General features: G+C 38.6%; 7 protein-coding genes and 2 long non-coding RNA genes across 15 annotated transcripts; 4 read left to right on the forward strand and 5 right to left on the reverse strand.

Moving 5' to 3' along the window:
* Positions 1-38,391: 38,391 nt before the first annotated feature.
* epha4b (eph receptor A4b) lies at positions 38,392-129,665 on the reverse strand. 2 transcript variants are annotated; one of them, XM_055032610.1, is made up of 19 exons: positions 129,485-129,665; positions 111,301-111,365; positions 103,956-104,156; positions 102,730-102,837; positions 101,152-101,503; positions 80,165-80,320; positions 76,913-77,248; positions 75,707-75,819; positions 73,515-73,677; positions 71,107-71,215; positions 56,382-56,449; positions 55,608-55,733; positions 54,847-55,032; positions 46,077-46,138; positions 43,314-43,523; positions 41,368-41,517; positions 41,057-41,250; positions 39,559-39,696; positions 38,392-39,277 (listed from the first exon to the last, which is right to left on the reverse strand). In XM_055032610.1, the coding sequence occupies exons 1-19, from the start codon at positions 129,600-129,602 to the stop codon at positions 39,178-39,180; spliced, it is 2,955 nt and encodes a 984-aa protein (XP_054888585.1). In that variant the 5' UTR covers positions 129,603-129,665; the 3' UTR covers positions 38,392-39,177. The 2 variants fall into 2 exon arrangements, with proteins under 2 accessions (XP_054888585.1, XP_054888584.1); XM_055032609.1 differs by having other exon boundaries at positions 39,559-39,699.
* Positions 129,666-152,654: 22,989 nt separating this feature from the next.
* On the forward strand, positions 152,655-153,788 carry LOC129361649 (uncharacterized). Its single transcript, XR_008606166.1, has 3 exons — positions 152,655-152,883; positions 152,983-153,103; positions 153,408-153,788. It is a non-coding gene; the product is annotated as an uncharacterized LOC129361649 (long non-coding RNA).
* A 6,825-nt stretch (positions 153,789-160,613) lies between these two features.
* Positions 160,614-162,434, forward strand: LOC129361644 (uncharacterized). Its single transcript, XM_055032620.1, has 3 exons — positions 160,614-160,830; positions 160,917-161,019; positions 161,277-162,434. Exons 1-3 carry the CDS (start codon positions 160,761-160,763, stop codon positions 162,049-162,051), a joined length of 948 nt encoding a protein of 315 aa, XP_054888595.1. The 5' UTR covers positions 160,614-160,760; the 3' UTR covers positions 162,052-162,434.
* A 2,415-nt stretch (positions 162,435-164,849) lies between these two features.
* On the forward strand, positions 164,850-166,399 carry LOC129361648 (uncharacterized). The gene is made up of 3 exons (XR_008606165.1): positions 164,850-165,017; positions 165,108-165,225; positions 165,735-166,399. It is a non-coding gene; the product is annotated as an uncharacterized LOC129361648 (long non-coding RNA).
* Positions 166,400-178,397: 11,998 nt separating this feature from the next.
* Positions 178,398-179,383, reverse strand: LOC129361646 (C-C motif chemokine 4-like). Its single transcript, XM_055032622.1, has 3 exons — positions 179,187-179,383; positions 178,966-179,074; positions 178,398-178,816 (listed from the first exon to the last, which is right to left on the reverse strand). The coding sequence occupies exons 1-3, from the start codon at positions 179,251-179,253 to the stop codon at positions 178,672-178,674; spliced, it is 321 nt and encodes a 106-aa protein (XP_054888597.1). The 5' UTR covers positions 179,254-179,383; the 3' UTR covers positions 178,398-178,671.
* A 9,910-nt stretch (positions 179,384-189,293) lies between these two features.
* ccl20l (C-C motif chemokine 20-like) lies at positions 189,294-190,879 on the reverse strand. Its single transcript, XM_055032624.1, has 4 exons — positions 190,778-190,879; positions 190,522-190,639; positions 190,083-190,160; positions 189,294-189,960 (listed from the first exon to the last, which is right to left on the reverse strand). The coding sequence occupies exons 1-4, from the start codon at positions 190,854-190,856 to the stop codon at positions 189,924-189,926; spliced, it is 312 nt and encodes a 103-aa protein (XP_054888599.1). The 5' UTR covers positions 190,857-190,879; the 3' UTR covers positions 189,294-189,923.
* An 11,711-nt stretch (positions 190,880-202,590) lies between these two features.
* On the forward strand, positions 202,591-232,452 carry LOC129361638 (ephrin type-A receptor 4-like). The gene is made up of 19 exons (XM_055032608.1): positions 202,591-202,775; positions 204,341-204,408; positions 206,315-206,512; positions 207,084-207,194; positions 207,604-207,958; positions 219,887-220,042; positions 220,638-221,150; positions 223,487-223,611; positions 223,774-223,933; positions 224,039-224,150; positions 225,492-225,550; positions 226,423-226,536; positions 226,626-226,811; positions 226,896-226,957; positions 227,079-227,288; positions 228,359-228,535; positions 230,360-230,547; positions 230,699-230,884; positions 231,461-232,452. Exons 1-19 carry the CDS (start codon positions 202,619-202,621, stop codon positions 231,576-231,578), a joined length of 3,255 nt encoding a protein of 1,084 aa, XP_054888583.1. The 5' UTR covers positions 202,591-202,618; the 3' UTR covers positions 231,579-232,452.
* A 9,302-nt stretch (positions 232,453-241,754) lies between these two features.
* On the reverse strand, positions 241,755-257,347 carry LOC129361641 (phosphatidylinositol 4-phosphate 5-kinase type-1 gamma-like). 6 transcript variants are annotated; one of them, XM_055032617.1, is made up of 19 exons: positions 257,072-257,347; positions 253,542-253,570; positions 253,277-253,366; positions 253,053-253,183; positions 252,862-252,979; positions 251,363-251,515; positions 250,024-250,323; positions 249,654-249,862; positions 249,494-249,577; positions 248,543-248,591; positions 248,305-248,389; positions 248,031-248,204; positions 247,029-247,185; positions 246,845-246,913; positions 246,674-246,753; positions 246,213-246,328; positions 245,635-245,709; positions 244,225-244,308; positions 241,755-244,106 (listed from the first exon to the last, which is right to left on the reverse strand). In XM_055032617.1, the coding sequence occupies exons 1-19, from the start codon at positions 257,163-257,165 to the stop codon at positions 244,104-244,106; spliced, it is 2,100 nt and encodes a 699-aa protein (XP_054888592.1). In that variant the 5' UTR covers positions 257,166-257,347; the 3' UTR covers positions 241,755-244,103. The 6 variants fall into 6 exon arrangements, with proteins under 6 accessions (XP_054888592.1, XP_054888586.1, XP_054888588.1 ...); XM_055032611.1 differs by having other exon boundaries at positions 246,213-246,753; XM_055032613.1 differs by lacking the exon at positions 257,072-257,347 and adding an exon at positions 253,883-254,008 and having other exon boundaries at positions 246,213-246,753.
* A 730-nt stretch (positions 257,348-258,077) lies between these two features.
* On the reverse strand, positions 258,078-261,871 carry LOC129361645 (phospholipid hydroperoxide glutathione peroxidase-like). Its single transcript, XM_055032621.1, has 7 exons — positions 261,754-261,871; positions 260,941-261,035; positions 259,778-259,922; positions 259,541-259,692; positions 258,876-258,900; positions 258,726-258,785; positions 258,078-258,553 (listed from the first exon to the last, which is right to left on the reverse strand). Exons 1-7 carry the CDS (start codon positions 261,814-261,816, stop codon positions 258,521-258,523), a joined length of 573 nt encoding a protein of 190 aa, XP_054888596.1. The 5' UTR covers positions 261,817-261,871; the 3' UTR covers positions 258,078-258,520.
* Between the last annotated feature and the right edge of the window lie 26,487 nt (positions 261,872-288,358).

A 288,358-nucleotide genomic window follows, 5' to 3' on the forward strand; every position in this document is an offset into this window, starting at 1 on the left:
TAAGACCCATGTCATATCTCCCAAAAATAAGCATAACAACAAAAAAACATCATGACTATTCCTTACAATTAGGGGGAAAATGTTCTGACTTATTAGTGTAATAATATGGTCTGCGGCTGTAATCGCAGACCATTGACAGGTTTGACCACCAGTCAAACAACTAAAGTTTGACAGGTGGTCAAATTTGACAAGAACACACTTGAATCTGATCAAAATTCAGAAGGATATTCTTAAACAAGTGACTCATGCTTTCAGTTGCACCAGTGAAGCTGAATTAAAATAAGTCTGCAAAGAAGAGTTGGTCAAAATTGCTTCAAAGCAATACAAATAAATAAATTAATTAGTTAATAAAATAAATTAAATAAATAAACCCTTGCTGATTGCGTGGAGGCAGTCATTGCTGCCAAGTGTGGCTCAAACAGTTAGGTTTTGGCTCCAATTACTTTTTCACAGAAGGCTCAGTTGGCTTGCGTAGCGTTTTCTTTTAATAAATTAAATCACATTTTTGGAATTGATTTTTATACTTACTCAAGTTGTGTTTGGTAGAAAAAAAAATGTGATCTGAAACTTCAATTTGTGACAGCACAGCAGAAAAATAAAGGGGACCAGCAGTCAACACTGTGCGTGATACGATTTCAGAATAAGTCTATCACCATTCATGTGAGTATTAAGGCACTAATGTTTCACTGGCTCCTAGATAAGGATTATGTCCTTGTAGTGAAGATCATCAGTAAGCAGCAGTGCATGTCCGAGGGGCGATAACATTTTAAAAATGGATGAGACTTTGAAAATAACACATTAGTAGTTTAATGGCTTTGAGAGGTAGAGGCTGGCAGGTGTGTTTGTGTATACACACACGCAACCATGCACACACACACACACACACACACACACACACACACACACACACACACACACACACACCCACACACACACACACACACCCCCACACACCCCACACCCCCCCCCCCCACACACACACACACACCAGCTAGTCATTCCTGCCCTTGTAATTGCTCCTCATATTGCCCAGAAGCAACGTGATCTGGCATATAAGCTCCATAATAAAGCATATTATGCAGGCTGGTAATGCATTTCTGCCTCTTCGTGCCTGATGACAGGCCAAATTGAGCACTGCTTGTTGCCGAAGGTGATCCATACTAAATTCCTTCAGGCAGCTTGGAGCGCCATGTCACATTGCTGACCTTCCTCTGACAACTAGTATAACGAGTTTTGGAATAGCACTGTCTTCTGTTGTGAATGAACAGGGTTGCTGTTTTAGGTATTACCTTGAAGTCATCATTCTGGAGTCTTGGACTTCAGTCTGTTGTTGTCTATGTATGTTCAGCTTTTTCCTCTGTTCCCACATTTGTCCAAGACAACCAGTAATCTGAAGATTATCTTTCAGCTGTGGAATGAAAAACAAAATGTATAAGTTGATAGAAGTCAAGCAGTCTCAAAATAGTGACGCCGTTTTGTTCCATTTTTCAGCCAACTTTATTCTAAAACGGCTTTCAGGATTGTGGTTATCTCCAAAGCCATGCCAAATGTTCTGAGTTTTAGACTAAAATAAAGACAACACTGTAGAGACCATGCTGCTCATGAATAACAATCTCTTGCAGCATTCTTAGAGGAGAGATTGTAAAAGGCCTGTATTTTACAGTTTTATAGGAAAGAATACCTTTATTTATGCCATTCAAGTTAAAAAAAAGTTTAGTCTATTTACTAATTCAATGACTTCTGGAAGCAGGTCATTGGTCTGTATTTCTTTTTTAATAGAATAATACAGCTTAAAAAGAAGGGTTATTCTTTGTTATGAATGAGTTTCCTACTCTGAACATATTCTCGTGTTTGTTAGTGTCTTGACTGGATGCAGTGACAGAATGAAAATGAAGATCACCACTTTTATTTTTGTCGCACTACAGTTACTGTGATAAAACTTCACATCACCCATCTATAGTTCTCCTCTGTAGTTCTCAGTACATCCCACCTTTTCCATCAGTCGTCCTCATCAGTAGAAGGAGAAGCGGCGTCCTGACAAACATCTCCTTTCAGTGAAGTCTCGCTGTCTAGCTCATCTGCCACAGACAAATCAGCAGCTCGGTAGGCGAACACAAACTTGCCACTGATTAGATCTGTTGTGCACATCTGCCCGATAAACAAACAAATGCATTCCTTTTTTCCTCCCATCCACGTATTACCTCAGAATCCATCTTTTTAAGTCGATAACGAAGCCAAAATGAAAATGTGCTGTCACTCATTCTGAACCCAGCCGCTCTTTTTGTTAACAGATGTGCTCTGAAACAACTCAGGGCTTTTCCAACAGGGGTCTGCATTCTTTGATCTGAGTGAAGGATTGTGTTTTTTCTTTTTTTTTTTTGTGACAGCTGGAGATGATTTAGGAGTATTAAAACTGGGAGACAAGTGATGCCAGACACAATGCCAAACACCTGCAGAGGTGCCATTTCTGCGCCTTCACTGTAATCACATGAAGCATCCATGCTTTAGGAAGTCTTTGAGAACATTGTTATTTGAGGTTTTCAGTACATGGTAGTGAAACGGCTCAAATCTGCAAAATTTGTAATGGCACATTGGTGTTGACTGAATTTTGGAGATAATGTCACTATATCCAAGAGGTTTGTCAATTTAGATTTATTGGTTTTCCATGGATAAAATTTAGAGGTCTTGACCTTAATATTTTTAAGTGAACAGAGAGGATTGTTGGATTAGATACTTAATACCTGAATTTAATTTAATAATTTTAATAAAATCAGCAGATTGCAATGATGTATTTAATACACAACACACATTTTTTAAAATTGTTTTTGTAATTCTTCTTGATTTAGATATTAATTGTTATTGGTTTTATTATTTTCTTTGTTCTCTGGCAGAACAAAGATAAATAGTTGAGCTAATTTTTTAAGTCAATCCCAATTATATCAGGTAGTTATTAACTGTGGAAAAAGTGCTATAACTGCAAATGTAAGTTGTTTTGTCTTGTACATTTAATTTCCTTGATCCCAACACATTCTCAGTATAAAATATATTTTATACTGAGAATGCATTCATACAAAATGTGCTTCTTCACTTTTATACCTATGTAAAACAGGTTTTTAGATTAAAAAAAAATACAAATCAGGGAAGATTGCTGTGATAGCAGCTGCAGTCCCAAATGAAAAAGACTATCTAACGAAGGGGCATCCAAAATCATCAAGTCAGAAGTCCTTACGGGCCAAACAAATAACAAAAAACAAAAATCAAACAAATTTAATCCTTTCTTGTAGTAAAGAGTTCATTGAAGATCCAAAAATATAAAAAGGATTTGGCAGGTTTGCTGTAATTGAAAGAACTGCATCTAGTTTTCATATTTTTTTGGCTGAACTAAACACATTTTATACAAGTTTTGGGTCACTTTCTTTCAAAATGGTTATTTAGAAAAGTAAAGGTCTCTTTCACTGAAAATATAACTCTTCAGTAAAAGCTTGGTTATGAAAACACATAAACATTGTCTTGTACTTGGTGTTTTCTATTGTAAGAAAAGCATGCTGGTTATAATTTTACTCTTACACCAAATAAAAAGCTTTCATCTGGATCAGCCCCTTGTGCCAGACGAGACAAATTAGAATCATCATTGAATTGCTTTTTTTGCACAAAATCAGTCCAAGGGCCATAAATGGCCAGCAGGCCGCTCTCAAGACTCCCCTGAACCAAGAAAACAAACAGTATAAAATATTCCTATCTCTATCTAGATAGAACAAAGAAGTTCATCATAGCATGCTCGCATCTCTGCTGGTTCACCAGAACTCATTATTATTAACCGGAACACAGTAATGCATATTAAGAATGAAAGGTGTAAAAAAATAACATTATGTGTATATATATATATATATATATATATATATATATATATATATATATATATATATATATATATATATATACATATATATATAATATATATATATATATATATATATATATATATACACATATATATATATATATATATATATATACACATATATATATATATATATATATATATATATATATATATAAAAAAAAAAAAAAAAAAAAAATTCCCTTCTCACCCACCGCAGGTGGTTCTTATCCTCTGCGCTCGGGTCCTCTACCAGAGGCCTGGGAGCTTGAGGGTCCTGCGCAGTATCTTGGCTGTGCCAAGGACTGCACATTTCTGGACTGAGATGTCTGATGTTGTTCCTGGATCTGTTGTAGCCACTGCTCCAGTTTGGGGGTACTGCCCCGAGGGCCCGATGACCACAGGCACCACTGTGGTCTTCACCTTCCAGGCCCTCTCCAGTTCTTCCCTGAGGCCCTGGTATTTCTCCAGTTTCTCGTGCTCCTTTTTCCTGATGTTGCAATCACTTGGTATTGCTACATCTACCACAACGGCTTTCCTCTGTTGTTTATCCACTACGACAATGTCTGGTTGGTTCGCCATTACCATTTTGTCTGTCTGGATCTGGAAGTCCCACAGGATCTTAGCTCTGGCGTTCTCCACCACCTTTGGGGTTTTTCCCACTTTGATCTCGGGGTTTCCAGTCCATATTCTGCACAGATGTTTCTGTAGACTATGCCTGCCACTTGGTTATGTCGCTCCATGTACGCTTTCCCTGCCAGTATCTTGCACCCTGCTGTTATGTGCTGGACTGTCTCAGGGGCCTCCTTGCACAACCTACACCTTGGGTCTTGTCTGGTGTGGTAGATCTGGGCCTCTATTGCTCTGGTGTTTAGGGCCTGTTCCTGGGCGGCCAGGATGAGGGCCTCTGTGCTGTCCTTGAGTCCAGCTTTTTTCAGCCATTGGTAGGATTTACTGATATCAGCCACTTGGGTTATTTGCTGGTGGTACATGCCATGTAGGGGCTTGTCCTCCCATGATGGTATCTCTGGCACGTCACCCTCCGTCCTGTTGTCTGAGACATTTACTGAGCACATTGGGTGTTGAGGCTTTCTCCCTGATGTATTTATGGATCTTAGTTGTTTCGTCCTGGACAGTGGTTCTCACACTCACTAGTCCTCTGCCTCCTTCCTTGCGGCTCGTGTACAGTCTCAGGGTGCTGGATTTGGGTGGAACCCTCCATGCATGGTTAGTAGCTTTCTAGTCTTAATATCTGTGGCTTTTATCTCCTCCTTTGGCCAGCTAATTATTCCAGCAGGGTATCTGATTACTGGCAGGGCATAGCTGTTTATCGCACGGATTTTGTTCTTGCCATTGAGCTGGCTTCAAGACTTGCCTTATTCGTTGGAGGTATTTAGCTGTGGCTCCTTTCCTTGTGTCCTCATCGAGGTTGCCATTTGCTTGTGGTATACCTAGGTACTTGTAACTGTCCTCTATGTCTGCTATTGTTCCTTGTGGGAGTGAGACTCCTTCTGTGCGGATCACCTTCCCCTCTTTGTGATCAGCCGACCACACTTCTCTAGTCCGAATGACATCCCAATGTCAGTGCTGTAGATCCTGGTGGTGTGGATCAGTGAGTCGATGTCTCGCTCACTCTTGGCATACAGCTTGATGTCATCCATGTAGAGGAGGTGACTGATGTTGGCCCCATTTTTGAGTCGGTATCCGTAGCCAGTCTTGTTGATAATTTGGCTGAGGGGGTTCAGGCCTATGCAGAACAGTAGCGGGGACAGAGCATCTCCTTGGTATATGCCACATTTGATGGACACTTGTGCAAGTGGTTTGCAGTTGGCTTCAAGGGTGGTTTTCCACAGCTTCATCGAGTTTGCAATGAAGGCTCTCAGAATCCTGTTGATGTTATACATCTCTAGGCATTCAATGATCCAAGTATGCGGCATTGAGTCATAGGCTTTCTTGTAATCGATCCAAGCCATGCACAGGTTGGTGTGTCGGGTTTTGCAGTCTCGGGCAACTGTGCGGTCTACGAGGAGTTGGTGTTTGGCTCCTCTGTTATTTACACCGATACCCTTCTGTGCCGTGCTCATGTTTTTATCCATGTGTTTGCTTATCTTGGCCGCTATGATGCCTGACATGAGCTTCCAGGTTGTGGAGAGGCAGGTTATTGGTCGGTAGTTGGGTGGGACTGGACCCTTTGATGGATCCTTCTGGATTAGGATTGTCCGCCCTTCAGTTAACCATTCAGGGTGAGTCCCACTTTGTAGCAGCTGGTTCATTTGGGCTGCCAGTCGCTCATGGAGAGCAGTGAGTTTCTTTAGCCAGTAGGCATGGATCATGTCAGGCCCTGGTGCTGTCCAGTTTTTCATGCCTGAGACTCTTTCTTGAACATCTGTCGCAGTGATGGTTACCAGGGCTTGCTCAGGGAGGTTGCTGTGGTCCTCTCGTAGAGAGATCAGCCACTGTGCATTGCTGTTGTGGGACGCCTCCTTTCCCATAGCCTTTCCAGTATTGTTCAGTCTCCAGCCTTGGTGGGTCTGCTCTGTTGTTATTACCCTGCCATTGAGAGTACACCTTAGCTGGTTGAGTGGAGAAGAGCCGGTTAATCCTTCTGGATTCATTCTCCCTTGTGTATCTCTTTAGGCGGCTGGCCAAGGCTTGGAGCCTCTGTTTGGCAGTCTCGAGTGCTTCAGGTATGGGCATCTGCCTGTACTTTCTGGTACTGGTCTTTTCATTGCACCCTTGTGGAGCTCTGACAGTTGGCTCACTTCCCTCCTTGTTACCTTGATTTTAGCCTCTAACCGTCTTTTCCACGGTGGGTATTGGGTCTCATGGTTGCTCTATAGCCAAGTATCTCAAGGATCACTGATGCTGAGTTGTAGATCAGCTCATTGGTTTCTGTTTATGGTGTTGGTAGGGATCGTTCTCAATGCTGCATTCACATTCTCAATGAGACTTTCAGATGGTACTTCACTCAGCCGTTGTAATTGGCGCCGGGGAGGCCTGGTTGTCATTCGGGTCATGATTCTCTCTCTCAGGTCAGCAGCTGTCTCGTTCAGCTCTGTTTCGCTCATTGGGGCCGTGTATCCCCTCACTGGGTGGGGACTTGTAGTTAAGTCCCCACAGTCCTGACATCCGGGTTCCTCCCTTTTGCCGTAGCATTTGTGTTGTATCTCGTCAATCTCAAGTTGTGATAGCAGTTGCCGTTTGCGGATGTTGGAACACTGAGCTACTAGTTGTTTAACGCTTAGTGTTGACTGGGATGTCGAAGTAACCATTCCTTCCCCAGTCTTTGCATGTAACCCCTCTGACTAGGGTTACTTGAGTAGTAGCATTCCAACAGATCCACATTTTCATCTCTCGCCCATTTCCGTCTTGTTCCAGTAGCCCATTTGTCATCAAGGTGCTCTGGTTCCCCAACACCTGACGCAGACCTTGTTTGGCCGGGCGACGTCTGAGCCGGCATGTTATGCAACTTAGTATCTCTCATGGTATGAGGTAGGCAGTAGCTTGAAGGGTCTTGCCTAAGGACCCAGACTGGATTCGAACCCTGCCCTCTCGGGTGATATACTGATGCCTTATGTATTGAGCTATCCAGTCAGCTATATATATATATATATATATATTATATATATATATATATATATATATATATATATATATATTATATATATATATATATATATATATATATATATATATATAAAGGCTGGTTAAAATCTGTTTTCCTTGCCGTTGGGAGAGTCTGTATTTATGTTCTGTGAGGGTTACCATTGCATTTTGTATTAAACTGGCCTGGAGGTGTTTGGTCAGTGAATATAAGAGAGAGGCTTTGGGGGGCTTGCAGTGAGAGAGAGACAGGATTGTAAAAGAGAGCAGAGATTATTTAATGATGAGAGAAGTATAATTACCTCCCAGTGAGGTTCAGCCTTTTAGATGGATGATTATTCAAGGGGAGAAATCTAATTTGCATCTTGTACAGTAATATATAAAAGTGTTCATTCTACACTAAATTAAATCGCCATGAAGGTTTTTTCTCTCTCATTACAAGAAGTCCTTTTTTTTTTTGTCAGGTGAATTATAGCTTCACATCTAGCTGAATTTAAGTGTAACCACATAGAACATGATAGTGTTTCCATATCCAGCAGGTTTTCTGCTTCCTCTTTTCTCTTGCGCTTAACTTGCAAATAATTAACAAGGTACAAGACATTATGCTTTGCACTTTAAGAGCCGAGAGAAGAGATGCCATGGAGCGAAACCATTTCAAGACCTTGTTGTAGCTCGCTAAAGAGAGGCATAGAGAATGACTGTGGATAAACCTGTTCTTGCCATAATTATCCAGATATCTGCTACACTTACATGTGCAATCTGCTTACTTTAGTCTCTCTTTAATGTAGCAGTTACCGTTTCAGATTCCACGCTGCTCGCAGGCGCGCGGCTCAGCTTGACGAGCACTCTGCTGGCTGTCAGTCTCTTCAAAGTATGAAATCAAGGACCTTACTTTCATTCTCTGCACTACCAAATATAGTAGGAGTGAAATAGTGTGGACTGAGTGTAATGATGGCAATCTAAGCTGCGTGGGGTGACAAGCTAAACTTTCTTCTTGTCACCCTGCTGTATAGCTCATGAAGACAAATAGAAAGACATAAAGTGTATAAAAATACCAGTAACTTAAAAATGACTAAGTAGAAGTAAAAGAGGCGTGGTGAGAGATTAAAGTAAAAGAAAGAGGATGACTGAGACAGCCATCTGTTGATCTTCATGCTTATTTGGCTTGCATTGAGCCTCTCTCCTCCCCGATCCCCTTCCTCGGCCGACTGCGGGTCAGCTGGGACTGAGAGTTCGCGCCGATGTTTTTTGGCTGACAGATGGGTGCAGGTACTGACACTGGTGCAGCCTGGAAAAGGATTCTCCATGCCTCTGTGTGCTGCCACAGCCATTTTACCCAGCTGTCAGTCACAGACAGCACGGCTGACGTTATCAGTTGTACTGCGCTTAGCGGTGGAGGTCTGCTGCCGGGAAGGAGTCAGATGGCAAAAGAGAGTGAGAGAGGGAGGGGTGGTGGTGTTGGGGGGCCGTGGGGTAGAAATATAAATTGAATTGGAAAGAGTGAGGGCAAAGAAGATTTTAGGATGATGGACTAAAACACGATGACTGAGGGCAGGGGAGTAATAATGTGCGAATGAATGTCAGCATGTGAATTTGACTCATGTAGCGACTTAGCAGATGAAATCACTTTAATGCTATCGAAATTAATTTATGCTTCATGACCTGTCAATGAGAATGATGCTGTCTGAAGCTGAATCCTAAGTTAAATTTAGCATTCAGAAAGAAGAAAATACCTCTTGGGCTAATGTTAATCAAAGTCTTCTCCTCACTGGCAAAGCTAAGCTTGCTAAGAGAAAGGAAATGATAAAAAAACAAACGCCGATTTAAAGTTGACACAGTGATTGATTGAAAATCAAAGCAGAATTTCAGCTCTTTTTTAAGTAAAAACTAAGCATGTTAAAATCCTAAAAGATAACACACATTTGTTTAATTTTGAAGTACTCAGAGGAGGAATGCTAAGAGGGTCTAAGTAGGCATCTTAGCACAGACATTTTGAGGGAAAAGAGCTTGGGAGAGTAAGTGGAAAAAGTTTTCATGAGACAAAGACCCAAAGGATCTGCTCATTTTCACATGTGCATCTACTCAGAAGAAGGGAGAGTGGTGCCTGTTAGGTCCAACTCTTATTTCATTTTCAACTTAAGGGACTATAGATGTGTGTCCATGCAACTTGGAAGCATTTATTCCTTCAGCTTGTATCAATTCTGATAAATTATTTTTAAAAAGGACATAGTGGTCTGCTTTTTGTTGGGTTTGGATGTATACATTATTTTGGTCATTAGTGCATAGAGATTGTTCTTAGGAAAAGCTACTAAAGTTTTAAACTAGGGCCAGGACTTTAACACAATAATTGCAATTAATTATTTACACAGATTTTAACTCATTAAGAGTTTGTGGAAAATTAAGAGTTTTTTTTTGTTTGTTTTTTGTTTTTTTTTGTTTGAACTTTTGTATTTGCATGTTTTTGATACACCCATAAATATGAAACACAAGTGACCTGCTCACACACACAAGACACAGGTGTTTAAATAAAACAGTCTGATGGGATGATGGAACGGTTATTTTTGTGTGCATGTTTTGCAAAACAGAGTTTGTGTGTTTTGCAAAGTGTTAGATTGGACACTTTGCACCAATCTGGTGTCGGGTAATCTGAATGATAGATTAAATGCAATAAATATGTTTGTTGTTGAGCTAGCATGTCTATTTTTATTCAATAACTTAGCAGCAATCAGAATTTTGATTTGCTTATATTGCTTAAATGTAATTTTTGATTAAATTTCAATTAAGCGTGATTAATCAATTACAGACTTTGCAATTAACTCCAAACAGTGGTCTGAAAGCAATCTGAAATAAGCCAATTAGTTATTCCTCTGTGATGCCCAAGATTCTCAAAGATTTGTGACTCACCAAAAATATTTCCTCTTTCACTTAAACACCTCTAATATACCTCCCATATTAAAGGTATTTTAAACACATTTAATCTTTGATAAGAGTTATTCAGGCATTGCATCGCCACAATTTCTCTATATGTCCCTAGTAAAATAAGAGAGTACATTCTGAAGATGGTTCCTAATCCTTTTTTCTTCCTCTTCCTCTCAGTTAGATATTTATAAGGCAAGTTATGACAGCACACAGTAATGACATCCATCTATTACGCCTGCCAACGAACAGTAAGAATCGAATCTACCACAGAACAGATGCTATTTATAATCGTTTTTTTGCGTGTATGCATGCGTGTGTGTGTGTGTGTTTGTGTGTGGGTGTGTGTACATTGAAATCCACTTGTCATTGCCAAATGTGATTGTGGTACAATAAGTCTATCTGCTCGATTTATTGCTGTCGGTGATAAGATCTTGAGGATGAGAAGACTTTTATTGGAAGCACATTAAGAAAATAAACATCCATAAAAGAAGTGGTTTCAGTCACTCAAAGATGAATTGCATGGATACATGATTAAGAGATATGTTCCTAAAGAGAAACCGGAGAAAATAATGAAAGGAAAAGAGACGATAATAAATAAAAAAAAGCTCCTTGAGCATCTAAAAGAGAATGACAAGAAAAGAGTGGAAAAATGTAGATGTAAGAAAAAACACAGCAAAGAAGTTACTTAAAACTGGATAAAAGCGCGAATGGATCAATAGATATGGATGCGAATAGGGAGTCTTAAATAAGGCTCTCACTTGTGTCCTCAGATCCTGTTTCACAAAGAAACTCAAACTGTGCAGATCAATACCCAGCTCATCTCTCTCTGGCCTCTGTCCTGTACAGCCTTTAGCCACTGGCTCCTCTTGAATGTGTGCCTGTTTGTCTCTTGCGGGACTTGAAACCTAGTCAAACAGTCTCTTTATCTCTGAACTCCGTGGCTCAGTCCACATCTGAAAAACCTTTGCTCAACTGATACTTGGTTATCCATTTTCCTAATAAAGCAGCCATCATTCCAATCTTACAGACACGTGCACAGATTGTGTACACTTTAATAAATCTGCCATTTGCAGACCTGCTTTAGATTCACTCTGCCGGTGCTTTTTACTTTAAACTGATTTATTTCTGAAGTGTATAGTAGAACAATGAATGTGAATATGTCAAGTATTGTACAACTGCTCTATTCATATGCAAGGTGTGTAGCATTTAGAACAAATATTGCAATAAAAATTAGACATCAAGTGTTGTTAGTGATAAACTCAAATAGATCATCTTTGCAAATCCTGGAAACTGGCAGTATGCTAAGTATTACCAGTGAGATCATCAATAAACACGCTATCTCCAGTTAATATCAGATTAAATACAATTAGGCTTTAGCATGTAATATTAGAATCATTGATATAGCATGGGTAGGTTAATCAGTGCATTGATTTAGGGTGTTTTTCAGCTCCTCCACTGGGCAGACGTAGATGTGGTTTTAATGGCTATTTAGGGTTGGATAGGCCAATCAGAACTAGTTAGAACCAGTAAAAACCAGCCAAACCACAGAATGTCAGACTCAAGAAGAGCTATTGTGAAAAATAGCTTTTTTGCCAATGGTTTTACTTCTATTTTAGTTTCTGTTGCCTCTTGAAAGCAAAAGATATGTTCCAACCCTTCCGGATGGATGGATGGATGGATGGATGGATGGATGGATGGATGGATGGATGGATGGATGGATGGATGGATGGATGGATGGATGGATGGATGGATGGATGGATGGATGGATGGATAGATGGATGGATGGATAGATGGATGGATGGATGGATGGATGGATGGATGGATGGATGGACAAATGGATGGATAGATGGATGGATGGATGGATGGATGGATGGATGGATGGATGGATGGATGGATGGATGGATGGACAAATGGATGGATGGATGGATGGATGGATGGATGGATGGATGGATGGATGGATGGATGGATGGATGGATGGATGGATGGATGGACAGATGGATGGATGGATGGACGGATGGATGGATTGGATGCAACATAGACTGTGCATGTACTGGAATGTTTTCATCTGATATTCTTCTCTTCTAAAGTATTTATTAAACTTTTAATCTGTTAGTTAAAGAGTAAGATGATCATTGTGTGAGGCATGTTGCTTCCAACACACGGTTTTAATATTCCTGACCATCTACAATAAATATTTGAAAGCCCGGGGACATCTGTTATTGAGAGTCGGCAAGACTGCCAATAGGCATACCAGACTGGGACAAAGCTTGAGCTTGAATGAGTTACAGTAGCCTGTGGTCAAGTCTGTGTCAATAGGCAGCAAATACTACACCAATCTTCGTTGATGAGATTTTTAAAATTTGGCTGGAAATATGTGTGGAAAGCTTTGCATAAATACACAGCTATGCACACACACTTTTCTTTGTCTCTTGCTTTAAGTAATGAATCATTTTAATTTGTCAAATTTCTGTCGTAGACTGAGATTTCATCCCCATATCTGGCAGACTCTGATCACACCCTGCTTTTGTTTTTTTTTTCATTTGTAAAATGCTGTGACCAATGGTTCTGACTGTGCAAATGTCACCAAAGTCCTCTCTCTGTGTCACCTCTTTGTGTTCCCCGCCGCTCCTTGTAACACCTCTGGGAGCCTCTCTGCCCTTTCTCTGACAAGGAACCATGGTGATCTGGGTACATGGTGACCTCCTCCCCCCAACACACACAAAACAAAAGTGTGTGCAGACAAAGAAGGCAGCCCCCGAGGTACAAAGATTATCATAATAGATGACAGAGTTGGATAAAACCAGTGCAGCTTTGGACTTTTGCACTCTGTAAACATATTGCAAACACTCCACTAAGCAATTGTCCATATAATTCAGCACAATTCTTCTTCTTCTTCTTATTTTTTTCTTTGTATTAGACTCAGCTAAATGTGTGGGTTTCAACAGGCAATATATTTGATTCACTTTGGCAACATTAATCAAAATCTGTTTTTATCAAGTTAGATTTTATGTCATCAATGTGTCACATTTTATTAGAAACATTAAAAAGCACTGACTTACACGTTGCATACAGTGGAAAAAGTTATGCACAAACATGTTTATTTCTAATGGAATTGTTCTCATTTTATTCACAAATAAACTAATAATCAACTAGTTTATCATGTAATCTGAAAATTTATCTCAGAGCCTTGAAACACTCAAGGAAACATTAACAAAGGCATGTGATAAACACAGTTTTTCTCTAAAAATGAAAGAAATATTTTTTTGCCAAACTTAATTTTGGCAAAGAAAGAACAAAATCACGACCTCTTTTGTGCAAAAGAAATAAATGATTCTGTTCAGGCATAAAACAAAATGACTTGAGTCATTATTTTAGGAAGGTGGCAAAATATTAGAGAGAAACAAAATCTGTAAAAACGGAGAAATAATCAATAAGATACATACAATGTGCTATTAAACGTCTCCCATGAGGAAGCATGTAGGAAGCATCAGAGGAAGCAGATTTGTCTATTTTCCAAATATAGTTTTATTTTTTTAATGATGAGGGTTGAAAGATTCTGAGCTTTAAAACACCCACAGTAAATGAAAATGACAATCCTTATGTTGCATGGCAAAAATAATGGAGACACCCACAACAGCTTCAGAAAGGCATAACAGGTCCTCCTAACAGGAAATGTTCTGCTTATGAAGAGAAGAATCACCTCAAAATACTCTGAAATAACATGACAAATGCATGCCTTTTTAGAGTTCCTATTTTAGCTCTTTGCACATACAATACTTAAAAATGTGGAAAAACAGAAGTTACTGAAAGCATCTTTTATATATGACATATCTAAAGAAATATCAGTTTTATGAAATATGAAGTTGCATTTATCAAGAAGTATTAGTTATGTTATCGAGACCAATCGTTTTGTACTCTGACGTCTCCTACAAGCTGAAGATACATGTTTTATCCAGGGAGCAGATCAAAGACTGGCTGCTGGGCAGAATGGCCCTGCTGAAGCAGCCTGGCTTCGCCTTCGAACTTGTTCGTCTCTTAGTAAGGCTGCTGCTCAGGGCGAAGTGCAAAAGATGAGCAAGACTGTAGGGAAAACTAGTGAGAAGATTAAGACGTCAGCGGCAGTGAGTTAGGAAAGTATGGAAGAGCACGAAGAGACTGGGTTTTCACGTGAAAAATATGACACAGGGCATTTCAAACGCATGTAAATGAACAACAGAAACTACAATTTTTTGTTTATAATTTGGCAAGGTCTAAAAGGGCAAAATATCTGCCATATTCGGGACAGCAATTTGTCTTTTACCCTTTATTGTGCAGCATTTTGCAGAGCGGACTGTTGTGAAGTAATTAGTCACGTCATCGCTCTTTCAGGGACCTTTGTCGATAGTTTCTCACTTTACTCTACCTCGAGGGAGAAAACCCATCTCCCTTTGGCAAAGCAGTGCAACCATGTCCGTTTATACCACGACATTCACACAGAAAAGCACTTGGGCAGGGCTTTTACACTGATAGGGGATTGGAGTTTGATTTTGAGATCAGTGAATATAGAATATAATTGTCAGAGGTTTCATGTTGCAGTAAAATGTCTGAGCAGTTTGTTTTTTTGATTTTTTAATACTGCAACCAGACACACTGCAGTAACGCCACTTACTTCTTCCATTTTTGTCATGCGTGTTTTAATGTATAAAGTTGAATTCTCTTCATAATGCCATGATCAAACAGATCAAATGGCAGTGAGACCATTTTTTGTGATATTTTATTTGGTGAGTGCAAGCAAAAATAAGACAGGCAGGCAACATGTATATGCCTCAGTTGTAATGAAAAATGAAAACATTTTTTTTTTTTTGTAAAAATACAAAGACTCCTCAACAGGACAGAATGTGCATGGACATTGATTTCAGAGCTGTTGCCATTTGCAAGCTAGGTGGATTGCAAAGAATATGCAGATTTTGAAGAGCTTTGGTACTCACACTATTCTCACACTATTCTGCATTTACTCCCCTTATGTCTGAATTTATCTTCATAAATTGTTTACTCATACTTTTGAGAATTTTTCAGCCAATCCAATCCAATACTGATAAAGCTACTTATAAAATGACTAGGGCAAACACACACTAAACACAAACAATCAGTACTCCTGTTTTATATCACGTTACTCCATGTAGTCAATACTTGATGTTCCCTCTTACTGCATCACTCTATTGGGCAAACACTTTTTTATTGATTTCTCTCCTACAATTGAAGGTCCTGTGAAATTACCACTGTAAAAACATAAAAAACTGGTAATTGTTAGTTGGTTGAATTGCGGTCAATTACTCTTTGAACATAAAGACAAATGGGACAAAAGGGGACTGCACTATCAGGGTTTAATGGTGTAATAAGATTTTATATAAGTCATTTAACCTTTCACCTGCTTGCAATTATAAATTTGCTTGCCATGTCTCATCAATGGTGTTGACCACTGTTGTTAGTTTTCTGTTAATTGGATTTATCAAAAGCCATAATCCTGGTCACCACATGGCCACATTTGAACAAGAGAGGTTATCATCAGCTGTCCGCATGGAACAGTAATGAGGGTGAATGGACACAGGAGATAAAACAAGAGGCTCTGTGTGCGCAGCTGTTGTGTTGGCCTTTCGGGTGTGTGCGTGAAGCAGGTTAATTTTAATGGTGACCCCTCAAACAATGGAGAAACCCTTTATTCACAACAACAACAGATCTTTTACAGTCACCTTATGCATGCATGTTGACTAATTGCTCTGTGCAGAAGTATTTTCAGACTTGTAAACAAGAAGGTGGCCACCGCAAGGTGAACCCCCAACAAAATGCACTGATCAGTCAACATATTGCTGAATTTGCAATTATTTCCTTGAAGATAAATGTCATTTTCCATGTCCATGTTTTTAGGCAATCTAAAAAGTTTAGTTTCTGAATATAAAGTCTCATTTTATTTTTATTATGACACAACCATTGACAACATTGAAGCACTAAGGAACAAAACTTGTTCCTAGAGATTAATGAAAACCAGATTTTGTCTTGACTGTTACTGATGTTGTTTCTGGTCAGAAAAATGCAAAAATTAAATATAAATCCAGTCAAAAAAGACACCAAAGGTCAGTGCTTACAGGTCTTACTGTAGCAACACTCTTCAGTGTGATAGCTATTACTAAGTAAAGAAGACTTGGACTTGGGTGTTTTCAGTGTTAGTAAAGTATTTGAAACTGAAGTCAAGCAAGGCAAGCTATTTGAAATGTACATGTATTTTCCAAGACATTTTGAGGCAAATCTGCAGTATATTTAGGCCAAGGAGACACAAAGAAAGACCCAGGACATGCTGGAGGGTCGGCGTATTTAGCTGCCCTGGGATTCCCCTGGAGGAACTGGCTCAATGACTGGGAAGAAGGAAATCTGGTCTCCTATGCTTAAGCAGCAGCCCCTTCAAAATGAACCCAGATTATGTAAAACAAAGAAAGAGAGAGAGGAAACAAACGATAAAAAGAAAGAGAGGGAGAATAGACAGATAGATGGAAAATTACAACTCTAAAGAATATATTTACAACTTATTTCTAATATTCCCACAAGTAGAATTGCATTTTGTTTTATCTAAACTGTGATTTAAAATAATTACATTATTTGTCAGTTACTTCCAGGTGCATTTGGATTAATTGTCACTAAGATGTGTTTAGATTTTTATTGGATCTCACCAATGTCAAACTGAATTGATTAGGCTCAGACATAAAAAAAAAAGAACCATGAAGTAGAAAGACTTCCCTAAAGGCAGATAAAACTGTGGTGGATCATGAATCACTGCATGAGTATAAACCCATTTTTAGAGCTCAGAGTGCTCCCTAGAGTCCTCTGGCCTCATTAAATGTTAAATGAAAGCATTTTCTAATTACAAGGTGTTGATTTGACCAAAGAGAAAAAGGAAATGTATGGCAGTGGGGTTTTAACTCTCTGATGCCTAAGTGGGCCCTTTTTGACCCGGCGAGGTCATCTTTTTGCAATGTCTTTGTAATTTTTTTTCTGACTCATTTTAGCGGCTAGGATGGATGGATGCTAACTAAAGAGAAGGAAAGAAAACAAATATCAAATCTTCCTCAAATTGCATGAAAAATGCAACAAATAAAGGAGCCTCTGAGTCCGTAGACGACACCTTTTAGACATGAGAGTGGCTTGTTCTCTGATGACACGTCTTAGGATAAATGTGGCAGTTCAAGGTCTACAAAGCTTGCAGAAGCTGATATCAACTGTGTGCCAGTTCCTGCAGGTTGGACTTCAATTGCTAAAGTTTAGGATTTGAGGAAATAAATGCATCTTTCCATGTGTCAAAACAAAAACCTCTGAATATTGAAAGACATTTCTTACATGTGCTGACCAGATTAAATGTTGAATAGGAGGATATAGGGTCTATTCTATTATTGCCTCTTCTCTCATGTGCATGCTGCACTGGGGAGGAGACATTGAAAGGAACATGAGCAAAAAAAATAAAGACAAAAAGATGCATGTAAATTGATTTTCTTTTCAGTTGTTCTTAGTTATGAATGAGTTCAGCACATGGAACAAATCCATGGCAAAATTTAAAATCAGAGGAATTGCTTTTGCTGTTGTGAATCTTATCTGTTAGATCAAAGTAATTGTTAGATTTTTTTTTCAAAGTGAGTTAACCCTGTCATCAGTGAGTTCACCCTGTCATTAGTGAGTTTGCCCTGACATCAAAAAGTTCACCCTGTCATCAGTGAGTTCACCCTGTCATCAGTAAGTTCACCCTGTCATCAGTGAGTTCACCCTGTCATTAGTGAGTTCGCCCTGTCATCAGTAAGTTCACCCTGTCATCAGTGAGTTCACCCTGTCATCAGTGAGTTCATCCTGTCATCAGTGAGTTCACCCTGTCATCAGTGAGTTTGCCCTGACATCAAAAAGTTCACCCTGTCATCAGTGAGTTCACCCTGTCATCAGTAAGTTCACCCTGTCATTAGTGAGTTCGCCCTGTCATCAGTGAGTTCACCCTGTCATTAGTGAGTTCGCCCTGTCATCAGTAAGTTCACCCTGTCATTAGTGAGTTCGCCCTGTCATCAGTAAGTTCACCCTGTCATTAGTGAGTTCGCCCTGTCATCAGTGAGTTCACCCTGTCATTAGTGAGTTCGCCCTGTCATCAGTAAGTTCACCCTGTCATTGGTGAGTTCACCGTCATCAGTGAGTTCATCCTGTCATCAGTGAGTTCATCCTGTCATCAGTGAGTTCATCCTGTCATCAGTGAGTTCATCCTGTCATCAGTGAGTTCACCCTGTCATTAGTGAGTTCGCCCTGTCATCAGTAAGTTCACCCTGTCATTAGTGAGTTCGCCCTGTCATCAGTGAGTTCACCCTGTCATTAGTGAGTTCGCCCTGTCATCAGTAAGTTCACCCTGTCATTAGTGAGTTTGCCCTGACATCAAAAAGTTCACCCTGTCATCAGTCAGTTCACCGTCATCAGTGAGCTCATTCATTGTGTCATCAGTAAGTCCGATGTCATGATGAGTTCAACGTCATCAGTAAGTTTACTGTCATCAGTAAGTTCACCCTGTCATTGGTGAGTTCACCGTCATCAGTGAGTTCATCCTGTCATCAGTGAGTTCATCCTGTCATCAGTGAGTTCGTCATCAGAAAAAAAAAATCCAAAAAAATTACACAATATCATTTTTAAATTAGTAATTTAAATTTTATTGCATGAAGTAAGTGTTGGATTCCTACCAAGCATGAATTACGGCGCCTTTTTATTATTTTTTTAAAAGCCTTGCTATCATCCACTCATTACGTTTCTGAATAGCGGCTATTTCAAATCATTACCTGTATAAAATACACCTTTCCTCACATTCAGTCATCAGACCAAATTTCCTGCTTCAGTGTCAATTGTGAACAAAGCTTTCTAAACCAAATATTAAATAAATGTTTTATTGTATCAAATACCTATTTCTTGTAATAAAATGCAAATTAACTGTTAAAATATCAGACAATGTGATTTGTAATTTCTTTTTTGATTTTGTGCCTGCAATAAAAATTATAAATCTCTCCATTCTTTCCATTTGAGCGAACATAAAAAATTGGCAGTGCATCAAATAGTTACCACTTTAATAAGTTTAATGACTGAAACAAATGGACTAAAGACAGTGGTGTGAATTGTTCCTCTCTAAAAACTTTTTCATTCATTAAGTAGATTACAGCTGTTTTTTTATCTCTTCGTTCGCCTCTTTGAACCATATCTCCAGGCTTTGATTCAAAATATATTGTAATCCTGTAAAAATTTGAACATAAACAAAAAATTACCTTCAGCTCTATTGTTGTATGCTGAACTATTCACATTTGATTTGAGAGGTGATAAAGAAACGTTTTCTAGTTGAATTTTCTCATTTTCCGGAGCTTGAAGTGGATCACAAAAGGAATGCCAGTCATCCTCTTGGAGTTCAACATCAAAGTCTTTTGCTGTTTTTATTTGGGGGGAAATGAAAAAAGTTCAAGGGGTGTAAATACTTTTTCCAGTACGCCCTACAGTCTTACCTACAAACACCATTTTTCAAAGCTCTTAAATCCCTGCATTCTGTTGAGCTCTAATGTCATCCTCAGTTCCTGCTGTGTGGCTCTGACATCAGCGCTCACCATTCATCAAGCTAAACAGCACATCACACCTTCCAGGCTCACGGCAGAAAAATATGCAGATGTGGCGGAAATTCTTTCTCAGCTGTGAAGGGCGGGAGAGTAATAAAAGAAGAAAATCATGAAGAGGAATGCAGGGAGAATGGGAGGAATGAGGGAGAGGAGATGGGAGAGGGGAGGAAAAAAAAAAGCCTAAACCTTTTCTAATCAATATCCATTCCCTGGAGCTGTCATGTCGTTGCACAAATGGCTGTTGCATTACCAAACAGAGAGCGTCTGATCCTAAATAAAATATCACCTTCAGTCCAATTCATCTCATTCATCTTCATTTAACCAACGCTCAGCTTTTGGCAATACCTTTTATATTCCCGCTCCTCTACAGACAGAATGAATATGTCAGAATGACAAGTCCTGGCACCTGTACATGGGAGCATTTCTCCTCAGAAAGACACTTGTCTGTAAGCGTCATTGTTCCACTGAGCACTGCAGATGAGCAATTCCACAGGGACGGATTGCAACGTGCAGTTTAATTTGAAGTTTATGACTCACGGCCTTGTGAGTTGTAAATTGCACGAGGGAAGATTTCAGAACACACAGACATGAGATAAATCTAAAGAGAATGAGCACAATGCAGTAACACCGTTTCTGTGTGTGCTGGCGTTTTGTTCAGAGGAAGCTCCTTTTTTCTCTCCCCCCCTCCGGTTTGACACGAGCACACTTCCCCGTATTTGTGCTCCTGTCTGCTGTAATCTTGCAAAATCAGCTTCACTATGAGGCTTCGCTTGCATGTGTTTGTTTGTGCATATTCATCCCCTTAAACAAGTGTAGACTGACAGCTGACCTTATCAGCAGAAAGCAGCACCTAATTTGTGCAATGATAAGTCAGTGAAAAATATGAGAACGCAGAAACAGGCCATCTTTTTGTCCTCCCTCGCTACTTCCCCTTTTGGCTGGTTTTGTTATTATTTCCTTTGGATCTTCTTTTCATCCTCATCTTTGGATCTGTCATGAGTAAACAGACAGCATTAATTAAATTATCTCTGTCTATGATACGAAAAGAACAACAGGAATATCATTGCATCTTTTCTGTTGGCTTCTAATGTCTCAATGCTCTCTGTCAGTGGACAGTCATGCAAAAGAACAGATCTCATGTAAAGAGGAAAATACTTAGCCTATAAGCAACACTGAGTGTCACATCTGTGGGGAGAAAAACAAAATTTTTTGCCTCTGAGAAGGTCAGAAAAAAGTCATTTGGAACTTTTTATTACCTCTGTTCTCTTGCTTATTTATTATACAACAGTGAATTGCAAATTTATGAATTCTTGATTTTCATCACATTTTGTCTTGGTACAGTCACTTGTACTTAAGTTAAATTGTACATGATGGACCTATAACAAAGTAATGCAAAGTTGTGAAGTGAAAAAAAATACAATGTTTTTACTCCCAACCCCCAAATAATCATAAACAAAGTGTAGATGTTTGTATTCAGCCACGTTTACACAGATTCTCTAAAATATTTTTTTTAAAATGAAGTCGGTATTCTACAAACTGTTAAAGCTAACTGTGCATTTAATTCGCATTGCCATAAATACAACTGTTCTCTGGAGGCTTTGGAGACTGTGAGAAGCTTGAACCAAATATTTAGCTCTTTTTTTTATAACAACTGAGGGTAACTTGATAGCGCTATGTGATGAGGCTATGTGCCTGGGAAATAATACTGACGCTTTAATTAAAAAACAATGAGAAATTCTGTTTGCAGTTTGCCAGAGAACAATGCAATTATTTGAACTTGTTCCATGGTCAAAACTGGGGACCACAGCAGTAAGAATTTAGGTAGAACATCGATGTAATAGTTTGATCAGAGCTTGTTCATGTGTTTAAATGGTCTAGTTAAAGTTTAGAACAAAATCCAGTTAAGAATCTGTGGTATGACTAACAAATTTGAATACATTGAATTCTATCTAACCTGTACATAAGTTAAGATGCATAAAACTTCTATTATGTATCATGTCTCCATGTAGTTACAGATGAATTAGATTACTCAAGTTTAATGCATTGATCCTTTATTGCAGTGTCTTTCTCAGATTGGCCTTAATAAGTCACCGATCTGTCACAGGGTCACACAGAGACGCATCGGACAAACTGTTTTCCTGGAGAATCTAGTCAAATGGGTAAACTAGGAAAGAAAAATTATATAAAAAGGAAGTGGGAAAGGTCTCTCGTCATCCCATTTGCCTGTCTTTGACCTTTCTTCTCATGGTTTTCTGTTGCTCGGCACTCTGATCAGTGGCGCAGTGACAGGATCCCGGTCCTCAGAGCTGCTTCTCCACTTCGAGTGCCAAGTCAAATGACCCGATACCAGAATAGCGCGAGCCGAGCCATCATATGCATGCACACACGACACACAAAGCTGCAGCCTGTGAGGGCTTGGGATGTCTCTGCTTCTCCTTTGGGTCCGCTTGAGATGTCATGTTTTTAAGCAGCTGCTAACAGTCTGCTCTGGCCACTAACCCTGCCTGTTTTGGGCCAACACCTTACAGAGAAGCTCTAATGATCTCTCTTCTTCTTTCTGTCTCGTTCGCTCTTCCATTCATCTCTCACAGTTTTTTCCACTGCCTTTATTGCTGTTTATCTATCTCATTTATACTGCACCCTCTCCCTCGGTTTACTACGTTTCCTTTTGATTGCATGTATTTATAATCCCGCCCGTCAGTACCTGCACCTGCTCATTATTTTTGTTTGGGAACACGTGTTGCTTATAATCGCGCATGCTACTTTGTATTCGCAGTTGGGCATATCTGTGTTAACCCACTGTCCATTAACATTGTGTTTACTGCCTCTGTATCATTAAGAAGCACAGACAAGTGTCCTAGTAAAAGACTGTGACATAAACTGAAGTGATGCAGCTCCGGTCAGACTCACATTATTCTCTGTTCTATTTCCATGGCTGCCTGGAAGCCTAAAAGCCCTCATAAATTACACTGTTATTTGGGTCAAACCTCTGTTAGTAAGCACGAGCTTGATTTAGAGGCTCGGCTTCCACCCTTATTTTTGAATTTGTGCTGTACATGTGTATGACCTGCACACCACACACATGCACCAGCCGATGCCCAGTTTGTGGTAAAATAAACAATAAACATTTATTCACATCCCACTGAGTGCAGCATATAGATGCAGTCAAACAGAGAGGCTTAAATGGGTTTTATTATTTGCAGATAGACCACAAGAGGGGTTGCACAGTCCTTTTAAAATGCATCTTGCGTGGTCAAACATCAGGTATCACAAAATTTTTGCTCATTGCGCTTCTGTGCATGTCAGCAAGGTCATATGTTGCTAAACCACCAGAGCTAAAGTCAGTTTGCTCTGACACTAAAACCAAGTGAGAGTGGAAAACATGGGAACCTTTTTTTTTCCTCTAGTTTGTAAGCAAAACCGATCAGTTGCGCTTTCTTCCCATATCTCTCTCATGATTAGCCTTTATTAATCTCAACCGAGTTCAATTAGGGCACAGAACATACATTTGCTACTAACGAGGACCAAGATCAGATTAGTCTAATCTGAGTTCTTACTCAGTGAAGAACAGTGTAATTGGTTATAAAAATTTAGGAACGTCAGAAGGAATGGAATATAAGAAGTTACACATACTTACGTGAATATACAGGTACCATGACCCACTCATGAATTCTTCTTATTTGCCATATAAAATAACAAAGAAACTGCAAAATTTCCTTAGGCCTCAGCCAGTCAATGTCAAGAAGCAACACCCACTGATCAATGGCAGTCACTATGCGGGTGGTAGGTAAAGCTGGAGGAGGAAGTGGCGTAACAGTGGTTGGTGGGAATTTCACATTCCTCCTTTGACATTGGGTAGGCGGCTTTTGAGGATGATCTGATGATGGTTGACCAACAATCTGTGCTTTTACAGAGACTCTTCAGATATTTCCTCAAATAACAATATGTCCTTTTGATGACACCATTTGACGTTGGGTACTTTCAAATACTTTTTCTCTACAGTATTTGTCTCCATTTGTCGAGTCCCTCTTTGGCCATTAAACTGCTGGGCCTTACAATAAATAGCACAATGTTAAGATGGCTTATTTTTAGAAGCAACTCTTTTCAAGGAAAACTTGTCTATCTTACATTCTTAAAATTATTTTGCTGACATTTAATATTTGTTGTAAGTAGATGGTAGTGAGTGCATAGGTGTAAGCCAACTGCAGTTAGTAAATAAGACAGCTGAGACCATTTCTGTTGAGAAAAGCAGAATTATTGTATAAACAATTGTTTTTTTCATAATTTTGTAGCTAATACTGGAAATGATTAAATATTTAAATGTAGCCAGGAGTTTCACACTAATCTGTAGTGAAAAACAAACAAACAAACAATTATCTCTTCTAGCCTTTGAAAAAATATTCTGAGACAAATTAAGTAAAACAATATTCATAATCAAAATTTTGTAAAAAGTGCTGACAAGATTGGTGATAAAACTAAGACTGACCTTGATTTAAACTTCTCCAGAACTGCACTGCTGCCTATTGTTTTTCTCGGCCTTTTTAATTGTTCTCTAACCCAGTGGTTTTCAATCTCCAGACCCTTGACCTTCATGTTGTAGATGTTTAACTTCTACATACACCTGAACCAAATGAATACATTACCTCCTCAGCCTCCCATTAAGTGCTGCAAAGGCCTGGTAATGACCCATTTATCTAGGTCAGGTTTGTGAAGGCAAGAAAACATGTAAAGCTTGGAGACCAGTGGATCATGAGGACCAGGACTGAAATGCACACAATCCAACTCTAAAGTCTTCATAAACAGCTGTAAATATACAGAGATTAAGTAACACTCAGTTGGTCAAGTTGACAACTAGATGACTCCTGAAAACTTTGATTTCACTTTAGGGCTATCAAATTAAATGACACTTTTCAGGTTTTTATTTAGCAAATTGTCAAAAACCAAGTGCCTTTTTTTTAGATTCACAGTTATTTTTAACTCACAGGGAAGTTTGTGCTTGTAATTTAAAAAATTCTAGATGAGATAAAATTTGTTTTCTTTTGCGAAGCACTGTGAACAGCTAAATTTATAAATTAGGGCAGAGATCTTAAAATGTGCACAGAGTTGCACAGGGCAAAAAACAGGACTCTGCTTTTGAGGAATTTAGATTATATATAGAAGAAAATAAAATTATTATATACTTATCCTCCAGTGGGAATCAGGACAGTTGTCATAAATATCCTCTTAGCCTTTCATTGATTTTGGCTACAGACACATTCTGAACAATACCACTGATGTCCTCATGTTGAGGCATTTCTAATCCCACCCAAAAGTGGCTGTTTTTCTAACTCTATGGAGGTTCTACTTGCACTCACAATTGCAAAGGAAGAAATGGAAGAGCCAGAACACCGGTGCAGTCTGTATATTAGGGCAATTTAAAACAAGTAGCACTCGAGCTTCTTAAAGGCATCATTCAAGCAGGAATTGGATTCCTCAAATATAACTGGAATCTCCTCTTTCTCACTTTATTGTGTTAGCATTTTTAGCACACAGAATACACAGAGAGTTTGAATATTAGTTTCTGCTGCAAACACAATTTCTGTATTTTTCTTATTTGTTTTTAATGTTTTCACAAATGTACGGGTGTAATCCGAGTCGGGAACATTGGGAAGCCATCAGCAGTTCAACAGCGTTCTGCCGCTGGAGAGTGCATGGAAATGGCGTCTTTACTTCTCATTCTCTGTAAATGAGAAACAAAAGAAGTTAAGATGACTGAAACGGGAACAAAAATATGAAACAAGTCAAGCAGCAGCTTGTTTTTATTGCATATACAATCGAGAAAAGATAAGCCAAACAAACAAAACATTGCAAAGTAATGTCATACATGTTGCAGTTCTAAACCTCAACATTGTAGTTGTGGCTGCATGGTTCTGCTGGAATGGATTTTCTTTAGGAGACGCTTATATTGAGTGATTATCCTATTGTGCTATTCAAAGCATGATACTGCTACCACCAAATTTGTCACCATGGATGTGGTGAGGTAGCGTATTAGCTTTACGCCATATAGCAGTGTGCTGCTTTTCTTTGCTTCTGTTGATGCTGTTTTTCAGTAATTTTTTCTAACCGGCCTCTGAGGCTTTCACAAGACAGTTGTGTTTACAGTTATACAACATGCTTACGATATCCTGTTCTGTTCTCTACTTTGCGCAACTAATTAAAAATACAATATTTGAAACATCCAGATATATACTTATCAGAGGCCGGCACTTTCAAGAGCCCACTCAGGATACTGTGTTGAAATATTAGAGTTTTTGTAGACATTTTTTGCAGCCTGTTTTCATGGTGAACTCACGTGGGTTATTATTTATCTAACTTCTCAGAAGTCCGGAGGATACTTTCTTACTTACATGTAGTAACCCAGAACAGGGATTAGAACTTGGAACCCAGAAAAACTACCATAGCAATTTTAGATTTCTATTCACCCAACCCAGAAAAGAATTTAGACCAGTAACTCATCTAGCAATCCTGAATAGGAGAATCTAGTTTATTTGCTTTGGATCAACATTATTAGCTTTTTCTTCTTTTGCTCTTTCCTTTGGTTTGTTATTTTGTTTGTAGGTCCTTTTAATTCTCGTAAACCACTTTGCACTACCTTGTTGCTGAAAATGTGCTACATAAATAAAATAATCTACCTCCCTACCTACCAGGGAGAGGTGTTTTCAGCAAGTGTTTCTGATCTCTTCCTAGATACTTTTTATATTTTTGTAAGAGGATGATTTATTTTGAGACGTTTTTAAAGCTCTTAACTTTAAAAAGTTAAGAGCTGCATCCTAAGCTCTGGCTATTTTCTTTGTCATTACTCAGAATAACACATTTGAGTCTGTTTACTAATAAGGTGATTTCAGAAGGAAGTTGCTTGTACTTGTTCATCATTAATGTAGTTTTTGGCACTGGAACTGAAACGCTTCACTTTTCTTTTTATTACTGATCCTGCATGAAACAAATTCTCCTGCCTGAGCCGGATGGATATAGGTGGTTTCTCTGGAAATAAAGCTCTACCTTCTAAAAAAAACTCCCCCAAAAAACAAAAGGTTTTTCTGATAACACTAAACAGATTATACACATAAACATGTGGTTTGTACAGAAGAATGCTCATGTCTCTCCACTGCTGCTGATGTGCACACATATTCCTAAAAGGAGTTGGTGCAGAGAACCCTGCAAACAAAAACATACAGTTTCCATAAAAGTTCCATGGCGGGATATAATTTATGTTGGTTCTCCTTCTGTTAGCAATAACTGGCAATGAATATTTTTCATCTCAATAAACAATTTTTGCAAAGAAGAGCATGCCAGAACAAAAGTCTCATTAGTAGTTATCTAAACCGTTATATTCCACATTTTAATTTAATCTATTATTGAGTCTCTAACAGATTCCTGCCAGTCTTTTGCTTATTCAATGTTATGCCGAAATAAAACTTTAGCTTAATCACCGGGGAAACTGAACCTGATGAACACAAGTTTTCCGAGAAATCGTCATTGTTCTTCCGAACCTACTGATCTGCTCTGTCCAAGGACACACCTGCAGCCTGAGTTGTGAGAAAACTGCTTCTTTTGATAAGCTGATGGGAAGTCCTATGTTTACATAACTGGTGAATATTAAAAGCGATGCACTTTATCTTTTCTCAACACCATATGACGAGGCAGGGAGTCTCATTTTCTTTGCTTCGCCATTGAATAAATAATAATCAAAATGGATTTTGATTTGTTCTTGAGTGACTCAGTGGTTCACCATAAATAGAATTTATTCATCTCCATAACATCGGTTAATTGCCTTCTCAAACCTAATTGATCTTGGTCTGGATTGAGAGAATATTCAAGCTGAATTAAAATTTGTTCAATCATATTTTTTCTGTTAGTGGCCCTGAATGATACTTTGTAATTAAAGCTGTGTTAAAAAAAAAATCTTTAACATTTTATTTGACGGGTTGTGAATAAGACTTTCATGACACCGTCATAAACATAACACCTGTCATGAATATGAGTAAGTCTTCATGAACTTCAGCTTTAATAACATAAAGCTTCATCATTTTTAAATTTTAATCAGTAATACTTTTATAACAAATTTATGTCAGATTATGATTTCTTGGTTAATGTCAAATTGTCAAAACAAAAACATTTTGAATAATGTCAACTTTGTATTAGTCATAATTTACCGAATGACACTTTATGACAACAATCAGAAATATTCATGAAGACTTACTCATGTTCATGGCAGGTATGATGTCATGTTTATGATGGTGTCATGACAGTTTTATTCACAACCCGTCAAATAAAGTATTACCAAAAAATACTTAAACTTTTTTTAAATTATGCAACTCAAGAAAAAGTGGTTTTAATTTTCAATAATTAAAATTTTCCCTCTGTACTTTATTTCATGCAACCTTCTGCAATGTGTTGAATCCTGAGACACAGAAAACATCTTCTCTGGCATTGTTCTATCAAGTTTCACTATCTGCTCTCTCAAGATTTCTGTTTTTCATTTACTTTTTTGGCTTTTTAATTATACACAACTCCACTAAACTCAACCAATCTGCTATCGATTCGACACTAAAACAAATACCAGAAATTGCTTCCACACACAGTCGGACCCAGGTGTATTATCTCTGATGTTATTTGAACATTCTTCACCACTGTCTGACTTTTCTGCCCCAACAAAAAGAAAGAAAAAAAAAACTCGCATGAATCAAATCTCAACCCTGTCAGCATCCATTTTCCCGTTCTTCCGCATCCTCAAGAGGACACACAGCGACCGCGTTTCAGACATGCACCCAGGGTGGCGTCTCAGTCCTGTGGATGATGAGAGCCGGCATGATGGGACTGAGGCATATAATGTGATTTATGGAGCTCGGCTCACTTTTCAAATTCAATCAGGAACTTTGATTACTGATGAAAATTTGAGACAGGAAATCGCTTTGATAGCAAACGAAAACCTCATGAGACACAAGAGTACTGATGTGTGCAAGTCTGCACAGACAGACAAACACTGAGCCCATCTGAACCTGACCAAATTTGATTAGGGGGGACACACGCAATGTAATCATAATCGACAAAGCAGGAAATCCTGAAAATCTAGCCAATAACTGATGAAATCTCTACTCTGCTTCAGATCAGGGTGTTGGTAGACACCCTGATCTGAATATAAATCAACGATATCTGAATATAAATCAAATCAAACTGATGTTTCCATTTTTGTATGTAGATAAATAAACGATGTCTCCATCAATTCTAATTAACTTTTTTGCCCCTATTGAGGAAAAACATCCCCCACACCATGACACTGCCACCACCAGCTGGCATGGGGTAGTTAATGTGAGCCTTTCGGCCACACACAGTATCTTGTAGTTTTTCACATGGGACGCATCTTTTCCTGTTTTAATCTTTTGTTCAGCTTGCGCTCATTGTGGAGCAAGAAAGCTTCCGTTGTAAATTTTTTTCTTCTGTCCAAAAGATTTCAGCAACAGTGACCATACGTCTTTCTCTCCAACCCAAACCTTCGGCAAGTATCGGAGGAAATGAAAAAAATGCAAGAAAAATAATTAAAGTTGATTCGCTGATGCTGCTCTACTGATGTCTGTGCACCAGTAAAGTAGTTTTCAGATAAAATCTATGGTTAAATGTAAATAATTGGTAAAATGTAAATAAAAGATGCCATGTTTCTGAATGAACTGCTGTAGTTCATACACTGGTGCTATTGCGAGAAGCAGATAACTGCAATGAGTGAGAGTCAAAATAAATAGTGAAACATTTGAGACTCGTCAGCCCACAATAATTCACATAGGTAGTGCGTGACATTTGAGTTAAATTTGATATGGGACAAAGGCACAGTTCTACATGTAGTATCCTACATCTAAAACTAAGCTTCTCTATCTTTATCATTATTATTTAACTTAAAAAAAAAAACATTTCTAACCACTGCTAAGTTTCATTGCTGTCATGGGTGATATTTATTTAACAGTTAGACTGTTAATTGTTTATGTGAATGTCAGAAAGTTATTGTCTTATTTAAAGGCAGTTATTAACGGTTTGTATGTGATATTTCAGAAAATGTCTCACTCTGTCATGATGGATGTCGAAAAGACTTATCATGCATCAACTCCTGTAAAGCTAAAAGCAGACAGTTGGTAGCCTGATAATGCTTTTGTTTAACTGATTTCACTGTAAAAAGGGCCAAAGAGTGCTGTGTTGTCAGGTGCACAAACAGACTGGCTTTGTTAACAATGTTAGTCCGAACATAAAACATGAGTGCACAAGAAAGAAAATAGTAGCAGGGATTTACAAGTAGAAAAAGAAACAAAATTTATCTTTTGTGGAAGAGAAATCTTATTCAGAGATTATTGTTTTTTTACTCAAACTGGCTCCTGATTGCCAAATCTTCTGCAAAAACAAGCCATTCTTTACACTTACATTTTTAAACTTTTGCACTTTTTTTTAAGTGTATCTTTACACACTTCAGTTTAGGAAATAAAATGTTCTGTTGAAATCATTTCTGTAATTTAACAGGCTTGCAGGTGATATGTTCTGGCCCCGTAAATTGGAATTGGAATTGGGTGTGATTCAGATCCTGCTTCACCTGCTCCAACACATGCAACACTTTCAGAAACCCAAGCATCACAAGCACACCGATGTAACTATCACACATCTTGCAGATGTGCACATATGTGCCCAACTCTATGACAGAAGTTCTGGTTGATCTATGGCTGTTTGGTCTCTTGTGTTATTATAATGACTGCACATGAGGGGGACACTCAAAAATACACCTGACAGCATGACAGAGGGGCCCAATTACCTTTCCCCAGAGAGAGTGTGTGTCACACACGGAAAAAGAGAAGAGCGGAGGAACAGATAGAAAAGTGAAGGTAGAAAATGAGAGGCACACTGCTTGTGCATGTATGCGGTAGAAACACGACAGGCTCATCAGTCACCAATGGCCTTTTAAAGTGTTTTCTGTGGGGACATCTGACCTTTTCACTTGATGTCAATAGCAGCTGCATGATGAATCAATCGCCTAAGCCTGTGGCTCCTGGAAGCCCCTGTTATCCAAAGTAAACATGGGAGATGACATTCCGCCTGTTGAGACACCGGCACACAAAAGCTGGAGGTAATGGATCGGCTTTTAATGGAGAAAAGGACTGAAGTGGTGGCGGCGATGAGACTGAACCACGTAATAATCCTCGTAGAGGAAAACCTTTGGATGTATGACTCAATGTAAAGAGCTAGAACTGTATATTGAGTATAAAGCAAGATAAATGAGATAATGACGTAGTCAAGGTCAGAGAAGACTCCGCAACCTTACTGTCTGTCTGCACAGGATGGATAGGAAAGGGGAGGAAAAACAGAACAGAATGAGGCCAGGGAAAAGATAGAGAGGAGGGCAAGGAGATGAGATACTGTGGAAATGGAGAACAGGACCAGAAACTTTTTGCATGTCGAGCCGTGTGTGTGTGTTTGTGTGTGTTTGTCGAGGAGCCTGGGAGTGAGCAATAGGGGAATATGAAGCCTAATATGATGGGCTAAATGAGGTGGAATGGCGGTAACATAGAGTGACAGCAACTGAGGCAGTGCATTAATGGGTTAACCAAGGCCAGGGGTCAATGACCTCCCTCCTCCTCTGAGACCGAATTATCTTTCAGTATATGACACACACACACACACACACACACACACACACACACACACACTGATAATGAAGATGTGGTTACCAGACCACTATATTTTGTCAATTAAGACTACTAGGCTATTTTCATCCTAAAGCTATTGATCAAGAAAACTTGTGACAATAGAAGGAAGGACTGAACAATACTGAAGATGTCATTGTTTTAATGAGCAGTTACACTTACCATGCTTCAAACTTAAAATAAGTTTTGCTGGTTTGCATTAAACAAATCAGGCAAGTTCAGCATAAAGGACTAATCATCAGAACTAGACCACAAAGCAGTGGAAAAAGGTGGCCTGGTGATATGAACCACATTTTGAATAATGTCTAGTGCCACTCATGTGACTGTTACTTTGACATGTCTCACCTGAGCAACAGTGTTGGAACTGATGGATACCATTTTATGGAAACAGTCATTTCTCTTTTAACAGGACATTGCTCCCTGTCAGGAATGCTTCAGCAGGGGTGCTGTGGTGGTGCAGGGGTTAAGCACAACTCACAATAAAGAGGCCTTAGTCCTTGACTTGGTCGTCGCAGGTTTGATTCCTGGTCTGGTGATCTTTGCTGCATGTTTTCCCTCTCTCTCCTTTCTCCTTACCCTACTTTCCTGTCATAGAACTTTCAAATAAAGGCCACTAAAGCAAAAATAATAAAAAAATAATAATAAAAAAAGGAATGCTTTGAGAAGCACAACAAGCTTGAGGTGTTTACCAGATGTACAAAGATGCAATAATTCAATATTAATATCAGTCCAATGTTGAAAAAAGTTCGAGATTGATTGTCGGTGACAATGTGCCTAATCCTTAAGGGCAGATCTATCCACTCTAAGTCTATGCTTTGTGGGCTGAGCGACATCATGCTTTATTTTACATCATATTTAGAATTGCTAATTGCACCTTCTGATCCATTTGAAAGGTTTGTTGCAGTTTTTTTTTTCACGTTTGACCAACCTTGTGAAGCTAATGGTGTATGTTCCGTAAGTGTTCTGTACTGGTTCAGAGTTATCAAACAAAGTTATAATTAAGCACGTTTATATCTGTGTTTTTAAAAAAAGAAACACTGAAGTCAACTCAGCACCATTTTTCTCTATTGATTGATGCTAAACCTCAAATATCTTCCCGAATATCAATCCCGCCAAGCATTTGTGAGATGTGATGTACAAACAAGTGAGATAAATGGAGGCACCATACTAGCATCTTATAGGTCTGAAAGGATCTGCTGCTAACATCTTGGTGCCAGAATCCATAGCAGAGCTTCATTGCCCAATGCAGTTTATACCTAGATGAGTCCCGACTGACGGACACCTATTAAAGCGGCAGTCATAAAGATGTATAAACTCAAATCTTTGTGTAAGACTTTGCAGATACTCAGTGAAAAAAAAAGTTCTTCAAGAGCTCTGATGTCCCCTCTCATTTGAAGAAACGTTTGAGTTTTATATCACCATGACATTTAAATTACTGTTCTAAATTGATAGCTGTTCTGAGCAAGTGTTTCTAAGAGAGACAGAAAAGAAAAGACAAGCAAAGAATGTGTAAAAGAAAAAGACAGTGCAGGCTGCAGGTGAGAAATTAGAAATATTAGCATATTTATTACAGCAACATGAAGACACAAGAATGCCTACACTCTTTACAACAAGCAATGCAGAGCAAATTGGCATAGGAACAAATAACCTTTATTGGAGGGCAACAAAAGAGAAAAGAGGGATGGCCAAGGGAGGAGAGAGAGAGAGATTCGACTGAAAACATCAACTGAGAAACTGATGAACATTTAACGTACGTACCTGGTGGAAAACAGAAACAAACACAGCATTTCAGATCAAGAGAACCAGCCCACACAGCTTCAATTGGCAAGGTGTGGATTGACAGTGATGTGGGATTCATGAAAAGGATTGGAAGTGCTGAATAAGAACACAAAAAGCACGCTAATGATTTCCTTTATTTTTGAGGCATTAATTGAAGACACGTCCATTAATTGAAATGAAAAACTCCTTGTGGAGTTTTTCATTTTAAAACAATTATGTTATGAAGACTTAAAAAAAAAAAAAGTCAGCCAATTATTTGAACTATGAAAAACAAACGCACTTCCTACTTCTTTCATTTGTTTTTCAGGTTGGGAGCTTTAAGATTCTCTAACATTATTTTAGAAAACAACTGTTGTTCTCTGCTTGAAGGAATCCAAGGGGTGGCTATGTGGAGGTTTCTGCGATGTTTCACAAGGGTGCTAATGTGAGGTCACCTTAAGTAATGCAAATAAATACAACCTGTATATACACTTTTCTCTTAATATCATCTCTATATGACCGTGGAAAGTATATAACTCAGTAAATAAGGCATCTAAAAGGCCAGCAGTCCCAAATAGGCCGCTGGAGTGTAATTATAGAGTTAGGAAGAGTAGAATGAACAGTTTTACTTAATCCCATTTTCCAGGACTTTGACTTATGCTGCATAAGAAATATGAAAATTGTTTGAAAGGACAGAAAAATAAATGGAAAATGATTTTCTTTTATGGTGGAACATTTTTATGAGCAGAAAAAATTATCACTTAATGGCCCTTGAATCCTCCATCACATTAAACGCTTAGTTTTTGGAATACAGCTAGGTGTATCCCAAAAATGTGAGTTCCTAATTTCCATCATAAAGAAGAAAAAATAAGCCTTTAATTTCAAACTAACAAGCTGAACTTACTTGAAATGTTCTATTTTTATTTTTTAAGTTAACATTAACATGAAAATCTGCATATGATTTTGTTATTTGTACAGGAAGCTGCATTTAATTGTTCTGGTTTCAATATAATCAATTAAGTTACAGCTTCTATAATATTTTAGGGATTAATATACCTTTAATACTTGATGTAACATGCTGAATTCTAATAATTAGTCAAACTGTGCTATTTTCTCAAAAATAAGATAACTTTTTTACTCTATATATTTTAAGTTTGTTTACAAGGCTTTTCTATCTTTTCTATTTTAAATGTAAAGTTGTATTACCTGTTGTACCTGGGGAGCTTCAGCAATAATTTTTATTACTTTTTCCTTTTTAATCACCATCCATTTTGAAGAGGGGTTTTGTGCAGTAATTGAATGAAAAACAGAAAAAAAATGCTTAAAGTTTAAAGTGGATATGCAAATAAAACAAGCTTGAAAGTTCATTCTACTCGTCCTAACGCCGTCACAAAACCTGCAGTCCCGTCTTTCAAAGCTGTCGCTTTTCTCTTTGCTACATTCCATGTTCAGTCTAATGGTTCGCCTCACCTTCACTCTTCACCAGTACGAGCCGCCCCTGAACGTAAACCTCGAAATCTCTTTTTCATATTAAAAGCACATCAAAGTCATCGTCATTGTTGTCATTACAAACATTCTAATATTGGAAATTAACACTGTACATATTTTACACTATGGTACAATCAAATACTATACTTCATGTCACTGTTGGTCCTATGGTTTACCACATGTATTAAAACTGAGTTTTGGAAAACATTATATCCAGTCTCACTGCTATTAACACAATGAACATGAAAAGGGTCCCTTTGAATGTAATTAATGTCATGAGCAAAAATATCAACAGACGTATTGGCTTATTCTTGTAAACATTGTTTTGTAAATTTGTAAGCAATGGGTAGTGACTGAAAATAAAGAGGATATAAACAGCTCTGTAACCAGCAATTAAGAAAATACAGATCAGACAGAAAATAATGTTATTTGTTTTATGCAAGATTTACCCTCATGTGGTGGCACATCTGAAATTCAACACTTCACCTTGTCAATAAAGGGACAATTCTATCAAGCAATGACATTGGAAAACACAACTCTGTAATAATTATGAGAGTACTGTGTAGCCATCCAGGCATAAGGACAGAGGAAAAGAAAGTGCACAGCTAGAATTAAGGTATGTCGTTGAGATTAACTTTTTCATACATGGCACAAACCCGTAAAATCAAGTTAGACGTCCTCAACAGTGTCACTGGCTTGCATCGCCTTTGCTCCGCACAAACACTTTGACTGTCTAAACACACCTGAAACACTGGAAGGCTTCATCTTAAGATGAGTTGCTCCTTAAAGTATGTTGTGAAACAAATATACTTTGCACGCCTTTCAAGAAGACTTGGACCCTTTGAATTTTTTCACATTTTGCCACATTATAACCACAAACTGTAATTATTTTCATTGGGATCAGCACACAGTGTAAAGAAAAAGAATTATGGTTTTCGATTTTTATTTCCACAAATAGAATGTGAAAAGTATTGTGGACAATTGTATGTTTCCTGCTTTGTATTCACGAGCTCAAAGTAAAATTCAGTTCATGTCTGTGCACTGTGTTCTCAATATGAATTAAGCCGAGAACAAAAAGCCTAAAAAAGACAAATACATAGGAGATATTTGGAAAAAAGTTGTTGAGAAAGCAGAATAGGCTTTTAATGGATCGTATAGATCCACAACTCATGGAAGAATCTATCTACATGATAACTACAAGTCATTCACTCCACAAATCTAGCATTTATGAAAGAGTGGAAGAAGAAAGCTGAAAGAAGTTTTTAGTTTGCCACAAGGCATGTACAAGAAACGGTAGACGGGGAACAAGGTGCTCACGAAAGATGAGACCAAATTTTTGCTTTTCTCAACACCGCTAATAAACATGAACACCGCATTTTCCATTCTTTTGTCCAATCTATTCTGAAATCAAATGGGGAATTCCTTCATATCTACAAGTGCAAGACTGAAAAAGACCTACTGAAGATGAGTCGCAGGTACAATTTTAGTGAGAGTTGATTCCACTGAGTACAGACTCAGTGGGGCTGAACACGAATCCAAACAAAACTTTTCATGTTTTGTTTTGAAAAGAGTAAAAACCTTGCATTGTTTTCCTTACACTTCACTATTATGCACAACTTTGCAAAAATCCCAATGCAAGACCCTACCCTGTGCTTAATGTGAAAAAATTAGAGGTACGAATCCTTTTGCAAGGCTCTGTAAACTATGTTTATTTTGTCAAAGATATTGGAAGAGGAACATTTCAGCACGTTCTGTTATTTCTTTGCAGTCTGTAACATCATACAGTAAGTGCACGTAAACAGGCATACGTATATTGGATCTACTTTCTATGGAAGTGTGTCTGAGAGCAGTATGTAAGGAAGCCCTTTTCCTGGCCAAATAAACTTATTAAAACATACTTCCATCCTACACAAGCTAACGAAATCTACATCCCCCTTATACACTCCTGATCAAAATCTTAAGACCAGTCAAAAAATTGCAAGAATTTGCATTTTGCACTATTGAATCTTAAGAAGATTCTAAGTAGAGCTTCACAATGTTAAAAGAAAATATTAGTGCAAGAGACAAAAACATTTGAGCAGGGAATTTTCTGAAAACTGCATTTACACTCAAACATGATTTTTTCAGCTGATCAAAAGTTTAAGACCATAGTCTTTAAAAGCCAAAAGCTGTGCAAAAATCTGGATTCCATGTCATGTTCTGTGAAGTCTTTACACTGTCAAGACCTCCAGATGGCAAAAGCAAAAAAGTTCACTGACTTTGAACGTGGCAGGATTGTTGAGCTGCATAAGCAAGGCCTCTCACAACGTGCCATTGCTGCTGAGGTTGGACGCAGTAAGACAGTCATTTTGCATTTTTTAAATGACCCTGAGGGTTATGGAACAAAAAAGTCAAGCGGTAGACCCAAAAAAATTTCACCAGCTCTGAACCGCAGGATCCGATTGGCTGTCCGTCAAGACAAGGGACGATCCTCTACCCAAATTAAAGCCATTACTGGTGCCGACTGCAGCCCGATAACCATCAGACGGCATCTGCAAGGGAAGGGCTTCAGAAACAAAAAACGTCTTCAAAGGCCACGTCTTGTTCAACGCCACAGAATTGCCCGTTTGGACTTTGCAAGGGTGCACCAAACATGGGACATTGAAAGGTGGAAGAAAGTTGTCTTCTCTGATGAGAAAAAGTTTTGGCTTGATGATCCTGATGGCTTCCAACGTTACTGGCATGACAGGGAGATCCCACCTGAGATGTTTTCTACACGGCACAGTGGTAGGGGCGCCATCATGATTTGGGGTGCGTTTTCCTTCAATGGAACAATGGAGCTTCAGGTTGTGCAGAGGCGTCAAACAGCAGCTGGCTATGTGGAGATGTTGCAGCAGGCATCCCTCATGACTGAGGGCCCTCGTCTGTGTGGTAATGATTGGGTTTTTCAACAAGACAATGCTGCAGTTCACAATGCCCGCCTGACAAAGCAGTTCTTCCAAGAGAATAACATCACTCTTTTGGACCATCCTGCATGTTCCCCGGATCTAAACCCAATTGAGAACATTTGGGGATGGATGGCAAGGGAAGTTTACGAAAATGGACATCAGTTCCAGACAGTGGATGCCCTTCGTGAAGCCATTTTCAACACTTGGAGCAATGTTCCCACTAGCCTCCTGGAAACACTGGCATCAAGCATGCCTAAACGATTGTTTGACGTCATCAACAAGAATGGTGGAGCTACTCATTACTGAGTCCTTTTTTTTGGCACTTTGATTTCTGTTTTGGGGTTTTGGAGGTTTTTGAGCTATGGTCTTAAACTTTTGATCAGCTGAAAAAATTATGTTTGAGTATAAATGCAGTTTTCAATTAATTCCCCGCTCAAATGTTTTTGTCTCTTATGCTGATTTCTTCTTTTAACATTGTGAAGCTCTACTTAGAACCTTCTTAAGATCCAATAATGCTAAATGCAAATTCTTGCAATTTTTTGACTGGTCTTAAGATTTTGATCAGGAGTGTATGTCTACAGGTCCATTTATTTATCTCCTTGCTCCCCTCACATTCATGTCATCCATAATCTCTTAGCTTTCTTTGAGCAGACACCAGTGGAAGAGTTCATACATTTACAACAACTGCTGTTAACGCTGTGCAACCACAGATACAAACGTTAGGTCCATCTCTATGCTCGTGGCATACACCGCCCATATAAACATATATCTACACATGTACACGTCTTTTGACCCTTTTTGAAAACCTTCATTATGAAAACAGAAAACAAACAAAATGACAGGAAAGCCAACTGTACACCTGACAAACAGTGACGAGCATCATATTCAGTTTTTTAGTCATTATGTTAATTTTATTTAATTTTTTTTTTTGCTTTTTCTTCATTTATGTTTACATGATGTGAAACAGTCTCTGCGTGCGGCTTTGTTGTCTCTGTGCTGCCCTGACATGGTGAACGGTGTTGGACAGATTCTGAGTGCCCAAAGGCATGTCCAGGATTATGGGAGGGTGAAGGAGTCAAGAGTCATTGTTGTCTCCATCTTAGTGTGCCTCAAAAAAAAAAAAAAAAAAAAAAAAAAGTCATTGGAGACCCAAGCACAAAATATCTATTACAGCTCCATTTAGTGGGGGAGACTCTCCACAGGAGCGTCCAGTTCAGCTATGTCTCTGTGCGTTTTTGTGGAAACTGTTATACTTGGACGTGTGTCCCCTGGGCTTGCAGGCTCTGCACACTGGACAAAATCTTCTTCTGGTGGCCAGCCAGCGTCACTCCCATCTTAGCCAGTTCACTAGATGAAAGATTTAGGAAAACAAAGATATTATAATGCTGTAAATTGCAAAGGATGCATATTGGCATGCATTGATTTTTTTTTTTTCTTTTCTGATTGATTTGGAGTTTTGTTTGAACTCAGTTTTAATTTGAGGGTTTTTTACGTAAAGCTAAAGTTGAGGTCAATAAATAAACTGTTAGTATCGCTACATTGTACATCCTACACAAAAACACTGGACACATTGAGGCCCAGAATGAGAGGCGCTTATTTGAGCAGGATATGGCTCCATGTGTCTGTACCTGACACTGATATAGAGGATGGAGTCCAAGCTGACATATCCAGCACTGGAAAAGTTCTCCTTGTACTGGCCCATCTTGATGGTGTCCAGCCAATCATCCACAGTGCTCACACTGAACTCTGGGGTGGGTGGGTCCTCCCTGCTGAAATGGAAAGCATATTTCAATCCAATGGTAGTTGTAGCTGCTCAGAATTTACGCCAAAAAATATGCAAGTCAAGTAAACACCCATATTTCAATTTCTCTGAAAAAGTATAATCATAATAAATACAAACAAACTTTTAAGTTAGAAATGGTATGTTATGGTCTGTACAACCACGTCATTTCTGACTTGAAAGCTGTGTAGAACAGTAACTGATGCTCTCCACAACAAGGGTAAACCTCAGGTGTTTATTGCTAAAGAAGTGCAATATTCAAGTTTGTCCAAAGCAAGTTTAATGGAAATAAAATGTTTTGTGGAAATAGGTGAAACGTGGAGTAGCACAGAGTAAAAGTTGCTCTTTGTCCATTGTGAAGATTTCAGAAGAGCAAAGAAGGCTTACAGATTGATGTGTCATGTTGCCTTGGTTTGTGTCTGAACTGGTGTCATTTTTTTGCAGGTGTGTGTGATTTTATTCCAAAACCAGATTTAAGAAATTAAGTTGCATCTGCATTTAAACATAAATACATACTTTGTTTTGATTCTAATGTATTAAACCTTTGTGCTCCCTGTGAAAAGTGTATTTCAGTGTAGAAAAGTAAATTAATGGGTTTTATGTATTTTGGAGGGATCCTGGATTTTGGGGAAAAACCTTTTTGTCTGATTGTGTTTAATATTTAATGCCATCCACAAATCTGTGCTTTCTGCATGTTTCAAGCTTGAGGTTAGTTTATATGATTTTAAAACCCAGCAAAGACCAGATTATAAACAGTAAAGTTTTTAAATTACACTTAGTATTTTTTTTCCTCATCATATCTGCCCCAAATTACTTCCATCGATGATAATGTAAGACGTGTTTCTGGTCCTGTGGTTTATTCTGTCTCTTCTAAACTCTCTGGGGGTTTAACTGAAGTAATTTTGAGCTTCTGCTGTCTGTTGGTTTGTGTTGAGCCTTGTGTTTTTTCTCCCCACTTTCTGTTTAGAGCGTTTGTCTCTGAAAAAAAAAAACATTCATTGTATGCTGCACTGATTCTGAACATCAACTAAGCGCCTGAGGTGTAAAATGTAAATGTAAAAATAATGATATTCTCTGGGTGCGGGCAATTCAGCTGGGGATTCGGAAACTCTAAATTGAACAAGGAGAGGGAAGATATACCAGCCTCCAAACTTATATTCTTTCATTTTCTACTTTCAGAACTAGTTATTATGTTGGAAAACAGCTTTAAAGAATAGAATATATTTGAAAAATAACATTTTCGGCTTACAGATTTCAAAAGCTGTCTCATTTTTTTTTTTTTTCCACACGTCAAACCTTCAGACTGTCACTACTCTCATCCGGTGAAATCCTTTGTTTTCACTGACCACACTGAGCTGTTGGCCAGCTCTCTGAGACTGGCCGGGTTTCTGATGAGCTTGTCCAGGATTGTGACAATCTGTCCAAACTTTGGCCGGTCACTGCGCCCCTTCTCCCAGCAGTCCAACATGAGCTGGTGCAACACCACCGGGCAGTCCATAGGAGCAGGAAGACGATAACCCTCATCTATTGCTTTGATCACCTTCACAGGGAAAGAAATGCAGATCTATTGATCTTGTATTGATTGAGATCAGTCATAATTTTTTATTGTTTAGAAATGTCTAAAAATGTGCAACGTTTCTCCATGTTTGGGACTCACATCCTGGTTGGACATCTCCCAGTACGGTCTCTCTCCATATGAAATCACCTCCCACATGACAATGCCGTAGCTCCACACGTCGCTGGCTGAGGTGAACTTCCTGTATGCGATGGCCTCTGGTGCCGTCCATCTGATGGGGATCTTTCCTCCCTGCAAACACACCGCACTGACAATGTACTTTCACTGAAATCATTAGACGAAGGAGAGTTTAAATGCTTTTTCCTGTTTGTTTTGACTAGTCAAAATTCAACATGAAGCTGCGAACATGTCAGCATTAAATGGATGACATGTTCTTGCCCTCTGAGAGTGGAGGTACTGTCAGTACACAGATTCATGGATCAGTTCAGTCCTGTGCTGTAGTGAAGTGCAGTTGAATCTTAATCCAGCTTTGACCATTTTTCCTGTCTCTGCTTAGGAGCTGCACAATGCTGCCACCACCAAGTTTTCCAATGGAAATTACTTTACACCCTGAATCCTAACTTTATTTACATCTGACCAGACTACATTGTGCTGGTATGATGTCTCATTTGAGGCTCAATGCAAACTTTAAATGGAATTTCTTGTGAAGTCTTGTCATGTAACAATTTCTAAGTTTGTCTAAGAATCCAAATAACAAGTGAGTGCAATATCCCTAGCACAGTTAAAAACAGTTTATGCTTTTTTATTACCAGTGTTACATGAGGGCTATCACAGAAAGCGAAACCCCCACAAATTTATATAATAGCAACACAACAGCTTCCTGGGTAAGTTGGGATGTTTTAAAATATAAAGCTTCTTCCATGTTTAGAATTGTAAAAATAAAATGCTCCACTATTGTTAGTCTTCTGGCTGTTCTGTGTGGAAAATGCTAACTCTCAGTTCTTACAGTCTGTTCTCATTTAATGAGAGAGGTGGTGGGATAAAGAGTGTGTGTATCAGGTTTTGGGGATAAATTCCCTGAGCTCCTCCTGCCTTTGTTGTTGACACACAGATCAAAAGGATCCCATACAGCCCCCTGTATGTATAGGCACCCCCACCCTCCCTGGTTCACTGACGCACCCAGGCATCGCACCTCTATAGGCTCGTCTCGGCTTTTTAACATGCGGAAGATGCCTCTGCACCACCTAGCATTCCCCACCTCTGCTCGGTGAAAGTCAAATGAAAGACAAAGCTGCCAAGTTGCTCAGCACTGTACTTTAGTTTCCCCCACTCCCCTTGTCCACCCCTACCCAACATCATCTTTTTGTTTTTTCTCTTAACTGCTCTCATTGGATCACTATTCTTCCCCTCCCGCATACTCTCTCTCCCCACATTTTTCCTCCCTGGGTCTCTGGCTCCTCTGTCTGTTTCTTCCCCATCTCCGCCTTTGCTACCCTCCTCCATCAGTGCCTGCAGCTCACTATCTAGGTCTATTGACATCAGTGGGAGTTTGTGTGTGATTGCTATAGAGCTGTCAGTGGCTGATCCACTCCTCCTAGGGCAATGCTAATGCCACATTAAGAATAACTTCCCTAACTTTTCTTATGAATATGAATAATGCCATCTCCTTGTGGACATTTTTGATGGGTTACTCCACAGTGGTTTAGCTCATTGATGTTTGAGTTTCTATAGTTTTACTAAGGGCTAGGCGAGGATGCCGCAGTCACCAAAGACTGATTTGACTGCATAAATACAAAAGAGTTAGAGGCTTGTTTTTTGCCTCTGTCCTCACTGTGTATATTAATTAGTTTTGTGAACAGTATATCTTCAATATCGATATTATTATTTAAGTTAATACTCTGTAGAACCACTACTACAGTGACAACATACATTTAGTCACAAGGTTTTGATGGACATCTATTAGGAACAACTATATTGTAAAAGTGCCACAAGGAAAGACAATCATGTTTGTGTCTGATTTAGTTTGTGTCTGAACTGTAATGAAGAAAGCGTGTTTTGGTCAGTAGCAAACAGCGAGTAGGTCTTACCCTTGTAGTGTAGGCGGCCTCGGGGTCGTCCTCCAGAACTCGGCTCAGGCCGAAGTCGGACACCTTACACACCAGGTTGCTGTTGACCAGGATGTTTCGAGCCGCCAGGTCTCTGTGAACGTAGCTCATATCTGACAGGTACTTCATACCCGAGGCGATGCCGCGCAGCATACCAACCAGCTGGATCACTGTGAACTGGCCGTCGTGTTTCTGAAACAAAGCAGAAAATAACATGAAATGATTTGCGGAAGTCAGTATTTCTGCTGACATGGACCTGCAGATAACACGACGGCGCACCAACAACAGCTCCAGCTGTAATTGAAGGTTTATGCCAGGATTTGAGTTGCACTGGCAATAGTCCAGAGTCCCCAGAGATTCCAGAGCATGACATTGTATCACTTTCAGCTCCTGCTAACCCTGAGCTTTGACCTCAAACTGAGGGGCTAGTGGGGTGGAAAAAAAAAAGATACATTTTTGCTTCTAAGGATCAAAGAGGGGGATCATGAGAACAAAAAAGTCCCACTTACAGAGGATTGAACCAAAAACAGCAGACAAAACTTTCATCTTTAGCGCTAAGCATGTGTCGGCCCAGCTCTGCTTGGATTTCAGATTCTGAGCTGTGGTTGGCAAAGACTTTGCAGCCTGTTGATCGATGATGGTCCAGCTCACCTTCCGCTGCCAATTATTCCTGCCTGGGTCAACGATCTCTGTTAAAGAGCCATTCATGTTATCAGTCATCCACTCTCCTTCATATCATTTCTCCTTCTTCTGTCCCTTTGTAATCTCCATCCATCTCCTTCTCATCCCGCTCTCTGTTGCAGAAAGGGGGAAGAACTCAGTTGCACTTTGATTCAGCCTCCGTCTATCTGTCTGCGTTCATCTTTCTGTGTCCATGTACCCCTCCCCTCCTGTCTTCTGTCTTTTTCTTTCTCTCGTCCCTCGGCAGCTGCGGAGTAAGTTAATTAGCCGGTGGTTTTGTGAGATGCTGATTGATTGGACTGTCTAACAAACCTACAGACTTCCTCTATCAATCTGCCCACCACACTGTACTGCCAGAAAGGAGGAGGCATGGCAGGAAAAGAAGGAGAAGCATTTTTTTTTATGAATAAAATGCATACCTAAGAAAAAATAAAGCACTTTATGAGATGATAGATCGTGTTGGACTAAGTAGAGGGAAGCTGGTTTTGTTACTTCAGAGGGATTTCTGCTTAATAAATGCTCATAATTAAAGACAACTGTAAAGATACCACAGCTGAGCTGTTAAAACCATAAAAATCCAGGCTCTGCAGTCACTTTATGACCTTCCTTTCAACACCTAGTATTGTACAAAAAGAACACATGTATGTGGCATCTTTTTATTGTGTGTGAGCGAGTAGGGACGGCTGGGAGCAATATTCTTGAGTCGTTTTGTATCTTGTCACTTCATTGTGCTTCGGTGCTGCAGATGGGATCTTAGAAACAGGCCCATCATCACAGCCTTAATGGCTTAGCAGCAGCGCAGTGATTTTACTGGCTGACAAACAAGGCAGAATATGAATCAGGGGAATGTCGAACATGAGGCACACCAGGAACTGTGTGCCATTTATCTAGGCTGATGCAAAATTGTGTTCCAAGGTTCCCGAGTTAAATCAATGCAGGATCTTTGATGATCATAGCTGGAAACATATTTTGAATTTCCAAACACTGCAGAGAGCTGGAGATATTTATTAGCACCCCTAATAGCAATGCATAAAAAACTTGAAAGTAAATTGATTTTTTTTTATTACAGCTGCATATTCTCATACTAAATAAATTTGAAGAGTCCAACCTTTAATTTGAGTACATTTATTCAGTGAATGGGAAGAAATAAAAGCTATTAGAGCATAATAATTGGCATCCCTGCATTAAAAGTTACCAATTATCGTTTTTTTATTTATCTTTTGCTTTTTTAAGTAAATAAGAGTTTCTAAACTCGTCTAATTAGTGATAAACTTCTTATTTCACTTGAGTAGGAAGCAGTAGTGACATATTCAATATTTCAAATGTCTTGGTCTATTCCTACATTCTCTATATTGAAATTTAGAAAGCAAAAGTTCCCTCCCTAAACCCTTCTCATGGATGTCCGTTTAGTGTCTTTCTCATGTTACAATCATGTAAGTTTTATCTGATGTTTTAGAGTTTTTGGAAACTTCTTTTAGCTCAATAAGGTCTACTTTAAGGGTGAATTCTCTTGGAAAGCCTGATCTAAGCATGTTGGTGGTTGTTTTTAACGTCCCTTAATTGTAAAGCATTTTTTATAAAGTGGAATGGCTGATTTTAAAACTTTTTGAGGCCTTTTGCAAATCTCTTATAAGACTTGTAAGCGTCACCAATCTTCTTTTATGAAGATTACTGTGGTGTCTACTCTTACACATTCTGGAGCACACATAACTAAATATCTGAAGTTTAAACAGTGGGAACCTTGTTCAAAATATTCAGTAACACTGTTTCAGTCATATGCCCCCACATGTGAAATAATTGCATTTTAAGTCGAAATAAAAATGGTGGTGCCTGAATTTATTCCTCCACAGAAATAAATCATTTGTCACAAAAATAAAATAAACAATCATTTATTCTGTTTATTTTGTAATGTTGCTTTCACTTACGCTTTTTTTCCTTTTTCATTTTAACAGTTCAAGCTACATTCAATAATGGTCTGAGAAACTATCTCAGGGTAAAATGTTGTGATTCTGCCATAAGACAAAATGAAAGTGCAGTGCTCTGTCCTGCTGAGACAAGACTCACCTTCAGAAAAGTGTCCAGAGACCCATTTTCCATGAACTCTGTTATGATCATCACAGGTTTACCTAAAAGAGGCACAATATAGGGCAGTTGTTAATAAGCCACAGTTACAAGGGAGAAGCGCATGAACTATAAAGAGACGAGGACAGAAAAGAATCAGAGTCCACAGCTGTGACCATCCTCTCTTTTCGTCTCTGTGCAGCTCTCAGGGGGATAACATGGTATGTCGTCATCAGTCACACTGACAGCTTCTAATCAGCCCTCTCCATAAACGCCAGGAGATAATTAGAATAGACCAATCCACCACAATATGTATGTGCATGTGTGAGTGTGTGTGTGTGCATGGGAGCCTCCTGAGATCTCATGAATACTAATCAGCCTCGAGGGAAGTGGGGGGGGGCAGGGTGTAGAGAGGGGCTTGCGGTTTGATCGCTGTGCACCTGCACGAGTGTGTGTTTGTGTGCAACTTTGCGGGTGATGAAGGGGAGCCTGAGTGACAGACCCCGCACCCTATGATCCTCTGCTTGGCATCTGGTGAGGCTTACAAATGATTAACAAAGTACCTGCAATCACAACTATGCACACACCCCCGCACACACACACACACACACCAAAAACAGCAGTTGTCCCTGGTTTACAGCTACCACCCTCCCCCCGCACTCCACCACCGTACCTCCACCCAGACCCCCCTGCAGTCAGGCATTGCCAATCACCAAACAAACATTCAGTGTGCAGCTACAAATGACGGAGCATGGCTTGTAAACGCACAGGCCGTGTCACCAATAATGAGTACTTCACATTTCCCAAATCAGACCTCTATGATGCGAGGGGGAAAAAAATTCTGGGGGAGACAACCTAACATAAGGAGGAAGAAAGAAAAGAGATGTCTAGACAAGGAGGGCTGTTGTAAATGAGTCTAAACTAAGACAAAGAATGAGCAGAGCTAAAAATAATTTGATAATAAATGGACCTAAAAAAAAAAGAAGCTACATTACAATTTTGCAATGGAACCTCCAAGTGCCATTTTTTTACATTTTTGGGGTTCACAGCTCTAACATGCTAATGCACTCTTAATTTCTTTTGATACCAGGTGAGACATCAACTTTATTTTTTTTCCATCATTCTTGCTGTGAGTGGTCTTTATAATCATTTAGATTAGAAGTAGAGGGAGTATCACATTATGTGTCTGGGAGAGCAGTTATTGAAAAGTAGGGTTGTACTCATTTAGATGAGATTGTTACAGTCAAGTTTCCTCCAGGGTTCTTGAGGTTTCAGAATCTTCTGCATATTTACTTAAGATGAGCTTTGAGATGGTTTTATACTAAATGGTTCTTATATTTTTCCCAATGTGAAAGAAATCTCTCTGTTGCAAAGAAAAGATTTTAGAGACTTCTGTGGTTTATAAACATAACTTGACTTGACTCCCCAAAAAGGAATGCTCTGATTTTCAAAGTGAGGTACTGAGATATTTACACATTGGTGACTTCAGGAGTGAAATAAATCTGCTCCATTTCAAAGTCTACAACTCTTGGACTTGTAAATGGTTTTAAATTAAGATTGGAAAAAAAAATACTTGTGGAAGATAAGTGTGGAAAAATAAACATTTTCCATACTCATTTTTTTTTTCATTGTAATTCTGACACGGGGAATGATAAAAGCAAATGCCATACTATTTTATACCATTAGTGCTTTCTGCACTGATGGTATGAAAGTATAAACTTTACCCACTTTGAGTGAATTCAGACCATTTTCCCAATGTGGATGTTTCAAAATTCAATTGGGCTTCTAATGTCCACACACCAACGGCTAAATTGACTGAATTTTTATGATGGTTTTCTTGACATAATTATCTTTTAATTAAAGTGACTAATTAATCAATGGTATATTAAAAACAGTCACACTTCTAAAAGTTGCAAGACGCAAGATGGAATATGACATGTGCTTTACTGTATCTATGAATCACACACACATTTATGCAAACGCTGTATGTCTTTGAATCAAAAGTGAATAAAAATTATGACTACTACATAAGTAAAACTGTAATAAAACACTAAAACACATAAAAAGAATGAGAAATTAAATAGGTGAAAGAAGGTAGCAGACAAAACATATGAAGGAACAGATGAAAAAAAGAACAATGACAAACCCCCCCCCCCCCCCCCCCCCCCCCCGAAAAAACAAAACAAGAAGTGGCAAGAAGGGAGAGAGGAGAACAGAGGGACTTGAGGGAGGAGGCCGGACACATGCCTGTCATAGATGGGCAGCAACAAAACCACCAAGGCCTACAGTTAGATTGTAGGTAAAGACAGCAATACATCACTTTAAATGAATTCACTATCTTACTGCAGAAAACAGACACACACACACACACACACACACACAAACACACACACACACACACACACACACACACACACACACACACACGCACACACACACACACACACACACACACACACACACCCACACACACCACACACACACAAACAGAGTCGCCTGGTCTCTAGTGGTGGTGTCTTCTTTGACAGTAACATTAGTCTCAGGGATAAAAGTGAAAGAGAATTGGATTTTCTTCTGCTGGGGGTGAGGACTGCTGGTCACATTTATCTCCACACAGAGCCTCTGTGTGTGTGTGTAGGCGTGCGTGTGTGTCTGTGTGTGTCCTGGAGAAAGAGAGCTAGTTTCAGGCCATGGCATGAAGGGACGGATGGTGCTTTAATGACAGGCTGATTTGAGCTCTGTTTAGAGAGGGAGAACATTTGTGTGTTCAGCATGCATAAGGAGCAGTAGATGGGTCTAATGCTAACTGAAAGGACAGCCAACTCCTCGCTGCTTTCCTGTTAGTATGTGCACGTTTGTTTCAGTGCTTGTCGGCGTGCGGTAAATGTGGATACATGTGTTTTGAACTGCATGCACATGTTACACCGTAAAAAGTTAACACTTTAAAAATACCTTAAAAAACAATTCTGTGAGTTAGTGTGTGTTGGGGACCACACATGCAGGTGACATTGGATATTGCCTTTGGGTTCAAGGTGTTAGATTTGGTCAAGAGAGAAGGACAATGAAACACATTCATCTTGCTGTCTGGGCTTAGACAGCTACAAGATTTGAGTGTGTTCTCACACACATGCTGTCTATAGCGATAATCTGGCATCTGTTCTGAGAACAACACCCTTAAAAGATAGAAGGAGCAGCAGATATCTGAGGGCTTACATTAGTTTGTTTTGTCTTTTCTGTGTGGTGAAAATCACACTAATGCAGACGTTTTGAGAACATAGTCAATCCCTTTTACATCTGGTACCTTCAAAGAAAAGGCTTTAAACCCCACAGTCACACACACAAACAGAACTTTGCCCACTTTAGGATGTCATGGAGCTACAACATAATTAACTGATCACACTGATATTCACTGAATAGCTATTACCTTTCATCTGTTTTGGAAATGAAGCATTCCTAAACCAATTCTCTCTGCTTTTAATCTAAATATCTCCAAATTTTTCACAGCAGTAAGTCAAGCAGTGTTTTCAATGCTGTTTTCTTGTGGAGTAAATGTGATTTGTTTTAAACTTTAATAAAAGGTAGATCAATGCTCTATAAAAAAATGAGACTTGGAATGGGCTCCAAATTTCGGTTTAGTGGATTTCTAGTTTTGATGTTTTACCTGTTAGCTTGATATGCAGCAGTCATGAAAGAAGCTTTCAGTGTGTCGCAGTACTTTATCATGGTGGTCGAGAAAAAGGCTGCCGTCCTTTGATAATGGCCTAATCATTTAGGAGTGGCACCTATGTGTGAATGCGTTTATCAGCCTGCAGGCTAAGCATGCAGTCCAGTAAATTAAATTATGAGAGGCGGTTTTACTTTGCGTTGGTGTGAGTGCAAACGAAAGCGAAAGAGTCTGTATACATCCGGACAATTACATTACGAGTAGATATCTGTGCATGTGCCACTAGGCCACATTACTGCTTTATTGAATGAGGCGGCCCAAGGTACAAATGAGAAAATGAAATAACTTCTGCATTGATTAATGTTAAAGGCCTGGACTAAATGATACAAAGCTTTTAACACAGGGCAGATCTCTGTTCTGGGAAGTGCCATGTAAGGCTGTGGGGGCTGTGGAGAACACGGACAGACAGAAACTCAATAACCTTATCTTCTCTCCTCTCTTCACCTCTCCTCCTACTTCTCTTCTCCTCTCATTTCCTCACGTTTGTCTCCACAGCATCTCCCCTCTTTCCATGCCGCCATCATTTAAACTCAAGCCTCATCTTCTCTCAATTCCTCACTCTTGTACGTTATCTCATCTATCTGTGCCCCGTTCTTCCTGCCGTCCCGTACCTGTCGTCACCTTTTCCTTCGTCCCGTTTCCTGCCTGTGCTTTGCAATCTTCAAATCTCCATGTCTATTCAAAGCATGAATACTTTAAAACACTCTGACAGGAAACACTGAGACGCTTATTGTTTGGCGGACAAAGACACGCAGTTAAATCCAATCACTAGTTTCTTCAAACAGAAGACGCCTGGAAAACACGACTTTGCCAGTTTTAACAGCACCTTTGTAGACAAGCCCTTCAATGGCTGCATGCGTGCGTGTGTGTCAGATGAGATTGAGTCCTGTAATTGAGGGTTTTCCAAATGAGCCGATTGTTGCAGTGATTGTGCAACACATAAAGGACGGATGGATGAAATGAGGGACTGGGGAGATAAAGGAAAGATAAAAAGAGTGAGAGGAAGGGTTTGGGGGGCAGGGATGAGCGGATGAGGGCAGATTGCTGCACTTTCGTTATGTGTAAAAAGCCAGATAAAGAGGGACTTTTTCTGCATGCAGTGGTCTAATTAGCATAAGAATGGCAACAATCAGGTGACAGACAGCGGAGTAGGTTATTAGAGCTGCACATGGCAGCGGCTGGGGGCTTATGAGGTTTTAAGCAGAAAACATTCACCCACCCACATGCATGCAGGCAAGCAGAGCAGCTGGAAGTGGGAAATTCAGTTAAGAAAGAGATTCATGCATATACACAATCCTAGCACAATTACCAAAACTATTGCTCCAATAACTACTACAACTTGGTTACCACAGGCAAAAATAGATTGAAAGAGCTGGATGTAACTTTAAAGCTGCTATTAATACAATACAATCTAAATGAAAAAAAAAAAAAAAGATTAATTCTGCACTACCATTAACAAAACTTCTTATGTAGTATACTGATTAGATAAGTGGCCATACATCCAGCTCAAAAGGCATTATGAGAAGAATAATTTTGGAAAAATAAGGGAAGGTTTTTATATTTTCATAAAAATAATAAAGGCTACATGGGTTTAATCACAGTGGAATATTTTTGTCCAGGTTGGATTAGTTCGCATATGGTTATGTCCTGAATTATACTCCTGGCATTTTTAGATTTAAAGTAAACTTTTAAATTTACCAAGACGTTTCTTCTAACTGAAAGCTTTTAATTACTAAAAGGAATCATTTTAGTGCAATGGTGAGTAAGAAAGCTTTCCAAACTCAAACACTTTTAGCTCACTGAAGGTAAATTATCAAAATTAAAGCAATCATGTGTAAAAAGCTTGTCAGCAATTATAAGAAAGATCTGACTATTCCCATGCTAACAGAGTATTTTCCACTAATTACCAAGAAAGATAAATTTTTTGACATGCCATTTTTATTAAACTGTAAATATTTATACCTTAATTAGCCTTACGAGGCATGAGCTTCATAATAATCATATCAGACTAGGCCCCACTTAAAGTTTTATTGTATTAACAACAAAGCTTTTCAGTTTTTTTTTCACTTAACTTCAATCTCTGCTAGTAAGATCAAAAGTCTACAAGCTCCTCCTGCTTGATATCGTATCAGAGCTACTTCAGCATTTATTTATTTATTTATTTTACAGGTTTTGCTGAACTAGCTTCAACGTAGCTCCTACTCCCACCACAGCAGAAAAGCAATTACTCCCAGTCCAACTTAAACCAATACTACTACGGCGTCCACTTCTACTCACACCTACACAAACCAATCCAGCACACCTGAGTCCAGAGCAATCAGGTCGGCCTGTCTGATTAGAGTGAGGGCAGTGTGAGAGGACCAGCTGCGGCCAGAGAAAAGGGGGCCTGAAGAAATTATTGACCCATCTCAACTCTCACCCCCTTTGGATGGCACATGCACACCCTGAGCTGTGACCTGTGAAATTACTGCTCTGCTAGTGAGATTTGTTTCTGCAGGGCTTTATCAGCTCGTCAATGTGCCGTGAAGGCAGGTGAGAAGGGACACAAAGAGACGCATGTGGAGAAGAGACAAGCACTCATTACGTATGGAGAAACAACGGAGACGCACAAACAAAAATAATCGCATTCAGAGAACACTACAGAGAACTTTATTACGCTGAAATAAATTGCTTGTCAAGTCATTTTTCAGTTATTTAGCTGTTTCTGCTGTCAACCATGTCATTACTGTCAAAAATCTTCAAGCTCTTCGCAGTAATTATTGGATTTATTTTGGTGTTTCAAATTAGACTTGTGAGTTTCTCAGGCGACTTTGCCATAATTACATGTCTACGTGTTGCGTGCCTTTTTAATATCTCCAAGAAGAGGAAGAAAGGGAGTGAAACAATAGGAAGGAATTAATAAGAAGCTCAGTATGGTGTCATTCATAATACACATGCTGCTGAATATTCATGAGGCTAAAAACACAGCCAATTAACTTTCCCCAAGTATAAATATTCATGGTCGATGCAGGCGTATATTCGTTTGCTCTTTTGTTGTTTGGCCCGGGTGCTGTAGAGCACTTCTGCGTGAAGGACTAAAGATCTGAGTGTGTGTGGCAGCGGGGTTGGGCGACGGGGGAGTGGGGGGCAAAAGCGGAGCTTCGTTCGTCTCCCTGCATGTTCAAAAATCCTGCTTCTTTGTACCGCCTCTCTCCATCCCGCTTTCTTTGTTTGCGTCTAGATCCTCGCGCAAACATCTGCATAACAAGATGTCAGATCAGAAGAATGATGGAGCGGCTCATGCTGAGTAACAGGAAGAGCACAGGGATACAGAGAATGTACAGTGCTTTAGATCATTAATCTAAAGAGACTGAATGTGCTCACACAAGTGGCACTTATTTCTGCGTAGTTTTGGGATGTTTTAAAGGAGAATGGCATCATAATAAAGTAAAGATGTATAGCACCCCTTAATGCTTAATCACTGGAGGTAGATAGGTACATTTGTTGGCAGATTTTTTGTATTGCACTTGTTGTACTGTAGTTACAAAACAATCCTTCTTGCAAGTTGATTAAAGTTAAATGTTAAACACATTCAGTAGCAAAGTGCATTCCTTTAGCAATCTTATGTGACCTTGTGCAATTAAACAGATCCATGCTTATTAGCAAAAAAATAAACATGGGTGGAGGTTTTTTAATGTTTTATTTTTAAATATTACAAAGATGTAATAATATAACATGTTTTTTTCATTGTTAAAGTATTATTTACTAATAATGGAGAAATCAGACTAAAATATTGCCTGGTTTTGCATTATAGGCCACTGTCGGTTGGTACAGGTGCAGGAAAGTGTGGCGGATGCTGCGTGTTTCATCCTTGGAACGCGTGTATGGGTGAAATTAGCACAAGCTAGTGATGCCAGTCAAAATGTGGAAACTTTCTTTGACTTTTTTACAGTTTGAAAAGCTCTCCAGAAGCATTTGTCATAAAAATAAGTAGTAATTGAAGCTGTGTGTTCAAAGGCCTTGTAGAGAATGGAAAGAATGACTCTGCGGTTCAAAGTGAGGAAGAAAAATTATAGCAGGATTTTTTAAACTCTGGTCCTTTAAAGTTGTACTTCAGGAAATGTTCTTCATTGCATTCCAGCCCTGAACACAGAGTGGTGCTGTCTTTTTAGATTTACTACCCAATACGTTTCTCATTTTAACTCCCATGCTTGTTTTTTGCAAAGACTATCATGTGTGGTGGGTGAATTGGAGCCACAAAATGACGGCTATAATTTCAGACCTATCATTATTTGCTCCTATTTCTTGTGAAGAATCACACAAAACTTGTATTTTTGCTGTTTCTGATTTCAGTTGGCAGGAATACCAATTTACAAAACCATATTTTTAGTGTTTTCCTATAACTGGGCGAGTTGTAGAACCAATATTGAGTATTATGCAAAACAGGACAAAGACATTCATATGTCGCCAATTTAACAAGTCGAGATTTGAAAGTGCAGAAGAAACAGAACGATAAAGTGAGAATGGAAAAATTAGACAGAAAGTAACACAGAGAGAGAAAAAATGAGAGACTGAATGAGACGATTAGATGGACACCGACTGGGAGAGAAAGCAGGAGTTCGAGATAGCGGCATGAAAGCAGGATGGCTGGAGAGAGCAGCGATAACAAATCGGCTATCTTGTTGAACCAGGCCTGCGCCTGCCTGTCTCACCTGCATCAGCAACACACACGCTGCCTCTAATTGCTCAAACACAATCATGTGAAGTAAACAAGTGGCCATTTGAGTGGTGGACAGTTACATCACGCGCACGCCGCCATGCCATGCGTCACCGCTGTGTTGCCATGGTAATGGGGCTTTTATCTGATCCAAGGTCAGCTCTTATTCACATCAATGCCACATGTGTTGTGTTTCAAACAGGTATGTGACAGACAGACATCCACACCCACTCATATGGAGAGGAATTAATTAAGAGCTTTGCATGATTTGACATAAATCTGATTAAAAAGAAAAGCATAATGAAAAAAAGGGGAGTTTTTTTTTTTTTTTTTTTTTTTACGTGTCCACTCACATTTGGTGACGACACCCTCCAGTCTGATGATGTTCGGGTGGTCGAACTGTCCCATGATGGACGCCTCAGACAGAAAGTCCCTCCTCTGTTTGTCTGAGTATCCGGCCTTCAGGCTCTTGATGGCCACGTAGATCTCCCTCTTCCCCTGAACACGCAGGCGACCGCTGCACACCTCCCCAAACTCTCCTGCACAAACACACAAACGAAAGATCAAATGTCAAATGAATCATTTAATATTATACATATACACAAAGTCCTTACATTTTTGCTTATGAAAGGACATTTCAAACTAACATTTGTGAATTGATATTTCAGGCAAAAGAAAACAAAAAGTAAATAAAAAACTACACAAAGTAGTTGTAGAGGTGAAATAGCTCATGAATTTAAAAATACATTATAAGACAAAATGCTTAAACTGCTTAGTGAACTGGTATCCAGCCCCCCTGACACAAAAATGCAGTAACAGTGAAAAATATAAAAATCTATTATGATATGCCCCAAGTTGTTCTGTGCATGTAAAGGGTGAAATGTTTGACCATTTTTCTTTGCAAAGCAACTCAAATTCAGTCAGAATAGACAGAAAGTGTCCGTACACAGCAACTCTAAAGTCCGGGAGCAGATTCTCAATTGAATTTAGGTCTGGGCAGTGAATAGTTCTGAAAGGAACTGTATGTGCTCACAAAGTAAATAAGCATGTACATATTGAATGTAATGTTGAACAGATTTCTGAGTAATTCTACAATGCTTCGATGCCAACTCACCAGCTCCGATGACTCTTTCTATGCGAATGTTGGAAGCATCTATCTCTTTGGCAAAGTCTCGGACAGCTTGGTTTGGGTCTTCGTAGGTGTGAGGATGAATGTATGTTCTGCTGCCTGGAAGCTTCACTGCATTGGAGGAAAACGAGAGAAAAATATAGACATTACTTACTTTCCAGATAAAAATCATCCAAAGCATGGTTTAGAAAACTTCTGATTGATGTTACACACGTAGGAAAAAGCTTTTTGCTACTGCAAATCATGAATTCTGTGTTTTTCAAACAAGGTCATCCCATTTTGCTGAAACTGGAGCTTTATTGTGGATGCTCTCCATATGATGTAACACATAATAACACAATTAGACAATTCATCAGCAATGGTGCTAAAATGAGTCATAATTTTAATAGGAGCCCATATGGAGCAGCACTCTGCCAGAAGACATTTATGTAAGATTTTGTGAAAAACAATGACTTTGATTGAGCTGCGAAGTTTGCGCACTCAGAGATCCGGGGCTTGTTCTATAACTCAATTATGATCAGCAATAAGACAAGCAAAGAAAGTAGTGCTCTTGTACACAAATAAACAAACAGAGTCAAGTTGTGTTACACAGCGTTGTCACATCAAGCTTTTCCTCCCTCAGTCAAATGCTTCCAGCTCCACATGCAGCACGGAACTGATTCATCTCAAGTGGGTGTAAAGTCTGGTTTTAAGATGAATGTCACCAAGAAACGATTCCTTCATTTATTTATGAGAGTGTGAACACATTTGTGTCTTTACCTCGGCCATGTTGGAATTGCATCTTTTCTTCATCGGGGTCCTGCTTGGCCTTTATGTATCCACAGTGTCTGAAACAGAAATGCATGGTTGTGTTTTCAACCTGGAAGGTAATGACAGTTCTCCAGCAGTTTGATAAGACTGAAAATCCACTTGAATGTTTGCAGATGATGCAATACTACATCATGCTTTATGTAGACCCTTACCCAAACTATAGATCAAAAAGACTAACGAGTAAAGCTTCCTACAACACATCCTTCTATACATCAATATTTTCATGTTGTACATACATCCTTGTTCTATTCAGTTTTTAAAATGGAAATACGTCTTCAAGACAGGAAGGTAATTTATGATTGATGCCAATTTGATTTGGGTTTCAGTTGAGGTCATATTGCAGCTAAATCAAAGAATAGTTTGCAATGAGTTAAAAGCTAGTAAAAACAATTTTACAAAGGATGGTAAAATAATGGTTAAAGGGTAAGCTGACTGACAGATATGTATTCTGGATGAATATTACAATTTTTGCTGGTTTTCTCTTCCTATGTGACAATTTCAGTGTGAATTAGTGCAGAAAAGGCTTCAAACTATGTGTTTTTAGCTGTTTTGGTTAAAAATGAAAAAAATGACTTTTTATGACTGTTTATTTAAAATACAAAAATAAAGTAATACATTCCTTGAATCATTGGTTTTGCCTTTCCCTGACCTTACACTCGTGATGTTTGGTTAAAAAAGAAGGAATGTTTGTGCCACAAAATTGTGCATTGAAAGAAATAAAACATCTTTTGATTTACCAGTCTAACCACGAGCATCAAATACACAAATATGGACCCACGAGTGTGTGTTACACACCTGCGTCAGCACACTTGTGCACGCCTTTGGGCATGGGTCAGTCAAAAGATCAATACAGAAATACTGACAAATTGATCAACTAAGTCCTGTAGTGCAGCTGTGAGGATGTGTTTAACTTATTCTGTTCTGCAGACCTCGCAGTGGGGATCCTTTGCCAGGAAACGTGTTTGTATGGGTGTTTTTTTCTCTTCTTGTTAGCAGCTTCTCTGTCAAACACTGCTAAGAGGCATAATCAGCTAGTAAATTAATAAAAAAGAAATCTCCAACATTTAGGGATCTGCTTTAAATTCTGAAGAAAGCATGAATGTAAAACATGCACTAGCTTACCGCTGCTTGTCTCGTCCTTTTTATTTAAGGAACAGAAAATATTTAAACTAACAATTTGACAAAAGAGCAACAAGATAAGAAGGATAATGACTCAAGTTGCACAAACGCAAACAATTGTCTACTATCGCTATATGATCCACGTAGAGTTAATGCTGCAAGTCAGAGACTCAATGAAATCTGTTGTTTTTTCTTGGATTGAAAAATATTGTACTAATGTGAATGATAAACTAAACTCAGTATTGTTTGATAAGTAGAATCCATTTGAAAAGTATTCACTGGACTGTGAATCTGGTTGCATGATTGGATTGAATTAAAATCTTTTGGGATGAAGTGTCTTGTGAATTGTCACTATTTAAATAAACTGAATAGACGTGAAAGATGCTTGTTTGCCATTAGTGCTTACTTGGTGGTTCATTCTTTATTTCTTAAAGGTCATTTTGTTTTCCCTATCAGCAGACAGCTGGTTTAAGGTTGCAGGTCTCCTGGCACAGGGAGCAAAGCATCTAGTCAGGATACCTGTCCTTCGAGAAGATAAATTGATTTGAGCTCAGGACCAGGGGTAACTGGGAATCTATGGTACACGCAGTATGTGATTTAAGAAATCAGCAGAGAGAAGGACAGGAGCGAAAACTGAGACACAGAGAAAGATTTGATAAGGAAAAGGAGTGGAGAAATGAGATGAAGATGGACAGAAGAAAACGGAGGAGACGGGGGTGCCTGCTTTGACTGAGAATGAGATGGCGGAGCAGAAACAGGGAAAATCCGGGGTCTTACTACGCTCAGCAGCACTCACTCGTTTGGTGTTTAGTTCTTCTGTTGACTTTACACAGCTGAAGGCCTGCTGTTGCTCTAACATCAATAAGCTGCATTGGGAATACACACACCCACACACACGCACGCAGGCACATGTGCATAATGGTGGAGGCTGCTGGTTGGTGTCTGAGGATAAAGAGGCGGGGGGGATAATGTTCTTAAGAAGGGCTCATTTGGTCCCACCTGGTTATCAGCTGAGATCAAGCTAGCCGAACACTAAGGGACTATCATTACCCCCTTGACTTCCACTCTCATATACTCAGTGCTCTGGGCCATGTGTGTTAAAACATATGGGGAACGGGGACATGGGTGACACCTCTGCTCCGACTGTGAGAACCCCCAAGGGAGGCAAAGTCATACATAAAGACACACACTCGTATGTGTGCACATGTTCTGCAAAACCTGTCGGAAATAGCCCCCACCTCTACCCTCCGCCACTGCTGGGTGTGTTAATGTGTGTGCGTGACTCACTGTGTGCATGGCTGCATATGTATATGTGTGTCTGATGGGAAATGAACACATTTCCATAGTAATTAGAGAGCAGCTCATTCCTCCTCTCCAGTTAGAAGTGTCATGACTCATTAACGCAGCAGTCTTAACCATGGCGCAAAATCTGACACGGACATGCTTTTTTGTTTCCCCCGACAGCTGCGTCTGGGTGTATATGTTCCAAACAGCTATTTAATACTTTTAACTGAATGCAGCTGACCTTTAGTTCATCTGTTAAACACACTAGAATTGGACTCAGGAGGACAATATGGCGATCATTTTCCACCAATATACATACTTATTTTCCCATTTCTATTTCTTACTTGCCCACAAGATTTCAGCAAGTTTCAGAACATCAAAATTAAAACTGTGTCCTACTCTTTTAAGCCCATTCCAATTTACATTTAAGAGTTACGTGACTTACTAAAATAAGTTTAATTATTAGCCTCATTAGGTGTATTTAGCTTATTTAGTACCTTACGCTAATCAAAAGTACCTTTAACTTAAGTTGATGTTTTTGACTTTGGCATACTAGTCTTTAATTCAGTGTCGTCTTACAAAATACATGAAGCCTCATGATGATTATTAAAGCAGATTTTACCCGGCTATTGAAATCAGATAAGTGCAGTGAGGGGCAAAGCTGGTGAGGCACTGATTTAATCATAATCAGACATAGAAATGTAGCCCACCTGCACGTTATTATTTGCATGTGGAAATTTTGCACATGTGGGAAACTCTGCAGGGTAAAAAGACAATTCTTTTGCATGTCATGCATAGCTGCGCTGCTGCCGTAGAATAATTCCATTAACTCAAACAAACTTGGAAACATAGATGTCATTAATTTCGTGCTGTGCTGCACAGCAAAGGGAAGAACCGTTGAAGTACAACTCAAAACCACGTCGTTCTCGCTCTCTGTCTTGGCCAGGCTACACGCAGAGTCATTGCCATAGCAAATGACAACAGCACCCCTACAAAAAATACTGAAGTATTTCTCACAAAAACAGCAGAACATTCAGTCTGTTGAAGTACTGTGGTTTTAAGCTTAATGTGTAATTTTTTGATTATTAATAAGTGATTGCTGTGGTACGAGGAGAAAACTATAAATATATCACTGCACTTGACTTTACTGTATGGCTAGCTCATTGATACTGTCTCTTATTCTGCAGTTGTGGAGTCACAACGTCTGGGCTCATGAGCGCCGCCTGCCATGAGGCAGGAGAACTACCTGCCTCACCTCGAATCTGTTGTCTGCCGTTTCTGATCACTACTCAGCACACAAAGCACGTTACACACACAGTTGGTGACAAAAAACACTGTACATTATATACATGAGCTAAATTCTGGAAAATCGGTTCGTACATTACATGTTTTATAACCATTTTGTTGGAGATGTACAAACAGGAGGAACATGCTCCCATAGAATGGCAGCCAGTGCAGTTAGCAAGAGGTTGACCAATCCCAGGTGAGGCTCCTCCTGTGCCTGAAGTAAAATCTTTATTTCAATTACACAGTCCTGTTTTGCCAGAAGCAGGTTCAGTAAATGTTTATGAAAAGTAAGTAAAATAAATAGCAGTTAGTTAGATTAGAGAAGGACTCAAACATTATCTACTATCAGTTTGACCTTTATGCTATAACAACATGATCAAACCTTACTGAACCTCTTCCGCAGAAATAAATATACAACACAGTTAAAGTGTTGTGCTGATCATGTGTCACAGAAGGTAATTTGTTTATTTCACTGCCGCTAACATCACCCTTTGAGCTCCTGTTGTGTGGTGTGAACACCACCAACTATAGGGGGAGACATTTTTGCCCCACTTTGTCATCAGCCAGCTTCACCAAACTTAGCATGCTTTGCACATGTTATACATCCAACCCTGACACAAAGTACACACTCTTGCACCAATGAGACAAAAACACACACATTAATGGACTGCTGTATCGCTATCAGAACCCCAGCTCTCACCTTTCTCTCTGCCTCTGTTCTACTTCAGCGAGGACAACAGGCTATCCCCGTCCTCCAAAAGCCACACACTCCACATTTGCATATCAATTTACTTTTTAATATAATATTCTGTCACTTGAGACCCATTTGTCATGCCACTAGCAAGCCCCCATCCATATATTATCGTTACTGTTGCCCCTCCTCCATTTTCCTTTTCTTTTCCATCCTGTCTCACTGCTCTTTATCTCTCTTAAGTTTCCCCTTTAAGCAAAGTATTCCCTCACCCAAAAAACAAGTCTATTCTCCTTTTATGTTTGCTGCAATTTGTTTATCTTCTTTAAAGAGGCTGCATCTGCTGCCCTTTTGCAGCTGTGCGACTGTTTTTCCTCCTATTTGTTATAAAGAGTGGACATGAGTGGCTGGGAAAAAAGATGAGGAGAGAGAGGGAGATGGAGGAAGAGAGTGATGACAGGCAAGGAACGCGCAATGGGGGTTCGAGGCTGCATACCAACTAACAAGCAATCAGATGGAAGGAGGAGCAAGGAGAGGTGGAGGGGCAGCTAAAGGAATAGAAACTCCAAGGGTACCATAAGAGATGCAGGCAGAAAGTGAGGCAAGGTGGTGTTTGTGCTGCAACAACAAGAGCTGCAAGTTTGAAGGAAGAAGGGGGAAAAAAAGTGCGAGAGGGAATAGAGCACAATAGGAAGAGAAACAAACCAGGGATGTTAAATCTTAATAATAGGGACGGGTGAGACAAAGAAGGATGTAGAAGTCAAATACGAGTTGTGTAAATTGAGTATCAACAAGGACAGAGGGCAAGTACAGCATAATCAGTACATAACTCAGCTGTGGAAAGGAAAAGCGAAAAGAGAAACATGAGAAGGAAGAAAAAGTATGGTAAAGAATTGCCTCTCCAAGAAACAAAACACTTTTCCTGCATCTACTATGTTTTTTTTAAAAGCTATTTATGTTCCTGAAACTGTTTAACATTTTGACTCAATATAACAACAAACCTCTAAATGTTATTTTGTGTTCATGTTATGCACCAACTTGGGGTACTGAATGATTGACTGTAAAGTGGGAGCACTTATATTGAGCCTTCCCGATACAATCTTTTGTTGCAGCTATTTGCTATTTTTATTAGACTCAGTTAGACTGGAGGGAAATAATAAAAGAACATACATTATCAATTTTTCAAACCTGGTTGGATTTGAATCTAGTCTGGACTGTGGAACATTAAACATAAAAACCACTATTATGAAATCAGTGCTAATTTCACTATTAATTTCTCTCACAGAAACAGGCCAACATGAGTTTCATACGACTGAAATGAGCTTGCTGTGATCAAACGGCATCTACTCCAAACAACCAGGACCGCTTCAGCTGCAGTATTTGGGCCCGGGGGCCACAAATGACTCCCAGACCACACTTTAGTCACACCGGGTATTGTTTGCTTTACAGTTGTATCATACTTGTCATGATTTGCTTTGCTTTTTGTCTGTCTGTACTTTGAATATTTCCTTGTTGATTTATTTCAGCTTAGCTCTTGCCTCAGTAGTTTGTTCATTCATACTTCGTTTTGTTTGTTGTATTCATGGTATAGTTTTGAGTGTATTAGCGTGAAGCCCTTTCCATTCAGTGTATACTTCCTCATCGTTCTCGGCTAAAGTTTATTAGCAGCGAACGACCCTCAGCCTTCCTGTTTGCTGCCTGCTCTTATTTCAAACCAGTTCCAGTCATCTGTTTCTCATCCAGTAAACAGGATTCCCTGCATTAAGCCCCTCTCTCTCAGTCTTTCTCTGTTGGATCCTACTGTCGCCTACCTTATATACATTTTTTATTTGACTTTGTAAAATTAAGACATATCCTTTTCCTTTCTCTTTATAGTCCGCTCTACTTTCTGGGTAACTTTCAAGTAAAAATATTTCAATGTTTAGGGACAAAAAGAAGAACACTATTACATTTCTAGAGCATTGAAGGTACGGTGCCTTCACAGTCACTGTTGCAAGCAACTCTGGCGGATGAAACAAACCACCAAACAAGCATTTAAAATTACACCTTCATTAACTTCACCTCATAAAACCGCACCCCTCAGTCCGCGTCCCTACCCACTTACTCCAGCTTAAGATAACAGGAAGCTGCTGGACCTCGTCCCAGTGAGCACTACCCAGAAATCATGAAAACATCCCGGGCAGTTTGCCAGTCCATCATAAGACGAGCACCAGATTTACTCAACAGCACAATTGAGATTATTCAGTTAACTTGACACTGGTAAGAAATCTCGGCCCAGTGAGGCCAACCTCGTGAACGCGGAGTAGATAATGAACTTCCGTTTCTGTTGTCAAGTGATAGCTCCATGAAGGTCCAGCAATGTTGTCAACTCTTATATATGTGAAAAATTAAGACAGTACAGAGCTTGAGGTGTATTTTCTCATAAGATAAAGATTGTGCTGTTGAATCAGCTGCGGAGTCGTACAAGCCTCTGACACACCTCAAACTAATTTTATTACAAACATCAGTATATTTTTCTGGGATTTTATATGATGGATCAACACAAAGTATCCAATAATTGTGAAGTGAATGGAAATTATAGACAGCTTATGCATAAAAAGGCCTAAAAAGTGAAAAGTGTGGAGCACATTTGTATTAAACTCCCTTGATTTTGATACTCTTCAATAAGACTTTGTGCCACCAGTCACCTTTACAAAGCAGCTAGTGAACATTAAATCTGTGCATTACACTATTTCAGTAGAAACACATCTAATCTGTCATCCGATATTATGGTTCATCAGATCTGCATCAATTAACCGTCTGCCTTTTTGTGTGATGGAAAGCTAATGCTACAAATGGCCCAGAACTCAACCTCAACAGACCTAACATGGTCTGTACTTACACAGTGCTTTATCAAGTCCAGAGGACCCCAATGCTCTTTGCACTACATTCAGTTTTTCACCCATTCACACATACATTCAAACACTGATGGTGAAGCTACAGAACAAAACAAACAAAACAAAACAAACAAAAAAAAAAAAAAACAGGGCAAGTGAATCTGCTTTGCCAGAGCTACAATAGACTGCTTGAGCATATTTGTGTGCTGGAATGGCCTAGTTAAAGTCCAAACCTAAATCTAATTGAGAATAGAGTTTATGTTGGCTCCTTAAAACCCCTATAACACTCACTGAGAACTTGCAGCCAATTCAAAATACAAAGTTGAATTTAATTACTGTTTCATTCTTCAGTCAAGAAGCACAAGAGATAAAGCTGGCTGTTTTTCTCTTTTACTTGTATTTTTCATTTAAACATCAGTTGACCTCGGGCCCTGAGGCTGATTTTGCTTCCCTCTCAACTCGCCTCTTGTCTAACTTGACAGACACAACATGCCCCAGCTCTGACTTGTGTTGGCTGGCAAATCCTGTGATTATTAAAATCAAAACTCCTTTGTTGTCCTCTTTTCCGCCCTCACCTCCTCCTTTCCTCCCCTCTTTTCTTCCCATCTCTAAAAATCTGCACCCCTCTTTCATTTCCTGTCTGTCTACGTTATTGTCTTGCTGCTAATCAAAATAACTGGGAAAAAATGAAATCAGTTAACCATTAGTCACCCCTCCAGTACGACACAATAAACTGACACATCTACCCTACTTTCTCCATCGCTCTCGCATCTCGCTCTCTCACACAAACAAGCCTGCACCCTGCTGGGGGTATCTGCTCTCATCATTACTCATGAAAATGGTTATTCCATTTAATATCAAGCCATTGAATCAAAAATAATTACAAGGAATGAAATCAATGGCTTTAACTCACTCTCATTATTCCACGGCAAAATTAAGCCTCCTTCATCACCTGAAAAAACTAAACGCGTTTGAAGATCGGGTGCTAAAAGGCCGAACGTTGAAGCCGAGGAGAATTATGAATCAAAAAAAAAAAAAATGGAAATGAAAAAAAGTCAGGGTGATGTAAGTTGAGCCGATCAGAAGAGAGTGAGCTTTCTTTTCCGGCCTTCTCCATCTCCATCCTGGCTCCGGTTCAGCACTCTCTGACCACAGTGTAAAAAGATTTACTCAGCTCAGCCTAATTATCAGGAAGGGGAAATGATTAGCTGGAGACTTATGACTAATAAATCTGTCCATGTTTCATTAACACCCTGTTTGGAAACATTTCATTTGGAAGCCGCTCATTAAAGAGAGTGGTAAAGCTAAGAAAGGAGGAAGAGGACTGGGGCCAGAGAAAGGAGCTAGGTTGCGGTAATTGGTGTAGCGTAGTAGAAGTTTTAACAACCTGGTTGAAAGGTCAAATGGCAGAAGACAGAAGGAAGCAAGGAGGAGCATGTGATCTGTATCATTAATTAAAGTGTATCTTTATATTTGATCTGTGCATGGGAGTCTGTGTGAAACTAATTTACCTAATGATTCTAATGCTACAAGACTCACACATCTTGATTAGGTCAAGTAACAAGTCCATCTGCGCTCATTGGTGCGTCTCTCTGAATGCGTTTACAAGAAGCAGACAAATTACTTTCATTTTTTTCCGTGACGTTTGCCGGACATTTTATCCATTTTTCTGCAGCAGCTGCTCATTTGCATAGAGCGTGTGTGGAGAAAAAGTTCTGCACCTGCTATTATTGCGCTGTTCTTTAGCTACTTTCAAGGCATTCTGCAGACAAAGCTGTATTTAGCTACACCCTGCAGCTTAGCCGCAATAATTGAAAACACCATCGTTCAAGCAAGCACACACAAAATCTGGCTAATGACATTACACGCACCTTCCCATCATTAAGTAAATGCGCACACACACACTCGCACACCCGCACACGCACGCATACACGCGCACACACGCACACACACACACACGACTCTAAACACGGGCCTGTTCTGTTTCTGAATTTGTAAACATGGGATTTTTTTAGCTGCCAAGTCATTATTAGTGCTATTATCAAGCAAACACCACCTAGAGGGAACGAAATGTATTGGTAAATTTTTACCTTCACCTCTTAACGAAGATCTCTCTCTCTTTGTCTCTCTCTCTACTTAAAGGCATGTTTTCATTAGCAAGCTTCCTCCTTTTCAGGCTGCCTTTTCTTGTTTGTGTCATGAAGTTTTTAAGAATAACCCTGGGCTGTATGGCAGCTGCTGCTGAGGTAAAAGAGCTTAGACGCGCTAACATATAAGCTTGTGAACAAGACTTGTTAATGTGTAAAGAAACTAGAGCAGTTAACACTCTCTATTAGAGAGACTCAGAAGTATGACATTATTATATCCAGCCTTTTGATGACTTACTTTGCTTTGTATTTTTTCCCTCAGCCATTTTCATGTTCTCCAATGAAAGGACACCTTAATAAGTTTTTATATATTAGATACAGTGGCCTGCAACCACAACTTTGATGTATTTTATTGTATTTTTATGTAGTACAGCAGGGGAAAAGCTCTGAAGCCAGTTGTCATGTTTAGACTCTCCACTGAAGCTTTTTTTTCATGCATCCTCTCTTTGGCATTTCAGGGTTAACATATAGAGAAGATGTTTGCCTATGTGTTCCAGGGCAGACTTGTCCTACAAAGGCATGAGTTGGTATTCTAATTGCATAATTCACTTTACTAAACCAAGACTGCGTCCTGCATCAAAGTGGGCAGGCCACATTGATGAAACAGTAACTTGTGTTTGTCTGATCTTCAGTCATTTGGATTATATGCATGTCAGTGCATGTGGATCTGTGTGTGTGGGTGGGTGGTCAGAGTGTATGGTAGGAATTATTACTTTACACAAGCAGAGCCCTACAACAGACCTCAGCCACTTCAATGTTGCCGTCAGAGGCCCCCAAGTCGTCCCCACATCTCTTGGGGCAACATCTCTTGGGGCAAGAGCAAAAGAGGACCACGACAAGCCCCTTTAACACCCTCCCTCCATCCCACAGTGTTTGCTTGTGTAACTGTGGTAATGTGAAGAATTAGGAAAAATTCAGATTTGTTTTATAACTGGGATTTTAGCTGGGGTGTGCAAGCCTCTTCTGCCTGCTGAAAGCAGGTTTAACCCCAGAGCCCTAAGTGAACGATGGACTCAAACTGCATTCCTCGAGTCCTGCAACTTCTAGCTGAGTCCCTTGAATTAAATGTCAACATTTTTCCTGCAAGAAAAATCCTCTGTGCTGTTGCTCCTACCTCACAGTTTTGTGTTGCACTGCTTGAACGTATCACATGAAATACCAATAAAATAATTTTGCAGTTTGTTATTAAAACTTATGGAAAACCTCAAGGATGTTATTCTTTTTAAAATGGTAAAACATGTAAATCAGTTTGTCTGACAAAACTAACAACATGAATCATATTTTGGCAATTTTTCTTTTGCAGTGTTTTTCCGTTCTTGACCCTGCCGAATAATTTGTAGCTCAAGCAAAAGCTAAAGAATTTAGGGAACAAAGTAGATAAAATATTTGAAATATGTGCCTCGGTCAAGGCGGAACAAATTTATGCTGACTTGTCTCCAAAACTCCCACATTAAAAAGATGCAGACAGAAAAACACACAGGAATCTGGCATGTAACCAAAGCCAGCAGCAAATCAGAAAAGGAGATGTCTGATCGGCTGTAGGATCATTAGATTCCAAACAAAACTACACCCAAAACCTGCACAAGCTGAGACACACAGCCACAGACGCTCAGAGGCAGAAGCTGTAAGATGTTCAACAAGGAGTGGGAGAAAGTGAAGACCAAAGGGGGAGAACGCTTCTTGAGTGAAAGGCCATCTGCTAAACCATGGCAGTGCCAGTTTCCTCGTCGCTCCCCATCGTTTGCACCTGCCAGCCTGCCAAAGCAACCTCAGGAGGACAAAAGAGCAAAACTTCACATGCAAGCCACACGTGCTTGCGAGCACAGACTCGCCGAGCTGAGCAATAATGGCATGCACACAGCAATAACTGGTGTGATTTGTCAGCAGCGTACTGTGTCTGAGTAGCTTTGGGTGTTTTTTCATGTTTTCCCTCCCGCTGTAACAATAGCACAACAGCACTTTATTAAATGAGAACAGGAGAGAACAGAATCGCCTGCAAATCAGCTTGTTTATGTGGCAGTTATTCAGTACGCTGCCGGCGAAGGCTGCAGCCAGAGTGAAAGTGTTTGAAGGTGAACATGGGACAGGAAAGACAGTATCTGAAAAGTGTACTTCTTTTTGTAATTCAATTCAAAAAGTGACACATTTTTGGTGTTAATTTTGAGTATTTTATTTGGCACCTAATGAAAGATCAATAATAAAAAAGATGTTTAATACAGAAGTGTCGGCTCACTGAAAGCATGTTCAGGCCCACAGTATGAAGATGTTTTGCCTTCTGACTCCTGCACAAATTACTGCATCAATGCGATGTGGCATGGAGCTGATCAGCTTTTGTCAATGCTGAGCAAACACAGATTGGTTTAATCGCCGTCTTCAATGTGTCTTCAGTCTAATGGTGTCATTTAGATTTCTCACACTGTTCCTCAAACAACATGGGTTAGTTTGGATTTTTTTCCCACTTTTTTAATTTTGATCTGTATTAGTTTGATTTAAATGATTTTCTAATTATTAAAATTCTAATAATTAAAATTGAAATATATCACTTCCAATGTAGTTTTTGTCCCTTCTTTGAAACAATTTATTGGAATTAATCTACATTTGTATCTTTCAAATACAGAATTATTGCTCCAAAAAAAAAAAAAAAAAAAAAAAAAAGAAGCAACCCTTAGTGCTTTTATTCAGTTTAATGATTATTTAAACAACTGGCATTTTGGAAGAGACGGGGGTCTTTCAAGTGCCTGGTAGAAAAATCAATTAAAATCTGGCTGCCTCTCAATGTCAATTTCAGCCCAATCATTGTTCATATTGAGCCGCTCTCAGCGAGTACACGTGATTGTCGATAGATTCATCCAAATGCAAATTCCAAGAACAAAACAGGAAATGAAAGCTGGAGAGTCGGAATAAGAGAAAAAGGAGAAACATGTCAGAGAGGGTGGGGGGAATTTGAATGACGGATAAGAGGGAAGAGATGAAAAACAGGGAGGAATAGACAACACAAGAGAAGATTAGTTTTAGATATTTCTCCCTCTACCCCCAATTCCTACCAGCTTCAAGGATGACAGTCCTATTGCACCTAACAGCGCAATCGCCCACCCATCATCTCCCCTTACCCTTTTCTCTCCCTGTTTCAAACACACTCACAATCTGCCTTTTCATCTTCTGCTCCTTGCACCTCCGCTTTCTTTCCCCTGGCTCTTCGCTTTCCTCCATCAATTTCCTCCAGGGCTCCACCTCCTTCTCTCTATCTTTCACATCATCTGAAAATGTGGCTCTCCAGCGGCACCATTATGCTTCAGATGTACCTCTCCCTCCCCCTCGGCTGCAATCCGTCAATCCCAGCACCTTTCTAATATGTTTATTCTCCACTTGTGTCTCTCCATTTCTCTTGCTTCTGTCCATCCTGACCAAATTTCTCTAAGCACACGCACTCTCGCACACGCGCACACACTCGCCGGCTTTGATCTTTGTACTCCGGTCACAAACAAGGCGCACACTCCCACCTGTGAGCACACGCATTTCGACAGATGTGCTTTAATAGAAAGCAGCCATCACCGCATCTTCCTCCTGAGCGTCCAAACCTCTCATCGGACGGAAGATAGAGACAGAGGGGAGGAGGAGGAGGAAGAGGAAGGTCTGAAATTGATGGTACGGCATCGACCTCTCCGTAAAACTTAGTTAACACCTCCCCAGCCGGTGAAATCTGATTAGATGAGTGTGAGTCTGTGTTTGTGTCATCACATGTGTTCATAACACAAAATATTTCACAGGTTTTTTTGTGTTTTTTTTTTTTCCTTTTTTGGGGGGGGCTCTGGGTGGGTGAACAAGCCTGTAATCCCTGCCTGATTAAAAACATGTTGATGGGTTCCCGTTTGCGTGCCCTAAGTGCTGTGTGTGTACGTGTGTGTGTGTTCCACAGCACCCCGAACAGTCTCTGCTGATTACATCCCTTCGAGTCAATAGTGAATAGAGCACTCAGCCTGATAAGCAATCACATGAATCAATACTAATGTTTTTAGCGTGTGTACATAAGCATGCGCGTGTTTACCCGTGTGTCATTCCTGAAATGCGGGTAATCGAGTCGGCGCGCAAGGTGGATAAACATTTGGTTACAGGTGTTGTGGTCACAGGTCCCCTCTGGTCCGTTACTTCCTCTCCAAAGAGCTTTTTCACCTAACACCTGATGCTTTCATTATGTCACCTCTTAGTGATCGGAGCTCTTTTTATCCCCCCCTACACACACACTCCTCCTCCAGTCTTTCCGTCTCATCTATTTCTCCTCTCTGGCCTCCATTGAGGCTGAGCATCAACAGACCATCTAACCTTCAAAGTGAGTGACCAAAGAAGTCCAAGCTTGTCACATTCAGCGGAGGCCAACCTTTAATCAGACTTTTTGGTAAATGTCAGTGATGGATGCCCTCCTTTTTCACACCTATGTGTAATCTCTCCACAGACTGATGTTGAGAGGGATACGAAGGGGAAATCAGATTATAAATACCGGCAGGTAAATGCAGCTTTAGATTGCAAAGCATGCATATGATTGCTCTTAGCAGTAAAATGAAGTGATCATCAAAAAGCTTCCTATGAAAATGTGTCACTCCGCTTGAACATTTTTGCATTTCTTTTAATAATAACTTTCTTCTAGCTATTTTTTTTTGAAGAGTGGAGTTTATGATTAATAATTGTCCTTTCAGCAGACTGTCTTAATGTTCCCAGTTTCAAGTTGTTGACTGAACAGCGCTGAAAACATGCTTTAACTTCTCCACTGTTCAATCCTTGACCTGTTTGGCGATTCTCAGTCTTCATGATAATGTTTGGCAGCATCGTGATGTGTCAGTGTGAGCAATGAAGCTAAACAGGAAAATGAGTAAACCACTTAGAGACTGTAAAACACTTGACACATCTCAAAGACCCTAAATATACAGCCAAAGCTACAAGGCAATTGCTGAGATCAAGGGACATTCATGTGTTCGTGTGTCATTGTCAAAGTTCAGAGCTGAATCCCATTGCAATTGCAAATCCGTGGCGTAAAACCTACGACTTAAAGTAAAAAAAAATAAAAATAAGATGTACAAAACATCTTTAGAACAGAACGGTGGTTCTAAAATGTATCTCACAGGGGTCAAGTACAAAACAGCTCCACACTTCTCAGATTTTAGTTCTAAAAAACAAAATGAATTAACATTGCTTGTGTCTCATTTTACTTGCTGTACTGTTAAATTTTACTTTCATATAAAATTTTGGGTTTTTGGGTGTCCATGTCTTTCCCTTACCTTCCACTAACAACGAAGCAGGTCACCAAGAAGATGAGGAGAACAATCCCTCCTGCAATGGACACAACCAGAATGGTGGACTGGTTTGGGTCCCCAATGGCCAAGACGTCTACAGAACCAGGAGGGGGAAAAAAAAAGTGAACGTTAAAAGTTTATTAAAGCAAGTCTTGGCGAGAAACGAATGAAGCCTATGGCATTTTCTGTTGGAGGTAAGGTGAGATTAAGGCAGGCCAGGAGTGAAAAGACAGAAAATGATACCACGGACGTGGTGAAGGAAAGAGAGAGCATGAAAAATTATAGTATTAGAAAAGACATAAAAGACAGAGGCAGAAGGGAGCGAGAGAGAGAGAGCAGCAAACAGACACACAAGAGAGCAAAGGGAGGTGGATGGAATAGTAAGTAATGCTCTTGATGAAAAGCTTTCTCCCTCTCTGTATCGCCTGTGAGAGTACAAGAGGAGACATGAAAGGCGTTGCTATTCGGCGGCGCTGCCCAAATGGATATGTTAACATTGCACATAACCAGGCTAACGCCAAGAACTTTCTGCAAAGACGTATCGATTTTTACGCCACACCAATCGAGCCATTACTCAAAACAAATACCCCCATTTATCTGGCTTAGCTGAGCATGAGCAGACATCCACGTCTGCAAGTGTGTGTGGCGCACATATGCATAATACGGTTGAGCATCTTGAGAAGTCATAATAACCCAGGTATTGATCTTCTGTTACAGTCGGAGGCTCGCACATACACTCATCGTTCTGTAATGATCAATGCAGCTGATCTAATTAGATAAGTTGCACGTGATTGGTACAAGATCAGCCAATTTACAATTTACGATGCCTTACTTTGATGTGAACCTGTTGTGTGAGGAGGCTGTAGACCACACAGACCCGTGCAGCATGTTGAGGCATCAAATTAATGATATTTGTTGGAGTGCCGGACAAGAAATAAGGCTCTGAAATACTTTTATTGACAATTGAATGATTTATAGGCTAATCCATGCCTTTTCTGTACTGCACAGTCAATGTACTTTGAAGCGCTACACATTTACTGATTCACTCCACTCTCCCTGCCTGTCTAAGAATCAATGATCGCTTTGAAAGCCACATTAAAGGCAGTAAAAAAAAAGAAACCCAAAGAGCTCATGATGAAGCAATATTAAAGGTGGCGAAATGGATACGTGACAGGGAGTTTGACAACTATATCATAGGGAATTCACATAGCATGAGGCTTATCTGGTCTGAAATAACAGGACTTGGGACAGTCAGCTCTGTGATACGAGGGCTGGGTATAAAAAGACACCTAAATCCTTGTTCTCTGAATTCATTCTGACTTTAGTTGGAGTAAACCTGTTCAGTCATTTCACTTTGCTCCAAAAGTCTGTTTGAATTAAGATCTCTAATCCAAACCCCTATTCACATTTTTCTCTTTCTTGTCAAATTGATTTGTCTTTCTTTTATCGGAAAAGTATTTCAGCACACTTTGAAGCCACTGGCTCAAATTTGTGCACGACAACATGTGAGACTGCCAGCGCGTCTCTGCCTAACAGCCAAACCGAGGAAGGAGCTGGGGGTGAAAAACAGGAAACTTTAAAACCACAAAGTGAATTCATTTAGTGAATTGGAAGGAATGACTCATCTGATAATCATCATGGCAGCATACATGTGTAAATATCTCGTGGCATGAGATCTCGCAATATCAAAACATCATGTCAGGCTTCACTGTGAAATGGAGAGTGACTGGAAAGGAGTGAATTATTTTCTGTAGGTGCTGTCTGCTATAAGAAATATTTATAAAAATACACACTGTACTAAACAAAACTCATAATTATTTTCTCAATGTCTGACATTACATCAGACTTTTCCAACATTGCCAACCAAAAATTCTCTAATCGCAAAATATTAGAATGCAATAAGATGTAAGACAGTTCAAACAATTATATCTGAATATAAATACTATCCAGCTATTGTTTATGTACCACAAAGCTGAAAACGATTTGGTTTTGAGATTGTCTAGAATTTTTTTTTTAAACAAATTTGAATAATAAACTGAACTCAACTCCACTGAAAGGTGCCTTGAAAATAACAATGAACTGGCACTAAATACATAAACTAAACTGAATTGACTTTCCCAGATAGAAATACGTTTGGTAATCCTAAGTGACCTTAAACAGTAAAAAAAAAAAAAAAGTAGTTGAATTGTACATGTCTTTGTTGTTTTTTCATTGTTTTTTTTGGATCAAAGGTTTTAATATGATTGAGAATTCAATTTGAAGTTGCTGCCCCAAAATTATAGAAAAAACTCAGTTTTGAGAAGAAAAGACAATGGAAGGAAAAAGAAGAAGACAAAATGTCTAAAACAAAAAAAAAATCAATAAAAATGAAATGCAATGTTTGTTTTTTTTACCCTCGTGGCTGGTTTCCAGTTCAATCTCCCCACCGTATGTCCCGTAGCCCCCATCAGTTCGAGCCCTGACTCTGAACACGTAGGTGGTCCCAGGCTTCAGGCCGTCCACTGTCATCATGTTGGATCGAGTCTTTAAAACCGTGTAGTTCTGTTCCCGCTGGTTCTGAAGAGGAGCATTAAACAACAGGAAATAAAATAAATACTCAAAACAAGGAAGACATAAAAATGAAAACGGTTTTGATGTAGAGCTCTGGTCTCAAGAGAGGCAGAATGAATAGAAATGTTTAAATCTAATAGAGCATCTTAAATTGTTGAATTTAGCAGTCTCTCGGAATCTAATGCACTTCGCATCATTTTCAGCACTTGTCCATTTGGCCACATTTATATTTGAGCATCTGTCAAATCCCAGATCTTATCTTCTCTTAACACTGGGGCAATATGTGATTGCTTAAGCTGCTTCACTTTGTTCCTCGATTACCTTCCAGGTGCGTGCACACACACTTAGGTGTGTGTGTGGGTGTGTGTATGCAGAGGGATGATGAGAGAACAAGTTTGTCCACCAGTAAGCTGAGAGGTTGATACTCCACCTAATGGAAGACCTTCTACAATACGGATTACCATGATTTTTGCTGTTTATACATGCCAGCACACACAGACACACAGCTCTAATTTCATCACCTGGGTTATGTTTTACAAGGTTTGTTGGACAGATGTGTGGTTAATTAGCTTGACGTGAGCAGTGGAGGGGATATGAGAAAAAAGGCAGAGGAACCAGAGCGATAGCGGCATGTTTGTGATGAAAAAGTCATTATAGACATGGCCTTAGGCTAAACCCATATCCTGCCAATATGTAGGCGGAGCACAAGGAAAACACGAATGAACATATAGTATTAAATCTGAAAAAGGCCTGCTGCAGTAATTTTGAAGTAGTTAATTGAGACAAAAAAAAAAAAAGAAACAATGAACAAATTTAGATTACTTGCATGCTACCTGTTATTGTCAAGACGTCTTTTAGGGTTAATAACATCCCCAACCAGATTTAATGTTCACATATGCTAAGATAATTCAAATCTTCTGGTGTAACCTTTTTTTAAGAGCTACAACATAAAAATAATAAATTTATATGCACAAATGAGAAATTTGAGAAAACAAATCTCTTTAATGCCACAGAAGATGCTGAAGCAACCACCAATTTCTCAGAGCATACAGCAATGTAGCACACTCCTCTTCCTGGAGCGGTTGCTGCACACTTTTGCTCAGCTGGCTGAAATCAGGCAAAACAAACCAGACTCCTACTAAATATCTACTTATATTAAGTTGTTGCACTTGATTTTTTTTTTCCCGATAAAAACCAAAACTGCAAAAAACATTGTCATATTTTACAGCAACAATAAAAACATTTATTTGATAGCAGATATTAAAGGGCTTGTATTCTGTAGTTTTGTTCTGATCTAAAGTAAAATGACTACAAAAGGTGGCCCTGCCTTGCATCTAGAAGATCTCTGAGTCATGGCTTTTCTCCACAATCCATAAAACATATATGCTCTGATAATTGTTCTATTTTAAGTTGCCCTGAGGAGTTAATGTGTGTGTCCTTCGTGTCTGTGTTGGTCTGTAAATGACTGTTGACCTGGTGATAGGATACGCAGGTCTAAATAAAGAATGGATGGACATATGGCATTGATAACCCTTTGAATGATTTCTAAAGAAGCTGACACTGCACAAACAAAGTGATTTTTTTCAGCAGACTGTCAGCATAATATAGAGCCTCAATGGCGTATAGGAAAGTTGATCTGTTGTATCCTTTGAGTGCTTAACCTCTGTCACTGAACATGCAGGAGTTTGGGCAACCTTTTGGACTTTTCAGCATTCTTCATTCTCTAGGGAACACACACATAAACTGTGGTTTCAGTCATTTTTAACCATGTTAATGAAAGACGTTAAACCCAAATTTTGGAGGTGTTCCAATATAATTATCAGCAGGTGAAACATGCATAAAAACAACAATCTGAAGTCTCTGACTGGTAAAACTCTACTTTAGAGTCTTTCAGAAATATTTTGATACAAATGTTTTGACTTTCCAGAGAAAGAGGGGACATTTTTATATCATAACACATTTTTTTCTACAAGAGAAAAATCTAATTATTTTGTCTCTATCAGCAGAGAACAGTGCTTTTCAGTGCCTCCCTCACCTTCTCGTAGTAGATGACCTCATACTCCACGATCACCCCATTAGGTCTCTCTGGACCCTGCCAGGCCAATGTTACACTGTCCTTGCTTCGCCTTTCCTTTAACACAACACTCACTAAAATGACAAGAAGAAAGCATGAGCAGCAAGCAGAAAGATAAGTTAAAATGATTACAAAAAAGGAACAAAAAAGCAGATGGTTTGGCTAAACAAAGACATCAGAAAAAGAATGCCTATGAAGCTTTATTGCACAAAGCCATATTGCAGCGTGTTTGTCATACATTTTGGTAATCACACAGCCCACGACGTGTTATGTGCAGCACACATGTGTTAGCGGCATTTAATGAAGCGCACATTTATGCTGCTCAGAGGAACATTATGTGATCTAACCATTATCAATGTGAAACCACTAAAACTGTGTGATTTCCTGTGCAGTGTTCCCACACTGGGACACCTGCTCTAGTGGGATGACGGTGTGGGTTGACTCGCCTGCGCCTGTATTTGTGTAAATGTGTGAAACTCGGGCTTATAGCTGTGAATAGCATGTGCAGCACGTAATGTGGTTAACAACCACCTCCACCCCTTTTCACTTTCCACTACACACACATCCACGCGTATAGTATGAGGCCTATTACTCATCAGCACCTTGTCATGAACGCCTATCTTTTACACAAATTTCAGTCCCACCAAATGACAGATGCACATACTATTATGCCTACAAGTGCAAGCATAGACACGTCAGGGTCATTTTGTGATACCAGTGATACAGTTCCTTACAATAGCATTCTAAATACTTTTACACATTTTAACATTTTCTCACTTTGCAATCTCAAATTTAAGTGTTTTTAATGTGATTCTGTGGGAAAACTAAAAATGGGATGTTTGTAGCTTTCTTTCTTCTTATCAATGTTTCATTAAGGCCAGCTAGAAGACAGCACAACTAATCATTGTAAAGTTCTGGCTCTTTGCAGCTCCTCCAGAGAAATTGTGAACTTCTTTGCAGCTTTTCTGATTTATACTTTATTTATCAATAACATGTAAAATACACTTTTGAAAGGCGCTGTTAGTTCACAAGGGAAACAAATTCTTAATTTTACACATTAAAACTTAGTATTTTTGCTCAGGAAATATAACAATCCGGCAGATTTTAGGTGAAAATGTTGTGTTTTATTGACGTTCATGTTACTCCAGTGAATGTGCATGTTCTCACCTGTCTGCGATGTTGTGACATTTATTACCACAGTGCCTCTGGGGGTCGGACTCAGATCTGAAACTCCGTTCTGGCTCTCGATTGTAAAGGTGTAGTTAGAATCCGGCTGGAGGTCAGTGATCAGCACGCTGGCTGACGAGAGCCCAAACTGTCTCGGGACAAAATGGACGCTGCTGCCACACGGTGCGCACTTCTTGCCTTCGCCGGAGCACTTTCTGCAGTGGAGGCTGTAGGTAATGTCCCCTCTGCCTCCTGTGTCGCGGGGCGGCGACCACTCCAAGGTAACGCAGGTCTCATTCACAGAGGAGATAGGGTTCTCTGGAGCAGATGGAGGACCTGATGGAAGAGAACAGAGAATGTATGTTTCTGCACGTGGAAAAACTTCATTCACTTTGTAATTGGAAAAAGAAGAAAGTTAAACCTTGTTTTTCCTACTCCTCAGCTATTTCCCTTTACATACTTTTTGAACACTATCAATAAAAAAAAAAGGATTGAAAACAATTTTTTTTAAATCAGAGGAGCAGAAGTGCCCACAGCGAAATTATAATGGAATCACCTCTCAATGTAGCTTTTAGCTTCTGCCCTAAAGCAGAGATGAATGGGGAGCTACAGAGTTACTGTAGCTCACTGTAGAGACACTGCAGTTTAAATAGCAACATGTTGCTATTTTCATGTTGAAGATAAGGGTTTACTTCCTGTTAAGTCAATTATGGAAGCTAAAACACAGCCACTTCTTATCGTACATCTAACCAGATGACAGGGTGTCGACTAACATTGGTTACTTTTGGTAGAATGTCACAATTCATTGTTTAGTCTTACACTAAATTACATGTCCCCTAAGTCAATAGCAGTTACCGACAAATGCATGTCTCCAATGTCAGCCTTTTGTAAATTATTCAAACAAATGGCTTTGTAGCTATCCTAATGTTAGCAGCGCAGTCTCTGCATTCTGCATATTCAGATTGAAAACAATGTCATGTTTGTATGTTACTTGTGCCTCCCAAACTAAAAAGACTGTCCCAAAGGTTTGTATCCATATTTCTGTATTGCTGCACAAGTTTCATTTGTTTTCAAAACATTTCACTTCCAGTTACAAAATGTATAAATGTATTGTGTAAACATTTTTCCTGTAATGATGAGTTGTTTTTCCATCATTAGAACATTTAACAGTGAATGAAGTTGACTGACAACACTAAGGCCCTCCTACTGGTTCTGATTGGTTGTTTTTGATTGGAACGTTGCATTTCTTTAGCCAGAAGTAGTAGCTCAGGGAGGAGGTGGAGGAGATTGATTGTTTTCACAAATGATCTGTGTCATAGCAAACTGTCATAAAATGGTACCAGAAGAAAACATATTTTCTAAAATCTTTCAGGAAGTTATTCACCTTTGTATTTAAACCAACAACTAAGTAAAGGTAATATCAATTTCTGTTCAACTCAAAAAGATTTTCTTGTCTATTTATTTCAAGAACGGTTCTAGGGTTGTTCCATGGCTGTCTTGGTCTGCTTTTGAGAAGATTCCAGCACATCGTCAATGAACACTGAGCTCATTCAATGCCATTCACTTTCCCTGGAAACCACTTGAGAGGAAGCCTCTGATTTTGGCTGCTTACAGCCCAGCGTGGTGCAGGGATCTCAGCCATATGAAAATTTTGCTGGACACAGATGCCAATTTCTCATGACATCTCATCAAGTCCCAACTGAGCAGCGAGCCCCAGGGGGCAGCGGGATCAGCGGGGCCTGGACCTTGTCTGATTGATCTCCCCGATAGCGAGCGCCTCTTTGTGGTAGATGACGGGTGGGTAAATGTTACTGAGCTGCTAATCCTGCCATGGTCTTTTTGCCATCCCCCAACTTCATTGAGTGATACTCGAGTCTGTTATCACCATTACTACTGATCAGCCTTTTTTGACACTTTTATGACTCTTAGATTATATGACTTTTATAGACTCCTATTACCCCCACTGTTCTATTCTTTTCCTGGGTTGCAAGTGTCATTCTCCATGTCTATGAATAATTCTTTCACCTTTTCTTCTTATTTTCTCATTTTTCACTCTCAAACCAGAAAATGGTGCTGCTAGCCACTCAGCAGAGCACATGTGTGCGTGTGTGTGTCTGTGGCCGTATATATTTGAACAAAACCGTTACTCATTTCCAGCTGATAACACCTGTCATGTCTCACCTGCTACAACGATTAATGAGTGTAATCTACCATAACCTGATAATGGGTTTGGGTATATCTGTCCACGCTTGAGTGTGTGCATGTGTGTCGTATGTCTGCACAAGTGTTCCTCCATACTTCCTTTTTTCTCTCCAACATGTCCAACATGCCACTGTAAATAAAGTCTTACTGTTTACTTTCCTGTGTCTTTTGAGAGAATGTACAAAACATAATGTAATATTTCTTTTACATTTTGTCAAGCTCTAAACACAAATGTTAGAGTATTTAATTAGTAGAGGAAATAATGACTTAATGGAAGGATGAAAAGAACCATGCTAAGGTGCAATTATACCTGCAGAGTTTAGGGACATGTCTCTATCCGCTTTCCATATCTAGAGACATTTTTGTCCAGTCTTCGGTTTCTTGGTTACAAAATAGCTGAGTTATGTTGCCAAGACAATATTTATAAACAATAGGTTGTTAAAAGTCTTGAACAGATTTATAATTGGAAATTCATACTGACTTGTAAATCTTACATTAATATTTTTCCAGACCAGTCCATAAAAATCCCCTGCCCTGTTTGGTGATGTTGTCCTGCTGGTCAGTGAACCTCTGCCCCAGTCTAAAGTGTTTTGCAGACTCTAACGGTTTTCTCTCAGGATTGCTCTCTAATTAGCTTCAACAAGCTTCCCATCTACTCTTGCCAGATTCCCTGTCATTACTAAAGAACAGTATCTGCACAGCATGATGCTGCCATCACTTTATATTACCTTTAGGACAGTTGGAGTTGAAAACAAAGAATGAAAATGTAGTGACTGCAATCACAAAACTATACTTCTTGGGTGCATGTGTTTGTCACTGTAAGTGTGCCGGCTGGGAAGTGTATACATTTAACATGGCAAAGCAGCCATGCATCACAAAGTCTTGTAAAAGTTTATAATCAACCTGTTAAAGAAGATGAAATCCAATATTTCCATAACATTAAAATATACAAATGAGCACAGGACACAAAGAGCATTAGGTCTGTTTGTGTAAATGAGATGTTCAATGTAGCAAAGTTTTTTTTCTTTTTCCAGTGTTTGTACTACTCACGTGTGCAAGCCATTGAACGCGGGTCGGTCTCAGCACGGTAGAACCCTTTCTCACAAATGCACTCCATGGCCTGTTCGTGTGGAGACGAGCTGTGAGGAGGACATTTGGTGCAGTAGGCATCTGTGGCTGAAGCTTTGTACGTTCCAGGTCTGCATGCTGGAAAATAGGATTCAATTATACAGACTTTAAATATTAGCCTCACAATAGCTGCTGAAGAATGACTTTATTCACTTTTGAAATTATAATGCCCACTGTGTATATGAGGTTTAATGCATTAGTTTTGGAATAAAGTTATCCCCTCTTCAGTAAATATTATATGCTTTGTTTGTGCTGCAGGTGCAGTGATGCCCCTCTTGGCCAAAGATGCCCTGAAATAATTTGTATCTATTTAGTCTCAATAATGATCTGAATAATTCTGCATTATTAAAATGTTTCTCCCACCGAAGCAATTACAGCAGTCTCTGTAGAAATCCAAAACATAAAAAAAGCCTTTTTGGCTCAGTTGCATGTTATGAATTATCTTTCAATAGCGGGAGCTTTTCATTTTTAATGATTCATAAATTAGAGTTCACTAGCCTAAAAAATTGAATATAATTAATATTATAACCATATTATATATGGTTATAATATGGTTAAATTGATATCCAAGAAAAAGAAAAACATGTAAAAATGTAGCCTTAAATAACAGTTTAGGGTTTTTGAAATGAGGTTCTGTTAAAAGGTTATAATGAATTAACATATTATCTTGAGTATGTGACGTTTAAGAAGTATTCTAGCATCTCTAAACAATTAAAGTCTGTTGATGTTGTTTATGCAATGATCATTCAAACCATCATCACATCAGCAAATATGCACATTTTAAAGCCGCTTAATTATTCACATGAAGGGTTATGATGTTCTTGAGATTTGAATCGTTCCAAGATGGTACAAGGTGACTTTATAATTGGCCCCTTTAGGACTAGAAATTAGTTTTACTGTTCGCATGTAACTAATTGATGTGTACAAAATAAAGATGCCATGAGAGTTATCTACTGCAAGTAAGAAATTAACACCTCATCATCTTTCAATAGATCCACATTGAAAAAAGATTATGCACTAACCATTTAAGGAGAACAACTAAAAAGTAAATCTTACAAAGTAGTGACTCAAGATGTTTCAATTTGATCTTTGCTGCTGGTAACAAAGAGTCTGTATTTGTGTCAGTCATTGGCAATAACGTAAAATACAATAATTAAATAAAAAAAAAAACAGCAGTGATTAAAAGCAGTGATTACCTAAATCTGACAAAAAAAAAGATTAGTTTTGTTTGCACAAAACAACAAATAACATTTTAAACCATAAGAAGAACAAATATGTCCTCAAGTTAAAAAAAGAAGAAAAAAACAAACTGCTGGGCCGTTCAGCACCCACGGCAAGGAGAAAGCAAACAATGTTGGATTTAATTTATTGTGACATGAGTTCCACAAGAGATCCTTTCTCATCAGGCTAAAGGCTTGCAGAACCACAGGCCGTTACACTACAATAACCCGACGCAACAGCAGATCAGCTGCTTTTCCTCCTATGTAAGAATTACATTTTGACAAAACCAGGAGAACAACAGTACACGGCCTCAGTCACAATTATAATCGCAATAACGTAGCACAACTGTTGCTCTTGGTGTTTCCGTGGTTGCATATTAGTCATTATGCGGAGTCCTAAAAGTGAGGAGGGAAAACCCAGATATCGCTCAATAGAAGCAGCCTGGGGACTTGAATGATTTCCCTCTTGTATCCTAGGGAGGGAGAAGGAATTCCTGGCTTTCCTTTCTTGCACCATGACTCCAGATTACACATGTATTTATTTACACATCTGCAGGCCTGGCAGTCCCATTCAGGCAAGCCTTTCTTACAGCCATGCTAAAACACTATTGCAGCATAAAATGATGGTGTCTCCAAACATTGTGGACGCATTTACATATACTGCAGGTTTGCTTGTGTGTATTGATCAATAATACGGCGCATTCCACCAGGTGCTGATTACATGTTTAGGTGCCAAGAAGGTGTTAAGTATGCAGCAGGTGTGTGGATGCGCCAGCTGATTGCTTGTACCGCTGGTGAAGGTCATGGATTTAATCAAGCAACACGTCACTTCTCGCAGGAAAGCTATAGATTCTCACATAAGTACAAACACCCACCCTCGCCTGCACACACAAGCGCACACACACGCACATAAATTTGCTCGATGTTTCTGTAAACCAAGGGGCAGCAGAATGGAAAAAGGGGCCTAAAAGTAATGTGAAATGTCCTTATGGCTGGGACTTCTTCCACCTGGATGATGTACTCTCTTGCATACAGACAGTATTTTTAGGCAAATCATTCATCATACAGGAGCCTAGTCCACTGGTGCAAACCCCAAGAGACCCAAAAGAACACCGAAAAAAAGGATATGTGTGCTATGTGTGTGTGTGGAGGAAATAGAAAGTAAAGGAGAAATAAGAAAGGGAAAGGAGTGATAATTCTCAGGGGCTTTCAACTCTTTCCTCCATCCTGTCGGGTTCTAAGGTATAGGGGTGCCTGTGTGCTGTGCTGGTGATCGTGTTTGTGTTCCTGTTGGCTGGGCTGTAGGAGCGCGGTGGAAAAAGCAGCTTTTCTCTAGAGGCCGTGCATCCGGAGAGTCCTGGCTGTCCAGCCAGAGAGGCACAAATGATCCTACTGCTAAAGGACAGACATGGCAACACATGCCAGGCCTGGCGACCGTACAGCCGCCTGATCTAAAACTTTTTGCAAGAATGGCGGCCTGGCCATGTGTGGACCCTATTTCACTGTAACGGTTCTGCTTGCTGCTCTGGTGTTCCACCTGACTTTCATTACAGTTTTTATTAAATGTCTAAGGACATCTTTAACTTTTAATTTTACACCACTGCACACAAAATCTGGGTTTACAAGCTGTTACACCTGTATGCGAACCCTTTCTCACAGTATTTTATTTCAAAATTCCTTATATTTCTAGTACAAACTTCCAGAGCTCTCTGACTTTATTATCCCATTTTGAGGCATAAATAAAAATGGACTGATGGTAATAAATGGATAAAAAGGGCCTGGATGGATGGGCAGACATCTAATCAATGGAGGGATGGAATAACAGAGGGTAATGATGGATAGACAACAGATGAACTATACAACATTCAAACAAGGGGATAAAAAAATAATGTTTGAAAATGAAACATATTTTTCCATATCCTCTTTGTTTCCTGTTCGACATGGAAAATACTGGCATCAAATTTGATGCGTCTTCCAGGCTATATTTGAAATGCGCTCAATAAATTATTTTCCTACAGTCCTGATAAAAATTGCAGGTTCCAATTAATTATTCATGTGGTCACCAAAGAGAGTAAGTGTATTTACTCCAATCGATAGCTCTTAGATATGATATAGTGCTGCTGCTGAAGACACACCCTCAGTCACCAGGCTCTGGTTGAGATGGGAACAGGACAACTTCTTCCCTCGGGAAAACACTGCACATAAAACTGATTGGAGTCTGTTGATTCAATTCCTAACCTATTCTACTCTTTATAAGTCTGAAAATGGTTTCATTAACCTTTCAAGGAATATCAGAAAATGGAAACGCTGTCCCACAAGATTGGGTGATTTACAGCTATCCTAAAGGTTCCACCGATAAATTATACATATATATATATATATATATATATATATATATATATATATATATATATATATATATATATATATATATATATAAATGTATATATATATATATATATATATATATATAAATATATATATATATATATATATATATATAATATATATATATTATATATATATATATATATATATACAATTGTGAAGAGGAAGGAAAGAGAATAATGTAGTTTCAAATCTTTTTTGCTTAACTTTGCAGCTTTAATTTTGATAAACCTGATACCACTATTCACTGAAGGTTTCAGTGGTCTTTATAGAACAGCAGGCAGGTCAGGGGGGAAATTGTGGACAACTCTGAAGCAGGGTTAGGCATGAAAACAAATTCTCAGCTTTGAAGAACTCACAGAGCTCTTCTCAATCCACCATCTGTGATGCATTCACTAAGGTAGTGCAAAACAGTTTAAAAGTCATCCCAATCAATGTTTTTGACTCTGCGACAGACAAAATTGCAACCTGTCCAGGGTGTGCCCCACCTCTTGCCTGAAATGTCCTGCTGGAGATAGGCATCAGCACCCCTCCTGCTAGGGTCCCTAGTGGGACGGATGGATGGATTGTTTTGACTTTTACAAAATAGTTAATTACATTTTATTGCAACTTTATTTATCAGTTTAAGAACTTTTATTTTATTTAATTTAACAAGTTGCACTTGTTATTCTGATATGTGGAAAATGTTTACCACCAACAGCACTACAAAAATCCATCTTAAGATAAAACAAAAAGAATGTTTGGAGATATTTTTTTCTTATTTGCCACATGACTGAAAATGACAAATTAACAACTTTTAGTTTATGTACAGGCCATAAACTAAAAGTAAATAGGAATCCAGGAAATGTTCAAATTTACTGCAACTGAGGTTTTGAGCTTTTCCATAATGATATTGTCTCCTATCAGCACCTACCAGGTTTGTGTTTCAAAGTCATTACTCTCAACTGTATTGAAAAAAAAAAAACTGTTTTGTGTGTTTTGCGCAGATGCCTGATCAGAATACCAGCTTCGTTCTACAACAAAGCTTTATCCTCCATTCCATTCAAGCGTTACTCCTAGTTTAGGCTCTGATTGACCTGTTTTCCTGCTTTTCGTGGCACTTGGTTCAAGTCAAACATTGGCCCGGTCCCGGCTTTAACATAAAGGGCAGAAAGAGGATGTCTATGTGTGTTTGTAAATAGGTGGGGGGTATACTTAGGTTGTTTATGTGTGTTCGGGGAGTGAAGTTGTGTAAAGCTTGCTGGCCCACGGGAGACGAGCTCCATAATGGTCACTATGGCAACAGGCTTTCAAGACGGAGCCCTTGGAGTACCCCTCGAGTGGCACAGCTCCTGGAGCACAGAGCGGTCTGTGTGCTTGCATGAGCACGCATGTGTGTGTGTGTATACAGGCGTTAGTTGAGGCAAGCTATTTAAAAATTGATACATCAAGCGTCAGTGGAGAAATCTAACAAGATTGAGTCTGACGTCCTTCCCGTCCGCCGAGGTCGCGTCTCCGGGTGTGTTTATGTGTGTTTGTGCCCGTGTGTACATGCCCGTAAAACAAAAAAAACATTGCACTGAATGAACTTTGCACAGATGCTAATCAAAGTTGTACTGCACCTTATGGGTAAGAATAAACATGCAGGTGAACCATTCAACGTGCAATTAACAGCATAAACAAACTCCCTAAGTTGGTGTTTGCTCAGAAAAGTGAAATAGATTTTGCGTCATATATTATTTGTAATTTTGTTCCTGATAGGAAATAAGAATGTATCTGTATTTAGAATAAATACCATATATAATTGTCCTGAATCAACTGGAAGAGAAAATCTGTCAAATGTCTTGTTAAATTTGCTGCTTTGTTGGATGATTTTTCTGTCATTTTGACAGATTTTCATTAGCAATGAGTTCAGTTCTTTGGGTGCAAAAGGCCTCCTTGCCATCAGCCTAATCTTTAGCTCCCTCCACAGATTCTCTATGGAACCACTCCGGAGAGTTAGGATTACTCCCAGTCAGAAGAAGCATAGTGATAAAATAAATTAAGGATTGCTTATGAATGGGTTATGAATAATTTTGAATAATTTTCAACATAGCAAACGAATATATAACTACAACACAAATATTGTACTGCTGACGATACGTTAAATTCAACTGAACATCAGCATGCTGGATGCTTGAAGCTAGCTGTAAACTGCAGCTCATGAACCCATGAACCACCTTCCTATATATATATATATATATATATATATATATATATATATATATATATATATATATATATGTGCGTGTGTGTGTGTGTGTGTGGGTGTGTGCGTGGGTGTGTGTGTGTATGTGTGCAGGCTAGATGTCTTACGAAAAATCCCTTCCTTTCAGCACGTTAGCACCCTCATGTCATGCACATATCATGCAGATTGGAAAACATTGTGACAGCAGCTTACGGGCACAAGATGTACCAAAGAAATTACTTCTGCTCTCAAGAGGCCACGACTAGAGAAAGACAGGTTAGCTCCACGTGTGAAAATTGGACACGGGCAATGACCATGTGGACACTACAGCGCCCCGTGATTGACATTTCAGAACTGATTGTGATGTCTCCTATGGAATCTTTTGAGTCCCCCTCCGCTTCACAAACACACTGATGCACACGCATGCGGGCACAGAGGGTCAGACCAGATATGAAATGCTTTATGATGACCACTACATGAACCACATGAGTACACGCCGGCTGCTTTCTGATCCACTCTGTCTTCCCAATTACTGAGAGCGACCAAGAGGAACTTTGAGGATTCCTGCCTGCGAACTCTCTGCGTATCTGTCTGTTCTCCATCTTTTGTCTGCCTCTGTTTTTTTTTTATCGCTCCGCTTTCCTCAATGTTTGTCAATTTCTTTTTGGTCTTTGTCTGTGCCTTCCCTGTGTTACATACTTTCTCTGCATCTTTAGTTGAGTCATGTGTCTGTGAGTCTGCCTTTGAATGTGTGTGTCTTTATTTCCCACTGGGCTGTCTGTCATACTTTGACCCTGACCTTCTCTAGAGCTCCTGCACAAATATTTACTCTCTTGCTGACAGACACACACACATACATAAACCTCTCTGAGGAAAAAAAAAATTACAGGGAAATAGAGGAAGCTCAATTTCATTGCAATTACGTGTCGCGCACATCCACACAGACATACACTTTTCTAGCTGTAACCCAAGCTGATGGCACACTAATTTTGAGCCCCGGTGATTATCTTGCAGTCTAAAAACAGATTAAATTGATACCAGGTGCATGTGTAAGTGAGAGCCTGTGTGAAAAGGGTCATGGACGAGAGGTGGATGGTGAAGGAGAGACGAAGAAGAGGAGGGAGAAAACATGACAGGCCTATAGTGGTCTGCTGGGAGTTAGCTCCACAGTCTGAATAACTAATGCTTCTGTTTGTGAGGCTATCAGGCTAAAGGGCCAGCAGAATGAAAGAGTAAATTGTCTCTTTAAGAAACTTTCATTGCTTCAAGATCTCCAAATCCAGTCCAATGCACATGTGTGCTATGGTCACACTGCTTCCTCACGCAAACCTTTGCAGTAAACGTGCCGACATCAGCCAGCCCCGTGACCACTGGAGTGCACGAGGAGTGATGCACCTCTTTTCCTCACCCACGTTATTTTCAGTTCATCACTCTCAATAATTCATCCTCTTGAGTAGAGGGAACGGAGAGCGCCATGGTTCTGTAACTCTCTCTCACACACACACTCAGTGTCAGAGGTAGCTCCAGAGCCATATTCTCTTTGTCCTCAAGCTAAAGTTGTAGTTGATTGAAGCAAAATACAGTCCATGATTTGTTTCTTGTTATTCAATAAATGCTTCATAGAGTTATAGTTCCTGGAAGAAGCTTTCCAGCTCCTTGAACTTTTCAGACTTTTTTTTACACTCCAACTGAAATCTTTGAATTATGTTATTGTGATTTTATGCGATAGTCCGAGACTTAGTAGTGTGTAGCTGTGAGGTGGGAAGAAAATGGACATAATTTTTAACATTTTTTGGTCATAACTTTCAATTATGGTCTCATCTGAGTGGAGCACCTTGTTTGCAAATTTTTGAACTGATATTATTATATCCTTTCAAGTTGCACATTTAGGTGCAACTTTTTGTTGGTCTAATGACTAATTGACAAGTAAGAGTTGCTGCTGGTTAAATTTGAGGAGAGAAAAGGTGGAAAACGTATTTTACCAAGGCACTTTCTAATCAGGATTGACGGTGACTAAATATGATTGACTTTATAGTGAGTAATAACCAGACATTTGGTAAAAAAAAAAAAAAAAAAAAAAAAAAAAAGAAGCTAGCTCTTGACCTTAAAATGTTGAGGTCTTGGCCTTGAGACCTCCTGAGGAGAAAGACTTCAGCCATCATTAGTCAAAGAATGCTTCTTGCCGCACTTCCAAGTGATGACATGCTGTAAATTTGTTTGTGCTGCCTCTAAAACGCAGTCCAACATCTGCTCACCAAACCTTGTGATCAAAGCAGCGCTCAGGAATGATCTCACTTCCTGTATAGTAACTGGGCTGCCAATTTAATTTAATTTAGCAGTGGTGGACAAATGCTTTCAAAAAGCAAGGTTTCATGTCGCTGCTCTTGAATGGCTTGGTGTAAAGTTTAGAGCCAATGTTGGTGAAGATTAAAGAAAAATAAAGAATAAAGTCAAGAGAAGTTTTTTTTTTTAATGAAATCCAGTGGGGCTGAAAATCCAATATTGGAAAATCTGACAGCACAGAGTGCAAACAAATACATAATGAAAACATGACCTCCCTGGCTGAAAACTAACATTGGGGCAGCAGAAGAAAGTCACTCTGTCAGACAGCTACATTAGTGACAGATCAAGGGAAATTATCCACCTGGAAATTACTCTAAATCAATATGAATGACTCTATATGCTTCACATATTATCTTATCCCTCCTAGTGCAGAGCTGTCTGTCAACGAATAAAGCACCCCATAAAAAAAACACAAAAAACTTTCTACATGCATCTTTGAGACTCATGCCCCTGTGAATCCATTCAGCCTGCTCCAATTCAAGGGTGTCGTATACAAAAGAGGAAAATTGCCACTGCAGGTAGTTTTTTGTGCTGAACAAAGTCCAGCAAAGGCCTTCCGCCTGAGTAAGTCTTATCAAAATAATTCTGTTGATAACGCCACCTTGAAAGGTACAAGAACCCATCGAGCTTGATGCAGCTCCTTTCACACAGCAAGGCACCGGCGTGAAAGCAAGTCATAAAAAGAGTCTTTCGTGGTGGTAGACAACTACTTTCATGGATGATGCTCCTGTTTCATTTAGAATCATCAAGCTAATCTATGTTTGTATGTCTGAGTTGAATTTAACAAAGTGTAAATCCGATTCCTGTTTGTGATTGAAATCCAAAGGATGTTTCTGTCTTAGTTCCCAGTAAACACAATTTGGAGAAACTACTGTAGTATTTTACACTACAGTTCACCAACTGTTTAGTATAAACAGCAAAGTACTTAGACACATGCAATTCGGAGATGTTCAAGAAATATATATTTTGCATGATTACTGATTACTCCAGAATATGACTAAAATGTTATACCGTTAAATTCTAGTTGTATTCACAGCTGTTAAGTTTGCTGGATTTTCATGTTACCAAAAATCCAGCAAACTTTAATAAATTTTAAAAGTATTTTATGTGACAAAACAAAAATGGTGCATATTTGTGAACTGTAAAGAAATTATGTTATACAAGTAAAATCCTGCAACGAAAGTTATGCTTAGTTATATCCACTGCTAGTTGTCAATATATGTAACATTTTGCATGAAGGGCAGAATATTAAATGTTCTCATCTGATCTGTACATGTCTGCTGTGTCCTATTCATGTTTTTTATCAAATTGCAAACAGAATTTCTTATGCCAAAAGTGACAAATGAAGCCCACTTGTTAAGTTGCACTTTATTTTGTGGTATTATAGTAAATTGGGCTTAACAGAAATTTAAGCCACATTGTTTGGATTTGCATGTATAAGCATTTTAAAAATGAGTATGCAATAGTTTGAGTTGGTCCATCACATTAAATCTCAAAAACATACATTGAAGTTTGGGTTTCATGTAACAAAGTATGAGTGTTTTTGCAAGAAATTACAAAAAAGAAACAAGCTGGCCATATCAGGCACCTGGTAGCTTTCTTTATACTTTTCACACTTCACACTGACAAGAACTAAGCAGTAAACACGCAGAGCAAAACTCAGACCCAAGTTAAATATACCTCTAAATATTTGCATTTAGAGGCCACTGGACTCAACAGACAATTATTAATAGTGAAGATGAACTTATTCCATCTTTCAGCAGTCTTTGGATTACGTTTGTTTCAACAATTTCTTTGTTTCAATTAATTTGTGGTTGCTTTTGGATGCAGAACAAAGGGGCCGCTGTAACATACTCAAACACAGAAACAAATTGGATTTCAAACACATCACATCTGTTTGTATAAAAAGACAACAACAAAAAAAAAAAACAACAAAAAATGCCTGTTTAACGCTGATCCAATCGTACATCTGGAAGCCATCCATGAACTAGAAAGAGAGTGAGGGAGGGGAGTCGGGGGGCGGGTCAATGGCTGCCTTCCTGTCCCTCTATTTCCTGCCCAGCAAACTGGCAGCCTGAATGTCTCCTCTCCTATCTGAATTAACATGGATTTAACACTATGGAAATGTGAAAATTATTAACTTCCCCATGAGTACGGAGATATTTATCCCTAACTGGAGCTCAGTAGCATATGGAAGACAACCAATTAATGAGAAGTATACCCAAAGGCAACACACTCTCCCCTCTACACCTCTCTCCTTTTGTACCGCGTCTCCCTATAGGGAGTAGAGCTATATAAGGATGTGCAGAGCTGAAACATGCATGAACAGTTCTCCAGTCCTTGGCCTGTTTTTTCTGCTTTTCTCCTGGGGGTTGCCTGCACAGCTCAAACCACTGCGCCATACCCAGCCTAGCTTCACAGTATCCACTCCCCTCCAAAGCCAACCTTTTTGTCCTCAGGTTTGTCTTAGGCTAACATCTCAATGAAGCAGACACCCTTCCCCCCGTGGTGCTGAGGGGACAACCTCAGCTCACTGTATGCGCGGCAAGCAATCGGCCATGGAGTAAGAGGGACTTGTGCTTGTGGAGAGTCGGTGCAAACTGACATTATCTGGGTCAGTGCAGTGTGGGTATGTAGACTGGGACTACAAGCATAGGGAGGATAAAGTGGGAGTCTAAGCCTTTTTGTGGCTTTTTTGTCATTTATTCAAACACAAAAGAGAGAAGATGAGACCAAAAAAGTGAGGAAAGGGATGGAGTTGAAGAGGGACATGTGAAAGAGAGAAGATAACAGGGAATAAAAGAGAAATTAGGAAGAAAAAGGTAGCTACGATTAACCAAATAAATTGACCTGGACAAGCAGAGCAGCAGCAAGGCTCGCACAGGCAGGTGGAGGACAGATGACTGGCCTTTATGTGGACCATATATCCGTTTGTCCTTTAAGTACATCTGGCTTGTAATAACACCCTGCTGCCTGACACCTCAACAGCTTAATGCCCCAAAGCCTGCAGGAGAGTACACGCATACACACACATTCACACACTCCACAGACTGTGTGCAGCAAAAAAACTAAACAAAAAAAAAAATCCCTAAACAAGTTTTTTTAAATCCTTCTGTTAGCTGCCCACCACCTTCCTACACACCTCTGAGCTCTCAAATTTCCAAGTTGTCGAAAAGAGAAAAGCGTGTGTGTCCTTGTGCATGAGAAGAGGCTACTGGAGGGCAGTTTTAGCACTCAGATGTCTGCATCTGATCTTCACACTGAGGCACACACAGGCAGATCAATGGAGCCACAGCTACAAAAGCATTTGTTGTTTGCAAAAGGAGAGAATGAACTACTCTCATTGACTACTTTATTAGGTCTGCTTGCGTTCATCTTTCATTCTGTGGCTGGACGAGGTAAAGATGAATTACTAAAGTTGATGAAAATAATTAAAATGCAAAAGAGAGGCAACTTATACAGATTTGAACATGGCATACTTGTTGATGTTACTCTGGATACTTTAGGAACTGTGGGAATTTTCCAAGATTAGAGCGACTGGTGGACAAATGAAAATTATCCAGTGGACCAAACTGCTTTTGTCATAGTCATTTGGAGGAGGAGGAGTAGATTAATTAACCACTTCCTTCAGCCAATGTATGGAAAATTCTATCTAAACAAACAACCTGCAGATCCTGGAAGAACGCGAGCTACAGCAGCAGACAACCAAACCAGTCACAATTCCTGTCAGGAAACTGAGTTCATCTTCACACAGCCCAATCAAATTTCTAACATTTACAGATTGGGAAACTTTTACCTCGTCCAATGAGTCTGGATTTCAGCTGCAAATCCAGATGTTTCATGTTATCACAACAATGCCTTCCCATTTGCCGTTTATAGCTGTTCTTAGGAGACGGAGAAGTAGTTTGGCTGCATCCATGAAAGAACCAGAGCAACACTCCAGATATATTTTTGATGAGGAAATAATATCATCATATAAAGCTAAAAAAAAAAAAGTAAATTTCACATAATACCCTCCTTTATATCCATAATATTCCTCATAAAACTTTCAGTTTTCTCTGCACAAAGTGAAACTTTTCTCCCAGACAACAAAAGTTTTAACTCTAACTTCTTCCCTGCTGGGCTGCCGTCAGACTTCGGTCTGATTGACTGAGCAGCTGAGCAGTGGACCTTTGATTGCTGCATGTTATGTACTTCTTGACAGTTTTTTTTTCATCTCCATCCCTTAAAGCACAATTTTAACACTGGATATTTTTTATGACTCACAACTGTTTCCTCATGCAAAAACTCCTGTGTAGGTTTGGCTGGAGTTTTCCAAATGGAGCCACTGAGCACATCATTTGGTTTTGATTTCTACTATCGTCCAAGAAAATAAAAAAAAAATGCACACATAACCACTTGAAATGCAATAACATGTTACCATCCAGTTTACACACAAGTTCAAGGACATAGCACAAATCTGAAGTTAATAGGTAATTTAACTCCCATGGTTTGTTAAGCAGAACCACATGAAGCACTGACTGGTTTTGGGGAGCTTTGAAAAAGTACAGTGCCTTCTCTCATTATTGGAAGGCAGAAATAAGAAAAAAAGTCTCAGGATAAAACTTCTTTCACTCCATGAAAAATAGTGGATTTTTAAAAAATGTTTATTTTAAGAATATTTATTACAAAATTGTTGATGCCACAATCAGTGTCACTCCCTACAATTCAAATAAAGTAAAGCTAGGTGGCGACTGAATTATGTTACATTTTAAGTTGATCACAACGCTTAAGAAGACTTTATATGCGACTGCCTAAATGTGAGCCTGTTTCTTTTAGCTATTCTTAAAAACTGGAAGACAGCCTTCAACGAAGGCTGTCTTCTCTCAGTAAATGTGTATTTACTGTCATAATGCCAGAAAAATGGGCACTGAACTTGTTCATATCTACATTTAGACCACTAAACTCTGACACTATAAGAGAACCCAATTTTATACTGTGATCACATATAGTAGGGAAAATGTTTAGGGAATTAAAAGAAAAGATCAGAGTTAGAGAATTTCAGACGCCAAGACGACACAACAAATATTTAATTTCATGACACATGAGATGAAAAAATGACCGTCTACTATAAAAGGATTTTATTCAAGAAGGTTTGGTAGAGAAAAGCCAAGCGACAAACTTTTATAGGTGTAAATCCAGAAATGATTTACACCGTTTCTGAGTAACAAAAACATAAGAATATGTTTTTGTTTTCATGTTGTCCTTTTGTAGCATTAATATTAATTCTGATTTATTCATTAGTTGTCATTGTCGATAGTAATCCTCTCCAAATAAGTTTATTGTAAAACGGTCACAAACACCAAACCTAGTGGTTCTGTCACCAAACTGCAAGAATATTTTTTCCCCAAAAGCTAAAAAATAAAGAGTTTCAACTCCCTGAATTTGTGTGACTTCATTCACATGATGTCCGTGGTTGAGCAGGTGATTCACACAAAACCAAAATGCACACTGGACTCCTGAGTGGTTTGAACTTTGTGCAGTGAAAAGAACAGCAGGAGCGCTAAGTGGAATCAGTGTCAGAAAACTCTGAGATGGTCCTCGGTAAACTAAGCTCTTGCTTCATGCTGACAGCATCAAACAGACAAATGAGTAAGAACAAAACAAGAGAAGGGAACCCATTAGACAGCTGTAGCTAACAGGAACAAGTACAGGGAGACATGTCATGCTGACCCACATTGCATTTGCCTGCTTTGGAAAAAGAGGAGATTAAATAAGAAAAACTTGTGTTATGGTGATGAGTGCCCGTCCTTTAAGTGCTCTCCTCCCGTTGGCATCTGATGAAGTAATTGGGGCTGTCAGACACACCAGACACACAAATATACACCTGGATAGAGGTGTATATTTGACACACACACTCTAACCCTTCAGCATGAGCCCCTAGAGGCTTAAAGACAGAGCGGTTCTACAGAAGCATTCACTACATTCCCTCCCAGCTGTAAGAGACAGAGACAGAAGGAGAGGGCAGGGGAGTACCAAGTGGAAACGGAGGTGCTGGAGGAAACAGTGGCAGACAGACACAGAGAGGGCAAACAGGAACAGAATGCACAAGAGACACACGGAGGGAAAAGAAAGCAAGGGAGGGAAAGAGGCAGAGGGCTACACCAGCACAGGGTGGGGAGAGATGGAGGAGAAGTGACAAGTGTGTGTGAATGTGAAAAAGAAAGGGATGTCTTTGATTTAGAGTGAGAGGAAGAAATAAATTAAACAGCTCCAGAGGCAGCAAACAAAGCAGAGCAGTGTGGTTTCAACAGAGCAGAGAAGCTATGACCTCTGAGTAACAGTGCCTTCGGAATGAAACTCAGTAAAAACAATTTAAAAATTGTTGCTTTTTGTTTTTTTTACAGCACAGATTATGTCATCATTTCTTGTTAAATTAGTCTTTACAAAATGTCATTTTGTGTGAATACCGCTACACTGGCTCAGCAAATGTCAACTACTGCTTTAAGCCTGCCAACTGGCTGCTTATTTCCAGCAGCCTTGTTCCCTCCTTCCACTGTCTGCACGTTAACATTTTCAGAATCCCCTTTTCGCTCGAGAAACAGCAGCCTCAGAAAGAGCAACATGGAAACTGAAAATGGAAATTGTAAATAGATCCATATCTATCAATATGGCCTTCAAGGGGCAGTAATGTGTATTTCCCAGACACATTGTTCCATTTTTATAAAAAAATCAAGTAGCTATGTTATCTTCAGTTGTTATAAAAACACTGCATATATCAAACATGATATGCCTTCAGCATGTCATTGTAACAATGATTCTCGTGATGCTGTTAACAACTGTTGGTAGGATCGTTGGACTGAGAAGCTGTTCATATGAAAAGCTCTGCAAACACACAGTTCCACCAGGTCTTGTAGCATGATATAAAGATTTAAAAAGTCACTTTTACTTATCACCTCCCCTTTAAACAACATTGATTGTTCATCCTGGAGTGTTGAACTGTACCTCACATAGTCAAGCATTCTCTACCCTTCCAATACATGAAATCTCATAACACTAACCACTTGCTATCGGTGACCACAGCTTAACACAGGACTTATTAAGCTCCAACTGAGGTAATTAGATTTAATTAGTTAGCCATTTAGTTGTATTTGGTTTAGCTGAACCCAAAAGCATATTCAGTCTACTGATGGATCCATTTTTTCTGAAATAACAGAAAATACCAGAAAATTTGGTTTTAACCACATGTCCCACAAGCACACTATTCAGGTAATACTAGAGCAAACATATTAAAAAGTGTTTAATATGATGACTTCAATCAATCAATAGCCATGTCAAGAGAAATCTTGGAAGTGTTCAAAATTTCAGTTCAATGAGACATCCTATTATAAAATTTATGTAGCAAAATAAAAAATGGCTTTAACCACCACAGTGCTTGGTTGAAACAAATCCACTTGGATAAATAGTTCAGAAATAAATGAATATGGTTCCAAAAGTCTCAAGGCATTTCTATTTCCACACAGCCACCTGTGTTCACACATGTCCTATAAGAACCTAATGATCCAAACTGCGGCTATGTGTGTGAGCTGAGTCCATTTTAACCCACCTAAATATTGGCTAACAAATTCAGGACCATAAAACAGCATATATCATGCAAACCTTTTTATCGACCTATATCGTTTTACAATTTAATGTCAGTCAGCTAGAAATCTCGAACAGATGTTTTCTATGATAATCGTCACTGGGACAGAAACCTCAGAGCTCTGAGGTCTCCTTATCAAAATATGAGAATTTCTGACTGGTTCATTGTTTCTAATAAAAAAATACTTCAAGCTGCAGGTCTCATTAGAAAACTTGTAATCAAGATAATTTTATTTTATAGAGAATTGTTCATTTTGTCATTTTGATTTATTTTAAACAAGTTGTTTCAAAAGATTATTAACTTTATTGGTATTGGAGTGTAACTAGTTTGTGCTTTTATAACAACATAAAGTCTTTTCTGAATGGCCTGAAGGCCATGATGGCTCACCATTATCTGACCCAGTGAATACCTCATTGCTTCAGAAAGAATCATTCTGAATGATTCAGCAAAACATACAGACAAGATAAAAACTGTATATGCGGGAGAGTTCAATGGCAAATGTATCCCGGAATCTAAAATAATAATTTTAAAAAAACATAAAGAACATCCAATATAAGCCAAAAAAAAAAAACTTGTTTTTCTAGAAAATATGATCTGCATTGCCAAGAGAAAAGTGAAACTTTCTAGCAGGTTTGCGAAACATTATATTTGGTGCCAAACTACGACAACATTTTTTAGAAATAGAACATTATGCTAACAGTCAAAGATGGTGAAGGCATTGTGATTATATCGAGGTGCCTTTCTATTTAAGGAAATGACAATCTGAAATATTTCATGGAACGTGACTACTGCTCTCCACCACAAATCCTGAAAGACAAGATCAAGTCATTTATGTGTGACCTTATGCTCCAGCGTACTCGGGTAAGGCACCACGACAATTATTCAAAGGTCAGTGACAGGCTCATTTTTGAATGGCTAACATTAACAAGACAATAGGACTTAAATCCAATTGCGATATTGTGGCAGGACATACATGCTTGAAAATCCCATCGCTGTGACTGATCTAAAACAAGTCTGCAAAGAGGAGTCGACCTAAATCGATCAGCTATGATGTAAGAGATTAATTTACAGTTTTTGCAAATGCTTGACAGCTGTTGTTGCCAACTTGATTGGTGCAAGTATTATTAGGTTTAAGGGGTAATTACTTTGTCGCAGAGTGCCAAATTATTTGGATAGCTTTGTCTCCTCAATTGCACGTTGTAATTGTTCAGACTATTAACTTTATTTATTGCTTTTCAGTGATAATGTTTTAATAAAAACCATACAAGTGTGACAAAAACACCACTTTACACCCATTATCGCCCTAAACAGTGATGATTTTTTTATTATCATATGATGATAAAAATTACTATTTTTACTGCAGCATTTAATTAGGACAGCACTTTCAACGAACTCTGCTGCAGCCCGTTCCAGTCTGATGATTCTTTATCTGTTTACACGACAAAGAAAGAGCCAGTTTGTGGGGTTTTCATCTTTTTCATCTTTGTCCATGCAACCATTCATCCCATCAACACACACTCATTTATGCACACTTCCCTTAAAGGGATTATGAAACATTGGGTTGGAAAAGACAAAAGGAGAAAGATGAACCCATGATCTATAAATGTTTAACGAGAGCAGGCAGTGAACATAAGCCATGCTTGAAGAAGGAGAACAAGGACAGAGAGAGGGATGGAGAGGTGAAGAAGGAAGACAGTGCCAGAGAAGATGAGTGAGAAGCAAAATGGGTGGCTGGTAGAGAGCAAGAAGTGGAGAATGGTCTAATTATAGAAGCAGACATCAGAGCATAGCCAGAAAGCAACAGACAGAAAGGGGAAAGAGCAGGAGATTTGGGGGGGAAAAGGGCCGTAATAGGAGGTGTCTGGTGTTTGTCTAACACAGTAAGGCCAGTAATGATTCCATTAGAGCTTCAGACCAAGACAGAAAAATAGAGGGAGAGATGGAAAGAGTGGAAGGGACGGGGTGTGAATAAGAGGCACGCTAAGAGATCAAGATTCACAAAGAACATTTGAAGACAATGTTGAGTATTGGAGTAGGGAAGTGACAGAGAGGAAGGAAACCTAGACCTACAAAAAAGACCAAGAGGGAGAAAACTCAGGCCCTCCATTAAGTGGCTTGCTCACCTCCACGTTGATTATACAAATGAAACTCCAGGCCTTTCTGTGTTTCTCTCTCCCACACTCACCCCTTTGTGCGAAAGCAAACTAGAGAGGATCATTTGAATGCATTAGTGGCACGTGTCGTCCCCATGGTAGACTTCCAGATTGTGTCGGGGCAGGAACCTTTTGTTCAGAGCTGATGCAGAGCGCTGAGAGGAGCTCTTTAGAAGTGCAAGCTTCGTTCTCACAAGGACACATTAAAGCGCAACGCACCAAGCTGCCTTACTGCTCTGCACCCTCTTATGTCTTTTATGAATCTGCTTGTAAAAAGATGGCTGATTATGGATGCAGTTACATTAGCTGGCTAAGTGAGTTTTGACAAGAAAAACGGGAAAAACACCACAGAAATAGAAACATTTTTATGGCTTGAAAAAAACAACCCAGCACAAGCACCATTGTTATTCGGGATAAAAGAAATTGTGTGGCATTATTTTATGAGCAACAAAAACCCATGGGATTTGATTTGCTGACATATGCGGGGTACAAAATTCTCTTACTTTGTGGTGGTGAAACTGCAGTTCTATGCAAGTGTTCTCCAATAAATGATAAAACCAAATACTTCAACAGTACACAGCTGCCAAATCCCAACACCTTTTTTAGACCTAAATCCACTCTAAGGTGGCATGATACAAAACCCCTTCTGGTTCATATCCAGCACTATTTTTGGTTGATGCATGTGCAAAGGTAAGCCCACTCTTCCAGTTCAGGATGGTGCACAGAATAACAAACGACATATAATCTATATGCAAAGATTTCAAAGTAAGGTGTTAAGCTTAAGATAAGGCATCTGTCCATTTGTGTCTATCTCCCAAGCAATATCATCCAACTCATTGCAGGGGTTCCCACACTGTTGCAGGCCATAAATGATATATATTTCCATACTTGCCCAGGAGGCATCTAAATAGGATCTATTACTATTTTCAGATGAAGCAGAGCCACAGAATGGTGACAAAATTCCTCTCCAAGTCTTTGTTTGGCCCCCTATTTCAGCTGCTTGTATCCAGATGTTCCACTTTTCCATTGTTGACAGTTTGAAAATAATATTTCTAGTGAATTGAGAGCTTTGCTTTTTAGCTTAGCTCTTTACTCACAATGATAGTCAAGAGCGCTTCACTTGTCTCGAAGGACCTTCAGGCCCATGTGTCTGTCTTCCCGTAACTCAGTAGACAAGGGCCACATACATTTTCTGACCTATGACCTCAATGTCAATGAGACTGTATCATTTCAAATCAATCAAGCACAGAAATATAAACTAGCCATTTGCCATTGGGTTAAAAAGCTAGCTTGTTAAATCTCGGTCTATTCTCTTTGGAGTGATAAAGCCAAAGGAACCAAGTGATGAATTCATGGAGGTCAACCGTTTCACACCATAAAGCTGTATCTTAGTCCCAAAATGTAGAAAGTCACACAGACCAGCACAGTGAGGTTTGTGAAATCATTTGAAAAGCTGTCAGTGAGATCACCTGATATAACCACAGCAGACAGACAGGCAGACAACTCAGCAGTCTGTGTCTCATGATTGAGATGCAGCCAGCATTCTGCCACGATCTGTGCGCATTACCAGTCTGCAAACTGCAGAGCACATTTTGTTCTTATTCACTTGTCTCTAAGGACCAACTGCCAAGTTCCTGAGTGTCTTGGCGGCTGCTTCTCCAAAACAAGTGAAATTGCATCGTGTGCACCCATTTCTATTCTGTTGAGATGAATATCTGTGCTCCAATTTTCCCAAGGAAGTGAGTCCTCGGGGATAGGTGACAGCATGAGCATAATGCGGTTTCCTCAATTCAAAATGCACGCATGCACAGTATGCTTGCATGCACACACACACACACACATGCTAGCTTGCGCTCATGTACCACACACACTATTTGAGAGCTTTACAACTCCATAATCTTCCTCCACAAGGCATACCTTTTCCCTCCACAGCACACATCAGTGAACACTGCCTTATTCTCTCTCTCACACACACTCACACACACATGCACATAGTGTCTTTCTATATTTACAAGGACTTTGCATTGACTTCCATTCACTTTTCATTCATTTCTAGAACCTAACCCTGACCCTTACCCCAAACCTAACCTAAACTCAGTTCACACTGTAGTCCTAAACCCAGCCCCTAACCATAAAGCAGCACTTCATCTTACGGGGCCCAGGCTGTGCGTCCCTTAAGTTGCTCACGACATAAGCAACTATCGTAAAAACTGGGGCTTACAAGGTGAGAAATGTTAAGACACACACAAGCAGACACATGCATGCAACTCTACTCCATGGACATCAGATATTCCCCTTTGATAAACCAACACAGAGAAAAAGACTTTATGCTTTAAAGAAATGTCTACCTGTTTCTCTCTATTTGCTGTCTGTGCTTTGTCAGGAATGATGACACACAAAGTATCATCCTCTCCGTTCTGGGTTAATGGTCTAACTTAGAAGGCAGAGGCTTTTTTTTTCCCATTTGGGACTTTAACTTTTGTCTGTTGTGAAACATGTTGGCAACCTTTTGAAAATAATCTACATTCTCTCCATGCAACACGCATTATTAAATCTTGATACATGTAATCCTTGATTTGCTAGATATGCTAATAGGTGACCATTTTAGCTTCCTTTAAAAAGCATGAAATGCTCCTGTAAAGGATATGTTTGTGTATTATAGTTATTAAGGAAAACCTTCATTGGCTCATCAGAACTCTGGAGATCAGAATTCGCCCACAAATCTAATCTACTCTTAAATATTTCCTTAACTTTGACTGACTTGGTGACACATTGACATGTTTATGACTCTGTGGTGATTATACCACCACAGAGAGCATTGACAGCAAACTTACTGTGAAAAAAAAATCTGACTTTCCAGCAATAAAACATATCTGTTATGTCTGCATTATTTAATTTATGTCACTTTTTTTTAAAGACACACATATTTATTATCTAGTTCCATTCCACTCAACCCTCATCGTTCCCACCCAACTTACGTTGGCAGACGTCCTTGTTCTCCTCAAAGCCTGGTTTGCACACGCATCTCCCGATGGGGACAAGCCAGCCTCCGTCTGCGCTGCAGTACATCTTGGGCGGCTCAAACTCCTCAGAGGCATTTACACAAACTCCATGGACCTCCACCAGCGCCGTTTCCCCTCCTGTTATTGTGTCAGGAAATTGGGCCAAGTTGCGCACAGTCAGAGGACACTTCTTATAGAAGACCCTGACTGAGACCAAAGCGATACAAGCACCCAGGTCTTGGAAGGCCAGGTAGAAACCCTTTTTACTCAAGTTGCTGATGTCTCGCACTTCTGTGTTCAGCTTCAAGACACGGTCACCAACGTCCACCTGTGAATGAACAATGCATTTTCTGAGGTTAGTGCAGTGGTTCCCAAAGATTTTCTGGGCCCCCAATGAATTACCATAAAATTACGCCCCACACTTTACCATCAGTTATGACTGTGACAGGTTGTGTGAAATCCACACTCCTGGGTGAAGGTGTTTTACCTGAGAAAAGTTGTGTTCAGCTTTTCTTTTATTATTTCTGTTTAAAAATTGAAACATATCATTTGCCATTTAATGGAAAAGTGTATTTCCAGTTCATTGAGGCAGCTACTTTGAACAAGAACGATGTCCAGCAAATAAAATGAAGCTGAAAACATTGCAACAAAGATGTGCTGTCTTATCTTTCTGAGGCAAATTGTATGATGGCTAATCCTCAATATGGAAATGTTGGCGGTCTTGGAAATTTTGCAATTAAGGCTGCTGCTCACAGCGAGCAACGTTAACGTCAGTAATCGTATTAATCATTTTAAATACTAAAGTAAGAAACAAAATATATATTAAAATATCAAACTTGAAATAATTTTTGTTTCAATTCAGAAATATGTAATATTTAATTCTCTCCTGCATATATTCAGTGAACTGTTATCTTTAGTCCCAAATAAATAATGAATCACTCATGACAAAAGATACATATCAAATTAAGGAATAAAAGCAAAAAGAGTTGAGAAAGAGAGTAATCTTTTTTCTGCTAAATTCTTTTTTTGTTTAATTGTTTTATTTTCAAAAAATGTAATAAATTGTAGTTTTGCTCCCTCATACCTATTGAGGTGTGAAAAAGAGCTTCAGCATTGTCTTATGAAGGAGTAACATAATGTAATTCATTTTAGCTGGGTTCTTATTTTGATGGATTGCTCTGTCCCATAATTTGAGGGTAATGTAATAAAGCAGCAAGCAGGATTTTATTTTACTTGAAACATTTTTTAAAATGGAGATTTTTCAATTCATGTAGGACATGTAGTTTTTAAGGATCTTTCCCTTTTATGAAACATATCATCAAATTTGCAAATATAATTTTAAAAAATTAGTTCAATTCAAAAATAAGAATCATTGTTGATGTTAAAGGCCCTCATATATTTGTTTGCATTACATTGAATCTGAAGAGTGTCATCTGAGTTATCAATAATAAGATGACCAACTTATTTAACAGAACAGTTAACATTATAATCTGTCAACTATAACACTGGAACTGATTCATAAATGCCATTAAGTCTGTCAGTGTGTGCCCATACCTGTGTAAAGCTCTCATCTGCAGCAATAGTGTCAATCTTGACATACTGGCTTTCTTTGATGAACCACAGGTTGGCATTGTTGGACTCATAGTAGTACATGTTGAAAGTCTGCAGAACAAAAGCATCTGTCAATATTGAGGTTGGATGAATGTCAAGCAGGCTGACTTTTGAACGTTAACCAGTGACAAACTAGAATTTGCTTATTTGTTAAAATTCCTGCCAGGTGTCTGAATGTTGGGAAGTGTTTTCACTGTAATCCACATGTAGCTGTGTGGGTGTGTTACTTCAAATTCTCACTTCAGTAATCACATTGAGAAAATAATAAATTAATTAATAAGCCATAAAAAATATTCAAATACATGTAAAATTTTAGGAGTATCTTGTTTTGTCCGTTTTTGTTTTTTCTTGTCTGATAGTTCTTTATCTATTCATGAAGATAAAGAATATCTGTCAAAGTGCACTTCAGCTTGTATGTGTTTGTTTTTAGTGCTTGTTGAAGATAAAAGGCGGACAAAATGAAACAATGCTCTTTTGCTGCTCTGCAGCATAATGTGTTACGCTCAAGAGAAGCACTAATTTCATCCAAGTGATAATTAAATTACAAACATTTCAAGTCAACTCTCCATAAGCCTGACATGAATAAATATGTTAATGTGCTGCCTACGAACAAATTAAGAAGCCAAAATGTTGTAAAATTATCCAGCATAATGAATTAAATGTTTATTTACCGTTGAGGGACTCCATTCAGTTCCCATCATAAAAAAGCTAATCTTTTGTCTCTGAAACTTCCACTCCATGTGCTTAGGGCTTATTTATTGCCAATTTATAAATGTTTAAATCATAAAAATAGAATGTTTCCCCATATTTAAATTGTCAAAAGTAAGTCAGATTACTTTGGAAAAAAAAAAAACAACCTCTGATTCAAGTAGCCCAAAGAGGCAGATTAACAAATGTTCTTTAACTTTGTTTCAAATCTGACTGTGATATTGATTCTGCCTTTATAAAAGACAAAACAAATAGCTGTTTTTGTTCAAACGCTCTTCACAGCAAGCAATCACAGCAAGCAATCACAAAACAGCAGCAGATTTGCTGGACAACTTCCATGTGTGCAGGGCACCAAGAGCGAACAAAAAGTAACAAAAAGAGAAGATCAGGACACAGACATTTCTTATGTATCAAGCGCCCATGGTGTCCCTTTCATTGCCTGTGTGCAAAATGATGCAGACCTCTTTACAGGTGCCAGAGACCCCGGGCAGGCTGTTGCAGTCTCTCAGGGTGAATTTGATTTCGATGTAGACTCGCTGCGCTCCCTCCCGGCTGATGTGTCGCGTCCGCAGCCAGTTGTTTTGATTGGCCTCCATTACACTGCACACCTGGTAAGTCCTCATCGGGGTGTTCCTCTCATCCATCACGCTGATCTCCTCCCACTGAGAATGATAAACAAAGGGATGTGTTATCTTACTATTTCAATTGTATTTCAAAGCTGACTTGAGGTTTTAAGACACTATGAGATTATTGTAGTTTTTTTATGTACAGATGTTTCTAAATGCACCACAATATTCATTAAAAATATTTTCTTTCAACAATTATATTCAATAGGTGAAACTTACATGATATGTACAATTGATCCACTACTCTCCAAGGCTTACAGTTAATTAAAACCCAAAATTCTGTTTTTTGGGAAATCTGGGTTTCTTGCAAGTAACCTAAGAACATGTGAAAACACTTTTTTTAATACGGAAATGTTATTTTATGTCCTAGTTTTGGCTTAGACTATCATGAGAAACGCTGCCGACTTGACAGTTGTCCAGCACACCTTCCGCAAGGAGCACAAGACATAAAAAGTTATTGCTGAAAAAGCTGGTTATTCACAGTGTGCATATTAATGAAAGGTTAAAAAGGAAGGAAAAAAGTGAAAAAACGAGCAGAGAAGGGGAAAGGGTTGTAGGGTTGTGAAGCCAAACGCACTTAAAAGTTTTGGTGATTCACAAGGTCCAAACTGCAGCTGGGCTCCGAGCTTGAAAGTCGCCGTACAGACTGGGCTACAACTGTTGCAATGTTTGAAGTCATTAACTCTTGAAACTATTACAATCTCTGAAAAGTCTTGCTTTGACTTTTGATTTGGAAATTAAGGTTGCAGAGTCCGGAAGAACAGAAGAGGCACAGAGTCCCAGATGTTGGAAGTGTGAGGTGTCCAGAGTCGATGCTGATATTGTTTGCCATATTATTTGCTGGTTTCAAGTCAAGAAGCTGCGAAAGAATCAGACTAGTCACAGAATAGCTGCAAGGACCTGAATAGAAAGTTGAGTAAAAAAAAATTTGGGGAAAAAAGGTATACCAGCAACTGGAGTAACTATAGCCTCGTGAAGCAAAATCAATTTAGCCATGTTGGTTTAAAATTGAAACAAATATAAACCTGGACATTTTTTAAGGTTTATAAAGGTGCAAACTTTTTTGCAAACATGACTTAGCACTGTATTAACTGAACTAAAATATAACAAAGAGTGCAGAGCAGGTTAACATTTCTGTAAAAGAACTATTTAAAAAAATTAATTTGATTTACAACTTTTAAGAGAAATTGGATTTTGAGTTTTCATCAGCTGTATGCTATTATGATAAAAAATAAAGACAAATGCTTAAAAGTATCACAACATACAATAAGTAATTACAGAAGTTTCACTTTCATTAAAATCAATACATTTACTTTTTGGTGACATCCCAGTTTCCTGAGAGGGGAATTAAAATATTAAAAATGAGGGACACAAAAGTGGGGACTGAAAATAGAGAAGGAAAAGTATGATGAAGAGGAGACGGAGAGAGGAAGAGCACAAATCGGAGTGCTGGAGAGAAAAATACGTGCTGAAGTGAAATCCATTTAACTAAAATATAAATCTCTAATCAAAGTCGATGCAGCTGAAGCACAGCAGACGTACATTAAGCCGCTCACGACTCGCCTGACAACGGCTGTAATCTTGTGTATCATTGCTCAATACACAGAGACAATGTAATTCAGTCGCTGCTGCAGGGAAAACTTGGCCCAAGCTCCTTGAACTGTGGTTTAGAGTAAACCAACACTGAGGCCGGATGTTCTGTTTTCATGTCTGCATGAATATGTGTGATTATCTGAGTCAGGATAGCTGAAGGAATTTCTGTGAGCAAGCTCCACATTTGCTCAGACCTAGCAAGTTTTTCTAGAAGGCGCGTCATTCTATAACACTGATTAAGAACTTAAGAAGCAGAAGCAATTGAACGACTGAGACACAATGAGAAAAACCTGGAGAAGAAGGGAGAGAGAGGAGAAGGGGTAGGTAGGACAGAGCTACTCTGTCTCCTGTCATCTGCTACCATCTGTTTCCACTTCTGACTAAGGCTGTAATTGAGAACACTTCTTGCATGAACAGAAAAACATTTCTATCCGCACACACACAAAGAGAACATTTCTGCTCCACAAAGAAAAAAAGAGAGAAAAGAGAAAATAAACCAATGTGGTTTCAGTGACTTTAGCTATACAATCCATACAAGTGCAGGATAAATGAATTTTCTTCTGCACACACAGAACCCCTCAGACACCATCTGGACGAGTTCTGGTCTGCGGTGGAGAGAAGAGAGAGGACCACCATCTTTGTTCTGAGCTCCTGTCATTGTCATAAGACTGAGGCTCTGACCTCCAAAGCGATGGGCGCACTTCCACCTACAGCTGGCAAATCTCCTAAATCTATTATGCGCATGCACATATGCATGCACCTGCAGGAGCTTAAGTATACACAAATCAATCTCTCTCCCAACCAATGGAAAATTGAGCAGAATCCCAAGACATTAGATTATTACCTTTGTTCTGTGTCTTTTTATACTATGTGTACTCTAATGCATCTGAATAATAGTCCTCACAATCAGGAGATGAAGTAGGAAGAAGGAGAAGATGAACTGGCTACTTAAATAGCCAAAATATGAAAAAATAAACTACAATGTACTTTTGATGAATAAGTCTAAAGTTAGAGTTAGTTTTTATCTCCAAAGAGATACAAACAAAAAGCTAACACAGTAACAATACAAATAGTTTTTAGGTCAGTCAAATTGAACATCTTGGAGTTTTTTTATTATGTAGCAAGAGGATGAATAGGATGAACCTTGTGATTATGCAAGTAGGCATTTGAGTGGAAGATTTCAAACAAAAGGCTAGCATCCATGCTAATAAACTTAGAAATGAAAGTAATTTCTTTGTTCAAAATTGTAACTTCTCAACAGCTATTATATTGTCTATTTTTTATGTGTTTTGGAGTATGTAGTCATTGCCTTTAAAAAATGCATACTAATTTAAGTAATTGCATAGTATATGAAATCCATGAAAATATGTATTATTAAGCAAAAGGAAGCATAAGAATATGCTGTTGATTTCAAAGTTTCTAAAAAATTGGAAAATTAACTTGTGTTAAGGCAGCATAAGAACATTTTGTTCTTGGCCTTTTTCAGATGAACCTGACGAAGAAGGGAGCTTTAGCCTCTGTGTCCAACTAATATGGACTTATAGAAAATGAAAATTATAACAAAGTTAACCTCTGACAGGTAGGATATTGACTGCTTTCAACCTTTTAGAAAACCTCTGCTATTTCTTCAAATAAAAACACAAGGATGCAATCAAAATTCAGAGTTCGGTGTAACAACAGAAAATGGGAGATAAGGGTCGGACTGGACAAGTTCAATGTTAGATAAAATAAATCAAAAGTTCTTATAATAAAGACAATCAGTCTAGACGAAAGTGAATAAAACAGCAAGACTGCTTCAAAGCAACGATCTGACGACCAGAGTCTGAGCTGAGATTAAATGTCTGAAGTTAATCTGATGTGAGTGCTCACCATCACATCAAAAATTTGATGCATTTCCCTTCTGAGTCCCAAGCACTAAAACACATCCACACACACATTTCGAGCTCAAAACATTCAGATGCTTTTAATCTACCCAACCTCCACTGCGTATGAGTCGGAGCGCAAACAAAACCGGCTCCTTCTTGATCCAACTGCTTTCCACCAGAAACCCAACAGTCTAAAGAAGAAGAAGTAGAAGACAGACACCGAAGTCAGGCAGCAGCTTAAACCTTTAAAGCAAACATAAATTATAAAGCCTGAACCACTCTGCACGCACAACTTTGATAGCCATTGTGATAAGCAACACTCCATTCAATTAAAAGAATGAACACAAGAAAGAGGAAGAAAAAGGGATTGACGGAGGGGAGGGGGAAATAAGTGTTGGTAAATTACAGGCGCCTGGCAGCTAAACAGACCCATCTGTGTGGAGCTGAGAGCAGTCGGACATCACAGGACGGTCACACACATCCACCCACACAAACGCAAAGATCTGAGCCCCAAGGGATTGGTGATTAAAGCATTTATGGGAATAGTCATTGAGGGATAAAGAGGGCTTTATAATAATGTCTTTGTTTATTTCTTTGTAAGCAGAGTTTGGAGTGGCTGGATTACTGCCATTTCCTGGTGAGCGACTTATTTCCCTAGTTGGCGAGTCTGTTCATCATCACTTTTTTTCTGGTGAAGGACAGGTGTGTGTGAAACAACTTTGTTGTCCCCAATATTGGCCACTGATACAAAAGCCTGAAAACTCAAAATACAACTGGAAAAAGTGTGGAGATTTAACTCTCTTTTCTTCTTCACATCCCATGTCCACAAATGTGTACCGTACATGCAATCTTCAGATCATTCAGTGTTCATTTTGTTCAAAAGTTAATTAAAGTTGAGAATGATCTTTGGGTTTAAAAAAAAAAAAAAAAGTCTCCTTGGTCCATCAGCCTGAAGCTCATCTGATTGCTTTGAAGTGAAGCAAAGATGTCAGATTGGGGTTGAAGTTCAACCATTCACCAGCTTAAACTAATATTCGTCCTTCTGCAACCATCTGATGGCTACACCTACACACACATAATTGGCCTACAAGCCTTGGCTTCACAGAATGAGGAGTTTGGGAAAAACAGACATAGAGCCTGGGAAGAAAAAAAAGGCTGAGGAGCCTCTTGGGGAGTTGATAGGCTGTGGGGGCTCCTCTTTTCAAACATCATTAGGACGTCTCTGTTTTATGTCTCTCGCGAGGAACAACCCCCGCCAAACGGTGACAGAAGTGGGTCGCTCTGCTTAGTCTCGGCCATATCCGGCCCTACGCGACCTGGATTAACGATGACCTGTGAGGGTCAAGTGTCCTTTTGGGCTAATTCGGGTAGACACTGGCCACATATTAGTGGGAATTGGCTCTCACTGGGAATAATCCTCAAGATTATGGTTCAAAGGTCAACTAGATAATCCTCTGATATGAAACACAGAAGCTTCTCATAACCCTGGCCCCTCTTCTATCATTTTGTATCTCTCCCTCCGTAGGCAAACCAGGAAGCCATTTATTTTTGCTTACAGTACCTTGCATAAGTTTTAAAACTTTTTGAACTATTTCGCATTTAGTCACGCTACAACAACTAACTTTAGTGTGTATTCTTTGCGGGGGACTCCATGTGATAGACCAAAACAAAGTAGTGCATAAACATAAAGTGAAAAAACTATATGGCTCTTAAGATATACTAAGAAAACAGTGCAAGCCCAACCTTTGTCAGATCGGACAGGCATCTTTTGAGAACAGCAACTTTTCCAAAAGTTGCTGTTTTAAATTTAATATAAATTGTATTTAAGTATGTACTTTGACTGGGCCATTCTAACAACTTAACGTTTGAATCAATTCCACTGTAGCGATGGCCTCTACTCCAGCCTCTAAAGCTGTGTTCGAAATTGTCAGGTTGTGAGCTTGAATCAGCAACAAGTCATGCAGTTTTTCTTCTATTATGCAGAGTAACTATAAAGTTGACCTTGCACAGGTTGATGTGAGTCCAGTAAAGTACAATTTCTGAAGTTGCATAATGCATGCTGGGCTTAACAAGTCTTACAAGTCTATACATGAAAAGAAAAAAAAATAAAATATGCAACTCATGCTGTTTACAGACAGTTCTAATATACATCATCATAATAAAAACACATTCAGTGAAATCAATCTAAAAGGAAAATCCGTTTTTCCACATGCGTGTTGTATGCCCTGCATGGCTTGAAAAATACTTTAAGCAAGAAATATGGTTTTCTCTTTGCCAAGGCATGTCAATTTAGGTGTAAAGTAAATTTACAAGACCTACAAGTACTGTAGTTCCCGCTCATCATCTTCTTGGCTTCAAAGAGTTGGCTTATTTGTGTCAAAATGGTTTTAGGGTGAATGATGAGGATTCAAGATGGATTTCTGCAATTAGACTCATAAATTGCAAACCCTGTAGCCAATACATATCCGTTCTTGTTTCGTTGTTGTTTTTTTCCCAGTAGTACCATAAGTCAAGCTTCAGTGTAGCAACTCGCGGGAGATGTTAATGGCTCATCTCTGTGGGATTAAAGTGGACAAAGGCATGCATGCCCCCATAAAGGAACAAAATGGCAAACGATAACAGACACAGGAAACCTTTTCGCACAGCAGACCAGACTGCAAGACAGCAGGATGTTCCCATGTGCAGATGTTCCCATAACCTGGTTAACTTTTAAAATCTTCATAAACGGTCCCTGACACACTTGAGGTCTGTTCTAAAACATTTTCTCACTAAAAATTGCGCTCCTAAGGACAAAATTGAAAATCATACTCAGAATTAAGTCAGTTAGTTCATTTTTCAGAGTTGTCTGGAAACTGTCAGTCCACACTCACCTGAATCTAATACATATTCTAAACTAAACTGAACCGCTTATCCCCAGAGTCCCAATCAGCTTCGATCGGGACTCTGAACGAATGCACACACAAACATCCACAATATGACCCAGCAAATGGAGTATTCCACTTAGGAGAACTTTACACACTTGATTGCTTGGGAAAACAGCACTGCTTGGCTTTGCTCACTTTAGCTGTTTCTCAGCTGCACAAAACCATGAAACCGCATGTAGCATCCTGCAATTTAACACGGTGATGCTGAATGGCAAAGTGAAGGATGAGAGGAAATAGAATTAATTCTGAGCCATTCAGCAAGACATAGTGACATACAGATGTCGGGCTATTGAATGTGCCCTAATGCTTTCCCTGCTGCGTTCTTACTCTTTTCCTCCCCTCTTCTTGTCTTTTTCTGAGTCACGGTGACTGCACTCTAGGCTCCCCTGGTTCCTGTACCTGAAAAAGGCCAGTTATGCAACAATCCCCACCCCACCACTCTTCCCCCTGCATGTTGCACTTGAGTACCAGAGATCTGTCCACACCATCTTTTCTTATGTAAGAATATTTACACCCTTACAGTGGTCTCTTCAACTCATCCCAAAAGTTACAGCACCACCAGGAATTGATGCTGTATTTTCAGCACAGCAGAAATAATCCGTAAATTCCCCCCACCACTCAAATTTCGCATCAGGTGCCTAAGATCCCTTTGCTTTTTGAAATACTCCCCTCTTGAACTGCTAACATCACGCCTGTTTCCCAAGACGGAGAGCACAACCTGCTTAATTTAATCAGTCATACTTTTGGTGGCAGCTCCTGCATAAAAAAATAGTTTGTGTGTGTAGAGCAGATACTCACCCCTTCATTAGGGTAAGCCTCCCAGCCGAGGTCGGCCAATGCCGACATGGAGTCTAATAAAGTAACTGCAACAACAGAAGGGGGGGGAAGCATAAACATCAGCTGTTAATGTTCAAGAAAAAACCACGTACATATTTTGAGTTTACTTCAAACATTATGTTCAACTATAAACAGCCACCTAAATGCTCTCAAAATGTTTTCATGAGTCATGCAATGCATCATGTGTTGCTTTTGAGTGTTTTAACACTGGAATCACTATTAGTTTTGGTTTGTAATTTTAACTTCAAAATAAAGATGTAAGGGGAAACAAATATAGTATAGGACAAAGCATCAGAAAAACAAAACAAAGCATCAGAAAAACAAAACATTGCTTTTTACTTACAAAGATAATGTCACATCTTAGAGCCAGAAAAGATGCAAATCTTCAAAGTGTAAAACATAAATCACATATTTGCTTTCAATTATTTTTCAAAGCATATTAATGATTTTAAAATGCATTTTCTGAGAGTCTTTGGGTTCAGGCATATCTACAAAATTACTACTAATATTCAAATCAGTAGCTGTTAGAGCTACTAAAATCTGACAGGATTTTGTGTATAAAAGTGAGATTTTCAGCTGCATCTATTCACCCTTGCAGCAAGGCTTCTTAACTAGCTGGAGACACTTTTCCTACCACAAGTTTCCATTGTGTTATGTATTGATAAAGCCTTGAGCTAAGCCCTGTACTCCTTGTTTTTCCCATATTTCTCACTTTTAGACATAGAAAAAATGAAACTCATAAGAAGCAAGACCAAGCACAAATAAAAAAAGTTTTAAAATAAAGATGTATTTATTTTCATTTACTCAAATTAACAAACAAAATTGTCTTTCAAGGCAAAGTAAATCATTTTACTCACTTAGAATCTGTTTTCATTTAAAATTAATTTTGAACACAGTTAAATTTTCTGTAACCAGGCACAATAGAGTAATGAATGCACAGTGTATTACGTAAAAATAAAAAATAAAAATTATTCAACAGAGCACCACAAAGACATAATTCAAGGAAAGTTCAAGGCCAGTACATGCGACTAGTTATTACCTGTTTAGGTGAGGGGATTTATTCAGGACTGACTCACTCAGGTCCTAATCAGCACCTCTGACCATCAATATTTAATCAGCATCCATCTGCAGAGACCGCTGCGTCTCTGCCTTCAGTTTTTCTCTGTCAAACATGCTGTGTTTTCTGCCAGGTTACATGTTCTCTATTAAAAATCTTAAGGTTAATACCTTCAGCCCCCAGAACACTGATCAAATTTGTGAGCCAAAGACTTAGCGCAGTTTAAGGTAGTAAACATTTAAAATGAAAATGTTTATTTTATGAGAAGCAATAATCAAAATGCATTACACTTTTGCAAATGTGACTAAGTGCTCTTAGAGAATTAAAAGTGCCTGTACTGCTGATGTATGTGACAAAATTGCTTTTTTTTTTTCTTTTTACTATTTTCTGTCCCTCTCTGCTTCTGGGTTTCATGCTGTTCATCAGACGGCTTTTTTCCCCCCTACCCAACACCGCAGGACAGCAGGGTGGGCCGCCATGCTGTGGAGATGTAAGCGTATGTGAATTTTGTGCGTGTGATAGTTCACCTTGTCTTTCCGCCGCACATCGCAGTCAACCAGCATAATTTTACGCATTGTATAATGAAGCAGACAGAGACGTTGCCCAGCGGAGCTGAGCTGATAGACTAAATGAGAGGGATGAGGCCGACAGAGCAGAGAAGAGGTGCTGTGCGGCGAAAGGTCAGAGTAGACCTCCAGCCTGTGCGTGTATTTAGAGCAGCTAAAGACTCTAGTAGAGTATTTTCCTAGAGTTCCAGGGCTTTAGAGTCCCATGCTGAAGCAGGACATAATAGTGTAATCATATATGATTTTAAGAGTGGTGAGCAGCATACTCCACAGTATAATCATGTATCAGGGATCGACAGAAAAGAGATAAAGGCTTGTCAGTGTGGTGTCATAATGCTGTTTTAATGCTTTCACAGATTACAACATTCTTGAATCGAAGGTGTTTAACACTATATATTTTTTTGACATTTACTTGAACTGATTTACAATATATTCTAGTTTTCCTCATTGCAGCCAAAGTGCATCTTGTTGTTCTGATGTAAATCAGACTCACTGCTCTACAACCATAAAAAAAATGGTTGTAGACTAAATGTGTCTAGTCTACTTACATGAACCAAGGTCATTGTTTTGACAACTGTCTTGATAAGCAATGGAGCCTGTTTAAATCTTTCATCCATCAACTCTCCGCAGCTGTCTGGCTCTGCTGGTCAATATGTTGTTCTCTTTGACATTTGGGCTGGTTAAAACAAACAAATGTATTATTTTCTCATGTTTCCCTTCACTAAGTCGGTTTAAGTAGTATAAATCAGATGAAATACTTTACATGCTTAATAGGCAACAAAGTTTACAAAAACTACTGGAAGGCAGCTACCTGCACTTTAGAGAACTGAACTGATCTGCTTTACTATCCCGTGAATCAAACCTTTTTGTCTTGGAAGATAGTGTTCCAGCTAAATGATGCAGCACAGATGGACACATTAAGACAGAACTATCCATTCACATTTACAGACCCATTTAATTATTCAAAATGAGAAAATTTCGAAAGACAACCACTCACTGGTACCAACTTGCTGTCCCAAATCTTAAGTCTTTGGCAACATGACTTCTCCAAGCTAAAACAGGATATTAAAAAACCTGACTGGGTGTTGAGTTGGTTTAAATTCACAAAGTGATTTTATACATATTAAAGTTCAGTGTAGTTTAACACTAGCTACAACAACCATTAGTTTATGGCTTCAATCTACTGCTTGATCATACTAGAAACACTCACCTGTTTCCAAAGCATGTTGTCAATGTATGACTTTAACATGTAACAGATTTGTTTTAATACCCCAACAGGGAGTAGCATCACCTTTTCAATACTCAAACTAGTCAATATTTTGCGCTGTACCGATTTTTTACAGTTCGTGTAGACAAGCTGCAATCACGTGACAAAATAGATTTTTCCAAGATGAAAAATGAGGAACTGGGTGGTGTGAAATACAAGACGGGAATTACAAACACTGGCAAATGCTACCGAAATATTGCACCACACGTTTTATGTGCACGGCTAACTGGCAGCTTTATACCCTTATGAAAACACTGACAAGATTTGTAAACAGCAGGAGATAGATGCCCTAAATTTAACTAATCACATGTGACTAGTTTATAATGTTCCAACATCATTGTAATAATTTGAATCCTCGGAACAGTTGTTCAAAAAGACCACATACTCAACCAATACCAAACGATGTTTGAGAAAAAAGTCAGACTTGACTTTGTGCAACCTTTTGTTCTATGGTGGCAGAAGATAATGTTCTGGTTTTTGCTCTTTTTATACTTCATAATAGACTCGAGTGTAAGATATAATTCTGTAATGTTTTCTGTAAATGGATATTAAAACCTGTAAGTTGCTTTGAAGCCGTCTCTCCTGCACTTCAATGATGTCACAGTGACTAGTCAGTCAACTTGACCTGTTGACCTTGACTTGCAATATGAAGACATGCGACTCCTACTCACCATACTGGTTTGCAGACATAATAAACAAACATTTTGAAAATAAAATCCAGGTAATCTGCACTTTTGACCAAAGTGCAAAGCTTCCAAAAAGAGCTTAGAGCCTCTAGCTAATCTAAAGTGCTACTAATGTCGTTACATATTCAATAGCCATTTTGCAGCCTTTGCGAAACTGCAGCCTACATAAAGCTACACATAAACACTTTTTCTCCACTCTTCACACTTATTGTCAATAACACTTATTAGTTGCAATCAATGACCGGACTCATCAATAATGTATAACTTATGGTTTCCAGTCTGCTGACAAAGCCAGTACGCAAATAGCCTGTGTGTGTGTTCTGTATGCATGTGTGTGTTCAAAAGATGAGAGAAAAATGTAAAGCCTGTATTGTGTTCAAGTCTGACAATCATAAATCTCGATATCTTTTGCCATGTAATCGGATTACTTCACCTTTGCTCCATGTGTTCTGTAGGGAATTGGTTTAATAGGAACTATGAACCTGGACAGAAATGTTAGACTACATTGAAAACCACTAAAGATAAGGCAGATATTGGAATCAAACAATTTTCAGCAATTAGACACCCCCATTTTTGTTCCTTTTTAAAAATATTAATCAAATACTACGAAGCTGTGTTGTCGTCTCTGAATCTGATGTAAGTGATGTAAGTAGCTATTTATGAAAGAAATGGGCAAATGTTTACATGCTGTGAGAGGCGAGACTTTGGCGGACTAAATGTCTAGTTAGCTTAGGCAGCTAAAAGGTTAGCAGCATATACATCATAAATCTGCAACAAAACTAATCCATGGTTCTCTTTTAATAATCTAAAACATAATCACTCACTCTAAGACATGCTTTGTGAAATCAAATCCCCAGCTTGATTAGCAGTCAAATATGACTTATTACGCCCACGCTGCAGCTTCTTTCAAACGCTGCTGCTCTGAGATGGCATAGGAGTAAAAATGTGAGTCTTGGACAAACATTACCTTCACTTTCCCAGGCTCTTACCAGAGGAACTAAATGCTCAGCTCTGTGGATATACACATGTGACCTGATTACTGTGAAGGCTGTTTGGTTACAGAGAGACAAGCTGTCTCATCGATTTTCAGCATCAAACTGTGAGGTTTACATTCTGGAAGTGAAAGATGAGGAGAAAGTGGGGGTGGATGGTGTGAACCTTTGAATTACAAATTCCTCTACAAACGACACTCTAAAATTCTGAAACCTCAACATCCAAGTGTCTTTTTTTTTGTCTCCTCATCTCCCTCTGCGCCTATTTTTTTCCCCCTTCAGAGCCGTTTCCTCTCTCTGGGGTGTCTGTGTCTCCCGTGTTTTATTTTTCTTGTCCCCTCTTTCTCCCTGCTCAATATCTCTCCGCCTCTCTCGCTGGACGCCATCCATGGCTTCAGCTGGGCCGCGAGAAGCTGCAATCCACACGCCAGAAATCAAACAAAGCTGCCAACAGCCAGACTGGCACACAAAAGAGCCAGGACGCTTACACACAATCAGCCACACGCACACACAAACACACTCACAAAACAAGACAAACACACACCTTAAGACGGTGCCAGGGCCACAAAGACAAAGACCGCTCAATAAGACCACCACACAGCCTCGGCAGTGAGCACAATGAGTGACTACATAATGAGTTCATTAGATCTTCTCAGCTTAAATCCATGACAGTTAACTTAAAACAGGTAGATGTGGGCCACCAGGTGGCTCAGTGGTAGAGTTAAGCTTGGTTCGATTCCCATCTTTAGACCATTTACTGCATTTCTTTCCCTTCTCTCTCTGCCCTTCTTTCTGTCCAGCTACTAATTAATAAGGGGCGCCACAAAAAACATTTGCACCAGAAAGAAAACATGTAGAAATGCAAGAGTTTAAAGAAGTTCCACTATGTTCATTTTGGGAAGCTATTTTTCCCTTTGATTGAGTTTGTCCTTCTTTAATAAAACTTGTTTTTTTTTTTCTTCAAGAAAATGCTAATCAGAGCTCAGAGTAATCAAGGTCCTGCAGTGAAAATCTTCGGCAAACAAAAAAATATTAAAGGAAATGTAAACGAGTTGCTGATCATTCGTGTTGAGGTAAACTACAACACAGTAGTGGGTGTTTTGCAAATAGCATGAGTGTAATTATTTCCATTGCTGTGGAGCCTGATATTTATATTCATGCTGTTTTTTTTTTTTTTGCTTGTTTGTTTTTTTTTATGAGAAATAACAAAACTTGTGGATTTCACTTTCACAGTCTCATGTTTGCATGTTAGAAACACAAAAGTTGTGCTTTGATAATAATTTGACATGCAGCTTTTCAATTTCTATATAAAGTTTAAAGTTCACTGCAAATGAACACAATCCAAGACAGCAAAGCTATTAACATCAAATATTTTTTCCACATTTTGCTTCTTCTATAATATTAATTATTCACTGAATGTCATAGAATCTGTTGCTGTTTTCATGTTGCTGAAGAATCTACATTTCTTCTAACAAACACTGATTCCCATAAATAATATTTTTATGTCCTAAACTTATAAAACCGGTAGATTGTTTTGTTGTCAAATTGGGGAAGCTAGTGATATTAAAAGCTTGAAACATGCCAGATGGACTGTTATTGTTTGTGCTGTGTATATATCCGCAAACACACACGCACACACACTGAAAATCTAATAATTAGCCAGTCACTGGAACTAACACCATGATTGGCAATAATAACACCAATTAATGTCAACCTGTGGAGCAATCTCCAGGAAGTCTTTATCGACGGACAAATATCTTACTCAACTGTTGCTCAATAATTTGAAATTTTATATCAGGTAATAAAACACTTCAAAATCACTTTGTCTTTGTCTGCTTTCATATAATTTAGCCACTCTATAGTTGTTGTTTTTTTGTTTTGTTTTTTTCTGGATCCCAGAATTATTTTTTTTTATCTTATTTGCACCATTTCTGCCACCTTAACCATTTCTCTTCAGCACCTAAACTCTGCTGAGTAACAGCACCAGTAGACAGACAGATAAACTTTTAATATCTCTGAATATTTCCACGACACACATGCAAACCTTTCCCCCTTCCTCCTCTTCAGAGAGAGCAGTTCAACAGGCGCTAGTGTTGTCAGGGCAACAAATGAGCGGACAGAGAGCAGGATGAAGGAGTGGGAGGACTTGAGCTCTGAACTTTAGGAATAAATGGGCATCCTACCAAGATAGCTACACTTGCTGTCTTTTCATCACTGCTCTCCACTCATCCACAAACCACCAGAGGCTCTCAATCAGTCCTTGAGCTCTTTCACTGTGCACACTCTCATCTTTTCTTCATCTAGTCTTATTGAAGCCGGGTGCTGCAGCATATCCCTCCAAACGCAAGATGACTTTTACTATATGTGATGTTTTTGCCAAAATAAACCACTTTTTTCCACCCTTAGACAAAGGTTATTTTATAAAATCTCAGCATGTTGGAAATGTGTTACAGTAAAATAAAATGCAGAGAAAGCAGCTGCCAATAGATATTTGCCAGCAAAATCCTTACTATTCCATAGTCTTCATCAAACATTTTAGGTTCTGTCTTGATAGAGACAGAACCCTTATTCTCTTCATATTTCATTAAGTGAATTTTTTTATATCCAATTTTTTTATTGGAATTATGATTGGCTTCGTAAGTGTGTGGGAAGTTTTCTTTTTTGCAGTAATGATACTCATTTCATTTCCAAACTGTTTCTTTCGCAAGAAAGCAGAATCCAGATTGATTTCAGAGAAAAAAAAAGTTGAGCCTTATTGCCTTTTGCAAACTGATTCTTTGTATGAATAATTTAATTGGCAAAAATTAAAGTCTAATCCTGCTTCTGCTTTGATTCACGACAGCTTTCACAGCTACCCTACTATCTATTCTCTATGATTTTGTAAACCTCTATGCAGAAAAAAGTTCAATTCATTTCAATTTTGGCCTGGACTAAATTAGGAAAATTTAAGTCAATTATAATAAGAGTCGTGCAGGGAAATATTACTGGATTTTATATCTATTTACATATCATAGCAGCTGATTCTGCTGAGGAAAAATCAATTAGATTTTACCTTGCATGCATAAATGATGGTTTCTGAATCACAGTTGACTGACTTACAGCAGAAGATAAAAGCTCTGTTTAGACAGAACATCACCTTCATTTTTTCCCTTAAATAGCAAAATTACAAACATCTTGTAAACATTTGGTTCAACAATTGGCTCCTGTTTTGAGATAAATTACTTCACACCAGATGGTAGATTACATCAGAAGACTGAATAAAAAACTATTTCTTTCAGGTAAATAAAATCTAACAAAAAAAATCCATTCATGTCTCTAACAACTGATTATTTGTTTATATTATTGTCTCTTATTAATGGGGTAAAAAACAAATGGATGCAAAGGTTATTTTATAAAATCTCAGCATGTTGGAAATGTGTTACAGTAAAATAAAATGCAGAGAAAGCAGCTGCCAATAGATATTTGCAAAGGTTATTTTGCAAAGGATGCAAAATAACCTTTTGCAAAATTGACGGAGTTTAGGTTCCCTAATATTCTAAGTCATAAGGTCATGGAAACCACCAAATCAATGCTGCTTTAAAGTAAATACAATCAACACAATGTATATGTCCATAAACTCAATAATTAAATGGGAAATACAGTGACAGTATACACTCCATTGGTATAACATAATGAACATGAGTATTATGATTGTGTTCCCATCTCCGTTTTATAAACAAAAGAGTCTGAAGGACAGATTTAGCACAGTGCCTCAGCACAGGCATAATCATAAAGGTCACCAAAAGTCCATTTACAGCAAAGTCCATGGCAACAACTTTTCAAGCAACACCCCCTGATTTTTGAAAATTGCTAAATCTAGACACATGCCTTTTTTTATAGTGTGACTGACTTTAAATGACAGACAGAAAACCAACAGAGATCACAAGCAGAGTTTAATCAGGGACGTGACTGACTGATAGGAATCTTTTAAAACTGTAATTATCTGGAGCACATTAAACATCCTCACTTTCAAAGAATGCTACTCTGACAGACACCTCTCATCAAATTACCAAGAACATCACCGGCAAAATGTACCGCTACCCAAAATGAAAAAAAGAACCTTTTTGGGAACACAACATAGATCTTCATGCATTAACTCAGTTCCAAACATTACAGATCCTAATCTGACTAAACATCTGTGGGAGGCCCTGGGCCAAACCACATCCACAAAGGACTCCCTCATCCACCCACCCTGTTTATATGCTCCTGTCTTTGCCCAAATCACATTTGTTTTAACATTATGAAGTGATGTTAAAATACTATAGACAGCTGACTTGCAAGAGGTCAGGGTACAGTAAAATTAACAGGGTTCTACATTTTTGCCAACCTTCAATTTATTCATTTAAGATCCGCAAAAGTAAAAACTCTGAATATTTCTCACATGAAAAGCTTGCACCATTGGAGCTCCACTGCAGCAGAAGGCATATTAGCCTGTGCTGCTGACAGCGCTAGCAGGGACTGAAAGGAGGATATTCTTACAGACAATGACAGGAGCACTGCACTAGTTTGTCGCTTGAAGAGGCTCCGGAGTATGTGGGGAAGGGGGGGGATTGGCTCTTCGGTTCGCCTGTGCATGCTTGTTGAATGCTTACAATGTTGAACTCTGACACCCAGTCAGATCCAGACACTTGTTTTCTCTTTAATAAGCTTCTTCCCTCGGTACATCCACGACTCATCAAGGGAGCAGAGCAACAAACACACAAAGCAAAGCACAGGAGCACGCACAAAAAAACCTTGAGAATTCAGAAATAAGCTGCTGTACAAACCAGAGACGCACACAGATACTGTGGAATTAAACAGCTATTGAGAGCCGGGAGCAGAGAATAAGAGGTAATGTAGGTAATTCAGGGCTAATGGTTTAGGAATGTCTCTAATGTCGTTTACTTCAAGTGTGCATTTTTTTTTTCTGCTCTTCTTGACCTTTTTTGTTCTCTGTCTTGAGACATTCCGTCTGACAGAGCATACACACTCACACACACACCGGCACACAGAGCTGTCACACAGTGGTTGGTCACAGGAGGCTAAATTGGCCTGGAGTCTCTGGAGTTGGCTGTAGAGTTAGAGGCAAAAAAGAAACCATGTGACACATAAAAGTGTGCTTAGGCCGGCTTCTGTTGTGGATGCTCACGTCAATTTAAAATGATGAGACTGCATCTCATCTCAAAAGTAGAGATGATAGAAAAGTGTTGGTGTTGCACATGCAAATATCACAGGTAACATTTATATTTTCGAGAGGTGCCAATCAAAGGTTTTAGGATAATTAATAAGACCTTCCGAAAATTATGTCAGCAGATTATGATTTCACTTTAAGAACTTTATTAAACAACATTCAAAATAATGTGTTTTACTCTTTCTTAATAGTTAATCAATGTGACATTATAGATTATGAACAGAAGCAAAAAGCGGTGGACAAAATTATTTGAACTTTTAAATTTAAACTGTGTTGTTCTTTATAGTAAAGATTAGTATGCAGTAAATATCTCCATAATATTAACAAGGCAGGGTGTGTGAGAGGATTTATTGTGAAACTCCAGTTTACTTCATACATTGATTGTGGATGGGCATCTTGAATCAGTCAATTGTTTCATCAATCAAACTGTTTTGTGGAGACATTTTCTCATGCAGAACATGCACGTGTAACACAATAAATAGAAATAAAATGCTAAATATATATAAGTAAATAAATGCTTGCTGAATTTGTGACCAACTTAAATAGAAACAAGATAATAAATATGAGCGATTAAAAGGGTGTTTGCTAAAACTATTAATAAATGCAAATAAATTATGTTCTCAGATCACAAAAGCATTTTCATTTGGAATGAAGTGATGAAATCTAGTCTTTTCTCACTGTTTGAAAAAAGACTAGATTTGCCAGCAGAGAGACTATACTTTTAACCTAAATCCAAAGCTGAACGCTACGCTATCATTCACAGACGCAGCACAAAACAAGCCTGCAAGACAAACATGAGAATAACAGAAGGATGGGAAGGAGGAACTAAACAACATTTAATTCAAGAAAAAAATGTTCAGGTCTAGGTGGAGAGGGAGCAAGGAAAAAAGAAAGAGAAGAGGACAAGCATGACAGTGGTCAAGGCCCACTGATCAGTGATTGGAGTAGCAGTTAAGGGCTTGTCCAGAGAGGGGGAAAGGGCCAGTAAACGTGCTTATGGTGAAGAGGTGGGAGCCCACTTACACCCAAACCTCAGCACAGCCATCAGACACCAGAAAATGACAGAAGGGTTTCTCTGACATTAATGAACTCTGCATCCTACAGAAATCATTCAACCTTACGAACTGTCAAGACATACATGAGCCCCCTTACTGTGAGAACTGAAGTGGTACTTTAAGTTAAAGCTAAACGACTCACGGTTTAATTCAATGAAATAGTTTTTTTTTTTTTTACATGAAAACGTTATTCTGACCAAGTGTGTTCCATCTGCACACATTTCACACAGAAAATGATTGATTAAGAACACAGATTTGAAGTGAAGGCAGTCTCTGAAACATTGTTGACATAAAAATGGCAGGAAAAACACATTACAACTGGCCCTGTAGTCACTACCTGTTAATTTACTAATGGAAACTGAAAACTATGGCGATTCAAAGAGTTGTGTTGCAGGTACGGCTATGGGAAAAGGACATTACTATAAATAATAGATATGTCATTTGGCTCTAAAAGGAGGGACACAGCTGGGATCTAACAATAAACAAATGTGCTTGATCACCAGTAGGAGTGATCACTGTGATAAATAAATGAGCTATACATTTTGCTGGTCTGGAGAACACAGTTGTATATCACCACAGTGAAAGGAAGCAAAGACACTGCAATTACCTTACAGAAGCAATAGTTTATCCCCATCAATCTGGGAGAGGATTTAAGTTACTTATGAACAATTTAAATTTGCAAATAAACAATTAAAATTGTTCATCTTTGAAGTCCCAGCAAATTCATGTGAAGGTCCAAATGTCGAAGGTCATGACAGTAGAAAAGACAGAAGAAATATGAGTTCTCTTCTCTCTAAAAAGATAATGAAAGCATCATTAGGTTTGCATCAAAATTAGCCATAAGTTTTTGGAACAGTGTCCAAAGATGTGGAGATGCTTGGCCATAGTGCCCTTCTCCAAATATAGCCAAAAATAAAGTATGTATAGTGTATGAGTACAAACACCTCATACCAAGTACGGTGAGAAAGGAGTGATGATGTGGGCTTGTTTTACAGCATCTAGATTATGAGTCATGGAAAATAACAAAAACACAGCTGTAAATCTACAATGAAATGAAAAGCAAAAGGAAAAAAGCCAACTGGGTCGGCCAAGACCTCAGCCTGTTGAAGTGGTGTGGTTGGGACTTAATGATAGTTATGCATAAACAAATACCCACAAACCTCAAGGAAGCAAAGCGATTCTCTAATAAAATGTGGGTAAAATGCCCATCACAACACTGTAAAAAAACTGACAAAGTTATACGGAAAATAACATCACAGTGAAGGGGATTACAGACTATTGAGTCACTGGGTGCACTTTTCTTATGACTGTAGTCACAGTCATGGGAACTTCCTATTCCTATGTTTGTAAGATAGTTGCTAAATTCTAAACGCTCACTTATTCACGACATCACATTTCATGCTTTTTATTTTACTTAGTAAAGTACCCAAGAGAAATTTCCTGTTCAGGTTCAGAAACAAAGGTTTAGTTCACATTTCCTCTTAATCTGGAGAAATTTAGCTATCTCAAAAAAAGATAGATGAATCTTTTCTGAGATAGCTCATATATGGTTCCTGCTCATGCAGGTAAATGATCAGACAAATTAAACTTCTGAGCCATTCACTTTTTGAGCTCCACTCTGAATGACCTGAATGCTATGAATAGTAGCTAATGCCTGCACAAACACAGAGAAGAAATTGAATAGCTTGTTTGTTTTTTTAAGGAAACATGAACCAGTCCAGTTGGCTGCTTTATGCCAGATCCTGAAAGGATATCTGCTACTACCCCCTTCATTAACATTAAAAGAAAGTTCAACTGCTACTCAATCGGTCCTAATGAGCATAATTTGTTGTATCTTTACAAAATATGTTTTATGGGGACTGTTTTATGTGCCGAACCAAATTCAGTGGTGTTATTTCACAGCAACATTGAGTTTGAACACCATAAACTGCACATAAAACCACAAGGAGCTATTTGATGTGTTAATTCAATGAGTTGATTGTGTTTTATGCTTTGCTGTCTAGATTAATATTTAACTGTAATGTCATATAAAGCATTACTAGGCATTGTTTCCCAAGGATGCCACTACGAAAGCTTACGCATCTTCACATTCAAACCGCTGCAGTGAAAACACTTGTGCCCAGCACGACAACACAAAGGCTCAGTATGGAAGCTGAGCTGTTTATTTTATCTTGGGCTACCTGTCAGTCTTTGTTCTTCTTGTCCTTCTCTCGTTTGATTTGTGTCCCCTCAGCTCCACACTGTACCGCCCAGAAGCACACATACACACACACTCCCAAACGCACAATGAATCCATGATGAGGCGAAGCTCTCGTGGCAGAATCATTTTCTGTCACCGGCTCATATTTATAACCCTATCTATCAGTCAGCCCCCGGACCATGTGACACTATTCTCTGACCACCTAACTGCCCCCCAGCCATACATTAAATCAAGATGAGTGGGTGGAGTTATTTCTGTGTGCCTTGATTCTGTGGTTTGTGGGGGTTTGTGCTGTTTTTGATTTTTATCTTCTCCGCGTCTTGTTTTCATTTACTTGTCTTGTCTGTGTTTTGTTTTTCATTAGTTTTGGTTTTACAGTTCCTTGTTTGTGTCCTTGCTTGACTTCCAGAGTCTGTGTTTTCCAGTTGGTCTAGCTCGCTGCTTCCTGCACACCAGGATTCAGTTTACGTATTAGCAAGCTTCCCATGGTTACTTTGTCCTTTCGATTCTTGTCAGTCTGTGTTGGTCCTTTAAATGTCAGACTCTCTTTTGTTTCTGCGTTGTTCTGCTTTGGACTCGTCTTAACCTACACACGTCGGTGCATTCAGTTTTGTCTCAGGTAATAAAATGTATTACATCCTCCCTTCTCATAAATACAAGGTGATGCTTGGGTCTCAAACATGCCATGCTGACATTATGTGTGTCCTATGAACAGACATCCATTTGGATTGTTTTGGATGTGTTTGAAGCAAAATGGTTTCAATAGTTGAACAATGAGAAACACAAGAGTAACGTCAATAGCTGGTCACCTTATCCTGAGATGCTGTTGATCGAAGGCAATAGAGTTAGCAACAACAGGACTGTGCACTCTTCTAAAGCTTCCTGTCAGTGTGAAATGGTGATGACCAATTATATAAATAAGTGGTGATATTATTTTGCAACTTCTAGACACTTTACTGATAGCCAATAGCTATTTCCCTGACTAATGGGACAGAAAAAGACTTAGGATAACTTTATCTACATTATCTGGAACGCACAGGTACAAAATTGGCTATAATATTGATTTGTGTATCTTTAAGTACACCAATCAGTCTCATCACAGAAGGCTCTGCCCAATCGCTCATGCGAAGTCACAATAACTGCAGCAAGGCAACCAAAGGGAATAAAAGCAACTAGAAGGTAAGAAATGGAGGGCACAAGGGAGGGCTGAAAACAGAAAACAGAGAAGAGCAGTTATAAAAAAAGGGGATTAGAGAGAAATTGGAGCAGAAGTTATAAAAAAAAAAAGGAGAGGATGCTCATGCTTGCTGCTCCAGTCTGCTGCTCTCTGATGAGAGGGGAGATCTATATCCTGTTTGGTCCAAGGTCACGGCTGTTACATGGGAGCAGAGCAATCTCTCGGCCTCACTCACACACACGCGCACTGAGGTATGTCTCTGCCGATAACTACAAGCAACCATTATAGATTGAAGCAATTAAAGCAGATGAGACCTTTGACCCAACATTATACCTAAGTCAGGAACTTGTGTGAATCGCAGCGAGTGTGTGTGCGTGGTGTGTGACTAAAATCGAGGGGAGGTTTAACATAAAGCATGCTTGCCTTTGCACTAAAACTGCTCACCCTCATGTTGACCCTGAGAGGCAATAAAGCAATTTCCCTGCTCACCCTGAGGCCAGTTCAATGAAAAGCTGTATTTTCCAAACTGTGACCGAGTAACACTTTTTTATGTGTCGTGCTGTTTTTCTCCACCCTCCTTTTCTTTAATTCAGTTTCATGTTTGCACATCCAAAATGCGCAATTAAATTATTCATTTGCTTTTAATTAGTGTACAGTCATCACTGCTCAGCTGCACTAGAGGAAATCAAACTCATTCTTAGAGTCTAGGGCTTAGCAGTTAAATTAAGCAAAAAGAACATGATTCTGCACAAAAGCAACGATATTGCCAGATAATGCGCTAGGTTGAGTTAAAGAGGACCCAGAGATGAGGACACTCCTAGAAAAAAAGGAAGCCCTGTGAGCATCCTCCCTCCAATTACATCAGTAAACCCTCAGGGTCCTGATGTAGGGTGTTTAGGGCTCCCTCTGCTGGTGCGCTCAGGTCATCATGTCCTCTTCTTTTTGACATTTATAACTAAGACCGTCTGTAAATCACTCCCTCTCTCAACGTCTGAAATAATCTATTCCCGTGTGCTGTGGTACCTACACTGGAACAACTCTGTCGCAACAAATCCACCTTCAGCTTTAAACTTTCTTGTAAATGTCAACAGTTTTGGACCAGATCAATGTCTGGTACTAAAGGAAGCTTTTAAAACCCCTACAGTTTTCTAATAGTGTGCCTGCTATCAGCTCAGTCCAAAGGAGTAGGTTTTTCTTGCTCATTTCTTACAAACCCATTTTGTCAGTAGAGGAACTCAAAAGGAGGATTCACTGGAAAACAATGAACACTGAGAGAAATGAGTGTGACACATACACACACACACACACACAGATGTAAAAGGTAAAAAGGTGTGGCCACAGCAATAACTGAGAGGCCAGACGGTGAAGCCAAAATGTGCTTTATTGAATTATTCTCCCGCTGGACCAAATGAATGCTCGCTTCACTAGCACTTCTGCAAACACGAGACGAGCTCTGGGATTTAAGGTGCAATTTAGCTCATGAGCTGACCAAATACACCACAAACAGATAAACACTGATACATATACTCCAGGTTGCATCATTTGATAAATGTTTAAAAAATGTGAAGCAACTTTAACCTATTAGCAACCTCAAAATATGTCATTCTGAACATGAAGCCTGCACAGCCCAAATCAGGGGCTGGGTTTCACACCGCATGATACTCCTGGGTAAAAACACTAATGTCAAATTGCATCCACATAAAACCTTTAATGGAAAATGTATGGCACTAACCACTTTCATTTGAAACAGAAAAGCAGAAGTGCAGACATAAATTGCTATATTTATGATTAGTCATATCAAGATCATCTATAATATTTAACACTGACACATAGCCTTTAAACAAAAGTGATTCAAAGTGTGGTACTATGTGAAATCAACCTTTTTAGCTTTAGCACATTATGTTATTCTCTCATCAAAAGCATAGCTGGAATGTTGCTTTGATTCATTCAGGGATGTTTGAGAAACCATTGAATCTCCCCTGGCAACTCCTCAAGAGTGCCTAAACACGTCAAATTTCTAAGTTGTATTTGATATACGCAGCATACATGATTTTTGAAATATATAATACTGCCCCTTTAATAAAAATTCACTTATTTTATCCCTAGTTCTTCAGTGCCTGAAGTGCAGAAACTTATACCTTAAGGCCATCCTGGTCTTCACAGAGTAACACCAAATGCTATGAACCTATATCAGATTGTTAATTAGTTGGGCTTCCTGTTGTAGTAGCCAGCCAACTGTCCACTGCCTAACAAACATGATGCTCATAACTTGGCAACTAGACCTACACAATATATTGAATTCCAGTCATCACTGAAATATCAGGGGGTGCAAATGATCTCAATCACAAGAAGTGATCACATAATGCTTGTATGCAGTTTTTGTTAAGATGTTGTAGATATTTATGCTCCGAATGTGTTTAATATATCTGGCCAGAAGAATGAACTTTTTTGTATCACTTTTAGTTTTGCTAAAGGAAAAGCCTCCTCCATTCCATGATGCTGCCACCACCGTGTTTCGCCTCGAGGACCCATGCTCCATTACCCTGCACTCCATTAAACCTAAGAAAACTATAACCATTTAAACATTTGGACAGAAAAAAATGGGCAATTCGGAAACAGGAATTTTCAAACCCTGTCACCTTTAATAAGCCCACGCCTACACAGACCAACCACATGGCTTAATGCTGTTATCTAAATCAACAGGAGTTTCCTTTGGCTTCCAGTTGGTTTCATCATACATGCCAGTCTCAATGAATATTTCAGCAGTGTTTTAGAGTCTTCTGCACGTGTTGTATCATCCTCCTCAACCACTCCTCCTGTGTTTCTGTACCTACACATCCTCCTGAGTCTTTGTTCTATGACATATGTTCAGCACGACGTATGCACAAACATCTTATACATTTAACTCAGGCAGAGACATGAGGTCCCATTACACCTTCCGCTGTGCGTCACTTGACTGTGACATCTATCAGTGAGTGAGCCTGGAGTTTATGTTTTCAGTGTGGTGGAGAAAAAAAAAGTATCACAGGGATGGAGCGCTTTGTTGAGCAATCAGATCAAGAGTAACTGGAGATTTCAGAGAATATCAAATGAAAAGATTCACAGAGTGACAACTCACAGCTGTATCATCTTCAGTCAGACTGCCTCTTCCAGTTTCCATCAAGTCACCCACAAAAAAAAAAAAAAAAAAAAAAAAAAGAAAAAAAGCACTTTCACTGACAGATGTTTTTTTTGGGGAGAGGGAAATAACTTCTGGATTTAGTTCAGGTTCTCGTGAAGACAGCCCAGCTCCCATGTTTCATTCCAACAAGCAGTCAAGAGTAGTTAGAGAGTAAATGTATTGGCTAATTTCAGGCTGAGCATCGATGTTAATACAATAACCCGGAGAGGCTCAGCAGCAGCGTGTGACAAATTTAATGTAATTGCTGCTCCTCATTTGCAGACTGAGGCAAGAGGAAGAAAAAGAAGAAGAAGAAAAAAGAAAATCATCATTTATCTGTGTTTAAAAATGAAGATATCAATAATTAAGAAATGTTTTGGCAGATATACCAATGTTGTTTGGAATAATCATGATTAAGTTAAGTCGGGGGAAGAGGGAAAAAAAAAAATCTTTCTCGGTGTCAGAAAGTGAAATGTCTCCAGTCATCCCTAGCTGTCTCTCAGTGTACATACAATACAAATTTAATGTCAGCATGCTCGGGAAAGAGAAACGTGACGAACACTCCCCGCTTCTCTCAATGCATGATTTATAACCGAGACGAGCACTTAATGGGAGTCTGTGCCGCCGCGCCGCGCAGCGCCGCGCAGCGCTCCGCTCCTCTCCTTCCCCGGGAAGAGGGACCGCCGGGATTAAGGGGCTTCCCATCCGCCGCCGACATGGCGCGCGAACACCCAAGTCATCCCACTCAACTCCTTCCCGAAGGCTCGCACACCCACCTTCATTCTCCGGGTAATTCCGTAAGGCCGTGCTCGGCGGAGACGCGTGGAAAACGAGGAGAAGGGAGGACAGCAGGGGAAGGGATGGATAGATCCACGGGACGCGTGGTGGTGCCATTTTCAGGCTACGCTGCGCCCTCGCTGCATCCCTGTTGGCGGTGTCGAGTCGTTGAGCGCAGCCTTGCGATTGAGTAGGAAAAGGAGAGGAGAGAGAGGAGTAGAAGCTGGGAAGGAGGGTCCACAATCAGCAAAGTCCTGTCAATCAGTCTGACTGTGGTGTGATCCAGAGGCCTGTGGGGACTTGACAGTTTTACACTCTGACAAATGTTTGATTATCATGCAAGTTTTAAAGTTAAATTTCACAGTTGATGAAAATAACAACAATTAGGGAAAAGTTACACAATTTCTTAGCAGAGCAAGTTAAAAAAAGGAACATTAAACAATAATAAAAGGGAATAAGAACTTTTATAAAAGAGAAATTTAAAAGGCAAACATCAGAATATCTCCCAAAGAGTTATTTCCCCAAAAGATTGTCCCTTGAAAACATAATACCATTTGGCTCACATTTATCAGCACTACTAACACCGAAAGGTGGGAGAGGCGACTTTATGTGGTAGACCAACATGGAGTGATGTCTGGTTGTGAATAGGATGGGAAACAATGGTTTGAAAAATCGTCTACAAATAATTATCTGGAAACGATGCAGGTTGCATTCAGATTCAACCCGCTGAATTAAATTTCCGTGAGACCAACATCTGCTGCAGTTACAGCAGCAGGTATTTTTAATAATATCTCTTTTAGTTTTGTACATCGACATATTTATCTGCCCATTTACATTCTCAGTCAGACTGGGTGGACGGTATCTGTAACACCAGTTTTCAAGATTTGGTGAAACTCTGTATTGTAGTAAGCCATGTGATTTGACTGGGTCATTGCAACGAAAGCATGATCCATTGTTGCCCCCATTGTATGTTTAGGATTGCTTTGCTAGGAGGTGAATCTCTGCTCCAATCTATTGTCTTTAGTAGCAACACATTTTCATCCAAAATTGTCCCGTATTTAGTCCTATCAACCATAATGTTTTGTATCTTGCCAGAGAGCCACATTTTGGCATCTCCTGACCAGAGCACATTTCCACGTGTTTGCTATGCATGACTCACAGCAAACTAAAAACAGGACTTTTTATGTCTTTCTTTCCTTCAATAGTGTGTTTTGTGTTATCACTCTTAATAAAGGAATGCATGACTGACGGTTATCTAATCACCAAATTCTTATGCACGAGCTGGTGCAAAAGCTATTGTTTAATATCAGAGCTAAGGGTTGTGAGTACAAATTGACGCAACAATTTTTTTTTTTTTGAAAACTATTAATCTTTTTCCTGCTCTGTTGGTCTGTCCCATAAAAAGCAAACAAACTATTAATTGAAAATTGTGCATTGTGACAGAATGTGAAAAAGCTCAAGCGGTATGATTTCTTTTCAAAGGCAATGTTTTTGACAAATTACGTGAAATTATTGAATAAATAATTTAGCAAAATAGCTTCAAAAATTACAGCATTTGTTGTTGTTTTACAAAAAGTGTTCAGTTTACTAAAAATAAAATCACCCACAGAACCAGGACATAGCCTGGCAGAACAAACCGTAACAAAACCAGACCTCTCATTACCAATCCTCTGGGTTGGGATCACCTGGATAAACAGTCCCTTCCCACATTTTTTAAAAACGCTGTCAATTATTTTGATAAGTGACATGGCTCATGGCAATTACCGCTTGGCTTGCCTCGTTCTTCTCCGCGCCTTTGCCCAGCTGTTGATGCTGTTCCACTGGATACCAGCAGTATCAGAGAATGCAGATGCTTTATGGAGATTTATTCAACCCATGTTATATGTCTGGAAGAGCCTGCATGCATGCATGTGCAATGCCTTAGTGAATGTAGCTGTCTTTTAAAAAGAGAAAAAATAATGAGTGGACGTTGTCTTGGGAAATGTTGGAGGAAAAACGGAAGTTAGGAGGTTAGGTATGCAATCTTTATCACACCATGTAACACAGCTATGGTTAAATCTAAGGTTTAGTAGCAAAATAAACATGATGGTATGATTCATTTTTGATGCAGCTTTACAACAATCACTTATGGACTACTTTAAGGTTTAAATGATTTAGTAGAAGTTTTGGATGCCAATGCCATGCTACGCTTTTTGAAAATTTGTCAAAAGCATTTGACACTGTGGATCATAAACTGTTATATCACAGACTTTGTAATATTGGCTCTTCAGATCAAACTACTACTACTTATTACTGATCGATATTACAGATATCTATAAAAAAAGACACACACATGCAAAATGTGTTTCTGGTAGCAAATATCTAGGCATTTTCAATCAATACAAATCTTTCAAGACATATGTTGATAATACTTTTTTTTCTTTAGAAAAATAGGATATGTTCATTAATAAAACAGCTGCTGATCACAATATTGTATTACTTTAGCCGTTCCTTCAGTTTGCACATAATTTGGAAAAGTGGTATTTTCTTATGATGCTCCGCATAATTGAAATAAATCACCTGAAATCATGCAGATTAATTTAAGTAAAGAATATTAAACATATCTTAAGGTCAGTGAAAGAAACTCTTAATGTTTTATTGATTGCATATTTTTTTATTCTAGTTCTACCTGGTCAAGATAACTAGAAGGATTTTAATGACTTTGTATGTTTTATCATGCCCTTTTTTGAGAGTGGATATGTAAAAAAGGTTAGATTTTATGTCTCAGTGAGATTGACCTATTTGACTAAGGTGAAAAAAACCCAAATGCATTTAAAGTATACTTTCATATTCAATTTGGCGTGTTTCTTGCTTGTGAATGTCCTGGGGGGAAGCTGGGGGTGGTGAGGTGGTGGGATGAAAGAATGTGTACTGACATCCCGCAGGTCAGCTGATGCATTGGAATCTTTTCCCCTCATGCTGCCACCAGGCAAATGTGATGCATCCATGCCATGATTTATGGTAAGATCGTGACCACAATTATATTTGCCACGAGTAACGTTCTTCTATCATGCTTCTGTCCCAAATGGGGCTCCTGAAAGAGCAATAAACCTGTCAAACATTTTCTGATTTATGCCAAAATCCTATCTTAACCCCTCCCAGTCTTTTGTGTTTTTGCTGCTGACGTGTGTTTTGGTCACTGTGTTTGTGCGTGTAAAACGGCCACCTTTACACACTTTTAAGGATCCAATTATGATGATGATTTGTTCCCAGCAATTGCTTCACTTAGGATGACCTAATTTCCTCAGCAAGCACATGTTGAAGAAAGAAAAAAAACATATATTTTTTTCTTTTTTTCCCTCCCCTTTAACTCATGCCTTTCTCCTTTCTGCTTCTTTTTCTTCATCTTCCTCTCCTGCCGTGATGCTTTGCTCTCCGCGCGGTGACAAAACATCGCTGTCATGCATTCCTCCAGAGACGTGGGTGACACGGCCCCTAAAACCCATATGGCTCCCTTTTTCGCACACGCTCACACACGCATTCTGCATGGCTTGTTGAAAAGTCTGCGTGTGCATAATGACTTTTTTATGCATCTACAGTGACAGAGTGCTGACAGAATTGAGCAATAGCTCCCTGATAAACATTTCAGACGTGTTTCCTTATGCATGTATGCTTATTTTGCGGCATCAGCGTTCTCTAACAAGAAGGAATTCATATCCAGTTGTTGCTGAAGTGTCCCCAGCCTTTCAATTATTTTGAAAATGCACAGTTTCTTTTCTATTGACCTTTCAGACTAACCCCTCACCCTGCTTGGCCTGGTTGGGTCAACCATTCACTAACCATCTAAACAGTTTATCTTTTGTAAGTTGATCACATGCTATTGTGTAAATGTAGAGAGTCTCATTCTGGTGGGGGAAAAAAAAACGACGGTTACAAACTTGTTTAGGTGCAACAAGCCGTGCGGCAGACGTTTGTGTAAATGTGTGCGCCCGATGCATGCACCATTGATGCCGATCGGTGGTTTGACATGGGGCAGAGGTGATGACAGGGTCGTCTGCCTTGCTATGAGCTCCCCCATAGCCACAACACTCTGTATACACACACACCCAGAGCCCCATTCAGAGCCACTCACTCATGTGGTAATGTCTCTATTGTGACAGCCCAAACACTTTATGGGCAACAGCTTGGTACTGGCATTTAGGCAGAGGCAAGGGTGTGCATATGAGCATGTGTGTTAGTTTTTGAGCCTGCGACTGACTCTCCCACTGTGAAATCTGCAGATTTAGAGTTTGACTTGTTGAGACCTTTAGTGTACTGCTCCAGGATGCTATCAAGACGTGTAGCAGAGAAAAATGCAAAAAATTGCAGTTTCAAGTAAGTGGAAGGTCTTGGAAAAAGTATTCATACACTATTAACCTTTTCACTTCAAAGTGGTTTTTTTTCTTCATTTTCACTAAGTGTAGTGTATGACTGTACAGAGGGAAAAACGGTCTCATGTGGTCTGAACTTTGACTAGGCGATTCTAACCCATGGCTAAGCTTTGATCTATAGATTTGATTACATATTAATGATTCTTGTCCTGGTGGAAGTTGAAAGTCTGTCCTAGTCTCAAGTCTTTTATCACTTAGCATTTGCAGACGTGTCTCCCCACAGTATGATGCTTCCACCACCATGTTTTGAAGATGGGATGGGGTTGTCCAGTAGAAGCCCAACACTGTCATTGAACTTTACTATTAGCTAAATATCTGACAGGTTTGCTGTGTTCTTTGGACTTCACTAATGTCTATTACAGGTGGAATATATTTACTGATTGAGCGGGTGGTCAGTGGTCTTGTCTGTTTCTTCTTTTTGCTGGATTCTATTTATGGGCATCATTGTAAAGGGAGTTAATGGGAATGCATTTCATGCTTTTATATACAGTATTTATTTGTAAAATATATATATACATATCACTTTCCTGCCACTCCACAATTATTCACAACTTTATGTTGGCCTATTACTTAAAATCTCAACAAAATACATTAGAGTTTGTGTTTGTAAGAGACAAAAGTGTGATGAGTTCAAGGATATATATATATATATATATATATATATATATATATATATATATATATATATATATATATATATATATATTTATATATATATATATATATATATTATATATATATATATATATATATATATATATATATATATATATATATATATTTATTTATTTATTTATTTATATATATTTTTTTTTTGCAAGACACCCTAATATTCATCTTTAAATTTCACTTATTTTCCAGTTGCTGTTGACTCAGTTAAGCAGGCAGAGCGATTCGTCATGTCAGAGAGCCCTGGTCTTTCCTCACAACAAAAGGTGAAAAGGAGTGTGGGAAAGGGCGGGTGCACAAAGCCCTGCCTGCCCCCGTCTGTCTCATCGTCTCGATTGCATACGCGAGTCAGGAACCCGTTCAGCATCCCCCAACCAGGGCCAGACGTGACCCCCGTCTGCAAAAACACAATCAATCTTCCCAAACCTAGATATATTTCTATATTTACACTCTGGGATGGATTGGTTGTTTTACTTCCAAATTCTTTAAAGAAATTCTGAAAGTGGCAATCTTAACATCAGAGCTTTTTAACACAAAAAAAGATGCCTAAACCTCAATGGAGATTGTCTTTCACACAGGAAAAGAGGAAGAGAATGTTGGGTAGAGGGAGTGAAAAAGAGATTTAAAAAAGAGGCTATTCAGGAAGGAAAATCTGCTGGTATCTGCCAGCTCTGCCCACATAAATGCAGAGCTGGAAAGAGAAGGAGCCTCTCCTTGAGACTGAAGCCAGCATTGTAGACAGGGAGGCAAACAAACAGAGCAGACAGACAAATTGACAAAGGGTGAGAGAGGAAGACATTTACACCGTTCCAAGCGTCTTCTCTTTTAGTGCTGCTCATTGACCTGCTAAATTGTTGGGATTGTATACTTAAGTGCAAACCCACCAGCACCGGGTATAGATTCACAAAATGCTGACTTGAGAGCACCGTGGATATTGTCTGTCATATACAGCAATGGGAGCAAATTTATCGTACATCTATCATGGAGTAGAAGCCAGTGTCTTCCCTTCTCAAAGAGAAAAAAATGATTTAGCAATCAATGAAAGCCAACCTTGCCTTCTTGTATCACATTCCCTCTGGACTTGACCTATTATCCAATGATGAGAAAATGAGAAAACATGTAGATTTACCAGCTGGGAAGAGGCACAAAATGTTTGTGCTAAGTGGAATGAGGTCAAGAGGAAAACATTCCTCCTGCTGAGTCTACCTGTACTGTTTGTTCCATACAAAGAATAATTTTTTGAACACAGTAATGACATTGAAGCAAGTAGGGGCACTTGTCTTATCTTCTCACGTTCTTCAGCCAGTGCCACGTCATTTAAAAGGTGTTAGAGGAGACAGAAAAGGGTGGATTACAAAAAAAAGAATGTAGTCATCAGGATGAGTTGGAGCATGCCCAAGCCCTGTCAGTCTGTTGGCAGAGAGAGTTAGGAGAGATGCCCGGCAAGGAAATCTATCACTCTGTGAGTCCTTTGTGTCGAGGCAGTGGCTGGGATCAAGTAGAAGATAAATCAGGGGTCAGACTTACTTTTAAATGCACAACTGTAAAAACGATAGTTACACAAACTGTATATAGGGGGGATTTTTCCTCTGTGAGATTTTTCAAGTCAGTGTTTTTTTTTCTTTAAGTCTTTAACTTTCTTTTATCTCTATCCACCAATTTTCTTATAATTTAATACATTTTCCTTATAAGCTGTATCCACTGGATCAAATGTTTTTTTGGCAAATTTCATCAAGGGTCCAAAGTAGTTTGGTAGAATTTTGGCCCACAGTTTTGACGTACAGCGAGATGTTGCTTCAATATTCATAATTAATATGTTTTTCAGGATGACATGTATGTTTTGTGGAACACTAATTCCACAAAACAGGCATGATATTGTCATTGATACTGTAAACATCAAAATACCAGTGAAAACATGCAAAGTTTGACAAAGAGTTTGACATCTGCAAAGTCAATAATGATTGTTGCATTGATGGTAACGGTATATGTAATACATTTTTATCACAAGGGAAATCAAACAAACTTTTTAAAGTAAAAATAATGCTTATTTTACATTTTGTTAACTTTAGTTTCTCTGTAATCAGTTGCTGTTTGCAACAGGCAATTCTTATCCTGTAGCAGATTTTCGATTTTAATGAGTTGCGGCATGAAAGGCTCTTTTTGAGTCAAAATATGTATTTTAAAATCATCTTTCCGCTTTGGGAAAAGAAAAAAAAAAAGCTAATTGTGAGTCAAGCATGTTTCTTGCTTTTAAGGTTTCTGGTTTTAAAATGTAATGACATTGACTCTTTGGAAAGAAATTTTAACAGTGAAGGGTGAACTGCATGGCGTCTTTCAGCTTCTGAGCTCCTTTCAGTCACCCTTCTCCAAACGCACAGGGCTACATAATATTATTATCCAAGCCATCAATTTCCCTGCTGTTTTAACTTAACTCAATAAAGTGGAGTAACAGACAAGAGTGTTCCAACCTGCAAAAATCACTTCAACTCTTTGAAACATTAAAGCTGAGCTCTTTGTAGATGTACGCTACAGATATGCTGATTGAGAGTTAGACTTAAATTATTTTCTAACAGCAGACGCTTTTCTTTTCAAAGCCTATTTTCTCTCATTTTATTCAAAAAGATTCACAATAATGTGCACAGATCAGATACTCACGTTGGCTTGATTTGTCACCATTTCCCTTGGCACCAACAGCCTCTGTGCTAATGGACAGACACTCTTTGCCAGCTAAACAAATTAGCTCCATTACTAAGAAGCAGACAGCTAGAGTGAGAAACAGAAGGGGGACTTTGAGAAGAGTTAGAGACGTAGATAAATGTAGTGAAAGGTAAACGTGGAAAGACAAAGGAGCAGGGAAGAGAGACATGTACCTTACAGTTTACTGTGAAGAAGTTAGAAAGCCGTCTTATCTGAGACAATTCTTCGAGAGTAATGTGTGAGCCTGGCCAGACATTCAAGCTCTCCCAGCGCTCGTGAGAGGGGCCAAATGTGCATTATCGTCCATCCATCACTCACTCATTACTGATTCACTTACTTACACCCAGACTCACACACACCCAAACGAAGACCATACATGAATGCTGATACGGCTTAATACGTGCACTTAACACCAGACTGGATGCGAGTGAGACACATTTATCTCCATACAGCTGTGTGGAAATGACTGCGAGTGCATCTGTTGATGTGTACGTACGTGTGGGAGCGAATGCGATCTGCACGGTTTCAGGTCAAAGCAATTCTCTGTCAAATGATTGGTTCATAATCTGATTGACAAGGAGACTCCCTTCTCGACTCTGTCTTTTCCCCTTTTTCTTATCATTTATCATCCATTGCATCCTTTCCTTATTATCCCTTCTTCCTCCCAAACCCTTCCTTCACAACCTCTCACCTCTACACGTTCACTGCTTAAAATACTTCTACTCTGCTGCTCAGCCCCTCCTTCTGCTCATCCTCTTTCGCCCTCGATGATGTAAACACATTATTCTGATCGCATTACCTGTGCTAACACGACTTACACCTCTGCCATCTGGAAAGTGAGTTTGCGTAAGCTTCTCCATTCAGACATGCAAGGTTGTAAAAAAAATGTGTTCTGAATGGTTAAAGTGAGTCGATACACACTGTAGTGGCCTTGAATGTTTTCTAAGGGATTACTACAGTCACATGGAGTTGTACAAAGATGAAGGTTGATGCTTTTTGTTGGCAACATGCTGGATAACTGTAGAGATGTAGCTCAGACCACATAGAAATTAAACCCTGCAGTGCAAACCATTCCCATTTAGACTTGATTGGTTTAAAATTTTGCCATCAGAGGCTAATAATTACACAGATAAATAGGGATTTTTTTTGAAAATTGCCTTGGCATAAAACTAATTTATGGTGTGTGAGAAAATGGCAACCAGTGGAATCAAAACATTAACATCTTCTAGTGTGGGTTTTGTCATTTATTTTCAATTAGGCTCATCCACAAGACTAGAATACTGATTCAGACCATGTCAACAAACAGCTGTCCAATAAAGTTGAGAAACAATATTTTGTATGAATTGTTGTGAATGCTGAAAATTCTCCTGTTGTGATCTACACGGTGAGTGTTGATAAAATAATCACAATTTCATGTGCTTTAAATGAGTGTGTGGTAATGCAGCTCCCTGTTTTATTTGTGCAGCCTGAGGCCACTGCCATATTTCTTTACTTGTCTTTTATCTATTGTATTTTCTTTTTTTTATGATTTCCTATATAACTATGGAGATTGCCTCGCTCCATCAGTAGTTACCTACTGTTCAATACATGCATGTTCTGATGGCTGAACACAAGTAAGCAGCAAGACAGCTTTGTTTAAACTGTCTCAACTAAAAAGAATAAAATATGCTGCACATTAAGAACTCCAGTTATTGTGTCCTGTGAGGCTAAGTATTTCCCGAGCTACATAAATATAAATATCTACTCATTTCACCTGTGAACGGCGTCTAGTTTTGCGTTGCGCTCCAGAAAACTGCAAACATCGAGACCAATATGAGCAGCGCAATAAGCGGAAAAGCAGCCATGAACGAACTCGTCCGTAAAGCTGCACAACTCAACGCCATCATAATCTGTTAGATTAAGATAAGTGCCACAAAATATGTGCAGCAATCTGAGTTGTGGAGCTGCTGTGCGCTGCGCTCTGACAGCAAACCCAGGGTCTCTACGTGCTGATTGTCGCTGACTTCTTTTATTTCCCCCATGCAGATAAAAGAAGACGACGACTTTTTTATCATTTCATAATAAAAATGTAATTTTTTGGCTGCCATCTCCCTCTGTGTTAAATTGGAAGTCGAAGTGACATATTCCAATTTTCAAAAATATAGATCATTTTGTAAAATACATGTTTATCTGTAGAGGGGTCACAAGTGGTGCTGGTACTTAACAGTCATCTTTTTAAACTGGGAGGAAGCCGGAGTACCCGGAGAGAACCCATACAGAAAGACCCCGGGCCGATAATTGGACCTTCTTGCTGCAAGGCAACAGTGCTACCAACTGTGCATCCATTTTTAAGGAACATTTAAAGATCAAGTTCAGTATGATTGAAAATAATTGCTGTGGCAATTATTTAGTTCAAGGTAAAAAACCCAAACATGGCAGAGTAATCAAGGGACCTTGATACCAGAATCGGAAGTGGAGGCTTCTTGGGGTCGGGACCGATGAAGGTATGGAGAGGCGTCTCGGGGGAAAGATCGACGGGGGAACTGGGTGTCGTCTCTATACCAGGACGATGGAGGAACAGAGAGGCAACTTGATACCTGGATGAACTGAGGAGCAGAGAGGCCGAGGCACAGGGGGGCGTCATGGAGCCGAGATCAATAGTCGCATAACATCTTTAAAAGGTATGTCACCAAGTGACATTTAAAAGGTATGTCACTTAGTGACATACCTTTTAAAGATGTTATGTGCACCAGAAAAAAGTCTCGTGAAAAAGCCGGCTCTTTTTTTCTGGTGCTTCTCCAATTGGTTCAAAAGGCAGTGGACGATTATATCGTCAACGACCTCGTGCTCCATGAAGCCCAGAGCCCATCCGGCAGAACATTCACAGGTGGTCCTGAGGTCCCTGAAAACCTTTTTTGTCAGCCTAGGGACCCAGTCCACCTGGATTTCTACCGGATGGCCCTCGATGGCAGCATAGATGTTATTAACCATTCGCTCCTGTACCTCCATCAGGGAATCAAAACACCTCCGTGTCTTGGACTCCCTGATGCCTAGACACAGCAACGACTTAACAAAAAGTCGCACTGTGTCCTTGCTCTGCTCCTCTAAGGACGCCCTCAGTCCCTTGGCGCGTCTTGCTGTCATCAGTTCGTGGACGATACTGATGACAGCTCGCACCAAGGAACTGAGACCTAAGCCCGGCCGAAGAAGAGACACCGGGTCTTCTTCATCCACCGGAGAGTGTGCTGCAGTGATGAGATGCTTCAAGAAAAGCATGTCGATCACTGCAGCACACTCTCCGTGGATGACTGTGTCTTCTCCCATCGCCCGGGCAAAGGCCTGAGAGACCTGGCTACCAAACATAACTTTTAGATCGCCATATCCGTAGCCCAGGTTCTCAGAAACGTCCTTTACCAAGTTGGAGAAAACCTCTGTCAAATATTGGACCAGGTACCTTGTCCTCTCTGTCACTCCCTCGTCCTGGTACAAATGGTCAAGGTCCGACCAGGCGTCCTCTTGAATTTGAAAAATGTATTCCTCTATTGCCGGCATTACATGAACATTGATCAAAAATCTCATTTCTCTTCTCGTATCCATTGTTAAACTGTCCTCGATCTTCACTCTTCTACAACTGTCTTGAACCAACTGGAGTTATTTATACCCAGTGTTACACAACAAAGCAGTATGTGACATCACAACCTATGACGTCTCAGCACAAGAATATAGGCAGCGCTGTGACGTAATGGGCCGACAAATCAAGTGTTCTGACGATCTGTGCGACCTCGGCACTTTGTCTTAACGGACCTCTTATTTCAGTAACGAGTGATCTAATGCGTTACTATTTCAAATGCAGTAATCAGATTAAAGTTACTTTTCCAAATCACTGTTCGCCACTATTTTCTTTTGTAATGTTATTTCCTTTATGTGTCTTGGGGAGCGACCGCCGTTTCTAGGCAACAGTTGTCAGCAGCAACAGAAAGGTAAACAATGGAGGGAGGAGAGAGATTCGCATTTTGTTGCTGGACAGTCAGGAACTCTTTTGAGTTTCTGTCAAGTCCGATTGTTATAAGTGATTTTAGGCTTATTTATTCATTTAAGTCGCGGGTTGCGCATTTTCTCGGCTTGTTTCTAAACATGAAGTTGCTCATTTGGGCCTGGAAATAAGCAGAGACACATAATGAGACCCGCATGTTGTCTGACGTCCAGGAAGTTTTAGTTCACCATTTCTCGGATGAACAGTGAAATGTTCATCTGTCTCTCCTTGTTAATGTCAAGCAGTGGCGTATCTTGCCCATCCCTAAAACTGTACGTCAGCACTCCTGAATAGGATTGCCACCCATCCTGTAAAATACAGCGTCGTCCCGTATTTGACCGTTAAATGTGCGTCCCGTATTGAACCGACACATAACTGTCCGATAGACACGCCTATAATAAACATCAACACTAAGTTTGACAATAATGGCCAAAATAAAACACTGGCAAAATTAAGGTCAGCTACACTGTCGTGGCGGGAGCCGAAGGACCCCTGAACGCCACGGACCGACGCTGAACGTCACGGTTGCCTAGAGACGGACATTGCGCAGCCGCAGTGAGCTGCTATCAACCTCAGTCTTTTTAAAATGTCTTCTGCCTGATTCCATATCCGTAGAAGAAAAAACGCTGTAAAATACAGACGTGAGTGAAAAGACGCGCATTTATCAGCTGAACAATTCACTGAGGATGAATGCTGTGTAAATATAAAGACAAAACAAAGTGTCCGTCATGGCGCAGTTTGCTGCTGTGTAACAGACAGAATGGATCAGGAGAGGAACCACAGACCCGTCAGAACATAAAGAATCAGAAATCAGCATCTCCATCCTCTGATTTGATTCAGTTTCTTATTGTGATTTTTGTTTGATTATTATTATTGCTTAGGATGTTGAGTTTGGATATTTAATAAATAATAGTATTAGCCAAAATAAGTGCCCAGTTAAAGAACAAATCATATAAACAGTAAATACATAAATATTTTCTACATTACATTAATTTCTGTGTGTTTATCAGTTTGGATAACCTCACTTCCAATCAATGAAGAAAAAACATACTAAGCAAAAGTGCACCAGAGCCAGACCTGCAGGTCTAGACGGGGGCCATGAGGGTTTCTGAAGAAATTACACTAAATAAATGTATTTTTAATATATTTAGTGGTTGATTTTTTTAAAACCTTCACAATTTTATTTTAACAATGAATTAAAAATTATAGTGCTGCACTTTTAGCAGCTGCATTGAGGTAGGATCACCTAAAACATCTCTACTTTCTAAAGCTCTACAGTGTATTTCATTACCTTATGAACTTTTTCTACATTTTGTCAGATCACACCCACCAATTTTAATGTATTTTTCTGCATAATTTTGATTGTGTTGTTGTTACTGTGGAAAAAAAAAAGAAAAAAAAAAAAAAAAAAAAAAAAAAACAACAACCATGCAGGTCATACAAAATTTGGCCAAACAAAAATCGGAGCAGTGTGTATACTTATGTTCAGGGCCTTTACTCCAATAGTACTAAATTAAATATCACACAACCAATACCTTTCATTCATGATTCAATATAAGGTTCAGTGAGTTCAGACTTATTCAAGCAATACAAGACACACAATTAAAGTTTTGAAACTGAGGGGTAATACAATGTACAAAAACAACATCAATAGCAGTCCATATGACAGGGAGAGTACCAACAGTGTATTTTGTCATCAGCCAATAATCACGACCAACATCAGCAACATATGTGAAGCAAATAAAATAGATATCACCTAATCAATTAACCAATCAAATTCAACTCCTCCTGTCTTGTCCTGTATTAAAAAGGGAAATTGCTGTAGGGATGAAAGAGTGATAGTATGTCTTACTTTTCATACAGAGAAGCCTGAGTCGGAGGCCAGCAGGCAGAAACTGGAACCCTGTGTGTAATGGATGAGAACTGTCAGCAAGAATGGCACTAGTTTTACTGATTACCTGTGTATTGAGCAGTTCTGCAAGCGTGCATTGTTCAACTCCCAGAATCCTATTACTTGCATGTATTATTCTGCTTAGTGCATTTTTTTTACCTGATATTGAGGTTGCAAAACCAGCAGAGAAGAGAAAAGGTCAGCTCGGATTCAATGTATGATCCATAAAATAAGATCATCAGCGGTGTATTGATTTGAAAATCCATCTGTTCTGCAGGGGCTTCATAGATTTGCTGGAGAACATTAATGAAAAAACAGCATCATGTGGATAAAGAAAACAGTCAAGAATCCCATGGTAACTCTGGAGGATCCACGGACTCTCAAAGGTCGAAAAAACTGACAAATGACAGTTCACGCCTCATGTTTGGTCTGGTAACATCATGGTGTTGAGGTGGTTTTATTGGGATTGGATGTGGATTTTGGTACGAGCTGATTTGAGAATGGTTAGAGATAAAAACAGGATAATAAGGGAAGGAAACTTGTTAGAGGCTGTCAAAGAGGTTGAACGTCCAGTAAGGCAATGCACAACTGCTAAAGATTCCATAATTATGCATTAGTTTGAGTTTTGACATTAGTATAAAAACATTACAAAACGTAGAGAAGTGTGTGACATATTAATATATTTGCATATTCACAAAGCACTACATAATAAAGCTCAACATAACTTCTCATATGATAGTGAGAACTTTGAATATATATTGCAAAGCAGATGACAAAGGATATATTTTTATGAAATGTCACTTTAATAAATTTCTGCTAAAACATCACTCGATTACATTACTGCAATGAGAAGAAAGGTGTTTTTACCTGTTGGAGAAATGTTCAAAAATGGTTAATAAATAAAGATACAAGATGAACTAGAAACTCTGTTGAAGGTTTTCTTTTTTTTTTTCTTTTTTTTTTAAACCAAGGCCAGTGCTTGAATACTTTCATAACACAATTTTCCACCTCTGACGTTGAAGAGCACTATGTTCCTAGTAGAGTTTTTTTTATGTAATATTGCTGACAGACAAAAACACAAAAGAATTACACTCAGAGTACATCCTTTTCCAAGGCCACTGCTTTATCTCCCTCTTTTGAAGATACAGTGATCTGTATCTGCAGCAATAGGTAATAGATTTTCTTTTGGCCAAGTTCCATCTCACTACCAAGGTACATAAAATTCAATTTGGACTTATGGTGTAATCCTGCTGACAAATTATTGGCAATGACAAAAACCTTCAGTCCTTTCTGTCCTGGAAAAAATTAGGAACCATATGTTGATCAACCCAGACAAGGTACTATGAATCAACATAAATCCACTAAAAGTTCAGAGATGCAGAATGAAGCTTTTTTTTTGTTGTGAGTGTGCATGAAAATCTTTAAGAGCATGAAGTGACGTCATATATTGCCAGAGTATTCTGACAGCAAGCAGCAAGGCTGTTTTACTTGATCTGAGATGTTCACACTATGACAGCAAGGTGAGGACTGAACAACGTATTAGTATTTTTGCAGTCAAACCTAGAAAAAGCCCTTGTTCTTCTCTTGCATCTACTTTGACATTATCACACCATTTTAATTATATGCTACGGGCCTCATTTAAACCCCTTTACAGCTGCTCGAAATCTATACCGCCATGACACTCAGCAATCAATATCTCTTATTCACACACAGACCCCAGGAGGAATTTCTCTTATCGGGAAACATCAGATCAAGCAGATACACTTGAATGGCTATTGGGGCCAGATTGACTCACAGTGAGGGGACTGTGGATCAATGTTTTTGCTTGCAAGCTAAACTCATCCTGTTGTTTTCTTGTGTGCTAAAGTGTGTGTCGAGGGAGTGTTCGGGCTGCTTCTCCAGATGGTTGCTTAATCAAGGCATATTCACATTAGAATGGAGGTGGCAAGAATTAGTCGACACATGGCAGCTCCGGGGCAGGCCGAGTGTGCCTGTGGACTCTCAGAGAGACGGAGGTCCCCTGGCCGACGTCCCCCCATTCGGATTCACAAGACAAAGACAGTCGACTGTGTTTCCAAACATGGGCCCCTCTTACTTCCCGGAGGTCAGGAACTTGGAATAATCTCGCCAAAGCAGGAAGGACCACGCTTTCTCATGCACACAAACACATACGGACACACATTTAGGGATTATATGACCTGCTTAACCCAGGAGCCAATGGCAAAATCTCACAGAGGGAAGAGAAGAGTGAAAGAACATTTTTTTTAAGGGCTAACGGGGTCATCGTGGCCAAAAAAGACAACAAAGTGATGGTGGTTGGATTGATGAGGTTCAAATAGTTTGGTGATCAGTTTTTAGTAGAAAATACATTTAAAGTGTGTGAATGTTTGGTTGACTGATACACGCTGAGGGAGAAAGAAATGTATCAATTATTAATTTTGAGAGAGAAAAATAATTTTGATATATACAAATTTTCTTAGGAAAAAACACAACCTGTACAGCTGAGATGACTCAGCATTATTTCATGCATATTGTTTTTATCTTCTAGTTTCTTACAAACAGTCACCTTCAGTAAGTTAGAATTTGCATGAGACTCATTTAGAGCAGAAGTACTTTTTAAAAATAACCTTTAATAAACATACTTTTCATGACTCCTATGTTCCTCTATCACATCGTTTTTATTAGTCTAATGTAATATTCTAATCTTAAATATCATGTTTTCATTAACGAGGTTGAAAATCAACATAATCGACATAAAGAAAGTCTGGAAAACTTTCCTTTATGTGTATTTAATCTAGATAACTATTTCACTTTGTGAACAGTGTTACAGGAATAAATGAACTATTCAGTAATATTCTGATTTAATAAATGGATCTGTGTGTAAATATCTTTTCATATTTGTAACCATCTTCATTTTTAGCTGATAAGTAAAGACACATGCAGTGTTTTATTATGCTATTATCCACTTAAAACGATGGAAAAAAGGTGAAAGATATTCACTTTTCTGTTAGCATGACATACAGATCTACTTTATCGAGACCACTTTTAAACCAGGCAGTTTTGCTCAAATCCAACATGCATTTAAATTTAGATGAAATATGGAGATATAGATCAACATTGAGGCTACATAGACCTCCTGCATGTATTGTATAGCCCTTTTGTTAAAAAAAAGATAAAAACAACTGTGTAAAATATGAACTGAGTGGATGCAATATTTAACCCAGACCAAATAGGAACGCCATGAACCAACAGGGGGACCTGCATTAAGATATGAATGGGCTTTTGTGGTCTAAGGAGGCTGTTTGATCTCCTTTTAATAAGGTTTTTAAAACACAGTCTCATTTGATGCATCTCTGTCAAAAGGTGACAAACGGCTGACAAGCAGACAAATCAGTCAAGTCATCAACGTTTCAACAAATTTTGAAGCACAGCTACAAACTAGAAGTCAACAGTTTCGGAGAGTCTTTCAAAAATGGAAGCCTAAATTATTCAGGACCAATTTATATTTTATTGCTATGAAGCTCAGAATAATGTCAGCTGTAACCTCAGGGTTCCAGTCGTTGTAGTTTATCTCCTTTTAACTGTTGGGTTAAATCCGGTTGACTTTCTCTGTCACAGTGCCAGCCCTGCTTTACTCACTGTAGGAGAAGTGCGCCATCTAGTGCTCCAGCGTTAAACTCCATGAAGGAACGAGGTGCCACTCACTGTGTGCCTCACAATGAAATAATTAAAGCATGATGAGGATAGTTGGTTCAGTCTGTATCAGAGGAGGTCTTTTTAAATACATAATTTACAGATGCTTCATGATCACATGATAATCAGATTTCCCAAAACAGAAAAGAAAAAAAAAAACATGGAAATATCTGGAAATATGAGCTACAGTATCACTTTAGAAGAACTACATAACACAAAACAAACTCATAAATGTAATAGTTTTAAGGCAAAACTTTGCAAAACATGTCAGATCGTAATATTTAACTTCATTTTCAGGAAGAGAATAGACTTGTTGGAAAAACGTTGGCAATAAGACTATTGCCAATAGCTTACTATTCTTATGCTATAAAAATTTAAACATTCTCAAAATTTCAAATAAATAATACTTACCTGTTCATAGTGTGTATGCACAGTAGTGTTTGATTATTTGCCTGTGCATAATATTAAATTCAGTGTACTGACAAAACTCCCAACACATTAAACATGCAAGACGCTCTCTGATAATATTTGTTACTTGAGAACAGCAAACTATAAGCTGGAACAATAAAAACAAGCTATGAAACCCATATCTGAAAATACTAAACCGTATTTTCAAATATAGTTTTAATGTGCTACAGTGAGTACTAACAATTCACCATTAGGACAAAATCTGTGACGCAGCAGATATTTTGTCATAGTTTTGACAGCTCCAATCTTATTCTTATGCTAAGGAGAGGCCATAAGAAGAAAGTATGAACTTCATTTCACAGGCAACAACAGCAACACACACACACACGCAAACACGCACCCACACACCTTCACACACAAAAACAACTGCCACCTTGCTACTAATGGGCCCATTTTACCAAATCCATAGAGAGAAGTGGACAATTTGCTGTCTATAATGGTGTTGGCCAGAGACAGGTTACTGAAGCGATGAAAAAGTCACTCCATCTGAAATGATCATGCTGGATCAGCTGTGCTACCGTGCGTCTTCCAACCGTGAAGAGCCGCATGCCGTGGGCCGCTATAATTAAAGTGCTTATTGATTAAACTTTGTGCGCTCCTGCGTCCCCTGAACCGTGAGTCGGTCACTCTCACAGACATTCAAATCACCTCAGAGCCGAGAGAGCAATGTCTATGCTAATGCGTATGGTAATGTTCCCCCCCATCCCCGGTTTAAGTCGATTATTGACGCCTTCTCTAAATGGACGGTTGATCCACGATTCAAGCTTCATAGAAAAGTGTCAATATGAGATTGATACTGGGGCATGAGGTCAGCTTCATTTGAACTCCACCAGTTTCAGGTAATGAATTGGGCATTACTTACCTAATTGAAATATTAATTGGAAAGTAAATGACAATTCTCAACTCCATGTGGGATTTGAGTTTATCCATTGGTTGTTGCACAAGAACAGACAAAAGCCACTCATCAAGGGCCTGGGAGAAAGGTCAAAGGTCTTTATCTGTTAAGAGCTATCCACTCAAAATTTTAACAGCTGGTGTGGATGTGTGTGACATGTTGTCCGAGAAAACAGTATTTATGGTAAATTCCACGCAAAGATACACTGCTTTGAACTTGACAATATCTACGCTTTACACAGACAGAGTTAAATGTTTTCACAGGGATTTTTTGTGCCAAATCAACACAAAGTAGTGTGATAGTCCGAGTTTGTTCAAGAACAAAATCTAACAATAATATGAAGGGCCTGCATTTTTTCCTTTCAAATTACATAGAGTGCATCTGTCAACATAAGATTTCATATCTTGCCTCTAATTTTCAATTGGATTTGGGTTCTTACTTTGAATATGCCATTCTAACGTATGAACAGGACATTTTTTTCCACCCACAAAGCTTGTGGCAGAAAGGAAATTAAATTTCTCATGACTCTTCCTGCCACTCTTCCTTAAAGACCAGATTTATGGAGTATATGATTGATACATGTCCTGTCAACTCCCAGTTGAGCATCTTTCCAGGTCCTCCAGTCAGTTTGGACCTTACAGCTCCAACCCAGATTATTTGTATCTTGCTAGATATGCCGGTGTAGGAGGCTGATTTACATTTGTTTAACAATATTTCCATTTCAGATGACAGATAAAAATTGCTCTGATACGTGTAAAGGTTGAAAACTGTCAGAACCTAATCCGGGTTTCACATTCTTCCTATCTTGATCCCTGATCTGTCTGCTGTGGTCTCCACTCAAGCCTTTGCAAAACAACTCTGCATGAGTTCTGAAGTCAGTCGGCGGCAATGAATTTTGTTTGGTAACTTTAGAATTAAAGGGGCTTATCATACAGTATGTCATACAACACTTTTGTAAATAAACAACCATGTTATGTATTCTCTGCCTTCAAAATACCACGTACATTGTGTCAGTTTTCCCTAAAAATCTCGGTAAAACATCAAAATCTGTGGTGAAATGTTTTATGGATGCGAGTTCTTTTCAGGGCATTGTCAAAGTCAGAATGAGACCTGGTTATACACGCACATTTGTACAAGAGAACAACAAAAGTACCTTACGTGTTGGTGCTGAGAGCTGAGCAGAACATCATGCCATAACTCTGGGAAAGGTCGGTGTATTGATCGGTGTGCATGGCTGCACTGCACCCCCCAACACTTCTCCAGCTCTGACACTGACCCGCTTTGCTCTGCTCTTTGCAAAACCAGACATTCTCCTTGTCACGCTGAGACGCCATCATCATCCGAACCTAAATCCTGACATATACCTTGCTCGCGTCTGGCCTCTTGGAAAGATTTTGTGAAGACAGATGTCTGATCCAAATAATTTCATCTAAGGATAAATCAATAATTTTCCAGAAAGTTGGACACAGGATAAAATTAAACATTAAGTCAAGTGGAGATGATTCTTTACCAAGCAGAGTGTACAGAAATAGCCGGCCAACTATGTTCATCTGATCAGACAGTACTTTAAATACTTCTGACATTTACACAGGATAAAATTAAACATTGAGTCACGTGGAGATGATTCTATACCAAGCAGAGTGTACAGAAATAGCCGTCCAACTATGTTCATCTGATCGGACAGTACTTTAATTACTTCTAACATTTACAACATGCCTCTAACAATGAATTTCTGCTGTATGGTTTGTATTATTTGTTCAGTACAGTAGAAACCGTTTTACAACATGGTGCCACCTCTCTGCTGCAGTTCGACATTAGAAACCGTGTTCCTGTTCTAATGAACTGGCTCAACCACTTAGCCACACTGAAGGCTAAGTCTAAATTTGGCTTAGTGACTCATGTTCAAGTAGAAATGTGTAAAGCGTCATGGCGTGGTTTGAAACAAAAAGCGAGACTCCATGAAAGGTGATAAGGAGGTGTTCTGTGTCAAAAGTAACACATAATGGTTTTCTGTAAAAGTCGGTGTGCGAATCATGCTGTCGAGTCTGCCCTTGTGTGTCTGCTGGGCTTGACACTGCGCATCTCATTTCCATTTGTGGTTGATGTAGCATGAGGGTATGAGAGTGTGTATTGATTGTAATTTCCTGCAATGCTGCGTTCCACTCTCTTGGTTTGTAAGGAGACTAATTCCTATCTCCTACACTGTCAGCCAACCAGCAGCCTTGGCTTCAATCCTTGACAACAGCTAATGAATAAAAGAAGAATGAATACTCGACCTGGTATTCCTCCTGCAACAAATGGGTTGCCGAAAGGATGCTGACATTTGGTGGATTGCGGTTTCTGTGCATGCTTCAGATGCTCTTCATGTTATAATGTAGACACCTGCTCAAGTATCTTTTGACATGCATCTTTGGATTTATCTTTATATGTGCAATTTGGGTGAGAAATTGCCAGACTCTCTTGACATGGTCTAGGCTTGGCCAAAATCAAAAAGTACAGACCTGTGCACTGATCTGGTGACCTTTGAACACAACCTCTTTCCAGAGTACTTCCAGACAGCATATACATATTTTCCCATTTTTAGCATCCCTCAGTGTATGATAGATACCAACTAGAAAATATGCTCCAGGCCCAAGTGGGGTCCCAAGATATGCAGTTGTCACAAAGAAAGATGTGCTCTTCCAAACATTTGCTGGTCAATGCTCTGAACTCACAACGAATGAGAAAAAGGACAACCTAAGACATAGTTAAACTTTTCTGGTTTTAATTGAGGATATACTCAGAACATTGACTTTATAGTGTGCTTCTGGTTTTACAGATGGTTTGCTTGCCCTACCAAAAGTAGTCAGTCTGCCAAATTATTAATGTCAATAGTCTTTCTCTGGAGCCTAAATTAACACATTAACTGAATAAATGTGCAATAGTAGAAAAAATTTTTGCAAAGCCAACTTGTAATGATAAACCTCCCTATAGAGACCGGTATCATTGTGAATAGTATTTATTATGGGGGAACTTTTGAGGTAAGTCATGGCCAAGCATAGTTTCAGATTGACTCAGGTTTTCCTTTCTGATTCACAGAAAGTAGGTTTGCGGTGGGTTTAAACAGAGCAACTGAAAGTCATTAAAGACCCTTCTCCATGACCCTCTACTATTTCCTTTTTGAGAATTGTATCCATTTGTGATGGGTAAAATAATACTGTGTAACTTCAGTTACACAGTATTATTTTTAACTGATTACCATTTGGTTAAAGTGTTTTGGCTTATTTTTATCTAAACATCTGCAGTCTGTCGTTTCCGGCTTGCATGCACATTCACTTTCAATACTACATACAAATTCGTTCTACTGTGCCGGCAAATGCTTAACAACTTTCTGTCCTATTCTTGTGCTACCCTAAAAATTCCCCTCCAATTTTTGAAAGGCTATTCACAAATCCAATGATTTAACTTTTTATGAAAGTGAAATTGAACCATAAATGTCACAATGCAAGTGATTGTCCACTGTCAGTGCAGGCTAGACTGGGAGGAGTGAATGCTGCCAGTCAGGCTCTTGAAACAATCTATTGGGTTTTCTTAGACTTTTCAAACTTTTTGAAGCAATTTCGGAAGTAAACTGAATTTGATTGCATTGGATGATAATTAGGATCTTTGTGAATATATTTGTGCTTGGAGTTAACTAACTTTTTTCTTTTTTGTAAGTGCCTTGAGATGATGTAAGTAAGTTGAACTGAGCTAAATGGGATTGAAAACTTTTCATGTTGAAATAAAACTTTATGATTCTGTCAACAAGTGAAATCATAACATACAGTCTCAAAAAACTTTGCTCTTCAGTACAATATGCAGAAGTGTAAAAAAAGATGAGTTAAAATGACTGCTAGAACTAAACATAGCTGGGCCAATTTTACTTTTCTGACAGAATAAAATATGTACACATCTATTTTGTCTTAGTGGCGAAGTCCACTGTGTGAGTTCAGATGAGGTCATCTCTTTGTCTAGTGAAAAGATAAAACAGGGTCTTACTGATAGTAAGGTATTTTAAAAATAACAGGCTAATATTGAAGTTAAGTAAATAAAGACTAGATTATTTTTGAGCAAAAGAGCAGCAAAATATTTCAAAGTGTGAGATCAAATTAGCAGCTGGTTAAAAGTTTCAGATAGAGTGTGGTGGAAAGTGATGAAAGTCTGTTTACAAAAGCAATACTAGGAATGTTTAGGGTCATGTTTGTTGCAGTGTGGGCAGTACGATGGTAAATGGACTGATTCACATCTTTGACGTGTGAAAGGTCAACTCGTTGTTTCCTTTCCCCACCATGTGGCTGCTGTGACAATCCTCTTCAGTTGTGGGGGAACGGTTTAGGTGGGAGGGAGAGGGGCTTGTAGTATAGTACATAAAGGGCTGAGATCAAAACTCGAAGTTTCAGAAGAGTGAAAGCACTCTGCATCTCGAAAGACGAACACCACAAGCCTGCCGCCTGAGCAAGACCGGCTGGATTCTCCGTTCTTGTATGCATTTTGGTATATGGGGAGATTGTTTATTAGGAACAGTGCTCACTGAAAGGCTTGAGATCTACCCATTTACTGGCAAAGAGTTATTCTGAAGATGCAGTTCAGCTTGATCTTAACTTCCTTTTTCTGTTTCATAACATGGATAAACTTGGTTCAAGCAGGTAAGTACAAAAAGTATAAAAATGATATTAAGTGGTCTGAATATAGTGATACTTAAATTATCTGTCTCTCTCTTTCTTTCTTTTTTTATATGTTTTTAGACAATGGGCCGCTTGATGGTCATTGTCCATGTGTTAAGGTCTCCAAAATAATAATCCCTCATTCTGATATTATGACTTACACCAGTCAGAAGAAAGGCGAATGTCTCGTTAGTGCAGTTGCGTAAGTAGTCTATATTCTTCCTTCGTCTTGATCAATTACATCTGATCTCATTGCAACATCGCTCTTCAATTTTGCAACCTGTCAGATATTTATCTTTATTATTATTATTTTACTTACTTTATTATTATTTTTTCAGAGAATTAGTTTTTATTTCAATACATCTCCTATTTATCAAAAATAAAACCTAGCAGTAACAGTTGTAACAAAAATCTTAGAAAATAATGATATGTAGCTATGCACTGAAAAAGAAAAACAATGATAATGCTGAATAATAATAATTTAAATTACTGACAATGCATTTCAGGTTTCGTACAGTGAAAGGACAGACAATTTGCTCTGATCCCAATGATCGATGGGCAAAACATGTAATCCAGCAGCTGAAGAAAAGACGGAATGAAAAAATATCAACAGGAGGAACACCACCACAGTCGACACGAACATCAGCTCAATCAACTTCAACATCCTCACTATGGTCAGGACCATCGTCAACATCAAGCCCAGCATCTCTTTTAGGATCAGAACCAACATTAGCACCATCAACCAAAACATCAACCTCCTCAACGGGACCATCCTCAATGCCATCATCATCAACTTTAGCTTCTGTATCAACCCAGTCAACTCCAAACCCAACATCAGCGTCAGCGTCATTGTCAAACACCATTGCTGGTACCTCTGGTACCACCTCAGCAAACGATCGCATACCAGGAACATCCATGAAAACAAGAAACGCAACCACACAAAGACGTCAAAGAACCAGGAAAAAACCAAGGAGAAATATGAAGAAATGGCAGAGAAGATGCAAAAGCAAATCAAAATGACTGCTTGCCGCAAAGTTTCTTCTAAGAAATATAACATGCAATGCTTAAATACTGTGGCTTCCAATGTTAAACTCTTTCAACTCCTCCAGAGTTTCCTGACCAGCTTGAATATCAAATATTTAATGTAGCACAACACAATAATTGTGAAACTATGCTTTATATCTGTAGTATATGCATTTAAAGATTATTATTTTTTTACATAAATTTGTATGTAAAGCAAAAATAAACTATGTTTTAATTGTTCTAATTTATAAATAAATAATTGAACAAGCACACGTGAATACATAATCCTAATAGAAGTTAATTTAATAAGTTTTTTTTCTATTATTTGCTTATGAACATAATCAGTTGAAATATTGGTTTCTGTGTTCCAGATTTTGTCTGGGTGAGTTTGAGAAACAAAACCAGGTCAGATATGCAGCTGATAAGAAAGACAGCAGTAAAGCTGTAAATAAATGCCCAGGTAAGAAATGCAGATTTTGTGAAGACTAAAGAAGTAAGATGGAGCACAACCTTGAATAACTTGGGTTAGAAAAATGTCTGCAGTGTGCTAAATTATAACTGCAGTTTAAATAAGTGAATGCCGAAAATGATTCATTTTGTAGTAATTTTTCTCTCTTGCCTTTGTCACAAAAGGATCATGACGACAAGAATGTGAGCTCACTGGTTTAATCAAAGCAGAGAGACAATGAGTTAATAATCAATTAGAACTATGTTTTTGTAAGGTGCATGCAAATGAACAGACTGTGATAAAGATGTTAAAAGAAATTAAACTGCATGCCAGTTTAATGTGGACCCCAGAAAAACTTTAAAACACCAGGTTTATGTTTCAGTGTTTACATATGAGACAACAAATGTGGTGCTGCATCCTGTGTTTCAGGACACACAGGATGCAGCAATGATTCAAAAATTGTGTGAATTAAAAATATGAGGCAAATCAAAATTTTCAGAGTGAGTGTGGTGAAAAATCATGATAATTTGTGTATATAGTGTGTATATATAAGAATGTTTAGGCTCAAATTTAGTGCAGTGTGGGCAAGACAGTGGTAAATGGAATGATTCACATGTTTGACACTGAGAGGTTTCCTCTCCCCGCTGTGCGGCTGCTGTAGCAACTCTTTCTGGTCGTGGGGGGAAACATTTACGTGGGAAGGAGAGGGGCTTGTAGTATAAGAAGATCAGAACGCAAAGTTTCAGAAGAGTGAAAGCACAGTGCTGTTTGAAAGACAAACACCACGTGTCTGTCACCTGAACAAGGTTTATTGGATTCTCTGCTCTTGTATGCATTTTGGCGGGGAGATTGTTTACTGATAAACTGTGTTCACTGAAAGACCGGACAGCTACACATTTAAAGGCAAAATTTATCCTGATGATGCAGTTCAGCTTGATTTTAATGTCTTTTTTATATTTCACAACACGGATGAACATCGTCCGAGCAAGTGAGTACAAAAAATATCTAAAAGTCATTGATTGAGTGGTTTGAATATTGATGCTAACAATACATCTCTGTGGTTTATCTTTTTAGCCGAATGTCCTTGTACCACGGTCTCCAACACGAGAGTACGTCTTTCTAAAATTGAGGAATACCGCATTCAGGAGGATAGCATATGTGCCTTTAGTGCAATTGTGTAAGTAGTCTATATTTTTTACTGTTCTACACCATCACTGTCAATTTTTATTTCTGATGTGTAGGAGATTTATTTTTACATTTGAATTTAGTTTTAATTTACAACAGTATTTATAATTTAATTTCACATTCATTGCAGGAACAGAATTTTGCAAAACTGGCTAAAAGATGAATCATTATTGGTGTAACCTTGCTTTAATACTAAGAAATAATTATAGAACTGAATAATAATTATTTTAACTAAAAATCATTTTCAGGTTTTCAGACAGTGAGCAGAAAGACCATTTGCTCCAACCTCAAAGATGAATGGGCAAACCATATAGTTCTGCAGCTGCAGAAAAGACAAAATCAAAAGCTATCGAAAAACTCATCATCAGCATCAGAATCACCAACAGCATCAGCACAAGAATCAGAACAAACAGAAACACCAACATTAGCACCAGAATCAGAGCTACCATCTGCACCAGCATTAATACAGTCAACACCAGTAACATCATCAGGATCAGAACAAACAACAGCACCAAGATCAGAGCTACCATCTAGAACAGCAACAGTACCATCAATGTCACCAGAATCAGAACAAACAACAGCACCAGCATCAGCACTGGAATCAGAGCTACCAGGATCAGATCAAGACCAGCAACTTCACCAGGTCCTGATCCTGGTGAAGTTGCTGGTCTTGATAGTGCTTCTGATGCTGGTGTCATTGATGGCATTATTACCATCAATGACACCCAGTATCAGAACAAACAGCAGCACAATACACAATACATACACCAGCAACTTCATCAGGATCAGAACCAGCAACAGTGCCATCAACACCATCAATAGCACTGGGATCAGAACCACCATCCACACCATCAGGAGCAGCACCATCAGGCCCAGCATCACTGTCAGGATCAGAACCAACATCAGAACTAACATCAGCACCATCAACCAAAACATCAACCTCTTCAAAAGCAGCACCATCATCAACTTTAAATCCAATATCTGTAAAATTCTCTCCAAATCCAACATCAGCACCAAACACCACGTCTAGTCTCTCTGGTTCCAGATCAGCACTTCACCATATTCTAGCAACGTCCTCGACAACAAGAAGAGCATCAACACGAAGACGTTTAACACTAAGGAAATGACAAAAAAGAAAATGAACTGGCAGAGAAGATGTACATAGAAATCTAGGTGGGTCACTGTCAGCAACTGACAGTGGCATGCAATGCCAGTCATATAACATGCAAAGACATATGGCATGCAATATTTAAATACAGTGGCTTTCAATGCGTTGCACCTCATGAACACATCAAATAAATTCAGAATGAAGGGTTGCAATATATGAACATTTGATATTTATATTTCTTTGTTTCTTGTTTGGAATTTTTATTTCTCATTTATCCAACGTCCAAAGATTATCTTGTAACTCCTCCTGTGGATCAAAGCTTTAATAGCTTAACTAATTGTAAAGTTCTGCTTTATATCTGGAGTGTGTGCATGTAAAGATGAATGACTATTTATCATTCGTATGTAATGCAAAGAAACTATAAGTATCCTCACTTCAAATTCAAATCATTATTCAACAAATGTGTCTTTGCTGTAAATAAATTAAAAATCTTAATAGGACCTCACCTTGTCATTATTTATTGGAGTTGCTTGCGAACACAGTGGGTTTAAATGCTGGATTTTGTGCGTCAGATTCTGTGTCAGTGGGCCTTGCATATGCAGGCAGGAAACCAGCTCAGACACATAGCTGATAAGAGAGACAGCAGTGACGGTGTAGTTAAATGCCAACGTAGGAAATGCAGATTGCATGAACAGTTAAGAAGTAGGACGGAAAATAACTTCAAACAACACTGGTCAGAAAAAAAAATCTATTATATACTGAAACATAATGACACTAAAATAAAAAAAAAACTGTATGGACACCCTTTCGTGAAGCTTTTTTGACAGTTGAACCCACCCCTCTTTTTACCGGATGTCCCGCCTCCCAATTTTCGGTGATAAGTGTGCCCCTCCCCACACCCAACGGGTCCTATAGATAAGCAATCCAGGCCCACCCTACTTCGGGCCCCCTATGGAGGACATCTTAGACATTTTTAATTTATTTATTTTATTTCATTTTATTTTATAGAGAACTCCTATTGACCTCTGAGTTTTAAGAGTAAAACAATAACAATCAGCGACAAATAATTATGAATAATGTATACTATACATACTATGCGTAGTAAGTTTAAATAGATTTGGAACGTTGTAGTTACCTTCGGTTCTGTGCCTCAGCGGTTGGTCTGCTTTTAAGATAGCATTAGATAGCATCTGTGTAAAGTGGTTTAAAAGAAAAAACAAACAAAAAAAAAACAGGGTCATTCTTAGTAGTTCTGGTCAGCGCGCAAGGCTTTGTCAGTTAGTTTCCCTAGCAATGGAAAGATAAGGTAGGCATGGTTTAAAAGTTCATTCTCACGATCGATTGAATATTAGCTTTCACCAGCCCCATCGAGAATCAATTGACGTGACGTGCGTATGTGTAGGTGCGTGCGTGAGTGTTCCTATGTGTGTGTGTGTGTGCGTGCATGTGCATGTCTGGGGCAGTCGTGAGAAAAAAAAAAAAAAGGCCCTGCCGCCTGCAAATACATACATCTAAAGAAAACCTACAATTTAACTACATTATTTAGTTAATACTGACTACGAGTTTGTGATTTCTTTCATGCTTTCTCCAAAATAGTAAACACTGGTTTAAACACATTTGAAATTCAGTTTTTCTGTAACGCTTGCTAGTGTGATACATTTCAGTAAATGTTCCTCATTTGTACATGTATTTCTTAAGAATATATGACTGTTTGTAAGCAGGACTACGTGAGGTTACTGAAATTTAACTTTTAACTTTCTTTGGTTAAAGAATTTGCCTAGAATTTGCCAAAATTCATCACAGTGAATGCTACTTCGTTCATTTTTTCCCCCTGCTGTTGAATCAACACTGATCTTCCCAGAGTTTCATGCTTTCTCCAAAATAGTAAACTCCGGTTTACACACATTTGAAACTCATAATTTTTCCTCTGTAACACTCGATAGTGTGAAGCATGTCAGTAAAAGTTTCTCATTTGTAAATTTATTTCTTAAGAACATGTGACACTTATTAAGCAGACCATAGTGAGGCTACTCATATTTAAGTTTTAGCTTTCCCAGAATTGAAATGTTTTTTCTATCTTTCCTTTCTTTCTTTCTTTTCTTTCTTTCTTTCTTTCTTTCTTTCTTTCTTTCTTTCTTTCTTTCTTTCTTTCTTTCTTTCTTTCTTTCTTTCTTTCTTTCTTTCTTTCTTTCTTTCTTTCTTTCTTTCTTTCTTTCTTTCTTTCTTTCTTTCTTTCTTTCCTTCTTTCTTTCTTTTCTTTCTTTCTTTCTTTCTTTCTTTCTTTCTTTCAACTCTGCACAACTATGTTCCGACATGGTGAATTGTTTTGTTACCTTTATCATTATCCACTACTTTTGTCTCTAACTTGGATGCTGTATGTTTCTTGGCCCGAATGATGCTTTTTCCTCCATCCATCCATCATTTTACACACTTGAGTGTGTTCAGTAACAAATATAGTTGTTGAATTTTCCATTACTAAAGCTTATAAATGATCAATGTAAATAGTGGAAACAATTCATATTATTTAGATTGGATGTTTTTATGCATGCACTTGGATTTCTATTAATTTATTGAATGATCGTCTGTGTAAAATGTATCAAACTGTATAGCCATTCAAGTTTTATATAGTTTTTATTTCTTTTGATATTTGTTGCACAACTTCAAATATATACTGGCTTTTAACCAACAATTCAATCAGTAAATTTTATTTATTTATTTTTTTTCTTCTTAAATACCCTCTCTCACATCTTCTGACAACCAGCCCGACGTATAATAACATTAAGTTTGCTGTTTGAGCACTTTGTCTAGAAAACAAATATTTAAAAAAAATAAAACATATTACACAACCATGGTCACAACATGGTGAATTGTCTTGTTATCATTAAAATTATCTACAGCTTTTGTTCCGTGGTCCTGATGATGCTATCTGTTCACTAATGTTCACTAGCAGACAGTTCACCTCTTGTAAATGATAAGTTTATTGATGATCACTGTGAAGCATCAGTATGCATTAAAGAAGATCATATGTCAGATTAAGTAAAATATTATGATACTCAAAGCAATTAAAATTATATTGATCTGAAAGGTAATTTCTCCTTTTCAGGGAGCTTAGACTGTATGAAAGGACTGACTTTTTTAGTCCACTAAATTTAACCTTACCAAAGTTTTGCAGTTAAGCAAACAGGTACTGAGTTTGAAGCCTGAATCAGATGCCTTCAGCCTTCTGCTGAACCTGGACTTCCACCTAGCGAACATCGCTTAATTATCATCAACTTGTTGTTTGTACTCATCTTAAACCAGTGGCAGGAATGTTTGGATTAAAAACAAAAGAAACTTTATAAGATAATCTATTTAAGTTGAGTCCATGCAACAACTAAAATAAAATAAAAAGTGAACTATTTGAAAGTAGTGAGGATTTTGTGTGGTAAAAGTTTAACATTTTAACCTGCCCAGACACTATGCCATTTCTGCTCATGCAAACCAAAAGGTTTTGAACAGGACAACTATGTCAAATAATGAGACCGTGTATTTTTATTGTATACAGTCATATGAAAAAGTTTGAATGTTAAAAGAAATTAAACTGGGTGCCAGTTTAATGTGGGCTCCAGAAAAACTTTAAAATGCCAGCTTTATGTTTAGTGTGTGAATTAAAAATATGAGGCAAATCAAAATTTTCAGAGTGAGTGTGGTGGAAAATTATGATAATTTGTGTATATAGTGTGTATATATGAGAATGTTTAGGCTCAAATTTAGTGCAGTGTGGGCAAGACAGTGGTAAATGGAATGATTCACATGTTTGACACTGAGAGGTTTCCTCTCCCCGCTGTGCGGCTGCTGTAGCAACTCTTTCTGGTCGTGGGGGGAAACATTTACGTGGGAAGGAGAGGGGCTTGTAGTATAAGAAGATCAGAACGCAAAGTTTCAGAAGAGTGAAAGCACAGTGCTGTTTGAAAGACGAACACCGCCTCTGTCGCCTGAACAAGGTTTATTGGATTCTCTACTCTTGTATGCATTTCGGCAGGGAGATTGTTTACTGATAAACTGTATTCACCGAAAGACCGGACAGCTACACATTTAAAGGCAAAGTTTATCCTGATGATGCAGTTCAGCTTGATTTTAACATCTTTTCTATGTGTCACAACATGGATGAACATGGTCCGAGCAAGTGAGTACAAAAAATATCTAAAAGTCATTGATTGAGTGGTTTGAATATTGATGCTAACAATACATCTCTGTGGTTTATCTTTTTAGCCGAATGTCCTTGTACCATGGTCTCCAAGATGAGAGTACATCTTTCTAAAATTAAGGAATACCGCTTTCAGGAGGAAGGCAAATGTGTCTTTAGTGCAATTGTGTAAGTAGTCTATATTTTTTACTGTTCTACACCATCACTGTCAATTTTTATTTCTGATGTGTAGGAGATTTATTTTTACATTTGCATTTAGTTTTAATGCACAACAGTATTTTTCATTTAATCTCAGATTCATTACAGGAACAGAAATTTTGCAAAACTGGCTAAAAGATGAATCATTATTGGTGTAACCTTGCTTTAATACTGAAAAATAATTATAGAACTGAATAATAATTATTTTAACTAAAAATCATTTTCAGGTTTCAGACAGTGAGCAGAAAGACCATTTGCTCCAACCTCAAAGATGAATGGGCAAACCGTATAATTCTGCAGCTGCAGAAAAGACAAAATCAAAAACTATCGAAAAACCCATCATCAGCATCAGAATCACCAACAGCCCCAGTATCAGCACAAGAATCAGAACAAACAGAAACACCAACATTAGCACCAGAATCAGAGCTACCATCTGCACCAGCATTAATACAGTCAACACCAGTAACATCATCAGGATCAGAACAAACAACAGCACCAAGATCAGAGCTACCATCTAGAACAGCAACAGTACCATCAATGTCACCAGGATCAGAACAAACAACAGCACCAGCATCAGCACTGGAATCAGAACCACCATCAATTACAGCAACGTCACCAGCATCTGAACCACCATCAAGACCAGCAACTTCATCAGGATCAGAACCAGCAACAGTGCCATCAACACCATCAATAGGACTGGGATCAGCACCACCATCCACACCATCAGCAGCAGCACCATCAGGCCCAGCATCACTGTCAGGATCAGAACCAACATCGGAACTAACATCAGCACCATCAACCAAAACTTCAACCTCTTCAAAAGCAGCACCATCATCAACAACTATAAATCCAATATCTGGAAAAGTCTCTCTAAATCCAACATCAGCACCAAACTCCACGTCTAGTCCCTCTGGTTCCAGATCAGCACTTCACCATATTCTAGCAACGTCCTCGACAACAAGAAGAGCATCAACGCAAAGACGTTTAACACTAAGGAAATGACAAAAAAAGAAAATGAAGAACTGAAAATGAGAAGATATGCATAGAAATCTAGGTGGCCGCTGTCAGCAAAGTTACTTCAAAGATGGCATATGGCATGCAATATGAACACATCATGAACACATCAAATAAATTCAGAATGAAGGGTTGCAATATATGTATGTTTGATATTTGTATTTCTTTGTTTTGTGCTTGTAATTTTTATTCCTCATTTATTCAACGCCCAAAGATTATCTTGTAACTCCTCCTGTGGCTCAAAGCTTTGATAGATCAACTAAGTAATTGTAAAGTTCTGCTTTATATCTGGAGTGTGTGCATGTAAAGATGAATGACTATTTATCATTTGTGTGTAATGCAAAGAAACTATAAGTATCCTCAATTAAAATTCAAATAATTATTCAACAAATGTGTTTTTGCTGTGAATAAATTAAAAATCTTAATAGGAACTCACCTTGTCATTATTTATTGGAATTGCGTGTGAACACAATGGGTTTAAATGCTAGTTTTTGTGCATCAGATTCTGTGTCAGTGGGCCTTGCATATGCAGGCAGGAAACCAGCTCAGACACACAGCTGATAAGAGAGACAGCAGTGACGGTGTAGTTAAATGCCAACGTAGGAAATGCAGATTGCATGAACAGTTAAGAAGTAGGACGGAAAATAACTTCAAACAACACTGGTCAGAAAAAAAAATCTATTATATACTGAAACATAATGACACTAAAATAGTTAATCCTCACAATCATTATTTATTTAGTAACTATATTCTTCTAGCTGTTTCATATTGTCATGTTCATAGAGACCATGACGACAATGTGATTTCACTGGTTTGATTTGAGGAGAGAGCTGGTGCGTGGATTAGGACCATAGATCTTGGTTTGCTAGACAAATCAAGATCAACTAATTATGCTGCATTTCATTTACCTCCGAAAGAGGCATGTTTTAAAAGTTATACAGAAGAATAAGAAGGGATGAATGGAACTAAAATGTAATGTGAGAAGAAACAAAACAGATCAGTTGTATAGAAAGGGCTGATGAAAAAGAGGAAGTGATGGTGAGAGGAAATGAACAGGAATAAATGCATGGTAGACCTGGATGATGAGGTTGCTACACATGTCAAAATTTGCTCAGTGGGTCAGACAGACAAACATAAATAATTCAGCAAATTTCTTGCAAATATAATGTAATTACAAAACAGCTAAGCAAACGTAAAGTACTGATGTTAAATTCTACTGTTGGCAACAGGGCCTGGGAAGCCCATATGTGCTAAATCAAGCCTCTGAGACAATCTGCAGTGATCCCTATCCCTGAGCTTTTTAACTCCGACGTTACTATGATTTATCTTCAATAACTTTACAAAATGTTTCTATTTTCCACACGCTGTCATCCTGTTTTCACTTTTGCATTGTAGATAGCTTAAGTAATTCAACATATTTTCATTTCTTTCTGGATGTTTTTATATCTTAGCAACTGTGCCTTTACTTAAACCAGAAATTTTTTATTCTTTTTTTAATGAGATCAGGTTTTATAATGACAAATCTGACAAATAAAAATCTTATCAGCACTTACTTGTTATTAAGATTTTGCTGTGAGCATCTTTACAAACAAACCAACAAAAAAAAAAAGCATTTTACTCTAATTTTCCTCATGTCAGAGATGAGGTGTTTCTGTACCCACAAAGAGTTCTTTAACATGCCTTACATCTCTTTTTGGGATTTTCTTGCATTGCACCATAAAGTACTTTCACAAGCATTTTAATTGCATAAATTAGCACTTCAGATAATGACGATTTAACTATCAAAATGTCATTTATTGATGGTCTGAGTGTATTGAAACTTAAATAATGTATTTCTGTGTGTTATCTTTGCAGGCGATGGACCTGGAAATGACTGTCCGTGTGTTTCGGTGTACGGTAGAAATATCCTCATACTAAGATTAAGGACTACACCATTCAGAAGGATCTTGTCTGTCACTTTAGTCTAGTTGTGTAAGTAATCTATGCTTTTCTGATTACACAAACTTTTTTAAATGGAGATATGGGGTTTGTGAAAAACCCAAATGGTTTTTCAAAAGCACCTAACATGTAATCAACTAAGCCACCTACAACTGTCAAATAAATGCCAACTTAAGTGGTACACAGTAGCTATTTTTTTTTCAATCATTAAAAAGTTAATGAGTACCACGTCAATGTGGAATAAAATGCTGATTCTTAAGGTTACTTTCCTTATGAGTGTAAAAACGCAAGAGGATGACTGTCTAAAGTGATGATTACATGTTATCAATATGGAACTGCATCCAACATAACCAATCAATTTTGAACCTAACAAGTCTACCTTAGCTCTGTAAATAGATGATGTTGTGATAATAGGTAAAAAACCTTTTAAAACTTCTGGGTAAAATTACTCAATAACCCAGAAACTTTCCATAGTTTTGGCGGGATAAAATGGCCAAATGTATGTATGTATTTATTTATTGGGTTTTACATTTCTGTCTTGATTGAAGAAGATGATTGTATGATTTGAATATGATTTATTAAAGTGGACAGCGGTCTTGTCTGGTGATGCCACTGGGTAAGCGTGGTGGAAAATGTTGATTATCTCTGCATTCAGGTGTAGGAGTTTTTAATCTTGTGTTTGTTTCACTCTCTCTGGTTCTGTGGTTAATGGACTGATTGTCATCTTTGACTTTTGAGAGGTAAAAAAAAAAAACTCACTATTTCCTCTCCCCACTCAATAACCATGGTGACAGACTTCTATGGGGACCGGAAAAGGTTGAGGGAGGAGAGAGGGGCTTCTACTAACACAGAAGAAGGGCTGCCAAAATTAAATTAATGTGATCCTTCCATCTCAGAGTGATTGATACTCTTGGTACTTGCCAACTGAAGGCGAGGTTTGACTCTGAAGATGCAATTCAGATTGATTTTAAATGTTCTTCTTTGTTTTGCTGCATGGATGAACTTGGTCCAAGCAAGTAAGTGCAAGGAACTATCAAAATGTCATTTATTGATGGTCTGAGTGTATTGAAACTTAAATAATGTATTTCTATGTGTTATCTTTGCAGGCGATGGACCTGGAAATGACTGTCCGTGTGTTTCGGTGTACGGTAGAAATATCCTTCATACTAAGATTAAGGACTACACCATTCAGAAGGAACCTGTCTGTGACTTTAGTCTAGTTGTGTAAGTAATCTATGCTTTTTCACTATCTTGAATGTGCCGGTACATCTGATCTCATAGTAACATCTCTATGTGTTTATAGTGTTTGTGAAATGGTTTGTTTTTAACCTTTTACACATTTTGATGAATACAGAATGTTTTATGTGATCTCCCGGTCATCCAAAAATACCTAGCAATGGTCTAACAAAATGATAAATTCTACCAACAGCACAAAAAAAAACCTTGATATGTCATTAGAAAGAGAGAAAAAAAAATATTTACATCTTGTGGAAGAGGTTCGGGATTGCAGATAATCACTGTCATCCCTTTACATTGTCGCACAGTTAAACATATTGGTTGGTGAAGAACAATGAGGCTCCTTCCAGCCCATTTCATTGCTGATTGTTTCCAGCCTGTTGTGTGATTGTGTCCTGCAATGTGAAGCAATATTTCTTTGAGTTAGAATATTTCAATATGTATATATGATCAAATAAGGTCAAATTGAATTAATTTATGTTTGAAAACATTTGCAGGTTTCGAACAGTGGCTGGAAGGATCATTTGTGCCGACCCCAACAGCAAGTGGGCAAAGCATATTATCCAGAAGTTGGAGGCAAAGACAGCAATTCAACACTTCAGCCAATAACAAAATGTCCAAACCAGTGGGACCACACCGGCATCCACAAAGTTGCGGAGGACCATCACAACAGCACACAAACCTGAAAAGGAGAGAACATGAAGCATGGCTAGAAGAGTAATCAAAGAGTAAAACAAGATGTAATCAAAGTGTCTTTTACCAATCAATTCTACTCTATTTATTTGGATAGTTAATATTTTAAAGCATTATTTTTTAAGCATACTCAGATCACAAGTCTCACTGAATAATGGGTACTCTTGCTACTCAGAGATGCTTATATGAAATCTTTGATAATCAGAAAACACTAAAAACAATGTCACTTCAAATTTTATCTGAAAATAAACAAATAATGTCGAGCACAAAACATTTGTCACTTCAGTATCTGATAAAACCTCTTATGCAATTTCCACTTGGTGTCCAAGTGATTGGGTTGCAAGTCATTGCTTCAATTATGACAAAAATTACAGTAATCGGGGGAAACAAAACCATATATGGCAAATCTACAACATATCTTAATAAAGTATGGTAGAGCTGATAATGTATTACTATTAGCTATTACTCTTGTGTGCAAATAAATAATTTATTGAACAAATGTGTGTATATTCTGTCAGTACAAGACTTTGCTGCAAATCCATCTGGATGTAAAAACAGAAAAAAGGTAACAACACAGTCTTTAGGGATTAGAACAGTTTGACTGTTGTTACATTGAAAGCATAATATCGTATCAAAAGCATCGCAATTAAAAAGTATTAAACAAACTACTGTACAACCAAATTTTAATCCAAAACATTTATCGTACTAGACCGTGATGTCCATACGCAGTGAGCTATGAGACCAGAGCTTAAGAAAATACAGAGGATTTCCCAAGATTTAACACATATCAAAAACTAATACTTTGATGATATGAACAGGATTCATACGTACCTAATTGGATTTTGGTAACTTACAGCCAGGAACACTGCATGGGGAAGGGGAATTTAAGACGATTACAAGGGCCAGTTTCCAACATCGGCTGACAGACCCCATTAATCAGGACTCACAGCAGGTCTTGTGACTCGTGTTGTGCTGTGGTGCAGCATGAATGGATCACGTCCTGTTGCTCATGTACTATGAAATGGTACATGGATGACAGTGATAACCATGCTGTCTAGAAAAATAATAAAATCATTGTGAAAATTCAATATTATGAGATCCCGTGCCTCTAGTTCCACCAGGGGTCTAACTGCAGCTTGTTATTTTAGACTTGGTCAAAAGTTAGACTTAGAAAGTAACATTTATTCTGTCCTGCAATCCTTTTGCTATGCAATAGAAAATTCATCATCATGACTTGGCTCAAGACACATTTAAGTTAGAGCAGACTTTTCAGGGTCACCACTTACTATCAGCAGCTGCGATCAGCAGTCAGAAGACGACGGGTACTGTCAGCTTGTTTGATGTACTCAGGAAACTTGCTTAACCCACAAACCCAAGGTATTTCAAAAGAAATTCAATATGGCACAAAAACACATCTAAAACTAGAACAACAAACATTTCTGTCACCTTTAGGACAATCATCTACATAATGGACACACAAACTATGGCTGTTTTATGTCTAATTTAGCATATAATGGTCTTCTGCATTTAGAGTAAGAACTCAAATGCATTGTCATGTAATTTTTAAAATCTTTCCTCCGTGCAGGTTGTTGATTTAATATACTGCATATTAATGTAAGTAGGGCAAAGCTGTCTCTTTTTTTTAGCAGTGCTTTATCTTGTTTATTGCCATCCTACCAGTCGCAGTGCAACGTCTGTTTTTCCTGTTTACTGTGACGCAAACAAAACGCCACAAAATCAAACCTTGTGGTTGCTGATTAAAATATGGGAGCATGCATTAAGGCAGATAGTTGGCTTAAACTATATTATGTGTAGCTTTGCTGTTCTAAGGTTGTATCATCAATGTACTTCATACTTTGTATTGTTATGCTTTGTCTTTCAGGGGAGTTTATATTTGAGATGGTGGACTTATGCTACCACACCAATTACCACATCCTGTGTGCTGAGTTGAGCAAATGTGTACAACCCTGCATGTGCTTCTGGGGGTCTGATTTAGAAGAATAGTATTAGAGGGGCTGTTTCCTCTCTTCTAAGAATTATGCAAAACATTTCATAAAACCTGCACAGGTGGTGCTTTTAAAAACTTGTTTGGGGCTGTGGTAAGTACAACTTGACAGTATGCAAGCAAGTTTCAAAGAAACTTGTATTAATATAGGTAGAAAATCATCTGTTCTCAAGAGATGTTTTTTTTTCTTCCCCCTTTTAAAATGTGTTTCAATACAATATTACCATGCACACCAGAGGGGAAGGGCCTATGCTCTGTTTTTGTTTGGCGGAGGGGCAATTTATGACCTTTCATTTGTGTTGTGGTGCCTCCTAGGCAAAAAACCATGTCACTCATTTGAAAAACCACAAATGTTGGCAGTGTTTCTCCAAGGAGAAAGGGGTAAGAACTGTGCCAGTGGAGGTAGGAGAGCATATTGAGCCTTGGTTACTGCAACAAGGAATAGAAACTAAGCTCTGGGCATTACGCAACAAGAACAGAAAATGAGCTATGGTTTTTCACAAGAAACATAGCGATGGTTAGTGGTACCGTTGTCTGTGGTACCACTAGTAGACAAAGTGGTACAGTACTTTTTATGCAGAAGACTTGATCAGCTGACGAGCTGGGAGAGGACTTTCCACACAATCAGAGAATTTGGACCAAAGGGGGCGAGAGAAACAGAGGTCACACAGCGGTCCAAGGTCCTGAGATCCTGTCCACAAACAGGATTGGTGACAAAAGAAATCCCAGGCAGACTCCAACACGCCCTGCAAAACAGGCCCAACATTGTGCTGAAAATACGGACACAACTCTTGCTTTTTCACAAATTCAACATCTAGCAATACAGTATGATGAACTTATTCTCCCATTTCTAGCTGAGTATGAATCTCTGCTTCAATGTTACAAAATAAGAAATTGTGAAGCAAAAATATACACTATATCACTGCAGAACATTCAAGAGTTAAGAACTCTTCGATTTTATTTCTTAAATGCTTGTGTCAAACACAAATGTAGTTATCCTTAGAAATCTATCTTAAAATTAAATCCCTTTTTGACAAAATGTTAAATGTGATGTTACTGATAATTTATATTCTTACTGGAAACTAATTCAATGTTCTCAACATTGTTTACATGAAAGCTTAAACACAGGTTCCTGTGTTTTGGATTGTATCTCATTGTGTTTGCATGTGTATGAAGGAAATTAGCTCAGATTAATATCTACAACAGTAAAAAACGGCCTAAAAATCTAGATAAAAGAAAATGAATAGCTTAGTTTAATTCCATGTTTAGAACTTTAAAAGGAAATTAAAATAATTTAATTGTCTAAATACATTTTTGCCTATCACTACATTATGGTACAAAGCAATGTTCTAGCTGAATCAAAATGCCTTTTATTTATTTATGTTGTTTTTTTTTTAATCTCAGATTCAACTATTGGTTTCAGACAGCTCATGGAAAGAAGTATCTCTGACTCATACAACAGCTCGGCAAATATGTCATTCAAAAGCAGCTCTCCGATCGAACATGATGTGAAATAGAAAGATATTCATTCAGGAGAAATCAATGTTGTGCAAGTTCACTCAAACAAGCACAGTTCAGTTCACATGAGTTAGAACTGACTGAAATTATATCCATGTTTCACTAGAGTCACTGCGTAGTTAAAAAAATAATAACTATATGGGCCACATCATCAATTGCCAGTTAAGGGACTATATTATGTTATGCAGACTTGGCTTCCCTCGGTTATGTCTGTTTAATTCTCACTTGCTCATTTTGATTTGACCCAATTTCAAGTGTAGCTCATTTTTCACATATTTTCATGCTTTAGTTGACAGTCTAATCATAACATAGCCTCTTTCATAGCAGGCATTCCACTTTCATAAAATGGAATAATTTTGATTCCATTTCCCAAAATTTTTTCTCATTTGTGAAAAAGTGTTTGTCACATTCTAGATGTCTTTTTTTTTTGGGCTTCTTTTTTTTCCTTCAATCAAAATCAAACTCAACATCAAAATTTAATCAAAATAATTTCTACCATCAACAGAGGTTAGAATGCTACTCTCTGTTGTATCAGCAGCTGCCAGGCTTATAGTTTCAAGACATTACTTGAATTTCATATATCTGAAATTTAGCCAACCTTTAGCCAACCTTCTGTTGGCTAAAGGATCTCAAATAAGAGCACATCATCCCAGTGTTTATAAAAAAGCTTAACAGATCAGGTCAGTGACAGCTACCCCTCTGGAAATACTTTGGGACTCCTGTTAAGCACCATGAGAGCTACTATTCATAAATGGAGAAGACATAATGTAATGTGGAAGAGTACTGAACCTTCCCAGGAGAGGGCGTTCTACCAAAATTCCCCTGTGGTAACCAATCCAGAAGATCACATCCTGCACAAATAAACAGGTTTTGTACTTTAAAATTGAACACTTATAACATTTTATATGTGTTTTGTACTAGTAAAACTTATCCTACATAGTTTTTAGTAATAAGTTAATTTAAAGAATATAACATTTTAAGCAGTCAAAAGAGCTCACTTTCCCACCACTTATTTTTCTGCAGCTTGATGATCTCAGGACTGACTGAGTGCAGAGCATGGGCTTATGTTGGCGGCAGTGGCACAGGTGAGATAAGCACCAACCAGCAGCCGCAGGAGCAGGAAGAGCAGAAGCACAGGTGAGATCAGTGAGGTAATCAGGAGGTATGGAAGAGGCTGTGAGCAGTCGAAGGAAACAGGAAAGTTATGACAACAAAATCCATGATTACATTTACTAAGGGGAAAAAGAAACTATTCAAATGCACTTGGTTCTATGTATGACTGCCTCTTTTTAAAACCATTAATTAACTTTAAATAATCACACTTTTTAGATAGATAACATGAAGTAGATTCAACAAATCAATTCAATATAACATGTCTCACAACAAGCTAATTATTAAATACTAAAACATCAAACCCAATGTTAAAGAGGAAACAAAATCATTGATGCCTATCCATCCACAAAGGGTTACAAATTGATTTCTAAGTATTCTGGTTAACCATTCTAAGAACCAATGTCTGCAAATGGAGATGACATATATACGGGCCACATCATCAGAGTGGTGTACCAAATTTTTTCAAGTCTCTCCAATTGGTGACTAATCCAGAAAGTCACAAAAGACCACATAACAGGACCTACTGCACTGCTGGTTTGGACTGCTGAGGTCAGTGTCCATAGTCTGAACATTACAGATGTTGGAATAAGTTGGATTGTATGGAAGATTTCCAAGGGTAAAACACTAGTATTATATCCCCCTGTAACACCATGAAGCACCTTTCTGCTGGAAGCAAATAACATTTTTATTTGAATTAGTAGAACTATCTACTGTCTATATGTGGAGGGAAATAAAGATGCACAAAAAGGAAACTAATAGCTAATAAAACTGACAGTGAAAACTGCAAAAGAAGCAACAACTGTGTCGGCTGGACAGGCTAATATTAAGTGCAGGATGTTCCTCTTTATTTGTTAGGTCAGTCTCCTGTAACTACAAATTCAGTACCATTCAATGTTGACCCAATATTTATGCTATTTTTTTTCCTTCAGGACTTTTTATTTTAAAAAATCATCTATGTTGTTGTAAGTCTACTGAGCACTGAGATCATCACTTTACAGTGATGTGACGAGTCTTTACATCACTTTTACTTCTGCTTCTCAGGGGTAAGAAGCCACAGTTTACCATTTTAGCTTCAAACCACAGTGTGTAAAACTAGAATAACACAGCTAGGCGTACCAGAGTGTTATCTAAGTCAGTCTAATCTTTACATGGCTTCTTATTTATTCAAGCTGCCACTGAATCTAAGTTGCCCTGGTCTTGCAAAGAGATGCATACCACATCCTTTGCATCATGTCCTCATTTTACCCAGCAAATGCTCTGCAAGACTAACCTGTGTTTGATGAAAAAATTATTGAAATATATAATAGAGAATTGAGGTAGAATGATAAATAAAAACTATGTGATGTAATCTGTAATGGTCTTGTTGTTTGCCCTTGCTCAGGCATTTCAACTAAACAACAATGGATGCCAGTGTTGAGAGAATCAGAAGGATGTCAACAGTAAGAATAAAAGCAGCATATATAAAATATGTTTTTAGAAGTCTCTAACAGAACCTTTGTAGGATGAATGTAAATGTAAACACAGAAAGAATTTCACTTCCTTGTACACGTGTGAACCTTTCAAGGCAAATTGGTAATTTTGTTGAGGAACATATGCACATTATCGACTGTAAGGACTGATTTCACAAGCTTTATCTTGTGAAAAAAAATATTGGAAATGTGCCTTTATTTGTTATTTTATCTGTACTTTTAAGTATCCTTTAGAATATTAAAAATATTCTTTAGAATTCTCCAGAATTCATCAATCAACGATTGAGACTGTTAAATGATTGATTTATTTTCATCTCATCTCTTTAATTCTGGTTCCCATAGATTGTGTGGTTTGACACTCTTGTCCATGGGTTTTCCACAATGGAACACAGGAAGTTAGCAGACATGTTGTTGCAAACAACCATTGAAAATAACATTAAAGTAAGCACGGAGATGAAGTGAAAGACCTACTTATAACTGCCCACTGTAGCCCGCTCCTCTTCCAAACACCGGCCATTACCTTTGATGGGTTTGAATCCAGCTGATGGTCAGACGTTTAGTGGTGTTTTCTGGAACATTGTCTCAGCTGATTTTCCTACAAGTGTCCTCCGGAGATAGGAGAGAAAGGACTGCTCCAAAAAACAAGTTCTAAATATATGCACAGTATAAGGAGTATCACAAACCATTTAAATTACCTAGGTAAATATTGATTCAAAAATGTGTTCATTGTCATAATCTTTCTACCCCAGTACATAGCCACCACAAAAGTCAGAGAGAACTTAAGATCTTGGTAAGCTCTTTCAATTGACTGATCATTCAAGAACACATATCATTTCTGTATACACCAAGCTTTGTTGAGTACTTGGCAATACATTTTATTGCAAATAAATAGGAGACCCAACTTAATTAAAATGATATTTATTTATAACTCATGGGGTAATTCACCTTTTGTATTCAGATTCTCCATCATACACATAATAATAGGGGTGGGCTTATAATTTATACAAGGGGTGGGAAAAACCCATTACAGTTTGGTTTTAGCAAACATTGCAACAACCTCAAACGCTCTCCATTCTCAGCCCCTTAAACATCCCCCAACTGCACCACACTGACACGCAGCTGTACTTTCTCTCTCAGCCTACTGAGAGCAAACTTTTTTTTTTTTATAACTTCACACATCATAGTGTAAGAACACGAATGGAAATACACTGACTGCAAGCCTCCATCTGGTTAGCCCATAGTCTAAAGTGTCAAACCGTCCTGTGAGGGGAAGAGGAAAGCAATGGTCATTGTTGTGGCAAAAATTCATCATATTGCCAGACCACTGATGAGTTGGGTTTTAAATTTGAGATGAATTGGGTGCTATTTTTTACAGTAAAAAGGTGGTGCAATTAGGGTATAACTCAACTAGTTTTCAATTAGTTGAGTTTTACTCACTCTTTTGTCCCATGAGTATGAGAGCTTGTGATGATACAGAAATCAAACACATAACAGCGTCAACATTAGGTGACATGAAAGCAATTGTAGCTTTGTGCATCCATAATTTGCCCTGACTTAAAACCCATGATTAGGAAACTGCAACCATTGCACTGAGACTGTCCTTAGGTTGAATCCATGATCATTTCGCAGTACAAGTATCAATTTTCAAGATTTTCATTGGCAAGAAAACATGTCAAAAATCAAATGCACTACAATAGATCATACAATTTTACAAAAGGTGGCACACTGTAAAGCTGATGGGTCGTTCAACTAAAACACCAGGGAAGAAAATGGGGGACCATTATTGTTTCAATACTGGGATTAGATTGATCAATTTTCCAGCTTCTTTTTGAAAGTAGTTTGTCTTTGTTGCCAGTTCTTTCCATCCAGAAAGGCCATGCTGGTCTTTGTCCATATCTTGCTGGGGTTAGCACAGAGTCTTTTTCCATTCTTTGTGGTGAATCTTTTAAAAGTGAAAGAAAATATTCAGCACATTTGTATTATTTACTTGTTTAAATAAAGTGCAATGTTAAAAGTATGACAAACTATGATCAGTCATTTTTTTTACTTACACCACTGAAGGCACAGAACATAAAGATGGATCATTTTGTTCATAGTAACTCCTCAGCAATGTTCGATGAACCTTTGTTCTGACGTTTTTCAGACAGCATTTAGAGATGCGTCCTGGAAAATTGAAATGGAGGAATTTTATATCAAACAAAATTAAAAGCTGAATTATTTTTATTTAATATGGAAAGGTTGATCTTACCTTGAGCTGAAAAAGTTGGTGACATCAAAGTCACCAGTAAGAACAGGATGGTGAGACTCATCATGGAGAGTAAAGATGTTCAAGGTGACCAGCTCAGCTTAATTTTATTCATATAGTGTGCAATTGAAATGTTTTGCACCACAAATATATTGTTGGAAAGAGGAAGCATGAAGCCACCTCGTCAAAACTTTACAGCCAGATCCTCCTCCCACCACTTTTCGTTTCCCCCAAAATAATTTAACACAAATGACTAATACTGTTGAGATACTTAAAAAAACTTTTTGAGAGGTATATCTTCTACTTTTGTTAAATATTTTTTAGAGAAAGACTTTAATGTATTGTCAAGACACATGTTCAAACCTCTGAGATTAAGGTTTCAAAGCTTCATTAGAGAACAGTACATATCCATCCATTCATTATTCAACACACTTATACCAGTGAATAGGAAGACTGATGGAGGCATATTGAGGTTACAACAGGAATAAATCCCATTAAAAGCTGCCAAACTACTGTAGAGCTTCACCTTTCAGCAGGACAGCCTTCTTTAAATAAAACAAGGGATATAATATCAAGATTTAAATTAAGGGAAAATTAGAATTGCCCATTCAAAATCCAGATTGTACTCCAATGGAGAATTTGTGGTTAGACACACTGTCCATTTGTCAGATTGATCTCTTTTGCAAAAAGAATAGGCAAATAATAAATGCTTGAGGTTTTTATTAATGAAAAAAAAACCTTAAAACTATAAATCTTTTCTCTGGTAAACATGTTTTTCAAATATTTTCATGACACTTTTGTATGAGATCCAAGTATAATGTAGAGAAAACAGTTTGCAACATTATTGAAGAATATAACAGAATAATCGCTCTTGACATTTATCCAATGCCAAAAATCTAATAATGGGACCAAAATGGTGATAGTACTCTCACTAAACATCAATTTACAATCGAACATTCATGCATTTTTATTTCACAGCTACTTATACAAAGTGATATTAACATTACTTAGCAGTGTCTTACAGTTTTACATTACTCCTATCAGTTTATACCAAAACAAGAAAATGAGATTTATTCTAGTCCATTACCTAATGTACCAATTATCGTAAACATTCTCATGACCATTTGGTCGTCGCCTACGCAGTTTTTCTTTCAGTTCCTTCTCTCAGCTCCTCTTCCATAAGCGAAAGTCCTTCATCCTCCAAATAAGGTTCAACATTGATCTTGTCCTGTAGCAACAACTTATTGTTGCATCCCAGCAAACGCAGAGAGAGAAAAAAGTTGTTTTTAGTAGAGAAAGAATGATTGGTGCTTGTTTTCATGCCACCAGAATTTGTTTATTAAGGGGGTGGATGTTCAAGATTACATTTCCATTTTCTGTTTTGGAATTGGTGATAGAACAAGGTGCAAATATACAGTTTGTGCAAATATTAAAAAAGTGTCTTGAGATAGCATGCTGGGGCTAGTTTTATTAAAAATGCTTTTAGTTTTTTAAGTGTTTGTTTCATAAGAGATGCTGTTAAACAAAAAGTCCTGTTATTTACATAATAGTCACAAGCAGACAGACTTTTTATAAAAAAATACACATAAAAATGTGTATTGCTACCCACATTAGGATTTTGTAAGGCTAATTCTAAATCAAACCCCTAATTTTCCAAAGTGATAACCTAATAAGTTGGTCTACAGCATTATGACTGGACTTTGCACCCCAATGACCTTCAAAAATGTTGTTTATTTAAGTTTCTAATGTCTACGTGAGTACACACCGCAGTTGTTGTTCTGTTCACATGGTTTGTGGTTGGATACATTTGTGTAAAAAGTGACAGTACTATTCTCAGTGTTCACAGTTTTCTTTTAAACTGATGCAATGACTTATTTATGTATTACTTTATATATTAACTTATTAGATCTATCATTCCCCAATAAAAAATTACAAGAAAATACAAACTGTCATCACAATATATCTCAAAATAGCATCGCCTGGTCAACTGCAGTTTTGTTACATTACAGCCACAAACTTTAATTGTGTAATGGAATTTGCTTTGGTGGAAGTTTTGTCTTTTAAATAAGAAAAAATAAATATGGTGTGTCATACACACTTTGATTCTGAATCTTGAAATTCTGAATCTTGAAATTCTGAATCTTGAAATAAAATCCAGTGCAAACAAAATTTGCTTTCAATGTCACATAGAAAGAAAATATAATTTTATGAGGAGTGGCAAGAAGAAACCACAAGTTCCATCTGCTGTTTGCCACAAGCAATGCAGGGAACACAGCAAGATGTGCAGGAAGATTTCCTCAGTGGGGTGGAAAACACTGCTCATCACCACAAACATAGCACCTGCCTCCTGGGGGCAGTATCATACTGAGAGTGCTTTCTTCAGCAAGGTCAGGGGAGCTGGTCAAAACTGATGGGAGGTTGGCTTAAGGGAAATAAAAAATATGTGGTCGATTGTGGATTTTTTTTTCAACAGAGGCATATTTAAAACTTATCTCAAAATCAAATTTGGAATTTGATTCAATACTTGGAATCTGAGGGTCACTGAGGATCTCCATCCAGCCTGACAGAAACCAGACTATTTCACAAAGAATGGGCATTGGTTGAAAAACATGACATCTTTGCACTCAAAGTCCAAAAACACTTCAACTGATCTCTAAATTCTCCTTAGGAGTGAGACATGCATGCATGGCTGTTTATCCTGTTTGTCTCTGTGTTGACTGGCTAGCAGCTTGTGCAGGGTGTACCCCACCTCTCGCCTGCCGACCCATAGTGATAGTCACCAGCACCCCTCACAATCGTCCAAAGATAATCAATAGATGTTTAAATTCTGTCTCTGTTCTTAGTAATTCCTTGTAAAACAAGGACCATCCCTAAACTGACAAAATGTGTTTTAAAAGTCATCTGTGCAGTATAGAACAATAAAGTTCACATCAATCTGCTGAATAATTTTAGATAATGAACTACAGAATGTCAAAAGTGATCTAAATTCAATAAACAAGGAGCGAGAATTATAATTTAGCTCAGAATTGGAAACTGTCAGGAGGTTGGAGGTGTGGTAGTCTTTTCGTTTCCTCCTTAAAAAGCATGCAGTGTGGAGAAGGTATACATGTGCCAGTGCCGTTTTGCTCTAAAAATACTACCTCAAGATGGCATCTTAATTGTCTGACTGATTTTATTTAATCAAAACTGGGTCTGGCATCACATCTTATCAATGAATTCGGGACCTGTGTTTGTCTCACCGTCATCTATTTGACTCCTGTGCGTGCTTGTGTGGGTTTACGGTGAGATGGGTAGAAACCATGCAACACTCAGTGCCTAAAAGCAGCAAAGGGCATGTAGCTTCAACCGCCAAAAAACAGCTGTGACTCATAATCTAACTTTAGCATCCTACGTTGCATTTCTGTTTTACAGTGCTTACAATGCATACAATGCAGGCAATACTCAATGAAGAGGGGCTTTTGTATTTACTTCTGCCGACCCCATCATTATGCATCCCTGTAAGGCGAGCTACGTTATAACTGGCACAAATTATTACTGAAAAAAGTTACATGTCAGGGTTTATGCTAGTTTTCAGCTTATTTCCTTTCCAGCTTGTTTTCTAGGTCTTATAACCCCACCTCCTCCACACAAATAGCTGCCAAAAAGATGACAGTTTCAGTATATAATGGGTCAGCGTCAATGACCTAAATGCCACTTTACTAGCAGTATTTTTTTTTTACTTTATTGATGACATGTTGGACTTCATATTATCAGCTATTTTCAACAGTGTTCCCTTCCTCATACAGGCAAAATGATCTAAGAAATTCAACAACATAAAATTATTTTTGCAATATAAACCAAACTTTTACTTTGATGAACAGTTGTTTTGCAAAATTGCTCACCTTACCCAAGTGCCATAAAATCAAATACCTTCTGAAGCTCTGACTTTAAGCACTTTATTTTCTACTTTAGTGAAAGCAGTTCATCCACCACCATTAAGATCTGATAGTTATCAGAAAATCTCAAAAATCTGAGCTACTGCTGCTGCTCTTATCTCACACCAGTGTAATTATGAAGCATGTTGTGCTATAAGAGAGTTGAGTAACAATGAAGACAAGAAAAGATGAAGAGTGGGTGCTGCGAATGAGTAGGCATCAGTTTTATTCTGATTTGAATCTTAAGATCACAAAGTTATACTTTTGATATCATGACAAGCTTGAGTCAGTTAAAAAAATAATATTTATTTACAATTTTACATTAGTTATAAAAATATTAAATAAACTCAAACAAAAGTCAAACAACAGATTTGTAATTTTCTCAAACTGAGGTACATTGTAAGGTTTAAATTTGATGAAACTCAAACAGCTTAAGATGACAGATCGAGCTCTTGCGTCTCAATAGAAGCATCAGTGTCAGTGAAGTTTATTTTTGTTGGGCTGCCTTTTTGATCTTGACTGTTGTTGCCCGTAGTTCTTGCCATCCAGAAAAGCCATGCTAGTTTTTGTCCACATATTGAAGGGACTGGCACAGATTCTTATAGAATGGATTGTTGTGAATCTGTTGGAGAAAAAAACAAAGAACATATGAGAATCAGAAGACATAAACCTTCTGTCCTTAGAGATATATGTAGAAGAAACAATAATGAATATCACTGAAAAAAAGACGTGTAAAATAATCCAACCCAGAAGTAGATTGTTCTGACTTACACAACTGCTGGTGGATTGCATGATGATTTATCTTCTTGGTAGTAGCTCCTCAGTGATTCTCGATGAACTTTTGTGCCGGTGTATTTCAGACAGCAGGATGAGATGCCACCTTAAGAAAGGAAAAACAGACAAGAGTAAACGACACTTGCCATAAATCATTAAAAATACACAAAATGCAGGCTAAAAACAACACAACTTCTTGAAGTCTGCACTTCGCTTACCTTGTGCTGAGGCTGTCGGTACCATCATGGCTACCAATACAAGCGAGATGAGGGGGATACTCGTCATGATGTTCTCTCCAGGTCAGACTGATGGAATGTGATGTGAAGCCGGTGCCTTGAGCCGTTTTAAAGACCACCAACTCATTTTGCATTCATTCAAACCTCTGCAGTGCAAGGTTTCCGCACCCACAGACACACACACACACGGAAAGTACAAGTAATGCTTCCTCCCACCAAAGCTCACCAGCGCTGTCCTCGCCCCTCCACTCTCCTCACTGGTGGTCTGGAGGTGTGAAGACGTTTTCCACCGTTGTACATCTTTACTTATTCTATTTTTAACTCAGGTTATTTAATGAAAATTACACCTATACTAGTATTGTATACAAATGATGCTATTTATCTATTTAAACTAACATCTTACAGCAGTTGCCAAATATTTACTGAGGATGCAAGGTGACATTTAGCAGTAACAGCTTATTTTTGGTTTTTGCATTGTCTCTTGTTATGGTGACTGTAAGTTGATTTTAGTTTATCTCAAAGAAATCTGGAAATCTGTTTTAAAATTAAAGTCTGGAAAAGATTATACCTTATAGGTAGACACTCAAAATCAAATAGAAGTGAAAATGTTCATTGACTTACACTACTCTACTGAGTTTTTCACTTTCTAACATGGAAGTTTCCTGTTCGGTTTTGAGGTAACTGTTCTCTTGTGCTACTGCTGCTGCTGCTCCGTTCACTTCTGCAACCACACACATGCAGACAGATCAAACTTGCCTTTCCCTTTTGATCTCATGACTTTTACAAGCACCTGGGGCGTTAACAAATTATGCTCAAACAGTTACTCTGTTCCACTGAAACCCACTTGGTTTTGGCCATCATAGCTTTTGTCACGACATCATGAACTTTTGAACTTACGAACAATGAGCATTTGACCACTTTGTTTGAAACAAATAGAAAATCTATCAATCTCATGGCAACAATTTAATTAATGGATATTGATATTGAGATGTAGTGAAGACGGCTTGCTGAAGTTCAAACTGAGCATCGGCGTGAGGGAGAATTTAGATGGCCTTGAATGTGAGTGATTGCTGGTTCCACATTGGCTGTTCTTAGTATTTATAAAAATGTCTAAACCTGCTGAAATGTTCACACTCAGCTATCTGTAGTGGTGGGCCAAAATGTCTTGTTGAAGCCAAAGGAGAATGGTCATACTGCTTTGAACTCGGAATAAAGCAGCAGAGAACACACCACATACGTCTGTCAGCTAAGAACAGGAAACTGAGGCTACAGTTCACAAAGGCTTACCACCACTGAATGACAACTTGGCAAAACTTTTTGCGGTTTCATGTGTCTTGGTTACATCTGCTAAATTTAAATGGCTTGTTCACAATTCCATGTTGTAAGCAACATATAATTATGACTCCGTCCTGCCCACTTCAGTTGTGAGTAAATGAGAATTTGATTTGTAACGTGTTTCAGTTCATTTGAAGGTAATCATGTGTTGTTAATAGCTATAAAACTGATCTGCCTATTTCTTGAACATCATAAAAATTTAATGACCCCCTGGTAGGTGCAGAAAATCACCCACAGAAAACAGCTTGGTTCAAGATCATCATTTTAAATTTTTTAAAGGGGGGTTATTATGTGAAGTGTTTTGAGCTTTATGTAATGTTATGATGTGATTCACTCATCAAAAACATACCAAGAGTGTTGTTTGGATTCTGAGAAATCATTGGATCTTTTGGGATTGCTCTCACCAACATTTAGCAATGTAACAGATTTAGTAGAAAACACAAATAGTACTCAAGTCAAAACACTCCCTACATACTCTTAAACAGTTTAGAGCCTATGTACGGTAGCTTTTTTAATCATTCTACAAATCTACATGTTCAGCAAGTCTCTATAGTGTGAATATTTATGATTTTAAGAGTTTTAATACAGCTGGTTTGTTTCTGCTCACTTCACAGTCACATCATAACATGGAACGAAATAGTATTCCACAATTGCCGAACATTTTACGCTGTGACCCCATACGATAATCTCAAGAAAAGACAGTAGCTGCCCTTGAGTCTCGTGTCGCAAGAAAATAATTTGTCCTCTTGTGTCTAATCTGAGAATGATATTGATCAGGAAAATCCAATGTCGTGCTGAATGTATTTGAGCAGCCAGGAAGGGATTTGGAAATGCAGGTGCTCTGCCAAATGATATTTCACATGATTGTTGAAATGTGAAATGTTCGTTGTTTACATGTGAACTCAAATTCATGCTACCGCGTTAAACAAAACACCACTTTGATTTGAGCAGCTCTGCAATTATGCTGGATTGTTTTGTATAATGTGAATCACAAAATGCTCCATGCTCCACGTAAGTAGTTAATGATTTTTGGATTATCCTGGGATCATGCCATAAAAGTGCCTTCAGTTTGTGATCATTGGGTCAGTATAAGGACTCTGTCAGCAATTATAATCCACTTTATTTTAATCCTCAGGAATCAGGATGCAGTCAAGGACCAAAATCCCGGCCCAGAAAGTAAATCTAACCAATTATAGAGCTATTCTTATAAACAAATTACTTAGGCATTACTTGGACAAAAAGGATCAGTATTTTTTTAGTTTCAGATTGCTCGATGCATAGATAATGGCTGTCTGCAGTACACATGACACATAGCCACAGAGAATATATGAGACAATTTTATCTTTCTCTCCTGCACAGGCAGAAATAAAAAAATATATATATTTCTGCTTAATGTCTAACATGACATTAAGTCTGCAAAGCTTCTGTTGGAGTTATCTCTTCGTCCGTGAAAATGTCTGCTGCTGTCATTTCCTGGCTTTTAAATAACATTCCAAGTGGGAATCTTTGTATGGGTCCATTACATTTAATTGATTTTGTCCTTTCCGTCCTCAATGACAGTTTGTTATTAATGCATGACTTAGTAATAACAACGGGCGCTCTCTTTTTCCTGCCACAAGCTGCTGAGGTCTACAGTGCAATTATTCACTTTGAGATTGCCTCATACTGGAGTAAATTTTTATCCCATTTGGCAGAAAGTTGCATCGGATAAAGATAGTGATAAGAAAGAAGTCATTAGTCGACAGCAATCTGTCTCTATTTGTAAATTTTGCAACCCATAATGAAATGCCTTTTTTTTGTTTGTTTGACTTGGTTTAGGAATTTTAAAAACAACTATATTTCATATCCAAAGTAAGTAGGAGAGAAAGTATATTTTTTATCAAAATTCACTTTCATTTTGGTAAATTTATCGCTTCATGTGAGTCATTTCTCCTTTCCAGAAGGCCTTCAAGAACCTCATATCCGCTAAAATACTGTTATTCAATGATTCCTCTTTCGTACAGTAACTGCTGAGCATTGCATCTGCATGTAAGCGTAAACTAGTGTCATGTACTCTTTCTTCACTTCCCTTTTTTAACATTAGTTTCTGTTCATAATGCAGTTTTGTTAAAAATGTTTATACTAATATATTTGGTTTAGTAATATGGGTAATCTTCTCCAAGAGCATTTTGTTGTAAGTCAAAATTAATTTATGGAGAACTTATAGAAGTAACAGAATAATCTGCCATCAGTGTCCATTCTGGGATGTTAAAGGGTAACGTTTCAGTAAGACAAAGACGTGCCAGCACGGTACAATATGTCAGCTTTGGATTTAGACTATGTCTGGGCGAGGGGAATATTGTAAAACACATCAATTAGCCACCCCTACATTCAGAAACTGAAAAAACAGAAATTGTAATTTGTTAAAAATAAACTTTTGCTGTTTCTGTGAAAAAATTCTGGAACCATTCCAGCGGCCACCAAGAAATCTACAGACAAGATAAAATAAGGTTGAGTGACTGGAAGTGGAAGTGGGAAATTTTCTGTTGTCACAGATCTTTTTTAAGCAAAATTTAAATGAATTTTTTTTTATTATAAAGAATTATAAAAAGTAAACAGAAATCAGCAGGTAAATTGCTACTGAATAGTTAAAATGGAACCTACTCACTTGTAAAAGTGCATCCTTTCATTAGTTCACCAAAATTTACAGTATCATTTAAAATTATGATGAAACAACAGTGGTAATTACTCTCCTATAATCAATTCCACAAAACCCATAAATATATTTCTCAATGATCAAAAGGATGGAAGACCAGACCAAGTTTGCTCAGATTAAGTTATTTTTGAAGCAAAGATCTCTAAAAACATTTAAGGTAAAAAAATAAATAAATAAAAAAGAAAGATGAATGGAAGACTGCATTAGAAACCTGGGTCTTGATTTGCTCAATTTCAGAGACCTGAAAAAGCTGACTAATGGATTAGGCAGGAACAAATGACCAAATATGGACGGATGATGCTCGGAAAGCTGTGGTTTGTGGTCAGAGGTCTTCCTTCCCCCTTCTTTTCCTCTTGTGATGACCATGACTTTCAGTGACAGAATAGAGAAGTAGTACAGTGACCAACATGTGGTGTTTCCCATAAAATATTGATGAAATCAGAAATAATGAACATTTTGTATGATATGATAATGGCTGATGGAAAAGACCACCTGGATGAGATTGTTGAAAAATAAAGACATGAATAGAATCATTAATATAGTGTTGTAGAAAAAAAGTGATTTCCAAGCACTGTTAGATGAAATCATTAAATCAGGTTTATTTGTATATTGTGAGAATACAGAGAGCCTGTAAGACAACCAATAATGAAGAAGTTCTGAAAGAAAAGTTCTACCAGTGGAGTTCAACACATGAGATTTATACCAAGGATAAGGGATCCAAAACATGGGAAAAACAGTCTGGTTTTGGGAAACCACTCCCAAAACCAGTGGGAGTTTTGGGAGTGGGGCTCCCACTCCAACCTTGTGAGTGTAGCGTAAATTGGTTCTTTTGGTGAGAGTTCACAAGAATTTAATATAACATGATCAGTAGATGTTATATTATAATAATTTTTCCACCACAATAATTTCATAAATATCTATCTATCTATCTATCTATCTATCTATCTATCTATCTATCTATCTATCTATCTATCTATCTATCTATCTATCTATCTATCTATCTATCTATCTATCTATCTATCTATCTATCTATCTATCTATCTATCTATCTATCTATCTATCTATCTATCTATCTATCTATCTATCTATCTATCTATCTATCTATCTATCTATCTATCTATCTATCTATCTATCTATCTATCTATCTATCTATCTATCTATCTATCTATCTATCTATCTATCTATCTATCTATCTATCTATCTATCTATCTATCTATCTATCTATCTATCTATCTATCTATCTATCTATCTATCTATCTATCTATCTATCTATCTATCTATCTATCTATCTATCTATCTATCTATCTATCTATCTATCTATCTATCTATCTATCTATCTATCTATCTATCTATCTATCTAGTATGCGTAATGTTGGAGTTATCTGTCTGCATCAGTACCTGTATTTTGAATATTTAGAAGTTCAACAAGATAAAACACACACGATGGAGTCAAACTGAATGAACCTCATTACCAAACCATAAAAAAGGGAAATGGGTGTCTTCAGGAGAATCTAGCGCATCACTTCCTTCACCCGGATGCGCCCTTATGATGCTCTTACTGTTCATCCGTTCAGTTTAGTTCCATTTCCTCTTTTTGTGCAATAAAACCCGGAGACTGGTCGTTAGGATTCAGCAACAAACCTCAGGTCCACATTTCAGTGACTGCAAAGAACCCTCACTCAACGACCATGCAGATGTGCATCAGAGGACTGACTTGTCTGGCCTTTCTGGCCGGAGCGATACTGGTAGCATCTGCTTCGCGTAAGTTTTTCGTCCAAAAATCTTCTTTCCATGTGTAAACTATATGCATAATATAAATGCTACGCACTTTAAAAATATATGTAAATGGTAATTTATTATGTATTTTTTTTTTTTTCATTTTGTTATATGAAACAGAAATCAAGATTACAAAGTGCTGTACTGAGGTCAGTGACCAGAGCATCACTGCTCCCATCATTGGCTACAGGATGCAGAGGAAGAACCTGCCCTGTGTTCGTGCAGTCATGTAAGAAATCACTTCTGTTCACTTAATTTTAGTTTTATTCATACAACGGAAAATCTCCAAGAAATGTCCTATCAAAACAATTGACAGAAAATAACCATCCTATCAAAACACATCAAGAGAAGGTCACATTCAATCTGATCACCAAGACAGGTTGGAAGGCTAATATGTACTTTCCAATTCAATTCCAGTCATACCACAATGCAGACGATTTCACTTTACTTTTAAAAATAGGAATTTCATAGGAACTATGGTCAAAATCTGTATTTTATTCAAGGTGTTGTACAGGACAGATTTTTTGTATTTTAATTGAATTACATTTTCCTAATAGATTTGAGACATCAGAAGGAGAAGTCTGCAGCCAATGGAAACAGGACTGGGTGTTTGAGAAGATCAAGGAGCTAGAGTGAGTGGACCTTCATTCTCTCTGTCAGTTTTTCCATTTGCAGCTTTTGCAAATGGCTTTATTGAAAGGCGGTATGCTGTGCAGTGTGGTATTTTAACAATGGTCTGTTGCTTGTGTGTTTCTCAGGCAGATTCGGAGAGCAAAAAAGACAACTCCTGCCACAACCACCACCAGCAGCACCATGAGCACCACGACGTCCTTGAAGCCTTTAGTTCAGTTTCAATAATTTAAGACAATGAAAAATTCCAAGGTGTATTTTTTTTATATTTAATATTTATTACCAGCTGTATTTATTCTTCAGTTTTATCTTTGTATTCACTGGTATGTGCAGTGCAGAGTAAAACACATGAGGTACTGTTTAGTTTACAAGAAGAAATAAAATAAACACTTGTCATCCATCCAAGCTTGTCATCTTTTGTGGATAACATTTTCAAATAATATGCATATTCATGTAGGAGACAGTATGTTGACTATGTCAAGTTCTGTTGTTTTTCTGCATTTTTCTCAAGTTGATATGAGTCATTAGTAAAAATTGACAGAGGTACCAACATTTTCTCCACCTAAAAATAGCAAGGACAACAGTGTCATATGAGCAAGATGGATGTGTGTTGAACTTTAAAAGTCAAGAAATTGCTGCAAGATACTAAGCCTTCCGATATTTACAGTCACATCAATAAGTTAATAATTTAAAACAACTGAAAATGTGACAAAGCATGCTGGGTATTGAACCAAGCTTGTCTTGCCATCATGTTCTGAACAGAGAAACATAAGGGAGATTTTAAAAATATATATTGATCTTCAGTTGTAAGACCAGCAGCAAAGAGCTCCATCTAGAGGTCAGAAAGCCTCCATTAAATTCAAGAGATGCTATCAACATAGTGACCAGCTGTTTGGGAGGGATGCCAGAAAAAAAAAATAAAAATCTATACAAGAATGGAATACCAAGACTCTTTGTTTCAGTCAAATGAGGCTAATATAAAGTTTAATCTCCGTTTGGCTCAAAACAACGAGTAAATATGTGGAAAGATATGTCATATTCTCAATTAAGTCAGCTGTGGGCCTGTTTCTGCTAAAAGTGTCATACAAAGGACAAAAAGAGAAATTTTATCAAAGACATTTTTACCCTTCTTCACAACGAATGAGAGCAATCGTACAGATTGTGCCTCGGATCCCATTATATAATACGGGCCAAATTTCATTTGGTTCACAGTCATTTTCTCTCTGGCTAGCACAGTAATCAAGATAGGTTGAATATCTATTAAACCTACCACAAACTTTAGAGTTTGTGTATTTTACTTTGCTGGCTCTAGTAAAAGTAATCAGGTTCTTAGGAACTTTATTCACACACTTAGTGTTTCATGGTTAGCTTGATTAGCAGTTATTGGGTTATAGGATCCCTGTGTCATTTGAAATGTTGTAGTTTTTTTTTTTTTTTTTTGCATGGCAAACTGAATTTCTTTTTTATGCCTAATTTCCAAAAAAATATAACTATTAAGGCAGTTAAAAAAAAAAAAAGTTCACAATCTTGTGAGGGATGTTTTGACAGCATATTGTGTTAAAGAATTAGTCTGCCATCTAGTGGCTACTCAACACAGACTACCAGAACATCTTTGTTGTGTCACCTTGTCAGTCTGGAACACACCAACCCCTCTGGGTGTTGAACTGAAATCAAAACTACCTTCTTCTCAGTCCCGTCATGCATTTGCAGCAGCTCAGAGGTCAGAACGCGTCACTGAGAAGTTTACAGACACCTTCAGCAGACATGCTGGCAGCTTTCATTTTTAGGTGACCCAGACAGTCATGATGCCTTTAAAATATTAACGACCTGCAGCAGCAGGTTCTGTTTTTCCGATGACATGACAACCTTTCACTAATGTGGTTAATTCTTTTGAAAAACAGAAGAATGGCTTTGGACACAAATTACTATATTAATATTATTGTTCAAACAATTTTTATGTCATCTTAGCTTCACATTCATGTAACAGGTAATATTCTGTAAATATAATGGAACTATTAAAAATAAATTCCCCTCTATGTCACCAAAGGAAAAGAAATAAAACTAATAACTCTATGGATCGTATTATGAGTAATACATTTAAATGACACAAGAAATAATGAAATACTGACACATAAAGAGGATGAGACAAAAAAAAAGACATGAAAAGACAACCCTGCTCTCCTCACCTGTCCCCTCTGACTGTTGGGGTTTTGGGGTCTTTACAGGGAGTCTCTGTTGTCTGCTGCTTCCTTCATCATCCACTAGATGGAGCCAAGAGGCTGCTCCTGCCTGGAGGGCGTGACGTCTGTGTGGATTCAGCACATCTGTGGTCAGCCTACATCGTCTGCTTGGAGCAGATGAGGAGCTGACTGCTAGCACTTTGACTCCTGAGTGTTTGCCTGCGAGTACCATGATGACGACCTCGGCTTCCCACCCACAGGACCAGAACCACACATCTCAATTCATCTTTGTTCCGAAATAAACTTTATCTGATTTTATAGTCTCCTGTTTGTGTTCAGTATGTGGGTCAAAAGACAATGACCCTATATGACGCTGTCTCACTGCTCTGGAAATCTGTCTGGGTTTCAACAGCAACCTGTTACCTTATCAGTAGAAATGATCACCTTGTTGAGAAGAACAGTCATACAAGAGGTGCTGACACATTTCTAAACTTAGATATTACAGTGAAGACCACAGCATTGATCATAGTCTGGCAGCGTAAAGGCCATCAATTCATTATTCAACACAACACAAAAATGGAAGATTGTTGGCGAGAATATCACGGTGAGGACTTGATTTCCAGCCTGTTAGGAACTGGAAGATTTCAAGAATTTCTCAAGATGTTTCAGCAAAACATTGAACGGAAAAATAGCCATGAACATCCTCAATTGGTTAAAGAGAAGGAAAATAAAGCTGCTAGAATGGCAGCTTTATTCTCTGCCATTCTGCCATAAATTTGGACTCAGTTCCCAAATTTGAATCTAATCAGTTTCAAGTCAGTGTCTGAAAAATTTTCAAACTGCACAGAAAAGGATTTCAGAACTTTTGAAACTCAAAACAGAGTTTTGAGACAGAATGGGTTGAATTTACAGTAATACAGATTACTAATTTCTCTATTCATGAGACATGTTGACATTGTCACCATGAAAAGTTTTTACTGAATAATATACACATTTCATTATTTAAAGAAACTCTTTACTAAGGAAACAATTACTGAGGAAAATTGTGACTTCTTTATTACCCGTTTTCCTTGGTGCACTCATTTGGCCTCTGTTGTTTCCATGATTATGTGTTTTGAACATTGATACCAAAACACTGAGAAAAGAAACTGAAATTAATCTAGAAATTACTGGTAACTGTTTTTTCAAAATGTTGAACATAAATATATATATATATTTAACTTGTTATAAAGACTAATTGCTGAAAAGACAAAACCCAACAAATTAGGAAAAGCTGCTAAATTAAATCATAGTAGTTTGATACAAGAAGAAATAAAATTTTTAGAATTTGAATAAGAAAATACAACAGCAATAAACCATTTATCATTTTTTTATTTCTGTTTCATTATTAGCATGTTCACTTAAGCAGTTATGAGAATCAAAAAGCATTAAGAAAAGATAGAACATTTTCTAAATTATGAAATAAGTGGAAATAATTGATCTATTAGCTGTTTTTTGTTTTTGTTTGTTTTTTTGGCTTTATAAGTTTAACTCTGAAATAAATGCACATTATTAAGTCGGCACCAGTAAAAAGCAAATACAATCACATCCGATAAAATAGAATATGGGTTACAACACTCATTTGTTTGTTTTGAAAATAAAAACCCTTACGCAGTTATTAAACATACTTTTCATTAAACACTTATATTTCCAATAAACATATATATGTTTGCTCTGATGTAGTATTTTTATCTTACATGTGTTTTCATGAGCTGTTAGTCAAAGCTCATTATAATTATCAGAAATTAAGGCTTGAAAGCCTCAGAGTGTGTAATTAATTTTAAAAAATGTAAATTGAGTTCCTTGAATAAATGAGTGTTATTTCTTAATATTCTAACTTATTGAACATGACCGTATTAAAATCAATACTAAAGGAGGCTATATTCTCATAAAGGCTTGATTGCAGAAGAATAACATTTCTAAACTTTCTTGGTCTAGATGATTACATAAAAACCGTTTTTCTTGTTTTAAATCAGTAAATGATTTATAACTTGTGAAGAATTATGAACATTTGAGAAATCCACTGGCAGCATGAATGGAAGAGTTTGCAAGCTTCAGATCTTTTTATAGTCTCTTCTGGGACATCGCCTTCAGTTTTGAGCTGAAAACCAAACAAAAAAATGGTTTAAATCAAACTGTTCCTAAAATCAAACCCTTGTAAGAGTCTGGATCTAAACTCAAATCAGATACTACGGTAAAAACTAAGTCAACTAAGTCTTCTACCTCAGTAAGTCGAGAGCTTCCTTCACCCAGTTATCATTTGGACTTGCACAGATTTCCTGGTTATTGATGGTGTAAAAACTGTGATAAAAAGAAATATAATAAGAAACATAAACAGCATCTGAATTTATTACACATGCGTAACTTGTTGGAGTAACAATCAAACTATTTTCTAAGAAAAACATGGATGTTTTTGTATATATATATATATATATATATATGTATATTTATATCTGTATATTTATTTTATTTTGAAAAAAAAAACAATCTTTATTGTTTTAGTTAATAATTTTATCATTTTTACAATAAAAGCATGCTTTTCCCATCACAGATATGTTAAAATCTTATCAAATTCTTGCAACAATGGCAGATTAGCACTCTTACTTGCAAGCAATTGAAAGGATGCAGAAAGTGTAAAGATTTGTGGTGGGGTGAGTCTTACATGATTGCACTGATGCGGCAGTGTTCCAGAGTTGATTGCTCTCTGTAGCCTTTGATATTTTCGAAGGGAACCGGCTGCTTACTGTGCCTTGTACAGCAGGGTTTGCTGGTTCGAAAACCTACAGATGGAAAAAGTCACACACAAAGGCTGACTCACAACATCAGTTATGCATTTCAGGCTAGCTTGAAGAAAATATTAAATCTTCAATATATTCTATGTTTTTGATTGAATTGAATAAGTGATAGAATAAACTCACCGGCAGCTGGAGCTGGGCTCAATATCCCCACTGTGATGAAGAGGGAGATGGCGATCATGATGATGCTTCTGGGAGTCATTATGAGGGATCCAGTAGATAACAACCAACCACTTACTGTATTTGTATAAGTTCGGTCAGACGTCTGCTTTTATAGGTCCCACATTGAGGACAGGAAACCCAGCACTGCATCACGGAAACCAAAGCTCGAGATCATTTTGATAACACATTTTATCTGAATACCACTACTGCAAGTCGTGACATTTAAGCATGCATCTTGTTCTTTCACTTTACAATAAAACACAGAGCATTCTTTGGTTCCCTTCTCAAAAAATAATTTCTAGGTTGATTTTGTTCCTTCTAAATTTGTACAATTTATTCAACATTCTCAGTTCTTTTGAGTTGTACTTTAACCCTCGTGCGATCCTAACATTCTGCTTACTCCCTTAGTCCTGCGGGTCAAAAATGACCCGCCTTAACAAAAGCCCCAAAATAAAGCAAATTATTAGAATTTTAAATCCAAAATCTATTTTTCATGATGAAACAATTTGTTATTTATCAATTCAACTCATTTAAATAAATTTTTTTATCATTTATTTATGTTATACAATACAATAAGAATGATCAACAGGATTACAATCTTTTTTATTTTTTACCACAAGCCAGGTGTCGCAGCACTTTTCCTTTACACAGTAAAGGTTTATCATTGTAATTATATAAATGTGAAGTTATTGCTTTTGAATTAAGTATACTGGAAAGGAACAAAAAAATCACCAATTTGGAACTTTTTTGTCAACGGTTCATTTCTTTATATTTTTTTAGGAATTGAATCATAAAAATACGTCTGGTAACAACAAACAACAAAAAATGTGGCTTGATTTCGTAAACTATTTCACATCAGCTCTTATGTTGTGTCTCATAATTGTATAAGATTTTCAACACAAGATGAATTTTTTCTACTCAACATAAGGTGTTGAACATCTGTTAGTTGAAGATCGAGAGTGTAGATACAGAAGATCTTCACAAGATGATGTTCATCTCATGAAGATGTTCTTATGTTGAACATCTTTAGCACAAGAAGAAGTTGAACGTAAGATGTTCAACTTCTTATGCTGAAGATCCCATGTAGGACAGTATGTCCAAACATACAATGTAGCACCTGTTGGGCAGTGAAACGTCAACTCATTGCTTCAACAAGTAACCAACTAGCGGTACGCAGATTCAGCATACCTTCATATCCTCTATACCTAATTTGTTTTTATTATGTCTGAGATTGTTTTTTGTTGTGTTTGGGAGCTTTATGTGAGGGGTTAATTGAGAGGGAAGGTGAAGGTCAAATGCAAGTTAAATTTGTACATCAATCCAGTTTCTTTGGGTTAGGGTTGAGGTGTACTCATGTGTGCAGGTGCGGGTATGTGTGTGTGTGGGTGGGGTGTATGTATATGTGTTAAAGAGAGTTTGTGTGTGGCCTTTGAACTCTTTTTCTGGTGTTTAAATGCTTTTATAATTTGTGGGTCAGAAATCACCCATAAGACAATCCTTGTACCCTGTGGTGTACAGCCCACATGAAAATATGAACGAAAACAAAGAATCACTCCTTCTAATGACGGGGTTGATTTAGGAAAAGTCATAAAATTTCAACAACACAAGGGTTAATAGGGCTACACTTGTGTTTCATTTGCCCTTCATTTTCTATTGCATGTAGTGAGTTTTTCTTTTAACCTAATCTGATTCTGAGTAATTTGCTAATAGCCACAACCACAACTTGACCTAAAAGCTTCAGTAGAAATAGAAATATTTCGATGTTTGCAGTGTCTGTAATCTTGAGATTGAACTGTGATGAGCAAGCAAGCTATGTTGTGTGAAAATCCCTTCGCTAGTCACGCTGACCTATTTGATCTGCAAGAAACTGATGAATCTCCCACCACCTTGTCTGGCCTAGAAAGACGAGACTTTCTTAAGATGCGAGCGCATCCTGTTCTCATCAGATATTGTGTACAACAGTGTGAAAAGTGTTTTGTTTTCTTTCAGATTTGTTGGAGTTTTGCATTTTTATCACTATTGATGTTTCAGGAGGTCATGAGGGTTATCAAGAGTTTGTGATATCTGTTCTTTTACGTCTCTCTGAAGGAACTTCTGCCCACTGTGCTTTGCAGAATTACAGTCAGTTCAATCGCACTTTCAAGGAAGTCGGGGTGAGGGGAGATTCTGAGTAAGAACAGGATACTTACAGCTACCACAGCTTTCTCACACAATTCAATTCTAGTCGGTGAATAGACCAGTCAAAAGATATCAACCCCTTTCAGCCATTGAGAAATGGACAGAATCAGTTGATGCTTTTCTTTTTTTTTTTTTAGTTTTTTTTAAAAAAGTTTTAAAAAACTTTTATGTTCCAAAACACCATAGAGGGGAAAAACTTAGATGTATTTGCTCATTACTCCCTCTTACTAAATATTTTTTGCTCTGCTGCTGTTTGGTCTTTTCTTTGCAAACACAGATGTTTGCATTGAGGGACAAGCTGCAGAGTAAAACTCCCATCATTTGTTTAAGTCTCGCCACTGAGAATGTTTCAAATCGGGATTTAAACACTCCAAATATTTGTGTCTGGAGCTGACAGTAAAGATTAATTTGATGATAACTATCAGATATTGTCTTCGCTGGATCAATAGGCCACCTTTATTTCAGGTAGTCAGAAGCTGTTCTATCATACCAACATGTAAACAGCAAACGTATAGGTCTGTTATTTAAAATCCTCAAAATTATGTCATTCCAGTTCAGGTTTATACACATTTTTGCAACAGACTGTGTGAACTCAGTCTGTTCCTTTTGTGCTACTGCCTCACAAAAGGAAAGATGGGTTCTTTATAGAGTTTGTAGATATACTTCAGTTTCCTCTCAGGTCCAAAAACATGCATTTGAAGATATTTGGAACAGGATAGTTGCCATTTGGCCTGAACAGTTGTAGTGCTGGGTGTAATTTTTATATATCTCGTGCTTTTTTTTGTTTTGTTTTTTTTTTTCACACCGTTTAATCCACTCAGATGTAAAGAAATTACACCAAAAGGGAAATAACGTGCAAACAGGCTTTAGAGAATGTAATGCAAGTTAATTTTTGCTCCCTTTCCCCATGTGGGGACAGTATTGCTAAAGGCCAAATAAACAGTAGTGATTTAACAAAATGTGAATCTGAATGCTTTATAGACAGTTTCACTGACTGTCACAAAATCAGAGAAACAAGAAAGACCTAAATATCATGTTAAATAGCTGATATCAGCGATGTGCAAAACATGTTGAAATTACAAGACTAAAACCTGGTTTTAAAATCTTGCTTCCTGTTTCACTCCTGTGTATCTGTGTGACCTGCTGCACACAAGGATAAAGACAAATGTGATGTGATAAAAGGGATAATTGTCTTATTTTGGAGACTAATCCTTCTTAATCCCTTATGAAACAACCTCTTATCTTACCGTCTTTCACGGAAAGACAAACCAACACACATTTTCTGGGAGGTAACAGTTTCAGTTTTACTATTGCTTACTTCAGGTTTCCAGTGGGAAGTTAATCATTAAATGAAATATAGAGGCAGATTTATTTAATAAGAAAATTTAATTATTTTGAATAGAAGTGACTTGTTCACTTTTTGTTAAAGAAGAAATTGTTGACTGTCAGTTTTATGTTTTAGATCATTTTATATCAAGATAATCACAAAAATAAAGGTGGATTTTCTTCAAAACCTAAGAATGAAATATTTTTTGCTGCTGAAATCCTATTCAAAATATCAGACATCACAACACTGATGCAATGTACATTCTTGTCAACTTGGCTGCTATAAGATGCAGTAAAATAACACAACACTGCATCAGTTTTACAACTCCAATAATATTTAAGAGGCGGTAAGTCTTAATTTTTGTTGCACAGCCACAGTCATTTTGTACTTGCAGGAATTTCTTCAGTTCTTCACTCATCCGCTGCCCCAACATACATTAACTTGTTAAAGAAAAAAGCCATAATCTTCTGCCAGTGCATCACCAAAAACAATATTAAAACAGCAGAGCAGCAACATGAGTTAGATAATCTTCAGGATGAACTCCCAGTTAGTCTCTGCTTCACCCTTACACTTTACACAGTGAGCAAAATTGGTTCATTCCATTATTTTTACCTCAAATGTCACATAAATTGAGCACTACTTAAAATGACATTTCTCTCCACCAGAAGCAACTTTTACACATTCCAGAGGGGTTTTGGAAACAGTTATCCAAGAGCATATGTCCTGTGCCGCTGCATCATGTATTTCTCCCTTTCCACTCCAAAGAGCCATTGTCCTCTCCGCCCAGCTAAATAAAACTTGTTTAGAGTTGCCACAGTTACATGGCCATTTTGTAAAAAAGACAATTACCCGTAGTCATTTCTTATAAATACATGCTTTCAGTTTTGAGTAATCACTGTTTTATTTTTCTGTTTAGGTTTTGAACTTAAGAAAAACAAACCCTTTGCAAAATAGGTATAAACACATCTTCATTTATGGGTTGCTGATATTTGTGGTAAGTAATGCAAAAAAGCACATTGTTTCCACTGTTAAGTAAAGTTAATAATGTTAAATAAAGATAATCATTTTGTGTCATGAAGATTTGTTGGCATTAAAAACAAAAACACACACACAAAAAAACAAAGTTTGGTTTTATTTCCATTTAAAAATAATTATTTATGATTTTAACCAAAACTATTACTTAAAATGACACATTCTATAAAAAATATATATACATTATTAATTTACTTAGTGTCACCTATATTTGTAGATCCTGTCCTCATGCTTTTTGGAGTTTTTTCCTTCCTTACATTTCAGTCTTACCTGCTGATATTTATTTATTTTATTTTATTTTATTTTTATTTTTTTATCAAATGTTGTTGCGCCATCAAAAGTAATGTGGAGTAGGTCTGTGAAAAAAATCCCTTGATAAGGAGAAAAAAAAAGAATTTGATTTCTTTAAGTGGAAACAACACTGCCGTGAGCCGTGAGAATGTACTGAAATAGTGGTGGCACATGCGGTAAAACCGCCATGACGCCAAAAAGACACTTAAAAAGCTTGGCACGGTCGAGGGGAATCGGTTGTGGGTTTATCGCTAAGAGTAACAGCTTTCATTACACATCTTTCCTTTCCTAATATAAAGGACACTGATTTGAGTTGCTTCAATTTTTTCACATCAAAAAACAAACAAAAAAAAATAACTGACTCCAAGTATCTTCCTTAAAATCGCTTCCGCTGAAATTAAAATATATGCATACACCTTAGGACTAATACAATTATACTTTGGTTCTTTCAGGAATCATTTACTTGAGGAAGAGGATGAGGAAGACTTCTCTTCTGTCCCTATTCTCATTTGCAAGCTCACACTGCTGGATGCAGGACAAGAAAAGAGATGTGGGGAGGGGAACGAAAGAGGGTGAGTAAGAGTAAGGAGAGAGGGGGGTCACCATTGAGTTGTCCACCCACACAATGCCCCACTCTGGTCACCTGCGTGGGTGTGGGCCAAGAGAAAAGGAGAGGATGCGCACGTTTGCTCGTGCACGTAGGCACAAACCACAGCAACAAAACCGGCAGCTTTCTAACCCTAAATGTCAGATGTGGCAGAGCGGCATAGAATAAAAGCATTTTTAATTAGCAAGAAACTTCCTCGAGCCCACATAAAGGGGTTTTGTCTGTTTCCTTAAAAGCACTTTTACAACTGAAGAGAGTTCAGGCAGCAGAGTGATAAAAAAAAATATCTAAAAGCAGTTGGCTGTGGCATGATCTTTGTAAAAGATCCTTTTGTTTATCATAATAAGCATTGTTCCCCACTGCCAGAGCAGCGTGGCACCAAAAGTAATGGCCTCATCTGTGCTTTATTGAGGAATCATGGTAAACTACTTGATATATAATTATGTGAGCCCAGCAGATTCGTCCTCACTGTTTCCTCCTACATGCCATCTGCCCTGTGTGTCCAGACTGTGGGTGACTGAAGTAGCTGAAGGAGTTATTGTGGAAGATTATAAGCAAACTTGTGATGTAACAGCCTTACTAACACGTTTGTTGTTCAAAGCAACACTGCAACATCCACGGCCTCTGACAGAGTGAGCATCAGATGACGAATAGAGGAGAAAATACCGAGTTAAAAGACCCCCATGACACCAGGAGTCGCCCAGAGGTGTTTCAGTCTGGCAGCGCTAACTCACGGCAGAGAGGGAGATCTCAGAAGATACACCGAGCCAGAGGAGGTGAGGAGAACAGAGGGGACTGCAGAGGTAGAAAGAGGAGTATTTTTAGGGTGCTATGTTATCTGCGGAGAGGAGGCTGCGCCGTATCACAGTCAGGTCACATCGCTGACGGGGGAAACAGCACAGGAACTCCACTGAGATGGCAGATAAGAAGGAACAGAACAATGATTTTTCACTCTGAGTTTCTCATATGTACACTCAAATATGTCCACAACGGCACAGACACACACAACAAAATATACTCTGTATCTAAAGACAAACACATTGCAGCTTCGCTCTCAAATCCTCCTGAAGACCTTTAAAAGCCCTGAACTGATGTAAAGCTTTACATGAGAGAAGAGTCAAAGTCAGATAAAATCACCTATAGCTGATCCCTACTTGTACATCGCTATTTTGGAAAGCTCTCCTTCTGTTTTTTACCCAAACAAAGCCTTGTCTACGCACTTGGTTTCATTTCATTATTTTTTGTTTTTGTATTTGTTTTTCTAGCTCAGCATTTCCATGAATTATTAGTCAATCAAGATGTAGTTAAAGGGCACCTTTTGTACATGACAGTGCGTTTAGATAAGTTAAACAAGCAAAACCTATACAACCAAACATAAAAAATTATTGTGTAAAAAATTATTGTGTATTGTGTATTTGGTTGTTTCATACAACCGATAGTTTAAGACATTTTTTTTTCTATCTTCTGTAAGAAACAAGTAAAAAATGCCTACAGGAGGTCACTTAGAGTTATTTTAATTTGTTCAAGACTCATATAACTCCTTATAGTAAATTGGCTCAAATGGGGGATCCCATAGAAACTCACTTGAAAGTAGCTTTTTAAAATAAACAATACAAATTAGACTACATATATGATTTAAGAATTTTTATGGGTGTATTGACAGTAAATAAAATAATCTCAATTAATGGTAAAACGAATTTATTATATTTAAGAGGGCACGTTTATGTGTCTTATTATATAAAACATTATTCTTCTTTTATTTTATAACATAGATTATGTATTACTACGAACCCTGGTGCCATAATCACATTCCTTTACAAAAATGCTGTGTAAAAATTCTCAATAGTCAAAGCAAGTACTAAATTTTCTTAAACATAAAAACAATTTTGCAAGCTTATTTAAATGTAATCTGTAATAGACGGCACCATTCCATCCTCAAAAAACTATGTGCGAAACAACGAACATAACAAAATGCATTTCTAACAGATCAAAGGAGATAGGGCAGATTTTGTTTTGCTCCTGCAAAGTACCCGATTCTCTTGAACGCTTCAGCAGAACTAACTATGGTGACACAAATAGCCAAAAAAAGGACAATTCTCCCTTCTTGCAACCATGTCACCTCGAACCCACAGCCACGTCCCACCCAGCTGCGATGCTGCCCCACAGGCCCTCACTAGGCGCTGCCTGATGCGGCTAGTCAGTTGTTCCCTCAGTGAAGTTGGTGTTGCTCTCTTGACTAATTGGACTTTTGTGATCTATAAGGGGGAGAATGAAATGTGAAAACTGTATTGTGGTGGGCGAGGTGGTGAGGAGTGGCAGATCAAAGCTGAGAGATGTTTCTTTTTTGCTTCCCCAAAGTGTCAGATGCTCCTCATCAGTTAAGTTTTGTGCCCTACAAAAGAAACAAAATGGCAAAGGGGAACAATGGCCACCAAAATCTGAGAGCTCCAAAGGGAACCCAAACATATCTTGACTCCGGGGACTGATAGACAAACCTGACAACGTTGTTGAATTTCTCCACAGCACTGTTTATCCTTCTCGGTCTGTCTCTCCTCCACTGTAGTGCTCCCTAAGATGTAAATGCCAGCAGAACAGATGGATAGAGAGAACATCTCATCTCTCTGACACCATGTTTGTGCAATCGCACACAAACACAGCACACAAACACTCCCCGCATGCGCACACACAAATACTGTACGCTCCCAAAGCAAGGTTCTGATGGAGATTTCTCCCGTCATCAAAGCTTAGACACGTACAGGCACACACATTGTCTGAGGAGGGATGTTTTTGATGTAACCTTCCCTCTGCCTCCTCCTTTGTGCATTCTCGACACGGATGCACGTTCAATCCAATGCACACATGAACTGAGTAATTTGCCAGGCTAGCAGCTGCTACGGAGGGAACTGGGTACCCAACAGAATGCCTCTGACATGCTAATGATGCTTTGTCGACCCGACGAGTTCGATCGCACAAACTTCCACAGTGCACATTTAGAAACTCTATTATCTGCAATATATCCAGGAGAATACCAGTCTGGGAGTATGAATATTAAGCAGTTTAAGCTCTCTGTTTAGGACTGCAAGCCAAATGAAACCCTTACTCGCTCCAGGAATATCTCATAGAGCCTTTGAGGGATCATCCTTTTTTTTTTTCCAACACCCCACTCCACGCCACCACTAAACATCCTCCCACCCAATCAAATCCTCACTGGCAACGTGCTGCTCCTCATCTCTCCTTCCCTGCTTCTATTGTTCTCCTCTCTCAGACGCCCACACACCTACCGTCCCTTGGGCTTTTCTCTTTACACTCTCACTCAAATGCACAAATTTACATTTGTCTACTTTGTCTTTACTTTGGGGAAATTTTTTGCGGTCCTTTTTCACTCACCTTAGCTTCATCAAGCACAAAGAGAATTGGTGCAAATGGTAACATAATGCATGGGCAGGTGAAATAAACGCAGCTTATATTTATAGATTTTTTTTTCAATACAGATGTGTGGGCAGCTTCCATCTGGGGACCCTAAAGCAGAACAAAAAGTCTGTGCAAGATATGCATTTGTGTGGCACAGGGCTAAGGGCCAAACATTAGGGTCCAAGAAACCACACCCCCTCCTGAGAGGTGGGAATCTCAAGGGAGAGTGAGAAAAACATCCCCAAGTATCATCAATCAAAACTTTGGTTGACATAAATGACCAGAAACAAATGGCGCGTTCTCCATCCATGTCACAGTGTCACCATGTCCCACCCACCTGCGCCCGCGGCCCCATAGGCCCTCGTCGGATGCCGCCTGATGCCATTGGCTGTTCGGTCCCCTAGCAAAGTCGGCGTTCCTCTCTTGGCTAATTGGGCTTTTGTGATTGCGCAGTCTATCGTGGCGTGGAAGGAGAATGAAACGTGAAAATGGTATTATGGTGGTTGGGGGGTAGATTGGCAGATCGAAGCAGGGAGATGTTTTTTTTTTTTGCCGTCTCAAAGTGCCAGATGCTCTTCCTGGGTCCATTATGGTGCCTTACAGGGGACTGAGATGGTTTCAGCGTAGCAACTGTGAAGACAAAAACACAAGATGGAAACCAACAGGGATCGACACACAGAAACTCCCAGTGTGTACACACTTGTGCTCACAAATACATTTGCTTGTTCACACTACTCCCCACAAAATCGGGCAACTATGTAGTGCTGTACGCTGATGATTTTCAACAAAGGTTATAAAAAACTAACATTTGTAGTTGTTCAGCAAGTCTCTGTTTCGAAGGAGTGTAGGAGGACGCGTCATGTGACTTGTCTTTGTTTGTCCCTTCAATGCTTTTACACACAACTACTGCTCAGCGTATACTTGCTTATCACTGACGTTATATTAAAGATGTTGAAAAGTGGCGATTTTATCCCCCAATAAATAAACGTTTCTGGATAATGAAGATACAGGCTGACGAAGAAGTAAGGATTTATTTTTCTTTGTGTGTCTCGTAAATTAAAACATTTTTGAAAGGCACACCGCATAAAAATTATCCATTTAATGAATACTCTGTCTGCTATTGTAATCAAAATTACATGAGACAATAATCATGCTAGTCAACTGACATTAGTATACTCAATGGTTCCTGTTCCTGTTTGTATTTTTCCATTACTTTGAAATGTATATTCATCACTCAAAAACTGTCAGTTTCATTTTCCGCTGGTGTAACACTAAATAGTTGCATGATTTGCCAGCACAAAGGCAATATGCGCACTTTAGCTTTCCCCAACAACTTGAAGACTGCAGAGAGAAGGTATTTCTTTCTGATCTCCTCCATTTGGTGTTGACTGGAGTAGTAATGTTAAAGGATGTACTAGAGATGCATGCATGCTGGGTGTAACTGATAGGATTAATGGTCTACCTGGTCATCATATTTGGCAGAGGCAGCTGTTGTGATGCATCAGTATTGCAGAAAACATCACTGAGACTTCATCATCACCAAACTATGGACTTTTTTAAAAGATTTGTGCGTACAATTGATAACCCCGGAATTCATCTAGCTCCTGCTCCTCCCTCTCTGTACAAATGTTATGTACAATAATATATAAAACGCCAAATTGGTTTTTATATGCAGATGACACTGTAAAATATGTGCTTACCTCCAACCTTCATTGAAACCTAGTTACTTTCAGAATTAGTTGTGGTGACTTTGTGTTTTTTTATTTAATTTTTATTTTTTTTTTTAGAAAATGTTTTATTTTAACTTGTTGTGTTCCTACTACTTAGTGAGTCTCACCTAAAGAAATGTATTTTCATCTCAATAAGATGTTTAGACTGAAAGGTAAAGTGACAATGAAATTTGACCTTTCCAGTTTTCCCTGCCCCAATTCCCATGCATTGCTCTCGGGTGTACATTGATTCACTTTACTGCATGCTTTACACAGCAAATGCTTTTAAGGGTATATATGTAATTGTAAAAAAAAAAAAAAAAACAATAAATAAAAATACGCATCAGCAAAAAAAAAAGAAAGAAAAAAATCCCCAAACCTATTTTTTGAAGATGAGTGAAGACAGTGGGCTTTAAAAAAATGCTCAAGTGGTAAATTGAGTTTGACTATTTTTACAGGAAAGCCAGCCTAAGAGCTTTAATGAAATGAGTCAGCTTATTTCATTTCCTTTATGATGCCCATATGGAATTTAAAATATTAGCAGCTGACAGATGTCTCCTGTCATTAGCACACTGCATAAAAGCCCCCATCACTCGCTGAGGTTCCCATCCATCAACAGGTGGCGCTGTAGTTACACTCTGCAGCGTCGTGTTGTCTGCTCATGCGGACAAAGAACCTCCGATAATTCCAGCCACATTCATACCGCCCAACCAGTTGTGGGGGAACTTGTGAAACATTCATGTTTTTGAAATTATGCAGCACAGTGCGGTTTTTCTTTTTCAAAGTGAAGCTCTTGTAACTCTGGCCTCCTTTAGATCACCTCTATTCCTTCAGGCAGACGCTTGGTTGCTTCACGTCCCTTTAGATAAGAGGATGTTACAGATGAAGAAGGTGAAGCTTGGTTCTATCATTTAAAGTTTCCTTTATTTTTTTATGTTATTTCAAATACGTTTCATACGTTTTGAAAACTACCGATCATCTTCTGTCACCCAGTTTCCTAATAAACCTAATTTATTTGATCAGCAACTTTCACCCTAAGATGTGCCATAAGGCACCAACAAACATTATTTGAGTGACTGACGCTAATATGAGCCTCAGCGCTGTTTTGCATTAACTTCATGTCATCTGCCATCAAGGGAAGCTTCTGAGTGGGAGACCGCCCCTGAATCCGCCGCCGCTCCCGCTGCCGCATCCATCCCAACTCGCGTTCACACTTGGTTTCATTCACGCGGAGTTTTCCCACCGGGATGGAGCCGCTTCAGCCAGCGCGCGCAGCCCACGGAGAGCTCGCAGGCTTCCGCGCGGCACACATGGCTGGGAATCTGTTGCGAGCATTTTTGTCATCCGTCTGGATAATAACGCTGGTTTCTTGCACCAGGACGAGGATCTATCTCCCCAATGAAGGTGAGTGTGCGTACGCAGCGCCTGGAAGAGGCGCTGCGTGCGCACAGGGCGCATCCGAGGACCGGAGAGAGGAGGGCTGAGCTGCGCGGATCATGGACTATTAGAGAAAAAGTTCAATGCTTATCACCTTATAATTTCTGTACTGATTTATGGTTGATTTCCCCATTTGAGCTCAGCTGCATAATTTGGTAATGTGCTCTAAAGAAAAACAATAACCTTTTGTTATGGATTGAGGTGACAAAAAATGGCCATTATAGCTTTCACTGCATGTAATTGTAAAACCTTTTAACTTTAATTTATGGCTTTCACGCTTCGATAATCTCTTTTGATTAAGATAGAACGATAACGCTTATTGATTGAAATCTTATCGCAACCCAGCGCAACAGGAAAGGAATGCTGCTATTGCAACTTACAAACTAAAATAAAGTGACACAAACTTCACTATTTATTTTTTTGTTTTCAAGCTGTAAATGAACAATGACCAGCTCTAATGTCCATTCATTGAATGGCTGATTAATTGAACGAGTGACTGACTGATTGATTTTCATTAATATGCTTCCCTTTTTGTCCTTCCTGGCGCCTCTTTTTAGATGAATGCCACTCAGTTATGGCCCCGCCTTCAAATGATATTAATTGCACAATCTTATGAGAATTACAGTAGTTTTCAAATTGTGGCTGGTGTAGTGGCTAAAACGCAGCATGTCTTAACATGTTTGAAAACATGAATCTGCACACTACTCGGCTGTTTAAACTAACCCAAAGGTTGATCAGGATTTTTTTTGTCTTTGATTTCAAGTTGTGCTGCAACAAATGTTACTCTAGCAAATTAAAAGTTGTCTTCATCTTACAAAACTTTCTGGACATGTTGGTGTATTTTGTCAGTAAGCATGGACCAGCATCAGCAACAATGCATATCAAGAATATTTGATATCATGCTGTTTGTGATCACTTTCTATGAAATGCCAGAAAATGAAAGATAAAATACACTTAGAGAATGCTATAGCTTAGCGTAATGCAGTGCAGATCCTATGCCTGTTTATGGGTACTGCCTGTCAGCTGGCTGAAAGGAAGCTTCTGTGCTTCAATTGGAAGGAAGACTTAATCTGCTTATTGACAAAAAGAAAATTTTTGTCAATAAATGAAATGGACTAGCCAAGCCTGACTTTTAGTTAAAGCTAAATTTAAACAGGAAAGCATTTGAATAGGTTAAAAAAAAGATATTAATTGGTAAAAAGAAAAAAAAAACAGACAATATCAGGAGATGACCAGTGTTTGGAACTTGTCAGTGTGGAAACAAATACACACTAATATACACTTGTATATGTGGTATTATTCCAATTATTTAAAAATTTTCAGCAGGGTTATTGTGAAAACGTGGTAAAAGTGATGAAAGTTTAGGCCCTTGCTTATTCTACAATTGTCACAAAGTCAACCAACACATACTGTAGCCAGAACAGGGTTTTCTAATTTATCTAGCTTAAGTTTCATGGCTTAATAATGTTGTGAAGCATGTATGCTGTTTGTTCTTAAACTATTTGCATGTGTGTGTGTATCTGCGATTCCAGTGACCCTGCTGGATACTAGGACAGTGCCAGGAGAACTGAAATGGGCAGCCAATCCTGCAGAGGGAGGGGTGAGTGGGAGACTTTTCTCTCTCTCTCTACAGATACACTGTTTACAACCTGCTCTCTCCTCTGAAAACACAATCTCTATCTTAAGCACATGCACATTCACGCACACTTGGTCTGAAAAGCTGTAAATAATCTTCCCACAGATTTTGCAATGTGCTGTTGTTCACCAAGACTAAGTGCTAATATGAGATTGCTGGCGTTTAAGTTGGCACAGGCAAAAGCACAAACCAGCTTGATGGTGGGTGTCATTTTTTTTAGGGATTTGTACTACCAAGCAATCGCCAGAATAAATCCTGGAAATATCTGTTTTATATTTTAACTTATCAGTTTTTGTTTGTTTGTTTTTTTGGTACTTTTTGTTGTGACTGTGATTTAAAATTGTAACATAAAAGTTACTGGTGAACTTGACTTTTATTTCTTCGAGGTTACCGTGCTCTTATTCTATCGCATGTGGCTTGATTGACAGGGTCCTGCTCTTCACGTACTGAGCTTTAGATTAGAGGCACCCCCCATCATCCCCATCTTTCAGAAACACACATACACACACACACACAGAAAGAAAAACTCAGCCTCTTTCTGGTTGGGACAAAGACACTCTTTTCTCTGACAGCTGTGATCTCTGTCTGTCTTAAAAGAGGTCACACCAAAAAGGTTTCTGTGTCTGCTTTTACACAGTACAGCAAGCAGAGCAGGAAGCAGCATACAGTTAAAAGAATAGCATACTAGTACTTCAGGACAATAAAACTCAGATAAGGTGTGAGTCATTGTGTCACCATAAAACTTATCTGTCAGATATGACGCTTGCCCAGTGTGTTTTCAGTATTTTAACTGCCCTGGAAATGAAAAATGAGGACAGAATTAAGTTTTATTATAAACTGAAGGTCAGAGTCTGTCACGTTTGCTGCACTGCGGGTTCTTTTTGCACATCTACTGAAATTTACATCACTAGTAATTTATCAGCGTTTCTGCTGTAACCCTGCACGCGCCACTGATGACATATTGATCAGGTTAAGAAAACTCTTTACACACTCACCCTAATACGCATGCACAAACACACGCACACACTCTATCACGCTCCAGTTCGCCCTCTCTTTTTCTTTCTTCGGACATGGTGAATTTAGCATGTATACAGCTCTCAGTGGTATGGAGAGAGCAAGATTATTATTCAGTGGCAATAAAAAGCCAATTTGGAGCTGGGAGGCTCAGCGGTCATTTGGAGGGTCACAATACAAGGCAAATAATCGGCCCTATTGAGATGGATGGTGAGGCGAAGGTTGAGGCCGCCTCGCTTGTATGGAAATGCGCCTGCAGAAAGCCTTGGACTCTCAACAGATCGGAACCGCTGGCCGCTGCAGAATATTGATGCCGGAGTGAATGTTGGATGGCGAAGCTTTAAATCACTGCTGTGAATTAGAGGACGCAGCATTGGAAATGGGTTTGGACCTATAGTCTATAGCCTTCATTGGGACAAAGAGGTCCCAATGAAGTGACTGCTTTCAGTTTATGAGGGCAGATTATGTAAAAACCCACCAAACACTGAGTCATTTTCTGAAAAACAATGGCTGTCTCGATGGCTTCCTGACAACATTACAAAATTAGCTGCAGCTGGCAGCGGGGATCCTTCTCTGTTGCTCCATACAGTATAGCCATTGAGAATGATCACACTGAACAAGCATCTGCTTTTTAAAAGTTTGTCTTGTTAGCCAGTGTGTTAGTATTTGCATGGGTAAAGTCTAGCCGTTTCCTGCAAAGCAGGGAAGCAGCTAAAAGATGTATGGCATCTTCACTAACTCAGTGAGCTGTAATTATACACAATTTCCTTCATTCCTAAAAAATGTAAAACTTTCATTTCTCCTGTGTAGTAACAGAATTGTGTGTGGGTGTATGTGTGTGTGTGTGTTTTTGAAGTGGGAGGAAGTGAGCATTATGGATGAGAAGAACATCCCCATCAGGACGTACCAGGTGTGTAATGTTCTGGAGCCCAGTCAGAACAACTGGCTGAGAACAGACTGGATCCCACGGTCCGGTGCTCAGCGGGTTTACGTCGAAGTCAAGTTTACTTTGAGAGATTGCAACAGCCTGCCAGGAGTCACCGGCACCTGCAAGGTAGAGAACATTCTGCATGATGTGAAAGCAGAGGGAAACTCCAGGACAATAGACATTTTTAATCAAGATTTATCTCCAATTCTCATGCTAACTTTCATCATGACCACAGGCTTTTCCTTACAGAACTTTCTTATACAAAATCCTTAGTTGTTTTATATTTGTTTTGACTAAAACCACAAGTTTTAATGTGTTTAGTCTACATTTTTATGTAGTCTAGCCTTTTGTTGCTAGACCAACTAAAGGTAATTCATACTTATGAAGCGCATGGAAAGAAAAAGATACGTGGTTTTTGAAGGCTGGGAAAGATTTGAGATTTGGTGAAATTTGCTTCCCAGCAGGGCTACAATAGACTGGTTAAGATTAACAAGTCCTAATATGCTAAAATGGCCTGCTCCAAAAACCTTTTGGTCTCAATGTTGCAATTTTTAAAATGCATGTACATGCTATTGCAAAGCATCACATTATTTGCTGATTAGCTGAGCCCAAACCTGAATTTGACCTATTATTTTTGAGCCAATGTTGATGTTATTCTCAGCCACTGCTTTTCTTAAACCCAGTTCTTATCTTGCAGGAGACGTTCAATCTATACTACCACGAGTCAAATGAAGACAGAGAGAGCTACATCAAAGAGAGCAGCTTCATTAAGGTGGACACGGTAGCAGCAGACGAGAGTTTCACCCAGGTAGCACCAAACAACTGAGTCAGGCTTTCAGTTGTTTGTCCACCCACCTCATCTCACTTTAATTTGCTGCCATGTGGAAAATAAAACCTTCTGGCACTTAGCTGTAATTTTCTGACTTGGTTTACAAGCACTTCAATCTTGGATGTCTGCTTTTCTGTCCTTTAAAACTTGGCAGTGTGCTATTGCTTAGCCGCTCCTAAAATGTCTGCTGATTTAAGTGTTGCAAGCATTAAAGGTTACTTTACCTGCAAAATCGATAAAAGTTCATCTGAATGAGAGCCAAGAGCTGAAAATGGAAACATTGTCAGTAGTTCAGCTGAAACGCTCACATTCAGGTTGAACAAGTGAACCTGACTGAGATGCTTTACTGTGCGTTCCATTAAGATTATCCCATCCCCTTCACTTCCAGGTGGATGTTGGAGACCGCATCATGAAGCTGAACACAGAAATTCGAGATGTGAAGGTCACAACAAGGAAAGGCTTCTACCTGGCCTTTCAGGACGTGGGCGCCTGCATCGCTTTGGTTTCTGTCCGGGTTTTCTACAAAACCTGTCCGCTCACTGTCCGGAACTTGGCGACCTTTCCCGACACGGTCACCGGTGCTGACACGTCTTCCCTGGTCGAGGTCAGGGGGTCGTGTGTCAACCAATCAGAGGAGCGAGAGGAGCCGAAAATGTACTGTGGAGCAGATGGAGAGTGGTTGGTTCCTATCGGCGGATGTCTCTGCAGATCAGGATATGAAGAGCAGGGCGGCGCATGTAAAGGTAAGTAACTTTTAGGCAGCTTCTTTTGACTGAATGCCTGTCAACTATAGAGATTGAATTATTTTGTGCTAGCATTTGACCATTTGTACCACTCAGTCCATTAGGATATAAAAGAGTGATGGTAAACATTGGGACTTATCAAATGAAGTTGGTTGATTTTACATAGTCACTGTGCATTTCAAATGAATTTAAAAATACATTTAGAAACATTTGGGACCCTGATATGTCTTGCTAACACAGTAATGAAACAATAATCGTTACTCATTTGAAAGAGTTAAAATTATCATTTACAAACAAAATAAACAGTGTGTATGATTTGCATGTTTTGGGACTTGAATGTTCAAAATACTACTTCTGTTACAGTAGATGAACAAAAAGCACAATGCTGAATTAGAATTTCCAAAGTATTGACTAAAATGAGTGTGTACAGTTGTTCAGTAGAGTTGCACTCCAACGTTGTTTTTGTAAGGCTCTAACTTTACGCAGTGATACATATATTGCTTAAAAAACCGGGCTGAACATTAGAATAATTTTGTGGTTGATCTAATCTGACCCCCAAAAATACCACAAAATACATCAATAAAATGTGAAGACCGTCCCCCCCATCTCTATTACCTGTGAGTATATAGGGTACTGTGCCAAGCATAAAGTTGTTAAACGGTCGTGATAACTTTTTCTCCATCTGTTTGAAAGCCATAAAATCTGCTTTGCAGCATCTTTGCTTCAAACTAATTAATGCATTACATTGATAGAGTTTGCGCTGGTGCTTACTTGGCAAAGTCACAGCGATGAGATACTTCCACGGTCGGACTGTGCCCAGTCAAGAAATAATGTGTGACTCGCAGTTCAGTTGCAGAACAAATTCATCAAATGAGTTGGAACTTGTTAGCATGTTCCTCTCAGAGCTTCTCTACTGTTAATAAGCAGGCTACATGTTTTCACTTTGGAAGCTCTTTGGTGTAAGTGTGAGCTGAAGTTGCATGTTTGACCGTCTGGCCAGCGACATTGGTTCATGTTCTTGTGGAACGGTTCATCTGTAGCGTTTTGATGGTGCAGATGTTAAAACATGTGTGCTTTTTATCTCAATGTGAGGAGCACGAAAACAACAGACAGAGCAGAGACGGGGGGTTTTTTACGACAAGATTTGACTCCCACTATTCAGTCCCACTGAACAGACACACAACATGTCAGCTCAGACACATGCATACGCAGATGGACCAGGACCAAAAGAGTGAAAGGGGGAAAAGCGGGGAAGAACAACTTGCTGATCTACACCCTTGGCTTTATTTATAATGCCCATCCTGGCGGGCTAATTGTATAACAAACAGAACCATAACTCAAAGAGAACAGAGGAGACGCTTGGAGCGGGATGCAACTCTGTGCCAGTTGGCAATAAAAAGAGAGGCGGAAAAAGTTGACATTTCATTCTATGCAGTGAGAACAACGTCGCCAAACCTCTGTCTATGTGAGACAAACGCTCTCTGAAACCTCCATCCTCCTCCCCCCATGAAAGGAGGAGGAGGGCTGCGGGGTCGTCCTTGAGGCCTGAAATATGTTCCGAGATTTAGGAGATCCCCCTTGACTCCGCTGAACGTCCAGCAGATGTGAAGTGCCATCTATCTATCTGCAGCTCTCTTCTGCGTCTGCCGCTCTCACCGCCTGTCAGGTTGTTGGCTTGGAGCAGCTGCGTCAGGAGAAATCCATCAAAGTCCGGATGAATTTGCAGCGCTGATCCAGAGAATCTCTTGTCTCAGCAGCCTGAGATAGAGACCTGAACGTTTCTAATTGTTTCCGTTAAAAAGCTGTGGAAAAAAGGGGAAGGGTTAGAAAGATTTGGATGGAGGGATAAATGATAGAGAACACTTTTAGTCTTCTCATGTCACAGAGGTTATAAAGTTTGAGAATATTCTTCCCATAAACAAACAAGTTCTAGTAGCAAGGCAAACACATTTTTAATTTTCAGAGATTTGTTTGTACATATTAAGCCACTTTATGAGTCATTCAAGTATAAGCTAGCTCTAGAGTTGAACCAGGCTTTTACTCTGGATTGTTTGGCTCTTTTACTACTAATGTTGCTAGTATTTTATTCCAATATTGTCAGTGGAATCTATTACAACTACCAAAGATCACAGAATTGAACAGATAGAAAATATTATTTTAGCACAGCCAGGGGAATTGCCAAAAACCTGTTCACTGAAAACTTGGCACACATTAGTTGATCAAACGACGATGATGCATTTCTCTGGTTTTCTGTCATAATGTCTATTCTCGATTTATTCTGTGTTTAACAAGGATTTCCCTTCTGCATTGTGTTTATAATGTTCATTCACCTTGTTTTAGGTGTGGCACTTTCTCTTTTGTTATCTTCTTTCAATAAAACATTGCATCATATCAAGATATCCCAGTTTTGCTGCTAAAAACTAAATGGTAAAGTGTTGTGATTTTTTTTTCACATCACTGTAGTAAAAGAATACAAAAGCTTTTTGGCAGACTGGTTGAAAAACATATCTTATATACCTTTCTATCAAATAAATAGGTTGGTATAAGTAAATGTGGTCAAAGAAACAAAACTAAACCAAAGATTACTGACAGAGAAGGCAAACGCAACATTCAAAAATAAAAAGACAGACCATGAGGAGAACTGGAAAATTTATTCAGACCTATTTAATAGACAGTCAGAAAGTCTGATTCAATAAATGCAAACTGCAAAAATAAATTAAAGGTTGACACGAGACCATTTCAAATCACTGTGTATTTAAAGGGGTGTTTTATAAAATCAATATATAATGTTATTACCTCATCAAAAACATACCTGGATGGCTGTTGTTCTGTTATGGATGAATTTTTTGAGTTTGGGATTCAGTTCACTGCCTAATTACCCAGCACTCCTTTTCTAACTTCTCCCCTTCCTGCCACTCTACTCCTCCAGACAAGTAGCAGCAATTGGCAAACACCTGGTGGAACAACTATTATCAGTGTATTTGTCCCCATTGCTCCTACTAGTTTATCATGCAAACTACTTCTCAGTCCAAAGGTTGTAAATGAGAAGATTGTTGTGAAGAAGATCTGCAGAGGGAGAGTCTGAAAGAGTGCGCTTTAAGTTGCTTTCCAACCACAAACTTAAACCATATTCTGAGTGGGGGTTAACGCCTCCTCTTGCAGTCTTTTTCAACTACGGTGAGCCTGGATTTGGGATAGGGTTAGGTTCATTTAGCTCCAATAGTCTTCCAACTTACACAGACCATCTTTGCTATTTCTGCTGAAGATAAGATTCCCTACAGCATGATGCTACCACCACCATTCTTGGTGTTTTTTTGTTTTTTTTAACATTAATGCGCAGTGTTAGTTAGTTTCTTAGCTAGATTTTTTTTTTTTTACTTAAACCAAGTATCTTTTATGGTTGCTGTATTCAGTGAAAAGAGACTTCTTAAGGCTTCCTTTCAACAATGGCTTGATTCTTGTCACGCTTCCATAAGAGCCAGATTTTGTAGTGCACAACTAATAGTTGTCCTTGACAGATTCTTCCAACTGGGCTGTAAATCTTAGCAGAATCTTGGGTGCTTCTTCTCTGGTTAATGCTCTCCTCTACCGGCCAGTCCGCTTAGTTAGACAGTCATGTCTTGCTTGGTTTGAAGTTCCATCGTATACTCTCCAGTTTTAATATTTAAGGGTTATGAAGACTTTTAGAAGGAACTGTACATGAGAGTAATTTGGTTTTTATCAGCTCCACATTCTCCCTGCTTTGTAACCTGATCTTGTTCATTAGACTGAGCTGTGGGAAATGTTAGCCCTTGTGGTCTCTCCGTCAGCCACATTTATCTGCACCACGGAAATCACTTTCTTAAAATAAAAACTCCCAGTAATAAAGAACCCAAAATGTTTTCAACTTAGATTTTGATAGTTCTGCTGCAGAGGATCTTTGGAAGATGAAGGCATGCAGTTTTGACATTTAAAAGGCTTCAATTGGATAAATATCCCCAAATTCAGTCAGCAGTAGCTCCACACATCCGAGACCAAACTAGAGACACATGTGCTCACTGGAGTGTAAGAGCCCCTGTTCCCAGGGTAAGATGTGAAAAACAGCGCCAGCTTCATCAAAACTGTAAATCAGAGTTAATAAAAGTCTTGTTCAGTAAGTAGATGACTGCCAGCGCTGATCATGTTCCAAAGATCTCTGCCGCAGGTCCGCAAAATTGATTACCACAAGAAAATAAAAATAAAAAAAAGAAGAAAAATTGCAATCGCTACATCCATTATGCTCAGAGCAATAAGCAGCCTACTAAGAGGATGCACCATGCTTGTGTTTGTATAAGAAACACAGCCAGGCCGAGCACAAGGGCCTCCAGGGAGGAAGAGTTTCACATGCTGGTAGGCAGATTCTGTTACCTTTGAATGGTAACAGGGTGGGTCTTTCCTCCTGTTTTCATTCTTCCTATTAAGCTGCAGTAATCTTTGTCTAGCTTCAGTTGGATTTGTAAGACATGTATGAAAGCCATAACAGGATACCCACCTAGAAACGGAATATACATATTTACCAAATGTTAGCCTCTGAATTTAATTCAACTCTGGATGCTTTTAAAAACAAACCAAGAACAAAACAGAACAGACTCAGCAGTGAAACTTTGAAGAAGATGTTAAATCAAAGGTGCTGTCATGCAAGTAACACTGATTTGTAAGTTTAGCACAAGGCAGTGAATAATTTGTAAGTTGTACGCGATGTTATGCATTTGTATTCAGCCTCCCTGAGAAAATACTTCATAGAAGCAATTTCCAGGGTCAGCTTTGTATTCCTGGGTTTTGTTGAAGAAAAGTACCCTCAATGCATGATACCCTGTATTTCCATTGCTATGTTGGGATGGGGTGTGTAGGATGATGTGCAGTGTTGGTTTCTGGCAGATAGTTTTGCATTCTGGCCCAAAAAAAAAAATCAGCTTTGATCTAATCTTACCAGAGCTCCTTCTTTTTTTGCCATCTACCTTAAACTGCTTCTGACCAGCTTTTGGCATGATGTTTTATGCCTAAAGGAAACTTTTATGGTTTCCTTTCTAAAGGAAACTTTTATGGTTTCCTTTTCATAGTGTTGCATAAAGACCAGATTATTGGAGTGCAGGACCAATAGTCAACTGAGTACAGATTCTTAGCTGGATCTTGGCAGCTCCTTCAAAGTTACCAAGGGGTTAATGCCGGATTTACTAATTAATACTCCCCTGAAGTGACAACTACGCTCAATACATTTTAAACAAACTTCTTCCATTTCAGATTATGGAGTGAACATTTCTTTCTGATTTTTTTTTTTTTTTTGTCAATAAACTCTACTCTAAGCTATTGTAACTTTGTCACTAACCTTTCTCTTGTGCCTCTTGGTCTTCCTGATGCATGCTTACTCATTCTCTACCAAACCTCTGATGCCTTCACACATGTGAACTTCTAAAGTCAGCTGTTGTTATTGGCATGTATGTGAAATGGACTATATACAAATATACTCTACATTTTCAGATTTTACCTTGCGAGAAATATTTGAAACCAACAATCACATTTGTTGATCGATCACATATCGAAGAATGTGGATGTGGCATGACAAAATCCCTAAGAGTTCAAGGGGGAGTGAAAATTTAGCAAGTCACTGTTTATATTGACAAAGTGTTATCACCGGCAAACTGCTGCAAGGAATCTTAGCACATCCAAAAACTTGCTGCTAAAGTGAGCCGAAATCCGAGCAGATTCTGACAAAGCGGTGATGTGAAAAGTTCATCTGGAGTGTTGACGCAGGGTAATGAGGATGGAGAGGAGAAGCTCTGGAGAGGAAGAAGGGATTAGATGTTGAATGGGGCAAGAGGGGGTTGAAAGAAGGCCACTGACAGCAGAAGGCATCAATACATGGGCTGCTCCTCCCACAGTGGTGGAGGGGTTCATCACTAGGAGCAAAGGGGACGAACACAGAAAACACAAGAGAGAGGGACCTCCCTCATCTTTTCTATAGCCCTGGTTAAGATCGAGGTCATGACTGAGCCTGATGAAGACGTCAAAAACCCTGAGTGACAGCCGCTCACACGCACACATATACACTGGCAGTTTAGCCGTAGAGTGCGGGGTCATGACCGAGGCAGATGAAGACGTCAAAAGTTTGACAGCTGTGATCCGTCTGGGATGATCGGAAACGAGGAAGGAGAGACCACAGAGAGAATCTGAAATGTGAACGATTGGGGAGGTGGAATGAAAGAGGAGCCTTCTGCTTTTTGTCTCTGCTCCTCACTGCCGTCCTCCTCTCGTCTTTGTCGTCTGATTCTCCTCAACGTGCAGCCCGGGAGGATTGGAATGTTTCTGTGTGTCTGAGCTTTTTTGCCTCTGTGCTCACTTCCATCCAGAGAGATTTCATGCTTGTGCTTCCCTCCAACGCACCTGCAATGTCTTGTAAGCAGCAGAAAGCATTTGAGCAGAAAGGCAGCCGCAGTGAAAGAGAGATGATAGAAAGAAGAACCAAGCAGATGATGGAATGAGTGCGTAATCGCTGCATTCAGCCCCTCTAATTATTGCACGGCGTTTCTGGACTCAGGACATGTTGGATTGCTAACATACAGTGTGTGTGCGTGTAATCGAGTGTGCGTTTGTGCATCGTATCTCTGATTTTCTGCCCAACAAAGCCTTCCCTCAAATGTACTTGCTGTTTGGAGGAATGCCCAGGAATGCCTGGAGAGCAGTGTTGAGGGGCAAACGGAGAAGGATGTGTGTGTGTGTGTGTGTGTGTGTGGAAGGGTGTGTCTGCGTACAGCAGGTGACAGTCTGAGGAAAGACGCTGGAGAGCCACGAGTAATTGTCTGAAATGAGCCAAACTCAGGTTGGGGGGGGAGTGGTTTGCAATCCTCCAACCAGAATCAGACTGCATGCATGTGTTTGTGTGCTATTGTCTCCATCTCCCAGGTTGGTCTTAATGTAGAGAAGCTTTGCCAGTTCCACCAGGCTGTCTATAGCTCTCTGGCATCGGCTCCGGCGTTTTTTCAGTTTCTCTCTGTCTTAGTCTCATTATCCCTCCTTTCTCTTCCTGAACTCTTCTCTGCGATTTTCAGTCAGGAGTAGGGGGGTTTGCTGCCGCTGGTGGTGGGGTAGATGTGTGTCTGATAGGGAGGAGGGGATATTGTTGTAGACCGCTTTTCAAATGCTAATGTATTCACCCTTGGATTTGGGTAGGCATACACACACTCACCAGTCTTTACACATTTCTCTTTAAACCTCTGAAATTTTAAGCCAGATTTGTGATTTTTCTTTTTATTTCAATGAGATGGAAAGCAGCCACCCTCATGGTGGGAACTCCAAAGGTTTCAGACAGATGGTCTGAAATCACAGATGCACTGACCAAAATGTTGAGGCTGATTTGAAATTTAGATGCTGGTTTTCTCTTAACTCTAATGCGTGAAGATGTAAGATTAGCATCCAGAAAATATTTCTAGCTTTCCTTCTGTTGATTTCCATTGAATATTTATACTGGAATAGAGGCGATGTCCCACCATATGTGTGAGGGAGCACTTCTTGCAACACAGGGTTTTAACATTTCAGAACAAAGACAAAGTGATTGGGGAGTTGACATTATTCATGCATTGGATATCCACTTGAAAACACAACCAATTAAAGCATCTTGGAGTGATGAAAACTTCATAAACTAAAAAAAAATGTGTTTGCAAAACAACAGTTATTTTTTAAATGGGGCTCCCATAGCCTTAGGGGCCTGGGTTAATGCCCTGGCAAGCCCTTTGTATAATACGGCCTCTCCTGGAAAAGTTGTTTCCAGATATTTCAGCTTCTTAACTTACAAAAACATAGAGGTAAAAGAGACCTATGATGTCAAATAAACATGGAGCCTAAATTTTATCATATGTCTTTAGAACAATCCCTTCAGACATTTATAAAATGTGCACTCTCAATCATTTTTTTACTATTTAGCTTGACTTCTGAAAAGGGGTCTCAGTTCCCTCATCCTTGTTCATTTAAACCCTCAGCACAGTCCTGATTCCACCCCTAGAGAATTTAGGTCCTTACCTGGATCCTAGGTTATCCCAAAGACTGCTATTATATCCAAATTCAACATGTACTATGACAAAGAGAGGTTGATACTTCCTGGTCAGCTGTTGAATTTGGCCACTTTTTGTTGCTAACTGCAAAGGTTATGTGTTTATACTAATCAGAACTCCAGACTTTAAATCTGACGCCATTTCACCAAGCAGAAAGTTGTCACCTCCTTCGCCATGTTTGTACACGAGGAAATGATCATCTGCATTTCTACAGGCTTTAATTAAAAGGGGCATGACCCCCGGTAGTCAAAGTGTTTTTCTTTCTTTTGTGGCAGTGTATCGGCCCTTTCATCCATCAATCCATCCCTGCCTCCATCCATCACACAGACAGGTGTCAGACCAGAGCAGTAAGGGGTACTTCCTCCATCTCCACCCCTCTGCTACGAAGGAACAAGGGACGATGACAGATAACAGCGGGTCAAGGAGAATCCGCACACACACCACCACACATGTGCAGCATACAGTGTGCCGACCAGGCTCTTGCTCGGATTCGCAATGAGCCGCATTTGCATTTTAGGTAGCAAAAGAATGTGTATGCAAATGCCGACAATGCAGATAGTAATCAAAGGGCACCTTCCCCTCCGAGTCCCCCTCTCCTCCTCCTCGTTTTGTCTTTTTCTTCTCACCTCTTTATCTCTCACTCCACGTCTGTCTTTTTTTCCCCTTGCGTTGTCTTTTCCACAACCCTTTCCCCATCACCTTACAATTTCCTAACAGCTGATTTCACTGTAATTATTGTCCTTTTCTAACAGGCGTTATAATAACGTGTCCACAGTCAGACAATTCCACTCAAGTTTTCACCTTGCATTATCTGTTCCTGTGTATTTGTCCCCATTGCTCCCACTTTATCGTCCAACTCAGGCACTTCCTCAGCCCTCGGTAGCGCAGGGTTAATGTTGGGTTAATGACACCCTCATGAGCTCTTATTCCAGGTCACCAGCACTCGCCCCCTCCTGTCAAAACCAGTGCTAAAGAAGACACAAAGAGCTACAGAAAACTGAAAGAATAGAGACATGAGAGGGTGCTGACAGAAGTTTATGGCTTCAAATACCTCCCTTTCTTTTTATCCAGGCAGTAAGGACTGGAGAGGACAGAGACAAAAGCAGAGTGTTCTCCTCCTGGCATTCCCGTTGAGTCCTGTGATCAACCTCAACAGTTTAAATGCTTCCCTAAGTCTTTTTTTCCATTTAATTCGCCTTTAATTCCCAACAATGGACATTTACATACATTGATGGCTGCAAACAAAGGGATGTGTGCAACAGGCGAATTATGACTACACTGCATTTTATCTCTCAGTTGTTGATATCACCTGATGCAACAGGATGACTCATTCACAAGATGAAAGCCCCTGTTATCAGCTGTAAACCTGTTTATGAATGTACATGTTTCAGATGTGTGTTTGCGTGCGGTCTTGTTTCAAATAGTATCGCTGTGGAGCACGTGAATGATGCCTCAAATGGAGCTTGACGGTTGTATGAAGACATGTTAAGCAAGTGAGCGTTATCAGAGAGTAGAACGCCAATGAGTTGGAGGTCAAAGAGGAAGTGAAGAGAGAGAAAATGGGGGAGAATGTGAAATGTGAAAAGGATGGGCAGAAGACTGTGTGAAAGAGCAAATCTGTAGAGCCGAGCGCAGATGGGGCAGGATAGTTGGTCAGAGTAGATTACAGGGAACACTTCCTCCCTCTCATTTAGTGATGCGAGCGTCATAAAGCACACTGACACATCTGAGCACACACATCATTCCCGCATTCCTATCCACTCCCACTGGGATGTCTTCGAGCGCCTTGGAAATGTGAAAGGGTTGTAAAACAAAGGATGGAACTGGGGAAGTCGGTGAGACCCAGAAAGAAGGATGAATAGGAACTGATGATGAAAAAGGAGGTGCTGAAAAGAATTTCAGCAGCAACAAGCAAAGGTTTTCCCTGTGAAATTAAACATGCAAATAAAAATTGCTTGAACCCACCACGCTTCTCAATGTCTTCTGCTTCAGCAGTAGATGTCAAGCAGTATAATTATGCACTCATTTATTGCATTGTGGCTCTGTCAATGCATGAACTCCTTGGTATATGGAGAGAAGATTTCCCTCCCTCCACTACCCCTCCTCATCTCTCTGTCACCCTCTCTCTTTCTCTGTTTCTCCTCTTTCATGTATTTAAATGTCAGTTGTGTTTGTGTGGGCCGATGGGACTGTGCAGTTTTGATGTATTCACTTCAACTGTTTCTGTTCTCCACGTGTGAGTGGGAGCCGATCAGTTAATGTTCTTTTAGGTGCTTCTTTCTTCGCTCATCAAAAGTCAAGATAATGGAAGTCAAAGTGCCCCTCCTCCTCGCACTGTATCCTTTTCTTCCCTAAGATCTTCCTCTACAGTTGTTTGTCCTTGAGCCCTAAAACTGCAATGGCTGATTAACATATTGACCAGCATGTCAAAAATAAGGATCAAGGATCAACTTGCATTTGAACCTATGTCAGGAATGACTGTCTGCACATAGCCCGCATCAGAGTGGACAACAAAAATACCCCCTCCCCCACCACCCTCAAATAAAAACAATTATAATTTTCAGTTTTCTTTTCTGTGGTACATTTAGCTTTTGTTGTGATTTTACCTAAACTTGTTGTGTACGAACTTTCAGTAGCTATCTCTGGCATCTAAAAGCCTCTTTCGTCCCAAGAAAAAAAAAATAATAATTTGGAAATGTTCTCAAAATTTTCTCTGAATTTGCGAAACACCTGGTTGTAAATTCATTCTGTGAGTAAACCTCACCAACAAACTCAAATAACGGATGTGAGTGTAGATCCAAGATGTCAGTGTCAGAGGGTAAGATGCTCTAAAGATTAAGGACAGAATTGAAGAATCTACACCTGAAAACTGTAGTCCAGATCTAAACCTAAACAAGGTCTTATCTAGAATGATTAGAAAAGAATCAGTCGGCACTGGATATTTTTAAACCCCACCCCTCATATGTAGTGGTTGTTCGGAAATAACACAGCAGTAGTATGGCAGCAGGACTCTGTCAGCACCGAGTGGGATTCTTGTCTTTGCAGTTAGAGGTCTGTCATCGGAGAAGTGTAAATAGGTAAATCTGAGAAAAAGAAAAGAAAATTAAATAAGGGATTTTTTTTGCAAGATCAACTTTTTGAGATTTATGTCATGTTACAATGTTATTCCCTCATCAAACACATCTGGAGTGCTCCTTTGAATCATTCATGCATTTTTCCTTAAATCTCCCACGGCAGCCTGCACATACAACGCACTTCCCATTTACCCATAGATCCACCTTGTAGCGTTTGTCCCCTGCCGAGCTCCCGCAACACACAGCGGCCCTCCCTCACAACTCCCCTCCACACCTCCATCTGACTTGGTGGTAGCAGAAATCAGCAAAAATCTTGTGAAACTGAGCGTCTGCTGAGCTAATCACACAAACAGTCCTAAGAATGGTGGTAAACTGGATCGATAAATGAAGCAATGTTCTCCTTGCCACACATGTTGAAGTGTCAGAAAGGACAGGAGCTTCTTAGAGGCTATTTTCAACGCGTCGCAAAGGGCTATGACGTGAAGTCAAATTTCTTGTTTTTGGTATATAGATGATTTTCAAAACAACTGAAGTTGATTGTGGTGTAAAACGGTACTTTATGGTTGGAGAATACATAATACTTCACCTTTAAGAGGAAACCACAGACTCTCTTTATGTTGGTTCCTGCAAATATTCTTTCAGTTGGAAAAGCTCAAAAGCAATATTGTAAATTTAAATCTGAGCTCTTGTGGAGGTAAATTGTTACCACTGCAGCATACGGACCTCTTTGGTGTTCTTTATCGACATTACTTTAAAGAAGTAATTTGGTGTCTTCTGTCATCTCTCTTCAGCATGTTCTGCTGGTTTCTACAAGTCCAAGTCTTCAGATCCTGGCTGCTCCAAGTGCCCTCCTCACAGCCGCTCATTGCGGGACGGTGCTAACGTTTGTGATTGCCACACAGGATTCTTCCGTGCAGAATTTGACCCGCCATCCATGGCCTGTACCCGTAAGAGCACAGACACACAAACAGTTAAAATGGAAGTGAAAACACTAATGATGGATGCGTGCAATTCTCCCAAATAAAAAGGGAAGAACATGCATTGTTTCCCAAACTCTCTATCTCCTCCCAACAGAAGGCTAAACAAACGTATGTGAATGCCACCCCTGTTTTATAATCCCATTGCTTATGACTAAGGCACCATCTACATCCTGTCTGGTGGTGATAACTACCAGACATTGAGGACTGAATAAATGCACCTACTCTGTCTCTGAGTCTGTGTGAGAGATTTGAAGACGCTGCTCTGTGTCTCTAAACCTAATTATGCCTATATACAGCACATGGTTTCCTTCGCCTGGGAAAAATGAACACACACTCGTACACAAGTCTCTTATACACACACACATAGCATTAGATGCCAAAAAAGAAAACAACCAAACCATCAAAAGCATCCCAGAGCCATATGGTTTTCAGCGTAATACCAGATGTCTTCATGTTAAGCTAAGGACTGCCCTCTGAAGAACCTCTCTGCCTTCTTATTGTTCCTCCTTCCTTGTGTGATAGATATAAATATGGTTGGTTTTGGTTTTATGTTTATCTCCAGAGCCTCCCTCAGCACCACAACAGCTCATCTCAGTAGTGAATGAAACATCGGTGGTCTTGGAGTGGGCACCCCCTCGGCGGCTGGGAGGCAGAAGCGACATCAGTTATAATCTGGAGTGTCTCATATGTCAAACCGGAAGCCATGGTCAGCCTCCAAGAAATCACACGGTTTTCCAGCCGGAGGTGCAGCGCAGCAGCATGGGAATGCAGTCAGACCAAGGGATTGTAGGACCTGAGGTTCAGCTTGGCAGAGGGGTTTTCCAGAGCAGGCCCGGTGAATACCCGGGGCCCGGATCAGAGTCTGCCTCCAGCACCCAGCTTTGTCTCCCCTGCGGCTCAGACGTGCTCTTCTCTCCGGACCACACTGGCCTTCAGACCACCAGGATGGTGGTGAGCAGGCTCCGGGCCCACACACACTACACCTTCATCGTCTACGCCCGCAACGGGGTTTCCCTGGTCAGCGGTGCGGGGACATCACAGAGTGCATCGGTCAGCCTCACCACCAACCAAGCAGGTGAGGGGAAGAAGTGCTGCGTGTGATAAAATTGTCAGATTGTTGACTCCAGTAATAACAAGAAATCTGCTTATAAAGATGTGCTCCGTAAATGGGTCAGCTGAGCACAAACTGCTCTTTGCTGCATGCCCAGAGGGAGGCAAGATCTCATGAGTAGTGGTCAAAATTGTGGAAGCATGAAACGAGCAAGCCTTTCAAAAAATAGTGTCAGTGTTTTGTTTTTTGTTGTTGTTGTTGTTTTGTGTTTTTACTCTAGTTGTGGTAAATATGTTTGAGAAACATAAAAAAAAAATATGCTATCATTATATTTTAAGGCTTAAGTTTACTTTTGATTACGTCTTCTTGTAATGACTTCGCTGACTCTTGGCCTACTCCAGGATTTCAACTGATTTCAGTTGTAGTAGTTGTAATTTGTGTTGCCTCTCTGATTGTTTGGAGCCAAAATTAAAGTAGGATGATACTGGTGGATACTGGGACAAATGCCTTCTTTACTTTGAGTATTTTACTGATCCTGTTGTTGTTTCTTTATAATCTAAACAATTGTTAGATAGGTGGGTTTTTAACCAGGTGAGAAAATCAGAGCGGCAGTGTAGGCGTAGGTTGCTCACTGTTTTCATGGAGCATTTGCAGGTGCAGAATCTATTTAGTTCCACCAAGAAGAGCTTCAACCATAGATGTGACTGAAATAAACATAAATGCATTATCGGTGTGCTGGCAACATTAAGCAGTTAGGCCTTTGTTTCCATTAGCAGGTAAACGCTTATGGTGTATAACTGTCACACATTTGCATTGAAAAGGGTAAATGACATAATAAAGCTTTGAAAGGTCCTTTTACACCTCATCTTGTTTTAAAAGTGTTAATTGTATGGAAATATCAATCAAACTGTGTCCTTCCCACTAAAATAGAGCATTACATTAATCATAATTTAAAAAAAAACATGAATGTAGATGCATCTTTATTTTCTATAAGTTGGTCAATCTTACCTTACAGCTAAAAAAGAGGTAGAAATTATAACCCCCCTCCACAACAGATAAACTTCACACAGATCTAACGATGTACAGCCTGATTTATGCACAAACATTTCAATGAAGGGTTTTTTTTTTAGAAGTAACAAATAATTTTAAAGTTTTCCCCAGAAAACTTGGAAGCCTGGTGGTTATGTAATTAGATTGGAAGATTAATCCCTGAACACCAACTATAAAGTCTTAAAAGTTGCAAACATTAAAAAAAAAAAGAAAAAGACTTTAGCTTGTTTTTCTACCTTCTCTGGAGCTGCTCGTGTGTGAAAATTTAAGTCCATCCCAAACACATTGGATGTACACAAACGACATTGGACTGTAAAATTTCAATGGGGTGTGCTTCATTTTTCATCTCACCTGACAGCGGACCGCCTTCAGCATTCACACCAACCGCACACTGGATTTGGATTTTCACTTTTGCCTCCACTGCGAACTGTTGTTCCTAGTATCACCATTATATCGCTCATAGTTATTACTTTGTCCTCCCACACCAAACAACTGAATTAATTACAGGGGGACGGGGGTCTTGAGATGGTGTCAAAAAGTATTCAGGAAATCACTGACTTCAATACAAATGAAAAAACGTTGACGAGGGAAAAAAAACAGCAAATCATGACGGTCAGGAAATAACTGAACAACAGAGCTGGTAGAAGCAGAGCTGAAGCTTTTCTATCCCCTGAGCGTGGATCCAAAGAAGCTTTAGAAAAATCACCCGCGTTTTATGAAGTGTTTCATTTTACTTGTGAAGGAGTCAGCTTGTGCGTGGCGTCACATGCTCTTTATTAGTTCTTAGCGGGAGCCTTTTCCCTTTCTTTCTTTCTTTCTTTCTTTTTTTTTAGTTTTTTTTTTGTGTTCATTGTGTTTTTGTTGCGTGCTGCTACATCTGAAGCGTCGTCGCTTCGAGTCTTTATGGTGGCATTTAGATGCCGGCACACCTGCTTAGTTTTCAGGTGCCTTGGGGAAATAAGTTGCTGCGTCTGCACGGCACGGAGAGTGTGCCTGGGATGTGTCAAGTCCAACCTGCTCTGCCATATGGTCCGATATCATGCGAACATTCGCAAAATAAAAAAAAAAAAAAAAAAAAGAACGAGTGCGGATAAAATGATGGAGAAACGGAGAGTCGAGGGAACAGGAAGTAGTGAGGCGCACCGGCTCCCAGGGACTTTGATTAAAAAGCTCAGTGAATGCGCTATTAGCCGCGTCCAGGTGAAAGTGTCATTTTACAGTTTCAGTAGAAACGCTTAAGAAAAATAATAAATAATTTTAAAAAAGCCGTGCCACTGTTTAATCTCTACTCCTCTTTCGCTCCCTCTCAGCTCCCTCTCCAGTTTCATCCATCCAACTCACCGACGTGACGAGGCACAGCTTGTCGTTGGCATGGCAACAGCCCGACCGACCGAACGGGGTCATCCTGGAGTACGAGGTCAAGTTCTACGAAAAGGTGAGCGCGGGCCCCACAAGTTAACGCGGCCCGGACAGCTGCGTGAATGTCATTACGTTGGGACGCCGTCTGTGCTTCACTCCTGGTGCGGATGGACCTTGGCGTCAGACATTTGAAAGAGACTGTTTTGTTTGTTTGTTTTTTTCTGTCTCGTCTAATCAGGACCAGAGGGAGAGGTCGTACCGCATAATGAGGACCTTCCTGCGGAGCGTGGATGTGGCGGGCCTCAACCCGCTCACTGTGTACGTGTTCCACGTTCGCGCTCGCACAGCTGCGGGATACGGCGAGTACAGCGCCCCGTTTGAATTCTCCACCAACTCAGGTGTTCATCCAGGAATGCTCTGTCACTATTAGGACAACAATGTTTCATCAGCGGTATTATTTGCTTATTTTTTCTTTCTACAAAATGTTTACCTCTTTCTGTCAGATCCCTTTCCATTGATCGGAGAAGGCGTGAACTCTGCCTTCCTGCTGCTGTCTGTCAGCGGAGTGGGAGTTTTACTGTTCATATCCGCGGCTGTCTTCATCATAAGCCGCAGGTATAGAAACACACAAGGTCACACCTCAGTCAGAACAGTCAGCCTTGTCCTTTTTATGTTATTTAGCGTGGTTATTATTGGTGTTTACTATTTTATGTTATTCATTTAGGGGGACAACCTAGAAGCGTGAATTTCCATTATTTACAAGCACTTTTGCAAGAGATCATTGTTTGCAGGGTTTAATGCACTATTTGGAAAGGTCTGGAAAAAAAGGATGGATTTGATTGGTATATAGTTAAACTAAAACTCTTTCCTTTCCTCCCCTCATTCCTTCCTCCTTATCTTTCTAAATCTGCCCGTTGTTGTTCCAACTCTTCTTTCTGTTTATATTCTGGCTCATAAAGCCGTCCTCCTCCTATTCCCCCGAAAAAATGTTTCAACTCTTTAACAATCAATAAATGTAACCTTCTTTTAGGATTAGACTGTTGGAACAGCTAATCACTGCAGATTACCAAGAGAATACACCCAACAGGATCAATGCACGCAATTACATGCTGAAACACAGACAATATTCCACTGAGAAAGTAAACAAGGGTATGACACAAAGGCAACGAGGTGCAGCGGTTGAAACTGTTCGCACTGGTCGGAAATGTTTTGATTTAAGTTGACAAAGGTAGTTCAAATTTACTTAGAACGCTCTGCTTTAAACTGGACTATCACACAAAAATGTAATTAGTACTGATTTCTGTAAGCATCTGACATTAACATGTTTTTTTTTTATTTATTTTTTTATAACCAGCACGCAGCAAAGCACACACAAGTCTCCGGGCTCTCCTTCAACAGAGAGATTAAATAACGTGTGTTACCTGCAGCTTTTTTAAAGGGGATTAGAGTGGAGACAGTGATTATCCCTTTGTCCCAGGCTTCCTGTTAATGTGTTCAGCTGCGCGGTTTATGTGTTAGTTGACGTGCGCGTGCACAAACGCGCTCTGGTGTCCACAATCAAAGTCTCTGGCACACACACTCACACCTGTTCAGAAAGAAAAGGTGGTTTTGACAGTTTCTTTGTTTAATAGAAAACACCTTTTTATCTGCCGCTAGCTGAGGCGTCGCCCCTCCTCCCTCTGTGCTTGAAACGCTTTCATCTGGTGCTTCCCTGCAGGCCGTCGCTCTCTCCTCTCATTGTTGTCGCATTCTGTTTGCTGCAAATCCTTAAAAGAAAAACTCAACTTAAGAGTAGCTCTGAGAAACGGCAAAAATATTGGAAACAAATGTAGGACATGTTTGCTTTTGTCAGGCGACGTCGCTGCAAAATTCATGCGAGTCTCTTGGGAAGTAATCAAACTTTTAGTGTTTGTTGCTGGTCTTTGTGTGAAGAATGCATTGTTTTTGACTCTTCAGGAGGAGCAAGTACAGCAAAACCAAGCAGGATGCGGAAGAGGAGAAACATCTTAACCCAGGTACCGAACTCGCACACAAGAAGCCAAGACAGTGCTTTGTGAAAATATTAATGCTCCTTTAATGTTTTCTTCATGAGTCTCTTTACAACCACATACCTTTTCCTCTGCAGAACGTCTTCCTCTATAGTGAGGAAAACATTCACTATAGAGTGAGAAAAGGTGGTTCTTTCTTTTTATCCGGCTCACATTGAATGGAAAGTATCTGGAAATATCCATTTTCAAGTCTTGATACCAATTCCAAATTGGATTTAGGCCAGGGCTTTGACTAGATTATTTCCTTTAACCTGAACATTTCTATTATAGCTCTGACTGTAAACTATAACTGGTTTGTTGTCCTGTTGGATTGTAAAACTCCCCTCAAGATTGAAATCATTTGGAGCCTCTAACTGTTCCTATAATCTCCCTATATCTATTTCCATGTGTTTTTAGTTATAAGTTTCATGATGCGATAGTGTGGGCACGGCAACATGCAGGTTATTTTCCCCTCATCTAGCAATTTTTGACCACATTGTTCAATTTTTAATTTATTTTTTAGTAGTTTCACAGCTTTTATCAAGTTTTCAATTTTGCTAAAACAATTCTAAACCATTGTATCCATTAACCTGCTCTTCATATTCATGGAGTACTTTCATTTTACCCACCGAATGAAATCAGAACAAAAAGTACCAAGGTGTGCGGTTGTAACAGAAAATTGCACAAAGTTTTAGAGATCCTCCTTCTCTTTATTGTCGCTCAGATTCTGTTTGTCGTGCACACTTTCCTAAAGACTCTTACATAACATGCAGTTATACAACGCGTTTTTCTCGCCCTCCTCTTCATTCATCCATCTCCTCTCTCGTTTCTTGTCCACTTCCGCCTCCCTTCCATGGTAGGAGTCAAAATCTATGTGGACCCGTTTACGTATGAGGACCCGGACCAGGCCATCCACGAGTTTGCCAAGGAAATAGATGTTAGCAATATTCATATCGAGAGGGTTATTGGCATAGGTACGTCTCGCTTTGGCGCGCAAGCACACACAAACCCACACACACATGCTGGCTTGGCACTGACGTTGTTGTTTGCTGTGCACTTGTAGGAGAGTTTGGGGAGGTGTGCAGCGGTCGGCTGCGTTCGCAGGGGAAGAGGGAGATCTATGTGGCCATCAAGAGCCTGAAGGCGGGATACTCGGACAAACAGAGGAGGGACTTCCTGTCCGAGGCGTCCATCATGGGTCAGTTTGACCACCCGAACATCATCAGACTGGAAGGGGTCGTCACGAGGTGTAAGTGGTGCTATTGTTCTGGTTTTGTATGAAAGTGTGAAGCACGGTTTAACTGGAATGTTTCAAACCTTTTCCCCTCATTAGGCAAGCCTCTGATGATAATTACGGAATATATGGAAAATGGATCTCTGGATGCTTTTTTACGTGTATGTTGACCTGTTTTCTTCTATAAAATGAATATAAACATAGTTTTAAGTGGTTGGTGAAATATCTTCATGCGCCGCGAGTTAATCAGACCCCATTTTTCCTGTGATATTAATGGTTCAGAAACACGACGGCCAGTTCACAGTGATCCAGCTGGTTGGTATGCTGCGCGGCATCGCCTCGGGTATGAAGTACCTGTCAGACATGAGCTACGTTCACAGAGACCTGGCGGCTCGAAACATCCTGGTCAACAGCAACCTGGTGTGTAAGGTGTCCGACTTCGGCCTGAGCCGAGTTCTGGAGGACGACCCCGAGGCCGCCTACACTACAAGGGTAAGACTTTCGAAGGCAACACTGGATGGAGTATGAAGAAAACATACAGTGCCTCGCAAAGTATTCACAGCCCCTTTTACATTTTTCTACGTTACAATCACAAACAGCAGATGTCCTACATGAACCTTTTGGGGATTTCAATGTGATGAACCAACACAAGGTGGTGCAGACTATTTCCAATTAAAAATGATGAAGGCAGGAAATTATTTTCCCTCATCGTTGCAATTTTGCCTAACTAATTGGTCTATCACTCAGATCTGCAACCTTTACAGTCCAAAGAGACATTTTTATCCTTTGTAGAGATAAAAAAAAAATGTTTAGTCACAGAAGTTACACAACCTTTTAAAAGAAAGGCATCCACTCATTTCTTGTGAATATCTACTGTATTTTCTACAGTAATTTAAGAAAGAATCAACATTTAATTTTTATTATTAGGTTTTAAGACATCCCATATAACTTGTCATCAAATGCAACTGTGTGAAATTCTCCTTTTGCAAAGGATTTTTGTTTTCTATTTATTTTAACAAATGCAAAATGTGCATGTTATTGTTACATCTACTTTTAAACATTAGTTATTTTTTATCATCTCAGCCATAGTTCTGAGGAGTCATTGTGAAAGGTCCAACGATGCACTTGGACCTTGGGGTTGCAGACCCCTGGTCTATTCCATAAAATCACAAAAAAAAACAAACAATCAAGTTTGTGGTTTTTGGTTTAAATGATAAAATGTAAAGAGGTTTCAAGGGAAGGAGTACTTTAGAAAGGCTCTTTCGAAATTGATGTTAAACCAGTTTTATATCCTCCATTGTTTATTAAGTAAATATTTACTGGCTGTTTTATCACATTTTCACTCACAAAATTGCACGCTGTCGAAGCTGTCTGACTAACTGAAACACCTACTTTGGCAAAATTTGCCAAATGCATGGACATCTGTGCAAGAATAAAATTATTTCATTTGAAAAGCCCTTCTTCTCCTCTTGTGAGATGAAATGAGCAAGTGAGTCACACTGAATAAATTAGAAAACAAAGGTATTCCATCGTTCAGTGAATCAATTATGCTGCTATTTTAGGAGGCAACTGGGTCCTATCTGTCCCCTGGAGGGAAGATCCCCATCAGATGGACGGCTCCAGAGGCTATCAGCTACAGGAAGTTCACCACAGCCAGTGACGTGTGGAGTTATGGGATAGTGATGTGGGAGGTGGTTTCATATGGAGAGAGGCCGTACTGGGACATGAACAACCAGGATGTGAGTAAACGAACTGGCCTTCGTTGAAGCACTGACTTATGTTTTCCATGTCTCAACATCACTTTTATCCTCACATAAAAGTTTATATGATGTATTTTGATAGCACACGGGATCTCGACCTCATGCAAAAAACAATTAACCCATATTTGGGGCTAGAGGGATGTACAAATAGAGTGCTGGTTTAGGGGAGAAAACAGTCCACCAGTATCTGCTTTTCAGCAACTGTTAATTGCTCCTTCGTCGGGCACTTGAGGATTAATGTTGAAATGAACAATTTTCTAAACATGATTTAAGTCCTGTGACTTTGGATGGCAGTCCAATTAAACTTTTACCTCTCCTCGCTCACCAAAAGGGATTTAGCCTGAGCCAATTTAAATAGCAAAATAAATTAAACAGATGCTGTTTTTTTAGCATATCGGAGGGCCAAATAGCTTGCACCCTATCCACGGCATTCTAGCTGCTGCCTTTGAGCGCCGCACTTACTTAGAAATTACTTTCAAATTGTCTCCAAACACTGCTGAGGCCAAGTTTGGATTGCTTTTGTGCCCCAATCTAAATATTCTTAGGATATGTGTTAAAGCTGTAAAGTTTTTTTTCTTCTTTTAATATATATAGTTTATTTTCATTCTGCAGCCAAGCTGCAATTAAATTTAAATTTAGATGTGATATAATCTATTATTTTTATTATTATTAATCTTAGTGTATAGCATCACGTTTTCAGCTTAGAAAAGAGAAAGTCAATCTGGTTGGTGAAGAAAAAAATCTTAAGTGGTTTTATATAAATGGTATTCACACGTTTTAGTCTTCTGTTGTCTTTTGGGATTATTTTTTATTCCCTTCACACTTGTCTTAAGTGAGTCTGTGGCAGAGGTACTCATTATATCGACTTGTCATGCCTCATCAGTCTCCGATCTGAGAACTTGAGCACACTGTCTGAAATCACACCCTGGGAAGCCACAGAGGAGTTTGTTTGGCTCATTGTTCACCACTAAAGCAGATATAATGATGAGTGCCTTTATGGGGAAAAGCCCTGAGGCTTGCACCAGACTATACATTTTTCTTACTAGCAGAGGGAACTAAATCAGCTTTTTTAAAATTGTATTTAATTTTAACGCAATTCATTTAGCTTTTGTCTTAATAGTTTTGCATTTTGTTTCATTTTGGATTCTTATTGAATTTACTTTTATCACTTTTTTTATTTTATCTTAGTCTTTAGTTTCTTATTTGATTGTCTCTTTATTTTCAGTATTTATGCTATGTATTTTATTTTTTGTAAAGTATTTTTTACATTTCTTTCATGATGTTTTAACAAACATTAGCGAAAGATTTTCTGGGTGTGGTATTGTCACGACTGGATATGCTGCAGGATTTACAAGACAAATAAATATCACTAAATTTGAAATGTACTGCAATTCATGGGAATCTTAGAATATTATGTATTTGTGCTTTAATAGCAGTGATTTTGATCCCAGAATGCATAGCCTTTGCTACTCACTTTAATCTGCTATATTTTGTGACATTTCTGTCAAGCATTCAGGTGGTAGTTAAAGGTCAAAAGCAACTGGTAATTTGTGCAATTAGTTTATCATTCAAAACAAAGACGAACATATTGAAAATGCTGAACGTCTGCATGTTTTGATTACCATTTGGCAGGTCTTTGCATAACATTTATCCCAAAGCGCAGCTGCATCAAACTGCTGCTGGCATCTCTTCCAAAAGTACTTGTGTTTGTTTCAATCATTTTAAAGATGGCTCAGGTTTTAAAAATGTTCAGACAGACGCAACAGTTCAAAGATCATCCTTAATCCCTGCCTTTTTATAAAGGTGATTAAAGCAATAGAAGAAGGATACAGGCTGCCTGCTCCCATGGACTGCCCTGTGGTGCTCCATCAACTCATGCTGGACTGTTGGGAGAGAGAGCGAGGAGACAGGCCCTCCTTCAGCCAGATTCTCAACATGTTGGATAAACTTATACGCAATCCTGGCACCCTGCGGCGCACAGGAGGGGACAGGTACATAGTGCATGATAATACACACAGATAAAAATAAGCATACGCGCCAAGGCAAATACTTGCATAGCTATGCATGAACTCCCATATCCAATTTATCACTATTGCAAGTAACTGTCTCCCTCAAAATAAGAATAACTCTATTTTCCTACAGACCTCCGGGGACCATGCTGGAGTCTAGAGTGGGATCAGAGGTTTGTGTGTCTGTTGTACCAGAGGTGTGTGTGCCACAGTGGTCGATGTATGATTGGCTGCAGTCCATTGGGTTGGAGAGATACAGAGACGTCCTTGCAGCTGCAGGCTACTCCAGCCTTGAAAGCCTCCTGGCTCTCACACACCAGTGAGTGCAGCTTGTTTTAAATGTGCTTTTTCTGCATTACACGGAGTTATAGTGTTGATGCTGATTCTGCTACATAACCAAAATGACCTGATGCAGCTTGTAGGAACAGTCTCCTTCAAAAGCATTTCTACAACTTCAGCTATGAGCACATTGTGTCATTTTGCAAGCATAACTTTGATGTGTTGTGTTGAGCTTAATGTAGTAGATCAACAAAAAGTATTGTTGGTTTGCAAAGTGGTGGCAAGTGAAAGCAAAAATATATATTTTTTAAATTGCCATGCTCTTGCATTTTGGCTGTATGTTGAGTGTCATTATACTTCTGAAAGCTCTGCCTATCTTCTCATGAAACTCAATCAGATTTCCTGATTCTGCTGAAGAAAAGCATCACCGTAGCATGATGCTGTCACCACCATGTGTCATGGTGGTGACAGCATCATGCTACATCACACAGTGTTTTGCGTTTTGTCCCAGAAAGTTCAATTTGTTCTACTGGAGCACCTTTTGCTACAGATTTCTGAATGCTTTGAGGCAAAATACAGACCAAACATCTGAACATCTGTGTTTGTTTCGCCACAGGGAGATGGACAGACTTGGAATGATCACACTGACACAACAGGACATACTAATTGCGAGTGTGCAGCAGGAAATGTTGTCCCAAATGCAACACATGCAACACTCTATGGTCCCGGTCTGAACCGGTGAGCAGTTACAAACCTGTTTTTTGAGAATAATTTTATTTACCTCATCTGTGCACTTTAGAGGAACTGTTCACCAGTGGAAGTACAAGAAGTGAAGGCAAATACGAAGAAAACTATAATGAGGAGCACTTTTGTGAACTTCCATCCTGTGAAGCTTTCTACAAACCCTGATCTGGACATGGGCACAGACAGCACTGAGCTTCTGAGAGCTTAGTCTGATGCCTCATCCTGTTTTTTAGCTCTGATTTCGCCTCTTTTTTTTCTTATCTGTTTGGTGAAGGCAGACTTGTGCATAAGCAGAATGGCTTCCAGTTTTTTTTTTTTTTTTTTGCGCTTCACTTGAATTAAATGTATTTCTTTTTGTTTGTTTGTTTTATCTGATGAATGCGTGTGTGTGTGTGTGTGTGTGTGTGTGTGTGTGTGTGTGTGTGTGTGTGTGTACACTGTGTAGCATGATACCATTCAACATGAACTCTCCTTGTTAAGATGTGTCGGCCGTCTTCATGTAATCTTAATATGCAAAGTTTAAGAGAAAACGGGAGGACTCAGACAGAATGTATCACTTTGAGCTCTTACTTATTTCACACCAGTGGATTGTTCTAATCAAAATCTGATTTGATTGTTTTTTTTAATCTTTTTTTTTCCAGATGGAACAAAATATTGCTTTTGTTGATTTAGACAGTTAGATTAGAATGTCATTCATCTGTGTCTATATATTCACACACTCTGATGCTGAGGATTAGCTACTTGAAGCATTTTGTTTATTTATGGTCCTTTTTTTATCAAGTTTGTACATTGTAAAATAGAAACGCTGAGGAGATGTAATGAGTGCCATATTGCGTTGCAATAAATGCCAAACTCATTGGTGTACGTCATGCTCAATTGTCTTTGAACAGTAGTGCAGAACAACAAAAAAAAGCCTTTACATAAATTAATCTTTTATCACAAAAGCCGATCCTCAAGCTGAAAAGTTTAAGAATGATTGGATTTATTGGCTCAAGTACGTTTAATTTGTGGAGGAAAAAAATACCACAAAGAGAAATAACTTTGCCAAAAACCCTGGTGGAACAATCGGTGGTTGCACTTTGACCTTCTCCTGTGGCAGTCAGCATGAGGGATATTTAACCATTCCGCTTTACAAATTCTCTCAAGATCATCCAGAATTGTGGCTCTTTTCTTATTCTGTCTTTTCTTTAGAGGAGGCATAGTTTCGGTATAGTTTGGGTTTGGGAACTGAGATAGTAAGGGAAAAAGGTGGAGTATCAGTGATTGTGCCACCAGTGATTTTGCAGAGTAAAAATAGGGATCCCCGACCCCCCAATACAAAATACAAGACGTATTTATAAATATATTTATATATATACATATATGTGTGAGAGTGTGCTACGGCCATAAAAGTTCCATTTATTTCAAAGCTTTTTACACATTGTCACTTTGTGCCAACAAATGTGGCAGGCGCTATGCATTGTTTATGTAGTAATTTGAGGTGCTTTCCGTTTTTAAATCTTGGCAATATAAGTGTCCTCTGTGAAAGCCGAGACTGAGTAAGAGGTTCCTGCAACGAGGAAAACAACCCTGGAAGGACACCCTGCTGAAGAGCTGCTGGTGTAATGACACCCAGAGTTGGGTTGGCGTTTGAGGAGAGAACAAACACAGAGACAAAAGAGAGAAAAAGAAAAAAGACGGGCTTGAACGGAAAGGGGGTAAAAAACAAAAACGAGAGACTGAGATGTCATCTATGTGGCATCACATTTTTTGTCAGCTAAATCGGGCTGAGTCTGCAGTGCAAACCTGTCGAATCAGCAAACATCTGTCTCCCACCACTAACCACACACAGATATATTCATAGCATACATATAAATGTATCTTACACACACACGCAAAGAGAGAAAGAGACTCCAGGGAGTTGATTGGAGGAAGCCTTTGATATTTAAAGAGTGAGAGGATATGATCTGGTTTCTGGCAACATTGTCAATGTTTTTTCAGCCTAATGAGAGTTGCTAGCTTCCACACAAGTGAATGCACGCGCACACCCTCACACACTTTCAGACCCCTGCCTCCCTCTTACATCCAAATAACACGCTGCAAATGAAATGCTGATGGTGGTTAATGAGGCAGAAGCTTCTGAGTAAAAGACACAGGAAGAGAGATAGAAGGATGAAGCCTTGCCTCAAGGCAATGAAACAGAAAGCTTCTGTCACTTAATGAGATACTGACACCACATTATGCAGGTAGCTGAACGTGGTGATACGACACACTGAACCCTGGTTGAAAATATGCACATTGGCACCTTTACAGACAGGAAGTAGCTTTAAGTGTACTTCCTTACAGAGCAAGTTATCCCCGTCGGCTTCTTCTAACTTCGTTTAAGTTTTGTCCAAGCTAGAGCATCATGAGGATATGAACGCTGCCATTAGGTCACTGGTATTAGCTTCTTTTGTTCTAGCATTTTAAAAAAGGAAGTTGTAAAGAAGATGGACTAAAGTCGACCAACACAAACGAAGCCATTTTCACTCATGAGTCCAGTTCAGTCCGATTTTAGCTACTTTAAGTCCATCTACTTTTCATACTTGCTTGGTTAATACTAATAGGAACAAACTGACTGCAACGTAGTGGATGAGCGTGAACGGAGGAAAAAATGGCGGTAGCTACTACTGGGGTTCCATTAATGGCTGAAGTTGGAAGTTAAGTTGACATAAACCCAAACTCGCCTTTTCCAAGTTCCAAGTTTGAAAAATAATTAGAACTTCTAATTGAGGCGTTCAGTGATCAGGCTAATGACTGGTACTCTTTTACAAGCTAATGTCCTTTCTGCAGCAGGTTAGGGTTGCAATTCAGCTCCAGTTGAACAGGCACCTATAATAAAACACAAAAAGGGCGTTGAAAACAAACAGCAGACGTTAACTGGAAATGGAAAGCTATCACCATTAATGTACTGCTTAGATTTTCACGCAGAAATGTAGGAACAATCAAATGTCCATATGGAATTGGTGAATATACTTTATTAATCCTAGAGGGAAATTCACATTTTAATAAAGCCTGTCCACTAAGCAATTAGCTGTGACTGATTTTGTATGAATTACAGAATCATTGGAAGGTGGCACTAACAATCAGTGTGAGCTTAGGCTGCTGAGGTGTTAAGTGTAATGGAACGGGTGCAAAAGTTGTCTTAGACATGGTTGTGTGTGAACTGCTGAACAACTCTCAAGCCAGCAGTCTATGTCTCAAATTGTGAAAGCCATAATGCACGTGTCAAACTCAAGGCCCGGGGGCCAAATCCGGCTCGCCGTAGCTTTTTATGTGGCCCTCTACAGTCTAGACTAAACACTAAGTGTGATTAAATATTATATAATCTATCATATCAATGCCGTTTTTATCTGTTTACTGCCAATTTATATCAATCAATCCCTCCAGTTTCTTGAGAATTTAGTTGATGTATGATTTTAGTTCATGATTTATACAGCCAGTAAATAAACAGTCGCATTTATTATTAGTTCCTGAAGGGACTGAAAAGATCTTCAAAAATATTATGTAATTTTAAGAATTCATTGACATATTAACAGTTTGTGAACAGGTTTTATCAACACATTCTGGCACAACCGGCCCTTAAAAAGCCTTCATGATCTTGATTCGGCCCAAAACGAAAAGGAGTTTGACACACCAGCCATAATGTAACGATTCTGTGTTAAAACTTCATTGTTCATAGATCACCCTCAAATTTTAGAAAATAGAATATTTGGGTTTTCATTAGCTTTAAGTCAAAGTCCTTAGAATAATATTACACGGCACATGTACAAGAACATTTCCTACTAAAGTAATTTGCTTTAGAGGCCAAATTATGTAGCTGCCAATTTAGTGTAACTAAATACAGTTATTTTTGCCAAAAGCTTATCTGAAGGAGTTCCACATTGTCATACAGAGTATTAATTGTTGAGTTGAAAGGACAGAAAAGCCACACTGACTGATGGTAGAGTGAGCAGTAGTCTATTTAACCCTAAAAGCCACTCTCGTCATATTGAGAAAGGCCAGATCAAATTGAACCTTTCTGTCTTTGCGTCTCAGTGGGAGGCGATTGTGGGGTTTTGTTCCCAGATTAGGGCGGGTATGGAACCGGTTAATCCTGCCAGCGTTTCCATGTGGGAGTGGCAGCAGGGTGTCTTTACTGTGCGGCCAGCCGTAATCTAAAGGCTGCGAGATTAGACTTTATATTGGAGCACGTTCACTCACACACAGACAGAGGCGCGCTGCACAAAGTGTAGGTTTGTTTCAGGATTAAAAGCATGCCTGATATAATGCTGCAGGCATTCCCACGGTAAGCATGATGAGGATGTCTGTTTGATAGCTGTAAGTGCTGAGTTTGTGTGCGCGTGTGTTTGTGTGTGTAGGTATTTTCAGCTGCTCCTGATGAGACATGGAGGTAGAAAAGAAGCTCAGGCCAATGACAAGAGACAAATCTGTTCGCTTTTTTTAAACAGATGTGCCCAACGGGTATGTATGCATTAAGTTACAATACCTTTCTTCAGAGAAGACATTTAACTGGTCATGGCTCCGGAAGAATATTTCCCTTCTGTTTATTTGAAATTTCAGGGTTTGTTTTTGTCTTTTCACACACAAAAAAAACCCCAAAACAAAACATGTAAATAATGTGGCTGCTTAAACAGATTTGGATTCCTGCAACCAGATAATATTTGGATCTCAAACACACTCAGGATCTCTCTCACACAGACACACACACGCATGCGCGCACACACCACTCCAGTGCCACTAGAGAAACAGCTGCCCAAGTTGGCAGGCCTAGCTCCCCTCATTATGCTGGCCACTCACTCGTGTCCTGGCTCTGTTTCCTCTCCTGCTGCCTCTGCTGCTTCTGCTGGACAGGTAGCATCTGACTCACATTAGGCTGCTATTCATGGCTTTTATGGAGGCCATTATCAAATACTTACACAGAAACATCCAACGAGGGACTCTTTTAGCTGTAGAAAATGTCATGTTTCACATTAAAAGTATGACATTGTTGTCATTTTCTTTTGCAGACAAGATTTTCTTTTTGTAAAGGCTCCAGATTGTATAAAGACATTTGTTGGTACTTGACCCGAGATGTCTTTCACTTGCTCTAAACAAATTGTTTTCGAACTACCAACATTGCTTCAGAGTCAAGGCGTTCCGGTTATTTCACACTGTTTCTTCCAGTAGTCTTGCGTTTCATCTCCAGCACCGGCCATCTTACTTACAATGGTTTAAAAGCTGAATGCTTTAAAAGTATGCTGTCATGTTTTTATTTCAACAGTGACTCAATTTTGTTTTGTTTTTTATTTACGTTTTATTAAACCAGAAAGGTCCCGTTGAGATTAGAAACCTCTTTTCACAAGCGTATCCCTGACCAAGATCCAGAAAAAATTCAGAAGTCAAAGTGTTTACAAATGATGCTCAGGGTTAACAAGGCTGTTTTTCCTTGTCCTTCTGCACAACATTCACAAACACTTTACATCTCACAATTTGCAACAAAATGTCAGATGTGAAAAATGTACTTTGTGAAAATCTTGTAGATATGGAGAATATGTATTTCAAACACAAAAGCCTTATAAATATTGCATTCAAGCCTGTCTTTGTGGTTGTACACTGACATTGTAATTCAATGTATTGTTCACTTCTCCTTTGAGCCAATCCATAATTATTTCATGTGTTGTTAAAAGTAGTAAGTTGGTACAATAATGATTGTGCCAACAATAATGAACATTAACGTTCATTATTTTCCTCATTCATGAGTCAAAAGCCCATGTTGGGTAGTCAGGCACTGCCTGACTGATCCTTCTAAGTTTTGCTCTAAAATCAAATCAGTCTCTAAAGACTTCAGTGGTAAAGAAGCAGCCATCAGACAGGTTGATAAAACAATGGTAGGAAGAATATAACTGTGGGTTTAGACAAGCTACTGCCCTACAGAAGTCTAATTAGAGTGACATGTACAGTTAGGTTTGAATGTGCAAATAATTTCAAACACATCCTAATAATTTTGGGCTTTTAATGATGCATTTGAACAGTTATTTTTCAAGATAGAGAGACAATTTTCTTATATTTCTTAACAAGAATTGGGTGCAGAAAGTGTTTCATAGCGGGATTTTTCTGATCTGATAGCATCAATATAACTTTACTCATTTGTATGAAAGTTTAGTTGTTGATCTGCAGTGAAGAATCAAGAGAATTGACTGTTCTTAGGTTTGAAAACATTTTCTTGAATCCAAAAAAACACAATCCTTTGAATTGCCAAGGATGTTACCAAATGGATGTAACTCTAGTCTCCACTGGGTTTCCTGTCAGCTCCACCAGATTTGACTTCCCTCTCACCAGAGAGGACAAGTTTCAATTTTATTGAACAGCAGCGTTAACCTTATAGAGGAGTCGTTCATTAACTAAAAGGTAGCATCACACACGCTGTCTCTATTTTGAAGAGAGGCAGAAATGCACTTATTGGTGTTTAGCCTGAAATTTAACCCTCAATCTGCTTAAGTACACATTTCAGAGTGTGTTTGTCAATGTGGTTGCATTTCAGGATCTGTGTAATTACTATCTTCAGAGCATCTCTGCAGACCTTTGATTTGAAAAGTACCCGAGTGGCTGCATTCGTCTTCCAGTCCACCATCAACTTAGTGATAGTTTCCTGATTGAGAGAGACAGAGTAAAAACGATGGAGGGAGGTAAAGAGACAGCACCAATCTGTCAAGGAAAGTTTCGTCCTTCATCAGCCCTACATCTCAGTTTCCTTCTATCCTCCATCTAATTAAAGAAGGATTGGTGATCAATAGGGGAGAGGCAGTGGAAGGGGATTAGGATTAGAAATCGATGACTTTGTTTTCTTCGGTCTGCCAAAGATAAACACTGCCTTAAGACACTGACAACGCAACGGAGAGTCTTTTACAGCTTTTCATGCTGCAGAGAGGGCATGACATCCCCTCTGTGTGGACAGATACACATCTGGTTGCTGCTTCTCACGCTGAGTTAAAAAGAGATGTTTCGATCACTCCATGATGCTGGGAAAAAAAAAAGAAAAAGGGGGGGATGGGCTCTGATCAAGTTGAGAAGGTGTTCAGATGGAGATCTTTCACCAAGACATCACGTATTGATGTTCTGTGGGTTTTATTTTCTGCATCATGGATAAAATGCATTTAAAGCAAGCAAAAGTGTTTGTGTGCGATCCAGGTTGTAGAGATTGACTGCCGGTTCGAATCAAATTGCCTGTTCAAGACACTGAGAATAGCTTGAGATGACTGATGAAGAGGTGGCACAACGCACTGCAAAGGCTGAAAAGGAAAAGTGATGCTCCTAAAAACCTGAGTGGGCTGGAAGGAGTGAGGCAAGGCATTCTGGGTAGGTGAGGCTTCACCTCCCACACAGGGTTTCAAAAACATACCCCCTGCTTTGATCTGTCTCTGCATTTTCTCTTTCTCTCTCCATCAACTTCACTTTCCTTCCTTTTCACATGCAGAAACACATACACACACACACCCACACACGCACACACACACACACACACAGGGTGCACACACGCCCTGTTTGTTGTGGCTTTCGCCCCTCTCCTCTTTGAAAGAACAAAGGCATTTGTCTATGGTCCCCAGAGATGAAAGCCCAGCTTTGAGATGACCCATTCACCTTTGGTACAGGTGCCGCCACTCCAATTTATTTATTTAATTAAAATTAGGTTTGTTATTACATTTATTTGCCACGAAGGTTTCGATGAAGACATCATGATAATCAGAAACCTATTATTCTCATTCAGAGTCACAGGTGTCTGATGTGTGGATGAGAGCACGCAGCAGAGCAGAGGAGCAAAGGACACCTGACAAAGAAAGGCATTCATCCTGTCTTCAGTTCAACCCATGAAATTGGGTTTTGGAGATAAACAGAGTATCCTCAAGTGAAGGCAACGTAAAGGTCCGATACTGCTGCGCCCGTTTTTCTCAACCCTGTTTTTTATTTTTGTTTTTTTCTCTTTCTGTGGGTTTGATCTCTGTACTGAATGAACAGTAAACAGATGTTTCTGAATATTTTTTTTTTTATGTGAAGAAAAAGATACAAGTTTTACGTAATAAAACATTTCGACAAACGTCAACAAAAAGTGAAAATTGCATTTGTCCAGGGATTGTTATGGGAGTTAACGTGTTAAGAGGTTACTGGGCCGTTTCTAAGATTGGTGCTGCTTAAAAGTGGTAGAATTTTATTTTTACATCTGTCTGTCTCTAATTTATACTAAATGAAGACACTAAGAAAACATTAAGTGTCCTTCTACAGAACATATTATTGAGAAATACATCTCTCCCTGTGATCTAGCATCTTGAAAACAGTCTGTTTATCACCAAGAAGTAGCATTTTGGATTGTTCAAACACAATAGTGTTGAAAAATTGAGAATAACGCCCTTTTTTAAAAATCTAATTGTAGACAACTAGGGTTATTTGTGGTGTCATCTGACTGAACAGTTTTGCAACAATAACCTATGCTCAGGATCCAGTTGTACTTGTGGAACAGGAAGCTCTGGCAAACAGATACCCGTGAAAGCTGTTTGAACAGACACAGGAAGGAGAAAAAGGATTATGTGTTCTCAGGATACACATGTGTGTGCGTGCGCGTTTGTACCAGAAAAATTTCATTCCAGGCCAGTTTGTCAGGTGGCTGCTGATCCTTGTCCATCACACATTCCATCATGGCCAGACATGGCTGACTTGTCACCATGAGTGACATTCACAACTTCAACTTCTACATAAAGCACCCCCATCCTCAGCATAATAGATGTGCAACTGGAAACATCTGGCATTCTAAAAGTAGCATGTGCTCATTTGCATGTATTTTCTAAAAGTCATTTTTAAATGTAACTTAACATGAATTTAAATTGTGTTCCTAAATATGTAGAAACTTTAAAATTATATATACACCTTGGGCTACTTTTGGCATTACAACCACAGAGCTCAATGCAATTTGGCAGGACAGCACATCAGAAAATTGATTAAAAAAAACCCTACAGTTTGCTAAGTTCTTTACAAAAACCTCCCTATGCTAAGACTAACAGTATTTGTTGTCCATTTGTAATCATCCCCCCCTTTTTCTCTCTCCCTATAAAAAAATGTGTTCAATGACTAGCTATATAATTTGATTAATTAGCAAATGATCCATCTGTGAAAAATTCAATCTGAGTGAAGGTTCTGAGGTTTGTTAGAAAACATAAGTGAAGAAACAGCATCGTAAAGAGCAGACACCTCAAGAAAAAAGTTGTGAAGAGATTTACTGATTAGATTATAAATTAATACTTTGGAGCGTCTTCAACAATTCACCCAAACAAGTTAAGTAAAGAGACTCAAATTTGGAGCAGTAGCCAAGCGATCCATGGTTATTCTGGGGGAGCTGCAAAGACTAAAAACTCAGGTGAAGGAATCTTTTGACAGAACAATTAATATTGATAATTACTACAAATTTGTTCATAAACAGACGCTAGACTGTTACATTGCTGAAAGACAGTAACAATAATAACCCCATGCAGTTTGCTGTAATCCACACGGGAGTACACAGAATGCATATCAAAGAAGTCGCTCAGATGCAAAATGCCATGTAGCATACCATATTTTTACTTTTTTTTTTTTATGTCACAATTGTAGACTACTTTGCATTATTATATCACAACAAATGTAAAAAAGTGTAACTGGTATGAACACTATGACATGACACAAAGAGTCCTCTTAAGAGAAAGCATTATTGAATCTTTTTTCTATCCATCATCCTTAGGCACTACAGCCTGCAGCTATAAAATATAAAAGCCATACCCACTGAAGTAATAAAGATTTCATATAATTTTTTGTGCATTAACACCTTACTATTATATGGAGGGCTAATGAATGTGACTTTAAATATGAGCGTTTTTATGGTCCATCAAGAACACGATAAAGAGAAATATGGCCTACAGGTGGCTAGTAATTCACCGTATGAGATTGCGAAATTCAATTTTGAAATGTAACAAAGAGGGGTCAATTTTAGATAACAGGAACCAGTGTGTTGATGTAGAATAATCAAGATACAGCAGCAGAGTCCTTTCCAGGCACTGTAGTGCCATCTGGTGGACTGATCTATTTAAACGTAAATGGGAAAAAAAAGTGAACTAGGTGATTTAATGGATTAGAAATAACCAACAATATTTAGACAACATAATTTTATTTTATTTACTTTATCACAGTGATAATCTACAAACACTGTTGCCCACAAACAGGCAAGTCAACATCGGCAGACTCAAATGATACAGTAGAAACAGAAACTCAGACAGGGATTCGGTTCCCTGTTGTTTCAGCAGGTCACGGTTCAAGAAAGACGTATTGCCAAAAAAACTGTCTGGAAAACTGAAGAGTTTCCATTTCTGCATATGTTATGAAGTATCATTCGCCATTAAACAATTGGTCAACTGCATTTTATTTTTCTTGACAGCTAAAGTATGAAAACCAGGTGATTAAAATAAAAAGTAAAACTCAGTCAATTGGAATGCAAAGACACTTTATGTCAGTAACTCCATTCAAAAAGGGAAACTGATAAACATATAAACATACAGAGTATTATCAGCTTGTTCTACTTTGAATTTGATGATTATGAAAGCTAGCTTTTGCTAATCCTGAGGCCTGGAAGAAAAAAATGCTTCTGCTAAAACCCTGACTGGGCGCATACCAGTCAGGACCAGTCTCCCTCTTAGAGACCAGATTCATCAACCCTAGGCTAAACGCTCTCTCTAAATTACCATTTAGCATGTAAATGCAAATGCCAGGTTGTTTTTTGTGTTGGAGTGGCAACCTATCCATGTGACAGACAACCAGGCCTTCAGGACTGCAGGAAGCACCCCACCTCTCATCTAATGACCAGCTGAGATAGCGCAGCCTTGTGTGGACTAGTGGGTATGATTATAAAAATCTAAAATTGTCTTTCTCCACACTTTTTCCTTCCACTCAACTTTCATTTAACGTACTTGGATACAGGCATTTTATTAAACAATGACACATTGTAGTGTATCCTGTTTATAGGCGTCAATAATGAACAACTGTGTGAGCCATCTTCTCCAAGACTGTCCAGGCCATTACATAAATTATTTCTACGATAAAGTATCTTTATTGGTTTTAAGTAGAATTCAGCTTTTCTAAAAAAAAAATAAAAAATAAAAACATTTTGGGTTTCATTAGCTTTCATAAAGTTAGTAAGAATAAGCTTTTAAAATAAATTCTTCAGAGTGCATTAAATCTATGATTTTCACTTTTCAAGCCAAGTTACTGAAATAAGTTGACTTTACACAGATTTCCTTTTATTTATTGAGATGCTGCTGAATTTCATGACTTGTTACAACACCTTTTGAGAATTTGACAAAAAGAGAACATAGGGAAAAATATCAACATGTGCATCTCTCAATCGAACACTGAAGACATGCAAACACATGCACACACAACACAACATGTACACACTTACATGCATGTCCTTATGCACATGAAAACTGATGATTTACAAAAGACATTTTATTATCTTATTTTTTTGTCTCTCCTCCTATCATACTTTTACCCTGCTACTAATATTTGGTATTTACTTACCAATATTTTTTTTGTCCATATTTGAATTCTTAAGTCATATTTTTTTATGCTTCTATCAGGAAAAAATAAGCTAATGAGTTAGTTGATAAGGCAATTTGAACAAAACCACTTGCTTCCAGATCATTTTTTGTTATTGTTATTTTTTTTTTTTTAATGAACCACGACACACCACTGGAGGACCACTGTAAAGGAAATACACTGTGTCTGAGTGTGTGTGTGCTAAGATCAATCATAGACATGGTTAAAGTGCTAAAATCAAATTATACAGAGCTGACTCCCCTCTAGTTAAAACAAATGCACAATGAAGTCCAAGCTAATTACAAGTGAGTCAATAGGAGGAATCGATAACACATATTGCATAGGCAGAGCTGGGGAAAGGAATGTTTGATTCACCTTGCTTCGGCTGCTCCCTCTGCAACCAAGCTGTTACTTATACAGAGACTTTTGGCTTTTAAAAGAATAATAACAGTGGGGTTTGCACTGAAATTAAATTTAAATTAATTGACACAATATTTATGTTGTGGGAGTTAAATTGGCGTTTGAATCTTGACAATGATGATGCTGTTAAAAGCATGAGCTTTATCACAATTGTTCACAGTGCTACTGAGCTGATTGTACTGTAAGATTCATACGTTTCTCTACTTCTGTATGAACAAATTGTCCTGATTGTGGCTACATTGTAGACTTCCACTTTATTAGCAGTAAATCTCTCCGTACATCGGTTCGAATGCATAATGCAAAGCTGCATTCTTTCAGCTGTTTGCCAGATAATAAGATTTCCTATAAGCAAAGCAGACTCCTACATGCAACTTTAGCAGCCAGCAGTAAATCATCAGTGTCCCGCTGCCTTTATCATTAAACCCTCACAGCTTTTGTGTGAGGAGAAAGCCTCTGGCTCCACCCACTGCCGCTGCCTTCGACTGAAATTACTGGAGGAGAAATGGAGATGATTAATATCAGATAAGGGAGAGAGAAAGTCAATTCATAAATCAATTCAGTCGGTATTTTTAGAGTTTATCATAAATCATGGATGGAGTGTTGACTTACTGTTTCACTGTCCACATCTGAGTCTCTTCTGGACTCAGAGCTGCAGTGGAAAGGAGAAAAACCACAGCTCTGGTCCTCCTGAGCCTGCGGTTATACAAAATAACCAGCAGGGGGCAGCAGAAAAAGAAAAAAATAAATAGGTGGATTATTGGGAAGAACAAATTTGAAAACACATTTTATCTACATGTAATGGAATAAAGTTGCATCGTGCATGTCGGTAAGGTAGGGTCAAATTGGTGATTTTTCTTCCTTGTTTTCATACGTCAACTCAAATTAGTTTCAATTACTTTACAAAGAGTCAGTTGTACTAAAGGAAAAGTTCAGGATTTTTGAAGTCAGGTTCTGATAAAAATGGCCTGCACTTGTCTACTGTTTTATCAAGCAGAGAGGACCCCAAAGCACTTCACACTATATTGACAGTAACTGACCCATTCACACACACATATCTACATTTAGAATAATCCAAATTAGTTAGCCTCAGATGGAGGCGAGTCTGACAGGGGCAACACTCAAAGCGACCTTCTGGTCTCCTAAAGTAACTCTGAGCTCAAAAACGTTACATTGGATTAAGGAAATGCTGTATTATAAACCTTATTAATACTTGTCAAATTTCATTAGAGAGATTAATTAGGTAGAAGTCAGACTCAATGATTTTCCTATGTTTACAATCTGCTAAGAAAAAAAAGGTGGAAGGGATTTCTAGTCAAAATATTTTATATAATTAAGTCAATGTAAAAATAAAGAGCATGTTTTTGTTTTTAAAATGGTTTACTTTACTGCTCATGAGAATTGCTTTTCCGTTCAAAGTATTCCCTACATTAATTAAAGATTCAGATGATAATAAACATAAACTTGTATGATGTTTTTGAGACTGGACTTGTTTTAAGGTCCGATTTGGTCTTGAACAGTTTAATCTAAATGTACACAAAATAAAAGCAACCAAAACAGTATTTACTGGAAATAACTCACATTCAACCGAACCTGACTCAAAGATTTCTGAACTAAATTCCTAAATTTAACATATTTTTTCTAAATATTTGATACCACTAATTCCAGGGACTATTAAGAAATACAAAGTGCAACTTTATTAATCAGACAATTCTCAAAACCAGAAGAAAGGGAATCAAAAATATCAAGGGCTCATTAAGAGCTGAGTCAAGCTGCCATTCACTAACTACACATTCACTGGATATTTGTTACATATATATACATGGACCACTTTTTACTGCTGATGAAGGAAATGAAGAGGCAGCTGTTTTCACGTGCATTTCATTTTTCTTTAGCCATCAGCAACAAACAATCCATGAAAACTGGTTTTGTTTTGATCATATTTTAGCAGCAATGCACTGACATATGTGGCAGCAATCCCACGTCTTTCAGGCTACCATAGCTTCCTAGCTAGCGACTTACATTGTAACTTGAACTAGAGTTAAGTTTACGGCGGCCAAGAACTGGAGAATACACCCAGTATCTTCCATCTGCATACTGATGATTGGACACACAGAGGAGCACACAAGGGATGTGAAATGGGTTACACAAGATTATACAGGAAAAAAAAAGAATAAAATGCAGAATGAATGTGGCAAACAAAAAATCAGAACCAGATGTAGTGGAAAGGACAGAACAAATAAAAGCGGAACGATGGGTAAGACTTCATGCTGTGCAGGTTGTTTTTTGGTGATATCAGTTAAAAGCAGGTCACGCGCCTTTTCAGGCATCAGGCTTTAGGAAATAAAGCAGGAAGAACAGCTCCCATAGCGTGCACACAGAGACCTTCTCACCATCACAACTCTACCACGCTATCCTGACTGGACCACTGCAGAAGATACAGTAGATCATACAGAAACAGAAAGCAAGTTATCCTCACTACCCGGTCTTAACTTACTCTCACATAATTGTGGCCTTTTAACTAATTTTGATTAGTTCCTGACCTGTTCTCTGTTTATATATGTGACATAAATATAGAAACATTTGGGGTAGGAACTTACAAAGTAAATGTCAGAGACCTGCACCTCCGCTTCCAAGGAGCTGTGGCTGCTGGACACCGAAAGCTGCTTTTGTGAAGTACGCGGTTCTTCCTGAGGCAACTGGGGGCTTGAAGGGGCTGAAAAGGGAGGCATGGAGGGAAAATGCTGAGAGGAGCTAGTGGATGCGGGGTGAATGGGGGTGAACGCTGAGGCAGCAGTGAGAGCGGAGGCGTTCGGAGACAAACCGGAGAGCTGAACAGATTTTGCGTTTGAGTCAGAGATTGGAGAGGAGAGAGTTAAAGACTGAGCGTTTCCTGGAGAGGTGAGCGGTTTGGTGGACGGACGGATGGATGAAGAAAGCGTAGAGGATGACTGGGCAGCACATTGAGCAGAGGAGGATGACGCAAAGGAAGGAGGAAGAGTAGCGGAGGAATATGCAGAGGTTGAACATGTAGTGCTGGGGGCGGACGAAGCTACTGTACAAGTTTGATGACTGAGTGATTGTTGGCTGGAGGACGTGATTTCTGTCCTCTGCGTCAGCTCCGTACTCTGTGGGATCTTGCTGTTTGAGAAAACGCAAACGAAACAAATGAAATACAGCCAACGTAACTCAAAGAGATACTCTGTGATAACACTTTTTCTGATGTTCATACCTCAGCTCCACTTCCACAGTTATAGTGTCCTGACGTTCGCCGTGAACCTCAACCAGCTCTTTTTGTGATCTTTTTTTTTTTTTTTTTTTAAACACAAGTAAACACAAAGTACGAGTGAGCATTTACAGCGAGTAGGTCTCGTATAATAATACTACTGCTGCTATGCATGGACAACATTTCTAACCTGACTATATTTGGTGAATGCATTTGTCTTCTGGGGCGTGGATGTTCTGGAGTATCAAAGGGAGTGGTTGGTAAAGAGTTGTTAGATGACAGCGTAGTTGCAATAGATGCTGTCGTTGCGTCTTCAAATGACGGAGGGGTGCCAGGCGGCTCTTTACCTGAATGGAGCAAAAATACGATATCAATATCATATGAGCGAGACAAGACAAGTTATTTCTTCACATTTCTTTTTGTTTTTGATTCCAACCATTAAAGTTACACATGCAGCTTTGCACTTCTGATTGGAAGCGTATTGTCAGTCTGCTTAATTCAATCAAAATCTTGTTTTAAGAGGACCAACTGCGTTCTAACTGGATAGTTCTAACAGAATCTTGGTTCTGTAACACTTAGTACAATGGTCTCGAGTTTGACAGCCACACCTACGTTTAGGTGAGGTTTAATCTATGTCTCATCTGACCATAAAGGTTTTCTGCAGAAATCATCCAGTGTGAATCGAGCTTCAGAGTGTCAATTCAAGTGCAAATTCTTCAATCTTGACCAGCACCTTCTTATTCCATATTGATGTTAAAATGGGTTCACAGTGGACAATGACATCCAAACATCCAATTTCCTTTCATCTGGATATATCAACTTGACTCAAATGGGTAAAACTTGTACACAACCGGGTGTTCCAACAGGACAATGATCCCCACATAAATTGCAGAGACACTTCTGACTGGAACTTCAATTTTTGTTTCCCTGGTTTCTACAGCTTCTATTTCTACGCTGCCTTTGCTTTCTTATATATATATTTAGAGACTTTCGTTATATCAGCTAAGCAAGACCTAACCCACTGAGGAGGAAAGTCATCAAAGCTAAGAGTCATAATGTGTTGAGGTAGTTAAATCCATCCATATGTCCCATATTAAATCCTCCCATATTTCCTATCTTAAATCACAGTAAAAGAAAAATACATTAACTTAATTTTTATGTTATTACTATTATTGTTACCAGCATAGCTCACCATTCTCTTCCAGTATAGAAAAGCTGCGGGCTCCTCTGAGGTTCTCCAAGTTCTCCAGGTTTTCCTGCCTTTCGTCAGTCAGTGAGGGGCGTTGACCGGACGAGCCGCCTCCAGCACTGTACTTGGAGCCTGACAGGGCCCCTCGACCTTTCTTAGATGGAGATGGTCGTAATGCTGGAACGAAAAACATGATTTACCTTGAAACCTCTTACAGAACGTCACATGTTCATATCAGTAATCAAAATAAAAACTAGATGTGAAACTTTCAACTCACAGCAGCTTTTCCTGAACACAACTGTGCTGCAGAACTTGAAGAACCGCTCCGCATAGAAACTAGGTCTGTGGACCGACACTGTGTCCTGTGATTCAACGGAAGACAGCAGTGTTCATAATTAAGTCTTGACTATAGAAAGACTTAACACAGTTAATTAGCTTGCATAAATAGACAGCTTAATGTGGATTGGTATAGTCAAATAAAGACATTTCAAAGCAGCCACATGAAAGCAACTTACTCCATCATGGATGAGAGACTTCCAGGAGTGTTCCAATTTTTTAATCAGTCTGTCAGACAAGACAATTAAATTTAATTATAAACTTCCAAAAGTGCAATGATGTGTATTTTAAATTATATTTAAAAGAATGGCTTTTCATTTGTTCCCTGGCATCCTCTTACAATATTGCATTGCTATTTAAAGTGAATTGCAAACCTATACTAGTCATATCAAGTTGTCACATATCAACCGGAATGATACACAGCTGCTGGTTGGGATTTTTTAGCAAATAAAATCCTATAAATGTGTCGTATGTTACAGAACCTTTTGCTGCTGCAGTTGCAGCTGCAGTGTGTGTCTCTACTAGCTTTGCACACCCAGAGCCCAAATCTTTTGCTCATTCTTCTTTCCAAAATAACTCAGTCAGATTGGATAATGAAAATCTGTGACTGCAGCTTTATTTCCAACATGTCTGCTGTGTTCCCAACTCTTAATAATGCTCTTTCTTTTCATACATATTCTCTAAAAGCACCCAAGGTTACACAAAATTTTATTTAGGCTAACAGAGTTAATCATAACTATTTTCTATTTTTTATTTTCTTCCATTTTTTGAATATGTCATGCCTCAGTTACTGCCCCTGTTAGTATAAATACACATACACAAAGGTGAATTTTGTCATTTATGTCTAGATTTGTTTCAATATTTAACTTTACATCAAGGGTATTGTGCATATTTTAAATTCAGATTCTTCAGGAGTCTGCTAATGAGTTAATTACTGGATCTGTGCTGAATTCAGGTCAGCAGCACTTGAGGACTGATTTTAGATAAACTCCCAAAAAATTATTTTGCGCTTTTTAAATTGACATCATTTTCTGTGTTGTAAAAAATGCATGATTCAAGTTGGTTGATTTTTAGTCTCCTTTCCTGAGTGTCATGGTAATTAAAATGCATCAAATAAGTTCATTTTCTACCTGTAGGACTGCAGAATGTCAATAATCCCAATGAACAGCAGGAGGCGCTCTCCTTTACTTCCCATTGCTGGTATACCTCCCATACTAGATAAGAAAAATAATTTTCCATCAGGTTTAAATGCTGTAGAATGATGATGGTCATTATGAAATAGGGACATACGTGTCATCATGTTCCAGTGCGTCCCTGCATGTGGACCCGCCCTGTATGGACTCCATAGCAGTGGAATAGAGAGCCCTCTGTCCTGCAGGCTTCTTCTCGTCGCCGCCTCCTGCTGGTGAGCCCTGGGACTGAATTTCTTTCTCTGCTAGGGTTTGGTTGTGAACGCCAAGCAGCAAACTGTAATCCATGATTTTAAAACTTTCCAGAACCTACAAAGAAACGAAGTGAGTTTTGAGATGTTCTCTTACAATATAATAAAAATGTTTCAAGGGAATTTAAACAAAATGTTCTTTGTTGCAAAACCTGCTTTCATTTTTTTACTTTATCTATTAACCCATAATGCCCTCCCCCCTTTTGCTATCTTTCTCACCAGGCAGTCCCGTTGCAGTGTTTTGAGCAAAGCGCTGTACATTTCCTGATCCAAAGTGAGGCCTTCCGGAACATCACTCAGAAAATCCAGGTCTTTAAACGTGGGCTTGGACTTCTCCCTTTCCTTCTTGGATGCTTGCCTCTTATACGTCGAGCCCTTGAGGTCGAATTTGAGGTGCATGCGAACCGAGCGTGGCAATATATTGTTCATCACAATTATTCGAATGTTCTTGCCTCCACTCTGGACGCAGTAAAGGCCAAAAAACTTGGGCAGCAAAGTGCGGGGGTTCTGGTTCAAGTTCTGGTCGACAGGGTGAAGGACAAAGGAAAAGGAAAAAGGAAACAAAGCATATTAGTGGTAAATGGGCTTACGTTCCATTGGGGTTTGCACCTGCCAGATAGCGTGACCTCATCGGGCCACAGCACAAGCCTGTGCGCACACTTAACTCCTCACTGAGAACTGAGCATGTCTGTGAACTTTGACCCACCACAAAGTCACCTACTGATGTCACAGCTGACAGGGAGCCAGCATCAGCGGTGGGTAAAGAGGATAAACATGACTAGAAGATTCTGTTGCACTGCTCCTCTTGAGTAAGAGGCCATGTACACAAACAGCTCACTATCCCTATTGCTCTCAAGAAATGTAATAGGCTTAATTGTGTGTTTTGAAAAATTATTTGCCTTCTTACAGATTTCTTCTGTTTTGCTTGCTTATCACACTTGAATCACAAATACCAATATCAGAAAAAAGATAACCAGAGTAAAAGCAAAATGCAGTTTACAAATGGTGAATTAATTTATCAAGAGGAAAAAGTGGGCAAGCCACTCTGGTTCTTTATGAAAGGGTAGCTGCCCACCTAATATCCATGGTAAGTTTTACAGACACTGCGGCAGTAACGCAGCCCCTGACCATCATACTATCACATAATGGTTCATTTTCAACTGGAACCATCACGTTATTTTTCTGAAATGCTTTCTTAGTTTTACTGTGCGTGCAATAGGATGTACACCTTCCAAAAAATCACCTTTGTCTCTCAAAGAAATTTTTTTTTTTCCTAGAAGTCTTTGGGATCATCAAAGTATGTTTTGCCAAATGATTAGTCACCAAAAATGTGGTTAATTAGTTAATTTATAAATGTACTGGGTAGGGGAGGTTATATAGTTATTTTTCCCCATAATAAATAAATTAATTAATAAGGTTAATTACACTACAAACTGATATTTGTATTTACTCAGATATATATTTCTAATATTTAAATTTCTTTGATATGTGTGTCATAAATATCAAATATAGGAAGGCCTACTAAGAATACCTTAAAACACAAATCCTATTTTCTTACCATGTAATATCCAGGGAGCAATTTCTGCAGAAACTCTGCCTCCTTGTGCAGGACGGTTTTGATGATAAACTCGTCATCACTGGTCACATAGAATATGGAGCCGCTTGCTCCCGGATTGCTCAACTCAATCAGTGGCTCATTACACAGGGAGTACTAGACAGAGAAATGGAGGACAAAGGTTAAAATTCGACCTGTCAAGCCTGCCGCTTAGACTCATCGTCTGAAAGTAAAAATAAAGACATGTATGGAAGTGCATTGCTGTCACGCAGAAAAAAATAAATAAATAATTTGAGCGCTATCGCGTCATAACATGATACGTACTTTGTTTAGACGTGATGCGTATCTTGTTAAAACGTGAAAGCACATTAGAAAACATATATGAGAAAAACACCTGCATTTACTCTGAATTTCTTCTTATACATGGATTGTTTGGTAATGGAAATGTGACCTGAGCTCGGGGTAATTTTACATGTACTTTGCCAAATTAATTCAGTATGTATTTATCAGAAAACATGAGATAATACTCCTCCTCAATGGGCACAGTAACAACAAGAAGACAAACAAATTACAGTATGTGGGCCATCTGCTGTCACAACTTGGAATTTAACAGGAAAGCTTTTCTCTTCTAATCCCTATTTGGCACAGACCAGCTGCTTAAACGTGTTGCTGTCACTGTGGGGCCACAGGTGCACCGTGATATGCATGATCCTCATAGGCTTGTGTAACAATATGGCTCTGAAGGTTTTCATGGCAAGTTTGCATGCAAATGTGGATTCTGAAAAGTAAACCACCTGCTACAAAAAATATAGCATAATTTAAAATAAACCTTTTTATTATTGTTTGCAGCTTAAAGAGTATGTTTTTTTGGGGGCCGTTTACGTGGTTTAATCTCAACCACCAAACAGAATGACAATAACAGTGCAAATATTGTGTCAATACAAAGTCTTGGAATTTGTCCCCTTTATCTTTTTCTATTTGCAGCCTGAACTTTTATTCCCCACCTGAGCTGTGCATCTTAGCAGCTCCTCAACAGCTCCCAGAGCATGAACTGCTTCTCTAATTCATGCTCTCTTTGTTCAACCTGTCAGTTTAAAAGAATGACTTTGGTAGTTATACAAAGCCACACTATTTCAAATTGAAGATATTTGGTTGCGAGGTGTTCAAAGCTTTGAATGTTGTTTTAAAATCTAGTCAAATTATCCAAGCTGGTTTGGGGGTTACTGTTTGTTCACTAATGCTCTCTAAGAAATCTCTAAATCGTTCACAGACCAAATGAGTTTATGCTGAAATTAAATTAGGCCATTTAGGTAATTTGAATGTATTTAAGAAGAGAGGCTGGAATAAAAGTGCATGTCAACCTTTTTAGATTTTTATTTACAAAAAATGGTCACAATCCTTCACATAAACTCCTGATCAATTATGTTGAACTTTTAGATTATCACTTTGTGTACCAAAGACTTGTAAGCCAGTGTATAATATGGATTATGTAAAGATCTCACCAGGTAGTCATCTGGCCGGATCCCAAACAGCTCTCTGAAGTAGCGGAAGGCCACGGGGGCGTAAGTTTTGAACCTGAAGTCTGGGTAGTGATGGGCTGGAGTGAGATTACTGCCTTCACTGAAAGGGATGGTTAGGATCAGTAAATTTAATATAAATGAAAATAATAAATATGACCCTGATCTTCACCCACCTAGGGAAGAAGATGCTTTCCACCACGTAGAAATCCTGCATGAGGACATCTCTCTCAGGCTTGGAGCTGAGGTTGCCAACCGTATATCCAATCCCCAGCTGGATCGCCCCTTTCAAGGCAGAAGAGGTGGTCTGAGGACAGAGAGCGGAGCGTGAAGGTGAAAAGTAGCTAAGAAGGGAAGTAAGAGGGCCAAGACAGTTTAAACAAACAAAATAAAAGTTCACTTTTTTATATGTTGTCTCTCCATGGGCATCTACTCTCCTGTGGCCGATCTTCTTCTCACGACTTGGTTCTGTTCCAAACAGGGAAGGCATCTAAAACCAGACACAAAGCAAACAAATCCATTGTGATTGTGACAAAGATAGCACAAACGACTTCTAATACCCCAAAAAGGTTGAGCTGAATTATGAAAGAATGTAAAACAGAAGCTAGAATAAGTCCTAAGGACAGATGAGACGGTCAGGTGTATCATGTGAAGTCGCCTCTCACCTCTGTTATTTGAGCCTTCTGGGCTGAATCTGTAGACACAGAGGAAAGAAAGATCAAGAGGTGCCTACATCAATGCATTATTAAATATTATTTGTTATTTATCGAGGGATTGCAGCTCAAAATTCAAGCTTGTGGTGTTGGTAAAAATCATCCAAGCAAATTAAATAAGCACAAAGCAGAACAAGAGGCTTCTCAAGTTGGACAAACATTTAATATCCCCACAAGGGATATTTACTGAAAGATACATACAACAAAAACTCTTAATAATACCTTAACTTCAAAAGAGCTAACTTAACGTCTTTTGCTACCCTTGCTCCAGGTAAATTGGTGATTTAACTCACCAGAAGAAGAGTTCACCACCTATAGGTTGCAAGATTTTTGAAGATCCAGAAAAAAAAAGAGAAAAATTGAGCCGAAAGAAAAATCTCTTCTCAGCCTCGACGTCTTCTGTTTTCTATTTCTGGATCAGTAAGATTTGTAGATTTGTGCAGGCAAGGTAAAAACTCTATTGGATTGACTTCCTGCCTAATCTGAGAGCAGTCATTGGCTGGATGCTGCAGATCACTTCACCAACCAATCACAATCAAGGATTAAAAAAGTCTTTCCACCAGACAAGATAGACCAATCTAGATGCTGTGTGTGTGTGTGTGTATGTGGGACCATTAGACAGGAAGAGGAAGTTAATCAGAAAGACAGCACCTTGTGCATCAAAGTACTGTATGTTTTATGTCTTATGTGCTATCTTTTATGGTGTGTGAGGTCATAAGAGGGAGATTAAGGTTCCTAATGGAGCTGAGTTGATGAATCTTTAAGCCATGAGAAATGAACACAAAGAGACTGTAGCAGATGGTGCTGCCCTACTGGAGGCAATGTGCAATAAATGATATGCTGAAAAAATAACTTTTTTGCTTGGGTTAGCGAGTGCCAATACATCTTTGATGTCATTATACAAATCAAATATTAGCAAAAAAATAAATAAATTCACTGAAATGCAACTTATGTATATGGTCTGAAGACTTCTTGGAATCAATATCTGACATTTATAAATAAATATTGACTGTGAAGTGGAAAGACACACTTATATGGTTTTATAAGTGAAAATGTGGAGAATGTTCAGTGCATCAGAGAGGAGCAGCAGCCACTCCATTCTGATACCAACAAATAAAGTTCTGTGTACTGATATCCTTCAGAGTCAGCTAATAGTATCTACCAATGTATAATTTGATCTCATTGTAAATCCAGGTGTTCTGATATTAGGGAACAAACAGTATGAGGACCAAGAAACACAATAATTGGTAAGAGATAAAGCAAGAGAAAACCAAAACCAGCATTTTGTTTTAAAGTAATATCCCAACATCATGGAGTACTGTTCATAATTTGAAAATGGAAAAAGTATGGAACAAATGCAATCCTATCAAGACATGATGATCCTACTAAGACCATCATGGTAAGACCTGCATTTGTGAGCATTTCTCACATGAGCAGCAATGGGGCTCATGTTAACTTTTAAGGAGGTGCAAAAATCAACAGCTCAGATCAAGGAATCAGTCAGTAGGACAACTATAGGGCTAAACAGGCACAAATCTGGTCTTGAATGAACTGTGGCAACAAGTGTCATCAAAAAATGGTTACAGTAAATCCCATTCGAAATTTCTATATGCCATGTAAGGAACACACCAAACATGTGGAGAAATGGTGAGCTGAGCCCTACATGCAAAACTTTGTGTGGTATCACCCACTAGAGGCAGATAAGCTGGGCAGATAAGACGATGGATCCAGATAAATAGAGGAGAATCCCGGAAGTAACCTGTTGAAAGCTCAAAAAAACTCGAGTGAATGTTTACTATTCTTATTTTTTTTCTTATTGTAATAATATTCTTTGGGAATATCATACATTTGGGAAAAAAAACATGCGTGTTTATGTATTTGGCAGACACTTTTAAACAAGGTACTTACAACTGAATAACTCACAAAAAAAAAGTCCAAATCAAAGCTAACAATAACTTAACCTGACTATTAAAAGGTGGTAGTCAGGTTCTTTCAGAGATATTAGAGGTGACAGTAGTGTACAGTTAGAGGGGTGGAAATGGTAAGTGCCAGAATATGAATATTCTCTAAAAAACTGATCTTTAGTAGTTCCTTGAACAAAACTCAGATCTTCAGGAGTGTCCCAACCCTAGCCTAGCATATTAGCATGCACTCATAGACTTCATGTATCCTGTTGTGGCAACAGAAGATATATCAGAGGATTACAGCAACTGTTATGATGAACAGATTTATTGACAAAACATAAAAAGATCATGAAAATGACTAAATAATACAAATTTCAAACTCCAACTTTGCGTACACAATTAGAAATTAGAATTAGAATAAAACTATTTGAGAATCTAAAATCAATGTGGTTATTTTAAGTCCAATGAGGCGAGTCATCGTCCTTTGATTGATTTGCATGGCTTTTGTAGCCTCCTTTCAGCAGACGTGCCACAAAGCGCCTCATTTTTACACCAGAGTGCCCACACCTGTAACCTGCAGATTAATGCAGGAACAGTGAGTGTAGGACATGAACACAAACATTCTCGGCGGGATTAGGGTCAGAGCAGAATAAATGTGTCAGTGAGCAGCAAGCAACAAACACTACAACATCACTGTCACGGTCCAGCTGAGCTCAGTTTCAAAGTTTATGCACTAACACAAAAAGCGAACAGAGACATCTCAAAATGATGACAGAGTGATAACATATTTTGGGAGCTCTCAAGTGCGTCTTCAAGGCCTATATGTGTGTGTGTGTGTGTGTGTGTGTGTGTGTGTGTGTGTGTGTGTGTGTGTGTGTGTGTGTGTGTGTGTGTGTGTGTGTGTGTGTCATAGTTAAGAGGATTAAATCTGCCTCTTATCAGCTGAGAAAATGGCGGGTCTGTAGCTATGACAGTAATGTAACACTGAACATAGGTAGATTTTGATCCCCTTGCTCTCTGAAGGTGAATTTAACATGTTTTTATTAAATTATCAACCGAGCAAGCATGGAGCATCCTCGGCATAGATGAAACAATAAATGTAGCCTATGCCCATCCATCCATATCTGCAAGAAACTGAAGTATGATTTATGTTAAAATCCTATATCAATAAAGGCATCCTTCAGATTGTCATGAGATGAGAATTGCAATGATAGCAGCACATGTCACAGAAAGATGCAGCTTCTATTTTTAATTGAGTGTATTGATGTTTTCATAGGTAGAATGGTCCCATGTTCAAATAGGTAGGTATTCTGCCTCCTCTCATCATGTGCACACATTCCCAAACAGACACAGGACACGGGGTGCATGGAGCTACTGACAACTCCTGCTGCAGAGAAATCTGCATAGCTATCAAGACAAGCCATTTATTTGATCCAATAATGCTTTTTAAAGTGTTGTACCTTATTCAAGCTGCTTATTTCACATCTACAAATAATTTTAAAAAATAAACAAATTCTACCAAAATGCTCCTATGAGATCTTGACATCGCATTGAACACATTTAGGCTCCAATACCTACCAGTGTCCTCAAAGTCAAGCTGCAGACTGGATCCGGCGGCCGCTGCCTCTGTCGGGCTTCCATCACTCCCGATTCCCGCAGTCGCTGGGTCCATGTCCCGCACCGCTCCTTGCGACGACGCGCAACCCTCGTCTGCCTCGAACGGAATGAGGTGCAGCGGGACTCGCCGCTAAACGGCCGGGCGTCTCATCTTACTCTGCGTTTCCCGGTTCAGCTGCAGACGACGGCATCACTCTCCGGTCAAAGCGTTTTTGTCGCTGGATGTTCTTGTTTTTTTTTTTTTTTTGGGGGGGGGGGCGACGCTGTCATCCTCAGAGCCAGCGGTGCTGATCATCTCCGATGCTGTTGTGCGTCATCCTCTTCACGCAGCGGCTGCATCAGTCCGAGCTAAATGTGCAATCGACTGCGCGTTTTTCCATTATGCATTCGGAGGCAATGCAATGTTCTAAATAAAAACTAAGGTTTGTGGTGTGAGGTTACATCCGAAGCCAATGAGAAGCCCAACATGTTTTTTTAGCCTCTCACTACAAGCGTAGCCCATCTGTCAATTATCTCTGAAGTAGTAAATACCTCAAAACAGATCATGCTCCACATCTCCAAACTGAGACTGATGTGCAACTCCAGCAAAACCACGTTCCGGGTTTAGAGATGGAGCAAATATAAATCTTTATATACAGCCAAGGGCAATTTCAGCTCAAAATTCAGCCAAGAGGTTAAAAGATATATAGATATAAAAAAAAAGAAAAGAAGAAGCTGCTATCTTGTCAGCCTGGTTTGGTCAACTAACAGTATAAATATTAAATGTCAAAAGTCTATTTCTCAAATAAAATATTTGGAAAGCCTATGAATAAGCAAAAACAAAACAAAACATGTTATCAAATGTAATTGGAGACATTTTTTATTTTAATTTGTAAATGTAATAAAAAAAACTGTCAGATGCAATTGTCTAATTTTTGCTGCAAGACAAAATTCACATATAGGTAAATAAATTAATGCAACACCAAAAGAATGTTCAAGACAGCATTTAATCTTTTCATTTTATTCCATAAGTTACCAGTGTACGTTCCAACGAGTGTTTTGACAAGTGCAAGATAAACTAGCTGCACAAAAAGCCAAGTTATTTGTAGCATTTGTTCTAACAAAACAAATGTAAGTGAACTCATTAAAAAACAAATAAATCGGGATGGTATTTGGACTGAATAAAAAGGAATGGCTGTTTATAGTGAAATCCATGATGCAATCTCTCTATATTGGCTATATCCTCTCAAGTGGTCTTTACAAGGTTTGAAGCGAGCTGTTTCTGGAAATAAGTTGCACGCTGGGGGTCATCAGGCCCTGTCCCTCCCAAGTTTGGGTTTACAGACAGGTCCATCACTGGTCCAGATACACACGCACAAATACCGTGAAGTTCACATGAGAGGTCAGGCAATAGAGGAACGCAAAACAGTGTTACATGTATGGGGGCAGATCCTTTTCCACCACCTGCACAGAGAAATGTGTTTGAGTTTCAAAGAAAAGTGTTTATTGGTTCTATGCTTTCATCAAGACAAAGGTTTTGAGGGTTGAGATTTGACAAAATGTAAGACCTCTAGCTCTAGCATCATGTGAATGATGCCATATACAGAAATATGTAAACACAGCTGCAATGGATTACCTCTGGATCGTCAGTTGGACCGTATCTCTTCACCACCTCCCCACTCTTGTTTATCAGAAACTGCAGAGAAAGGGAAAAACTAAATAAATCACAGTTAACACACTTGGTCGAAGAAAATTTTTGTGAGCAAAAAGCCCATTTCCAATTTACCTTTGTGAAGTTCCACTTGATGTTACTGTTGGTAGAAGAAATGGATATGAATTACAACCAAACCTTTATAGTTATGTACAGGAGTGTTTTAAATAACAGTATTTTAAAAGTATAGCTTTAGGATGACTGCTAAAGCTATCATCCTTAAGCAGTCATCCTATCATAAATATCAGCTTACTTTTGAATTTAAAGAAGCTTTTAATGGGTATTTTTAAAAGCAAATAGAAGTAGGAAGGCCCTGCAAAAACTTTCACATTTCCTTAGAAATCCTCAGGATCAAGCAGATAGAGATAATCTGGTAGTTGCAATGATTCATTACATCAGAAATGGAGTTACGCAATACAACCATGTGAAACTCTTAATACCTCGCATATTAACAAATGAAAACTGAATTCATTCATACAGCGCACTTTTAAAAGCCCTTTTGTGTTTCACAACAACATATTTAAGGCCTTCTCTTGTACATGATTAATAATAGCTACGACTCAGGTTATTTAACTCTGGTTTGCGTAATTCACTCGTCTGTTACAACAGCGATTTAGCAGAGATACATTGCCTTGAGGATTAGGTTTAGGGAAAAAGAGACATAATCACAGGTAAAGTAGTGGCTTGAACCTGCTTTAGACTATGATCACAAAGAAAAAAAAAGTAGAAAACTGACTTACTTTCCAAACAATCCCTTTCCTTTGGGCTGTGCCTTCATCCATTTCCACAGAGGGTGAGCATTGTCTCCATTTACCTCAATCTTACTAAAGAGGTCAAACTCTGCGTTGTAACCTTTAGCAAACTCCTTAATCTCGGCTTCGGTCCCCGGTTCCTATGTTACAAAGAAAACAAAATGATAAAGTATAAAAGCATTCAGAAAAATGGTGCCAGCATCAGTTTTATGATGCATTCATTACCTGTCCTCCAAACTGGTTACATGGGAAGCCCAGGATGCGTAAACCTTCCTCAGCATACGTAGCGTGCATTTTCGCAAGCTGAGTGTAGTTTACCTTCGTCTTTCCTCATTTAGAGGCTACATTTACAATGATGCAAACATGGCCCCTGGCAGAAAAAAGAAAAGGTAAAAGTGTTGGAACAAATATGTCACTGCAGGTATAATTCCACAAAGCTGCCTGCCTTAAACCCAAATATTAGTAGTCACAATTCCTGAATAATGAGTTATTTTTTATCCCCTCAACTACTTGAGAAAGAAAGCAGTTTGAAAACAGTTGTCACAATTAGAACTAAGATGGTAGGAGTATCACGATATGACCCAACCCTGGGTAATAATACCATAGTTACAAGTTAATAAGTAGCTCCACAATCATCTTAAACTAACATAATATGAACTGCTGTTATTTAACAACAGGCAAGCAACAACTATTCATGTTGCTTTTGATTTTTAGCTTGCATGTCTTAGTCATGCATGGATATGAACAAAACTAAAGAATAAATACTGGCTAAATTTATTAGATGTTCAAATAAATATGCTCATTATGCATAAAATTATCCCTCTACTCGTGTTCACAATCTTTACGGAGTAAAACAACAAGCCGATATTAGCGGGTTAATCAGTTACGGTATCTGAAAGTGTGATGAGCATTTGATGAGCATTTGGTTACTTAATCGATGTTGCTTGCAGGTTGTCAACTTTAACTCCAACTATCAATAACAATGAAGGGTGGGTTGCACGCAATGTCTGTCTTATGTGACTAACAAATTACCTCAGGACAGACAGATTTGTCTTCTGTGTAAATGAAAGTTTCACTTTGAAATAAAGAGAAACATTTTTAAGCAATAAAAAAAAATTGCTTAAAATTTTTAAGTACAATAATGCATGCATATAACCTGGTGTATTGGTAACCTTTTTGCAAACACAGTTTGTTTAGTTTCCCTGAGGACAAGTTGCTTGTTTCCCCCAAAATCCACCAAAAAGTGGATCAGACACATATAGGCCTACTTTAAAACCTGGTCTAAAATCAATTTACATGTACAAATAGACTACATATTGCCAAAATTACATCAGAAATTGGAACTTTAAGGTATAGCTGAACTTCCAGGTGTAGCAAATGCATTTTACCTGTATTTCTCCAGAGACACCTCATTCCCGTCGATGTCTTTGGCAGAGAACTCGTAGATAGACTTGGCAGTTTTCCAATTATCCACCTGAGCACACTGAAAAATGAAGTCATATTACATGGTTATGCGAAGAAAAGGCAGGGTTGGATCTTCCCCTTGCCCTTTAGCACTGACTAAAGGGCAGGAGTGAGATTAAGTAAGAAGATGAATCATATTTTCTTGCGAGTTCACCAGTTCTCATTTTCTGCGCACTATTTGTGTCATCGTCCGCACGGTGCGGACAAGGGGCTGAAAAGGCGCAGAGATTTCGGTGTTAACATCTCCAGTGGCTCGTAATCTCCACTGATTACGAGCCACTGGAGATTTTAGGTTAGCAACGAAATAACAAAGAGGAAAATAACAGGATTGGGCATAAACGGAAGAGCTTTGTTGTTTTACACCACGGATTAAAGCAGGTGCAGCGGATTATTTAAACGCTCTACAAATCAACAAAACATAGCGACGCTGACGTAACACGGAAACCTTCAATGGCTCACTGGAAAACGCATTTCATACAAAAGCACGTCCAGAATATTCTAACTCAGAACTTGCAATATGCCCAATTTATCAACGAAAGCTGCAGCTTTTGTCGTTGCTGCAGCTTCAAGCTAGCGATAACAAACGTAACATCGGACTCATTTGAGTGCTGCACCGAAACAGTCCTGAATGTGACCTACATGCGGTCTAACATTCAGGCGGCTAAAGGTTTTAGTATCACTTCCTATCGAAAGTAAAAGATTCAGGATAAGTATTTCAGACAGAATTGTATACTCACCATAGCTCTGACTAGTCCCCGGCTCCCCACTACACCTAGCAACACTGTCGCTCGAAGCCACATAATGGCCCCTCTTATCACATGACCTCCTTGTCTCCTCCCATTCACAATTCTCTTAGCTCCGCCCACGGCCAACCACTGGCTCCAACCGACATAGTTTCTGTAAGTAAAATGGCTTAATTCAGCTTCGAGGAATATAAAAAAAGTAGGGTTGTCATTTACTAATAAATAAACCACCAGATACACTCTGTTTTTTCTCTACTTTCTGCTTCTCTTTTGTACCATTTGGGTGTTTTTGTAAATAGTCTTAACCCAGGATCACTTAAAACTGTGCCCAGGATTACGAAGCAATGTCCATATAAGAATCTCCATGCCAGTAATTTGAGCAACAGGACACAGTGGCGGAGCTAGACTTTTTTTCAAGGGGTGGCCAAAGGGTGAGCAAGGCTTTATCAGGGGGGTCCATATACAAATGGACCGTTCCATGGAACGAAATGAAAAAATATTTGTTTCCTTTCGTTCAAAATTAATTAATATAACTAGTGAGGTTATAATTCAAAGCTTTCATATGACATAGCCTACTTACATTTCAGTCATTATAAAACTTAATGGTTTTTCACATATTCTTACCACACATTTCAAGCAAGAGCTGGGAGATATAAAACATTACAGGGCAGCATGTGCACTTGTAGCAGTTGCAAAATGGAGCACACGGGACTTAGGATCTGCGTCAGTTTAGTATAACACGTGGGAGGACAACTGAACAAATATTAATTGTAAACAGAGTATGTGTATTATTTTCTGTAAGATAACATTTCTGTCTTAGAAATCACTTTTCTTTTTAACTGTCCTCAAACTTGACTTAAGGTCAATTTTGAATAACTTATCATTTATTGAGATGAAGCTCTATATACAAATGTGTAGGAGAGGATGTTTCATCCGTTGAACAGATAGGATAAGTCATAGAGTCTCAGCCCTTTTTACAACAGAAGAAAACAAGTGTTTCAAGTCCTGCAAAAACAGTCTTTTATATTTTAATTAAAAGTAGAATATCTGATTTATATTCTAATTAAAAGTAGAATATCTGAGCTAACAGTCAGATCCAAAAACCCAATTCACATATTAAGGATTGAAAACAGAGAACATAATAGGTTGTTGCACAACCAAGTAACGACTTCTACCCAAGAAAGTTGTGTAACCACAAACCAAAAAATGTTAATGAAAACATTTCACAAACTGTCTTGTCGTTGAAGTTTGATGAGGTGAGGTTTGTTCTGTTAGTTCTAAAGAAAAATAACAGACATAGATATATAGAAATAGTGGATTTCATGTTTCAACGTGTAAACAAACTATGCTGCATTGTGTGGAACATGACAAAATAAATACTCCTCCTGTTCAACAACGTGTGAGTACTCATTGCATGAGTAAATGTGCCAACGGAGTACGCTAAGGTCAAACCGTGCAATCAGCCCACACCCACAAAAAACCCCAAAAAACATTATTTTACATGTCAGGCTAAACAGACCAGATTCAGCTCATGTTCAAATTCAGAATAACAAAAAAACTGAAGAAAAACAGCTAAGATTTGGCCATGAAGAATAGCTTCATGTTTTCTAACAACCAAACATATCATATCAACACAAACTCTGCACAATAGCTGTCAAAGATAGCGGTAGAGGAGGAGTGATGGTTTGGGCTTGCCTTTTTTGTTTTGATAACAATGCTCTCAAGCATATCATGAAATCTACAACAGAGTGACTGAAAAGCAGAATCTGAATTAAAATCAACTCAGCAATAATACTCAGAGAAAATTATGCTTGTTATATTTACTTCAGTTAAAGTGTTATATTTTATTGAACATATCACAAAACATTTAGATTTCAAGGGAAATATGAAAAACAAAAGAAATATTCAATGATAAAAAAAAACAGACAAGTGTTTGTATGAAATACTGGACTTAAAGATAATTTATAAGCATAATGCATACATGTATATTAACATAATTCTGTTATGTTTAAGCATCTAACACTAGAAGTTATAAGTCTATTGAACAACCTGCATATCGATTTTCATATTCAACTGCGCCACTGTACAGCCCCCCCGTTATCCTGTCGATTACAAATAAAATTCAATGCAACTCATTATACTGAGAAGTCATCTTCTCAATTATCTACAGTCATCTAAAGAGAGTCAATCTCTTTAGTAATTACAAGTACACATCAAATATATGAAATGGTGTAATTAATCTTAATTCTTCAATTGAGACCTTGCAAAACTTTATGCTGCTGAAAAATATTTTTCGTCATCAAATGTGCAGTTGCCATCCTCTTCCAAAAGAGGGCATAATAGCACTGCTTTCAAAGTAGTGCTGCCATGGATTAATAATTATGTTTATAGAAAATTTAAAGGTAGAAGAAAAGGAGTTTGGCAATTCAAGAAAGAGATTTTAAGACTGCAGTGATATTTTCTGGAAACAAAACTAATCGTTCACCCAAAAGTGTCAGAATAAATGAAATAGTTTGAAGTCCTACAGTTTGAGTGGGACATTTGGGTGGACAAACCTTTGGGACATGGGAGAGGATTTAATGTGGGACATTTGGCTGGACTGACTACAGTTAATATTGGACATTTGTGCACGGAATTATTTTCTCTTTTTTATTGTTGTTGTTGTTGTATTGATCCTGTCAGTGACTTATTCCTTTTTCCCTTGCTAAAAAATACTGGCTACACTAGTTTGACATCAGCCAAGTGCTGCAATTAAATCTGGCATTAAAGCAGGCACTTGCCTTTTTTAATTAGCTCTATTCCCAATTGAGACTGGATAATATAATAGGGGCAAAATGCACACAAAGATATCAGCTGTAAATGTAAACATTCATTGGATGAAACATAGGTCCTTTCAAAGGTATTCACAACCTTTAAAAAAATGAGCCAACACTGAGTAACGTGTAGTAAAAATATTAAATTTTTATTTTTTATTAATTTTTCAAAAATTTTGTTTACAAATACATATTTGAAAAGTGAGGTGTGGATTAACCCCACTGAGTTAATACTTAATCGAACCAAATTCTGCTCCAATTGACAGCTCTTTTACCTCCATCTACCCATCAGCTTTGACCAGCTTTCATTTCCCATTTGCCTTGTAATGCCCACAGTATAATTCTGCCACCCTCAGGTTTCACATTGTGTAAGTTTTAGTTTTTAAACTTTAGCATGCGGTCCAGAAAGTTCCATTTTAATTCCTCTGTCCCTGAAATGGCCTGTGATCAACCATAAATAGGACTTCTTTTCAAAAATGTGTAGCGTACACAGATAACTAATCTTTGTCTAGACTCTCAGCTTAGGTTGACATTCATGTCTTAGTGACTTTCTAGTTGTGCTCTGCTCATTTGTGAGATGTGAACTTTGTGGGATATTGTTTTGATCTTAACAGTGCTTTAAGGTTAAAATGATCATCTGATCCATCTCGGACCAGTCTGTTGTGTTCACAATGCAAACCATTGAGGCCTTCACTAAACATCTGGACTCATTTAGAGGTATCAGAGAAAAAGGGGCTGAATACAAATTGACACATTTAAGATTTTGCTTTGTAAAAAAATATATATATATATAATAAATTCGCAAACACTTTGCTTTTACCTCATATTTATACGCTCCTTTATGTTTATGGAACCACCCAAAGGTATATTCAATAATGCTGTTGTATCATGATAAGATGTGAACAAGTTTAAGGACTGCTTTTGTCTGGCACTGTCTGATCTTTTAATAGTCATTTCAGTAAGCTTTAATTCATATACCAGAAATAGAGTAATTTAAATTTGTTTTGAATGTACAGTATCTGCTTTTATAGGTAAAATCAACAATCATAAAAAGTCCAGTTTCGTGGACTTTAGGCAGTTTCCAGTTTAGGCAGACAAAACTGATAAAGAGGTACATGAGATGATTACAAGGAATGTGCAAGCAGAATCCCATGGTATGTGTAATTATGTGCACGCAGAGTGCATGTGGGTGATCATGACTTCTTAGGAAGAAAATTTTAATTAGGGTATAACAAACACAGACTCCACCACAGGTTTCTACCTGAACATTTAGTCTGAAGACTATGATTAAAAGCTTCACACACAGCCAATTAAATCACAGACCAAAGGGGTTCCTCTGCAAAAAGACATCAGTCCAATCATTGCAGAGTGAGTATGAGCAGAGGTGTAGGGGTCAGACGCTGCAATTAGCTGCTGGTCTAACAAAATACAGTTTTTTCTATTTTCTCTCTTTGGTGCGGACTTTTACGCATTTAACAGTATTGGGGTTTATTAATTTGTGTGTTTAATGACACTGCTTTTTCCACTATATATATACATATATATATATATATTATTTTGTTTAACATACCTCCAAATGGAAGATCTGTGTTTCTGAGTGCACTGTTAAACATCCACCTGTTTTTTTTTTTTTTTTTTTTTTTTTTTGTTGCTTATGGAAAAATAGATCCTTCCTCTCCAACTGGAATTTCAACCAATGTTTTTATGGGACTCACTGGAATGGAGACCTGACTGGTATGATAATAACATACTTATTCTGATCATACATGAATGTTAGTGCAAAAATAATAATTGAACGAAGTAAAGTGGTACTTGCCTGATTATCCACATCTGGAAATTATACCCAAGAATTAAGTGAGAATTCACATTTCTCTTCCTGATACCTTTATACATTTCTATTAAGTTTTATATGTTGTTCCTACATTTAACTCAAAAGTTGTCAGCTAATTTTATAGAAACTTAAAAAAACATTGACATCAACATACACATTTTTAAAAACTGTGTAAATCTTAAATTATTTGATAAAGTACATTAGCTAGAAAAATATTTCCCTCACCATTCTGGTTTTTAGTGAGAACAAATAATGTTGGCAATCTTAACTCAGTGAAACTGTTTTTGCCATATTTTGAGAAAAAAAAAACATCCTTTAGTACAGTGTATGTAAATACGTTGGTTTTAACTGTATGCATGCAGGTTTAATTAAAGCACCATGAATAATAATGTCACAAGGTGACATTTCAAAGTGGCACATGAAACAGGCATCCCAACAGCTGTCCAACAGGCTTCTGATTTCTAAAGGGCCTGATGAAGAAAGGGTTCATCTGTTTGGTTGTTTACTTTACCACAGCTCAGGCTGCAACATAATGAACTGCGCACATCTGAGGCAGGATCGGCAGGCAGCCAGCAATTGTTATAGGTCAAATGTTCAGTTCAATCCCACTGCTGGCATCTGTGCTCGAGACGTGCATCTGAGCAAAAATTATACTGAAGATAAGCAATTAGTGCTCGGCTTACGCAAATTTTTAAAGCAAAAGAAAAACAACCCGTGTTTTACTCTATATATTAGCAAAACAGGTATCGACCACAACAAAATGCTTCACGGAGGAAGCATTTTGAAGGAGAGCAGTCCATGTTGCTTTTTCTTCTGTCTTTTTCAAAATTAAGTTGGCTCTTGCTCTACAGAACTAGTCAACTAAACACTAATGACGGGAACTCATATACTCAGATAATGAATAGAAAACAACAGAAAACACAGCAAAACAAACAAGTTTCAAATTAAAATGGAGAAAAAAAAAACAGTTGCTTAGGAACAACCTCAGCTAAACCTCACTACGACGTCCCCCACCTTCCACCCCATCTAACAACACACACACAGACTCCCCCACGCACATGCACACGCCCACACGCATACACACACGCATACACACACACATTTAGAGCTATGAGCACCATAGGAGACGAGATCAGATGCTTCAAGAAAAGTTAGGGTTATTTCTCGCTGTTCCTAAGCAACAAGTTTGCTGTTTTCTAAGCCTTCACTATATCTCAGATTGCTCCGGTGGAGATTTAATGGTCAGGGACAGAAATTAAGCTAACCACAAAACTTTAGCAATTTTTCAGAAGTCTGCTTTTTGTTGGAGGAAGGACAACAAAAGACCTGCTATCACTTTAATAGCATTATAGGAAACTGAAAAGAATGAATTACTGGTTGTAGAAACAGTGTCTCTTTCTACACCAGGACAAATGGTTTAATCAGTCAATCTTCTGCTGGATAGTGCAAAAGCATGTGATGAGAAATGCTCAGCCCATAAATTCAAATTAAATATTCAGCTATCTATAGACAAAAAGAAAAGCAAAATAATGTCTATGAATTTGTTGCACATTTCAGCCACAACACCTGGAGGAATGACATGAAAAGATGTGCAACAGGAGGAACTGACATATCCCTCGTGTGACTTTATAGGCATGTGATAACTTTGTAGTTACCAAGTATACATATTAGGGTGCCAAAGAAAAAAAAATCTAATTTGGATCATGTCGTAAGGAACCACTGATACGAACACCTCCAGTGGCAAGGTTTTACCGTTTTGGAATATGTAACAAAGGCAACGTAATGAAAACAGATGGCAACCTATATTTGCATTGGCAGAGCATCTTTTATATTTAACCCTCACACTCGGAAGGGTTGGTTGGCAAGGCAACAGATGCTACGGTCTGTTTTCCATGACTGCATCTCAATAGTCCAGATCAGCCTTCTCATCCCTCCATCTTCCTTGAGGGAACACAAGTAAGACCAGGCAGGTATTGCATGTGTTGAAAAGGTTCAGTGTTACTCTGACAGGCAATTTGCTGCCAGTTCACTTTATCCTTCATCAATGGCTCTCAAATCCATGCCACTGATCTTTATCTGCAGGTTTAGCAGCAACCGCATCAGCTTGAAGTGATTATTTAAGTTTGAAATTGGCCAAATACTTGGGGCTTAGTTAGAAAACTTTGTCCAACTTATAGATGTCAGAAGTCTCTTCTCATTAAACATTGCATATTCAGAGAATATTGGTTAGATAAACTGAAGAACCAGATTTCCAATGTTGGTGTAGTGCAAATCCACACCTCACTTTTCAAACATTTATTTCTAAACAAGCTAAGACGTTTTTTCCATACTCATTGCAATAGTAATACATACAACGCAGGTCAGAAGTTTGTATGAGTTGTTTTACATTTCTGGTAAAGTAATAGTATTATGATATGAGACGTCTATTTTTTTATTATTATTTTAATTCATAAAAATACATATTCCATTTAATATGAATTTATTTTAGAGTTTTTGTCTGATCCAAAAGTTGTGTTTAGAAAATAAAAGGCATGTACAGACATGTAAAAAAATAAGAATAGGACAATTCTTCAAATCACCTCCAAAACTAATTTAAAAAATAGCTTGCTTAAAGTTGAATGCAGCCTGGTGGTAGAACATGAAAATAATATGAAACAGATCCAATTAGTTTAGTAATGAATAAAACAGACCAACATTAAGCCTCTGAAATGGATCCCAATATCTAACTAGAAAATTCCTGAAGAAATTTAACCAGGGCCTGCCAAAGTGTGCCCGTCGGTTTGGACCCAGCGTTCTGATGCTAAACATTAGCATCCATGCTAAAGAAAGCTGCAATGTCATCAATAGCACGTGGATAGTCACAAGCATGAAGTATTGAACATGGGTAATAAGTAAAGGAAACAGCTAATACCTTGCTGTGCAAGTCAGTCACTGCTGTCCTTATGCATTGCTATGGGCAGGGCCCCAATAAAGAGACATTCTATTGGGTGTAGATTAATAGGTGCCTGCCATACAATGCATTGCATGGCAGGCCCCCAATAAGAATGAAATCATTACCAATTCTGATTTAAAAAAATTAAAATTAAATAAATAACAGTGGTCAATTATCCAACCAGAATTTTTAATAGAAAACTGTTGATAGCTGTGAAAAGGATGTGATAAAAGGAGCAACCTGCCAGTAGAAATTTAAAAAAAGTACTGCTGAGGAGTTCCACCTTGTGTAATATGCTCATCCCAAAACCATTTAAGTCCCTAATTCTATTGGTATTCATGAATAATTATGTATGCCAACTTCTGATCTTTATTAAATTAAACTTAGCACTGCTGTTGAAATACTATTCTGCTATCTAACATTAAATTAGATGGATAAGTTATGCTAGACATTTGGCACTGCATTTGTGACCTAAGATATTTGAATGTAGATCAAGTCTTTGTGATGCTGCTCCTAACTGACAAAAACTAAGTACTGATACAAAATATAAAACACAAACTGGCAACTTTTTTTTTCGCTCATCCTTTTTCCCTGAGTTGTATTAGGACTCGACTTATCAAAAAAAAGCACATTTCCGATCATCCATGCACATATGCAAACAAACAACAAAACAAAGAAATAACAAGTTCACTAGGTTGGAAAATACATTTTTCCAGAAGAACACTTTCATGCAAAGCTAAAGAAATTTTTTCAAAACAGCAGTCTGGCATCAAAATACATACGGTAATAACATGAAAGACAGCAAAGAAAAAAAAGAACTTTCAAAAGAGAGGATTTTTTTTGCATTAATTCCGATTCATAGATTTGCGTCCATAGATTTAGGACGCACCTTTTTTTTATTGCAGTTAAATGTAATAGGTTTTTTAAGCAAACATTATATTGGAAAGTTAGTCTTAATTAATGCCCCATTTGTCTTCCACTTGACAAGCACACACTTTTCTTTGTGTTCATATACAGTACAACTTAAAATCTAATCATTACACGTTACACTTTGTTGGATGTAATGTGACAAAATGTAGAAAACCGTCATGATATAAAGCGCGTTACTTAAAATGAACTCTATAAAGATTTGACCAAAGAGTTTCTCTTTTTTACCCCTCAGAATAGGTTTCTCTTCACAATTGTACTGCCTCGACACAATTGCTGGCAATTCAAAGCTTCAATCTCCTTCATGTGAAGGAAAAAAAAAAAATCTGGCTTTGATTCCTAATGCCTTTCTGCAAAGATGACAGCAGGTTTGACACTAATTTTGGATTCCACCTGATTTGCAGATCCTTGTGCTGCCACCCCACCATCCCCGCTTCCTTGGGCTCACACAATGACACCAGCACGTCTGGAGCAACCAGCAGCACAACAGATGTTTCGCCGCAGCTTGTTAAAGGAAATTGACTTCGAGGAGCCGGGGCTGCATCTGTTCGCTGAAAGTTAATGATGAATATAGTTACTCAGGGAAGGTTTTGTAGTCTGCTGTGTTGTATAAGACAAAAAGCATAAAAAACCTAATTAAAAGGGAAAAACAGAATGAGTCATTTAAGATAACATAAAACTGCCACAGTTGGAGTTTTCTTGTTAAGTTTATGTTATTTTAGATTGTTAAAAAGAACCACGTGTTGCCGGCAATCACAGCACCAAGGCTCTGGAGGAACTTTCTAAAGAGGAATAAATGATAAGCAGCAGCTCGGCGTTCACCTGCTGCCACGCAGCAAGGCAGACCTGGTGTTTTTCAATAGGTTAGTGCTCTTTTATGTCTATTTTGTTATATATTAATTTCTCCCTCAGTTTGATTCCCATTTTTATTCTGTTGTTTGCATTCACCTTTCTCCATGTCACTCAATCTTCCTTCCAACAGTTTCTGCTCCAAGTTCCCAGCCTGCTGTGTTTCCAAACGATCCCTCAAGCAAATTAGCTGATTGTTTTCAGAGTAATAGCTTCTCCTCAGCTGCACAGAAGCTGCTCATAGGAGGTGCAGAATGCCTGCTTAGAGACTCAGCTGCTGTGTTTTTCCATCGGCTTTAAATCTGAATAAATGTGATGAAAACATGTTTCAGATTCTGAAAAGGTTTAAGTAAATTCTTAGGGTTATTGGTTCGAGATGAGGCTGCACTCGCGCATTATAAAACAACACATCAGCAATACAGCGTTGCAACCAAGCAAGACTCTTCTGCTCGGCCTAATTTGCATACAAACTGAAAACAGATGAAAGAAAGTGGTGAAGTATTGGGGGAGAGTAATATGTGTAAATCACTCTTCAACTCAACCTTTCATCCAACCTCTTCAGTTGTACATAAAAGCACTAACTTAGTAAATATAAATACAAAAGACTCCTGCAGCCCACATTTCAGCCTCCTGTGGTTTAGAGTCATACTCTTTGTTCACAACAGCTTTCTTCAGAATGTAATGTGATTAACGCAGAAAAAGCAAGTATAAGAATGAAGGAACAAACAAACAGTACTGCTTAAATAAATACTTTCTTTTCCCAATATGGGAAACATTAAATTTCTCTTAAGAATATTTAAATATAATGAGATTATACGACCTAAAGAAGTAGAGCAGATTTTGTGATAATATTTTGTCAAATATATAGACCAGATAGAAACATAGAAGTACATTGTATAAAAACCCATGTTACATGTGATTTCTAATTGTCATAATCGATCGATGGAGCTGGAAACGATTGATGGAGCTGGAAACAGGAGATTCCAGGAAGAAAATCTGCCAGAGGCTGAAAAGGACACTAATCTGATTTAAGGTCCGGGGTATGATTAAATGGTTTTGATAAAGTACAAGCAAATGTGCAAATGTAGGCTATTCTTGTCAGATATTTTATGACTGAAAAAAACAAACATGAGGCATAATTTCTATTCCATTTGCTAAGATTCCCATGTTTGGCTTGTAACATGATGAAGTGTGAAAAAAAAATAGATGTTTGACTACTTTGGCAATAAAACACATATGGTCACCTTTGTGAAAATTACAACACTTCTCCTTTATGAGCACCTAAAGCAATGTCACAAGAAAAAAGATCTAGTTAACCACCTGTTGCTTCTGTTCTCTCTGGTCATGTATGAAGACAATCATGTTTGGTGTTGAAATAAACGAAGGAGCGCTGCAGAGCCACATTACCATGGGCATGAATTAATATAATAATTACACTCTCCTGTGGTTTTGAAGCATAAACAGCAGGTGAGGCACACATTTACCTCGCTATAAATATAATTTGACTGAAGGAATTATTATTTTGGGATAAACAGAGGCAATAAGACAAGCTCTGTGATGGACCGTCAGGCTTGGAAAAGCCTGAGCCTTGTTAATCGAATGAGCTGGGATTTTGCGGCGCTCTTCCTTCTCTGTAAAACGTCCGCAGCTCACATTAAATGAAGGATCGCATGGTCTTTGACAAGTGGAGTTGTCTGATTGGGCAGGGCAGACATGGCAGCTGCAGTTGTAGAAAATGTTATCATTGAAGGGTTTTTTTTTTTCCTTCTTCTGTTTCACATCAGTAGGCTGCATATAGGCATGGCATTTCCTTGTTGCTTTAGCAACAGAGAAAGAAAGGGTCTTCTACCTCTCGTCTCAGGAATACATATCCCTATAAATTCTCCCTCTTTCACTCCAGTTAAAGGGACGTGTGAAAAGCCAATTTAACGATATGCAGTGCATGTATGCCTCGGCATATGTGTTGCTTAACTATTGAGGGAGCTGTGGGGATGACGGTCACCAATTAAAAACATCCTTTAATGGCTGATTAATCAATGTGCGCAAAAAAAACCCCATATCCGAACACTTAAATCATGCTTCTTTATTAAAGTGGGCGCTTTCAAGTTTTGAAAAAGAGTCAGTGTAGTTTCATACCATTAAGAAATGTGAAAAAAAAGTACTCAATGTGTATGTTTCCCCATTGCCAGAGTAGCACTTCAAACATAATCCTTTCAATTCATAACAGTCATAACGATGGCATCCAAGTTCTTTGGCACCTGCATGCGGTTTGCCTGAGACTGAGAAGTCTCCAACTGTACTCTGTAGGAGTGTGACCAATAAAAATAGACCAGGCTTTGTGCTAAGTGTGGCCTGTTATTGTCTCACCACTTTAAAGTGGGACCTCCTCCATTTCAAACACCCTCACCGCTCAGCTGCCAGTGTGAACATCTTCATGACAAACGAATGCAGAGAGGTGGTTAAAATGCTTACATGGTAAAAGAGGGCCATTTTCATCATGACTTGCAAATAACAGTTGTTGAATATATTTTGCAGTGTTGAGAAAAAAAAGTGTTACAGATGTCTTCTCTTTTAACTTTTTCGGTCACATTTATGTTTTAGATCATTCAACAAATTTTAATATATTATAAAGATGCAATCGGTGAATACAAAATGCCACTTTTCACATGACTATCTCATTTATTAAAGAAAAAGACTATTCATATCATCCTGGCTCTCGATAGAGAGGAAGATTGATTTTATAAAAAAGAGCACTATAGACTGTGAAGAGGTTTTATTCGTATTAAATGATGTTCCTTTATGTGTCATATAAATGTAATGTTTTTTGAATCACAGTCAAGGTGTTTTTCTGTGCAGCTGGAAACGGTGTACAAACTAATGAACCAAGATGTGTCTACTGAAGTAAGTTTCCAGGGTTGCTGAACTTCCCCAGACAGTTATTTGGGAACTCGCTGTTTTTCCCGTGGCCTTCCCTGCATGGAGATAGAGTGTTTAGTTTTCACCTCCCGTAAACATTACAGTGAATAAGCATACAAGGTTTCGTATGTTTTCCTTTGTTTCTTTTGTTTGGTCTTCGAAGATCGAGTCTCCGCCTCGGTAGTAAAGAGAGATGAATAAAGTAACTATGCAACTCTGGGTTCCTCAGAGCGGATCCTAATTTGTGCCTAATGCAGTATATTTCTTGCTCTCCGTCTGCAGACGTATTAAAGATTGTTTTTGCTCCCTAACTTTTGTCTGGATCTCAGTCTCTGAATTGTGCACTTCACAATTTGGTGCATTGGCCGGGAACCTTCGCTGGTTCATCCAAGTCGGTGGACCTCAGGAGAGGGCTGATCACCAAACCTTCAAACTGGTTTTCCTCCAAACCGCTGGCAGGTCTGTCTGAGAAAAAGAGGACTCTTCTGGTGCTCCACCGGGTTGGATCAGCCACGACAGGATAAAAACAGAGCTGAGAGGGGCTGCAAAACATCTTAAGGTTTGTAGGTCTATTTATTTAGACTGAGTTGTAGGTCTGTCAATTTTAGACCGAGTCCTGTAGGTCTGTCGATTCAGACTGAGTTCCCCTAGGTCTATTAATTTAGACTGATTTCTGTAGGTCTATTAATTTAGACTGAGTTTGTAGGTCTATTAATTTAGACTGAGTTGTAGGTCTATCAAATTAGACTGAGTTGTAGGTCTATCAAATTAGACTGAGAATTGAAGTCAACGTTTCAAATAAACGTTTTAAATTGTAAGAGGTTTGTAAAATTAGAGAATGGGACTTTTCTCTTCTAAAGAGCCTAGTGATGGATTTAGTAATTATGTTCCTCTTGGGCCGATTGTAGAAGAGATGATTAGAAAACATGGGGAATCATGTGTTCAGTATTTGCCACAATGGCATCTTAAATTTGGATTTCCTAAATATGGGTCATTTGAACCCGAGCATTTGATGGAATTGGAAGAAAAATTAGTGCTACAGAAACAACAGCTGCTGAAACAAAAAAAAAAAAAAAAAAAAGAAACAAAAAAAAAAAAAAAATCTCACTTGACCATTTACAAATAATGTATGCACACACGGACACACTTAGAGTTTGGAAACAGGAATCACAAAACAAACAAGAGCAGAAAAATGAGAAAGCTAATGATTGTTTTTCTCTCTTCCCAACATGTAAACCTGCTGCGATGAGCTTGCTTCCAGTGGCACCAACAGGTCCACCTGGCATCGCTAGACACTATCCAGCTCTTCCTCCTTACCAACCATCAGCCTCACTGAGGAAAGACTTTTTTTTGGACATTGATGACCATTATCCCTACGGCCCGAAGACTGAGGAGGAAGACACTATGCCTCCCCTGGAGGGGGAAGAAGAAAAGACTGTTTTTACTGCAGTTGCTGAGAACACCCGGATGAGAAAGAAACAGCAAGAAACTCTACAACACCAGCCTAAGCCTTCACCAGGTGCTTCGACTGATCTTCAGTGTCCCATGTATGGACCGTGAGGTTGAAGAGACCCAACTACACAATTCTGCCAACTCACCATGCTTCATCAGGCTGCCCTGAACATCCACAGCCACAGCAAGGACAGTATGGACAGTCACAAAGCAACACACTGCCTGATGTTTGTTTAATCCATGGACAACAAGGACATTGGGCCAGAGACTGCTTCCAGAGACAATTCAGAAACAACCAGGAGGTTGCACAGAGCCCGAGGAGGAAGATTTGATGTCAACCATAGAGGCTTCCCCAGATGGGTCAAGTTTTTCCTTTAAGAGGTGGATTTACAGGACATCGTGGAGGGTATTCCAGCTAACTAGACCTGGTGCCGTTGGAGCAACCTCTGGTTCAGCAAATCGCAAGTACCAACACACACAACACATATGTAAAATATACAACTGAAATACACAAAGTCCTTCCCATGCTCACTATTTCTGTCTATTGAATGTTCAGACACGGCTACGTGTCCAAAACAAACTCCAACTGATTTAATTTGTTCAAAACACCAAGTCTGCTCTACATTTTTAAATGGTTGATTACAGACCGACAATCTGAGGCCATTTTGCAAATGGCTCGTGAAAGAGTCCCTCCCACTTCCACTGTGATGTAGATAGATCCAGCTGGGTGACTCCTCCCTTCTGACACGCCCATCTTTGCTGCATGCAACTCAAATATGCTGGTCCGCTGAGACCTGCTTTTTTTTTGCTGATTGTCACCTGAGCAACTGAGCTTCTTCACACTGACTGATTTTTTTTTTAATTTATTTCCTTATGTCTCTTTGGCAAAACATCCAGGAGACGGGTAGAAAACTTTTGGCCCTCTAGCAAAAGCAACATATGAACAACTGATTGTATATGTCACTCAGAAAGTATTTATTTTTTGCCATCCCCATGATTTGCTTCTTACAAATATGATGTGGGCTTAATAATAAAAAAATAATAATAAAAATGAAAAACTAATTTCACATAATGCCCAAATCAAATTCTTACTATCCCAATCAAAAACAATACACTTTCAAACCAGAAGCTGTGAAGAAACTCAGTGCTCCTGATCAACCTGTTGAGTGGAGGTTTGTTCAAGATCTTAGAGAAGTTAACAGGTCTGTCATTGCCAGAGCAGCTATTGTTCCAAATCCATACATTATTTTATCACAAATTCCAACAGGCAGCATGTTTTTCACAGTCATTGATTTAGCAATTTTTTTTCAGTGTTTCCAATTCACCCAGAAAGCCAGTTCTGGTTCACTTTTCAGTTTAATGATAAACTTTACACATTCACAAGACTTTGTCAGGGCTACTGTGAGAGTCCAACCATTTTTCAACAAGCATTAAATGACAATCTTTCACATTTGACACTCGCACCACAGACAGCTCTTTTGCAGTATGTTGATGATTTATTATTGGCGGCTCCCAATCAAAATCTGTGTGTTTCTGAAAGCATGAAATTACTTCATGACTGGTTCAGAGTAACGACAGGTATATCATTTTCTACAAATATTTGGTTATTATTGGCTGAAAGTGCTGTGAATGTATCTAATACTGACTGTGTTGTCTGCATGGGACCACGTCCTGTGCTTAGGATAATCCTGGCCCTTCTTTCTTTTCTTCTTTCTTTCTCGATGTCATGTCTAAAACTAATCCATCTTCCCATTGTAACCAGTGGGACAGTGTTTACCCTCTCACTAAAACTGATCTTAGAAAACCGGTGTTTTCAAAAACTAGCAGAAGCTAATTTCACATGCATTATTATGACCAGAACTCTTAAATTAGGAAATCTCTATTCACAAAATTGTTCAAATATAATTCGGGTGCCAGCAGATTTTAAACCAATTTCCAGAAGCGATGTTTGGTGGTGTGGTGATTATTACAGATTATTTGATGGGTTACCAAAAACCTCAGCTGGTCTGTGTGCACTCGTAACACTCTTGTTACCAGTTTCTATTTATAGGATGCAGGTTAAAGATGCGACTAATGGTCTGGACCGTTTCCAGTTTCTCTTATCTAACTGGCAACGTACAACAAAAAAACCCTCCTTAGAAATTTATGTAAGTTCCGAGAGACACCAGTTATATTAGTTTGGATCTTTATCTAAGTTTCCCTAACTTGGAATCTACTCTAAATGTTCATGCTATCTAATATTTTATACGTCTAAAGGTTAACTATCTCTATAGTTATGCTAACTAGACTTATATTCTCAACACCCCCTTGCAAAAAACTGTGCATACTTATGCCCGGTTGGATAATAATCCTGTGCAGTCGTCCCATTTCTGATTCTGTCTCAAATGCTTTGTTGACTACAACTCTGGCCCAGTTCCATGGGCCTCCTAACTCGCCTGATGTTGAGGTTGAATTTGTTTTCTCTAGCGACCAAGATTTTCTCATTATCCCAAGTACAAGTAAATTGACACTTTCTTTTGATTTTTATCTTTAATGTGAAATTTTTGCTTCCAGGTTTTTGCTTTGCTTAATGTCACAAGAGGTCAAAATACTTGCTGAAACACTCCTATGATGTTCATATTTGCAACCATTACTTGATGGCGAAGGTGACCTGATGTTTTGTGTTTCTCAACCTGTTTTGTTGCATTACTCCATTATTATTTCAATTTACACTCATTTTATATTAAATTCATTTTATCATTTTATCAGTTGCTTCATTTTACCATTCAAGACATTTTATCATTTATGGATTTCATTCACTTGATTGTTTTTTGCTCCCTAAAAAAAAAAAAAAAAAAAAAAAAAAAAGGGTGAAATTGTGAAGAGGTTTTATTCGTATTAAATGATGTTCCTTTATGTGTCATATAAATGTAATGTTTTTTGAATCACAGTCAAGGTGTTTTTCTGTGCAGCTGGAAACGGTGTACAAACTAATGAACCAAGATGTGTCTACTGAAGTAAGTTTCCAGGGTTGCTGAACTTCCCCAGACAGTTATTTGGGAACTCGCTGTTTTTCCCGTGGCCTTCCCTGCATGGATAGAGTGTTTAGTTTTCACCTCCCGTAAACATTACAGTGAATAAGCATACAAGGTTTCGTATGTTTTCCTTTGTTTCTTTTGTTTGGTCTTCGAAGATCGAGTCTCCGCCTCGGTAGTAAAGAGAGATGAATAAAGTAACTATGCAACTCTGGGTTCCTCAGAGCGGATCCTAATTTGTGCCTAATGCAGTATATTTCTTGCTCTCCGTCTGCAGACGTATTAAAGATTGTTTTTGCTCCCTAACTTTTGTCTGGATCTCAGTCTCTGAATTGTGCACTTCACAAGACAATAATGCTCTTTTTTTAATAAAATTCTGAGTTAATTTAACTCCAGAATGCAACATTATACATAGCCAAAAAATATTTTCTGTACACACGATTGATTTTAGTAAGGCAGTTTTTGAGCAATTTCAGTAAATGGAACGTTAATCGCTATGTCATGTTTTCCCAATTTGTAGTTTAAATCACTCACCAACATTTCAGAAATTATTTTGTAAGCATTTCCAGAATTATATTGGAAATAACTATAATCAGAAGATTAACATTTCTCTAGGAGTAGTATGTTTTAATTGTCCAACTTCAGGAGGACAATCATTTTTTCACAGCACCAAGTCTGTTGAAAAAGAGAGCGTTAAAAATAATCTTACAATCAAATATGAACAGTTTTACTGAGACATGCACATGTTATTCTTATTACTAATTCCCTTTTGGTCCTTTACTTCTTCAAGGGCTTCATGAAGCATGGCATGTGTCACATTTTTCAAAGTTACATCAAACACACAGTGCCAAGATGTGTTCTTCATGCGTATACAAGGCCTGTCAATACAGAAGATCCAAGAGATCTTTTAGCATGTCGGCTCATCTATATCAAATAAAAGTGGATGTGATGTTCAACGGGTATCCGAGTCTAGTAAAGTCTGCTGTGATTTTCTTTTAAGTTCTGTCCATGTTCTGAAAGCCTATGTAAACAAGGATCGAAACTAGAGATGCACCAGTCAGGCCCTTACTGGCTGACGTTGAGTTGCTGAACTGCTGATTTTGATTTGTACACTTTTCATGTGGCTTGCCCTGCCTCTTCTTGGTGTTGGTTGACTGTAATTTTATTCCTAATGTCTACAGAAACTTCTTGGTTTAAAATTTGTTTCAATAAAGTGAAACAGCCTTTGCCATATAATGAAAGTAATCCGACACAGGTTCTTTTTGTAGAAACAGTGGCTTTGAATCCAACAAAATCTGAAGCGAAAACAAAAATTTCCCCACTTATATTATGCATCTTAATTTTCACAGAAAATTGGAATAAGAAAATAAATGAAGAAATGTTATATAGTGATACTCATGCAAATAACTCTAAGATGTTTGCAATTTTTTGAATCTCATGAACAAGATTGGATCAGCACTCTGTCCATGTTGTACCCTGTTTCCTGACCAAGTTCAGTCGCCCATTACTCTTCACATGATCAAGAGAAATCACCCACCTTTAACTTGTGAAAAAGGGCAGTGAATAATCCTTCTACTACATTTATAAAAAGCATTGTTCAGACAGCCTAAGCCATCAAATGTGATACAGTCTCAAAAATCATTAAGGATATGTGAGTCATTTAATCGTTTTTTTTTTCTGTAGTACTTCATTTCAGCACTTCCTTTTATCCACTTCTGGTCGCCAAGGTGTAATTGATAGGCTTTTTTTCTGCAGCAGGCTGTAAATTAAAAATAGGCAGCTTTCATTCATATTTTTTTTCTATACCTGCTGGATATGACTCAGGGTTGTTGAGGGGGAGGGGACTAGACATTATTAGAATGGCAGCTTGAGTTCTCCATGAAAGGACTCCCAATTGATTACAAGGCCGACAGTGAAAACGCTCAAAGGTCAATTCAAAATCTCCAAATAGCCAAGAGGGGCTGTTTTGAACTCAGTTAAGTCTTAGTACAGTATATGGATAAAGCCCAAACATACACATGGAAAAACACCCAAACAAGCACAAAACACCTAGGCCCCTTGTCAGAACCAATGCATTGTCAGAACCATTACCTAATAAACTGAAAAAATACAAAAACAATCAACTTTCTTTATCTTTATCTGTATCCCTCCATCATCCTCCTCTTTCCTGAGGTGGGATTGTTGGGGTTACATGTCTAGGAGGGAAACTCAGACTTCCATTTCTCCATCTAACATCTCTTGCTCATTCAGAGCAAGAAGATCCAAATCTATTTACAGACCACAATGGGTCTGAGTACTGACAAACGATCTCCAAGGGAAGGAATCCAGAAACCATCCTGATCAAATCCCTCCTCAAATTAGTCATTTTGAAGCAGAGTCGCAGACGTTCTGTACACCTGAATGAATTCTTCTACTATCTCTTACTCTGATTCTCACCACCCTGTGGGGAATGGCAATGGCAGCCTTCTGGGTCCTGGATCTTGTGTTTTTGGGTCTTTATCCATATCTCAAGACCATTGGTTATGCCTAAATGAATTGGTATGCTAAGATCTGCATTTGATGCAGCTTTTTCTTCACAAAAAAACATCATGCTGTAGACAAAGCCCAAATCTGTCCATCCAGTTCTATGCTACCAACACATGTAAACAAGACACCAAGACATTTGAACTTGTATGGTAGATCCTTATCCTCCTCATCCAGAGGGAGAAGGCCACCTTTTCCTTGTGATAGGAGTTGGTCTGCATCCTGGCCATTTCCCACCCTCACAATTTACCTTTTGTGTTTTGTGGATTGAACAGCTAAACCTCTGTAAGCAATTTTGCTTTTCAAAAGGATAATATGTCTCCAGAATGAAAAGATCAGAACGGACATGCTGTAATTTCAAGATGTACATTATTGACATCTGTTGAAAGTGGAACTAATCAAGCACCCCTTGTCCCTGAGCTTATAAGCATCTGCCATGATTCATTCATCGATTTATTTGTATTGGTGATAAACCCCGGCTGTCATATGTTTATCGCCATGTACCATTTGGTCCTTCCTTCTTTTCTCTCCTCCTGTTTTGAGAGACATTTTTCGTTTCCAGCATATTGTGTAAGGATTCATCATGCTGTTGTTGTCACAGACTTAACTGTCACACACTCGTCAAATGCCAAGCTGTCACAAAGGATAGAGAGAACACTTGCGCACACGCCTGTGATTGTGGGGGGAGGAGATCTGAAGTGGCCAAGTTACTGAAGATTTCATGCTGTCATTTAAGCACAACTTCTTTAAGGACAAATGCTTTCGATCAAGTACAATTTTTTTTTGACATTTATTAAATGCACTAGACAACAGCAAAGTAGCAGTGGAGACCCAGAGAGGTGGTTGTTATTCACTTAAAAAGTGCCAATTATAATTTTTTTTATTTTTGGCAAAGTAAAAAACATGCTGACTTCATTTATATATATATATATATATATATATATATATATATATATATATATATATATAATATATATATATATATATATATATATATATATATATATATATATATATATATGAAGCCTGATTCTTAAATTTACAAATTCATTGGTCCAATATTCTCCATTAAATTTTTTTAATGGAAAGCTTGAAAAAAATCTCATGTCTTTGCCAAACATGAGATTGGCCTTTGTTTACTGATCGTACGTGTTTTAGACGTCAGAACATTCCCAAAGATCATTAGTGCTGACTTTAACCCAGACAAGTGAAACCTCCAGTTCTTTTGAAACCTCCTGGATAAGTAATCAGTGAGCTCTTGGAGTGATTTTCAAATATTTCCCAGACTAAATATTATCAGTGGCTTTATGTGTCACCTGATTGTGATTTTTTGTTTAAATAAAGGATTCGTATGTTGTTTTTTTGCAGTCAATGTGTCTACTTCATGTTCTCAGACATGTTCTTTTGAAGTCATTGTGTGATTCCACTAAATAATTTTATATAAAAGAAATACATAAGGGGGCATGTACTTTTCACTGTACTTTTTTCCCAGGCCATTAGATAATTTATATGACTTTAATTAAATCGATTAGTTTGTCTTTATTACTGCTTAGGCAGCTTAATGTGTCATTCTCTTTTTCTTGATCTTTAAACCAGACTAAATAAAGCTGAATTACTTTTCCACTTTGTTGTGTGTTGTTGCTCATGTTCTGTCTTCTCTAGACTATTTCTCCCAACTGTTTTACAGATGGTCTTGGTCCACTCTTCACTTTTTACATGCTTCTTCTTGTACCGCCTTCACCCCCTCTCCATCTGTCTCCTCTTTTTTTCTGTTTGCTGTGTTTATTTGTTCCATGTACACACATGGCTTGTGGTCTGTTGTACTGTAGATGAGTAAATCCTATAACAAATATATCACCGCCACCGAAGACTGACACCAAGCGCCCCAAAACCCACTCTGTCTGTTTTTCGCTTTCTTTGCTTGCTGTTTGTTTAACATACAGGCTGAGTCCCGGGGGCTGCATGACGAAGCAAAGATTAGAGGCTTAGTGAGTGAAATCACTTTACAGTTTTTACAAATCCTTTATCAAATGACAAACTGAACAAAAGTGAGAGTCACCTTGCTGCTCCGTCTCTCTCAGACTAAACCTGCTCTTTTTATTTTCCCTTAACTGCATCTTTATTTGATGTTAAATGGATTTATTGTTTCTGCTCAAGCAAATATCTTCTATGTAACTTTAAAAAAAAACTACAATTATTTCAGATATTTTCCTCCCTTTGAAAGATTTGCAGCATGCCAGTATTACCGTGTGTGTCTTTATGCCCTTGAAATTGATTCAACTTTGAGCGACTTCACATATCTATCCACCTGTGTCTAAGAAATTCCTTAGTATGCACCAGAATCACACATTTGGAGATTAGTTAAAAGAAAATCATTTTCTCTGAAGTCTGCATAATTTCATTCAGTCTGAAAATTTGCTGATTTTTTTCAACAGCAGTGTTGTTTTTGTGCTTCTGTAAATATGCATATCCTTGTCAAGTTAAAGATTGCAGTTTGAGTGTTTTATCAGAAGTCTGATTCATGAATGGTAATGTTTATCGGATGTAAAGCACACACAGAAAACCAGCGGGTAATGATTAGGACTGGCTGCTGGGATTGTCTTCCCCTTTTTTCCTCCTTTTGCTTCTACCCACATCGTTCCCATTGTGTGTGTTTGTGTCCTTTGTTCCTCATGTCTTTGCTTCTGCTGCTGTGGCTTCTAGATCCACAGCAATCTACCTGACACATGATCTTTATTAGATTTATCACAGTCACCAGTTTTTTTGGGGGGGGGGGTTGTAATATTTTTCTTTTTTTATCAGATTTCCGACAGGTTGTTGTTTTCACCTGTCAAATCACACTCGAATCAAAACCGTGCTTGAAGAAAGATTTTACTCCTCGTGTCTTTGAAACCGTCTTGCCGTGTTATCCTGCATCTCAGATTCTGACTGCCTACTGAACCTCATATGTGTTTGACTGCCGACCTGTAAACATCTCTGTATGCAGCAACACTCAACATATACCTACCGTCTGAACTCTTGTTTACCTAGAGTTCAGACCTTGTTTTTCTAGAGTCGAGCGTTAACTTACCTGTTCCTTCATTTGCATTTGGCTCCAGGGCACGGAACCTTATGGCAAACAAAGGTTTTGCCCTTGCTCTTATGATTGTTGATTTTAATTTCCCATTCCTCTTTATCCAGGTTTGAGACCAGTAATGATAATGACTATCTAGTGACATTATAGAAAAGATGAGACAAAGACATAATGGATCTGTTTTGGCATCCAATCTGACGGAAAATTGGGTCTGATTATGTATGCGTTGTATAGGGGAAAATAGGATTGTGTTTGTCTTTTTCTTTTTTATTTATTTTTTGTTGTGCTTTGCATGTTTAGATTGTTTTGGGTTTTGCTTGTTTTTTTTTCCGTAACAATCCAAACGCACTGGGCTGAAGGTGGTTGTCTGGCGCCTTGGAGGCGGAGCGCACTAATTGGCCGCCCATACAGGTGTCATATGCAGAAAATAGAACACGTTAAAATCAATGAAGCCTTACACACAGCTAGTGATTGGTCAAAGCTACGCAGAAATTCAATGGGAACGACATGACTGAGGCAGGAAGTGAAACACGATGGCAAAGTAAAACATGTCCGCAAGAGCGGGACTGCCATAATGGAGCTTGTCAGTAAAAGAATTGGAATGAAGAAAAGTTGGATACAAGAGGCTTGTTTTGGCGAATATGCAAGATTATTTTTTGAAGTTCAGTTTTTGGTTTTTTTTGGAATCATAAAAATCAAAAATAATGTTAATCTAATAAGAGACTCTTTAATAAATAGGAACCAAATTATGGCTGCAAGCTGTAATTTATTCTTTCCTTATACTATATTTTCCAATCCTACTTTTCCACTGTGCAGAGTGAGGCAGAAAACAGGCACAAGAGGAGGTGCACAGCAGGATACAGATGTGGTGCTCATTTGAACTGCAAAACGTTGTGCAACATCATGTGAGGTGCCACACACATAACTGCCCTTGTGCAATGCATTTTAAGAGGATGTTGAGACAGACTTCATTTCAAGCGAATGGCTTGTGACTCAAGTAAGAAAATGCTGTCTTATCTGAATGCACTTTTTAATTCACACGGTTCTGGTGGTTGTGCACGAGGGACAGGGACATCCCTTTTGCAAACCTTTCTTTGCTCTTAATGTGACTATTTCATTTGATTCAATCTAAAGGTTAGCCCGCATGTAGAAAACAGTAAAGAATTGGAATCAGCCTAGTGAAAGCCCACATAGTTTTCCCACAGTGTTTGTCCTCAGTTTCCTTCAAGAGTAGTAATAGTTGTGAATATAAGTGAGAATTTCTACATGAACAGAATGTTGTGATTTCACATCACCATGTTTTTTTCTTTGTTATGTCATTGATAGAATGTGTAAATATTCAACAAACCGAATATTAAATGTTTTTTTAAATGATGTTATGGCATGCTGAGGTGGGATGATGTTCAAAAAATGTGCTAAAAATTGCAGCAGTAAGACTATTGGATCCAAACTTCTCCGCATGACTCATTTCACTACCATCCTCTCATCTCAGCATTGCCGTGACTCACACCGAAAGCTTTTGTCTTTATTATGGATCATTGTATTTTTTGCTTTGTCGAAACAATAATAATAACAAAAATAATTAACTTTATATATAATGACAGTTATCAATGGGTGCATTGAAACATGTGAAGTGCACAATTCAGAGACTGAGGTCCAGACAAAAATCAGGGAGAAAAAAACAATCTTTGATATATAAGCAGATGGAGAGCAAAAATACACTGCATTAGGCGAAAATCATTCTGCTTTAACGAACTTAGAGTTGCTTTATTCACCTCTCTCTGCTAACAGAGGTGGAGACTCAATCTTCCAAGACCAAACAACAGAAACAAAGGAAAACAGACGGAACAGCCTTCAACCTTGTATGCTCATCCACTATCATGTCTACGGGATGCGAAAACTAAATATCTCCATGCAGGGAAGGCCACAGGAAAAACAGCAAGTTCCCAGGCACATCTTGTTCAATTAGTTTGTACACCCTCTCTGCAGCTGCACGAAAAAACACTGTATGATGCAAATAAACAATTTTCTCTTTAAAGAAAACTCTACTTCACAACTACAATTTATATTAGTTCTTTTAGAGCACTGCTGATATATTCATGACACGGTCCCAATCATTTCACTAGTAATCAGAATTTCTTTAAAGAAAGAAAAGGGGGAGGAATTTATTTTATTTTCCAATCTAATCAGGCAACCTTAATCCATCCAATTATCAAGCAGGGGATGAGAGAATCAATTAAATTGGAAAATGTGTTAAAGAACAGAATTACTTTGCTTCTTTCTTTCTGGTTGGTGTAAATTTCACATTTTTGCACTTAAAGGATGTTAACTATAAGTAGGTTTTTCTTGATGGAAATAAAGATTTTGGTACCATCATCTTAAACAACTTTATCTTTTGAAATGAACCAGTCTGATCTGATGAAATACTGCATAGATAATCACAGTGAATGTCATCACTACAGATTTAATCCTTTGTAACCCCCATCTTATGAGAAGAGTGAACAGTTTACCTACATGATTGCACAATGCGTTTCATTTTTTCCCTTTTTTGTTCTTTTTCACGTTTTTAGACGAGTCATGTTACACCGTACAAGTCAACTCAAGCTGACTGGTTTGGGGTTACGTGACTCCATTGCTAAGGTAGAGGAATGAATGTGCTTCCAAAAATCCTCATGCAGAACAGAAGTGTGGAGGCTGACAGTCTTTTGACATTTACTCTGACATTTATTTAAAGTTTTCAGTACTGTTTCCTCGAGGAGATTTCAACTTCCTTCACTGTCTATGTAAGTAATGAAAACTGAAATCAATAGGTTCTTTCTCTCTGGCACACACTCACATACAACCACGCAAACACCCTCAAAATAAATAAATAAATTGGGGCTATTTTCTTTGTGATGTGGGTCCAATTGTTGCTTATCAGGCCAATAATGATGACAGCCAAATAACATCCAGGGGTGAATACAACTTGATGAAGGCGATGCTGCTGAAAAGCGTAGGTGGACTCTTGATTTCAGTTGCTGTGCCCTGTGTCCTGCTTTTAAACAGACTTTGCTCTTCAATAGCATAAAATAGAATATAGAATTTTCTTTCCTATCTACCCTTTTTATTATTTTGTTAGTGAATGATCTCAAAAGATAAATGGGAAATACATTTTGATGCCAAGACAAATAACAACAGCAGACTCTTGCAAGAATAAAATCCAGAGCCCAGTTTATGTGGACAATTATTCCCTTTTGATATGCAACAGGTGACACGTTATGAAAATTCATGCAGCTAATAAGCTGCTAACAAGCTGTCCAAGATGTTTAACCAGTGAAAATGACTAAGATTTGCCGCCATGGTAATTATTAATTACTTTCCTACTTCACATATATTTGAAGAAATGTCAGTTTTTTTTTTTTTTTTTTTTTTTGTATACAATATTTTTTTAAGTATGTCAACAAATTCTCAGTAATCAGCTCTTTACCATGTAGAGTAATGTTCCAACATTTAGTGAAAGCAAAGTTTATAATATATGGACACTCAGTCACCACAGAGCTGTTGTGCAACAATAGCTGGCATCATGTTTCAAAGTTTTGCAAACAAGTTTCATATTTTGTGTGCGCTACATCAGATCAGTTATTTTTTTATTTTTACAAATGTTTTCTCTAATCCTGTCCTATTATCAGTTTCAGAAATTTAAAATCAACCTGACTTTAAAGCTGGCTTTTGGCTCATGTTGGTTCAGAAGGGATGCTCTCCTTCCATCGTGTCTGGATGTTTGAAATCTTCAGAATGGTCTGGTTTGTTTGTTTATCTTGCCACCAACTCATTTAATTGCTTTTACATCGTTGCAGTGATGGCACTCCACAACATGCATAAAATGTTTGTTGATTGTGTCTCAATTTGTGAACGTATGTTGTTTTTATCAGTTTTTATTTTAGTGTTTTTATGATGTAAAGCACTTTGAACTGCCTTGTTGCTGAAATGTGCTATGCAAATAAGCTTGATTGATTAAAATGAATATCTATCCATGTCACAGTATCAGGATGAAACTTGGACTGAGTCACAATGTCCATAGACCTACATTTATATACAACAGCTGTTCTGCTTAAAGCTCATAAAAACACAAGTCAGACTACTGAGTGGATTATGCATTTGAGCTAGAAGCTGTAATTTAAACAGACATTACTTAATGAAGACCGACTGTCAAATTTGTTAGCTTTAATAATCAACTCTGAAAGAAACCGTAGAAAAGATTAATGCTTAGTAAAACCTGCGCTGACTGAT

The sequence above is a fragment of the Poeciliopsis prolifica genome, unplaced genomic scaffold (genome assembly GCF_027474105.1).
Source record: "Poeciliopsis prolifica strain line A6 unplaced genomic scaffold, Auburn_PproV2 SCAFFOLD008, whole genome shotgun sequence".
NCBI classification, from domain to species: Eukaryota; Metazoa; Chordata; class Actinopteri; order Cyprinodontiformes; family Poeciliidae; genus Poeciliopsis; species Poeciliopsis prolifica.

What these genes read in the sequence shown, in the direction of transcription:
- epha4b (XM_055032609.1), bottom strand. Translation starts at nt 129,602, where the DNA reads ATGGCACCACCACGCGTCCCGTGGATCTATCCATCCCTTCCCCTGCTG. An exon ending in TGTCACAACATCGCAGACAG is followed by an intron (nt 75,820 to 76,912) that starts GTGAGAACATGC and finishes TTGTCATTTTAG; the next exon opens with TGAGTGTTGTGTTAAAGGAA. An exon ending in GGGAGATGTCCAACCAGGAT is followed by an intron (nt 41,251 to 41,367) that starts GTGAGTCCCAAA and finishes TTCCCTGTGAAG; the next exon opens with GTGATCAAAGCAATAGATGA.
- LOC129361641 (XM_055032611.1), bottom strand. Translation starts at nt 257,165, where the DNA reads ATGGACCCAGCGACTGCGGGAATCGGGAGTGATGGAAGCCCGACAGAG. An exon ending in TGCTCCCTGGATATTACATG is followed by an intron (nt 250,324 to 251,362) that starts GTAAGAAAATAG and finishes CCTGTCGACCAG; the next exon opens with AACTTGAACCAGAACCCCCG. An exon ending in CATTCACCAAATATAGTCAG is followed by an intron (nt 246,914 to 247,028) that starts GTTAGAAATGTT and finishes AAAAAAAAAAAG; the next exon opens with ATCACAAAAAGAGCTGGTTG.
- LOC129361644 (XM_055032620.1), top strand. Translation starts at nt 160,761, where the DNA reads ATGATGCAGTTCAGCTTGATTTTAACATCTTTTCTATGTGTCACAACA. An exon ending in GATGAACATGGTCCGAGCAA is followed by an intron (nt 160,831 to 160,916) that starts GTGAGTACAAAA and finishes TTATCTTTTTAG; the next exon opens with CCGAATGTCCTTGTACCATG. An exon ending in TGTGTCTTTAGTGCAATTGT is followed by an intron (nt 161,020 to 161,276) that starts GTAAGTAGTCTA and finishes AATCATTTTCAG; the next exon opens with GTTTCAGACAGTGAGCAGAA.
- LOC129361646 (XM_055032622.1), bottom strand. Translation starts at nt 179,253, where the DNA reads ATGACGAGTATCCCCCTCATCTCGCTTGTATTGGTAGCCATGATGGTA. An exon ending in ACCGACAGCCTCAGCACAAG is followed by an intron (nt 179,075 to 179,186) that starts GTAAGCGAAGTG and finishes TCCTTTCTTAAG; the next exon opens with GTGGCATCTCATCCTGCTGT. An exon ending in TGCAATCCACCAGCAGTTGT is followed by an intron (nt 178,817 to 178,965) that starts GTAAGTCAGAAC and finishes TTTCTCCAACAG; the next exon opens with ATTCACAACAATCCATTCTA.
- LOC129361638 (XM_055032608.1), top strand. Translation starts at nt 202,619, where the DNA reads ATGGAGCCGCTTCAGCCAGCGCGCGCAGCCCACGGAGAGCTCGCAGGC. An exon ending in CAGACGAGAGTTTCACCCAG is followed by an intron (nt 207,195 to 207,603) that starts GTAGCACCAAAC and finishes CTTCACTTCCAG; the next exon opens with GTGGATGTTGGAGACCGCAT. An exon ending in AGGTCAAGTTCTACGAAAAG is followed by an intron (nt 223,612 to 223,773) that starts GTGAGCGCGGGC and finishes TCGTCTAATCAG; the next exon opens with GACCAGAGGGAGAGGTCGTA.
- ccl20l (XM_055032624.1), bottom strand. Translation starts at nt 190,856, where the DNA reads ATGACTCCCAGAAGCATCATCATGATCGCCATCTCCCTCTTCATCACA. An exon ending in GAGCCCAGCTCCAGCTGCCG is followed by an intron (nt 190,640 to 190,777) that starts GTGAGTTTATTC and finishes TTCCATCTGTAG; the next exon opens with GTTTTCGAACCAGCAAACCC. An exon ending in GAAGCTCTCGACTTACTGAG is followed by an intron (nt 189,961 to 190,082) that starts GTAGAAGACTTA and finishes TTTGGTTTTCAG; the next exon opens with CTCAAAACTGAAGGCGATGT.